At 43.4% G+C, this 268,007-nt stretch overlaps 4 protein-coding genes and 2 pseudogenes across 10 annotated transcripts; all 6 read right to left on the reverse strand.

Annotated features, from left to right (window-relative positions):
* Positions 1-35,886: 35,886 nt before the first annotated feature.
* LOC118936269 (voltage-dependent N-type calcium channel subunit alpha-1B-like) lies at positions 35,887-189,467 on the reverse strand. 5 transcript variants are annotated; one of them, XM_036935676.1, is made up of 50 exons: positions 188,479-189,467; positions 186,151-186,256; positions 182,730-182,869; positions 146,679-146,770; positions 145,396-145,548; positions 144,622-144,809; positions 125,380-125,483; positions 105,598-105,713; positions 104,503-104,592; positions 103,724-103,805; positions 101,773-101,993; positions 101,452-101,564; positions 101,214-101,326; positions 100,972-101,103; positions 99,307-99,379; positions 99,059-99,176; positions 98,783-98,850; positions 98,169-98,275; positions 97,334-97,390; positions 96,509-96,571; positions 93,178-93,933; positions 92,792-92,985; positions 92,573-92,699; positions 78,976-79,105; positions 74,441-74,500; positions 74,028-74,134; positions 68,670-68,766; positions 68,176-68,336; positions 65,963-66,100; positions 62,181-62,382; positions 60,466-60,630; positions 59,561-59,671; positions 59,345-59,428; positions 58,577-58,582; positions 58,220-58,336; positions 58,026-58,091; positions 57,729-57,820; positions 57,329-57,479; positions 53,821-53,948; positions 52,462-52,558; positions 50,635-50,740; positions 49,883-49,990; positions 44,986-45,113; positions 44,539-44,780; positions 44,205-44,340; positions 43,767-43,883; positions 42,155-42,193; positions 41,011-41,212; positions 40,029-40,249; positions 35,887-39,477 (listed from the first exon to the last, which is right to left on the reverse strand). In XM_036935676.1, the coding sequence occupies exons 1-50, from the start codon at positions 188,736-188,738 to the stop codon at positions 38,905-38,907; spliced, it is 7,257 nt and encodes a 2,418-aa protein (XP_036791571.1). In that variant the 5' UTR covers positions 188,739-189,467; the 3' UTR covers positions 35,887-38,904. The 5 variants fall into 5 exon arrangements, with proteins under 5 accessions (XP_036791571.1, XP_036791569.1, XP_036791567.1 ...); XM_036935674.1 differs by lacking the exons at positions 103,724-103,805; positions 104,503-104,592; positions 105,598-105,713; ... (5 more) ...; positions 186,151-186,256; positions 188,479-189,467 and adding exons at positions 71,979-71,999; positions 73,277-73,288 and having other exon boundaries at positions 44,539-44,732; positions 101,773-101,907; XM_036935672.1 differs by lacking the exons at positions 52,462-52,558; positions 103,724-103,805; positions 104,503-104,592; ... (6 more) ...; positions 186,151-186,256; positions 188,479-189,467 and adding exons at positions 53,435-53,531; positions 71,979-71,999; positions 73,277-73,288 and having other exon boundaries at positions 101,773-101,907.
* A 792-nt stretch (positions 189,468-190,259) lies between these two features.
* Positions 190,260-201,817, reverse strand: LOC110535049 (annotated as a pseudogene).
* Positions 201,818-209,618: 7,801 nt separating this feature from the next.
* Positions 209,619-218,351, reverse strand: LOC110535860 (arrestin domain-containing protein 1). Of its 2 annotated transcripts, none has more exons than XM_036935678.1 (8): positions 218,136-218,351; positions 215,233-215,343; positions 214,888-214,938; positions 213,706-213,860; positions 213,405-213,590; positions 213,066-213,242; positions 212,586-212,817; positions 209,619-212,230 (listed from the first exon to the last, which is right to left on the reverse strand). In XM_036935678.1, the coding sequence occupies exons 1-8, from the start codon at positions 218,260-218,262 to the stop codon at positions 212,187-212,189; spliced, it is 1,083 nt and encodes a 360-aa protein (XP_036791573.1). In that variant the 5' UTR covers positions 218,263-218,351; the 3' UTR covers positions 209,619-212,186. The 2 variants fall into 2 exon arrangements, with proteins under 2 accessions (XP_036791573.1, XP_021476877.2); XM_021621202.2 differs by having other exon boundaries at positions 212,586-212,949; positions 218,136-218,349.
* A 1,912-nt stretch (positions 218,352-220,263) lies between these two features.
* LOC110535862 lies at positions 220,264-222,237 on the reverse strand (annotated as a pseudogene).
* Positions 222,238-231,394: 9,157 nt separating this feature from the next.
* LOC110535855 (negative elongation factor B) lies at positions 231,395-245,014 on the reverse strand. Of its 2 annotated transcripts, XM_021621193.2 has the most exons (13): positions 244,693-245,014; positions 239,993-240,153; positions 239,754-239,853; positions 239,343-239,573; positions 238,352-238,537; positions 238,082-238,194; positions 237,879-237,981; positions 237,659-237,754; positions 237,294-237,436; positions 236,735-236,841; positions 236,487-236,628; positions 232,434-232,542; positions 231,395-232,094 (listed from the first exon to the last, which is right to left on the reverse strand). In XM_021621193.2, exons 1-13 carry the CDS (start codon positions 244,792-244,794, stop codon positions 231,936-231,938), a joined length of 1,752 nt encoding a protein of 583 aa, XP_021476868.1. In that variant the 5' UTR covers positions 244,795-245,014; the 3' UTR covers positions 231,395-231,935. The 2 variants fall into 2 exon arrangements, with proteins under 2 accessions (XP_021476868.1, XP_021476870.1); XM_021621195.2 differs by lacking the exons at positions 239,993-240,153; positions 244,693-245,014 and adding an exon at positions 239,937-239,955.
* Positions 245,015-245,244: 230 nt separating this feature from the next.
* On the reverse strand, positions 245,245-256,540 carry LOC110535858 (ectonucleoside triphosphate diphosphohydrolase 2). Its single transcript, XM_021621199.2, has 9 exons — positions 256,289-256,540; positions 252,498-252,615; positions 251,729-251,879; positions 251,370-251,529; positions 250,975-251,202; positions 250,337-250,606; positions 248,158-248,277; positions 246,630-246,764; positions 245,245-246,038 (listed from the first exon to the last, which is right to left on the reverse strand). Exons 1-9 carry the CDS (start codon positions 256,508-256,510, stop codon positions 245,832-245,834), a joined length of 1,611 nt encoding a protein of 536 aa, XP_021476874.2. The 5' UTR covers positions 256,511-256,540; the 3' UTR covers positions 245,245-245,831.
* Between the last annotated feature and the right edge of the window lie 11,467 nt (positions 256,541-268,007).

The raw sequence follows: 268,007 nt of genomic DNA on the forward strand, positions 1-268,007 counted from the left end.
AAACTTGGGGAACCCTGTAATAAAGCCACAAAATGGCAACTTCAACACTCCTACTCAATTGTTCAAAATAACAAGTATACACAGCTAATACTGAAGTATGCACTTGGTATTTTTAAGCCTATAGTAGATCCTGCGAGGTGGGTAATGAGTTTTCAGGCCAGCTGGTAACAGTACTGATGATGTATCTGGAAGCTGCTGGGCAGTGTGTGAGACCCAGGGCAAGGGCAGCCCCATATCCCTCCCTAATGGGGCGTTTGTCAAACCCTGTGCTATTTTCAGCACACACACTGCTCTGAAGTGGCCGGCTCTGAACCCGGCCTGTTCCCAGGACTCTAATGAATCACAGCCTTCCCCATTAGGAAAATAAAACTAGGGCTTTATGGGGACAAATGAGAAATCTGTGGAATTCCCTAACCTCACTTCCATCAATGATACACTTTCCAGATTGTTTAGGCAATACATCTAAACACTCATTCCATCTGTCACTTATTTGCCTTTCATTGTGTTCCATAAAAGCGTAGATTACTATAACTGTTACCACTGGTTCACTGGAATTCTGTACGAAGCACATGTGAGGGAACCATTATCCTGTAATGCATTCAAAAGAGATGAAAGAATTCAAACCCAGACAAATCAGTGGTTTTGTCTAAATTGAGCTGACTCCCATGGTTTTACATCAACCACATGACAGAACTTACAGTAAAGTCTCCTTGTCATAGATACTCACCATGACAGGATCAGCTTTATCTGTTGAACTCTCTCTGAAACTCCCTGTACTGTTTTTCAAGTCATCTAGCAGGTCACCAGAGATCATCTCGACATCCTAAAATATCTTGAGAGGAAAATAAAAAGGCAGTAGATGTAAAACAGTTTTTAATCCAGTATAAAATGAATACATATTTTCTTCATTTTTTGTTAAATATTATTAGAAAATAAAATATCCCAGAGAGGACTGCAACGTGCTGTAGTTAGTTAGTACCTGGTGTGTGTGGGGTGTCCTGGGGGAGCATGGAGGTTTGGGGGCCGGTTGGTGACACACAAGGAGGTGGAGGTTACAGTAGTCTCTGGCTGCGTCGGGGTCACCCATCACAAATGTCATCTGTCTCAGAGCAACCTGAGGAGGGAGGGAGGGAGGGAGGGAGGCAGGCAGACAGGCAGGCAGGCAGGCAGGCAGGCAGGCAGGCAGGCAGGCAGGCAGGCAGGCAGGCAGGCAGGCAGGCAGGCAGGCAGGCAGGCAGGCAGGCAAAAACCTGAAACACTCTGCTGCTGAAAGATGAGGAGATCCCTCAGACACACAGGAAGGAAACCTTCACATTCCACCTTATAGAGAGATAGATTTATTTGATCATTTAAAACACAACACAACCGCACGTGGATAACGCATTTATAATCATTGAGGATGACACAAAAAGTTTTGTGGTCCTCTTAAATAAATGGTGTTTTATTTTATTTTTTTAAAACATAACATAGTAGACTTAGCCTACTAGACATACATGGGTTACAGAGCTAATAATAATAATAATAATAATAATAATAATTCATACGTTTTAGAACTTTTACAAAGAGTCTCAACGAAAGTAAAACCACAAATAAAACGTTGAATTGATGGAGATTGAAAGTCAGTGGGTTTGGGATGAAGCTGAGGCAGTTTGGGCGGGAAAGGCAGTGGAGGTTTAATGTAGGTTCAGCGAGGGGGCATCGATTGGACAGCCAAGGAGAAACAAAAACAGTCCAGAAAAAACCAGGCCCAGAGATCTTCAACAGCACACCACACTTCTCTGAATGGTCACTCACTCCATTGGAGCCGCTCCTCTGCTACTGGTCCTCCATTGCCAGGAATGTAGCACCCACCTGGGTTATGCCACGACTACCTAAGCCACCACGTCTTGGCAGTGGTTAAGAGCATTCCCTGAACAGTCCCTGAACTTCCTCTGCTACCTCTGGACACAGCGTGCAGTCCTTGGTGGAATACTTCCAAACTGATTAAACAAAAAGCTTCACCAGTCACCTAGCTACGTATCAAGTCAAAAGACAGACTTTTCATCACGATCTTGCAACTCAGAGTCAAGACCACAGGATATAGTAATAAAACCCTAGAGCAGTCAAAACCCCCCATAATAAATTAAGAAATGCAACAAAAAAAAACACTTAGGGTGTGTTCGTAAATTCAATCTAGGAGTGCCAGAGTGATCTCAGAGTGCGCTCTGGCCGTTCGTAAATTCATCAGTTATTCTGCGCTCTGGCACACTCAGACGAGAGTGCTCTGAAATCGGAGTAGACAGCCAGAGGAAATTTACGAACGCACCCTTAGAAACAATAAATACGTATACAATATTTACAGAGTTCTCTGCCTAGGCTACCTCACCGTGCCATGGCAACCAAGGAACCTTCCACCCAGCCTCATTACTTACCACAGTCAGAGTTTAAAATACTGGACTATCTCACTGATCAATGTGAGGTTTCCTTAGGACAGAGGCCTTGGAGAGGCAGTCAGGTATAAATAGTAAATACACATGGAAACTCCTACTCTGACCATGACATTCCCATGCCTTCCAACCAGCCCAGCTGTTCTGACCCTAACCTTTCTTTGCAATACAGTAGGCTGAGATCATCCAGATACTTACTTGGGCAGTAAAGTGATAGTGCCTATATTACTATATTACTGACTAGAGCAAATATGATATGGCAACCAGGCCCTGCCTGTGTCCGTCCTGTGATGAATTGGCACCAAGAGCAACAGCTCTGGATTGAATTACAGTGAAGAGGAGCTGGTTTTTAGAAGAATCAGTTAACCCTCTGGGAGGATTAATGAGCAGGCAGAGAGAATGACCAGATTCCCATAACTATGTAGTCTGTTTCATTTTGTGTCGTCGCTCAAGATTATGTAATTGCATGATTGAATTTTAAATCTAAATCCAGAATGTAGACATATACTGTATTATCAAACAAATGAGGTGAAATCCTTCTCAATACGTAAATCAAGCTCACAACAGCCTAGAAATTGGTCAAATGGGATATTAACTGCTCTCTACTGCCATCGAGTGGCAGACAACTTCTCTCAAATCCTAATGAGGAACAGAGAAACGTTTAGATGATTTGATATACTGTGACTGTACTAGGAAACACTGTAGATAAAAGTGAGAGTAACATTTGAGCATCCGATAAGCCCTCACTTTGAATGGTGTCTCAAAGCCCTCAATGATGCCTCCCAGCATCAGCAGACCATCAGTGGTAATGTCCTGTCCAGGGAAAGTCCAGTTCACCCTCTCCACCAGCTCATAGTTCACATAAAGAGCCAGCCAGCTGGAGGACACACTTACAGAGACATGGTGCCGCTGGCCATCAGGCAGCATACCTACAGTACGGGGAACCTAGAGAGACACGAGGGGGAGGGGTGGTTACTGGACTCACAAACGTCTATTAGTTGACTTATATTGCGTGACTTACTATTTTTTTAGCTCTCCGAGCAAAGGATCTCAGCTTCATTTACAAGATATACTCTACCAAAAAAAATGAGCTAGGACCTGGACCAAACAACATACTCATAGTGTCTGTGGTGAGTGGAGACGAAGGGGAGAGCATGTGGGCCGAGACAGAATGGAGACAGAATGGAGCTGGATGTGACTGTAAGGACTGAGCGCGGTGACCAAGCTACTCTCCTCCTGCTGAACACTATGCAGCTCCATCAGCACACTGAACTCATTGGCAAACCTGGGAGGGAACACAATATGAAAGTAACGGTCAAAATGATTGGCTCCCTTGATAAAGATTGTGGAAAATAATACAAATAATACAAATACTGAGATATATTTTATGCTATTTAATTGAATGTTTATGATATTATTTTACACCAATAGAATTGCTCAAAAAATACATCTTGTTTAACCAGTAATCTTTGGCCGCAAGTGGATCTTCCTGCAAGACAATAACCCCAAGCACACATTAAATTCCACAAAGAAATGGTTAATTGAGCACAAAATAAAGATTTTGCAATGGCCATCTCAGTCTCCGGACTTGAACCCCTTTGAAAACTTTTGGTTTGAATTGAAGAGGGCCGTCCATAAGCGCAGACAAAGGATATCAAGGATCTTGAAAGATTTTGTACGGAGATATGGTCAAAGATCCCTCCCAATGTGTTGTCCAATCTCATAAAACATTTTAGAAAAAGTCTCAGGGCCGTTATCCTTGCAAGGGGAGGGTACCGGAGTATTAAAAACAGGGTTGCCAATAATTTTGACTTCTATCTTTTTGAGAGAAAAAAAGTTCAACAAAATATCTTCTCTGAGAAATTGGATTAGTATAAAATGACATTATACAGTGCCTTGCGAAAGTATTCGGCCCCCTTGAACTTTGCGACCTTTTGCCACATTTCAGGCTTCAAACATAAAGATATAAAACTGTATTTTTTTGTGAAGAATCAACAACAAGTGGGACACAATCATGGAGTGGAACGACATTTATTGGATATTTCAAACTTTTTTAACAAATCAAAAACTGAAAAATTGGGCGTGCAAAATTATTCAGCCCCCTTAAGTTAATACTTTGTAGCGCCACCTTTTGCTGCGATTACAGCTGTAAGCCGCTTGGGGTATGTCTCTATCAGTTTTGCACATCGAGAGACTGAATTTTTTTCCCATTCCTCCTTGCAAAACAGCTCGAGCTCAGTGAGGTTGGATGGAGAGCATTTGTGAACAGCAGTTTTCAGTTCTTTCCACAGATTCTCGATTGGATTCGAGTCTGGACTTTGACTTGGCCATTCTAACACCTGGATATGTTTATTTTTGAACCATTCCATTGTAGATTTTGCTTTATGTTTTGGATCATTGTCTTGTTGGAAGACAAATCAAAATAAGAAGACAAATCAAAATAACCATCTTCCCTGTCCCTGCTGAAGAAAAGCAGGCCCAAACCATGATGCTGCCACCACCATGTTTGACAGTGGGGATGGTATGTTCAGGGTGATGAGCTGTGTTGCTTTTATGCCAAACATAACGTTTTGCATTGTTGCCAAAAAGTTCAATTTTGGTTTCATCTGACCAGAGCACCTTCTTCCACATGTTTGGTGTGTCTCCCAGGTGGCTTGTGGCAAACTTTAAACAACACTTTTTATGGATATCTTTAAGAAATGGCTTTCTTCTTGCCACTCTTCCATAAAGGCCAGATTTGTGCAATATACGACTGATTGTTGTCCTATGGACAGAGTCTCCCACCTCAGCTGTAGATCTCTGCAGTTCATCCAGAGTGATCATGGGCCTCTTGGCTGCATCTCTGATCAGTCTTCTCCTTGTATGAGCTGAAAGTTTAGAGGGACGGCCAGGTCTTGGTAGATTTGCAGTGGTCTGATACTCCTTCCATTTCAATATTATCGCTTGCACAGTGCTTCTTGAGATGTTTAAAGCTTGGGAAATCTTTTTGTATCCAAATCCGGCTTTAAACTTCTTCACAACAGTATCTCGGACCTGCCTGGTGTGTTCCTTGTTCTTCATGATGCTCTCTGCGATTTTAACGGACCTCTGAGACTATCACAGTGCAGGTGCATTTATACGGAGACTTGATTACACACAGGTGGATTGTATTTATCATCATTAGTAATTTAGGTCAACATTGGATCATTCAGAGATCCTCACTGAACTTCTGGAGAGAGTTTGCTGCACTGAAAGTAAAGGGGCTGAATAATTTTGCACGCCCAATTTTTCAGTTTTTGATTTGTTAAAAAAGTTTGAAATATCCAATAAATGTCGTTCCACTTCATGATTGTGTCCCACTTGTTGTTGATTCTTCACAAAAAAATACAGTTTTATATCTTTATGTTTGAAGCCTGAAATGTGGCAAAAGGTCGCAAAGTTCAAGGGGGCCGAATACTTTCGCAAGGCACTGTATATATATTTTTTGCATTCAATATACAGTACCTTCAGAAAGTATTCAGACCCCTTCACTTTTTCCCCATTTTGTTACGTTACAGCCTTTAAAAGAATCCTCAGCAATCTACACACAATACCACCACAACGACAAAGCAAAAGCTGTACATTTCTTAAAAATAAATAACAGAAATACCTTATTTACATAAGTATTCAGACCCTTTGCTATGTGACTTAAAATTGAGCTCAGGTGCATCCTTTTTCCATTGATCCTTGAGATGTCCACCTCTGGTAAATTCAATTGATTTGGCATGATTTGGAAAGGCACACACCTGTCTATATAAGGTCCCCCAGTTGACAGTGCATGTCAGAGCAAAAACCAAGCCATGAGGTTGAAGGAATTGTCCGTAGAACTCTGAGACAGGATTGTGTCGAGGCACAGATCTGAGGAAGGGTACCCAAACATTTCTGCAGCACTGAAGGTCCCCAAGAACACAGCGGCCCCCATCACTCTTAAATGGAAGAAGTTTGAAACCACCAAGACTCTTCCTAGTGTAATCGGGTGAGAAGGACCTTGCTCAGGGAGGTGACCATGAACCCGATGGTCACTCTGACAGAGCTCTAGAGTTCCTATGTGGAGATGGGAGAACCTTCCAGAAGGACAACCATCTCTGCAGCACTCCACCAATTATGGTAGAGTGGTCAGGCGGAATCCACTCCTCAGTAAAACGCACACGACAGCACGCTTGAACTCTTTGGCCTGAATGCCAAGCATCATGTCTGGAGGAAACCTGGCACCATCCCTACGGTGAAGCATGGTGGTGGTAGCATGTTGTAGTGGGGACGTTTTTCAGTGGCAGGGACTGGGAGACTAGTCAGGGTCAAGGCAAAGATGAACAGAGCAAAGTACAGAGAGATCCTTGATAAAAAACCTGCTCCAGTGCTCAGGAACTCAGACTACGGCAAAGTTTCACCTTCCAACAGGACAATGACTCTAAGCACACAGCTAAGACAATGCAGGAGTGGAGTCAGGACAAGTCTCTGAATGTCCTTGAGTGGCCCAGCCAGAGCTCGGACTTGAACCCGATCGAACATCTCTGGAGAGAGGTGAAAATAGCTGTTCAGCAAAGCTCCCCATCCAATCTGACAGAGTTTGAAAGCATCTGCAGAGAAGATTGGGGGAACTCCCCAAATTCAGGTGTACCAGGCTTATAGGGTCATACCCAAGAAGACTCCAGGCTGTAATCGCTGCCAAAGGTGCTTCAAAGTACTGAGTAAAGGGTCTGAATACTTATGTAAATGTGATATCAGTTTTTATTTTTTATGAATTAGCCTACATTTTTTAAAATGATGGGTTATTGTGTGTAGATTGGTGAGGGAAAAAAACGATGTATTCAATTCTAGAGGAAGGCTATAACCTAACAAAATGTGGAAAAAGTCAAGGGGTCTGAGTACTCTCCGAAGGCACTGTAGCTCCGTATTTGTATTATTTTATCCAAATTTTTTGCTCATCTTTATCAAGGCTGCCAATCATTTCGGTCATGACTGTATGTGAAGTAACACAATATGAATAACTCAAACAAAATGATCAATTATGTCAATATAAGATGATAGTATGTTATATAAAATAGTACCTTGGTCCAAATGCCTGGTGTGTGGGCATTGTCAGTGTGGCGTACAGGCCAATGTGAAGAGTTGGACACCTCTGGGTCCCCACAGATAGGGATATATTAGTGGTGTTGACGGCCAGCTGGGACAGGTACTGTACTGTAACACGTTCACCTTCTCTGTAGGAAGGACACGGCAGTAGCCATTCTCTACACTCCCCTGGCTAATATGACAGATTGAACAGAGTTTCCATCCGGTCCCATTCTCAGTTCTGCTCCATTGACATCTCACCTGAAGCCTGCACATGTAGCCACAGTAGAGCTAGTGTAATAATTTAGCAGAGAAGGGGCACAGAGAGGAGTATTTTCTCTCAGAGCACACAGTGCCAATTCATTTCTCAGGGAGGATTGGGGCAGCAGCACAGGACAGCAACATTCTTGAATGAACTATGATGACCAAATAGACACTTCATCACCGCTGAGGAGTGAGAACCTCTGGCAGTGAATAAGTTACTAGTACTGGATCACAGACAAAATGGTGCTGGAAAGTGGCATATACTGTTCAGGGATTCTGTCTCTTCGCCCAGATAATATCCTTAACCACTACCCATCAAATAGGGGATGTTCTGAGGACATTCAGCGATATTCTCACTAGTTCCCTTGAGTTAAGGGATTCGGCACAATGTTATCCCACTAACGTTCTGATATAGTTCTAAGAATGTTGTGTGATGGTCCCAAGGGAATGTTCTCTGGGGGACCTTTTTATAGTTCCCTGTAAGTTCCCAGGACCTCACTGAGGACCATGTCAGGAACTTTTTAAGAAGTTCTCAGGACCCTAATTTTACTAGTCCTCTGGCCGTCGCATGATGATCCCAAGGGAATGTTCTCTGGGGGACCTTTTTATAGTTCCTGGTTTGTCCAGTAGACGTTTTTAGGATGTTGTTTCATGGCTCCCGGGATGTTTTGTCTAGTTCCCGGTTTGTCCCGAGGACGTCCCTGAGGATGTTCTGTAACGTATATGCCGGGAGTCAGGACGCAGGCGCAGAAGGTGAGTATAGTAATGAACTGATCCAGATGCACAAACATGAGCAGCATACAGAACATAAGAGAAACAATATAACTTAATGACTGATACTACTGAAGGATAAATAAAGGGAGAGTAATAAAGTGCAGGTGTGCATAACGATGGGGAGCAGGTGTGTGCAATGATGGTTGCCAGGTGTGCGTAATGTGGGTTGCCACGACCGGTGGTTAGTGGACCGGTGGTTAGTGGACCAGCAGTGTTGAGCACCAGAGGGAGGGAGCAGGAGTAGGCGTGACATGACATGACAAGACAAGACATGTTATTAGGATGTTGTGTCATGTTCCCTTGGAGGTTTGTGTCACTTGATGGTCCCAGGTGTTCCAAACCATTATAAGTAAAATAATTCAATTGTGCGGGGGTTTTAAGGTAAGTGAGATGCTGTTCAGCTAAAATAGAGTGAAAGTCTTTAATTAATCACAATATACATTTGGCATGATCACTTAGTACCAGCTTTTCAATATGATCCCACCTGGGAGTGGACCTCAGAAAATCTGGATTTGGGGTATGCTTATATTTCTCCTGCACCAGGAAGTCTGTAGAATTTCTGACGTCCCATTCGCATTCATTACCTATAAAAGGAAAAGGGATACCTAGTCAGTTGCACAACTGAATGCATTCAACTGAAATGTGTCTTCCGCATTTAATCCAACCCCTCTGAACCAGAATTATTCTGTTTTAATGTTACTTCTGAATCACTAAGATAAATATATTAGTTTTTCTCCAGTGTATTTTTAACAGAGGTGAAACTGCTTTGAAGTGCAAAGTGTAGGAATAGGCCTACAGGTGAAATCCGTCATTGATACAGACATAGTGGTGTAGCAGGATGATCAGAATGCCATAAAGCAAGAAGTTGTGAGTTCAAATCCCAGGGGAGGACATGTTAAATAAAAATCACTGTATAAATAAACATACTCAGTGTGTCAAATACACAATATATACAAAAGTATGTGGACACCCCTGAAAATGATTGGATTTGGCTATTTCAGCCACACCTGTTGCTGACAGGTGTATATAATAGAGAAAACAGCCATGCATTCTCCATAGACAAACATTGGCAGTAGAATGGCCTTACTGAATTGCTCAGTGACTTTTGACGTGGTACTGTCATAGGATGCCACCTTTCCAACACGCCAATTTGTAAAATGTTTGCCCTGCTAGAGCTGCCTCTGTCAAGGGTAAGTGCTGTTATTGTGAAGTGGAAACGTCTAGGAACAGCAACGGCTCAGCCGTGAAGTGGTAGGCCACACAAGCTCACAGAACGGGACTGCTGAAGCACGTAGAGCGTAAAAATCGTCTGTCCTTGGTTCTAGATCTCACTACCGAGTTCCAAACTGACTCTAGAAGCAACGTCAGCACAATAGCTGTTCGTTGGGAGCTTCATGAAATGGGTTTCCATGGCCAAGCAGCAGCACACAAGCCTAAGATCCCCATGCTCAATGCCAAGCGTCGGCAGGAGTAGTGTAAAGCTTGCCGCCATTGGACTCTGGAGCAGTGGAAACGCATTCTTTGGAGTGATGAATTACGCTTCACCATCTGGCAGTTTGACGGACTAATCTGTGTTTACCGGATGCCAGGAGAACGCTCCCTGCCCCAATGCATAGTGTCAGCTGTACATTTTGGTGGAGGAGGAATAATAGTCTGGGGCTGTTTGTCATGGTTTGGCTAGGCCTCTTAGTTCCAGTGAAGAGAAATCTTGACGCTACAGCATACAAGGACATTCTAGACGATTCTGTGCTTCCAACTTTTTAGTTAACAGTTTAGGAAAGGCCCTTTCCTGTTTCAACATGACAATGCCCCCGTGCACAAAGCGAGGTCCATACAGAAATTGTTTGTCGAGATTGGTGTGGAAAATTTTGACTGGCCTGCACAGAGCCAATTGGAATGCCAACTGAGAGCCAGGTCTAATCTGCCAACATCAGTGCCTTGACATCACTAAGGGTCTTGTGGCTGAATTGAAGCAAGTCCCTAAAGCAATATTCCAACATCTAGTGGAAAGCCTTCCCAGAAAAGTGGAGTCTCTTATAGCATCAAAAGGGGGAAAACTCCATATTAATTGCCATGATTTTGAAATGAGATGTTCGATGAGCTGGTATCCACATACTTTTGGTCATGTAGTGCATGTATGTTGAAAACACTATGTTAAAAGCAATGCGTGTGGGTGTCCCTAGCATTGCCAAATTATAAAGTGCTGTGACTGGATCAGTGGTTCACCAATCAGGGGCTTGGTGATGTATAAATGTCCTGGGGACATTTTACTGGTCCCCACAAGGTGAATGGCTATTTTAGGTTTAGGGTTACAATTAGGGTTAGGGTTTGGGTTTGAATTAGGGTTAGGGGGTTAGGGTTTTAAGGGTTGGGGTTAGGTAAAACAGGATTTTGAATGAAAATCAATTGTTTGGTCCCCACAAGGATAGTCAAACAAGTGTGTGTGTGTGTGTGCGCACATGTTTGTGTGTGTGTCTGTGTATGTGTGGTGAAAACAATCCCATGAAATCTTCCGATCATATTCATCTTTCAGTCCCATGTCTCTCACACTGCCAGCCCGCAGCATAGCAATCTCCCTCCAGACCTGGGGGACTCCAGTCACACATGACTACTATCTGATAACGTGATGAAAAGCCTGCTGTGATCCACATTCAGCATTCCATAACTCACCAGTGCGTAAAGTCTATGGAAGAGAGCAAGGTGCTGAAAACAAGGTGCTCATGACTGAACATTCCTGCATGCCTGTATTAAGCCTAATCCACGGATTACTATATTCCTGCATGCCTGTATTAAGCCTAATCCACGGATTACTATATTCCTGCATGCCTGTATTAAGCCTAATCCACGGATTACTATATTCCTGCATGCCTGTATTAAGCCTAATCCACTGATTACTATATTCCTGCATGCCTGTATTAAGCCTAATCCACGGATTACTATATTCCTGCATGCCTGTATTAAGCCTAATCCACGGATTACTATATTCCTGCATGCCTGTATTAAGCCTAATCCACGGATACTATATTGTTATGTTCCATTACTGTTCTGATGTGACTGATGTGATCTTCCTGTCTGTCTTGGGTTGTGCCGTGGCGGAGGTCTTTGTGGGCTATACTCAGCCTTGTCTCAGGATGGTAAATTGGTGGTTGAAGATATCCCTCTAGTGGTGTGGGGGCTGTGCTTTGGCAAAGTGGGTGGGGTTATATCCTTCCTGTTTGGCCCTGTCCGGGGGTTTTCTCGGATGGGGCCACAGTGTCTCCTGACCCATCCTGTCTCAGCCTCCAGTATTTATGCTGCAGTAGTTTATGTGTCGGGGGGCTAGGGTCAGTTTGTTATATCTGGAGTACTTCTCCTGTCCTATTTGGTGTCCTGTGTGAATCTAAGTGTGCGTTCTCTAATTCTCTCCTTCTCTTTCTTTCTCTCTCGGAGGACCTGAGCCCTAGGATCATGCCCCAGGACTACCTGACATGATGACTCCTTGCTGTCCCCAGTCCACCTGGCCGTGCTGCTGCTCCAGTTTCAACTGTTCTGCCTTATTATTATTCGACCATGCTGGTCATTTATGAACATTTGAACATCTTGGCCATGTTCTGTTATAATCTCCACCCGGCACAGCCAGAAGAGGACTGGCCATCCCACATATGCTCTCTCTAATTCTCTCTTTCTTTCTCTCTCTCGGAGGACCTGAGCCCTAGGACCATGCCCCAGGAATACCTGACATGATGACTCCTTGCTGTCCCCAGTCCACCTAACTGTGCTGCTGCTCCAGTTTCAACTGTTCTGCCTTATTATTATTCGACCATGCAGGTCATTTATGAACATTTGAACATCTTGGCCATGTTCTGTTATAATCTCCACCCGGCACAGCCAGAAGAGGACTGGCCACCCCACATAGCCTGGTTCCTCTCTAGGTTTCTTCCTAGGTTTTGGCCTTTCTAGGGAGTTTTTCCTAGCCACCGTGCTTCTACACCTGCATTGCTTGCTGTTTGGGGTTTTAGGCTGGGTTTCTGTACAGCACTTTGAGATATCAGCTGATGTACAAAGGGCTATATAAATAAATTTGATTTGATGTGGCCTATGTATTTTACTAAGTATTATACTATACACATCATCTAATGAATGTATGAAGGTAAATCCTGAATCTGAGATTAAAAGAAAATGCAATATACCTGTCATGTACTGTCATGTTGTCTTGTCTCTGTCCTTTCCCTTCACCCTGTCTCCCTCTGCTGGTCGTGTTAGGTTACCTTTTCTCCCCCGCTTTCCCCCAGCTGTCCCTTGTCTCCTCTAACTACCCATTCACCCCGTTCCCCACCTGTTCCCTTTTTTCCCTCTGATTAGGTCCCAATATCTCTCTCTGTTTCTGCTCCTGTCCTTGTCGGATTCTTGTTTGTTTGTGTCATTCATGCCTGAACCAGACTGTCGTCATGTTTGCTGTAACCTTGTCCTGTCCTGTCGGAATCTGCCGGTCCATCTGAGCCTACCTATGTTTGGTAATTAAAGAAGCTCTGTTTAAGTTGATTCGCTTTTGGGTCCTCATTCACGCACCGTAACAGAAGAATCCGACCAAGAATGGACCCAGCGACTTCGGATCCTCTCCACTCAGCCGTCGAGATCCAGGGAGCGATGCTAGGCAGACACAAGCAGGAATTGTCTGCTGCTCGACATGCCGTTGAGACCCTGGCCACCCAAGTCTCCAACCTCACAGAACAGGTTCACCATCTCCGCCTCGATCCACCGGCCACTTCCAGGGCTTTCGAATCTCCGGAGCCCAGAATCAATAACCCGCCGTGTTACTCTGGGGAGCCCACTGAATGCCGCTCGTTCCTCACCCAGTGTGATATTGTGTTTTCTCTCCAGCCCAACACTTACTCCAGGAGCACTGCTCGTGTCGCCTACGTCATATCTCTCCTTATTGGACGGGCTCGTGAGTGGGGCACGGCAATCTGGGAGGCAAGGGCTGAGTGTACTAACCAGTATCAAGACTTTAAGGAGGAGATGATACGGGTTTTTGATCGATCTGTTTTTGGGGAGGAGGCTTCCAGGGCCCTGTCTTCCCTATGTCAAGGCAATCGATCCATAACAGACTACTCTATTGAGTTTCGCACTCTTGCTGTCTCCAGTGGCTGGAACGAGCCGGCCTTGCTCGCTCGTCTTCTGGAGGGTTTCCGCGCAGAGGTAAAGGATGAGATTCTCTCCCGGGAGGTTCCTTCCAGCGTGGATTCCTTGATTGAACTCGCTATTCGCATTGAGCGACGGGTTGATCTTCGTCACCGAGCTCGTGGAAAGGAGCTCGCGCTCTCCGTCGCCTCCCTCTCCGCATCACTACCATCTTCCTCTGCCGGCTCGGGTGCTGAGCCCATGCAGCTGGGAGGTATCCGCATCTCGACTGAGGAGAGGGAACGGAGAATCACCAACCGCCTCTGTCTCTATTGCGGTTCCGCTGGTCATTTTGTCACTTCATGTCCAGTAAAAGGCCAGAGCTCGTCAGTAAGCGGAGGGCTACTGGTGAGCGCTACTACTCCTGTCTCTCCTTCAAGATCCTGCACTACCTTGTCGGTCCGTCTACGCTGGACCGGTTCGTCAGCTTCCTGCAGTGCCTTAATAGACTCTGGGGCGGAGGGCTGTTTTATGGACGAGACCTGGGCTCGGGAACATGACATTCCTCTCAGACAGTTAAAGGAGCCCACGGCCTTGTTCGCCCTGGATGGTAGTCCTCTCCCCAGGATTCAGCGTGAGACGCTACCTTTAACCCTCACTGTTTCTGGTAATCATAGTGAAACCATTTCTTTTTTAATTTTTCGTTCACCTTTTACACCTGTTGTTTTGGGCCATCCCTGGCTAGTTTGTCATAATCCTTCCATTAATTGGTCTAGTAATTCTATCCTCTCCTGGAACGTCTCTTGTCATGTGAAATGTTTAATGTCTGCTATCCCTCCTGTTTCCTCTGTCTCTTCTTCACAGGAGGAGCCTGGTGATTTGACAGGGGTGCCGGAGGAATATCACGATCTGCGCACGGTGTTCAGTCGGTCCAGGGCCACCTCTCTTCCTCCACACCGGTCGTATGATTGTAGTATTGATCTCCTTCCGGGAACCACCCCCCCCGGGGTAGACTATACTCTCTGTCGGCTCCCGAACGTAAGGCTCTCGAAGATTATTTGTCTGTAGCTCTTGACGCCGGTACCATAGTCCCCTCCTCCTCTCCCGCCGGAGCGGGGGTTTTTTTTGTCAAGAAGAAGGACGGGTCTCTGCGCCCCTGCATAGATTATCGAGGGCTGAATGACATAACAGTGAAGAATCGTTATCCGCTTCCTCTTATGTCTTCAGCCTTCGAGATCCTGCAGGGAGCCAGGTTTTTCACTAAGTTGGACCTTCGTAACGCTTACCATCTCGTGCGCATCAGGGAGGGGGACGAGTGGAAGACGGCGTTTAACACTCCGTTAGGGCACTTTGAATACCGGGTTCTTCCTTTCGGCCTCGCTAACGCTCCAGCTGTCTTTCAGGCATTAGTCAATGATGTCCTGAGAGACATGCTGAACATCTTTGTTTTCGTTTACCTTGACGATATCCTGATTTTTTCACCGTCACTCCAGATTCATGTTCAGCACGTTCGACGTGTCCTCCAGCGCCTTTTAGAGAATTGTCTTTTTGTGAAGGCTGAGAAGTGCACTTTTCATGCCTCCTCCGTCACATTTCTCGGTTCTGTTATTTCCGCTGAAGGCATTAAGATGGATCCCGCTAAGGTCCAAGCTGTCATTGATTGGCCCGTCCCTAAGTCACGCGTCGAGCTGCAGCGCTTTCTCGGCTTCGCGAACTTCTATCGTCGTTTCATCCGTAATTTCGGTCAGGTGGCAGCTCCTCTCACAGCCCTTACTTCTGTCAAGACGTGCTTTAAGTGGTCCGTTTCCGCCCAGGGAGCTTTTGATCTCCTCAAGAATCGTTTTACATCCGCTCCTATCCTTGTTACACCTGACGTCTCTAGACAGTTCGTTGTCGAGGTTGACGCGTCAGAGGTGGGAGTGGGAGCCATCCTTTCTCAGCGCTCCCTCTCTGACGACAAGGTCCACCCATGCGCGTATTTTTCTCATCGCCTGTCGCCGTCGGAACGTAACTATGATGTGGGTAACCGCGAACTGCTCGCCATCCGGTTAGCCCTAGGCGAATGGCGACAGTGGTTGGAGGGGGCGACCGTTCCTTTTGTCGTTTGGACTGACCATAGGAACCTTGAGTACATCCGTTCTGCCAAACGACTTAATGCGCGTCAGGCGCGTTGGGCGCTGTTTTTCGCTCGTTTCGAGTTCGTGATTTCTTATCGTCCGGGCTCTAAGAACACCAAGCCTGATGCTTTGTCTCGTCTCTTCAGTTCTTCAGTAGCCTCCACTGACCCCGAGGGGATTCTCCCTGAGGGGCGTGTTGTCGGGTTGACTGTCTGGGGAATTGAGAGGCAGGTAAAGCAAGCACTCACTCAAACTCCGTCGCCGCGCGCTTGTCCTAGGAACCTTCTTTTCGTTCCCGTTCCTACTCGTCTGGCCGTTCTTCAGTGGGCTCACTCTGCCAAGTTAGCCGGCCACCCTGGCGTTCGGGGTACGCTTGCTTCCATTCGCCAGCGTTTCTGGTGGCCCACCCGGGAGCATGACACGCGTCGTTTCGTGGCTGCTTGTTCGGTCTGCGCGCAGACTAAGTCCGGTAACTCTCCTCCTGCCGGCCGTCTCAGGCCGCTTCCTATTCCCTCTCGACCGTGGTCTCACATCGCCTTAGATTTTGTCACCGGACTGCCTTCGTCAGCGGGGAAGACTGTTATTCTTACGGTTGTCGATAGGTTCTCTAAGGCGGCTCATTTCATTCCCCTTGCTAAGCTTCCTTCTGCTAAAGAGACGGCACAAATCATCATCGAGAATGTTTTCAGAATTCATGGCCTTCCGTCAGACGTCGTTTCGGACAGAGGTCCGCAATTCACGTCTCAATTTTGGAGGGAGTTTTGCCGTTTGATTGGGGCTTCCGTCAGTCTCTCTTCCGGCTTTCACCCCCAGTCTAACGGTCAAGCAGAACGGGCCAATCAGACTATTGGTCGCATCTTACGCAGTCTTTCTTTTCGCAACCCTGCGTCTTGGTCAGAACAGCTCCCCTGGGCAGAATACGCCCACAACTCGCTTCCTTCGTCTGCGACCGGGCTATCTCCTTTTCAGAGTAGCCTCGGGTACCAGCCTCCGTTGTTCTCATCTCAGTTCGCCGAGTCCAGCGTCCCCTCCGCTCAGGCTTTTGTCCAACGTTGCGAGCGCACCTGGAAGAGGGTCAGGTCTGCACTTTGCCGTTATAGGGCGCAGACTGTGAGAGCTGCTAATAAGCGTAGAACTAAGAGCCCTAGATATTGTCGCGGTCAGAGAGTTTGGCTCTCCACTCAGAACCTTCCCCTTAAGACGGCTTCTCGCAAGTTGACCCCGCGGTTCATTGGTCCATTCCGTATCTCTCAGGTCATTAATCCTGTCGCAGTGCGACTTCTTCTTCCGCGATATCTTCGTCGCGTCCACCCGGTCTTCCATGTCTCCTGTGTTAAGCCCGTTCTTCGCGCCCCCGCTCGTCTTCCCCCCCCCCCCCCCCATCCTTGTCGAGGGCGCACCTATCTACAGGGTCCGTAAAATCTTGGACATGCGTCCTCGGGGCCGTGGTCATCAGTACCTAGTTGACTGGGAGGGGTACGGTCCTGAGGAGAGGAGTTGGGTTCCCTCTCGGGACGTGCTGGACCGTGCGCTGATTGATGATTTCCTCCGTTGCCGCCAGGTTTCCTCCTCGAGTGCGCCAGGAGGCGCTCGGTGAGTGGGGGGGTACTGTCATGTACTGTCATGTTGTCTTGTCTCTGTCCTTTCCCTTCACCCTGTCTCCCTCTGCTGGTCGTGTTAGGTTACCTTTTCTCCCCCGCTTTCCCCCAGCTGTCCCTTGTCTCCTCTAACTACCCATTCACCCCGTTCCCCACCTGTTCCCTTTTTTCCCTCTGATTAGGTCCCAATATCTCTCTCTGTTTCTGCTCCTGTCCTTGTCGGATTCTTGTTTGTTTGTGTCATTCATGCCTGAACCAGACTGTCGTCATGTTTGCTGTAACCTTGTCCTGTCCTGTCGGAATCTGCCGGTCCATCTGAGCCTACCTATGTTTGGTAATTAAAGAAGCTCTGTTTAAGTTGATTCGCTTTTGGGTCCTCATTCACGCACCGTAACAATACCTAAAAACATGTCCCTCCCACTAGAAGGTTCAAATGAAAGCTATTTGATACACAGTTGAAGTCAGAGGTTTACAAACACTTAGGTTGGAGTCTTTAAAACTTGTTTTTCAACCGGTCCACAAATTTCTTGTTATCAAACTATAGTTTTGGCAAGTCGGTTAGGACATCTACTTTGTGCATGACACAAGTAATTTTTCCAACAATTTTTTACAGACATTATTTCACTCAAAATTCACTGTATCACAATTCCAGTGGCTCAGAAGTTTACATATACTAAGTTGACTGTGCCTTTAAACATTGGAAAATTCCAGAAAATTATGTCATGGCTTTAGAAGCTTCTGATAGGCTAATTGACATCATTTGAGTCACTTGGAGGTGCACCTGTGGATGGATTTCAAGGCCTACTGTCAAACTCAGTGCCTCTTTGCTTGACATCATGGGAAAATCAAAAGAAATCAGCCAAGACCTCAGAAACAAAAATTCCGGTTGATCCTTGGGAGCAATTTCTAAATGCCTGAAGGTACCACGTTCATTGTGTACCAACAACGCGTTCTGTCTCCTTGTGAATAGATTTTTTTTTTTGACCCCCTTTTCTCTACAATTTCGTGGTATCCAATTGTTAGTAATTACTATCTTGTCTCATCACTACAACTCCCGTACGGGCTCGGGAGAGACGAAGGTCGAAAGCCATGCGTCCTCCAAAACACAACCCAACCAAGCCATACTGCTTGTTAACACAGGAAGCCAGCTGCACCAATGTGTCAGAGGAAACACTGTGCACTTGGCTACCTTGGTTAGCGTGCACTGTGCCCGTCCCGCCACAGGAGTTGCTGGTGCGCGATGAGACAAGGATATCCCTACCGGCCAAACCCTCCCTAACCCGGACGACGCTAGGCCAATTGTGCATCGCCCCACGTCCCTCCCGGTCGCGACAGGCTGCAACAGAGCATGGATGCGAACCCAGAGTCTCCGGTGGTACAGCTAGCGCTGTGATGCAGTGCCCTAGACCACTGCACCACCCGGGAGGCCTGTCTCCTAGAGAAGTATCTATATCCACAGTCCCATATCCACATAACCTGAAAAGCCGCTCAGCAAGGAAGAAGCCACTGCTCCACAACTGCCATAAAAAAGCCAGACTACGGTTTGCAACTGCACATGGGGACAAAGATCGTACTTTTTGGAGAAATGTCCTCTGGTCTGATGAAACAAAAATAGAACTGTTTGGCAATAATGACCATCGTAATGTTTGGAGAATAAAGGGGGAGGTTTGCAAGCCGAAGAACACCATCCCAACTGTGAAGCACGGGAGTGGCAGCATCATGTTGTGGGGGTGCTTTGCTGCAGGAGGGACTGGTGCACTTCACAAAATAGATGGCTTTATGAGGAATGACAATTATGTGGATATATTGAAGCAACATCTCAAGACATCAGTCAGGAAGTTAAAGCTTGGTCACAAAGGGGTCTTCCAAATGGACAATAACCCCAAGCATACTTCCAAAGTTGTGGCAAAATGACTTTAAGGACAACAAAGTCAAGGTATTGGAGTGGCCATCACAAAGCCCTGACTTCAATCCTATAGAACATTTGTGGGCAGAACTGAGAAAGCATGTGCGAGCAAGGAGGCCTACAAACCTGACTCAGTTACACCAGCTCAGTCAGGAGGAATGGGACAAAATTCACCCAACTTATTGTGGGAAGCTTGTGGAAGGCTACCCAAAACGTTTGACCCAAGTTAAACAATTTAAAGGCAATGCTACCAAATACTAATTGAGTGTATGTAAACTTCTGACCCACTGGGAATGTGATGGAAGATATAAAAGCTGAAATAAATCACTCTACTATTATTCTGGCATTTCACATTCTTAAAATAAAGTGGTGATCCTAATTGACCTAAGACAGGGAATTGTTACTCAGATTAAATGTCAGGAATTGTGAAAAACGGAGTTTAAATGTAGTTGGCTAAGGTGTATGTAAACTTCCGACTTCAACTGTAGATCATGCTAGTTGGTTTTTGTAACAATATCTAGATGTCCATATTCTCTGTTGAACCCAATGCCTAGAGAAAACAGGTAGTATGAATGGTCCAGACAATGGTGAAAAGAGGGCAGCATCTCTTTTTACACAGCTCAGTATGACATGTAGAGGCAAACAGTAGGAAACACAGCCAGACCTGTGGAGAGTGAGAAGGGAATTTTAATGAGAGACTGAATGACTTGCGTCCAGGTGCTATACTACCTTCCAGAATGCATATAAGGCCCTCCATTCGGCAAATCGGACCAGGATTCCATAATGCTCCTCTCCTCTTATAGGCATAAACTCAAACAGGAAGCACCCGTGGTGAGGTCGATTCAACGCTGGTCTGACCAATCAGAATCCATGCTTCAAGATTTTTTGATCATGCAGATTTGTTCAATCAGTTTATCAGGAAGTGCATAGGAGATGTTGTACCGACTGTGACTATTAAAACCTACCCTAACCTGAACCACCACATTTAACCAGGGCAAGAAGACTGGGAATATGTAAGAATACAAACAGTGTAGTTATTCCCTCTGCAAAGCAATCAAGCAGGCTAAACGTTGGTATAAGGACAATGTTAAGTCCTAGGTCAATGGCTCAGACAGGAGACATATGTGGCAGTGTCGACAGACATTCACAGATTATAAAAGGAAAACCAGCCACGTCACAGACACAGATGTCTTCCTTCCAGACAGGCTGAACAGCTTCTTCGCTCGCTTTGAGGATAACACAGTGCCACTGACGCGGTCCGCTATCAAGGACTGTGGGCTCTCCTTCTCCGTGGCCAACGTGAGTAAGACATTCAAGCGTGTTAACTTCTCTAGGATATGTGGGATGCTAGCGTCACACCTCGACAAGAGCCAGTGAAATTGCGGGGTGCCAAATTCAAAACAAGAGAAATCTCATAATTAAAATTCCTCAAACATACAAGTATCATAAACCATTTTATAGATAAACTTCTTGTTAATTCAAACACAGTCCAAAAAGGCTTTACGGCGAAAGCATACATTGTGATTATCTGAGGACAATGCCAAGTCACAAAAAACATACAGCCAAAGAGAGGAGTCACAAAAAGCAGAAATAGAGATAAAATGAATCACTAACCTTTGATGATCTTCATCAGATGGCACTCATAGGACTTCATGTTACACAATACATGTATGCTGTGTTTGATAAAGTTCATATTTATATCCAAAAATCTCAGTTTATATTGGCGTGCTGTGTTCAGTAATGTTTTGCCTCCAAAACATCCGGTGATTTTGCAGAGAGCCACATCAATTTACACAAACACTCATCATAAACGTTGATGAAAGATACGTAGAATTACGTATCATAGAAGTAAAGATAAACTTTTCCTTAATGCAAACACTGTCAGATGTCAAAAAACTTTACGGCAAAAGCACACCATGCGATTATCTGAGTACAGCGCTCAGCCACCAAAACAAGCCATACAGATACCCGCCATGTTGTGGAGTCAACAAGAGTCAAAGGTAGCATTATAAATATTCACTTACCTTTGATGATCTTCATCGGAATGCACTTCCAGGAATCCCAGTTCCACAATAAATGTTAGTTTTGTTCAATAAAGTCCATATTCATGTCCAAATACCTCCTTTTTGTTTGCGCGTTTAGTTCACTATTCCAAATGCACAAGGTGCAGGCACTTAGTCCAGACGAAAAGTCAAAATAGTTCCATTACAGTTCGTAGAAACATGTCAAACGATGTATATAATCAATCTTTAGGATGTTTTTATCATAAATCTTCAATAATATTCCAACCGGACAATTCCTTTGTCTTTAGAAATGAAAGTATCAGGACCCGGGCACGAACCCGGGTCTCCGGTGTGAGAAACAGTCACTTAGAAAACTGAGCCACTAACAGTCGGCAGAACCCAGAAGATGAGGCAGACACAGCAGTACTTGAGACGGTGTTTTAATAAAGTAAAAAGGAAAGTACTTCAGGCAAAAATATAAATCCACAACGTCAAAAGTAATTCCAAGAGAACAAAGGTAATCCTCCAAGTCAAAAAGGTAAATCCACAAGGTGGTAGGTACAGCAGAAAAAAGCCTCAAAAGATCATCAAAAATAAACCACAAGAGAGTCCAACTGGAGCAACAAATGTTCACAGCATCACTGGGGCTGGGTGCTAACATTCAAACACAGAGCAAAGGACTGAGGAAAACTAAGGGTTTAAATACAATCAAGGGAAACGAGGCACAGGTGCAAATAATAACTGGGAACAAGGGACAACAAAAGGGTCAAAAAACACAATGGGGGCATCTAGTGACCAAAACCGGAACAACCCTGGCCAAATCCTGACAGAAAGGGAACGGAGCTCGTGCTCACGGCCGCGCGCGATCAACAACTCATGGCTTTCAGCCAGACCCCTGGTTCAAACAGCTCTTATTCGCTCCCCTTCACAGTAGAGGCCTGAAACAACGTTCTAAAGACTGTTGACATCTAGTGGAAGCCGTAGGAAGTGCAATATGACCCAATTTACACTGTAGATTGGATAGGCAATCACTTGAAAAACTACAAACCTCAGATTTCCCACTTCCTGGTGTGATTTTTTCAGGTTTTTGCCTGCCATATGAGTTCTGTTATACTCACAGACATCATTCAAACCGTTTTAGAAACTTCAGTGTTTTCTATCCAAATATACTAATAATATGCATATATTATGCATATATTAGCAACAATATTATGCATATCCTACCTTCTGGGCCTGAGTGACAGGGAGTTTACTCTGAGCACACTTTTCATCCGGACGTGATAAATACTGCCCCCTATCCCAAAGAAGTTAACCCTCGCAAGCTGCCGGCCCAGATGGTATCCCTAGCCGCGTCCTCAGAGCATGCGCAGACCAGCTGCGATCTTCAATCGCTCCCTATCCCAGTCTGTTGTCCCCACATGCTTCAAGATGGACACAATTGTCCCTGTACCTAAGATAGCAAAGGCAATTGAACTAAATGACTATCGCCCCATAGCACTCACCTCTGCCATCATGAAGTGCTTTGAGAGAGTAGTCAAGGATCATATCACCTCCTCCTTATCTGCCACCCTAAACCCACTTCAATTTGCTTAACGCCCCAATAGATCCACAGACGATGCAATCGCCACCACACTGCATACTGCCCTGTCCCATCTGGACAAGAGGCATACCTATGTAAGAATGCTGTTCATTGACTATAGCTCAGCATTTAACACCATAGTACACTCCAAGCTCATCATCAAGCTCGAGGCCCTGGGTCTGAACCCCGCCCCGTGCAACTGATTCCTGGACTTCCTGACGAGTCTCCCCCAGGTGGTGAAGGTAGGAAACAACAGCTCCTCTTTGCTGATCCTCAACACTGGGACCCCACAAGGGTGCGTGCTCAGCCCCCTCCTGTACTCCTTGTTCACCCATGACTGCATGGCCAAGCACGCTTCCAACTCAATCAACACATTTTCAGATGACACAACAATAGTAGGTTTGATTACCAACAATGGTGAGACAGCTTACAGGGAGGAGGTGAGGGCTATGGGAGTGTGATGCCAGGAAAATAATCTCTCACTCAACGTCATCAAACAAAGGAGATGATCGTGGACTTCAATAAACAGCAGAGGGAGCACCCCCCTATCCACATCGATGGGAACGCATTGGAGAAGGTGGAACGCTTCAAGTTCTTCGAAGTACATACCACTGACAAACTGAAATGGTCCACCCACACAGACAGCGTGGTGAAGAAAGCGCAAAACAGCGCCTCTGTGCTGCCTTCAGGAGGCTGAAGAAATGTGGCTTAACACCTAAAACCCACAAACATTTACAGATACACAACTGAGAGCATCCTGTCTGGCTGTATCACCTCCTGGTACGGCAACTGCACCGCCCACAACCGCAAGGCTCTCCAGAGTGTGGTGCGGTCTGCCCAATGCATTACCAGGGGCAAACTACCTGCCCTCCAGGACACCTACAACACCCGATGTCACAGGAAGGTCAAACAGATAATCAAGGACAACAACCACCAGAGCCACTGCCTGTTCACCCCGCTACCATCCAGAAGGCGAGGTCCGTACAGGTGCATCAAAGCTGGGCCTGAGAGACTGAAAAACAGCTTCTCTCCCAAAGTCATCAGACTGCTAAACAGCCATCACTAGCACATCAGAGGCGGCTGCCAATAGACATAGATTAGGAATCACTGGCCACTTTTAGAAATGGATCACTAGCCACTTGAATAATGTTCCGTATCTTGCATTACTCATCTTATATGTGTAAACTGTACTCTATACTGTTCTACAGTATCTTAGTCACTTTAATTGTTTGTAAATATTGCATCACCCACCTCATATGTATATACTGTACTCTATACTATGCCACTGTATCTTAGTCCAATGCCGCTCTGACATATATGTATATTCTGAATCCATTCCTTACTTAGATTTACGTGTATTTTGGGTATATATTTTAAAACTGTTAGATATTACTGCACTGTCGGAGCTAGAAGCACAAGCGTTTCGCTACACCTGCAATAATATCTGCTAAACACGTGTATGTGACCAATAAAATTTGATTTGGGAGCGGGAAAAAAGTATATTGAGCCCATGTGCTGAGAGAGGAGCTAGTAAATGAGATGAAGAGGTGGAGAGACAGGAGGAGAGGAACAAAGTAGAGAGGAGATTAGAGGTCCTTGTCAGTGGTACCACTGCCGTACAATACATCCTTACACCTTAAGGTACTGCAGAAAAGACCTGACAAACTAACAAAACCACACTAGAGAGGAGTGTGCCTTTGTAGAAAGTGAAACATCTAGGCTGGGAAACTGGAGAACTGTAGCTCAATTGGTAGAGCATTGTGCTTGTAATGCCAGAGTAGTGGGCTTGATTCCTGGGACCACCTGTGCTTAAAATGCATGCATTACTTTATGTTTGTTTAGATAAAAATGTATGCTAAATGGATTATATGTCATAATCTCAGCTGAGCAATGTGTTTAATTAAAAATGTCAGCTTCTGCAGGACAAACAAACCCTCTCTTGTCTCCACTCTTCCACTATTGGAGTTGTGTTTGGCTTGATCTCAAAGTGCTGACTGAGAGGCCCAATGGCAGGCCCAGGGCCCAGGCCAAGTGTCGAGTGTGGAGAGAGCAAGAGAGAGCGAGAGCGAGCAGGCTGCATTAGCAGTGGAGGATGGGGATAGTATCCATTACCTAAGCAGTTAATTTGACCGCAATCCTCGTGTAGACAGACTGAGAGATTGAAGCTATTGGAAAAACGCCTTGTGACCTATGCTGTTCCAACACGGGTACAGAACATGCTTCAGTTGTCATGTCTGTCTGGCAAACAAAAATAGGGGATGTATACTCTGGCCGGTTCAGCTTGAATTACTAGTCAATTGTTAGAAATACATAGACAGGGCCTCGATGTTGACTGCCAAATAGTAATCTCAGTCCATTGAGCAGTTCAGGAAAGCCTTTGGGTCTAATGTCTGGCTGCAATTGCCATTTAATGGACAATTAGCTCCCCCTGCACTGGTGTGTGTTTCATTTAGATGGACGGTTAACTAAAGTTCAGTCTTGTGGGAGACATTATGTTTGTCTGGGGAATAAATGGGAATAAAAGTCTGTTTCTTCAGCTATGTTTCTTTCCCTTAAGTGTGCTCTTAAAAGGTAGTCAAAGATGGATCGTGCACTGACTGACGAGGGCACTTTCTTATGGGATTGCAGGGTTACATGGCATCATTTAACTCAAACAGCCTATAAGGTAGACAGTGATATAAATGTATGGTCATGCAACACTAACGTTAAACCTATTTTGTATCTCTTCACATTTTATATGATCAATAATGGGGTGAGGTCCCAACGGGGGTAAAAAGGTCCTAATTTGGCTCCCATCACTTTTGACCTCCTTGCAGATGATCAGATCTTCAAATTCCTCAATGTCTTGTTGGAATGGCATCTGCTATATTGTTATGAGCATTTACCCGAATACTGTATGAACTCTCGTCACTCTGATTTGACCATAACTTTGCACCCATTGTCAGCACAAAGGGCCATTCTTATTTCAGATTCACAACATTCTCTTCCTATATGAAGTAGACCCCTCCAATAGTTTCCCATTTCACCTTATCCTGAAGAAAAAATTGAAATACGAAAGGGTGACCCAAGTACCCAGAAGGTAAACCAACACTTCTGGGCATTGTGTGTTTAGAAATGACCACGCCTGGTTTCTTAGAAAAGTAATTATGACAAGAAACTGTTCATTTCCCAGAACTGACCCATTACTAAACCGTTAGTAAATCCACATAATCACTAGACTTGCAGCTGACTACATCAGTCATCAGTAGCATGCAATAAAAACCAATCTGTGACAAATGGGGAATGAATGAAGGATAGCACTGAGCTTTGCCCTAATAGGACCTGAGCAGAGCCCTGAACAGGCCATGCAGTGATGGGATTAGGGCTCCAAGGCTACCTGGATCTGGGTTCACGTTGGGTTAAAGGAGGGCTTTGCTCTGCAGCCCATTCATCAGCTGTCTGTCTGTCTGCTCTGGGCTCCCACAGCTTTTAATTCTTCTCACTGATTCTGACTCGGACCAGTCTGTCACATAAAGTAGGGCACACACATACAGCCCAGTAACCAAAACCAATCAGTAGAGGTTAAAGAGGGGGATCCTTTCAAGAACTCAGTCCACTAAAGTTCACGAAAATGGTTCACTCCTACATATAGTGAGTCACATGGCCGTGGCTTGCTATATAAAGCAGGCAGACAAACATCGCAGCATTCAGTTACTGTTCGATTGAACGTTCGAATGAGCAAAACGAGTGACCTAAGCGACTCTGAGCGTGGTATGATCGTCGGTGCCAGGCGTGCCGGTTCCAGTATCTCAGAAACGGCCGGCCACTTGGGATTTTCACACACAACAGTGTCTAGTGCGGCAAACAACAAACATCCAGTCAGCGGCAGTCCTATGGGCAGATAGTTCATGAGAGGCGGAAGGAAAATGGCAAGAATCGTGCAAGCCAACAGGCGGGCCACAAACAGGCAAATAATGGCACAGTACAACAAGGGTGTGCAGAATGCCATCTCGGAACGCACAACTCGGTGCTTGTCACAGATTAGTTATTTCACGACCACATCGTGTTCCACTCCTTTCAGCTAAAAACAAGGAGCAGCGGCTCCAGTGGGCACTTGATCACCAACACAGGACAATTGAAGAGTGGAAAAGCATTACCTGATCTGACGAATCCCTGTTCCTGTTGAGTCATGCTGATGGCAGAGTCAGGCTTTGGCGTAAGCAGCATAAGTCCATGGCCCTATCCTGCCTGGTGTCAGCAGTACAGGCTGGTGGTGTAATGGTGTGTGGAATGTTTTCCTGGCACACATTAGTTCCCTTGATTCCAATTCAGAAACATTTCCAGGCGCCAAAGAATTCAGGCTGTTCTTGAGGCGGGGTCCGACCTGGTACCAGATGGGTGTACCTAATAAACTGTCCACTGAGTGTATTACGGGGATGTTTTGAATTCCAGTGATGTTCTATTTTAGTCACTTTGAACATGAATTTGTTCTCATTTATGTCAGCCAGAATGAATCCCCTGCTGAATCCTATGTCAGATAATAGACGGAGCAAAGACATGCTGTGCATAAATGCTCTGAGATTAATAAATGCAAACTGGCATATTATTTTCATAAACGTCGTCACACTTGGGGGACAGACAGTGACAGTCTGAAAGCCATATATCATGTCTGGATCAGTGATGTCTGAGACCTGGTTTACTTAACAGGTCATATTGGGGCGGCAGGGTAGCCTAGTGGTTAGAGTGTTGGACTAGTAACTGAAAGGTTGCAAGTTTGATTCCCTGAGCTGACAAGGTACAAATCTGTTGTTCTGCCCCTGAACAGACAGTTAGTTCCTAGGCCGTCATTGAAAATAAGAATTTGTTCTTAACTGACTTGCCTAGTAAAAATAAATATTAACACAGTATTTTTAGACAGTAACAAAAATGCTGATCTCAGCTGATGTCAGGCCTCTCTCAGACCCAACATCCAAATATGCTAGGATCAAAATGTAAACTCACTGTTCCCCAATCATTCTAGCCACAGTCCTCAACAGTTTTAGAGATGTTTCCATAAGACACTGCACGTCTTAAAAGGGCAAGATTTTTTTTAACAAACAAATCAAATCAAATCTAATTTTATTTGTCACATACACATGGTTAGCAGATGTTAATGCGAGTGTAGCGAAATGCTTGTGCTTCTAGTTCCGACAATGCAGTAATAACAAGTAATCTAACTAACAATTCCAAAACTACTGTCTTGTACACAGTGTAAGGGGATAAAGAATATGTACATAAGGATATATGAATGAGTGATGGTACAGAGCAGCATAGGCAAGATACAGTAGATGGTATCGAGTACAGTATATACATATGAGATGAGTATGTAAACAAAGTGGCATAGTTAAAGTGGCTAGTGATACATGTATTACATAAGGATACAGTCAATGATATAGAGTACAGTATATACGTATGCATATGAGATGAATAATGTAGGGTAAGTAACATTATATAAGGTAGCATTGTTTAAAGTGGCTAGTGATATATTTACATCATTTCCCATCAATTCCCATTATTAAAGTGGCTGGAGTTGAGTCAGTGTCAGTGTGTTGGCAGCAGCCACTCAATGTTAGTGGTGGCTGTTTAACAGTCTGATGGCCTTGAGATAGAAGCTGTTTTTCAGTCTCTCGGTCCCAGCTTTGATGCACCTGTACTGACCTCGCCTTCTAGATAATAGTGGGGTGAACAGGCAGTGGCTCGGGTGGTTGATGTCCTTGATGATCTTTATGGCCTTCCTGTGACATCGGGTGGTATAGGTGTCCTGGAGGGCAGGTAGTTTGCCCCCGGTGATGCGTTGTGCAGACCTCACTATCCTCTGGAGAGCCTTACGGTTGAGGGCGGAGCAGTTGCCGTACCAGGCGGTGATACAGCCCGCCAGGATGCTCTCGATTGTGCATCTGTAGAAGTTTGTGAGTGCTTTTGGTGTCAAGCCGAATTTCTTCAGCCTCCTGAGGTTGAAGAGGCGCTGCTGCGCCTTCTTCACAATGCTGTCTGTGTGAGTAGACCAATTCAGTTTGTCTGTGATGTGTATGCCGAGGAACTTAAAACTTGCTACCCTCTCCACTACTGTTCCATCGATGTGGATAGGGGGGTGTTCCCTCTGCTGTTTCCTGAAGTCCACAATCATCTCCTTAGTTTTGTTGACGTTGAGTGTGAGGTTATTTTCCTGACACCACACTCCGAGGGCCCTCACCTCCTCCCTGTAGGCCGTCTCGTCGTTGTTGGAAATCAAGCCTACCACTGTTGTGTCGTCCGCAAACTTAATGATTGAGTTGGAGGCGTGCGTGGCCAGGCAGTCGTGGGTGAACAGGGAGTACAGGAGAGGGCTCAGAACGCACCCTTGTGGGGCCCCAGTGTTGAGGATCAGCGGGGAGGAGATGTTGTTGCCTACCCTCACCACCTGGGGGCGGCCCGTCAGGAAGTCCAGTACCCAGTTGCACAGGGCTCGAGCTTGATGACGAGCTTGGAGGGTACTAAACACCTGCTCTTTCCATGACATAGACTGACCATGTGAATCCAGGTGAAATCTATGATCCCTTATTGATGCCACTTGTTATATCCACTTTAAATCAGTGTAGATCAAGGGGAGGAGACGGATTAAAGAAGGATTTTTAAGCATTGAGACAATTGAGATGTAGATTGTGTATGTGTGCCATTCAGAGGGTGAATGGGCAAGACAAACTATGTATGTGCCTTTGAACAGGACAATGCATCTCTAATTGTACTTCAGTCAGAATAATTAGTGATGCATTTTCCCACATTTCACCCTGACAACTTGGTTCTCTAGAAAACCTAGTCTGTTCAGCAACACAATTTATTTCTACTGAAGCATTTTTATATGTAGACTACTGGCACATGACAATATTAATATAATGAATTGTGCATCCTATTTATAGGGCTAACTGTAACTACTTCTAGACTTCCAAAGATCCAATCAGCCATTGGATGAATGATAGTACACATACTGGAGCTTCACATTGAAATGATGGAGTCCTTTCTGCAAATCAGTTTACCCCAAGCTCACTCCGAATTTATTTCAAATCCATCTTGTGCAACAAAAGTTGAGGGGTTACTTTACATTTTCAATGCTATTTAGGCAGTCTACGCAAGTTAGTATGGAAGCTGATCAATGTTTAAATGTGTTGACATGATAGCTCAGCTGAAAGAAAGACAACTTGTTTCCAATACTAAGCAGGGTACATAGGAACCTGGATGTTAGACTTGTTCTCACTGAAGTGCATTAACCCATATATACCATTAGGAGTCACTGTTCACACAGACATTGTTGAACTGTGGCCTGTGGGACAAATGACAAGATTATGTTATTATACTGTTATTGCATCAAATGGTTGTTTTATGCAACAGAAGAAGGGGTTATTAGAACACTGTGTGTGTTCTACTGAGGATGGGCCTCTGGGAGATTTAACACTGATAGAAGATGTATGATGTCTTTGGGTGATAAACCTAAAGAGACCGCATTCCATAGCGTGAGTTGATGTTTCTGTTCTATAAGGTACCAGGGAGAGATGACACTGGGGCCAGACCCTGGTCTCTATACAATGAGAACAGTTTTTACAGCAGATACTGTCTACTGTGAATTATAAGTATCTTTCATACAAATCTTAACCTTGTGTCCCATTACATACATCTGTTGTTTGTCATGTAGACTGAAGGGGGTGTATCTTGGCCATAAAAGACCTTTGTACCTTTGTCTCGTGGCTTTCAACGAATCATCTGAGGGTGATTCGTCGACCAGACATCATTATCGTAGAACACTGAATTGATTCACTTTATATGTGTGTGTTGTATTGACCTGGCATATTATTGACGTTTGTCTCTCCTCATTTGATAGTAAAGAAATTAACCACCACAGGCTTCACATTTTATTTCAATATATCTCTTTTTTCAGGTTGATGGCATGCCGTTGATTGAAACATACCATTTGAATATGTCTTATCAAATATGAAATTCAACATAATTTCAACCACCCAATACTTCTATGTAGAAATTTCAACGTAATTTCAACATATTCATAGTTCTGATGATTTTGTTGAATTAGTTTTATGTAAAAACCGGTTAGTCAGGTTAAGTCATTGTATTTAAGTTGAAGTTTTATGTTAATTTCAATGTTGTAACCAATATGAAATGTCATGTGGTATATTCAGAGCAACTCAACTTGGTCCCAGAGCATTTCGCATTACTCATTTAGTATGATATGTTACGTTTGGCATGGTTACAAAAGACAGGCGGTTGCTTTTTTTTTTTTTTTTTACGTTTTATTTTTTTTAACGTTTTTTTTTTACCCCCTTTTCTCCCCAATTTCGTGGTATCCAATTGTTAGTAGCTACTATCTTGTCTCATCGCTACAACTCCCGTACGGGCTCGGGAGAGACAAAGGTCGAAAGCCATGCGTCCTCTGAAACACTACCCAACCAAGCCGCACTGCTTCTTAACAGTGTCCTGGCAACCTGGTTAGCGTGCACACCTGACCCACCACAGGAGTTGCTAGTGCGTGATGAGACAAGGATATCCCTACCGGCCAAACCCTCCCTAAGCCGGACAACGCTAGGCCAATTGTCCGTCGCCCCCACAGACCTCGCGGTCACGGCCGGGCTGCGACAGAGCCTGGGCGTGAACCCAAAGTCTCTGGTGGCTCAGCACTGTGCCACCCGGGAGGCAGACGGTTACTTTTAAGGCGAAAACAAAAGGCAAATGGTTGGTCTGGGTTGATGGATTGGCGTATAACATGAATTTCTAGCAACCGGAAGGTTGCTAGTTCCAATCTCATCATGGACAATTTGAACTAATTAGCTATTTTTCAACTACTTACTACTTTTTTGCTATTTTGCAACTACTTAGCATGTTAGCTACCCCTTCCCCTAACCTTAACCCTTTTAGCTAACACTTACCCTAACTCTAACTTTAACCCTTTACCCTAACTCCTAAACTTAACTTTAACCTTAACCCTAACCCCTAGCCTAGCTAACATTAGCAAGCTAGCTAACATTTGCCATCTAGCTACAATTCATAACATATAATATGAATTTTCATTTGTAACATACTATATAGAGTGTCTCAGATTTTTGTACAGAATAATAGGAAATGCTCTGAGATCAGGTTGAGCAACCAGGCAGCCAGGTCACAATAGTACAATGTATGTCATTCCTTTCTGCCTAAACCGTTTCGTGAAAAATTATAAATTGCTGCATCTGAATTCAAGGTTGAATATGAAATAGGCTATTTGGAATTTCATGTTTCCCAATGAGCTATGAGCTATGAGCTAATGATGCCAAGGAAATATTGTTAACTGCAACAGATCTCCCTTAATCTCCAACATACCAGCCCGTCTGACTCTGCCAGGCTAAATCCATTCAGCACCTCAGCTCAGCCAACTGTTGTTTTTGGATATCCTCGGCCTGGACATTCAGTCTGTAATCAAAAAGACACCGTAGCTCTTAGTAGAGCTTTTCACAGCTCTCTGACTAGTCTCTGAAAAGCCAGGTCGCTGACGTCAGGATCGAGACCCTGAGACAGCAATATAATTCAGGTTGGGGAGGGTTTAAGTTAACACACCCACACAAACCAGTGTCCCTGGGGAGGGGGCTAGCTATGGAGGTCAGTTGAAAGTAAAGTAAGGAAATAGTCAAGCCAACTGTAAACAATAGAGTGGAATGCTTCAGAATATTTATGCTCTTTCCACAGGAGCAAGGTTAATTACTCTAAACACTGTCTCGAGTTCCTGACACATGCTTAAAATTCACACAGGTGACCAAGGACATAGTGAGCATTTATTCATTCTTAGCCACAGTATATAACATTTTGTAGAATTCTGACAACAGCAGAACTGTAATTATCTTGTCGACTCAAACACTTAGTAATCAGCTCGCCAAATAGGCCACCTAAGCAGCCAGGCATGATAGAAGGATGACATTGGGACAGCTGGATGGCTAAAGCCAAATACTGTCAAGTTTTACGAGCAACTCCCATTACACTCCTTCACCAAGCATAACAGTGTCATAATCAACACAGGCCTGGCCTACAGCAAATTCCAAAACTGTGAAGACATTTTTACTCCAGCCACTACTGCTGGTTTCCAAACTGAGTAACCTAAAAATCAAATTGTTTTGTCCAGCATGTCTAACACAGACAGCCCTGCCAAACAGATTCTATATTTATTCTGACTCAATCTGACAATCCCTCAGAGAATTGAGCTCTTTCATGGTTTCACCGAACATACAGTTTCTATAGTAATCTCAGCCATAGTTCCACCAGGTGCCCCTGGACTGGCCTATATAATGCTGTCCCGACATCCAATAAGCAGGCAGACGTTATTTTCCCCTGGACACATAGTTATGGTTATCAAACCAGGATGACATTCATTACTTTATTCAGGCCTCAGTAGTCTGGCTTTGGAGCGGTGCCCCTTAGACCCAGACAGCACAAAGCCTTTGATCTGTACATAATGACTCGATGTGGGAACAGAGAGCAAACAGATAAGGTTCCTGTCCAGGCCAGTTGATTATACTATTAAAACACGTACACACCATACAACACATAGTTGATCATTGGAACTACTTTGTTTCCGCTGTCACAGATCAAACCTTTAATAACAGAAAAGATTAGAAATACATATCAAGGGCCTCCCGGGTGGCGGGAGTCTCTGGTGGCATCGCAGTGCAGGGTTGGATGCGGGCTGTGTTAAGAAGCAGTGTGGCATGGTTGTGTTTTCGGAGGACACATGGCTTTCAACCTTTGTCTCTCCTGAGCCTGTACGGGAGTTGTGGCGATGAGACAAGATAGTAACTACAAACAATTGGGGAGAAAAAGGGGGTACATTTTTTTAAATAAATACATATCAGTAATTAGTGATTAGTAATGGCGCTGGAGGACATGGCTGCCATTTTAACCAAATGTGCTGTTTTGTTTGTTTTTCACGTTGTTTGTAACTTATTTTGTACATAATGTTTCTGTCACCATCTCTTATGACTGAAAAGTGCTTCTGGATATCAGAACAGCGAACTGGATGAAGATTTTTTTCTTGGACGCAAAGAATTTACTACAGATACCGGACCAGGGCCAAGTCCCTTTCATTTGCATGTAGAAAATACGCCAATACAGGGGACGCAGGTCCGGGTGTCTTGATAGAATTCGTTGACGAGTGGGTAACCCGCCTCTACCATCCGTCCTATTGGCCGACGTGCAAACATTGAAGAATAAACTGGATGAGCTCTATTCAAGACTATCTTACCAATGGGACATTAACTGTAATGTCTTATGTTTCACGAGTCGTGGCTGAACGACAACATGGATAATATACAGTTCACTGTTTTTTCTGTGCATTGGCAAGACAGAATAGCTGTTATTTGTCAACAGCTTCAAGTTTCGACAGGCAGGCTCAGGGCAGGCAGAATGGTCAAATACCAGGAAAGCTAGAAAACAGGAACTACCAACAGAAAGGCGCATGGGAAAAACAGCCGACAGGCTTGACGAAACAAAACGAACTGGCAACAGACAGAGAACACAGGTATAAATACACTGGGGATAATGAGGAAGATGGGCGACACCTGGAGGGGGTGGAGACAAGCACAAAGAGAGGTGAAACAGATCAGGGTGTGACACTGTGTGTGGTTATATTTCTCCAGGCCCATCCCTCAGCTTTCTACCAAAACAGAGGCAGGGCCACGTTTTTTTATTATTTCATCTGTGGATTTGCCCTTCAAACAGCTGCACATTATCAAGGTATCAAAGTGTAGGTCTATTCCATGAGCACAGCATTTATTTTTCAACTCGAATCAATGAGCCCAATCAGTCCTCCATAAAAACAAAATCATAAACAACAGAGTAGGGCTGGCTAATGAGTCATTCGTTTTGGGGTTATGGCAGTTAAGCCACTGTTCCCCGGGCACCGAAGATGTGGATATCGATTAATACATGCTTTGGTAGGAGTGTTAGGTCAGTAACTGAAAGGTTGCTGGATTGAATCCCAGAGGTGACAAAATAAAAATATATGTACTTCTGCCCCTGAGCAAGGCAGTTAAGCCACTGTTCCCTGGGCACCGAAGGCGTGGATGTTGATTAAGGCAGGCCTCCAGTTCGGTTGTCAGAGGGGTTGGGTTATATTCGGAAGACACATTTCAGTTGAATGCATTCAGTTGTACAACTGACTAGGTATCCCCCTTTCCCTTGATTGTGGTGAAAATGTAGTTGACTAAAACTGACCAACAGCTGCTCCAAGTGGTTGGGTATGGTATTACTGCATGGTGAATATCAATGTCAAAACTGGTGAACAGAGATAGGGGCCATTTTATAACTGTCCACAGAATGTTTAATTCTATGATTGAAAATTGTAGGAGAGATTCTTTCTTCAGACACCTGCTGAGACCATTTGCCGAGACCCAATTCACGTAAAAAGTTTGAAGTCTCACGAGTCACGACAAATGGAAAATTATAGAGAGATGAAATCAACGAAGAAAGGTGTGTGATACATTGATGACCTCGACCTTACCTTTCCTAACGATGTACGAGCCCGTATCCTTTTGAATATCTTTAATAGCGGCTCCATGATAGTAAATAGCCTACGATAAATCCAATAATTTTAATGGGAGATAACATAGCTCTTGTTCCGTTTTATACACAACAGCAATGACAACAAAAATAACAAAACAAAATTCATTCGAATATCTATGTTAGGTTGTCAAATTACTTTCATTACTTTTAATCGCATGATTAAAAATGTACCATTGTTTGTAAATTGCTGTCTTGTTTTAGGCAGTCTCAAGACAGTAGATGCTTCAACTGTTTCCCGCAACCTGAGCATCACCGGGATGTTCCACCTTGTTTATTTTGGGGAATGTCTCCGCCTACTGTAGGCTGCCCACCAATAACATTGCGCCATTGACAACTTATTGCACAGCAGACACCTTCACCCATCCTAATAAGTCAAACACCTCTCTTATACTTTCACTGGACATCAACTGTTCTCTTATTCAATAAACAAATCATTTTACAGCTATTATACATATTGAGGCCTGTGTGTTTCATTTTTTTATTTTTTATTCAAGGAACTTGGCTTCATACAAAATGTAAATGTAGAAACAACTGCAGAATTCAAATTCTGGCCAATAAACATAAATCAGGCAACAAAAACTCCGACCCAAATAAGGAATGTTCCATCTCTGTTGCATGGCTGGAACTATCATCATTGTTCAATACTATTTTTATATAAAGTAATTTTTTCCAACAAACCCCACAGATTATATATATATATATATATATATATATATACCGTATATGTATATATATATATCAAAGATCAATAAAAATGAACAAGAAATGAATACATGGTATCAAAAAAAGTACTACAGTTTTTACATGCACATACATTATCAGAACATGCAAACATGATTTTCTCCAGAAAACAGCCACATGTACACTGCAGTTGGTATGCAGAGAGAGAAATAGGAACAGTTCAATGTTTGGCAACCAACTGTGAGAGACTTTGGCGTGGATATGTTTCTTTTGAAATAGTACAGAGGCCGTAGAGATGAAGGAAGAGACTGATAGTATAAGTTTCAGTTTTGACCCACTACGGCAACATGTCAAGGGGAAATAATTGAAGGTACCTGTACAAGAATGTGGATCATTTTTACCATTACAGTTTATTCAATGTTTATGAACACCCTCCTCTGGACTGACCCCCCCTCTCTTAGGTGACCTAACATGGAACAGATAACCATTAGTATGACATTGTTTACTTACTTTTTAAGACACAAGTTGTTCCTTTTGACATCGTCAACGTGGGTAAATTGTATGCATGCAAATATATAAAGTTGCTGTATTTCTAAATATCCTCTTCATTTCTGCTTCAACTCGTTGTGCCGTACGCATTTTAAAATACATGTTTTATACATGTTTGAAAACGTTTTTTTTTATATATATAAAGATTTGGTCACAATCATGCTGTAGTATGAATCTGGAGATCTCCGCATGTAAAGCTACAATATGGATGAAGTATATGACCGTAGTGTCCTCTTGTTGCATAGCCCTACTTTCTCTGTCATCAAAACCCTGCTTCTGGGAAATATGCAGTACAGAACCCCGACGAGTGTGCAGACATTGCAACACCTGGCCCCGCTTACTGTATCTACAATACTATCAGTAATTGAGCAACACTTTTGCTGGAGTAGAGCATCCCTTAAACAGCACACCGTGCCACATTCCACCACCAATGTAGAATAGAAAAGAACCGAAACTCTTCCAAGCACTAGATTATCCATCCCAGGGAAACACATTTAATTTTGTTTAATATTGTATTAATATCCATATATTATCTGAAGCAGATGTGAACCATCAACATTATCGGTTACCATGGCTGGGTAGATAGAACGCTAGAAAGTGTGAACCATATTTATGCTATATCTGCTATATCTGACGGGCTAAAACCTTAACATAGAGGGGTCTGAGCCAATGGGGAGACACAGGGGGGTACAGTGTGCTGGTGCCAGGGGCTCGACTCAGAGTATACACTCATTAGGGATCTGCATCTATCTCTGCTTCTCAAGCACATCCATCCAAAAAGTGCACCCTGTTTGTTTCTCATCAGATTCCTTATGTTCTATACTAACTCTGCAGTTATAGCATTGAACCAGATGGTAGCTTGCGATGCTTTCGCAGTTGACTAACCTCACCAGGAAAGTGACTATACACTGCTGCATCTTCATAACTGTTGTGGACCAGGTTTATGATTTAAACATGCAGTGTTACTCTGATTGTGTCTTCCTAACTGGATTTATATGCTACTAATGCAGTTTTCATGTTTGTTAAGTGTTCATACGATGATTTTGCCCCAACCTTCGTCATCCCCACTCAAATTGATGAAATATATTTACCAAAAGGAAAATCACTCGTGAAAGTGATCAGCAATCATAGGTTAATTAATAGTGTACATTTAAAAAGCATGTCTTTTTCTTGAAGAAAAGTTGTCGTTTCTCAGATAAGGCTTTCTGTACATCTTGCTCTCCTGCAGAACTACCAAATAACTACTTAAGTGTTGACGCTTTACAGAAACGGGTTTGACTTTGCATCTTTACTACAGCATGTCTAAAAGGATAGGCACTTTGTTTTAAACATCTGAAGCAGACCGTCTGTAAGAAACATTCAACCTGAAATGATGGCAAACTTGAAGCAATTTACATAAACAAAGTTGTTTTTACAAGATACAAAATATGCACACAATGAAAAGATAACATATACCATAGTTGTATATAAAACCCATCACATTTCATTTCCTCTCCTCATTTCTCTGAAGTAGTAGTAGTGAAATTTGCAACGGTAAACAGTAACAAATCAACAATCACTGTCTGTAATGACAACATCGATCCCTCTATTCGATCAGGCTGTATCTTCTGACAGAAAGGGAATGTCATATAAAGGGCTAGGCTACTGTAAATCCCTTTATATCATGGAATGGTAAGAGTCCCAAAGCAAAGTAGAATAGCTGTTGTGCAGTTTTACTTTCAAGTGCCTTTCAAGTTTGAATAAATCTCTCGGACTACTTCCTTATCGCGTGTTGTTACAGATACTAAACAATACATGGGTGTCCCCCTGCTCATCACAGAGTTAGCAAAGAGGCCTGCTGCCTGCCCATCTCTATTGTGAGTAACTGTAGTAGAGTTTCTTATGTCACTATTTGGGTCACTATCAAGACTAGGTAAAGCATTTTTTAAGTTGGATGTTCTTAAAGTAATTCAGTTTGATAAAGAATCAAAGCAAAAGTGCCCTCAATTAAACATGCCACTGTCTTCAGTGCATAAGACAAAGTCGGATCAAACTCAATTACCAACAATTCACCGAATCCACATCCAATTTCATTTTCATCCAGTTACTAAAAACGGTGCTGCTTTGTTCACATTCAAATGAATCCCAACCCTTCCTTGGCTCCCATTAGCTTTACATACAGCAACAGTGTAAACTAAATCCTTAAAAAAAAGATGATAAAACTCATCACGATTCCTAAAAAAATGCAATAAAAACATCTGTTCAAAGCCATGCTAGCACCATTCATCCTCATCTGCCTCGTGGTAGTACCTGGGTGCCCTGGCGCCAGAGCCAGACTCCGGGCTGGCGTTGCCAATACCACCAAAGGTGAAGTGGTATCCGTTGGGCACCGCATGGCTCTGCTGGGGTGGCGGAGGCAGGTGGAGGGGCCCCGGCCCCATCTGAGGCTGTGCGGTCCGAGGGGAGCGTGCTCTGGCAGCATAGGGGCTCAGCAGCTCGTCCCGGAGGCTGCAGTACAGACTGCCCTGGCCCTGGGCTTCCCTGTGACTGTAACCCAGGAATGGCTCAGAGCTGATGCGGGTGACAGGGGAGGGGATGTGGGAGGAGCCACTGTGCAGCAGGGCGTTGTGCTCAGACAGCCCGCGGCTCAGCCGGCCAGGACTCAGGGTGGGCAGGCCACTGCTACACTGGGCAGACACAAAGTGCACAGGGGAGGAGTTGGCAGTCTTGTAGGCCACCCCGGGGCGGGGGGTCAGGGGGGTCTGGGGTAGCTGCCTGCGTCCACGGCTGGGTGTGCTAGCCCCTGAGGTCATCATCACTGGGCTGCATTTAACCGAACCACTACCCTAGATGAAAATTGGACAAAGCAATTTAAAACAATAAAAACGATGAGGTCATGGTCACCAGAAGGAAGGGAAAGACACCAACATTGGATGGAGAGGAGAGAGAGGACAGTGGGAGAGGACAGACGACACAACCAAGGAGGACAGGGCAGCAAAAGAAAGGAGAAGAAGACAGACAAAATGGACAGAAAATGGTGAATAAGAGGAAGAAGAGTGGAAAGAGAATTGAAAGGCCATGAGTGGTTGTACTAAAGGCAGAAAGAAGAGAAAGTTGAGTTTCAGCCGAGGCAGAAAGAGAAAGCAGACAGATCCTCATCAAGAGAGTTGCACACAAAATACACGGTGCTGTACTAAACCAGACAGACATATACTTATTGATAATGTGTAGTGTGTGTATTGTTCAGATTCTCATTGCGTACCTGATTCCTTCCCATGCTCTGCTCATATCATACCAAGCCTACAGTATACCCTGCCATGTTTTGTCCTGACATATCCTGCCGTACCCATACTGTGCCCTGCCCTGCCCATATCCTACCCTACCAATGCCCTCCCACCTGCTTGTTGATGCTGGGGTCTTGCACCTCGCTGGGGGAGGTGGCACAGCTGGTGGTGGCAGACTTGGTGGTGTGGCAGTGTTCCCTGCTGCCGTAGCGATCGCAGGAGTAGTACCGCTGCTTCTCCCCCGCCGTCGAGTGGTTCTTCCTCTCATGGGAGCGGCCGCGGTCCTGCACCCTGTCTCTAGACGAGGGCTCTGCAGCCGGGTCTCCTGGTGTACCTTAGGAATACACACCATGGTTAGGGTTATGGCCAGGGTTAGGGTTGGGGTTGAGGGTAAGGGCATAACCCTAACCATAATCTTGGCCTAAAGCTAACCCTAACCCTAGCCTTATATTCAAACCGGGCCTCAACCTACTGTAACCCCCCCCCCCCAATTCACCTCTTAAGCCCCATTCAACCGCTGATTGAACCCAGTCTATACCTCACTCCGAAAGAGAAGATTCTTAAACACGCACAAAGGCCAGACTACTACCACACCAAAGGCTTTTCTCCCCTAAAGTTCTCCTCTCCCCAGCATTGCCCTGCTAAGACAAGAGGTGCCTATTATTAGCAGGTCATTGGGTGTGTATGTCTGTCAGTCCCTTTTATCTTTGTGATAAAGGCCAGCTGCAGAGCTCCATTCTAACACCCAGGCCTGAACGATGCCTCCATGGCGCCCAGAGCGGATCTCTATAGACGAGCCCCAGCTGGCTGGGCTATGGTCTGCTTCTCACTCTCATGGTCCAAACACCCACATTTCGTGATCAGGGTATTGGTGGTGGGCACTCATATAACATACATAACAAGACCCCCTTTAACCTCACCGATAAAGTGATCCCTAGCATTGCACATTTAAAACACGATTGGCATTGCTGGCAAAAATAATATTACCCTGTGTTTCAAGAATACGATTGAGCACAATCTTTGATGTGTGTGTGTGTGTACTTGTAGTGTGTGTCATTGTGTATGCGTGTCTGTGTGTGGTGTTTGTGCACTAACCAGCGGTGCTTGGCGTCCTGTCGAGTGACCGCTGCTTCTTGTCCCTCTCTCTACGGTGGTGGCAGCGGTGGTGGTGGTGGTGGTGAGGCCTTTCCTGGATGCTGGGCGTCTCCAGGGTGTAGTCACGCAGGTTCGCCTCTTGGGGGCGCTGTGGGGCATGGGTGGACGCAGAGCGCTTCATCGGGCTGCAGTCAGGAACAGGCTGTGTGGAACCAATGAGGAAGAGGGATCACTGACTAGTGTATGGAAACTTACATCGCTGCTAAGCTGAGTGAAACGAGACCTGTTATACAGATGTTGATCTCTTCTCTAATCGGTTTTCAAAGTGAACTCGTAATCCAGCTGGAAATTGTAATCATCATTGTGATTATCAAACTGGAATGCTGATCGGAAAATGAGAACTGAGCGTATGGGATAAAGGAGACGTATGCACCTCACCGACTCCATTGTGAAACACCATTTCCACCAGGTGGAGACACATCTGTCCTACAGAGCCTTGCTGCAAAACATACGACTCACATGGTCCTCAACAAATATAGTCACCTAGATAGATTGCTGTTGGTAAAACCATAGACACGGCTACCAATTTCCCTAAGTCTTAGTTGGTGCTTGTGGATAAGAGCATAAAAGGGGAAACAGAAGCAATGCTTCCACCTGTAGCAGCAGACCCTTTCTCTCTTCAAAACAGCTCCATCTGATCACTAGTTTACTACTTACCAATTCCATAGGCTTGGTATCTAAGAGCAGGTTGGAGTGGGCAGATGTGTTTTAATGAGTGTTGTTCAGTCCCCGTAGAATGATGAAAGGAAAAGCCTCCTCTATGAGATGCACTTCACCTGGCTAGGCCTTTGATTTCAAGTTTTACACCGAGCTTAACTCTTATCTTAAAATCACTCGGTATATCTCCCATATTGTATACGACAGAACAGAAAACATGTAGACTGGGTTCTTAATGTACGACCAAGTGTCAAACACGGACCATACGGCAGAAGCATATGCTTGCGGGACCGAGCATTTTACACACCTGCACGGCTAGATAATACAAAATAGAATTTCGTTTTAGACATACTAGTACTTTGGATCAACAAACAAAGAAGATGTGGTGCAGGGGAGATACTGAGGGACCGGAGAAAGGGGTACATACGGCCAGCAGGGTCCCCGGGGAGTGGCGTGACTGGCTCCTCTGTCACACAGCGGAGAACCAGGAGGAGGATCATCGGAAGGCATCAAGCCAAAGAGACAGGAGAGAAAACGAGGTGGAGACGGAGAGGGTAACATTGAACATTTAAGACAAAGAATAGTGGAGAAGTAGCAGGAAAATAACAGTGGTGTTATTACATGCTTATTAAAAAGTAGTCATCCCTTTGTAAATATGACATAATTATGATTGAAGGGCCACTGAGGGCATTTGCCGTTCAGCACACCTTTTTATAGAAAGGGTAAACCGGTTATATCTCATTGTGTTTCAGCACCTGGTAATAAGACAGAATTACCCATTCCAATCAGACAGAACTGGTCTTCATGTCTTGTGATACTCAATGCCCCCATCTCTAGCCTAGATTCCTAGACCATGAATACTAAGATATCCTAGAAAACATATCTGGCTCTTTAGCTTTTGTTCTTGTGAGTCAAGCTTCTGATCTAGCAGAGGGAAAGTCTATGGGGTAGAGCTGCCCCTAGGGAATCAAAAAGGTTTCATCCATATTAAGAGGTGCTGAAACCACTAAATCAACATCTATTGCCTCTTATCATCCGGCACTCCAGTTTAAAGAGATTTGGGCTTAGCTTCTCACTGGGATTCAGGTGAGGGTTCATGTCGGCCCTGGGTGTCACATGTCAATACTGCACAAAGAGGATGTTGAGGAGGTGGAGGCAGGCTGGCTGGGAGATTTTACGCCCTGATCCTGTCTGGCATCGCCAGGGAGTGGGAAATGAGGCATTACCCCAAAAAGGGAAAACATTTAATTAAGCGATGGAAAACCAAGCCGGAGAGAGAGTGAAATCCATCAGTCTGTTTCAGGGTAGAGTTCAGACTACGTGCCTCCCCATTTCACTCTAACGATAGCAAGCCATCTCAGAAAGGCCAACTCTAATTGTCTTTGTTGAAGGATTTCCTGCCCTCGTTAGAAAAAGTGAGAAAAAGTAGACAGCAGGTCACGAAGCAATCTCCCTCTCCTCTCATCCAATTTATCCCCCTCTTTACATTCTCTATCTTATAGTAACATGATTACTCTCTTCCTCCCTGAATGCATGAGGGATCACCCCTTTCATTTTCTACCCACAACCATTTTGAGCCACTATAATTTTTGTATTTCCTTCTGTTGGCAGCAGAGGAAAAACGATACAGGACAAATAGTTGGCGGTCTTCCAGGCTCTAATCAAATTATTCAGGACTTCTTCTGTGCACTAAAAGTAGGATCAACACACATCTATTCTAATTGGCCTCTGAAAGGAATGCACTTAAATGCAACAATCGATCAACATAAATATCACTCAGGAAATGAGGAGCTGATTATATTTCTTGGGACGAATTGAAGGATTCATTTTTGTTATTTTTCAGCAGTTATACTGCAGTAATATTGGCTGAAATTGAACCCCTCATAAAGATAGCCACCTGACCATAGTAATCTGCCCGCAGTATAGCCACTGATGTGTAACAAATGCAACCACGCTTTCTCCAATATAGTTTAGTAATGGCATGCCGCATCCATCTGCTATGCTTCACAAATGATGTGTATGTTTTAGGGTGTCTTTACCTGTAGCTCTGCGTTGAGGCGGGGCATGGATACAGCCCTCCCCTGGCTCTCCAGTCCAGACCCAGGACCAGGCACTGTGCTGTCACTGGTGTCCATCTTCCTCATCTCCACTGACTCCTGGAGGACATAACACACACACATAAGCACGACGCATGCGCACACACACACACACACACACACACACACACACACACACACACACACACACACACAGAGAGAGAGAGATACATGCTTGCATACAGATAAGTATATCCAGTCAAGTTAAGTACTAGGAACAGATACATCAGGAGAGAAAACGCAGGTCGCAGGCCATAATGTTCATGTGTGCGAAGGCCATGATGTTCACGTGTGCGAAGGCCATGATGTTCATGTGTGCGAAGGCCATGATGTTCATGTGTCTGTAATACAGCAGAGGGCAGTCTGGAATGGCTACAGTACCTGGGGAAGGGTTGTGTTTGGGACATCTTCAGACTGGCCCCTTTGGACAGGTGTCTTATTCCTGGGTCTGTGGACCTCTCTAGACTTCTCTGACACCCAGGAGGACGATCCTTTCATGGTGCCATCATGGCCTGGCCTGAATTGTTAATCATAAATAAATGTAGACGTTAGTCGTCATACAATGACTAACTGATTGTAAATTAAAATCGTTTTGTATTGTCTTTGATGTTAACGTCACGGCTTTGCCACAAGTCTTTGTCAAAGGCAAAACACAGTTACAACCCCCTAAAAATCGGGATTGTTTGAGACACTCCCCGAATGCTAGTGAACTCACAGTGTGCCTCCGTTGTTGAGCAGGGTGGAGCTGGGTCTAGGTAGGGCCTGAGGCTGAGGAAGTAGTTCACAGGGAGGCTCCATGTTGTTTAGCAGGGTGGAGCTGGGTCTAGGTAGGGCCTGAGGCTGGGGCTGAGGAAGAAGTTCACAGGGAGGCTCCATGTTGTTGATGGCCTTCTCCTTCTCTTTCTCCTGCTTGTAAGTCAGGGGCAGTATTGGTTTAAACAGAGCCCCCACCTTACCCTGTGGATGAAAGACAGCAAGATGCTCAACATACTGAACATGCACAATATTGATCCAGGTCTCTGCCTCCAGAATATAGTCAATTCAAATTCTGGAAATGTGAGTCATATTGGTTTTGTTAGGAGATGTTTGAAAAATGTTCATCCAGGGGTGAAATTTATGCCTCCTGGGCATCAGCAATAGTGTGTGTGTGTGTGTGTGATACCTGGGAGCCGGCAGCATTCTGTTGCTGTTGCTGCTGTTGCTGCTCCTTGAGCCTCTTGGCTCGGTTCTGCTTGTAGTAGTCAAAGATCATCAGGGCTGCATACACCTTCCCAACAGTAAGCTCATTGGCTGAGAGAGGTACACAGGGAAGTGGTTGATGAAAACCTCTGACTTCTCCATTATCTCATCCATCTGTATTGGTCTCATCCAAACTCTCTGATGCCAGTTTATCGCTAATACTATTCAGCCGAACCAAAGGTATCACTTGAAACAAAGAGGGATTTAGCTGTTTGAAGAAAAGTGCTGCATGCCAGGCTTGACAGAAGGAGAGAAGAAGTATCTGTTTAAAATGCCATTGTTCTCAGGTGAGATGCTTAGATCCTGCCACAAGATGTCAGTGGAGACAAAGCAGATGACTGGAATCTTAACTGACAGCCAAGTGAGAGCAAAGGTCCTACATGTTATGGCAACCTGTGTGTCATCTACAGTTTGGAAGGGGATCAACTCTTACAAGAGCAGCAAGTATATTTTTTGATTAAATTAGAAGCTGTTAGTATTGTCTTGCTAGGGCAATTGAATTTCTTCTGTCTTTTACCTAGTAGCCTAGTTAACTTCACTAGGGTAGGGGGCAGCATTCGGAATTTTGGATGAAAAGCGTGCCCAAATTAAACTGCCTGCTACTCAGGCCCAGAAGATAGGATATGCATGTAATTAGTCGATTTGGATAGAAAACACTCAAGTTTCCAAAACTGTTAAAATAATGTCTGTGAGTATAACAGAACTGATATGGCAGGTGAAAACCAGAGGAAAATCCAACCAGGAAGTACTATTATTTTGAAAGGCTGTTTTTCCATTGAAAGCCTATCCACCATACAAAGACTTAGGACCCAGTTCACGAGCTCTGTGGCTTCTTCTACATGTGGCCAGTCTTTAGGCATTGTTTCAGGCTTTTACCCTGAAAAATGAGGGAGATACAGCACTTTCAATCAGTGGCCAGCGGAAATTTCCAGACATCAGCCATGCGCCTGATCGGGAACATGCCTTTCGTGTTTCTCTTTTTCTATTGACGAAGCTTTTGTCCGGTTGAAATATTATTTATTATTTCTGACAAAAACAACCGGAGGATTGATTTTAAACATCGTTTGGCATGTTTCTACTAACTTTTATTGTACTTTTTAAAAACTTTTTGTCTGGACTTAGTGCATGCGCTTTGAGCATTCGGATTAGTGGACAAAACGCGCAAACAAAAAGGAGGTTTTTGGTCATAAAGAGGGACATTATCAAACAAAACAAACATTTATTGTCTAAAATGGAGACCTGGGAGTGCCACCAGATGAAGATCATGAAAGGTAAGTGATACATTTTAATGCTATTTCTGACTTTTGTGACACTCTCCTTGGCTGGAAAATGGCAGTGTGGGTTTCTGTGGCTAACATAATCGCAAAGTGTGCTTTGAGTATAACAGAACTCATATGGCAGGCTAAAACCTGAGACAAATCCAACCAGGAAGTGGGAAATCTGAGGTTTGTAGTTTCATTTAAGTGATTGCCTATCCAATATGCTGTGTCTATGGGGCCAGATTGCACTTCCCAATGCTTCCAGCAGATGTCAACAGTCTTTAGAACGTTGTTTGAGGATTCTATTGTGGAAGGGGGTCTAATAAGAGCTGTTTCAACAAGTGGACTAGGCTGTGGCCAACCAGTTGTTTACTGCGCGGTCACGCGGGTGCGCCGTTCCTTCTTTTTCCTCTGCAATGAATACGTTATTGTCCAGTTTGAATATTATTGAAGATTTATTATAAAAATACCCTAAGGATTGATTGTAAACATCGTCTGACATGTTTATACAAACGGTAATGGAACTTTTTTGACTTTTCGTCTGGATTTTGCACTCGCGCATTGTGCCTTTGGAATAGTGAACTAAACGCACGAACAAAAGGTATTTGGACATAAATATGGATGTAATCGAACAAAACAAACATTTCTTGTAGAAGTGGGAGTCCTGGGAGTGCATTCCGGCGAAGATCAGCAAAGGTAAGTGAAGATTTAAATACTATTTATGACTTTTGTTGACTCCACAACTCAGATTATTGAATATTGTGCTTTTGACGTAAAGCTTTTTTGAAATCTGACACAGCAGTTGCATTAAGAACAAGTTTATCTTTAATTCTATGAAAAACATGTATCTTTCATCAAAGTTTATGATGAGTATTTCTCTTATTTGATGTGGCTCTCTGCAATTTCTCCGGATGTTTTGGAGGCATTTCAGAACATGGCACCAATGTAAACTGAGGTTTTTGGATATAAATATGAACTTGATCGAACAAAACATACATGTATTGTATAACATTGAGTCCTGTGAGTGTAATCTGATGAAGATCGTCGATGGTTAGTGATTCATTTGATCTATATTTCTGCTTTTTGTGACACCTCTCTTTGGTTGGAAAATGGCTGAATGCTTTCTGTGACTAGTTGCTGACCTATGTGTTCTGCTTTCGCCGAAAAGCCTTTTTGAAATCGGACACTGTGGTTGGATTAACGAGAAGTGTTTCTTTAAAATGGTGTAAAATACTTGTATGGTTGAGGAATTTTAATTATGAGATTTCTGTTGTTTTGAATTTGGCGCCCTGCAATTTCACAGGCTGTTGGCGAGGTGGAGGTTAACACTTTTTTGGTTACTACATGATTCCATATGTGTTATTTCATAGTTTTGATGTCTTCACTATCATTCTACAGTGTAGAAAATAGTCCAAATAAAGAAAAACAATTGAATGAGTAGATGTTCTAAAACTTTTGACCCGTAGTGTATGTTCCCCTTCAGTCCCTACACTTTTTGGCCCTGACAGAGACATGGATTTCCCCAGACACCACTGCTACTCCAGCTACTTCATCTGACTATATGTTCTCTCATAGTCCGAGAACATCTGGTCGTCGCAGTGGTGGCACACTACTCATTTCTCCCAAGTGGAGATTTTCTCTTCTCTCCTCTCTCACCTGTTGATCTCCTCATTTGAATTCCATGCTGTCACTGCTCCACTCAAGCTTAACATTGATGTCATCTATCACCCAACAGGTGCCCTTGGAGAGTTCCTCAATGAGCTTGACACCTTGATAAGTACATGTCCTGAGGATGGCTCACCACTCATTATACTGGGCGACTTTAACCTTCAGCTTCAATACATTTCTTTCCACTCCTTTTCTCTTTTGACCTCGCCCTTTCTCAGTCACGTCCCACTCACAAGGCCGGCAATATGCATGACCTCATCTCCACTAGAGGCTGTTCACCTACTAATCTCACTGCAACCCCCCTTCATGTCTCTAATCACTACTTTGTTTCCTTTTCTCTCCATCTCTCCTCCAACCCCACAGACTCAGCCCCTACCCAGATGGTCATGTGCTGCCGCATCTTCTCTCTTCCTTATGCTAAATCATTCTCCCTCCTGTCACCTGACTCTGCATCTTCGACCCTACTCTCCCTCCCTTTCTGCATACTTTGACTCACTGTCCCCTTTCCTCCCAGCCAGCCCTACCTTTCTCTCCCGCTTCATGGCTGAGTCACTCACTGCGTGCTAACAGAACAGGGCTACGAGCAGCTGAGCAGAAATGGAGGAAAACTAAGCTTCTGGAGGACCTATCATCCTGCAGATTCATGTTCTGCAACATTGGTAGCGTACAACCTGTCCTCACACAGGAAGCGGCGCTGGTCCTAATCCAGGGACTTGCCTACGGAGCAGCAAGGGGAACTGCACCTCCTTACCTTCAGGCTATGCTCAAACCCTACATCCCAACCTGAGCACGTTCCACCACTTCTGGTCTCTTGTCCCTCTTATCTACCTTTTCTTCCTCTGTATCCGCTGCTAAAGCTACCTTCTATCACTCTAAATGTCAAGCTTCTTCCTCCAACCCTAGGAAACTCTTTCTTCTTCATCCTTAATCCTCATCCCCTCCCTCCTCCCTCTCTGCAGATGACTTTGTCAACCACTTTGAAAAAAAGGTTGAAGACATCTGCTCCTCTTTCACTCGACCTACTGAGTCCACTGTTCCCAGTCACACAGAACTACCCTACGCCTTGACATCACTCTCCCCTCTCTCTCCAGATTAAATCCCCACCACCTCAAACTCAACTTCGACAAAACGGAACTACTCTTCCTCCCGGGAAAGGCCTGCCCACTCCCAGAACTCTCCATCATGGTTGACAACTCCACGGTATTCCCCTCCCAGAGTGCAAAGTACCTTGGCATGACCCTGGATAACACCCTGTCATTCTCTGCACACATCAAAGTAGTGACTCTCTCCTGCAGATTCATGTTCTGCAACATTGGTAGCGTACAACCTGTCCTCACACAGGAAGCGGCGCTGGTCCTAATCCAGGGACTTGCCTACGGAGCAGCAAGGGGAACTGCACCCCCTTACCTTCAGGCTATGCTCAAACCCTACATCCCAACCCGAGCACGTTCCACCACTTCTGGTCTCTTGGCCCTCCCACCCCTACTCAGCCCAGTCAAACTTCTTCTCTGTCCTGGCACCCCAATGGCGGAAAAAGCCTCCCCCTAAAGTCAGGACCTGCCCATCTCCCGAAAACATCTGAAACCCTACCTCTTTGAAGAGTATCTTAAATGACTCTCACAGGAAAATGTACTTGATTCGATTGTGATGTGTTGTTGGCTCATCTAGCTATCTTAAGATGAATGCACTAATTGTAAGTCGCTTTGGATAAGAGTGTCTGCTAAATTACTACACATTTTTTATGTTGTTTCAGAGTGAGGAGTCTGGGGCTTGCCACTTTAAGATGTGGCATAAACAGAATCACAGACAGTCCAGGTATCCTTCTTGTAAAGATGAAATATATCAGTGACATGAAGCAAGGAGCCGAGAGGACTGCCGTGCAGAGGTGCTTACGTTTGTGTGGTGTAACCAACAGATCCATAGTCTTCTGTGAAAGGCTTGGCCAAACTGTAGAGAGCTCTTTCTTCAGTTCAGCATCAGAAAGACGCTGGGCAACCATCCCTAAGGAGAAGATCGCAAGAGAAAATAGAATATTCCTGCATCAAATACACACAATTATCTAATTTAAGTATAGCAACAAAAGATAAAGACAGAAAAGTAAACATGAGCTTGCAGAGTCATTGTGGAGGTGAACCAGAGAGAGAATAACTTATTGAAAGCGGCAGTGAGCAGTGAAGCTAGAGAAAAGCATACTGCACTGTGACGTCATTCAACTACGCAGCACAGGCCCTAAACACAAGACCCACCACAGAGCAGCCTAATGAGACCAAATGGGACCCATATCTACTAATGCAAACCTTCTGTAAGCAACAAACAAGCAGCATATGTCCCGTCCCTGCTACGCATCCAGGGGACATCACAACATCTGTCTGTCTGTCTGTCTGTCTGTCTCTGTCTGTCTGTCTGTCTGTGAGGACAACGTGATGGATGGCTAAATCTAACATTTACAACTAGTGTTTGTTGCTTTTGCTTGAGTCATCAAGTCGGCCTCATGATAGGTATGCACCTAGCCTATCATGTATCACACAGGGGTGGAGAGGGGACAGAGTGGGGGGGAGAGAGGACAGGGTGGGGGGAGAGGGGACATGGGTAGGGGGGACATGGGCGGGGGCAGAGGATAGGGAGAGAGAGAAGGGCGGTCTCACCTGAGGACAGTTTGATCTCCAGGGCCGTGCGGATCAGGGCCATGAGAGTGGAGGTAAAGTGGACTGTGTTGTCATCAGCGATGGGCATGTTCATCTTGACTAGCCGCTGGAGAGAATGTGTGGACGGAGGAGGAGGTTAGAAACACACTTCTACTGTTAACACTTCATCCAGACCATCAGCCAATCAGGAGAAACCAGTCTGTGTGCTGCTGGTAATATTCACAGAGGCCCCTACAGCACACAAAAAGCTTTCTCAACGAGTACAAAGAGGAGACAAACTAAACATTCACATTCACTGCTATTGGCTACAGTACGCACTATGCTGCAAGTCAAAGTGCACCGGTGCAAGACTGACATTGATCGAAATAAAAGTGAGAAAGGGCATGTACGCATAACCATGGAAGTGCCTCAAAGATCTCAGGAGCTCCACTCTGTGGTTGCTATACCAACAATCAAACTGAGGTAAAAAGGTATGACGCTGCTCAAGTCATAAACATCTTGAGAACCAATGCCTGGCATCGACAGAAAAAGCATGTGTCACACACAGTCCATTCCAAATAACCTGAACTGCTTATCAAAAGAGATGACATCTACACCACTATATGCATACAGAGCACTATGTTTGATGTTTAAGCTATTGTGGTAGAGTTGAGCTCCCCTGAACACAAAAAGCATTCCCCTACTATCAGTTGCGGTGCAAAAGTACGACAGAAGTCAGAATGAGAGAGGAGAGGAGGGGAGGGGTGAGACACACACACATACATGTGCACACAAATCCATAAAGAGAAAGTAGAGGTGAAAGACAGGATGAGAGAGAATGAAAGATAGAAAGACAGAGAGTAAAGCACACATTTTTCTCACACAGGAAAGCAACAGAAGCCACACACACTGGCCCACAAAACCGAAAAACCCCTAGTGGGTAAACTCAGGGATAGACTGAGATAAGGTAAGGGAGAGCAATACTAAACCCCTTTCCTAGAAAACAGATTGATTGGTAAAGGATTTAAATCTGGGGACAGTCCTGGATTGGTCGAATATGTGTGTATTGTAGAATTAAATCGAAATATTCTTCCATGAATTAATCTGCGCATGCCTGCTGTGTTGGATGTATTAAAGGACAATTCCGACACTTTTCAACATCATAATCACCATCTCCAGCACCATACCAGTTCTACATAGGTGAAAACGCTGTGTTTCTGTGATCTGTGGTTAAAAAGATAAGAAGAAAGTTCCCCAAAAACTGTCATTTTCTCAACTTGTAGCAAGTTTCTTGCCAGACAGAGGGTATTTTCTTCCTCCCCATGTCACCGCAAATTTGAAAATCACTATTTTTAAAATGATGATGTCATCAGGTAGAATTTTTTAACTTTATATATTTTTCTACAGAAAGTAGAAATGTGGCGTTTTCACATATGTAGACAGTGGTATTGTGCTGGAGATAATAACATGAGGTTTGAAAGTGGTGGTTGCCCTTTCAATTACAGAGACGGGATTATATGAAAACCTATTATGTATTTATTATCCTAAGGAATTTGACACCCACTACCGTAAATGTTACTAAATACTTAGTAACACGTTTTCACATAGTGGGGATACCGTATGCGTCTCATGGTCTATCTCTCCGCCTTAGTGGACATCACCTCACAGGCTGAGCTTGCTCCAAATAAAGTAGCTATGCCCAAAAAAAGAAGGGGAGGGAAGGGGCTACACCAAAGAGATCAGAGCGTTAGCAAAACAAACTAAAGAAACAAGGGAACACTGCAGAGCACAGAGATTGGCTGGAGGTCAAGCCAATGGGAAGACAGGTCGAGCAGAGGGAGTGGCTACCTTGTAGGCGACTCTTGGCGGACATTTCTTTCCCAAACCTAAGGGTGGGGACATGTGGAGGAGCATCTGATACATATCAAGGTACTTGATACGGCCACTTCACAGAGTAGGAAACAAAAAGCCAAATAAAGAAGGATGGAAAGTTAGAGGAGGAAAGGAACAAAATGTTGTTTTTTTAAGAAACCAAAATGAATAGGAAAAAACAAAAACAGAAATCTGTGTTATTTAGATTTCCAGTAGCGACATGGAGATGGATGCCATCTTTGGCCACGGTGGACCAGGGATGCATCGGTGCGGTGGTGAACTCAGCTCAGGAGGAAGTGAGCTGCTCAGATCCCTGAGGGGAGACATGGGATGGAAGAGTGAGTCTGGAAGAGTGAGAAGAAGAACACACAGGATGCTGATGGGGAGAGAACGACAGCATTGTACGTAGTGTGGATGACGGCTTCTGCATGCTGAGAGACATCCAGGGAGGGTTCACCAGAAGCACGGAAACAAAGGTTTCAATGCCAGACTTTTTAAAAAATCTCAATGAATTAAAGCCCTCCTTTCTCTTTACAACTTTTACGTCTAGGATCCCCAAAACACATTACAGTACGTAAAGACGTTGATCCGATTCAGACGTGTTCATGATCTGAATCAATTTAGGACTAAACATCCAAACGTAATGTTTAATCTAACTGTACATAGATAGGAGACGGAACAGGTGCCAACCAGAATGTGTTCACTGCATACCTCGACACATCATATAGAAAGTAAGCATTACATAGGGATTCCAATGTCAGGTACAGTTGGGGTTTAACATGGCTTTGAAAGCTTTGTTTCCAGTCTGGCATCATTAACCAAAGCCAGTCAGTCTGGAAGGGCGGGTGCTAGTGTGTAGGCGAGTCATTGGTGCACAGCCATTCACTTAAGTCTCTTGGCATAGGAACACAAAGCACCCTAGTGGAGGAAATGTTCTGGGGTTGCTAACCTTGTACGCTACCCTATTAGGGCAGTTCTTCCCTAAGCCAAGAGGGGGTGAGATAATTCGTAACAAGTTGTACATATCGTTATAGCGAATCCGTCCGCTGCAAAAAGAACAAGCAGATATAAAAACAACAACTTCAGGACAGCTTCAAGAGAACAATGATCATCAGAGGGCTGACAGGGTACTAGGAGGTATGCTACCATACCGTACCCTCTACATGACACTACATGGAGGATTGTCAGCAAGTCACAAAGTATCAGGCAGGGATTAGGCAGTCCCCTCCATACTAGCAGCTGTAATACTAGATATCTCTCTGACTGGGCATAGAGGCACAGTAGGAGCACCAGCCAGCCAGATGGCTGAAGGGAGGGAGGGAGAGGGACACATACCAGGCAGCAGGGTCGTACTCAGCCCAAACACGGATGAACTCATCCAGATGATGAGGCCCCAGTATAGACGAGTCTCGAGTCAGGTACTCAAAGTTATCCATGATGACAGCCACAAACAGATTGAGCATCTGGAAGATACAATTCACAAGGATTTATGGGAATAGACACAGTATGCTGGCACAACACTAACTCCTAGTCCTACGTTTCAAATCAAATCCAACTTTATTTGTCACATGCACCGAATATAAGTGTAGACCTTCCCGTGAAATGCTTACTTACGAGCCCTTAACCAACAGTGCAGAAGAGAAGAGTTAAAAAAATTCAAGAAGAGTTAAAAAAATATTTACCAAATAAACTAAAGTAAAAAATTATAAAAAGTATACTATAAAATAACAAAAACGTGGCTATATACAGGGGGTCTGTGTGCGGGGGTACAGGTTAGTTGAGGTAATTTGTACATGTAGATAGGGACAAAGTGACTATGCATTTGGTCCTAGACTTGGCGCTCCAGTAGCGCTTGCCGTGCGGTAGCAGAGAAAACAGTCCATGACTTGTGTGACTGGAGTCTCTGACAATTTTATGGGCTGTCCTCTGACACCGTCTATTATATAGGTCCTGGATGTCAGGAAGCTTGGCCCCAGTGATGTACTGGACCGTACGCACTACCCTATGTAGCGCCTTATGGTCAGATGCCGAGCAGTTGCCATACCAGGTGGTGATGCAACCGGTCAAGATGCTCTCGATGGTGCAACTGTAGAACTTTTTGAGGATCTGGGGACCCATGCCAAATCTTTTCAGTCTCCTTTTCAGTCTCGCCCTCTTCACGACTGTCTTGGTGTGTTTGGACCATGATAGTTAGTTGGTGATGTGGACACCAAGGAACGTGAAACTCTTGACCCGCTCAACTACAGCCCCTCAATGTTAATGTGGGCCTGTTCGGCCACGATCATCTCCTTAGTCTTGCTCACATTGAGTGAGAGGTTGTTGTCCTGGCACCACACTGCAAGTTCTCTGACCTCCTCCCTATATGCTGTCTCATCGTTGTCGGTAATCAGGCCTACCACTGTTGTGTCGTCAGTAAACTTAATGATGGTGTTGGAGTCATGCTTGGCCACGCAGTCATGGGTGAACAGGGAGTACAGGAGGGGACAAAGTACACACCCCTAAGGGGCCCCTGTGTTGAGGATCAGCGTGGCAGAAGTGTTGTGCCTACCCTTACCACCTAGGGGGTGGCCCATCAGGAAGTCCAGGAACCAGTTGCAGAGGGAGGTGTTTAGTCCCAGGGTCCTTAGCTTAGTGATGAGCTTCGTGGGCACTATGGTGTTGAACGCTGAGCAGTAGTCAATGAACAGCATTCTCACATAGGTGTTCCTTTTGTCAAGGTGGGAAAGGGCACTGTGGAGTGCTGTTGAGATTTCGTCATCTGTGGATCTGTTCGGGCGGTATGCAAATAAAGTGGGTCTAAAGCAGGCCTGGGCAATTTCAGTCCTCGGGGGCCTGATTGGTGTCACACTTTTCACCCATCCCTTGCAAACACACCTGATTTAAACTAGCTGCATTTTTAACTGAAGATCATGATTAGTTGATTATTGGAGTCAGGTGTGTTAGCTGGGGCAAAAGTGTGACACCAATCAGGCCCCCAGGACTGGAGTTGCCCAGGCCTGGTCTAGGGTATCCAGGAGGATGCTGTTGATGTGAGCCACGACCAGCCTTTCAAAGCACTTCATGGTTACCGATGTGAGTGCTATGGGGCGGTAATCATTTAGGCAGGTTGCCTTTGCTTCCTTGGGCACAGGGACTATGGTGGTCTGCTTGAAGCATGTTGGTATTACAGACTTGGTCAGGGAGAGGTTGAAAATGTCAGTGAAGACACTTGCCAGTTGGTCCGTGCATGCTTTGAGTACACGCCCTGGTTTTCCGTCTGGCCCTGCAGCTTTGTGAATGTTGACCTGTTTAAAGGTCCTGCTCACATTGGCTACCAAGAGCATTATCACAGTCATCCAGAACAGCTGGTGCTCTCGTGCATGCTTCAGTGTTGCTTGCCTCGAAGCGAGCATAAAAAGGCATTTATATCGTCTGGTAGGCTCGCTTCAACAGGCAGCTCACGTCTGGGTTTCCCTTTGTAGTCCGTAATATTTTTCAAGCCCTGCCACATCCGAAGAGCGTCCGGATTAGTGTCCTGCTTCTTGAAAGCGGCAGCTCTAACCTTTAGCTCAATGCAGATGTTGCCTGTAATCCATGGCTTCTGGTTGGAATATGTACGTACAGTCACTGTTGGGACGACGTCGTCGATGCACTTGTTGATGAAGCCGATGACTGAGCTGGTGTATTCCTCAATGCCATTGGATGAATCCTGGAACATATTCCAGTCTGTGCTAGCAAAACAGTCTTGTAGCGTAGCATTCGTGTCATCTGACCACTTCTGTATTGAGCGAGTCACTGGTACTTCCTGCTTTATTTTTTGCTCGTAAGCAGGAATCAGAAGGATAGAATTATGGTCAGATTTGCCAAATGTAGGGTGGGGGAGAGCTTTGTAATGAATCTCTGTGTGTGGAGTAAAGGTGGTCTATAGTTTTTTTTCTCCTGTGGTTGCACATGCTGGTATAAATGTGGTAAAACTGATTTGAGTTTGCCTGCATTAAAGTTCCCGGCCACTAGGAGCATCGCTTCTGGATGAGCATTTTCTTGTTTGCTTATGGCCTTATAGAGTTGGTTGAGTGCGGTCTTAGTGCCAGCATCGGTCTGTGGTGGTAAATAGATGGCTAAGAATAATATAGATGAGAACACTCTTAGTAGATAGTGTGGTCTACAGCTTATCATAAGGTACTCTACCTCAGGCGAGCAATATCTCAAGACTTCTTTAATATTAGACATTGCGCACCACCTGTTATTGACACCCCCCCACCACTCGTCTTACCAGCTTTTCTGTTCTACCGGTGCATGGAAAATCCCGCCAGCTCTATATTATCCGTGTCGTCGTTCAGCCACGACTTGGTGAAACATAAGATATTACAGTTTTTTATGTCCCGTTGGTAGCATAATCTTAGTCGTACGTCATCAATTTTATTTTACAATGATTGCACGTTAGCCAGTAGAACGGATGGCAGTGGGAGTTGACTCGCTCGCCTACGGATTCTCAGAAGGCAGCCCGACCTTCGCCCCCTTTTCCTCCGTCTTTTCTTCACGCAAATTACAGGGATTTGGGCCCGTTCCCAGGAAAGCAGTATATCCTTCCCGTCGGACACGTTAAAGGAAAAAGCTTCTTCCAGTTCGAAGTGAATAATCGCTGATGTCCAGAAGTTATTTTTGGTCATAAGAGACGGTAGCAGCAACATTATGTACAAAATAAGTTGAAAAAATAAGTTAAAAAGGGAGCATGTAAAATGTCAGCCATCCTCTTCAGCGCCATCTTATTCAGATCATTGTCTAATGTTAACATCCCTTATTACTGCACATCAGCCGAACATCAATACAATTACAGTGTATGTTGGATGACATCAGTACTAACCAGGAAAGAGCAGAGGAAGATGAAGGAGACAAAGTAGAAGTAGGCGAAGTCACTGCCACACTCCTTCCCCAGGTTGCCTGACCTCTCATCACAGGCTCTGTGACTCAAACACGACAGCATGATCTCATGCCACGCCTCCCCTGTGGCACTCCTGGAAAACAAGGGTGGACAGACGGACATAAATACCTTTTGAGATTACAATGAACACCTCTAACAAAGTTATTGTGGAAGATGGTCACAGTGTACAACTCGGGCGACGTAAGATGTTGCTAGCTACATACAACCCCTGGCTTACAGAGTTACAGGAGAGGTAGGGGAAGGGAGAGGGAGAGGGCAATTGTAATAATGTTGGTGCTCTGTAAAGCAGAGGAAGGAGTGACTAAGGAAAATGTGTATTTACCTGAACAGCAGCATGAGGGCCTGAAGAAAAGTGCGGAAGTTGTTGTGGTGAGTGATGGCTGTGTCCTCGTTGAGCTCAATGTTTCCAAACACCTGGTATAGTAAGGGGTCAATTATACCCACAGATCATGCCAGTTTCTGCCTTACACTGCATAAATATTTTCTTATTCAATAAAAAACTAAATTTCACACCATTTTAGTCCGTAGGGGTGTATAAACCAATTATTTTGAGGGAACATTTTCAAGGGAGTCCAGGAAGGAAATGTTCATATTTGGAAAGAATGGAAGCAGCACTCACCTGCATACCAATGATGGCATAGATGAAGAACAGCATCGCTATCAGAAGGCAAACATAGGGCAGGGCCTGGAAGGACAAGAACACTGTTCAGCAAAGTGCTCTAAATGCAAGTAATGTATACAGTGTACTGTGTGTGTGTGTGTGTGTGTGTGTGTGTGTGTGTGTGTGTGTGTGTGTGTGTGTGTGTGTGTTACCTTGAAGGACTGGACGAAGGTCCACAGCAGGATACGGATGGTGTATCCCTGCCTCAGCAGCTTGATGAGACGAGCTGCTCTGAACAGCCTCAGAAAACTCAGATTCAACAGCCGGTCCTGCAGGACCAGAGACAAGAACACAGTCAACATTACACCCTTTTCACAGAAGACAATCAAAATATGACTACATATGACGATGATGCAGACAAAACGACATGATTGTATTTGGCTGGTCCTGGTTCAGCTTGCTAAAGGAGGCCAAACAATAAATACATACAGGCCAGTTCACACAGTGCTGTAGCTTGTGTAAAGAAGGGAATGAGAAAGAGCAATGAGACAGGAAGTGTAGTCACTCACCGTTGTCTATAAGAGCAGTTGTTTAACCGTAGCAGAATGTGGGCACATCAGTGAATACATTAAACAAGAGGACAATGCAGAGAGAGGGACAGGGAAAGGGAGAGGGACAGGGACAGGGAGGAACAAGGAAAAGTAAGAAAAATAGAAACAGTAATGACATACAGAAAGCCGGTAAAAGCTCAGAACACACACTTAAATCAGTCAATGCATTGGACAATGATACAGACATCTGGACAGATACTGTTGGAAACTGTATCAATATGAGTATAGAACATCAATAAACAACTACTACAGGACGTGAGAGAAACATGTTGAGTGATTCACATAGTGCTCAGATGACAATAATCACACACACACACACACACACACACACACACACACACACACACACACACACACCCCACTTCCCATCCAAGTGGGATGTTGTAACTCTGGCCATGTTGTAACCCTGGCTGTTGCACTCAGCTGAAACTCTGAATTGCCTCACGTTATCAGATCCCATATCAGACATCAGTGATGAATCAATAGTGTTAACATGCAGCTCTGTTCACAAACTTTCTCTCTCCCCCTCTTTGTCTCTGCTATCAGTCCTGGACTAGAGCCAAGACATCTTTGCTGAGATAGCTATTTAGCCTGTGTACAGGGCAGGCCCACATTGTAGGTCTCTGCACGTCAATCATACAATTCTGCCTCATTAGCAAGTAGTGTAATGTATATAGAGGAGAGTGGAAGAAACACGGTTTGTGCTGCGCTGGACTCTTAACTTACATTGATTTCTGTGACCACAATGTCAGTTATACTTCCCAGCACTGTCACAAAGTCAAACACGTTCCAGGCATCCTTCAGGTAATTCTGGAACAAGAGGGATTGAATATCACTCACAGACTCAAGGCATGCAGTGCATGAATTCAATAAGTATCAAATCATTGATCACTTTTGCCATATTGATAGCATGCAGCTAAACAGGAAGGATGATAAACCCACCAGCGGACCGAAGGCAATGATCTTCAGAATGCATTCCAGAGAGAAGAGGGCAGTGAAGACGATGTTGAAGTGCTTCAACATGGCCTCGTAGAAGTCTGGAGCTCCATGGAACTGGTGCAGAAAGGAGAAACCAGTGAAGAACAAACACCATTGTAAAGGCCTCTCGAGTGGCGCAGTAGTCTAAGGCACTGCATCGCAGTGTTGCGGCGTCACTACAGCCTGGGTTCGATCTCGGTCACAACTGGCCGTGACCGGGAGTCCCATAGGGCGGCGCACAATTGGCCCAGTGTCGTCCGGGTTAGGGGGGGCTTTACTTGGCTCATCGCGCTCTAGTGGCTCCTTGTGGCGGGCCGGGCACCTGCAGGCTGACCACGGTCGTCAGTTGAACAGTGTTTCCTCCGACACATTGGTGCAGCTGGATTCCGGGTTAAGTGAGTGGGTGTTAAGAAGCGTGTTTCGGAGGACACAGCAACATCAACATTTGGAGGACACTGCAACTCCCCAACTCGCCCGTTGGGAAGTTGTAGTGATGAGACAAGATCGTAATCACGAAATTGGGGGAAAAAGGGGGTTCAAAAAATGCTAATAATAAAAAAACACCATTGTAAATACAACCCATATTTATGTTTATTTATTTCCCATTTTTTACTTTAACTATTTGCACATCGATATAACACCATACATACAATACAACATACAATTACATTTGAAATGTCTCTATTCCTTTGAAACTTTTGTGAGTGTAAGATTTATTGTTCATTTTTATTGTTTATTTAACTTTTGTTTACTATCTATTTCACTTGGTTTGGCAATGTAAACATATGTTTCCCATTCCAATAAAACCATTTCAATTTAATTGAACGATCCTACTATATTTTCTGGTGAATGAGCCAGACTATACTAACCTTCATCATGAGCACCACGGTGTTCAGGGCGATCATGATCATAATGGAGTACTCAAACGGAGGTGACACCACAAACTTCCACATCCGGTACTGGAAGGACTGCACGTTCTCTGGCATGTAACGCGTCATTTGCTTGGCGTTGATGGCAAAGTCAATGCAGGCTCTCTGAAAAGAACGAGATGGAAATGAACGCTTACATCCAATGTTCTCTTTCATAATCGCCACCCATTTCCTCATTATCATCATCATGGTCATCAGCACCATCATCAGTCGTCAATCCGTTACTCTTTCAAGCATTGCCTTCATTAGGCCTATTGCATCTGTATCATCAACTAAAGGGGAAAAGCTTTTCAGAAGCTGGCTCCTCCTGGCTATGTTCTGGTTCCAGTTAGGAGAGTCAAGTTAGTTCAGCATACTGACAGACACAGACAGAGGGGACATACACTGAGTACACCAAACACTAGGAACACCTTCCTAATATTGAGTCCCCCCACTCCCCTTTTGCCCTCAGAACAGCCTCAATTTGTTGGGGCATGGACTGTGTAATGAAAGTATTCCACAGGGATGCTGGCCCATGTTGACTACAATGCTTCACACAGTTGTGTCAAGTTGGCTGGATGTCCTTTGGGTGGTGGACCATTCTTGATGCACACGGGAAACTGTTGAGCATTAAAAACCCAGCAGTGTTGCAGTTCTTGACACAAACGGGTGAGCCTGGCACCTACTACCATACCCCATTCAAAGGCACTTAAATCTTTTGTCTTGCCCAGTCACCCTCCAAATGGCACACATTCACTATCCATGTCTAAACTGTTTCAAGGCTTACAAATCCTTCTTTAACCTGTCTCCTCCCCTTCATCTACACTGATTGAAGTGGATCTAACAAGTGACATCAATAAGGGATCATAACTTTCACCTGGATTCACCTTGTCAGTCTGTGTCATGGAAAGAGCAGGTGTTCTTAATGTTTTGTATATTCAGTGTTTATCTATCTGTGCACAGTTGAGTCGTGTTAGGATAGCATACAAACAGACACAGGGAAACATATGTTGTTTTAGTTTAGAATAGGAACTGACGGAGATATATCTACTATGGTTGCCTAATGGGGTCCCGGTAGACATGAGGTAGGGGGGACGGGGACGGCTCGCTGGCTTTGTGTCCGCCTGTGGAACCACAGATGGGGCTCCAGAATCAATCGTGGACCTGTGGACCTGTCACACTGGCCCTCAGCTGGGAGACTGTACTGTAGGCTCCACTGCAGCCTCACTGCCTCAACATGCACAACTGAACACAGCATCAACAACAACAGCAGTGAGAGAGACTGTTCCTGCCTGTACTCTGCCTAATGAAAGGGTTTGGCAGTATGATTGGCAACATCTACAGAGTATAGTGAGCATAGTGAGCTGATGACCAACAACTCACAAATGGAGAGCGGGACCATTGAAGAAATATTAATTGTTATTCCTTTCCCTTACTTCCTGTTCCGTAAACTCTTAGAAAAAAGGGTTCCAAAAGGCTGTCCCCATAGGAGAACCATTTTTGGTTCTGGGTAGAACCCTTTTTGGTTCCATGTAGAACCCTGTGTGGAAAGGACTCTACAAAAGGGTTCTACCTTGAACAAAAAAGGGGTTCTTCAAATGGTTCTCCTATGGGGACAGAAGAAGAACCCTTTTTGGTTCTAGATAGCACCTTTTTTTTTGAAGAGTGTACTGTACCTCGTTTTTCTCCAGGCTGCACTCTGACATGGCCTTGTCTCCCTGCTCCTGGAAGGTAATGATGATCAAGGCCACAAAGATATTGACGAAGAAGAAGGGGAAGACCACAAAGTAGACCACGTAGAAGATGGAGATCTCTATACGGTAGCCTGGACTGGGACCCTGGTCCTCAAAGGTAGCATCCACAGAGTGCTTCAGAACACTGGAGAGGAACACAGGAACCATGCTGTCAGTATATGGAACCACTCACCACAACAGCCAAATGTAGTTAAACTACTACAACAAGTTTCCTACAGCAACTACAATATGACTAAGACCTAACTGGAAACGAGGACACCATTTCAAGTTCTACGTCTAAAATTAGGGACATAGTCAATTAAAAGCTTCTGTTAAAATGTAATAGGCATGTGATTAATGTTTAATGTTGATGATAGAAAGGTCCATTTTCATCAGCCGCGCTAAAATATTCCTTGCAGTAATAGCCCAACTGAGAGAGAGAGCCTAGCCACTTAGCCCTCCAGGTTATGAGGACTGAGTCTTATTTAATGGACTTCTACCCTGACCTAAATGACTCACCAGTCCATCATTTTTACATATCATGCATCACTGGATTATTTAATAACATAGCTAATTCAATGATTTCATTGAGGAGGACAGAGGATCCGGAATAAGAAGGAGAATTACGAACATGCCGGAAATTGCACAGACAACCCTCTCTGGTGTGCTGACCCGACAAGCCTGCGCATTTTGCTTGAATACGATATTAAAGACAATTACAGAGACTAGCACAGCACATTCTCAGAACATATCCCCAGGGCAGGCTTGTTCACCCTCTAATGTTCTAGTACTGGGTCTTTCTATAATTAATGGGGCCAATGTGTGACATTGGGATAAATGTTTTAAAATGGTTTGAAACAGAAATAAAAAGGGTTTTCATGCAGTTAGAGGAATAAAAGTGAATGTATGCAAATTGGCCCATAACTCCACCTATTCAACATCATAGGCCCAGGACTATGCATCCTTTAAGCAGGGGTCATACAGACATTGGCAAATGAAATTCAAGGACTCTCAGGGACTTTTTCAAACACTTCATTGTAATTTTCAAGGACCACAATTTTATAATTATAAAGAACATATAGGGCCTAACATAGAACACCCCCCAAAAAAGCATGAAAAAAAGTGTAGGCCATTACCACTTGAAGAATAATGCCTTTCTTTGGCCTTGCCAATGCATTGATATTCAACTTATTATTACATTCTAAAATATGTGAGAATAATGTGGACTTGCCTGACTAAAGAAATTGGATGCATGCATGGTGATTTTTCTCCTAGCCTTTGTGGCTGACGCAGGCAAACAGAATAAAGCCATGAACAGCGGCAGCGTTAATCTCACCATTTGAATCTCACCATCGCTGTTTTTCTAATGAGAAAGTGACCAAAAAAACAGGTTCCTTTTATAATGGAAGGATTTGTATGGAAAGTCAAGTTGAAGACAGCATTAGATGATGTCCTCATAACTTGCACTGGGTTTTACCCCAACAAAGATGTCAGATTGTCAAGGGATGCCTATTCCAGTACTTGAATTTCTGAGCTCCAGGTTCAAGTAGGGCTACTTCAAGCCCCTTGTATTGTTTCAAATTGCAGGTGTAACAAGGAAAACAACATGTATTTGTCATGTTATTTCATTAACAGATCATGTTGTGAATAAGCCCACCAGGCTGTATAATTTGATGTCATTGTATCCAGAATAATATTGTGTAGTAGACTCTGTGTCCAATCCGAGGCACAAAAACACGTGAAAATATGAAGTCAATACCTTGATGCTTTCTCTGTTAGATCTAACGAGACACTGCTGTAAATCAAATGGGCAACAACAGATGATCACCATCAATTCGCTAGGGACATTAGATCCAATGTGGGTCCAGGCAAAGCGGTTTTCACCGGCAAAACGAACGAGACACCAGAATATTCTGGACATTCCTTTGCGATCACCTTTTTTTCCCAGCACTTGGGCTGTTGTTGCATCGCATGCACTATCACAACAGCTGTTCGTCACTTCCCTGTTATTCGGAAAATTCCTTCCTTGATCAGATGATGATGTGGGAGAATATAAAAAATATTACGTCGTAACTAATCAGCTGGACACCAAATGGCATCCAACAAGTATGATGCATAATTATTGAAAATGATTTCAGTTTCACGTATCAAGGTAAGGGGACTCTTTCGGTTAGAAGCATTTGATTTTGCAATGCATACATTATTTTGGTTTTCTGTGCCCATGAAAGCTGTTTTCACCCCATAACATAAGGAGACAGGAAATGTTATGTAGTTAAGAAAAGTGATGTTTTATGTCACATGACTTTGGACAAATCCGTAAAGACAATAAGCATGATAAAGAGTTAAACATAGGTTTTAATCAACTCCTGAATTTGATTGAATATTCTGTACAGTTGAAGTCGGAAGTTTACATACACCTCAGCCAAATACATTTAAACTCAGTTTAGCACAATTCCTGACATTAAATCAGAGTAAAAAGTCCCTGTCTTAGGTCAGTTAGGATCACCACTTTATTTTAAGAATGTGAAATGTCAGAATAATAGCAGAGATAATTATTTATTTAAGCTTTTATTTATTTCATCACATTCCCAGTGGGTCAGAAGTTTACATACACTCAATTAGTATTTGGAAGTATTGCTTTAAATTGTTTAACTTGAGTCAAACATTTCGGGTAGCCTTCCACAAGCTTCCCACAATAAGTTGGGTGAATTTTGGCCCATTCCTCCTGACAGAGCTTGTGTAATTGAGTCAGGTTTGTAGGCCATCTATTTTGTGAAGTGCACCAGTCCCTCCTGCAGCAAAGCACCCCCACAACATGATGCTGCCACCCCCGTGCATCACGGTTGGGATGGTGTTCTTCCGGTTGCAAGCCTCCCCCTTTTTCCTCCAAACATAATGATGGCCATTATAGCCAAACAGTTCTATTTTTGTTTCATCAGACCAGAGGATATTTCTCCAAAAAGTACAATCTTTGTCCCCATGTGCAGTTGCAAACCATAGTCTGGCTTTTTTATGGCGGTTTTGGAGCAGTGGCTTCTTCCTTGCTGAGCGGCCTTTCAGGTTATGTCGATATAGGACTCGTTTTACTGTGGATATAGATACTTTGTACCTGCTTCCTCCAGCATCCTCACAAGGTCATTTGATTGAAAAACAAGTTTTAATGACTCCAACCTAAGTGTATGTAAACTTCCGACTTCAACTGTATCTTATGTCTTAATAATATCATGACATTAACTAAATTGACAGATATCAATTACTTATCAACAGCTCTAACAAGTTGCTGGTAGCCTAGTTTATAGAAAAACCCTATTGTTCTACTGTCTGTCTGTGTCTGACTGTCTTTCTGTATGTCTGAGAGACACCAGACCACAGCACATATCCCATGTCATGTTTACCCATTCTACTTCCTGTCTGTCTGAGAGGCATCAGGCCACAGCACATTCTCAGAACATAACCCCAGGCCTGTTCACATCCTACTGGTATACTGTTATACTGTCTGTATGTCTGTCTGCAGGCCAAAGCACATTCTCAGAACATATCCCCAGGGCTGTTCACTCTCTACTGTTCTGTCTGTCTGTCTGTCTGTCTGTCTGTCTGTCTGTCTGTCTGTCTGTCTGTCTGTCTGTCTGTCTGTCAAAGAGCCACAGCATATTCTCAGAACATATCCCCACCAAAGACTTCAACTCTATAGAGCTACTGAAAAGGAGCCTGGAAAGTGGACTTACTCAGGCCAGCCCTCTCCGGTGGACACAGTGAAGAGAGTGAGGAAGGCCCAAAGCACGTTGTCATAGTGGAACTCATACTTCTTCCACACCCGAGGCTGGGCGGCCACCTCATCTTTATCATAGTCCAGGAAATTACCTCTGTTTAGGGGGGGAGGGGTAGAGAGAGAGAGAGAGAGAGAGAGAGAGAGAGAGAGAGAGAGAGAGATAGAGAGAGAGAGAGAGAGAGAGAGAGAGAGAGAGAGAGAGAGAGAGAGAGAGAGAGAGAGAGAGAGAGAGAGAGAGAGAGAGAGAGAGAGAGAACAACTTACTGCACACAAACACATACAGGAATATGAATATTCAGATACCGCTTTGATTAGGTTGACAAGACACTGTCCATGTGACAAATCAATAAGATACCCAAACAAAAACACATAATTAATGCAATTGTCTTCAACGCAGCACTGGGCTGTTCTTCTCTCTATGGGGGAAGATACAGCATATATACAGCAGTATGTGGACACCCCTTCAAATTAGTGGATACGGTTATTTCAGCCACACCCGTTGTTGACAGGTGTATAAAATCGAGCACACAGCCATGCAATCTCCATAGACAAACATTGGCCGTAGAATGGCCTTACTAAATAGCTCAGTGACTCACCGTCATAGGATGCCACCTTTCCAACAAGTCAGTTCGTCACATTTCTGCCCTGCTAGAGCTGTCCCGGTCAACTGTAAGTGCTGTTATTGTGAAGTGGATACGCCTAGGAGCAACAACGGCTCAGCTGCAAAGTAGTAGGCCACACAAGCGTAGCGCGTAAAAATCATCTGTCCTCGGTTGCAACACTCACTACCGAGTTCCAAGCTGCCTCTGGAAGCAATGTCAGCACAATAACTGTTTGTCGGGAGCTTCATGAAATGGGTTTCCATGGCCGAGCAGCCGCACACAAGCCTAAGATCACCATGCGCAATGCCAAGCGTTGGCTGGAGTGGTGTAAAGCTTGCCGCCATTGCACTCTGGAGCAGTGGAAACGCGTTCTTTAGAGTGATGATCACGCTTCACAATCTGGCAGTCTGATGGACAAATCTGAGTTTGGCGGATGACTGGCCTGCAAAGAACTGTGCAAAGCTGTCATCAAGGCAAAGGGTGGCAACTTTGAAGAATCACAAATATATATATTTTTTGTTTTGGTTACTACATGATTCCATATGTTAATAGTTTTGATGTCTTCACTATTATTCTACAATGTAGAAAATCGTAGAAGGAAAGAAAAACCCTTGAATGATTAGGTGTGTCCAAACTTTTGACTGGTACTGTAATCAACAACTGTAATCAACCTACCATCTGTGTTGATATGGCCAATAATCACTTTGCCACATGAAAGGTAAACAAACAAACAGGCAAATACAGCCTACAAGTAGATTCAGCACCACGGACAGCGATCACAAATCCCGCGATAAGACAGTTAGATCCAACAGAGATAAGTGGAAGTATTTTTGATCAATGAAATGATCAATGAAATGATCAATGAAAAACAATAATCAGTCTTTTTAAATAACTTGACGTTCCTAAACGGGCTTCCTACAAGTCACTGACACCTTTCATGAAATGGGCATCACACATAATGAGTCCAAACGTTTCACAGAAGTTGGACAAAAATAATGTCCAATATACATAAAAAAAGCGGAATGTCTGTTGACTGTTTTGCTGCTTGTGATATTTTAACAAAACATTTGTGATGTACATAAATAAAGCAACTGTGTGCGCCACCGTTGACAAAATCATAACCAAGTGAGTTACCCCGAAGACCAGCTTTTGGTCGGTCTTAAATAGTCCTAGTTGTGCTCACTGAAATTGCCATATTGGCGCACATTTTCAAGAACACACCTCCAATATTTCCACCCCTCCCACCTCAGTGCAAGCCAGCTGATGGTTAGACAGGTAAATTGTCAAACCTGACTAACTGGCAAATGCGGCAGTTTTTACATAACGAAATTGGAAACGACGGTGCGTTTGCCTCCTTAACTCCAGTCAAAAATAGAGCCCCTGGGCCGTACCACCACAGCTGCCCTGGAGGGGCCGCCATTTCTAGAGCTGTTACCGTTATTCCATGGTTTGCTATATCAATGTTAGGCCCAGTGCCTTGGTGCCAACTTTGCTCATCTGTCTTCTCCTGTTAATTTCAAAATGCCCTTTCTTCTTGTGCCAGGCTTGCTCAGTACTGTAAACCTACCTGCAGTCTTTCTCCAGGCTCTTGGACTCATCGGTGCAGTAGAAGAACTTGCCCTTGAACAGCTGCACGGCGATGACAGCGAAGATGAACATGAAGAGCATGTAGACTATGAGGATGTTGAACACGTTCTTCAGGGAGTTTACCACACAGTCAAACACAGCCTGAGAGAGGACACACACACACATACACACGCGCGCACACGCGCGCACACACACGCGCACACACACACACACACGCACCCACACACACGCACAAACACGCACGCACGCACACGCACAAACACATGCACACACGCACGCACATGCGCACACACACACAAACACACGCACACACACGCACAAACACACGCACACACGCACACACACAGATAAACATGGGGCTGGGTTAGATACAGTACACGCTGATGACTCTGTGTCCTGACAACACTCATCAATAAGTCAACACCAGTGAATACACGTGCAGTGTACAGGTCAGGTTAAAGTCCTCTTCCGTACCTTCAGCTTGGGTAGGCGTTTGATGGTCTTGAGGGGCCGTAAGACTCGCAGAACTCTGAGGGACTTGATGGTGCTGATGTCCTTTCCTTTGGACCCTCTGCACAAGAAAAACACTAAGTTAGACAGCAAACCTTGTATTCAGAAACGGCTAAGAACAACAATTGCATTAAAACAATTGCATTAAAAAAGAGGCAAACCACTCGTGAGAAAAGTCAAAAGCTTGTTGATGAATCACTGTTGCTTCTACAAGTTTCATGAATGGAAAGGTTTAGACTAAGAAACAGAAAGCATTTGAAGAATGCTCTCTGACGGTCTTTACCCAACGTGAATGGAAATGTTCTTACAATCTAAGGAAATGGGGTTAGGAGAACGTTTGTTATTTACATTACCATCTCCCACAACTAAAGACATTGCATTTCTAATAATACTTCCAAAATGATTTGTGTTTGAAAAATACAACAGAATAATAATTGAGGTAAACATTTTTTTTGTCAAAGCTGTAGATACCCTTGGTACAGATAATTGTTTGTGACAACCAACCACCCAGCCCCAACTGAGAATGGATTAGTAATCTCACTGTAGGCTCATGCCTCTCCAGACCATTCAGACAGGTGTACCGTAGCATGTAATCCTGGATTACATGAGCGAAATGGACAGTTTGTGGATGTATAGCATGCAGAGTAGTTATCCCACAGCAATCCACCTTCTCTGAGAGTTACATCTCAACATATATTTCTCCATGCAAATAGCACCCAAAAAATAAATCAAGTACGCTCGCACTACAGACTGTGCATCAGGTTTCTGCAGAAGAACCCATAACCAGTGGCAAAATAAAAATCAACGGTGACGTTTCTTTTAAAGGAACCAATGCTGTTTTCATACACAAATCCGGCTCGTTAAGCTGAGATGGTGAGACTGACAGACGAAAAGATGAAAGGATGTCAGTGTAGAGTATTATGACTCACGGGGAAATACAGGAACAAGAGATGTAATAGACTTTCTCAGATACAATGGGCGGAAAAACAGAACATCTTTTGAACCAACATGTGAAGAAGTCTGAGCAGAATCCCAGTAAGTCTCCGTGTATATTAATGTTCCCTACAGACTCAGAAGAGCTCATGCTGAATCATCACCTTGGGGAGCTGTGAGAATAGCAATACAAGTGACTCGCAACACAGGCATCTCCAAATCAAATACAACGAAGTGATACAAAATACTGCATGTTATATCAAATGTAAAATAATTGACCAATGTGTGGTACAGTACACAAAATGGTCATGTATTTAAGGTCAATCATCCCATTGGAGAATCTGGATTTGACTGACTCCAATAAACAGTCGGCAACACATAAATAACCAGTCAAAGATACTACGTGACACTTCTACATTAATAAATGTTATAGAAATAGACCTATTCAACATACAGTACAGTCAACAACATTTATATCACAATGTGAAATGTTCCAGCACCCATGTCACTCATTCACATCTCTGTCTCAAATCTAGAGAGATTTCTCTGAAAAGGTGAACGCCTCTGTTGTTAAAGTAAATCCTACATAGCAGTCACTCATTTTCAACTGAGAGATAAAGACGAACTTGTAAAGATCGCAGCATCTGGGGAAGATGATTAACATGGCACCAACAAGACAGTCCAGGAGGAGGCAAATGGCAACAGAGAGAAACAAATCTGCCAGCACCCTTCATTTTCCCCTACTCTGCCCTGCCTCCCCCCTCTGTCTGCTGTCAGCTGCCATCACACACACACACACACACACACACACACACACACACACACACACACACACACACACACACACACACACACACACACACACACACACACACACACACACACACACACACACACACACACACACACACACACACACACACACAACTTCCCATCCAAGTGGGATGTTGTAACTCTGGCCATGTTGTAACCGTGGCTGGTATGCCCAACACAGCATGGACATGTGATATGACGCTGAGGTTCCTCCCTCCCACAGCCTCCGTTACAGCTCTACTCTACCACAACAGCATGCAACATTCATGCTCTGATACGCATTAGTCCAGCATGCTTTTTTTCGCAGTAAGTAGAGCCCGTGGTTTGAGATCACAAAACACTCACACATGTTAAACCACACATGACATTCTGATAGCTTTCAAAGGACGCTTGACCAGCTTGGAGAAAAACATGTGACTTGGGAGTTTCATTGCGAGCGCTTTGAGTTTTCTACAGGGGCTGGACGGTGAAAGAGCTATGAGACGCCAAGACAGTGGTTAAATGTGTAATGAGGACATCATTCTCAGGTACAGGTGGCTGGCGTGTCCCATATGTCATCTCCCTGGAAGGAGAACAAAACGGTCATCCAAAATAACCACCATGTCCTGTCTGAGCACTGGCTATTTTTACTACTACTCTAAAGGTAGTCCTACAGATGTAGGATCTTGATATGACCCATTTTGCTACAGCAGGAAAATAATCCCTGCAGCAACAGGAAATGTGAATTATTATGTGGATTATAATTCATGGACATTTTTTGTAACGGTTGGTAGATTTTCGTTAGGGAAAATCAGGTCTGAAATTTCAAAGGGGAAATTACAAACTTCAGAAACCTTTTTAATCCTCAAATACACTACAAGTTTAAAATGTTCTCCTGGAAGGAAGGTTCTCCTGCAACAGGGTGATCAAATTAAGATCCTACATCTGTAGTTCTCTCTCTGTCAGTGTGGAACAAGACTGTATTATGTTTTAATATAGGCACTGACATGGCTATGCTTGGTGCGTCTCCTAGTTTAACAGAATAAACACAAATGTGTGTTATAATAGCTCAGAGTATTTGACTTGGTCCATAGAAGCTTGAAAATGAACACAAAGAGTCTGCTGTACATAATGATTCGAATGGCCAGCATAGTTAGTGCTGATGCTGGGATTTGGCCCAATCATCAATTATGAACACGTTTTACTTGAGCATCCATTTACAGTAAGATTGGAGAGTGCTCTTTAATTACTTGCTACTTTTATTTCTTATTTGTATTCATCTTTTTTTTATTTACTGAACTGTCGGTTAGGAGCTTGTAAGTTCGTGTTTCACTGTAAGGTCTACACCTGTTCTATTCGGCACATGTGACAAATCAAATTGGATTTGAACACCCAGAAAGAGAAAGAGAGGTTTCTATTGAAAGCTATCAGAGTGACATGGCAAAGGCTCCTGGACTGTAAAGGAAACCCTTTACTCATACAGGTTTAGTGATATGATCTTGGCCTAAGCAGAAGAAAGAGGGGTAGAGGGGAGAGGGGGATCCCCACCTGGGCACACCTTGTGGCGGTCTGACGGGGGAAAACAGTAAAGGGGAAAAAACAAGATAAAGAGCACAATTATGGCGTCTTCCCACACATAGAATATATGACAGGTACAATCTAAACAATTACCACACGGTGAATGGGAATAGGCCTATGATGTATGAAATTGAGATGTTTGTCATTGACTGTACTAGTCTGTCAGTGACAGACAGTTGAATGCTATTGTGAAAGTGTGAGGAACTGATTAGACTAGAAAAGGAACTCGCCAAATGACAATCTCGGCCATAATGACAGTTCTTCGAGGATGACTGGGTTGCAAAATGGCTTTCATTTTTTCAAGGCAATGTTCCTAAAACTCAGGTTTTGTTTGCCAAAAAGACACTCCTGCCACTTGTTTTGGTGGCACAGGTAAGAGTGTGTTTCCTGTGTACTAGCAGACGTTTCCAACAGACAGAGGACATCTGACAGATGTGGAACGTCTGAAGGGAGATGGAATGGTGACACGTGGTTGTGAGATTCAAGGAAGCAACACTGCACAAACAGTGTGTCGATGACACATCACGGTGGCGGTACGGTTCATTCACAATGAGTCGGTGGATCACATTGACATGACAGGCAGAATGAGGCCCGGGGCATGCAGGGAGAATAATGTCCATCGATCAACACGCCTGGCTGTCTGTCAGAGTGGCTAGGGGAGAGTGATAGATACTAGAGGCAGTGCTGTAGACAAACAAAGTGGGGATGGAGGGTGGTACCGTATGGTCACTAAGCAGTCACCAATATAGATACCTTGATGACACCATAACAGTTTAAACACTCTGAGATTCCATGCAGAGATGTAAAGAGCTCCTCGGCTCTAAAGTGGCGTTCTTTCTTACTACCTTGTATGAGTAGTTGCCACTTAATGAAATGTGTTTGGTGAGTAGGTCCATTTGTAATCAAAACATGAGCTGATATAGAGCAGTTGGATTCTTCTTATCACAGCAACACATGTATTTGTCTAGTGTGGTCCTGGTGAATATGTAGTCACACTGAGGTGACATTGTCCCCTATAGCGGAGGGGAACATGGAACAGGACAGAGGATCTGTGGTCAAGCAGATAAATATGAGAGAAGACAAGTGGACTATGAAAAGATGACGAGAAGAGAGAGAGATGAGTGTGTCCCAGAACAAAACGGGCCTATGGACTGAGCATAGACCCTGTTAGCTCACACAAACAGAGACAGGCAAGATGAGAGAGAGAGAAAGAGAGAGAGAGAGAGAGAGAGAGAGAGAGAGAGAGAGAGAGAGAGAGAAAGCATTACCCCATGAAGCTCCTTCAAGAGATCCAAGCCACAAGGAAACAGAAAAGGAACTTTGAGTCAACAGCGCACATAACAAAACACACACACACACACACACACACACACACACACACACACACACACACACACACACACACACACACACACACACACACACACACACACACACACACACACACACACGAAATAAAGCATTTTGTGGAGGTTAATTTAACGCAACCCTTACTGCAAAACACCTCAACTATAAGCAAATAAACATGACATTATGCATTCCTATTTTCCCAATGTGTTGTTATGGAACTAATGGTAGGTTCTGGCAGCAGCAGCAGCAGCAGCAGCAACATTACCAGATGTACAGGATAATTACCCTAAACCCACGGAGACTCTCTCTCCCGGACTAAACCCAGTATTTCACCTGAATTGACATATTCTCATTCTTACAAATAATCACAACAATTTGCCCAAAAACCCGTCCCAAAGACTGAGCCCATAATGAATACAATATTCCAGCAATAAGAGGTAGCAGACATCATCATTCAGGAGGACATATTATATTGTGGTGATACAAGGAATTTGATTCTGAGGAACTTAACCGATGGGAAATGACAGATGAATTGCAGCGCATGTAAATTCAAAAGAGAAAAGTATTTCTGGGAAAGTGCAGCTTATCAGGTTCTTCTGTCAAATTTGCCTTGTGCAATTATTTTATTTCATGAAATGATGAACGTTACTAAGAATATATACAACTTACGAAAATGCAAATGCCACCAGTGCGCCACTGACCACAATGAAGTCCAGAATGTTCCAGAGATCTCTGAAGTAAGAACCAGGATGGAGCAGGAGGCCCAGGTCAACCATCTGGACCAATCAGAGAGCAGGGTTAGACGGCTACAGAACACTGAGAATGGAGCAACCTCCTATAGTCCTACAATGTATTCAATTAAAGTGCTCTCATTTAGTAATGCATTTCAATAAACACGGCACGTGGCATGAGGCCAATACAACCAAAGGAGTAACAGAATGAAAAACAAAGAAATCAATTCTAGACAAATATATTGTGGAAATCTCAGACAGCTGCCCAAAAAGGATCTGAAAACATGTTATTTTTGTTCAGTCATGTAGTAAAAATGTAATTTAATGACACGTGCCTATCCAAGCGCTTACCTTAATCACCATCTCAAATGTGAAAACTCCCGTGAAGACGTAGTCCAGATACTTGAGCACCTGAACAGGAGAGAGTAAGTGCAAGAGAAAAACACAGCCAAGAGGCAATCCAAAAGTAATTATTCCTTTAGCTCATTTGAACAGCTGCCTGATCTTCTCCTCGCTGACAGATATGTCTGAAAGAACTTGGTTGTCACACCTGTTGTTGTTTAAATGTCTAACTGAGTCAAATCAATTCAAATCTTATTGGTCGTGTACACAGTTATGCAGATGTTATCGCAGGTGCAGTGCAACAGTGCAGCAACATCTAGCAATACGACAACAATACACACAAATCCCCCAAATTCTAAGAAAGACATGAAGAAATATCAGAACGAGCAATATCAGAGTCCGGAATATATATATATATATATATATATATATATATATATATATATATATATATATATATATATATATATATATATATATATATATATATATATATAATATATATATATATATATGGTGGTATGTATAGACAGTATATGAATAGAAAAGGTGTGTACAGCAGTAGTTTTATAGGATGAGCCTTGACTAGAATACAGTAATATATATATATATATATAGTGCCTTGCGAAAGTATTCGGCCCCCTTGAACTTTGCGACCTTTTGCCACATTTCAGGCTTCAAACATAAAGATATAAAACTGTATTTTTTTGTGAAGAATCAACAACAAGTGGGACACAATCATGAAGTGGAACGACATTTATTGGATATTTCAAACTTTTTTAACAAATCAAAAACTGAAAAATTGGGCGTGCAAAATTATTCAGCCCCTTTACTTTCAGTGCAGCAAACTCTCTCCAGAAGTTCAGTGAGGATCTCTGAATGATCCAATGTTGACCTAAATGACTAATGATGATAAATACAATCCACCTGTGTGTAATCAAGTCTCCGTATAAATGCACCTGCACTGTGATAGTCTCAGAGGTCCGTCAAAAGCGCAGAGAGCATCATGAAGAACAAGGAACACAACAGGCAGGTCCGAGATACTGTTGTGAAGAAGTTTAAAGCCGGATTTGGATACAAAAAGATTTCCCAAGCTTTAAACATCCCAAGGAGCACTGTGCAAGCGATAATATTGAAATGGAAGGAGTATCAGACCACTGCAAATCTACCAAGACCTGGCCGTCCCTCTAAACTTTCAGCTCATACAAGGAGAAGACTGATCAGAGATGCAGCCAAGAGGCCCATGATCACTCTGGATAAACTGCAGAGATCTACAGCTGAGGTGGGAGACTCTGTCCATAGGACAACAATCAGTCAGTCGTATATTGCACAAATCTGGCCTTTATGGAAGAGTGGCAAGAAGAAAGCCATTTCTTAAAGATATCCATAAAAAGTGTCGTTTAAAGTTTGCCTCAAGCCACCTGGGGGACACACCAAACATGTGGAAGAAGGTGCTCTGGTCAGATGTAACCAAAATGGAACTTTTTGACAACAATGCAAAACGTTATGTTTGGCGTAAAAGCAACACAGCTCATCACCCTGAACACACCATCCCCACTGTCAAACATGGTGGTGGCAGCATCATGGTTTGGGCCTGCTTTTCTTCAGCAGGGACAGGGAAGATGGTTAAAATTGATGGGAAGATGGATGGAGCCAAATACAGGACCATTCTGGAAGAAAACCTGATGGAGTCTGCAAAAGACCTGAGACTGGGACGGAGATTTGTCTTCCAACAAGACAATGATCCAAAACATAAAGCAAAATCTACAATGGAATGGTTCAAAAATAAACATATCCAGGTGTTAGAATGGCCAAGTCAAAGTCCAGACCTGAATCCAATCGAGAATCTGTGGAAAGAACTGAAAACTGCTGTTCACAAATGCTCTCCATCCAACCTCACTGAGCTCGAGCTGTTTTGCAAGGAGGAATGGGAAAAAATTTCAGTCTCTCGATGTGCAAAACTGATAGAGACATACCCCAAGCGACTTACAGCTGTAATCGCAGCAAAAGGTGGCGCTACAAAGTATTAACTTAAGGGGGCTGAATAATTTTGCACGCCCAATTTTTCAGTTTTTGATTTGTTAAAAAAGTTTGAAATATCCAATAAATGTCGTTCCACTTCATGATTGTGTCCCACTTGTTGTTGATTCTTCACAAAAAAATACAGTTTTATATCTTTATGTTTGAAGCCTGAAATGTGGCAAAAGGTCGCAAAGTTCAAGGGGGCCGAATACTTTCGCAAGGCACTGTATATTACTGTATTCTAGTATATATATATATATATATATATGAAGTGGGAAAACTGTATGTAAACATTATTATAAACTGGGTGGTTCGAGGCCTGAATGCTGATTGGCTGACAGCCGTGGTATAACAGACTGTATACCACAGGTATGACAAAACATTTATTTTTACTGCTAATTACATTGATAACCAGTTTATAATAGCAATAAGGCACTTCGGGGGTTTGTGATATATGGTCAATTTACCACAGCTAAGGGCTGTGTCCAGGCACTCTGCTTTGCATCGTGCGTAAGAACTGCCCTTAGCCATGGTATATTGGTCATATACCACACCCCCTCGGGCCGTATTGCTTAATTATACAATGGGTGAGTCTAATCCTGGATACTGATTGGTTACCACCGGCTAAATCTATGATGTTGAAATGCCTATTTACTCTGTTCCATCTGACTGCTCAATTCACTGTCTCATCAGCCCAGCCAGGCAATTTATATACAAGATCAACACTGTAAAAAGCATCTAGACATCATCTCCCATGTCTTTTAGATGAGCGTTTGGTTTTCAACAGCAGAGTCTACTGGTAATAACCTTGCTGTCTGTCTCTCCAACATTTGCAACATTGTTTCAATATTGAAATTGGATCTCCAGCTGTCCCATGTTAATGAACGTGTCAGGAGTCGGGACAAGACAGACAGGATGGCAGCTTTTCTCAGCCAGTCGAAATCATGAATCATCATAAAAATATGTCAATCATTATTTGAATATATTGGTAACCCGTTGTATAAAAGGGATAATGCCTTCGAAAGCCAGTGTTTCGAGAATATATTGGCACGGTTTGCCGGCCCGAGACGAACACCCCGGTGACAATAAATCCTCCAAACACCGGCTTCGAGGACATCATCAATGAATTATAAGTGCTGCATTGGCCATCAGAGACACACCTATGCTTGGTAACGGTTCCATCCACAAGAACGCCATGTTTAGGTTGCTGTCTGAATCCTCTCTTGTATTTATTTCTACACGCACATTGCTTCCCTTTGCTTCCAGCCTAGTATTTGGTTTGGTACTGCGGGGGTTAATATAAGCCTTGCAGTGTCTGCCTGTCCGACCTGTAGGAAACAATGTTTCACTTTTGAAAATTCGATCTCTGTAGCACCATAGAGTGAACGGTGCCCAGACGAGACCAGACAGCCTGGTCTTAGCCACATCATTATCATGGGACGTATCCAAGTAAGTGCCGACAGAAGAAGAAGCAAAAAAGGTCAAACACATAAATGCAGCTAGTGAACTGTCATTCCAGGTTCAATGTTTGACGTGAACTGAGTTAGCTGAATTTGGCTTGGCTAGCAATGGACAAGAAGCCCGCATAGCAACCATTTCGTTTAGAATGGACAACCGGTCCTTTCCGCATAGCGACTTTGCAAAAGTAATTAAGGACCGGAACGCGTCTGTAGCAACATGACCAAAATAACTACACATGACAACACAGCTCTTAGCTCCCTCAGTAGATGCCTACTGGATAACTTATTTGTATTGCTTTTAATCCTTTTTAAATGAATTTATCTTATTAACACTTTGTTCTAGCTAGCTATTTGTGTAGGTAGCTATCAAGTAAACCCAACCAGATTTCTGTTCGGGACTATATCTTCTGGTGGATGAATGATATTGAATGGATTGACTTGTCAAAATAATGTTTGAATTAATCAAAATATGTAATTCACTGTTATTTTAGTATGTTGGTAAGAGTTTTCTAAAAGCGGCAAGGCACCCGAGGCAGTGCTGTACCATGAATACAGTCACAGGTAAATGGGTTGACGGGCCCTCCACTATCGCTTTGGGCCGAACAACAGCACTTACCTGTGACTGTATTCATGATACAGCACTGCCTCGGGTGCCTTATCGCTTAATTAAAGTGACCAGTGTTCAATGACTCTATGTACATAAGGTAGCAGTCTCTAAGGTGCAGGGTAGAGTACCGGGTGGTAGCAGACTAGTAACAGTGACTAAGTTCGGGGCAGGGTACTGGGCAGAGGCCGGCTAGTGGTGACTATTTAACAGTCTGATGGCCTCGAGATAAAAGCTGTTTTTCAATCTCTTAGTCCCAGCTCTAATATACCTGTACTGTCTCCACCTTCTAGATGCCAGCGGGGTGAACAGGCCGTGGCTCGGTTGGGCCAAGCCAAATTTCTGTTGGAAAGGAGCTGTTGCGCCTTCTTCACCACACTGTCTGTGTGGATGGACCATTTCAGGTTGTGTGTGTCTGGCATGTCTTCCTGTGTGTGTGTGTGCGTGCTTAGACTCACATTGTTGCGCGGAGCGTTGGCCTGGACAGGGTCCTCTGCAGCCAATGCAATGCTACTCATGGATATCACTACCAGGATACACATCTCAAAGTACCGCAGGCTGACAATATAATGACACAGACGCCGCACCCTGGAGAGAGAGAGAAAGAGAGAGAAAGAGAGAGAAAGAGAGAGAGAGAGAGAGAGAGAAAGAGAGAGATCCTATAGTCCATACACAGCTCACCTGAGAGACTAATGTAGACACTGTTCCTAGTAATGGCTGGCTGGCTGGCTGCATATAGATGGGCTATAACATTGGCTGGCAGGCTGGCTGGCTGCATATAGATGGGCTATAACATTGGTTGGCTGGCTGCATATAGACGGGCTATAACATTGGCTGGCTGGCTGGCTGCATATAGACGGGCTATAACATTGGCTGGCTGGCTGCATATAGATGGGCTATAACATTGGCTGGCTGGCTGCATATAGACGGGCTATAACATTGGCTGGCTGGCTGCATATAGATGGGCTATAACATTGGCTGGCTGGCTGCATATAGATGGGCTATAACATTGGCTGGCTGGCTGGCTGCATATAGACGGACTATAACATTGGCTGGCTGGCTGGCTGCATATAGATGGGCTATAACATTGGCTGGCTGGCTGCATATAGACTGCCTATAACCTTGGCTGGCTGGCTGCATATAGACTGCCTATAACATTGGTTGGCTGGCTGGCTGCATATAGACGGGCTATAACATTGGCTGGCTGGCTGGCTGGCTGCATATAGGCTGCCTATAACATTGGTTGGCTGGCTGCATATAGATGGGCTATAACATTGGTTGGCTGGCTGCATATAGACGGGCTATAACATTGGTTGGCTGGCTGCATATAGACGGGCTATAACATTGGCTGGCTGGCTGCATATAGATGGGCTATAACATTGGTTGGCTGGCTGGCTGGCTGGCTGCATATAGATGGGCTATAACATTGGCTGGCTGGCTGGCTGCATATAGACGGGCTATAACATTGGCTGGCTGGCTGGCTGCATATAGATGGGCTATAACATTGGCTGGCTGGCTGCATATAGACGGGCTATTACATTGGCTGGCTGGCTGGCTGCATATAGATGGGCTATAACATTGGTTGGCTGGCTGCATATAGATGGGCTATAACATTGGCTGGCTGGCTGGCTGCATATAGATGGGCTATAACATTGGCTGGCTGGCTGCATATAGACTGCCTATAACATTGGCTGGCTGGCTGGCTGCATATAGACTGCCTATAACATTGGCTGGCTGGCTGGCTGCATATAGATGGGCTATAACATTGGCTGGCTGGCTGGCTGCCTATAGATGGGCTATAACATTGGCTGGCTGGCTGCATATAGACGGGCTATAACATTGGCTGGCTGGCTGGCTGCATATAGACGGGCTATAACATTGGCTGGCTGGCTGCATATAGACGGGCTATAACATTGGCTGGCTGGCTGGCTGCATATAGACGGGCTATAACATTGGTTGGCTGGCTGCATATAGATGGGCTATAACATTGGTTGGCTGGCTGCATATAGACGGGCTATAACATTGGCTGGCTGGCTGGCTGCATATAGACGGGCTATAACATTGGTTGGCTGGCTGGCTCCATATAGATGGGCTATAACATTGGCTGGCTGGCTGGCTGGCTGCATATAGATGGGCTATAACATTGGTTGGCTGGCTGCATATAGACGGGCTATAATATTGGTTGGCTGGCTGGCTGCATATAGACGGGCTATAACATTGGTTGGCTGGCTGCATATAGATGGGCTATAACATTGGCTGGCTGGCTGGCTGCATATAGACGGGCTATTACATTGGCTGGCTGGCTGGCTGCATATAGATGGGCTATAACATTGGTTGGCTGGCTGCATATAGATGGGCTATAACATTGGCTGGCTGGCTGGCTGCATATAGATGGGCTATAACATTGGCTGGCTGGCTGGCTGCATATAGACGGGCTATAACATTGGTTGGCTGGCTGGCTGCATATAGATGGGCTATAACATTGGCTGGCTGGCTGGCTGCATATAGATGGGCTATAACATTGGCTGGCTGGCTGGCTGCATATAGATGGGCTATAACATTGCTTGGCTGGCTGGCTGCATATAGATGGGCTATAACATTGGCTGGCTGGCTGGCTGGCTGCATATAGATGGGCTATAACATTGGCTGGCTGGCTGCATATAGATGGGCTATAACATTGGCTGGCTGGCTGGCTGCATATAGATGGGCTATAACATTGGCTGGCTGGCTGGCTGCATATAGACGGGCTATAACATTGGTTGGCTGGCTGCATATAGATGGGCTATAACATTGGCTGGCTGGCTGCATATAGATGGGCTATAACATTGGCTGGCTGGCTGCATATAGATGGGCTATAACATTGGCTGGCTGGCTGCATATAGATGGGCTATAACATTGGCTGGCTGGCTGCATATAGATGGGCTATAACATTGGCTGGCTGGCTGCATATAGATGGGCTATAACATTGGCTGGCTGGCTGCATATAGATGGGCTATAACATTGGCTGGCTGGCTGGCTGCATATAGATGGGCTATAACATTGGTTGGCTGGCTGCATATAGATGGGCTATAACATTGGCTGGCTGGCTGCATATAGATGGGCTATAACATTGGCTGGCTGGCTGCATATAGATGGGCTATAACATTGGCTGGCTGGCTGGCTGCATATAGATGGGCTATAACATTGGTTGGCTGGCTGCATATAGATGGGCTATAACATTGGCTGGCTGGCTGGCTGCATATAGATGGGCTATAACATTGGTTGGCTGGCTGCATATAGATGGGCTATAACATTGGCTGGCTGGCTGGCTGCATATAGATGGGCTATAACATTGGTTGGCTGGCTGCATATAGATGGGCTATAACATTGGCTGGCTGGCTGGCTGCATATAGATGGGCTATAACATTGGTTGGCTGGCTGCATATAGATGGGCTATAACATTGGCTGGCTGGCTGCATATAGATGGGCTATAACATTGGTTGGCTGGCTGCATATAGATGGGCTATAACATTGGCTGGCTGGCTGCATATAGATGGGCTATAACATTGGCCGGCTGGCTGCATATAGATGGGCTATAACATTGGCTGGCTGGCTGCATATAGATGGGCTATAACATTGGTTGGCTGGCTGCATATAGATGGGCTATAACATTGGCTGGCTGGCTGCATATAGATGGGCTATAACATTGGCTGGCTGGCTGCATATAGATGGGCTATAACATTGGCTGGCTGGCTGCATATAGACGGGCTATAACATTGGTTGGCTGGCTGCATATAGATGGGCTATAACATTGGTTTGCTGGCTGCATATAGACGGGCTATAACATTGGCTGGCTGGCTGGCTGCATATAGACGGGCTATAACATTGGTTGGCTGGCTGGCTCCATATAGATGGGCTATAACATTGGCTGGCTGGCTGGCTGGCTGCATATAGATGGGCTATAACATTGGTTGGCTGGCTGCATATAGACGGGCTATAATATTGGTTGGCTGGCTGCATATAGATGGGCTATAACATTGGCTGGCTGGCTGCATATAGACGGGCTATAACATTGGTTGGCTGGCTGCATATAGATGGGCTATAACATTGGTTGGCTGGCTGCATATAGACGGGCTATAACATTGGCTGGCTGGCTGGCTGCATATAGACGGGCTATAACATTGGTTGGCTGGCTGGCTCCATATAGATGGGCTATAACATTGGCTGGCTGGCTGGCTGGCTGCATATAGATGGGCTATAACATTGGTTGGCTGGCTGCATATAGACGGGCTATAATATTGGTTGGCTGGCTGGCTGCATATAGACGGGCTATAACATTGGTTGGCTGGCTGCATATAGATGGGCTATAACATTGGCTGGCTGGCTGCATATAGATGGGCTATAACATTGGCTGGCTGGCTGCATATAGACGGGCTATAACATTGGTTGGCTGGCTGGCTGCATATAGACGGGCTATAACATTGGTTGGCTGGCTGGCTCCATATAGATGGGCTATAACATTGGCTGGCTGGCTGGCTGGCTGCATATAGATGGGCTATAACATTGGTTGGCTGGCTGCATATAGACGGGCTATAATATTGGTTGGCTGGCTGCATATAGATGGGCTATAACATTGGCTGGCTGGCTGCATATAGACGGGCTATAACATTGGTTGGCTGGCTGCATATAGATGGGCTATAACATTGGTTGGCTGGCTGCATATAGACGGGCTATAACATTGGCTGGCTGGCTGGCTGCATATAGACGGGCTATAACATTGGTTGGCTGGCTGGCTCCATATAGATGGGCTATAACATTGGCTGGCTGGCTGGCTGGCTGCATATAGATGGGCTATAACATTGGTTGGCTGGCTGCATATAGACGGGCTATAATATTGGTTGGCTGGCTGGCTGCATATAGACGGGCTATAACATTGGTTGGCTGGCTGCATATAGATGGGCTATAACATTGGCTGGCTGGCTGGCTGCATATAGACGGGCTATAACATTGGCTGGCCTGCTGGCTGCATATAGACTGCTTATAATATTGGCTGGCTGGCTGGCTGCATATAGACGGGCAATAACATTGGTTGGCTGGCTGCATATAGATGGGCTATAACATTGGTTGGCTGGCTGCATGTAGACGGGCTATAACATTGGCTGGCTGGCTGGCTGCATATAGATGGGCTATAACATTGGTTGGCTGGCTGCATATAGATGGGCTATAACATTGGCTGGCTGGCTGGCTGCATATAGACGGGCTATAACATTGGCTGGCTGGCTGGCTGCATATAGATGGGCTATAACATTGGCTGGCTGGCTGCATATAGACGGGCTATAACATTGGCTGGCTGGCTGCATATAGATGGGCTATAACATTGGCTGGCTGGCTGCATATAGATGGGCTAGAACATTGGCTGGCTGGCTGGCTGCATATAGACGGGCTATAACATTGGCTGGCTGGCTGGCTGCATATAGATGGGCTATAACATTGGCTGGCTGGCTGGCTGGCTGCATATAGATGGGCTATAACATTGGTTGGCTGGCTGCATATAGACGGGCTATAATATTGGTTGGCTGGCTGGCTGCATATAGACGAGCTATAACATTGGTTGGCTGGCTGCATATAGATGGGCTATAACATTGGCTGGCTGGCTGCATATAGATGGGCTATAACATTGGCTGGCTGGCTGCATATAGACGGGCTATAACATTGGTTGGCTGGCTGGCTGCATATAGACGGGCTATAACATTGGTTGGCTGGCTGGCTCCATATAGATGGGCTATAACATTGGCTGGCTGGCTGGCTGGCTGCATATAGATGGGCTATAACATTGGTTGGCTGGCTGCATATAGACGGGCTATAATATTGGTTGGCTGGCTGCATATAGATGGGCTATAACATTGGCTGGCTGGCTGCATATAGACGGGCTATAACATTGGTTGGCTGGCTGCATATAGATGGGCTATAACATTGGTTGGCTGGCTGCATATAGACGGGCTATAACATTGGCTGGCTGGCTGGCTGCATATAGACGGGCTATAACATTGGTTGGCTGGCTGGCTCCATATAGATGGGCTATAACATTGGCTGGCTGGCTGGCTGGCTGCATATAGATGGGCTATAACATTGGTTGGCTCGCTGCATATAGACGGGCTATAATATTGGTTGGCTGGCTGGCTGCATATAGACGGGCTATAACATCGGTTGGCTGGCTGCATATAGATGGGCTATAACATTGGCTGGCTGGCTGGCTGCATATAGACGGGCTATAACATTGGCTGGCCTGCTGGCTGCATATAGACTGCTTATAATATTGGCTGGCTGGCTGGCTGCATATAGACGGGCAATAACATTGGTTGGCTGGCTGCATATAGATGGGCTATAACATTGGTTGGCTGGCTGCATGTAGACGGGCTATAACATTGGCTGGCTGGCTGGCTGCATATAGATGGGCTATAACATTGGTTGGCTGGCTGCATATAGATGGGCTATAACATTGGCTGGCTGGCTGGCTGCATATAGACGGGCTATAACATTGGCTGGCTGGCTGGCTGCATATAGATGGGCTATAACATTGGCTGGCTGCATATAGACGGGCTATAACATTGGCTGGCTGGCTGCATATAGATGGGCTATAACATTGGCTGGCTGGCTGCATATAGATGGGCTAGAACATTGGCTGGCTGGCTGGCTGCATATAGACGGGCTATAACATTGGCTGGCTGGCTGGCTGCATATAGATGGGCTATAACATTGGCTGGCTGGCTGCATATAGACTGCCTATAACATTGGCTGGCTGGCTGCATATAGACTGCCTATAACATTGGCTGGCTGGCTGCATATAGACTGCCTATAACATTGGCTGGCTGGCTGCATATAGACTGCCTATAACATTGGCTGGCTGGCTGGCTGCATATAGACGGGCTATAACATTGGCTGGCTGGCTGGCTGCATATAGACGGGCTATAACATTGGCTGGCTGGCTGCATATAGACGGGCTATAACATTGGCTGGCTGGCTGGCTGCATATAGACGGGCTATAACATTGGTTGGCTGGCTGCATATAGATGGGCTATAACATTGGCTGGCTGGCTGCATATAGATGGGCTAGAACATTGGCTGGCTGGCTGGCTGGCTGCATATAGATGGGCTATAACATTGGCTGGCTGGCTGCATATAGATGGGCTATAACATTGGCTGGCTGGCTGGCTGCATATAGATGGGCTATAACATTGGCTGGCTGGCTGCATATAGATGGGCTATAACATTGGCTGGCTGGCTGCATATAGATGGGCTATAACATTGGCTGGCTGGCTGCATATAGATGGGCTATAACATTGGCTGGCTGGCTGCATATAGATGGGCTATAACATAGGCTGGCTGGCTGCATATAGATGGGCTGTAACATTGGTTGGCTGGCTGCATGTAGACGGGCTATAACATTGGCTGGCTGGCTGGCTGCATATAGATGGGCTATAACATTGGTTGGCTGGCTGCATATAGATGGGCTATAACATTGGCTGGCTGGCTGGCTGCATATAGACGGGCTATAACATTGGCTGGCTGGCTGGCTGCATATAGATGGGCTATAACATTGGCTGGCTGGCTGCATATAGACGGGCTATAACATTGGCTGGCTGGCTGCATATAGATGGGCTATAACATTGGCTGGCTGGCTGCATATAGATGGGCTAGAACATTGGCTGGCTGGCTGGCTGCATATAGACGGGCTATAACATTGGCTGGCTGGCTGGCTGCATATAGATGGGCTATAACATTGGCTGGCTGGCTGCATATAGACTGCCTATAACATTGGCTGGCTGGCTGCATATAGACTGCCTATAACATTGGCTGGCTGGCTGCATATAGACTGCCTATAACATTGGCTGGCTGGCTGCATATAGACTGCCTATAACATTGGCTGGCTGAATGGCTGCATATAGACGGGCTATAACATTGGCTGGCTGGCTGGCTGGCTGCATATAGATGGGCTATAACATTGGCTGGCTGGCTGCATATAGACTGCCTATAACATTGGCTGGCTGGCTGGCTGCATATAGACTGCCTATAACATTGGCTGGCTGGCTGGCTGCATATAGATGGGCTATAACATTGGCTGGCTGGCTGGCTGCCTATAGATGGGCTATAACATTGGCTGGCTGGCTGCATATAGACGGGCTATAACATTGGCTGGCTGGCTGGCTGCATATAGACGGGCTATAACATTGGCTGGCTGGCTGCATATAGACGGGCTATAACATTGGCTGGCTGGCTGGCTGCATATAGACGGGCTATAACATTGGTTGGCTGGCTGCATATAGATGGGCTATAACATTGGTTGGCTGGCTGCATATAGACGGGCTATAACATTGGCTGGCTGGCTGGCTGCATATAGACGGGCTATAACATTGGTTGGCTGGCTGGCTCCATATAGATGGGCTATAACATTGGTTGGCTGGCTGGCTGGCTGCATATAGATGGGCTATAACATTGGTTGGCTGGCTGCATATAGACGGGCTATAATATTGGTTGGCTGGCTGGCTGCATATAGACGGGCTATAACATTGGTTGGCTGGCTGCATATAGATGGGCTATAACATTGGCTGGCTGGCTGGCTGCATATAGACGGGCTATTACATTGGCTGGCTGGCTGGCTGCATATAGATGGGCTATAACATTGGTTGGCTGGCTGCATATAGATGGGCTATAACATTGGCTGGCTGGCTGGCTGCATATAGATGGGCTATAACATTGGCTGGCTGGCTGGCTGCATATAGACGGGCTATAACATTGGTTGGCTGGCTGGCTGCATATAGATGGGCTATAACATTGGCTGGCTGGCTGGCTGCATATAGATGGGCTATAATATTGGCTGGCTGGCTGGCTGCATATAGATGGGCTATAACATTGCTTGGCTGGCTGGCTGCATATAGATGGGCTATAACATTGGCTGGCTGGCTGGCTGGCTGCATATAGATGGGCTATAACATTGGCTGGCTGGCTGCATATAGATGGGCTATAACATTGGCTGGCTGGCTGGCTGCATATAGATGGGCTATAACATTGGCTGGCTGGCTGGCTGCATATAGACGGGCTATAACATTGGTTGGCTGGCTGCATATAGATGGGCTATAACATTGGCTGGCTGGCTGCATATAGATGGGCTATAACATTGGCTGGCTGGCTGCATATAGATGGGCTATAACATTGGCTGGCTGGCTGCATATAGATGGGCTATAACATTGGCTGGCTGGCTGCATATAGATGGGCTATAACATTGGCTGGCTGGCTGCATATAGATGGGCTATAACATTGGCTGGCTGGCTGCATATAGATGGGCTATAACATTGGCTGGCTGGCTGGCTGCATATAGATGGGCTATAACATTGGTTGGCTGGCTGCATATAGATGGGCTATAACATTGGCTGGCTGGCTGCATATAGATGGGCTATAACATTGGCTGGCTGGCTGCATATAGATGGGCTATAACATTGGCTGGCTGGCTGGCTGCATATAGATGGGCTATAACATTGGTTGGCTGGCTGCATATAGATGGGCTATAACATTGGCTGGCTGGCTGGCTGCATATAGATGGGCTATAACATTGGTTGGCTGGCTGCATATAGATGGGCTATAACATTGGCTGGCTGGCTGCATATAGATGGGCTATAACATTGGCTGGCTGGCTGCATATAGATGGGCTATAACATTGGCTGGCTGGCTGGCTGCATATAGATGGGCTATAACATTGGTTGGCTGGCTGCATATAGATGGGCTATAACATTGGCTGGCTGGCTGGCTGCATATAGATGGGCTATAACATTGGTTGGCTGGCTGCATATAGATGGGCTATAACATTGGCTGGCTGGCTGCATATAGATGGGCTATAACATTGGTTGGCTGGCTGCATATAGATGGGCTATAACATTGGCTGGCTGGCTGCATATAGATGGGCTATAACAATGGCCGGCTGGCTGCATATAGATGGGCTATAACATTGCCTGGCTGGCTGCATATAGATTGGCTATAACATTGGTTGGCTGGCTGCATATAGATGGGCTATAACATTGGCTGGCTGGCTGCATATAGATGGGCTATAACATTGGCTGGCTGGCTGCATATAGATGGGCTATAACATTGGCTGGCTGGCTGCATATAGACGGGCTATAACATTGGTTGGCTGGCTGCATATAGATGGGCTATAACATTGGTTGGCTGGCTGCATATAGACGGGCTATAACATTGGCTGGCTGGCTGGCTGCATATAGACGGGCTATAACATTGGTTGGCTGGCTGGCTCCATATAGATGGGCTATAACATTGGCTGGCTGGCTGGCTGGCTGCATATAGATGGGCTATAACATTGGTTGGCTGGCTGCATATAGACGGGCTATAATATTGGTTGGCTGGCTGGCTGCATATAGACGGGCTATAACATTGGTTGGCTGGCTGCATATAGATGGGCTATAACATTGGCTGGCTGGCTGGCTGCATATAGACGGGCTATTACATTGGCTGGCTGGCTGGCTGCATATAGATGGGCTATAACATTGGTTGGCTGGCTGCATATAGATGGGCTATAACATTGGCTGGCTGGCTGGCTGCATATAGATGGGCTATAACATTGGCTGGCTGGCTGGCTGCATATAGACGGGCTATAACATTGGTTGGCTGGCTGGCTGCATATAGATGGGCTATAACATTGGCTGGCTGGCTGGCTGCATATAGATGGGCTATAACATTGGCTGGCTGGCTGGCTGCATATAGATGGGCTATAACATTGCTTGGCTGGCTGGCTGCATATAGATGGGCTATAACATTGGCTGGCTGGCTGGCTGGCTGCATATAGATGGGCTATAACATTGGCTGGCTGGCTGCATATAGATGGGCTATAACATTGGCTGGCTGGCTGGCTGCATATAGATGGGCTATAACATTGGCTGGCTGGCTGGCTGCATATAGACGGGCTATAACATTGGTTGGCTGGCTGCATATAGATGGGCTATAACATTGGCTGGCTGGCTGCATATAGATGGGCTATAACATTGGCTGGCTGGCTGCATATAGATGGGCTATAACATTGGCTGGCTGGCTGCATATAGATGGGCTATAACATTGGCTGGCTGGCTGCATATAGATGGGCTATAACATTGGCTGGCTGGCTGCATATAGATGGGCTATAACATTGGCTGGCTGGCTGCATATAGATGGGCTATAACATTGGCTGGCTGGCTGGCTGCATATAGATGGGCTATAACATTGGTTGGCTGGCTGCATATAGATGGGCTATAACATTGGCTGGCTGGCTGCATATAGATGGGCTATAACATTGGCTGGCTGGCTGCATATAGATGGGCTATAACATTGGCTGGCTGGCTGGCTGCATATAGATGGGCTATAACATTGGTTGGCTGGCTGCATATAGATGGGCTATAACATTGGCTGGCTGGCTGGCTGCATATAGATGGGCTATAACATTGGTTGGCTGGCTGCATATAGATGGGCTATAACATTGGCTGGCTGGCTGCATATAGATGGGCTATAACATTGGTTGGCTGGCTGCATATAGATGGGCTATAACATTGGCTGGCTGGCTGCATATAGATGGGCTATAACATTGGCCGGCTGGCTGGCTGCATATAGATGGGCTATAACATTGGCTGGCTGGCTGGCTGCATATAGACGGGCTATAACATTGGTTGGCTGGCTGGCTGCATATAGATGGGCTATAACATTGGCTGGCTGGCTGGCTGCATATAGATGGGCTATAACATTGGCTGGCTGGCTGGCTGCATATAGATGGGCTATAACATTGCTTGGCTGGCTGGCTGCATATAGACGGGCTATAATATTGGTTGGCTGGCTGGCTGCATATAGACGGGCTATAACATTGGTTAGCTGGCTGCATATAGATGGGCTATAACATTGGCTGGCTGGCTGGCTGCATATAGACGGGCTATTACATTGGCTGGCTGGCTGGCTGCATATAGATGGGCTATAACATTGGTTGGCTGGCTGCATATAGATGGGCTATAACATTGGCTGGCTGGCTGGCTGCATATAGATGGGCTATAACATTGGCTGGCTGGCTGGCTGCATATAGACGGGCTATAACATTGGTTGGCTGGCTGGCTGCATATAGATGGGCTATAACATTGGCTGGCTGGCTGGCTGCATATAGATGGGCTATAACATTGGCTGGCTGGCTGGCTGCATATAGATGGGCTATAACATTGCTTGGCTGGCTGGCTGCATATAGATGGGCTATAACATTGGCTGGCTGGCTGGCTGGCTGCATATAGATGGGCTATAACATTGGCTGGCTGGCTGCATATAGATGGGCTATAACATTGGCTGGCTGGCTGGCTGCATATAGATGGGCTATAACATTGGCTGGCTGGCTGGCTGCATATAGACGGGCTATAACATTGGTTGGCTGGCTGCATATAGATGGGCTATAACATTGGCTGGCTGGCTGCATATAGATGGGCTATAACATTGGCTGGCTGGCTGCATATAGATGGGCTATAACATTGGCTGGCTGGCTGCATATAGATGGGCTATAACATTGGCTGGCTGGCTGCATATAGATGGGCTTAAACATTGGCTGGCTGGCTGCATATAGATGGGCTATAACATTGGCTGGCTGGCTGCATATAGATGGGCTATAACATTGGCTGGCTGGCTGGCTGCATATAGATGGGCTATAACATTGGTTGGCTGGCTGCATATAGATGGGCTATAACATTGGCTGGCTGGCTGCATATAGATGGGCTATAACATTGGCTGGCTGGCTGCATATAGATGGGCTATAACATTGGCTGGCTGGCTGGCTGCATATAGATGGGCTATAACATTGGTTGGCTGGCTGCATATAGATGGGCTATAACATTGGCTGGCTGGCTGGCTGCATATAGATGGGCTATAACATTGGTTGGCTGGCTGCATATAGATGGGCTATAACATTGGCTGGCTGGCTGCATATAGATGGGCTATAACATTGGTTGGCTGGCTGCATATAGATGGGCTATAACATTGGCTGGCTGGCTGCATATAGATGGGCTATAACATTGGCCGGCTGGCTGCATATAGATGGGCTATAACATTGGCTGGCTGGCTGCATATAGATGGGCTATAACATTGGTTGGCTGGCTGCATATAGATGGGCTATAACATTGGCTGGCTGGCTGCATATAGATGGGCTATAACATTGGCTGGCTGGCTGCATATAGATGGGCTATAACATTGGCTGGCTGGCTGCATATAGACGGGCTATAACATTGGTTGGCTGGCTGCATATAGATGGGCTATAACATTGGCTGGCTGGCTGCATATAGATGGGCTATAACATTGGTTGGCTGGCTGCATATAGACGGGCTATAACATTGGCTGGCTGGCTGGCTGCATATAGATGGGCTATAACATTGGCTGGCTGGCTGGCTGCATATAGATGGGCTATAACATTGGTTGGCTGGCTGCATATAGATGGGCTATAACATTGGTTGGCTGGCTGCATATAGATGGGCTATAACATTGGTTGGCTGGCTGCATATAGATGGGCTATAACATTGGTTGGCTGGCTGCATATAGATGGGCTATAACATTGGCTGGCTGGCTGGCTGCATATAGATGGGCTATAACATTGGTTGGCTGGCTGCATATAGATGGGCTATAACATTGGCTGGCTGGCTGCATATAGATGGGCTATAACATTGGTTGGCTGGCTGCATATAGATGGGCTATAACATTGGCTGGCTGGCTGCATATAGATGGGCTATAACATTGGCTGGCTGGCTGCTGCTGCTTTTGTTTTCTATTAATTGATTGTAGGTTTAGGCAAAGGTTTACAAGTCATCTACAAAGATGAATATTTGACTGAGTGTTTGGGCTTAAAGGAAAGTGCTTTACTGTAACATTTTAACAGCTTCGCTAAGGGAGGTAAAAGTGGGGCCAGATGACAATGTCAACATGCAGGGACTTGCTACATGGAAGGCAGAGTGTTTGTGGTGTGAATGGTGTGAGTTGTGTAGCACAGAGCAGTGTTGTGTAGAGCTGTCCACGCGGGCCACTCACACGTTGGCCTGGCCAAACACAAACATGGAGCTGTAAGGCAGGATGGGTCTGGGTCCACTCTGAGTCCGCTCCTCCAGGGTCTTCTTCTCCTCGTTCATAGGCATTGTTTCACAGTCTATACTGTTCACTGGGACACAGACACAAAGGTTTACATACACCTCAGCAACACAAGACACTGAAGTAACAGTATTAGAGGGAAAATAGGTTTGCGGTACTGACTGGGGATAAGGGTAGTCTCCCCGGGTGGGGGGGTGATGGTGACAGGGGGGATGTTGACGGCCGTCTGTCCAGTCCGTCTGACGTTCCTCTGGTTGTCTGAGTCTTCAGGTCCCTCTGTGCCCCACCTCTGATCTCCAGGGTCCTGCTGGGGGCTGATGGCCAGGGAGTCGCCCTCAGACTCCACATATCTGTCCCTGGGAAACAGATACAATTACCATAGATCACAAGTCACGGATCTCTGGTACGAGGTAGACACATCTACTCCTCTAAAATAATGTTGTGTGATATGCTTTCATCAGTACAAAATTATGTATACTATAGATTTGCAGTCGTGTAAAAATAATCTGAGAAGTAACAGAGACAGCCAGGGACAGAGCCAGTCTTACCTGTGGCCCCTCCCCTTCTCTCTCTCACTGTGGTCCTCTCCCTCCAGTGTGGACTGGCCCCTTGAGCCGTGGGTCTTGTGTCTCCTCCTCTCCCCATTGGCTCCGTTCTCTCCCCTGGAGCACCTCTCTCCCGAGCGGCCATCTTTGTGGCGTGACCTGCGCTCGCCCTTGCCTCCGCTGTTGACAGTGCCGTTGCCCTCTCTGGCCTGTCTGTGGGAGTGGTGGTGGCGGTGCTCTCTCTCCCCCGTCCCCCCTCCTCCTCCTCCCTCATCCACTAAGGTCTGGTGGTGGTGCCTCTTGCCCCCCTCTCGGCTGCGCGACCGCTCACTCTTCCCCTCCTTGCCCCGGGTGCCTTCTGGGTCCTTGCTACGACTGTGGTGGACATGGTGCCTACCCTCTTTGCCTGGATCGCCATTTTCATTGGCCTCGTCGATGGGTCTCTCCCTGTCCCGGTGGCGATGGTGCCTGCGTGGCTGGGGGCCGGCCGGGTCCTCAGGGGTATCCGTCTCCTCAGGGGTCCGGGGCTTGTGTTGGCCCATAGGGCCGGGGCCGTCATGGGGTTCCACCACCAGGGGCCGGTCCAGGTGGGTCTTCATGTCAGGGCGGATGTGCAGGGCGGAGGACATACGAAGCCTCTCCTCAGGGTCCAGCTCGCTGTACAGGGCCTCACTGCTGGCCCGCAGGTTGTGTCTCCTCAGCTGAGTGGTTCGCTGCTCCCACACTGACATCATCTTCAGAGACTTCTGCTGCTCCTTACTGCAGGTGGACAGACAGGGCAGTTCACCTTTATCAGGGTACATTGAACCTGTCTTTTACTGCGCGATTGATATGTATTTCATGTATTTGAAAAGAATCATTCTAGAATACATCACACGTCATAACAGATAAACCCCTGCATGCTGAATGACATACAGTATGGAAGTGCAATGGAGGTTAATTCACAGAAAAACAGTCCCTCTCCATCACCACATGTAAAAAGAGAGACTATATGGACAGGCCAGGCATGCTTCAGTTGACTTGCCCTGTCAATGTCTGTAGAGCACTTTGAAATGGTTGAACACATGCATTGTAAATCAGTAGTCTACCGATGCCATATAGACCACCCTTATACAGATACATCCCACGTGACTTCCTCCACTGTGTAGAAAGCAGAATTAACTTTCATAGGGTACAACGGCATGAAAGCGACTACCATGTCTACCCGTGCTAACATTGTGGGAATGTTAAACCCCAGGGCTCCAATCTACCCTCCGCTACTTACCCTCCATGTAGTACACTGAGAACAGAGTGAGCTCTAAACTGAGGTATCTGGTTAGGGGTGAATGGAGAGCTGGCAGGGGATTATTTGAGTGAATTTACAGTATAGTGTACGGTACACTAAGGAGGGAATGATCAAGCTAATGTAGGGCAAAGTAAAGAAGCAAGACAAGATGTTTATTCCATCCTGTAAACATGAGGATGATGGTCATCACCAGGAAGTTATGTTATGTTATACAAATAGATTGTCATGGCCATCGTACAGTAAGTTAGTTTACCTCAAGTAGTGATGGACTGGGGAGCAGACATAACTCCTACAACACATGAAGGAGCACATTGAAACAAACCAGGGACAGACTAAGAGGCATTAACAGGCTAGGAGACATTGGAAACAAAGACACAGGGGAAAACAAGAGCTTAGAAAGACTGACAGAGGAGAAACACGGGGCGACAACATAACACAGACACCAAAGGACTTCCTTCACTGGGAGTAGAACTGAAAATAAAGAAGAGAAATGAACGGCACTACAGAAAGTAGACTTAGAACTTGACTATATCTTAAACAATCCTACCCCCAAGTTACCTTCCTTCCAATCCTTATCCTCTAGTGATGAGAAAAACTAGTCCCTAATATAAAAGAGGGACATGGTACTTTGCCAAACAAAGGGCCTCTGGCGTTACAGGCAGGGTGTGTGTGTGCGTGCGCTTGTGTTTTGCCTCTCCAGCTGCCTGGCTGTAGCATCTGGTCGTAAGGTACATGGTGGCCTTTACAGAGCTGCTCAAATGGAACTTCTGACTCACTGAGTGCCAGCGACAGAGAGCGTCTCGCAGTCTGCTTGATACGGCACGAGCCTGCTGTCAACCCAGCCCAGCCCAACCCAACCCACACAACCCAGCCCAGCTCAACCCAGCCAGCCCAGCCCAGCCCAACCTAACCCAGCCGAGCCAGCCCAGCAGCACAACACAACTGTTCTGCCTGCGGCTATGGAACCCTGACCTGTTCACCGGACGTGCTACCTGTCCCAGACCTGCTGTTTTCAACTCTCTAGAGACAGCAGGAGCGGTAGAGATACTCTGAACGATTGGCTATGAAAAGCCAACTGACATTTACTCCTGAGGTGCTGACCTGTTGCACCCTCAACATCCACTGTGATTATTGTTACTTGACCCTGCTGGTCATCTATGAACATTTGAACATCTTGGCCATGTTCTGTTATAATCTCCACCCGGCACAGCCAGAAGAGCACTGGCCACCCCACATAGCCTGGTTCCTCTCTAGGTTTCTTCCTAGGTTCTGGCCTTTCTAGGGAGTTTTTCCTAGCCACCGTGCTTCTACACCTGCATTGCTTGCTGTTTGGGGTTTTAGGCTGGGTTTCTGTACAGCACTTTGAGATATCAGCTGATGTAAGAAGGGCCTTACTTATCGTAAGAGTAGGGGTGTTAACCCCGATGTCCTGGCTAAATTTCCAATCCGGCCCTCAAACCATCACGGTCACCTAATAATAACAATTCTCAGTCAACTTACCTGGTAAAAAATAACGGATAAATTAATTAATACATTTAATTTGAGAACCGCCCCAGTATACTGCTCAGACCACCGTTGAGTACACTGACACAGTACAGCGATGAGAGAGAGAGGGAGATCATCTCAGTCTGAGATGAAGAGGTAAAAATAGGAGGGCTGTAAAGTCATTCTTTAGAGAGGGAGGTCATGAGGTGAGTTCAGTCACTAACAACAAGTGCAGATGTACAGTATCAATCACAGCGAACGTACATACAAAACGAGCATACCAATCTCATAATACCTGTTACGGAAAAAAGGCTGCCACGTTCATCTGCTACAATTCAACACAGAGGGAAACTCACAATGGTATGGCTCAATGCTCAGGAGAAACAGCTGGGAGTCAAAGGGGAGACGGAGGGGAGGGGAGGTGAGGTGGCCGGGTGGTGCAGTGTGTTTGCACTCTAGCACAAACAATAGAAGAATTGTGGTACTGTACATACAGTATAGGACCCAAGCTAGGGAGGAGGAGGAGGGTGATGAGGTAAAGTGTAACGGAGAGTAAACACTCACAGTGAATTAACGCTGCAGACGGACGAGCTGCTAGAGAGTGCACCTTGACTTTGCTTTACAAAACTGCACATGCAAAAAAAAACAAAAGACAGGGGGAGGGAGAACAAAAGAGGGGGAGAGGTCAGGGTCAGAAGGAGGACAGGGCACCCGCTGTCCAGCCATCCGCCTGTCTGTCCCTGACTCTCCCACTGCACGTCAACTCAACGGGAGTCTCAGTTTGAGACCAACAGAATGAGTTAACAAAGGAACGAGAGGAGCAGCTTTGAGACTTTCAACCTCCAAGACAAGTAGCGAAAAGAGTCCTATTTCGCATTGCAGAGACCAATTTATAGGGGCCATATTACAAGTCTAATTATACATTACATGTATATTTCCTTTGAGGAAATGCGGAGGAAGAAATTCCCAAAGCCGTTATTAATAAGAAGATTCAACAAACCAATGGCTACATTACATGTTTTAAATAACAAGATAAAACAGTGCTTTGAAACATTTAAGACAAAACATTTGAAACAATGACAGAATCACATATCCTGCTACCGTCGACTATGAATACACTAATTACAGGTGTTATACAGTACATACTGGTGAATGGCAATACAAGGATACGGTGCCCACACAATGACTGAAATGTGCCAAATCTTATGTGGACTATCTATTTCTTTTTCGCTCAATTTACATTTCAGGTTAAGTGCCTGTCATTCCAAGAGAGATTAGTGGTAAGGGTTCCAACAAAGGCATACACCAGAGGTTCCCCTGTCACCAGAACCATGTGTCTGAATGTACAGCGTTGCATGCACAATCTGGGCTCACTGTTGAGGAAATTACCTTGCTGGCATTGCCCTCTCCGCTCCATGTTGGCCTGTGTACAGGATGCTGTGTAGCCTATGTGGGGGTGGGAGCCAGAGTATTAAGGTGTCTCTGACCCTAGTCAAGGTCTTAGCAGGCATTAAGCCTTTTATCAACTGCTTCTCAACACACTTACAACGTTGAGCCCTTCAGTGACTCAGAGAGAACACATGATCTATCAACAGACATTGGGAATAGAAGGGTTAAATCCTATGTAACTCCTCAGAAGAGCACAATCAATTGAAAAAAATGGCTGTCCGGACAGAATAACACAACATAAAGCCACAAACAACAGATACAATCCCATGTAGACACACTTCAATTTAAAAGAGCATCTCTCAGGAGTGGGAGACAGTGTGGTGTGTCTGGGAGGCAGGGCTGTGGGAGGGGTGTGAGGGAGGAAGGTTTGATCTGTGGGAAGGGGTGTGAGGGAGGGAGGTTTGACCTGTGGGAGGGGGTGTGAGGGAGGGAGGTTTGACCTGTAGGAGGGGGTGTGAGGGAGGGAGGTTTGATCTGTGAGGGGGGGTGTGATGGAGGTTTGATCTGTGAAAGGGGGTGTGAGGGAGGGAGGGAGTATCTGTGGGAGGGGTGTGAGGGAGGGAGGTTTGACCTGTGGGAGGGGGTGTGAGGGAGGGAGGTTTGACCTGTAGGAGGGGGTGTGAGGGAGGGAGGTTTGATCTGTGAGAGGGGGTGTGATGGAGGTTTGATCTGTGAAAGGGGGTGTGAGGGAGGTTTGATCTGTGGGAGGGTATGAGAGAGGGAGGGCAGGGGGGGTAGCAAGGGGGAAACTGTATCAAACTGTATCATGACTTACGCTGTGATGGAGATGTTTGCGGCCGACATGGGGCTGACCTCCTTGACCTCCTTGGCCTTTTGGAGGGCCATCTTCTTGGTGATGGCCACCTCCTGCTCTTCCTCATCCTGAGGAGCACAAACACAGTGAGGAATGGAGACCACCCAGGGGTGGGTAGGTGGGCCATCAATGGTTCCATGATGATAAGCCCTGGCACAAGCCAAAAAAAAGGCCTTCACCTCTCTCTGGTGTGGCCGCAAAGATCTAAGCCTCTTCCCCATAGCTGTATTATTATGAATGGTCGCAAATCCTACAACCAGTTGGGAGGTTCATTACCTTGAGTTATTGACCAGGACAAACATCCGTCATCCCAGAACGGCCCCATGCGACAGGGTTAAGGAACCAATAAAGCAAGGCACTATATATCCTAATAGGAATATTCACTGTCATATTCAACAAACATAAATACGGGAATGAAATTCATGGCATTTGATCAGACAGCTGACATTCGTGACGGATCATCAGGGGAACACGTCTCTCTGGCACTCTATCCAGGGTTCTCAGGGACTCCAGGGAGGGGAGGTTCCAGTCACAGAACACAGAGGCTGGAAGCCCTACTGCAGTATGTACTCTACCTTAGTGAGCTCCTGTGCGTTTGCAAGGTTGTCAACAGCGATGGCCAAGAAGACATTGAGGAGAGTGTCTGATCAGTGAGGGGTCAGGAAAGTTCAAACGGTTAATGAGTCAATCAATATTTACATTGGATCTTATACAGTGTGGATATATCTATATATATTTTTTATAGCTTACAAATCAACGCTAAATCATGATACTATCACAGAGCTCTGAAGTCATGAAGCTTGACAGTTAATCAGGTTAATCAATGCAGGTCGATCATCCAGAGAGGATACAGTTTCCAAACAGGGTGAGAACAATGAAGTAGATGGAGGAGAACATTCCCCGGCGCACGCCCCCCTGGGACTCTATCCCATGATACATCACCGCATTCCAGTCCTCTCCTGTCAGAATCTGGGAGACACACAAACATATTGTTACACGGATTTCGCTAATGGTATTACAGTAGTTATAGCATGAAATAAAGGAATTTCAAAAGGAAGACAAAAATCCAACTTCATTTAGCTTCTTTTGTGAACTTCACCTGGAAAACTGTGAGAATGGCTGCTGGAAAGGTGTCAAAGTTTGTTGTTGGCGTCTCCTCGTCAAAATTAAACCTGCAGGAAGAAACACAGAACACAGGTTAGAACACAGGTTAGAACACAGGTTAGAACACAGGTTAGAACACAGCTTAGAACACAGGTTAGAACACAGGTTAGAACACAGGTTAGAACACAGGTTCACACTAGATTGTATAATCCCTCATCACCATGGAAATTGAGAAGATGAGAAGAACCCCACTTAGTCCTAGTTTATTATTGTGTTGCACCAGCACAATAGGCATAGTACATCTTGCCACTGTCAGAGCCCTAACAGCTCGGTTGGCTCCCGTAAACCTCTCCGTCAAGGCTGATTTCACAACAACTTGTGCTAATCTTGATATTCTGTATTACTCTGTAAGAATCTACAGGGACCTCATTACACCTTCCAACAATGAGAACCATGCAGAAAGCAAACAAAGTGTGTCCTCTCTCTGCTTCCTGAAATCCTTTGGTGCATAGACGGATATTCATTAGTACAGCTCTCATTAGTTCCCCAACTAGAGAAAAGACAATGCAGGTCTGTGAGGTAAAAATATGTGCGTCTGTACAAACGAATCATCATAAAATACAACAGATCAATACAATATTACACAATAGATAAAACAAGTGACTTACTGTATAGTGTTCATCTAATATTGTATATATCCCACTAAATGTGTTTATTTTATTTTGACTAGGACAGGCATGATGTTGAATATGAATTCTATTCAAAGACTGCATACTGAATAATGATCCATGCACCTGGATGGGACACCTCAGCTCAAGTGGATTTGGCTAGCATACATTTCCTGGTCCGCTTGAAGTGGGGAGGCTTTGGCTGGATCTGGCTGGGTGAAGCAGCTTGACAACCACTAGTCCTTAATCTATCTCTGACTGAGCACTGCACTGGAAGGGCCTGAACACACATCCTTACTGAACACTGCACTGAAAGACCATGAACAACACAGAGATCCTGCTTCCATTATGTCAGGGAGTGATTGTACTGTAGTTCATACTCCCAGGCTGGGCATTTCAAGGCCTGCCAAGTGTCATTTCTCTTTGGATCAACTGCATGCATCTATTGTTCGTAATGTCCTCTCTGCCTGCCACTTGTGCATTTAGATCACATGACTGGAGTGCTTCTGCATTTATCGGGATTATTAACTAAACAGAGACCTTCTACTCTGTTGAGCAACACAGAGACCATCTAGTCCATTGAACTACACAGAGACCATCTACTCCATTGAACTACACAGATGCCATCTACTCCGTTGAACAACACAGAGACCTACTCAGTTGAACAACACAGAGGCCACCTGCTCCATTGAACAACACCGAGACCATCTACTCTGTTTCTGAGTGGGCTCAATAATTCAAAGAGTGGGGGGATGAAAACCTTGCCTTTCATTACTGTTACTCTCTCCTCTCCATACTACTAGAGCAACAACGTACTGTAGTAAAAACAACGCACATCTATATTGTATCACAAGCTAAATGGTAATGCTAACAACAATGGACCTGGCTAATGTTGAGTATCACCATGGGTAATCTGGACCCATGAATAATACAGTACAGTGTGTGTACTGGACAGGAACGGTTACTGTGAGAGGCAATAAGGGTGGACTCACAGTCCCCCAAAGAGCTGCATGCCCAGTAGGGCGAATACCACAATGAAGAGGAAGAGGAGGAACAGCAGGCTGATGATGGACTTCATGGAGTTGAGTAGAGAGACCACCAGGTTCCTCAGAGAGTTCCAGTACCTACAGCAGGGGGATGAAGAGGAGGAATGAGGAGGTGATAGTGGTATACCATTGAGTCATGTACAGGTGATCATGTCGTGTTTTGGATCAGGGTGTAACGGATCGCTCACTTAGTGACTTTGAAAATCCTGAGCAGACGGAGAGCTCTCAGGACGCTGATGCCGAAGGAGGCCCCAGGTTTCACAACTGCCCAGATCACCTCAAAAATACTGCCTATAATCACCTGGGAGGAGAGTACATTGATTTACAAAAAATGTGCGTTCTCTCTAATGTAATGCAATGCAATGTCATTCTCTACTATAAAGCATTTCAGAAGTGCAGGTTTGATTGGATCGCTGTCTCACTTACTCCGAAGTCAAAACAGTTGAAAGACGAATGGAAGTAGCTCATGGGTCCTAGTCCATACATTTTCATGGACATCTCAGTCAGAAACAAGCCCAGGAATACAAACTCTGCCAAATCTGCAAGGGAGATGGAATAACACACAGATCAAATATGACCGCCCTGATGTCTGACGTGAAGGCCCTGTTTCAATACAACTAACACACTGTAGATGGTTTCATTGTACAAACAGCAAATAAATAGAACGATACGTCCTGTTGGCGATGGTAGGAAAACAAATGGTACAGTATTCCCTCCCACGCAGGTCGGGTGTTGGGCAGGACTTACACAGTGCATATGTGAGCCACTCAGGCTGGTCGTAATGGACGATGGCCACACACAGTGTGTTGAGGCCCACCAGACACAGCACTGTCCAGTAGAAGCTCTGAGCCTTGACCAGGTGTCTGATGGTGAAGCGGAGCCGCTTCTCTTTCCTCCGGAAGTAGGAGGCACTGCCGTTCTTGCTGCTCTTCAGGCTGGCCCGGGCGAACGGAGACCCTGGAGGAACAGTGGTGGAAACAGCACACAAACTGGAGATAAAGTCACACAGTCATCAATTCCGTATGACTCAGTGAAATCACTTTGATGTCACTTCATGACCTGAACGTTTTCACTTGGTGGGGACCGCCTCGAAACGTCATTAGACTCAATGAGAGGAAAGATTCAAAATCACAGCTAATAAACCCCAAAAATGTGCACTATGGCTCAATCAAACAATAGCATAGCAGGCCAAACACAGCAACTTGTATGTGAAGTAGAGGGGATTTGTAATATGACCGTAAGCAGATTTGCCTTTACATTTCTCTTTAATAATTCTGCATCATATTGTTCAGTATCTTCTCAGTGTCCTGGCTAGTTCATCCATAGAGAACTCTACAGTAGAGAACTGTGCACTGCCCTCCTCCCTTCTCCCCTGCCTCCACCTCCCAGCCCCTGGACCATAATAAACCATCTGTAACTTAAATTAAACACAAATTTGAGGCTGGACCAAAAAAAGAAAAGTGAAAAATGGTTCTATTAGCATCTCGTTAGTGGCCCAGGAGGAGAGGGAGAATCATCATTTCCTGGGCTATTTTCATCTCCAAATGTAACTCGGGTGTGGAGCCTCATAAACTGAGCACCAAGTCAGGCGTGCCTTTTTCCCCTCTCTCTTTTTCGCTTTCTCCCTCCATCTCCCTCTCCTTCTCCCTGTCATATATTTTTTTTTGTATGGGATTCTAATACTGAGCCAAACCACCCACTCCCCTTTAATTACTGTACAGTGATGCAGATCTAATTGAGGAGTATTAATAATCACTTATTCAGGGGGACTGAGGAGTTCAAACACATAGTTAGCTATCTGAAAAAAAGCAGGGAACAGTTGGAGATTATTTTATTATTACTTTATAATTGTTTAAATAAGAGTCTATTGCAATGGTTCTGTCATTAGTCATTCTTAAAGGGCAGTTGTCAGAACAGAATAGATACAACCAGGAATTCTTTATGTCACATACTGGGAAGTATAGAAATTTGAGTTACTTATTGCATTATGAAGGCTAGTATTTAACCCAAATTGATACACATTGTAGGAAGTAGGCCCAATACCACCACAATCTAATCCAAAGACAAACAAAATGATTCGATATGCAACATCATTCAATTGAAGCACAGTCTAAGAAAAAGATTGTTCCAGGCTGCATTTGAGACAGAATTTGGTGACATGAGACAGCTAGTAGAGGTATATGAACGTAAATCATTTATTAAGGGGTCTTTAATAGAAAGAATGTGTCGAAAAACAAATGTAGACATTATGAGAGCTGGGGACTATAAGGTTCTAGCTGCATTTTAGTCAAATGTAGTTATTGACTGAGCCTTGTTCTTTCCATGTCCTCTGTATGTAGTACGCTAAATATCCCCAATTCATGTTGCCAAGTTCAAAAGAATACAAGATAAAAATGTATGACACCATTCAAACCAATTAAGTTTCAGAACGTTAAAGCTAATTATCTCAGAATCATCTTTTGGGCAGGTACAACCTTATAGTCCCAAGCTCTCCATTAATACATGCATTTCTAGAGCTTCTAAAATAGTTTTACAATGGTGGGGGTGCCAAGATGGCCAGGACGGTGGCTTCAAAACAGTGCCCTGCATCAGTCATCTAGTGTATAGAAATCATTGGGTAGAACAGAATACAGCAGTGAGCAGTGTGAAAGCTGACACGTTGATCAAGAGGTTCGAGTCACGGGCGTTGGCCTTACCAACAGATGAGATGTCAGTGAAGTGGTCCTCGCCCTCCTCAGCATTGATCAGGTCATTCTTGCTCTTCTTTGTCCTTTTCAACACTGAACACACATTAGAACAATACTTTAGGGTTAGTACCACACCAGATTTCCTTGTGAAAAGTATCTTAGTGTAGTTTGTTCGAGGGAGATAATGTATACACAGTATGTGTGTTTGATGGATATGACATCAGCTCTCAGGGCATTACTACAGGACTTCCATCAGGCAACGTACTTCCTTTTGAAAAAGCAGCACACAACTTGAGCCCTTCACATCTATGATAGCTTGTGAAACACTGTTACTACAAGCATCTCAGGGGAGGCCTCTCAGGTGTTGTTAGCTCAACAGACCATTCAAACTCGACTGGCAACACAGTTCCCTCAAACACACTCTCCCAGCCAGGCTCTCTCTGAACTGTGGCCCTGTGCACTTCTCTCCCATTGTAATACAATTTACATGTGGCCCCAACACCCATAATTACTGTGGGTTCACACTTGGGCATTGATTATTTCTGTGTTGTGCTAACAAGGCCTTGATAACAGCAACAGCACACAATATTTAGCACAGAGAGGGTGGGTGGCATCAGCCCAAAGCCTCACACATCTATAGCCACAGCCAGAGAGGAGACTGGGTAAGCAGTCCTGGGCAAACACAGGGAGACGACACTCGGATAAAGCTCATTACCAAGGCACTGAGTTTCCCCTGATCAGATCAGGTGGTCTGACTTGACCAACTCAGGGCCCTGGTTATACTCCTGACCTGGGTTATTGTGTTTCCTTTTGTACCACGCTCCATCCAGAGGGGACTTCTCTTCAGCGTGCTTGTCCTCCTCCGCCAGCATCACTTCCTCTGAAACAAATACACAGGTGTCAGCCACACACACCATATAATGAACACATACACACACACACACACACACAGTGGTGTAAAGTCCTTAAGTAAAAATACTTTGAAGTACTACAAGTCGTTTTTTGGGGTTATCTGTACTTTACTTTTTATATTTTTGACAACCTTTACTTCAATACATTCATTAAGAAAATATTGTACTTTTTACTCAATACATTTTCCCTGACACCCAAAATCACTTATTACATTTTGAATGCTTAGCAGGACAGGGATATAGTCCAAATTACACACTTCAAGAGAATACGTGGTCATCCCTACTGCCTCTGATCTGTCGGACTCAATAAACACAAATGCATCTTTGGTAAATAATGTCTGAGTGTTGGAGTGTTCCATTGGCTCTCCGTACATTTTTAAAACAAGAAACTTGTGCCATCTGCTTTGCTTAATATAAGGAATTTGAAATGATTTATACTTTTACTCTTGATACTTAAGTTTATTTTTGCAATTACATTTACTTATGATACTTAAGTACCGTATATTTAGAACCAAATACTTTTAGACTTTTACTCAAGTAGTTTTTTACTGGGTGACTTTCACTTCTACTTGAGTAACTTTCTATGAAGTTATCCCTATTTTTACTTAAGTATGACTAATTGTATACTTTTTTCACCAATGCGCGTTCGCACGCAAGCACACACACACACACACACACACACACACACACACACACACACACACACACACACACACACACACACACACACACACACACTCCAAACCGTCAGCATACTTAATATTGCATATCATAAAGCCCTTAGACTAACGCTATGTCAGCACAATGTAATATATATATAAAAGAGAATGTGTGGCAGATTACTGCATATAATATCAAATCATGTTTGCCTATAACTAAAACTTGAGCAATATTGAAGTAAACTTTAAGAATTAAAGTAAAGGGGTATTAGGTCTTAAAATGAAAAAGGGAGAGGGAGTAGAGGGCATTCTGACCTGCCTTGCATATCCACTCCAGGTATCCAGTCAGCTCCCTCTCGATCTGCTGCTGCCTGCGAAGCTTCAGAAACTCCTGCCTCTTCTCCACACGCTCACGCTCCTTGGCAAACTCCCTGCAGGTACACACACACACATACTTATCGGACAAGCATGGGAGCACACACACAGTTTTAGCTACATGTCAGAGCCTGGAACACTCATATGCTGACAGCAGTCTGCCTCCCAGCTGTGGACTTGGCTGTGGGTGAAGCTTTTTGGAGAGTATTTGCTTCCTCTACATTAAGAATGAAAACTTCAGACACAAAATAAGCTTTAAAAAATAATGAATTTGCTATAAACATTTTTTTTTAAGTATATATTGGCAATACAGTCAGTGGTGTGTGCAAACATCAGATCTCTATAGTTACACCATGAAGCAATCATATTTCTGACACTATCTTGGAGCAACATGCAACCCAGTTTCCCCTGCAGAAAAACAATTGGGAAATCAAATGAGTGTCATTCATTTTAATCAGTGCTTGTTCCTAATGCAATGACATCATCAAACAGTCACTGGAAAAAAGCTGAAAGGAGCATGTGATGATTTTTGTAACCACATAAACCACCATCTGTTATCTAGCCAATTAAAGAGGCCCATTTCCATTCTTCTTTCCCATGAGTAACCTGGAAATAGATAGGCCTACTGCTGATTGGGCAAAGGTTGGAATGAATTACCAAGACAAAGAGGGGGAGGTCTTACTCGTTAAACAAGTTGTTCACAATTTTTTTAAACCTACATTTGCGATTTCATTTGGTTTTGAGAAACTTACCAGCACAGCACAGCTGATAGGGGAAAACGCTCGAGTCACACAAAATGAAATATAACGTTGCGGATAAAGTTCAGAACTATACAATTTCATGTGTACAACATCTAAAGACCTGCATCACTATACTGAGAGCTTTGAAGTTTCTAAAAGGACGTATTTGGGTGTTTTTGGAGCCTTTGTTCATGTTTCTCCGGTGCCCCCATAGCGCAGAACGAGCAATGAGGAACTCTACTGCGGGTGGGATAAGTTTCCCAAAACCAAGTGAAATCCCTGAAAAAGTGCCTGGACCCTTCTATAACATGCCAATTACATAAACAATAGAGATTTCATTCTATAATAGCGAACCAATCCTTTAACTGCACTGTGAAGTCACAAACACAACACAACAGTCTGGATTGAGTCGTTGAGACTGAGGCTTTTATTTATCTTCCTCCTTCCACCCACATCTTCCATGTGTGTGTGGTACTAGCTGTTTAAGACCTGTTAACGAGAGAGGGAGTGACGGATGGGAGGGAGGGAGAGAGAGAGGAAGGGAGAGAGGAGGAGGAGAGAGAGAGAGAGATACAGAAAAAGAGAGAGAGCAAAAGAGAGAGACAGGGAGAGAGAGAAAGAGACCGAGAGAGAGAAAAATAAACCGACAGAGAGAAAGACAGAGAGAGAGAGGCAGATGGAGAGAAATGAGGGATCCCCTCCCTGAACAGTCCGCCCTCACAGCTCACTTGGTGAGAGTCAGGCAGTGATTGGTGTCTCTCCCACGCAGGGCAGAGGGAAGCTCCTTCCTGCATTGCAGTGGCTGTGTGTGTTTGTGTGTGCGTGTGTTTGTTTGTGTTTGGGAGGGCTGTGAGGGGGTGGTGTTAGCCAGGAATCCCAGCCCTGCCTGCTGCAGTTCCACAGCAGCCCCTCAGGCGGGGGAGTCAGTCGCTCCTCAGCACGCCACAAAGGCGCTTTATTGGCATGGGAAACGTGTTTACATTGCCAAAGCAAGTGAAATAAAGAAAAGTGAAGAAACAAAACAGCATAAATAAAATAACATTTGAATTTAACAGTAGATATTGCACTCAAAAAGGTTGAAAAAGATAGACATTTCAAGTGTTCTATTATCAGCTATGTACATGCGCAAATAGTTGTCGTAGGAATAGAAGGGGATGTAGGGGAAGATAAATAAACAGATAAATAGTGGTGGTATTTACAATGTTGTTTGTTCTCCACTGGTTGCCCTTTTCTCATGGCAACGGGCTGTGACTGCACACTGCAGTACTTTGCCTAACAGATACAGGAGTTTATCAATGTTTGATTTGTTTTCAAATTATTTGTGGGTCTGTTTGATCTGTGGGAAATATGCATCTCTAATGTACATTTGGCAAGAGGTTAGGAAGTGCAGCTCAATTTCCACCTCATTTTGTGGGCAGTGGGCACATAGCCTGTCTTTCTATGGGGGCCTGTCTTAATAGCAAGGCTATGCTCACAGAGTCTGTACATAGTCAAGGATTTGCCACGGTGTACTCTCTGTTTAGGGCCAGATAGCATTCCAATTTGCTCTGTTTTTTAGTATAATCTTTCCAGTGATACAAATAGTTATCTTTTTGCTATCTCATCATTTGGTTGGATCTAATTGTGAACCGGCTGGCTGAGGGGACTCTTTCTAGGTTCTCTTTCTGTAGGCGAGGGCCTTGTGGTGAAATGTGTGGGCATTCCTTCCTTTTAGGTGGTTTAGGTGGCTCTTTTTCTGGATCTGGATTACTAGAGGGTATAGTCCTAATTCGGCTCTGCCTGCATTGTTTGGGGTTTTGCACTGTACACACAGTATATATTTGCAGAATTCTGCATGAAGTGTCTCAATGGGTGTTTTTTGAATTCTTCGTTGGTGAGCGGACCCCAGACCCCACAACCATAGAAGTATTTTTAGCCAGATCCTAATTGGGATGTCGAGTTGAATGTTTCTTTTGATGGCGTAGAAGACCCTTAATTGCCTTGTCTCTTAGATTGTTCACAGTTGAAGTCGGAAGTTAACATACACCTTAGCCAAATATATTTAAACTCAGTTTTTCACAATTCCTGACATTTAATCCTAGTAAAAATTCCCTGTCTTAGGTCAGTTAGGATCACCACTTTACCATCTATTTTGTGAAGTGCACCAGTCCCTTCTGCAGCAAAGCACCCCTCCCACTTCCCCTAACAAGATGACGCTGCCAGCCCCGTGCTTCACGGTTGGGATGGTGTTCTTCGGCTTGCAAGCATCCCCCTTTTTCCTCCAAACATAACAATGGTCATTATGGCCAAACAGTTCTATTTTTGTTGCATCAGACCAGAGGACATTTCTACAAAAAGTGGGATCTTTGTCCCCATGTGTAGTTGCAAACCGTAGTGTGGCTTTTTTTATGGCGGTTTTGGAGTAGTGGCTTCTTTCTTATTCCTTTTTTTCTTGGTCTTGGCTGATTTCTTTTGATTTTCCCATGATGTCAAGCAAAGAGGCAGTGAGTTTGAAGGTTGGCCTTGAAATACATCCACAGGTACACCTCCAATTGACTCAAATGATGTCAATTAGCCGATCAGAAGCTTCTAAAGCCATGACATCATTTTCTGGAATTTTCCAAGCTGTTTAAAGGCACAGTCAACTTAGTGCATGTAAACTTCTGACCCACTGGAATTGTGATACAGTGAATGACAAGTGAAATTATCTGTCTGTAAACAATTGTTGGAAGACTTACTTGTGTCATGCACAAAGTAGATGTCCTAACCGACTTGCCAAAACTATAGTTTGTTAACAAGAAATTAGTGGAGTGGTTGAAAAATGTGTTTTAATGACTCCAACCTAAGTGTATGTAAACTTCCGACTTCAACTGTACCTGTGGTGTTAATACTTACAACTCGGTAGGTATAATTCTTTGTCCTCTAGGGCAATCATGTCTAGATAGAATTAGTTTTTGTTGTCCTGACTACTGGACCTGCTTTGGAATACCATTATTTTTGTCTTACTGAGATTCACTGTCAGGGCCCAAGTCTGACAGAATCTTTGCAGAAGGTCTGGGTGCTAATGTAGACCATCTTTGGTTGGGGACAGAAGCACCAGATCATCTGCAAACAGTAGACATTTGATTTCCGAATCCAGTAGGGTGAGATCGGGTGTTCTAGTGCCCTTGCCAATTAATTGATATACACAGTATGTTGAAGAGGGTGGGGCTCAAACTGCATCCCTGTCTCATCCCACGGCCCTGAGGAAGGAAATCTGTGTGTTTATTGCCAATTTTAACTGCACACTTGCTGTTTGTGTACATTGATTTTATAATGTAATATGTTTTCCCCCCAACACTACTTTCCATCCATTTGTATAGCAGACCCTAATGCCAAATTGAGTCAAAAGCTTTTTTGAAAATCGACAAAGCATTGAAAATACTTTACTTTTGTTCTGTTTGTTTGTCAATAAGGGTGTACAGGATGTATACGTGGTATGTCATATGGTATTTTGGTAAGAAGATAATTTGATGTTTTCTGGGGTTATTGTTTTTACTGAGGACATTTTTGAAATCTGTTGTTCATGATACTGTAGAGGATGTTTACGAGATTGCTTACGAGAGTCCATAGTAATTCTCTCTCTCTCTCTCTCACACACACACACAGAGTGTAAGAGCTTACAGTTTTTCTCAATTGCTAAAACAATTTCTGAAACCTTGCTCCATTTCCTGAAAACATTAAACACAAAACCTCATCTTCAAGCACTATTTACATAACCTCTGACTCCTCTTGCAAAATGAAACATTCGCCTCAAAACAGTTTTACTTGTGTTCAAAATCAAACACTGCTCTCAAATCATAAACAAAGTGATCAAAATGATATACACTCTCAAGCAGTCAGTAAACAATACACCGAAAAATAGAAAACACATTGTTCAAAACATACAATTCTCAGAGAGAAGTACATTTTTTATCTAAAAAAATATTCATATTTTTCCATCATTGTCTTTTGATGAACGAAAACATGTTCTATCATAGTAGCTCAAAATTGATCCGAAATTACTACTCTGCTTTGCAATTTTGTTTTTTGTTCTTCCTCCTCCTTGTACCCCTATTTTTACAGTACTGTATCCTGCATCACACAAACTTGTCCTTTGTCTCTGTTATGCTGTAATTCTTGTTCTTTGTTGATATGAACCTGCAACCACTCAAAATCTATTGAGCAGTCAGTACTGTTAATAAATGGGAAGCACAATGTTCAGGGCCATACCATTTGTCCATTGTACAGTATACAGCCTACAATGCACTGTACTACAGTATCCATTCTCTTTCTCCTTCCCACCTTCAACAACCTGTTTGCTCTCTGAACTGGCTTATATTGGTTGTGTCACATCATTTGAATTTGGTTGTGTTCAATCAATGACATATGACATATGTTCTCTATTTGTATTTGATTGTTGCCACTTGTGTTTACCAGTATGGATGACATGTGCATTAGAGTGCAGAATGTGTTTTGAGAATGAGAATGTGTTTAGAGTTTTGCTGAAAAGTCTAAGTGAGATCTGCAAATTGTGTTTTACCATGTGAAATGGTTCAAGGTATTGACAACAGACTGCATAATTAGCTAAATGAGTCCAGGCAACTGAGAACTTTGTTCAGCCAGTGGGTTTTAGTGTTTTAGCAATTGAGAAAAACTGTAATGGAAGGCCTACTGATGAGTGCTGTGTGGTGTACTAGGTTGTGCTCTAACTGCTATCGGGACATGAATGTATTACTTTTCAGAAAACAAATCCATTTCTCACTTGCTGTTCCACCAAATGGCTTCAGGTGTCTCTGTGCTATCAATGTGGCATTATGGTCTTCTTTCAGTCTGTCTTTGATTTCAACCTTCTGCTTTCTTTCCCTTTCTTCTACATTTGACCTTTTTTCTATGGTGAAGGGTCAACACATCACTTGTTTATTGGTGCAACGATTTTCTTCTTCTTCTGCCTGACAAAGTACTACGCTTCCTCCAGGAAGCACAGGGAGTTGGCTTAGGTCTATCGCCTGACTCCGCCAATCTCCCTGTGTGCCCCCCCCCCAAAACATTTTTGGGGCTGCCTCTCGTGCCTGTTGCGCTTCCTTGTAAGTAAGCATTTGGCCTGTATTCGCCGCATGTGACAAATATAATTTGATTTAATTTCATTTGAATGAACAAGGTGGTTGTGTTGTTGTTGCCCGGCTAGTTGCGAGTGGGATTTTTGTGACTGTTTTGCAGATTTCACTTCTTTCAACCCAGTCGACAAGAGCAGTGGTGGCTAATCTGCCTCCATTTTGTTATGGTCGAACAGATAACAAGACGTTGGTTTGTTTTGGCAAGTTTGCAAGTGGTTCGCTCGGCTGGGTGCCAAGCGGAATCTGTTAAACATCTTGTCTCCTTTTGTAGGCAACTCTTAATGCTTCTTAACAACGCAGAAAAGCAGCTAAATGTACACGTCAAGGTTAAGCATTGGGAGGGGTGGTACGCAGGGTTTGATAGCAAAGTTAGCTTGCAGTGTTCTGAGTGTGGGGACATAGGGTACAAAAAGATTGCGTGCCCATATAAGGTCCAGAGAGAGGGAGTTTGTGGTAGTGCAGACAAATCGAATCAAATGTTATTTGTCACATGAGCCAAATACCAAAGATGTATACCTTACGGTGAAATGCTTACTTACAAACCCTTAACCAACAATGCAATTTTAAGAAAAATAAGAGGTAAGATTCAATAACAAGGTTATATACAGGGTGTACCGGTACCGAGTCAATGAACGGGGGTCCAGGCTAGTCGAGGTAATTGAGGTAATATATACATCTAGGGAGGGGTAAAGTGACAATGCATAGATAATATACAGCGAGTAGCAGTCTTAAGATTTGGGGGTAGAAGCTGTTAAGGAGCCTTTTGGACCTAGACTTTGCGCTCCGGCACCGCTTGCCATGCCGTAGCAGAGAGCACCGTCTATGACTAGGGTGACTGGACTCTTTTAGGATCAAAAAGGCTTTTTATGGTCTTCCTCTGACACCGAATTGTATAAAGGTACTGGCTATCAGGAAGCTTGGCCCCAGTGATGTACTGGGCCATATGCACTACCTTGCAATATGCACTATATGTAGCACCTTGCAGTCGGATACCGAGCAGTTTCCATAGCAGGCGGTGATTCAACCAACCGGAATGCTCTCAATGGTGCAGCTGCATTACTTTGAGGATCTGAGGACCCATGCCAAATCTTTTCAGTCTCCGGAGGGGGAATAAGCGTTGTCGTGCCATACTCAGTGCATACTTTGAATACACGTCCTGCCAATCTGTCTGGCCCTGCTGTCTAGTGAATGTTGACCTCTTTAAAGGTCTTACTCACATCGGTTACAGAGATCGTGATCACACAGTCGTCCGGAGCGGCTGGTGCTCTCATGCATGCTTCCGTGTTGCTTGCCTTGAAGCTCGCATACAAGTAATTTAGGTCGTCTGGTAGGCTCGTGTCACTTGGCTGCTTATGGCTGGGCTTCTCTTTGTAGATCGTAATAGTTTGCAAGCCCTGCCACATCCGACGAGCATCAGAGCCGGTGGAGTAGGATTCCATCTTAGTCCTGTATTGACGCTTTGCCTGTTTGATGGTTCATCGAAGGGCATTTCTCATAAGCGTCCGGGTAGAGTCCCACTCCTTGAAAGCGTCAGCTCTACCCTTTAGCTCAGTGCAGATGTTTCCTGTAATTCATGGAACCTGGTTGGGGTATGTACGTATGGTCACTGTGGGGACGACGTCATCGATGCACTTATTGATGAAGCCGATGACTGATGTGGTATGCTCCTCAATGCCATTGGTTGAATCCCAAAACATATTCCAGTCCATGCTGTTAAAACAGTACTGTAGCTTACAGTGGTTCCTTCTTTAAAAGTTGCGTCATGCTGCAGCACACCTTGAGGGCTGCTGCAGCATTCTGTGGCACGTTATCTAATTGTCAGCCATTTTTTTTGTTAATGCAAGTTAGTGCTAGTTTGACCACCAGAGGGCATCTTTGAGAAGCATTTGATAGTCTTCCATATTGGCATTACCAGAGAATTTAAAAGCTTTTTTGTAATAACATAGTATATGGGATTGATTTTAAGAAATTTGGTTTCATTAATTTGATTAATATTATGGTATTTCTATTCTGAGATAAAAAAATAAAAAAAGGAACCCGCAGGGTTTCCGTTAGGATAGAATGGAAAATATGGCGCTGTACAACGTGACGCCCGGGAGTAGGCTACAGCATAAGAGGATTGGAGGATTCTAAATGGTTTGCCTTCATTAGACAACTTTGTTCAAATATTTCTGTAAATCAGTTATATTTATTCCCATAGTAAATCATTATGGATCCATAACTAAATAAACATCAGCATTTTGAAAGAGTATTTTTATCATTATTTTATTAACGAAAGCATAAAGATGCTGATGAAGAAATACAGTAAATGCTTTTACATTTTATCAATAACAAAGCATTTTAAGCATTTTAAAGATATAAGCCACCTGCATTTGTTTATTAGGCTACCGTGCCGTCTGACAAGTAAACATAGCCTACAGTACATACTGTAGTAAACATGGGAAAGTACCTAATTCCTTACATAAGGGAGAGCAGGCCATGTCGAGACTTTCTCGGTGACCTCAAGTACTCATTAACTCTGTCTCTGCATTTTCAGGTTGCATCAGTCATGGACGGAAACTCCTGAGACACCGTATTAATGATGAACACCTGCAGGTTCACTGGTAAGCCACATTTTCCTCGGGATCCATCCCAGTTTGTATTCTGTGCCCACTCGTGGTATCTCTCTTCGGTTACACATCCTTAGAATAGCAGAACAGCATAACGGTCCGGGCGGCCCTTGCTCTGCCTGGTGAACAGTTGGTCAAGTTCTGTTGTCAGAAGAGGAATGGAAATGTCAGGGTGAACCAACGACCTGACGAACCCACCAGGTATGTTGACTCTGCCTGTCAGAGGTGGAATTCCAGAGCTCACAGGTGTGCCTGGCATTGATTATGACTCCATCTCGTTCCTCGCCCTTTTGAACGTGTCATTCTCCACCTGACTCTCCGCCGATGCCGCCTGACTCTCCACATCTCGAAAAACAAGGAAAATGAACAGGTACAGTAGGCGACAATACTGTAAAGTAGGCCTAATAATGCAAAAAATAATGATTAAATAAATTGAGTGCTGGTCTTTACTGTATTCTGCTCATTTTTACATTGTATTTCAATGTAAAGTTCGACTAAAATGTAGTTTAAATAAACATCAACATTTGAATGTCTTTTTTTGTTATTTTATTGTTATTTTATTAACGCAAGCATGATGATGTTGATGAAGAAATACAGTACTGCTGTTTCGAGTTAGAAATGTAACACTTAAGCATTGAATACATTGCAAGTTAAAATGAAGATTATTGTTGAAATGAATTGCTCGACTGGTGTAGGTTTTGTTGGTGTGCAACACTTGCATAACAAGATAGCTATATTTTCAGCACCAGCCACTGTTTACCTCCTATTGATTGCGCTGCAGTTTCCGGCAGTTGTTTTTTTTTATTTAACTAAAAAATCTTATTTTCCAATGACGGCCTACCCCGGCCAAAACCGGATGACGCTGGGTCAATTGTACGCCGCCCTATGGCAGTCCCAATCACGGTCAGATGTGATATAGCCTGGTTCCTCTCTAGGTTTCTTCCTAGGTTTTGGCCTTTCTAGGGAGTTTTTCCTAGCCACCGTGCTTCTACACCTGCATTGCTTGCTGTTTGCGGTTTTAGGCTGGGTTTCTGTGCAGCACTTTGAGATATCAGCTGATGTACGAAGGGCTACATAAATAAATTGGATTTGATTTGATTTGATATACTGTAGCCTGTATTCAAAACAGGGACTGTAGTAAAGTCTCTTGCACTGAGATGCAGTGCCTAAGACTGCTGTGCCACTCGGGAGCCATGACCAATATACACCCCCCCCCACCAACTTGCCGATGCACGGAAAACCCAGCCAACTGTATTATCTATGTCGTCATTCAGCCACGACTCGTGAAACACAAGATATTACAGTTCTTAATGTCCCGTTGGTAGGACAGTCTCGAACAGAGCTCATCCAGTTTATTCTCCAATGATTGCACGTTGGCCAATAAGACGGATGGTAGAGGCAGGTTACCCACTCGCCGACAAATTCTCACAAAGCACCCGGATCTGCGTCCCCTGTATCGGCATCTCCTCTTCATGCGATTGACAGGGATTTGGGCCTGGTCCGGTAGCAGCTGTAAATCCTTTGCGTCTGACTCGTTAAAGAAAAAATCTTTGCCCAGTTCGAGGTGAATAATCGCTGTTCTGATATCCAGAAGCTTTTTTCGGTCTTAAGAGAAGGTAGCAGAAACATTTTGTACAAAATAAGTTACAAACAACGCGAAAAAAACACACAAAACAGCACAATTGGTTAGGAGCCCGTAAAACGGCAGCCATTCCTTCTGGAATCAGGCGACACCGTTGGCTAGTACGCAGGAGGCAGAGGCTGGGGTTAGCTCTGCTATGGGGCGGGCTACTGGATGGGGTACCGGGGGAGAGGAGAATAGAGCAGGGCCAAGTAGTGGTGCACAGGGGGTGGGAGCTAGTGGGTTGGTGGAGGTGAGTGTGGTTGCAGCTGGGCAACATGAGCAGAGGCAGGTTTCTGTAGTAACGGCGACTCTGGTGGTGGGTAGGAGGTGAGTACTGGGTCTGAGGCGAACGGTAAGCAAGCTGGTGGGGCTAAGGAGAAGAAAAAGGTGGAGAAGAAAAGAGTTGAAAAAAGAGTGGCTGGGCAAAAGCTAGGTGGGCTCATCCCAGGAAATAATTCCCATCATTGGGGAGGATGCACTGATCAGGTGGTAAGTGCTGGAGTGGCAGACGGGGGAGAAGGAGGACGGTACCATGCCAATGGAGGAGGAGGAAGAGCGGGATGAGTTGGCGGGAGAGGAGGACGAGGAGGCCTCGTATTCAGACGGCTCATTGGAACTTGAGCCGACAGCCAGCCAGGTGAAGGGCCCATTATATATGGTGAGAGAACTTTCTAGGTTGAAGACTAAAGGGATGGAGACAAAAGAGAAAAAGAAGGTTCCTCTGGTGTCTTATTTTCCTGATCCTGGAAGGTTTGTAAGGTCAGTACAACACACAATGAAGAATGAGGGGTTTAGTGTCCTCTCATCCAGGATGTGGTATAGGCTGAGGAAATGGTTCACAGGGGTGCGTCTTCAGAATCTGCTTAAATGGATAGTTATTTTCTGGCACGGCGGCTTCATGGGCTCCTCTACTGGTTTCTGATTTTGTTGTTTTCCATACCACCTGTTATGGCGCTTTTAAGGTTAGGCTCCCTTATCATGAATGGTGGCTGTGGGTTGTGATTAATGGACTGGATCGGGGGGCCTGGTAGAAGGGGGCGGAGGTGCTGAACCATGGCCCAAACCTTAGTGCTGGTGTAGCAGTGTTTTTCCCCCGGGCCTGAGTGTCAACATTCTTCTTTAAAGGTGTTGTGTAAGGGTAGGCTGTTAGTATATGTGGGTGGATGAGGTGGATGAGGTAGGGTGAGTACAGCTCGTCTGGATCGTATCTATACATTCAAGAATCAGCTATTGAGGGCCTCCATTCGCTCACTTGGGTTTTCAGACCATCACACTGCCATGGCTCAGTTCTCTGTTTCACCAAGGCCCGGTGTAAAGCTCTTACAAGATTACACAGTATACAGCTTTGGGGGAGCTTCAGCGTAGCATAAGTGAGGTGGAGGCTGAGCTGGTGGGGCAGGGTACGTTGGGGCTGCAAAATAATCTGAATTATGCAGGGACCTAGGGTCTTTTTTCAGATTAAAGCAAAAAGGGCACTTGTAAGAGCTAGATTTTCCATGTGAAGGAAATGGATGCTCCCAGCTCTTTATTTTTTTGGTTTGGAAAAACAGAGTGGGGAAACCAAGAAAATCCATTGTTTACGTTTGTCTGATGGGCAAGTCACTTCTGTTGTGGGGGAGATGCGAGAGCAGGTTGTGGAGTTCTTCTCTGATTTGTATAGGGAAGAACTCCTGTGTGTTCTCAGGTTCTGCTCACTACTAGAGGTGCGTGGGTAAAATCACTGAGGAAGCCAGAGGAAAAAAAGCCATATTACAGCCTTGCGAAAGTATTTGGCCCCCTTGAACTTTGCGACCTTTTGCCACATTTCAGGCTTCAAACATAAAGATATAAAACTGTATTTTTTTGTGAAGAATCAACAACAAGTGGGACACAATCATGAAGTGGAACGACATTTATTGGATATTGGAAACTTTTTTAACAAATCAAAAACTGAAAAATTGGGCGTGCAAAATTATTCAGCCCCTTTACTTTCAGTGCAGCAAACTCTCTCCAGAAGTTCAGTGAGGATCTCTGAATGATCCAATGTTGACCTAAATGACTAATGATGATAAATACAATCCACCTGTGTGTAATCAAGTCTCCGTATAAATGCACCTGCACTGTGATAGTCTCAGAGGTCCGTTTAAAAGCGCTGAAACAGGAAAGGGCCTTCCCCAAACTGCTGCCACAAAGAATGTCATTGTATGCTGTAGCATTAAGATTTCCCTTCATTGGAACTAAGGAGCCTAGCCTGAACCATGGAAAACAGCCCCAGGCCATTATTCCTCATCCAAAAAAACTTTACAACTGGCGCTATGCATTGGGGCAGGAAGCGTTCTCCTGGAATCCGCCAAACCCAGATTCGTCCATCGGACTGCTAGGTGGTGAAGCGTGATTCATCACTCCAGAGAACGCATTTCCACTGCTCCAGAGTCCAATGGCGGCAAGCTTTACACCACTCCAGCCGATGCTTGGCATTGTGCATGGTGATATTAGGCTTGTGTGCGGCTGCTCGGCCAAGGAAACCCATTTCATGAAGCTCCTGACAAACAGTTATTGTGCTGACGTTGCTTCCAGAGGCAGTTTGGAACTCGGTAGTGAGTGTTGCAGATGATTTTTACACACTACAGGCTTCAGCACTCGGCGGTCCGGTTCTGTGAGCTTGTGTGGCCTACCACTTCGCGGCTGAGCCGTTGTTGCTCCTAGATGTTTCCACTTCACAATTACAGCACTTACAGTTCACTGGGGCAGCTCTAGCAGGGCAGAAATTTTACTAACTGACTTGTTGGCATCCTAAGACGGTGCCACATTGAAAGTCACTGAGCTCTTCTGTACGGGCCATTCAACTGCCAATGTTTGTCTATGGAGATTGCAAGGCGGTGTGCTTGATTGTGGCCTGTGTTAAAATGATGCATGCCAGGGTTCTTGTATGGTTAAGGTGGGGGAGGGCTCAGTAGGCCAGTCTGGGTAGGGTGGGGCATTTGTCAGGGATGCCCTCTGTCGGGGCAGCTATACACTCTATACAAGCGGTCCTTTCGAGGCTGACACATTTTAAGTGACTCCTCTCCCAAGTGTGATATAGAGGGAGGGTGCTGATCAACAACTTGGCGGCATCCTCCCTATCCTCCCTATGGCATTGGTAGGGGGCATCACTGGTTGAGGGCGACAGTGCAGTACCTGCCTGTCCAGGAGGGGGGACAAGGCCTCGTGGACCTGGAGAGCATGGTGGCAGTGTTCTGTCTCAAAGCGGTGCAGATGCCTCTGGGCTGGAGGGGTCCAGCTGGAGGGAACCAGCATGTGCTCTGTTGAGAAGGGCTGGCAGTTTGGGGCTGGATCGGCAGCTTTTCCTCATGCAGCCGGAGAGATTCAACACAGCAGGGGTCTCTGATTTCTATGCTGCAGTACTGAGGGCCTGGCAGCTGCAGAGGCCCACACGAGACAGGGGTGTGGCACCTGGGCCGAGGGAGGAGCACATCTTCCACAACCCACTGATCCCTTTGATGTCCGCTCATTCAGCCACAGGGGGGGTTAATCAAGAGACTAGCAGACTTGCGGCTGCCAGGGGGTGGAAAACTCCCCAAGAGAAAGCTAGCCAACTTTAGCCAGTTAGCTTTGGGTGCTTGGTTGGGACAAGCATGCATTTTTGGCAGGCAAGCTGCAAAAGGATGAGTAAGTTACAATTCTCCATCGTTTATCAGTGCAATTGTAATGGCCAACTAGCTGAAAGAGTTTGAGAGGGTTTATCTAATGTTCCTTCGTTAGATGTTAGATCATCCTTCTCTGGCTAGCATTCGTTGTTGATCTTGCATAACTGAGGGATTAGGTTTGATCAATAGGACTGTACATTTCCCAAATGTAAGAGGACTCCCAAGTGGTGTTTACATATTTGCAGAAATATTCAGGTGTATTTTGTGACTTTTGATGAATGTGTTCTAATGATCTGAAGTCACACTGTTGCAACTGCCTGTAAACACACAGTCCAGTTCAAAGTGAGTGATGGCAGGCCTGTGTGCAAATGGCTTGTTTGCATAAAGGCCTATTGTAGCTCTGATTGGCAATGGCGCAGCGGTCTGCATAGACTCTGGTCCTGGATGAGACATACAGTGGGGCAAAAAAGTATTTAGTCAGCCACCAATTGTGCAAGTTCTCCCACTTAAAAAGATGAGAGAGGCCTGTGATTTTCATCATAGGTACACTTCAACTATGACAGACAAAATGAGAGAAAAATAATCCAGAAAATCACATTGTAGGATTTGTAATGAATTAATTTGCCAATTATGGTGGAAAATAAGTATTTGGTCACCTACAAACAAGCAAGATTTCTGTCTCTCACAGAACTGTAACTTCTTCTTTAAGGGGCTCCACTGTCCTCCACCCGTTACCTGTATTAATGACACCTGTTTGAACTTGTTATCAGTATAAAAGACACCTGTCCACAACCTCAAACAGTCACACTCCAAACTCCACTATGGCCAAGACCAAAGAGCTGTCAAAGGACACCAGAAACAAAATTGTAGACCTGCACCAGGCTGGGAAGACTGAATCTGCAATAGGTTAGCAGCTTGATTTGAAGAAATCAACTGTGGGAGCAATTATTAGGAAATTAGGAAGACATACAAGACCACTGATAATCTCCCTCGATCTGGGGCTCCACGCAAGATCTCACCCCGTGGGGTCAAAATGATCACAAGAACGGTGAGCAAACATCCCAGAACCACACGGGGGGACCTAGTGAATGACCTGCAGAGAGCTGGGACCAAAGTAACAAAGCTTACCATCAGTAACACACTACGCCGCCAGGGACTCAAATCCTGCAGTGCCAGACGTGTCCCCCTGCTTAAGCCAGTACATGTCCATGTACATGTTGCTAGAGAGCATTTGGATGATCCAGAAGAAGATGTCATATGGTCAGATGAAACCAAAATATAACTTTTTGGTAAAAACTCAACTTGTCGTGTTTGGAGGACAAAGAATGCCGAGTTGCATCCAAAGAACACCATACCTACTGTGAAGCATGGGGGTGGAAACATCATGCTTTGGGGCTGTTTTTCTGCAAAGGGACCAGGACGACTGATCCGTGTGAAGGAAAGAATGAATGGGGCCATGGATCGTGAGATTTTGAGTGAAAACCTCCTTCCATCAGCAAGGGCATTGAAGATGAAACGTGGCTGGGTCTTTCAGCATGACAATGATCCCAAACACACCGCCGGGGCAACGAAGGAGTGGCTTCGTAAGAAGCATTTCAAGGTCCTGGAGTGGCATAGCCAGTCTCCAGATCTCAACCCCATAGAAAATCTTTGGAGGGAGTTGAAAGTCCGTGTTGCCCAGCAACAGCCCCAAAACATCTCTGTTCTAGAGGAGATCTGCATGGAGGAATGGGCCAAAATACCAGCAACAGTGTGTGAAAACCTTGTGAAGACATACAGAAAACGTTTGACCTCTGTCATTGCCAACAAAGGGTATATAACAAAGTATTGAGATAAACTTTTGTTATTGACCAAATACTTATTTTCCACCATAATTTGCAAATTCATTAAAAATGTTACAATGTGATTTTCTGGATTTTTTTTCTCAATTTGTATGTCATAGTTGAAGTGTACCTATGACGAAAATCACAGGCCTCTCTCATCTTTTTAAGTGGGAGAACTTGCACAATTGGTGGCTGACTAAAGACTTTTTTGCCCCACTATGTTTTTATTATGTTTTATTTACTGAAGTGTCTATTAATTGTCCAAACGCACGGCCGCTTTCCCACTCTAAATTGCTAATGAATTTTCACAAGTGCCTTAGTATACTTAATTCCCAAACATTCTAAGAATTTATGAAAACGTGAAAATGGCCATATATAAGTGCTCGCTTGTCAGATTCTTTATTTTTTTTTAAAGTGTCATTCTTCCTGGGGTCTATATGATCAGATTTCATATTGCTAAAATGCTGTCAGTTCCACTTTAAGTATACATGTCTTTTTTTAAATGCATACTGCGTCCAGCTCATTGCAAAGTGGTGTGTGACGCACTGATGAAGACTGCTTTCCGTTGGCTATGCATTTGCTGTTTGAGATGTCTGACAGATTTTCCGCTCAAAGGCTCTGTATATGTATGCTGTAGGCGTTTGATAAGATACATAACGAATATACTGTACACGCGGGCCAATTGAAATCCACGGAATTATGTAAATTAACCTATAGACCGATAAGCATGACCAGTCAAATGTATTTACATCGGCTGGTATTTCCATCAATGAAAAAGCAAAAAAGTATTATTTCGCAATGGCATTTTTTGTTCTTTCCTGTTGCCAATTTTATTTATCTGCGTTTTACATTTTTTAATCGGCCAAAAGCCGGCTATTATCGGCTAATGAAAACCCTGACACACACACTGCTCAGAGCTGGGGTACTATGCTTGAAAATGTTAAATTGAGCCATTCAAATGTGAAAGCTGTAGCCTACACATGCCACACAATATAAACAACAAGATCTGAACATGAGTCAGAGGTCAAGGTTGAGACTGAGTGGTACAGTATGTATATATATATATATTCAATTACAGTACAGATAGTAGTGGTGAAGCTACAGGACACAGCATGGGCCTCTACCTGACTGACTGACAGAAATGACCCTGCTGGGAAGGATCTGAAAGAACTGACCTTCTACTCCACACAGAGGAAAGGAGGGAGGAGATAAAAAGAAAGGGAGAGAAGCGAGAGAGAGATAAAAAGGCAGGGTGGTGCCTCAAGCTGGGCTGTCTGTGGCACTTCCGCTGTCCTACTGAAATCCCTCACAGAGTGACCTGATGGGGTGATCTGGGGGTGGAGGGTAGGATGAAGGGCAGGAGGGCAAGCGGCATTAGGAGTGGTGATGGGATAAAATTTGAGCCTTGCTACCCCCGCATGCTGCCTCTGACCGCTGCCCCTGGAGTTGTGGCCTCTAAACCCTGTGTGTGGCTGCAGCCTGCAGCTCTGGCCCTCTCCAGGACAGACAGTGCCCTTTAGAATGTGACACAGCCCCGCCACAGTGTATCAGTGACCTTTCACCCTCCTGAGCACAGTAAACACAGCTGACAGAGGAAGAATCTCAATTGCATACTCCTCGCGTCCTCTCTCCTTGCCTTCTTCTTATAACCCATTGGAGGAGAAGGTTGGCGGGGAGGGACCTCTTGCTTTATCAGCCAATGGGTTTTGAGAAAGAGGCGAGGAGAGAGGACGCGAGGAGTATGCAATTAAGATTCTCCCAGGGTCTAGCGAGACTAGAGAGAGCAGAGCAGGCCCAGAGCATGGCCAGGGTTGGGCTAGGGATAACAGGAGACTAGGGAATGCTTTGAGCTGTTTGAAGTAGGATAAAGGAACACAGAGAGAACAGATAAAGAGGGATACAGTATAAGGCCCTCAAGGCAGACGATGGACACTTTGACCAAAACAGACACAACAAGCACAATCAGACTTTGCAGCTTGTAATTTCTGAAATATGTATATCATTTATCATTTCTGTGGCCATCATGAGGATACGCAATTAACTGTCACAGAATGAAGCAGTGTCTCGTGACATTAAGTAGCTCAATGCAACTTGTTAGGATTATGCATTATGCAAATACTCTCCTAAGAGAAATGTCTTTGAGGGAGCCTCACCTTGAGCATAAAAGTGTGGCTAAATGAATGGATGTCACACTGCGAGACGAGAGGAGAATTATTAACTTATCATCAAGGGCAGAGACACTAGTGCAACTGAGAACCAGAATGTTTTATACAAATGAACAGCCTCACCTAAAAACAGCAGTCAACCTTACCGTCTGTAAATCTATATGGGTGAGGTTTTCTACATAACCCCCCCCCCCCCCGGAAAAACGACAATGAAGGTAAAAATGTAGAAGGACGGGAAAATAAGATCTGAGAGAAAGCAGAAGGTTGAAATCAAAGAGAGACTGAAAGAAGACCATAATGCCACATTGATAGCACAGAGACACCTGAAGCCATTTGGTGGAACAGCAAGTGAGAATTAGATTTGTTTTCAGAGAAGTAATAAATTCATGTCCCGATAGCAGCTAGACCACAACCTAGTACACCACACAGCACTCATCAGGAGGCCTTCCATTAAGCTCTGCCACTGTGTATGTGAGAGAGAGAGAGAGTGTCAACATGCCCTGTGGCTTCAAAACAATTATCAGAGAAAAAAATATCTAAATTCCAAATATGATGATATAGGGATGATATAGGGATACCTGTGGGAGCAACATCCTTCAGTCCAGGGGCTGCCATACTGTAGTGTAAGGACAGTAAATGTTGGAAACCAATTTAACACAAGCAATAAAAGCCCTGCCTCATTTCCCTTGACAGTAATTAGAACAGGGTGCTACATTCAGACAACAGTTATGATACTGTCTTTTCAGGACAGCGGGTATTCTGCCTCCAGCTTTGACCTGGTTTACTATGCTGTGTAGTGAATCTTAATGAGGGAGTCTAATACAGGTAACACTAATGAGCTCTGTACTGTTCTGTACTGTACTGTCTGTTTGAAAACAGTCCAGGTCAAATCAGGTCACTCCCAAGACAATGTAACTAGAACTTGAAAATAGAGAAAAGAGGGAAAATATAAACACAGTACACTACATAAATGAATACTCCCGTTTGGTGTTGCACATTTTGGGGTGGAAACTTTCCTTGGGAATTAACAGGAATTCATGGTAATATATGGAAATTAACTAAAATAAATGCTAATTAATATTAATACCATTTAAATGTAGATGTTTTTTGCATTATATGTATTTACCATATCATATGGAGACAGAAACATAAACCTTTTACCTTATTTTATTTTTTTAAGAACTGCAGCTTTGAGCAGCAGTGAAGTGGGCATGGCAGAGTCTGAACATCAGACAGGATGGCATTGTCTCCCTCAATCCGTGCAATGGCTACTGCTATAGGTTTCAGGAGTTTCAGGCTGCTTACCACTCTCTCCCAAAATACATCATCCAGGAGGATCCTCTTGATGGGGCTGTCTATATCAGCAGACTGTCATATGGCCATTTCTTGGAGAGACTCCTTCCCCTCCAGGAGACTGTCAAACATGATGTCAACACCACCCCAATGGGTGTTGCTGGGCAGCTTCAATGTGGTGCTCTTATTCTTCTCACGTTGCTTGGTGAAGTAGACTGCTGCTATAACTTGATGACCCTTCACATACTTAACAATTTCCTTGGATTTCTTGTAGAGTATATCCATTGTTTTCAGTGCCATGATGTCCTTGTGGAGCAGATTCAATGCATTAGCAGCACAGCCAATGGGTGTGATGTGAGGGTAGGACTCCTCCACTTTAGACCAAGCAGCCTTCATGTCCGCAGCACTGTCACCAGTGCAAAAAGGTTCACTGCTATAAGCTAACTTTTTTGATGAATTTAATCAAAACTTAACTTCCCATGGAAACTTTCCAGAAATTTACTGGAAAGTTTCAGACCCTTTGCAACCCTTCTACCATTCGATTAGGCTAAAGCCATGTCGATGTAGTCAGACAGAAGCTTCACATTAAACAGAGCCAGCAGGAAAGTGAAATGGCTGGTAAAGAGCAATGTACCGCATGTTTCATAATGGTGGGCTGTTAACGTCACCTTTCCCACAGACAGAGATAGTGTCATTGGGTCATGGACATGTGTGATGTTGACCCTTACCCAGACAGGACTCCCAGGACCAGGTTGAGCATGAAGAAGGATCCGATGATGATGAGGGGGATGAAGTAGAGCCAGTTCCAGGTGTTGCCTGAGGCATCGTTGGCCTGGAGAAGCACACAGAGAGAGGAGGAGGGTAGACACTTATTTACATTGAAGACGGTGCTTATCGGACATTGTGTTTGGGGATGAAAAATGGTAGCAATAAACAAAACCGTTTTCTTTTGGTGTGCTACAAAAATTCCAAGATCTTGTTTAATTCCTATTGCTATCAATATGATGACATAATGACAAAAACTCCCCCAAGTGTATTTTAACTGGAGGCCTGATGGCTGACATAAATGAATTACCTTCCTGTGATATTCAGATCTACAGCTCGTCCTTCATGTTGTCAGAGCTGATAGCCCACCCCCTAACTCTCTCTCCAGCTTACTCCATCACATCCCCATTCCCAGCGACCACAACCCCCGACCCCCCTTTCTTTCTCCATCCACCTCTTCCCCTCTCCAAGATCCAACTCTATCAGGATACAAATTCATGTCAGTGACGCTAAGAGTAACAGAGAGAAGCGCTGGTGTTTATGAAGCATGTAACACTTTACAGACGGGCCAGATCTTCTCCTAGGCCATTTCAGCGCAGCCCAATGTATATCGTCTGTAATTGCGAGAGGGACCTAGGGCTGCTGAAAAAGCAGGCGAAAACACATACAAATTGGTGTTTCACACATCCCCCTTCCCCCTCCTCCCACTCCCAGCTGTCTCTAAAACATCTGATCGACTGGATAAACCACCGCGCCCTTCAACCCTGAATGTTTATCTATGCATCTATTCGGGGAAGGCAATATTTTGGCAAGGGAAACACATTAGTAGCAACCTCAGATATGCCAGTTTACTGTATATACAATGCAATGCAAATACATTTTATTCAACGCTTCTATTGCTTCTATATGCTTATGCTACAACGTGATAAACATGTAAACGTAGATGTGGGGGTTAAGTTGAGGGAGACATGATGCTCCCCGGCATGGCTGGCACACACACTACATGTTGGAGAGTTGCAAGCTGTGAACACACTTGGGGCCGGGCCAAGATATTACAACATTTCTGGTGTGTAGAGATCTTTTTCTGCTTGAATTACGACAACTGTACTACTGTACAAAAAAAATATATACAAAAAAAATGTAAGAAGAGGAGAAAGCAAAAGCTTTATTTGAAGTTGATCCATTTTTTTGTCTGTCAATAGGTTTATGAGAGCCACTCCACTCCAGATCTATCTACTCTAAAAAGGCACGCTTTCAGTAAACTCTCTTAGTTGATATCCCTAGATCATGACATTCAAAACGCAATCCCCCGAGAGATACTGGATTTAATGCTAAGGGGGCAGATTTAATGTCAGTGGGTCTTGGTTTCGAGGTGAAAAAAACTCCACGATGATGAAGTCCTAACAGGAGCAGATAGTTAAGCAATGTTTGCCTTTCATTGTGTGTGGGGATGAACAAGAGGCTTAATGGAGAAACGATAGCTTTACTGCTGTGATGGACACAATCCACACCTATCGCCGAAGAAATCAATGGGTCCCATTGGAAATACAGACAGTAAAAGCTTTATGAGCTTCGAGGGAAAGGAATGGAGAAGGGAAGGTAGGGGGGGGGGGTGGGGAATAGGGGAGGGGGGTTGGGGACTGAGGAAGCTGGAGCTGAAGTCATCGCTGGTTCCTGTGGCCTCCTGTGGTGAATTGGATCTGTATGTCATAGTGACATCCAACCCCCCACTGCAACAACGCTTATTCTGTCATTTCTCCACATAAGAGATCTAGGGCCCATATTGTTTTCATGACCCCTGTGAGAAAAGCAGAGAGCCTTAGTGGAGGCTCCTCATCAATTATTAAACCTCATTTCAGCATTAAAAGACACTTCTTTCTCCGTGTTTGCGGCACAGCAAAAATTATCATTGTTTTCGATGTGAAGAAGTCTACCACGGAGGGCGATTCCACCGCTGAAAATGAGCTGAGACGTAAGCAGAAGATAATCATCTGTGATGGTGGGGTTTTTTTCTGCTAAAAGGCACCGCATAGATCTTTAGTCAATAAAATCTAAATAACATAACGCTGCCGCTCTGATCAAATGATCAGAAGCCTACTTAGCAGCTTTTACAAAGGAAGAGGTGCAGTAAGGTACGTCATTTCCACCGGCAGTCATGTAATATACAGATCCCTATTCAGATCCCATTGAGATCTACCCAGAGATGGGATATACAGCATACACTGATCAAACACGGACATGCTTTCTCTTCCTGCTGAAAGGCATTGAAGGATTGCCTGTGAGATGCTTACACATGCAAAACTCCACCACAGGCATGTAAGACAAGCATGCTCCCCTGTGGATTACATTGACAGGAGCAAAACAGGCAGGAAAGACACTACGCTACAAAGAGAAAATCCTTTCTATGGGTATATAAAGGTGTTTCACTTCTTCCCATTCAAATCAAACCTCTCCAGATGACGCTGTACATGACTGTATGTGCTGAACTATTTCCAACAACCCCAATGTACTGCCACTGACTGAATGAGCACAGAGACAATATGTGCTGGGTTAATGTGGACATGCCTGACGAGAGGATAACATGTTGAGCACGCCTGATGAGGAGTCTGGGAAAGAACAGCAAGCTACTGCACTGTAGCACACCAGACAGACAGCCATTTTACTACTGTCATATTTTACATTGTAGGAATCCAACCATGACAAAGACTGCATTGAACCACACTCGTGATGATATCTATCATCTATATACCACTGTTGATGTGGTAGCAGCAGTACATTTGGGCTGTTAAATTTAGAGTGTGGGTTCTGGCCCATGGACAGATGGGAGCAGAGGCATATTGACCCAAAGTTCTCCTTGTGTTCAGGATAACAGGATTATGTTGGAGAGAGCAGAGCCGGGGTCTGACAGGCAGGCTGGAGGAGAGGAGCATTTGTTTCCCATTATCCCCTGGTCTCCTGCAGCTAACGCTCGCCTTCCCTCCTGTCTGCTCCATTCTTTCTCATCAGGCCCCCCAAAGAGAGAGCAGCAGAGCAATAGACCGAATGGGAATACCATTCCATACAGCCGGAGTAGTGTGTGTCTCTCTCTAATATAGGCGAGGGCAAGGAACACCCTGTTCCAGAATTCAAGAGCCCATAAAGAGCAAAGACAATTTCCATTGTAAACGTGCATTGGAAGTTGTCACTTTTACATTTCAGCACCATGGACAGAGACACATGAAGCCATGTCTCTCCCAATCCTGTCGTCTTTCTCACTCTGTCTTTCGTTACTGGCTGCTGTTGCACCAATGAGCTAACTAACACACCCTCTCTGTTGCATGGGGTCATTTTAGATTTCAGCACCATGGACATACAATATATAGCTATGTTTGTTTTCCTATCATTTTGTTTTCCCATCATTGCCTGCAGTCTATGAAATGTGTCAGGGGGAGACTATTCCATTCTTACACAAATGATTTTTTCACTGCTGCCCCAGTGCAGTAGCTAGCTAACCCACCCAGACAGGCGGGGCTCTCTCTGTTGCGTGGAGTCTTCATCCATCTCTGCTCCCTGAGGGGCTATTTTTAATCATTTAACCAGTGATTAATCAATACAGCAATGTGACTAGCAAAGCAAGGAGCAGCAGGCTGGGTGACACAACTGCACAGAATACTGACTGGCCTTCTATTTACACAGACTCATCAGTTTACAACCAACACCCTCCCAACAGGTTCATGTGTCCAGCTAACTAAAGGTACACACGTAAAGTTACTAAATACTCACATAATAGTAGAGTCTAGGCTACTTATTATACCATTCCTTGAAATGTTCAGTGGTCTTGTATGTCTTCCATTTCCTAATAATTGCTCCCACAGTTGATTTCTTCAAATCAAGCTGCTTACCTATTGCAGATTCAGTCTTCCCAGCCTGGTGCAGGTCTACAATTTTGTTTCTGGTGTTCTTTGACAGCTCTTTGGTCTTGGCCATAGTGGAGTTTGGAGTGTGACTGTTTGAGGTTGTGGACAGGTGTCTTTTATACTGATAACAAGTTCAAACCGGTGCCATTAATACAGGTAACTAGTGGAGGAGGAGCCTCTTAATGAAGAAGTTACAGGTCTGTGAGAGCCAGAAATCTTGCTTGTTTGTAGGTGACCAAATACTTATTTTCCACCATAATTTGCAAATCAATTCATAAAAATCCTACAATGTGATTTTCTGGATTTTATTTTCTCATTTTGTCTGTCATAGTTGAAGTGTACCTATGATGAAAATTACAGGCCTCTCTCATCTTTTTAAGTGGGAGAACTTGCACAATTGGTGGCTGACTAAATACTTTTTTGCCCCACTGTACATGTGTCACAACAGCAGCTGGTGACAGATAAACAGAGATGTGGACTTTGGCTTAAAGTAGAGAGGGAATAGAGGCAACACCTAAAGCCGTCACCCCAATAGCAGCCATCAATCCAGGGGAGTTAATGTGGTTTTAATGATTAACACATCACAGCATTGAGGACAGTGGTCATTCAGAGCGTGGCAGCAAATTCATTGAATGGCTTAAAAACTGTGAAAACATCAGGAGAATCTGATCTGTTCTTAACAGTGAGGGTAAACAGGACAACTGAAATTGTTGAAAGAATTGGCATTTCTTGTGAAAACATGGCAACGGGGATTGAGAGAGGACAAATCTGGTGACAGACATATCTAGATGGAGTGCATCTATCACGCAGCCTCCTCCCCTCCTCCGCCTGCATTGTAAACATAGTGTTATCCATTGCCAGGATTCCATCAGAGGAACTGGAAGAGAGCCCTCTTTTTACAGGTGGTTTGGAATGTATATCTGAGTCCCATGGAGCCCAGTGCTGTGCTGGGCTAGGAACCTCTCTCCTGGGCCAAGCCGCTACCTGGCCTTTCTCTATCTGGACTAGACTGCACTGGACCTCCCAGGAGGGAAATCAGGGAAATATACAATGGATGGAAGAAATCTTAGACCCATTTTTCACATGTTGAGCATGTATTTTGTCCTTCAAGCCTCAATGAGGCTTTGCAGAGAAAAGCTACACTTAACCACTGCCCTGTCACCCATGACATTTTAGAGCTAACACACACATCGGCCCAGTCTCTCCACTAGGGAGAAGGGAGCAGGCAATAGCATGGTATCAGGCTGGAGGTACTGTACACAGAGGAAAACAATTGTGTTCATCTGAGAGAGCCAGGCCTGTAAACACAGCAAGGTCTCTCTCTCTCTGCTACACTGTCTTTTGATAGGGCCAAAACAACACTGTGCTACTGCTATTGTATCAGGGACCTTTTACTACTATTTACTACTGATGGCTTTGGATTTCTGAACTTTAAATATTATTCATCATTAGTTATAATAGAGACGCGAGGGGTGCCATAGCTGAGGGTCTACACCAGACGTGAATGGATAGCTGTAGGAGGAAGGTATATGGGTGGGTGCAATTAAGCTTGGAATGTACTGAGTGTAGGGAAAACGATCACATGTGGCAGGCATTGGTAAGGGGAGAGAGACATGGATTAGTGAGGAAGGGGGTTGAGGTCAGGTCAGGTCCCGTTAAGGGAAAAGGAACAATTTATTGCCCGTATCACTTAGTTTCCTGCCTAGCAATAAAGATACAATGTTTAGCGAGAAGGAGGAAACTCCACCCAGAGTGAGGTACATATACCACCACAATAGTAAACATGTTTTTGTCGGTTCAGCTGTTCGATCCTCTGGGAAGAATAAACTTGGTCTAAGCTTTCATAGTGTCCGTCGAGTTCTTACTCTGATAATTAGAACCGAACACTACATAGAAAACTGCTCAGCTTTTCTGCTCATAAGCCCACAGAGAAGGATATTTATCACCAGGAGAGCAGAGGATTGATGGGCTTAATAGGGAGAGAAGGGAACATGAACAAGATAATTGAGTGTCAGTTTAGTAGTCTTGTGATGTAGGCTATTTGTGATTTTGCTATCTATTGTAAATATGCTAGGTTTGTGTATGCTAAATGTCATTAAAAAAAAGCATGAATGGATATAAAAGGATCATAAATATTTATGATCTTTCTATATCCATACATGTTTTTTAATTAAATCTCACGTAGGCTAGTATCAAACTTTGCTGTGGGGTCGTGGACGCTCTCCTGGTTTGTCCCTTCAGGCAAATGAAATGGTTCAAAATGGAAACACTTGGCCTACCCGGCACCTGACACAGGGCTTCTGAATCAAGTGCAACTACCAACAACAGCGCAAGACAAAATAAAAAAATAAAAGCGCAAGCCTTTATCGTTGGCTTTTCTGCCTTGAAGATCAACCGGTCGATCTGACCGGTTTGTGACCACTGTATTAGAGTGTGCAGCTTTTCCTTTTATTTTAACCAGTTGCATCTCTAGGGGCGCTATTTCATTTTTGGATAAAAAACGTTCCCGTTTTAAGCGCGATATTTTGTCACGAAAAGATGCTCGACTATGCATATTCTTGGCAGTTTTGGAAAGAAAACACTCTGAAGTTTCAGAATCTGCAAAGATTTTGTCTGTAAGTGCCCCAGAACTCATTCTACAGGCGAAACCAAGATGATACATCAAACAGGAAATGAGCAGAATTTCTGAAGCTCTGTTTTCTAATGTCTCCTTATATGGCTGTGAATGCGACAGGAATAAGCTTAGACCTTCTGCCGTTTCCCCAAGATTTCGGCAGCATTGTGACGTATTTGTAGGCATATCATTGGAAGATTGGCCATAAGAGACTACATTTTCCAGGGGTCCGCCCGGTGTCCTTTGTCTAAATTTGTGCGTAATCTTCAGGTGCGGGCATTTTCTCCTGGGATTCAGGAGAGAAAGCACACTTCCACGAACGATATATCATCGAAGAGATATGTGAAAAACACCTTGAGGATTGATTCTAAACAACGTTTGCCATGTTTTCAGTCGATATTATGGAGTTAATTTGGAAAAAAGTTCGCGTTTTGAGGACTGAATTTTCGTTTTTTTTTGGTAGCCAAATGTGATGTACAAAACGGAGCTATTTCTAATACACAAAGAATCTTTTTGGAAAAACTGAGCATCTGCTATCTAACTGAGAGTCTCCTCATTGAAAACATCTGAAGTTCTTCAAAGGTAAATGATTTTATTTGAAGGCTTTTATGTTTTTGTTGAAATGTTGCGTGCTGGATGCTAACGCTAATGCTAACGCTAAATGCTAACGCTAAATGCTACGCAAGCTAGCTACTTTTACACAAATTATTGTTTTCCTATGGTTGAGAAGCATATTTTGAAAATCTGAGATGACAGTGTTGTTTACAAAAGGCTAAGCTTGAGAGATGGCATATTTATTTCATTTCATTTGCGATTTTCATGAATAGTTAACGTTGTGTTATGCTAATGAGCTTGCTGATAGATTTACACAATCCTGGATACAAGGGTTTTTTCATAGCTAAACATGACGCAGAAAACGGAGCGATTTGTCCTAAACAAATAATCTTTCAGGAAAAACTGAACATTTGCTATCTGAGAGTCTCCTCATTGAAAACATCTGAAGTTCTTCAAAGGTAAATGATTTTATTTGAATGCTTTTCTGTTTTTTTGTGTAAATGTTGCCAGCTGAATGCTAATGCTAAATGCTACGCTAAATGCTACGTTAGCCATCAATACTGTTACACAAATGCTTGTTTTGCAATGGTTGAGAAGCATATTTTGAAAATCTGAGATGACAGTGTTGTTAACAAAAGGCTAAGCTTGAGAGCTAGCATATTTATTTCATTTCATTTGCGATTTTCATGAATAGTTAACGTTGCGTTATGGTAATGAGCTTGAGTCTGTATTCACGATCCCGGATCCGGGATGGGGAGATCAGAAAGGTTAATGTCTACGGGCTCTATAACAAACCTAATGCAATGGTAAATATTAGCGCTGGCGGTGGCACTATAGGTTTGGGGGTGTGTCAGAAATATTTATGCTATTTTCACAGCAGGAAGAATGAACGTAAAAGCTGACGTATATATCATTTTTTTCACCTTTATTTAACTAGGGAAGTCAGAGAAGAACAAATTATTATTTGCAATGATGGACTACCAGGTTAACTGCCTTGTTCAGGGGCAGAACAGAAGATTTGTACCTTGTCAGCAACCTTTCGGTTACTGGCCCAATGCTCTAATCACTAGGCTACTTGCTGCCCCAATAGGCTAAGAGAAGGATGAGCGGATGTCGTCAACCTTCTTTTCAAAGTGGTTGACAAAGTCGTCCTCAGAGAGGGAGGAGGGAGGGGGTGGAGAATTAAGGAGGGAGGAGAAGGTGGACTAGTTTCTTAGTGTTAGAGGCAGAAGCTTGAAATTTATAGTGATAGAAAGTGGCTACAGCAGATACAGAAGAAGAGAAGGTAGAGAAGAGGGTGGAAGGATGATAGGTCCTGCGGAAGTTTCGTTTTCCTCCAGTTTTGCTTAGCTGCCCACAGCCCTGTTCTGTAAGCTCACCATGAGTCACTCAGCCACACGGAGCAGGAGGGGAGGCCGAGCCTGCCAGGAGGAAAGGGGACAGTGTGAGTCATAGGATTCGGAAAGGGAGGAGAGAGGCAGAATCAGGAGACCGGAGAAGGACTTAGCAGAAGGGAGAGATGATAGGATAGGATAGAAGAGGAGAGTGTAGTAGGCAAGAGAGAGAGAAGATTGCGAAGGCGCATGACCATCTGGGTAAGGGGTGAGTGGCTAGGGTTGGAGGAAAGGGAGACAGAAAAGGAAACAAAGTATGGATCAAAGACCTGGACAGGGGTTGCAGTGAGATTAGAAGGCGAGCAGCCTCTAGTGAAGATAAGGTCAAGCATATTGCCTGCCTTGTGAGTGGGAGGGGACTGAGAACAGGGTGAGGTCAAAAGAGAGAGTTGGAAAGAAATTAATAGAAGGCAGACGTCAGGAGGTTGAAGTCGCCAAGTACAAAGAGTGGTGAACCATCGTCGGGAAATGTGCTAATCAAGGTGTCAAGCTCATTGAGGAACTCTAAGGTCACCGGGTGGGCGATAGATGGCAACAATGTTAAGCTTGAGTGGTCAAGTGACAGTGACATCATGAAATTCAAATGAGGAGATGGACAGGTGAGAGAGGGAGACCTGTGCCACCATTGCGACGACCAGATGCTCTCGGACTATGAGAAAAAATGTAGTCAGATGAAGAGAGAGCAGCTGGAGTAGCAGTGTTCTCTGGGGTGATCCATGTCTCTGTCAGGAGACAGTAGCTGAAGGGCAGTTTTAACTGAGATTAAATTGGGGTTCTTGATCGCAGCTAAGCAATTCCAAACGCTGCCAGAGACACAGACTTTCACATGGGTTGTGCGCGCAGGGTACACTCAATTTGAAGGGTTGCAGTGAAGGGGTGGGGAGCGTCTGTAAAGCCTACAGGGGGAGGAGTGAACAGGTATAGAAAACACACACATAGTTCCCAAAGCTACAAATGAGCAAAATGAGATAATCTGAAAATAACAAGGTAAGAGATACTGAAGTGAGAGAGTGGGATGGAGACTTCCTCTCTTTCCTTCCTCGAACAACTCCGCAGAACAACTCCGCAGAACTGTGTTAGTTTTGCGATGAGACCGCCGCTGACAAAACAGGGGAGAATGAAGTACTAATACTAATTGCTAATTGCCTTGAAAAGATGAAGAGCACACCTCCCGGTACTAATTGCTGATTGCCTAGGAGTGGAGAAACCACTCCACATCCAATACAGCCACTGATTACCAAAACAGCAACAGTCACAAATTGCCCTGCCCCTTAATCCTGGTTGATCTGTCAACAATCATTTGCAAGTTAATAGCAGTCAGCAGTTCACACACCAAGTAGGCTACTGGGAAGACAGACAGCACTTAAAGTAGTTGGCCTGCGCTAGCAAAAAGACAGTACTAAACAACAGCAGATAAAGACTACAATTCTACTTATCACTCCTGGACATATCAGGCGTCCTGTAGCTCTAGAATTAAGCACTATTCACTACTGATAAGAAAAAGACAGTGAATAATTGGAATCAAATTCTAATCCAAAGGCTATGTCTAAATATACCGTAGCTACATGCACCGTAATTGCTCCCCATGGGCATATAATATTAAAGCAATGTAGACTATGGAGGGTTTTAGGCACATCCAAACGTTTCACCGGAGCTGGACAAAGATCCAATGTAAAGAGAAATGGGGAATGTCCACTCACCGTTCCACTGCTCCCAAATGTAATATTTTATAAACATCAAGGAACCTTTACAGATCTCATTCTCACTTCTATAGATTTAGCAGACGGCTCCACAATTGCATTGCATGTGAGCCATGGACGTTCTCACAAAGCCAAAAGGATGGTCAATCATTCTTAGAAGTTTGGTTTGTAATCAAAACAACAAAAACAGGCAATTTGTTTTATTTTTACTACAACAACATTTCTTAATAGGATGGTGTCAGATTCATGATATCAACGCATCTCTCGTTCCATGAGCATAAGTCTCTGTGTGCGCACGTACTGTAGGCCTAAATGTCATTACGTATAACACTCACAGAACCGGACCGCCGAATGTTGAAGCTCGTAGTGCATACAAATCGTCTGTCCGAGGTTGCAGCACTCACTACCGAGTTCCAAACTGCCTCTGGAAGCAATGTCAGCACATAAACTGTTTGTTGGGAGCTTCCTGAAATGGGTTTCCATGGCCGAGCAGCTGCACACACGCCTAATATCACCATGCACAATTCCAAGCATCGGCGTGATGAATCACGCTTCAGCATCTGGCAGTCCGACTGACGCTACCTGCTCCAATGCATATTGCCAACTGTAAAGTTTGGTGGAGGAGGAATAATGGTCTGGGGCTATTTTCCATGGTTCGGGCCCCTTAGTTCCAGTGAAGGGAAATCTTAACGCTACAGCATACAATAACATTCTAGAGGATTCTGTGCTTCCAACTTTGTGGCAATAGTTTGGGGAAGGCCCTTTCCTGTTTCAGCATGACAATGTCCCCGTGCACAAAGCGAGGTGGTTTGTCGAGATCGATGTGGAAGAACTTGAGTGTGCCAAGAGTGCAAAGTTGTCATCAAGGCAAAGGGTGGCTACTTTGAAGAATGTCAAATCTAAAATATATTTTGATTTGTTTAACACTTTTTTGTTTACTACATGATTCCATGTGTTATTTCATAGTTTTGATGTCTTCACTATTATTCTACAATGTAGAAAATAGTCTAAATAAAGAAAAACCATTGAATGAGTAGGTGTGTCCAAACGTTTGACTGGTATTGTGTATGTACATATATATTATTTACATAAGTGTCCGGGATGAAAAAAAACCAACATGTTACCAAGATTATTATTATTTTTAAATATTGTTTATCAGTTATTGTAAGTACAAAATTGAAAATATGTTTGCTTCTATGTTAGCAGTAAACATCCATATGATTAGGCCCCATTCGGAAAGGGTAATTGAAACAACAAAACAGAGAAAATGTTTTTTGACTATCCCAAGATGACATCAGAAAGATTGAACCACAGAGATACAATATAATACTATTTATTTCTGTAGATCGAAACATCCAATCTGAGCCCGCTCTACCATGCTATCTGAGTGTCCCATCTGCTGGGCTGTCTGAGACTGAGACGTAGGAGAAGCAGTTATCAGGGCTGATGGATGACGAGGCTGATGATGTGAACACAGGTTCCTAACGTGGACAGACAGACAGACAGACAGACAGACAGACAGACAGGAAATGAGACGTGCCAACGACGGCTGTCTCTCCGCCCTAACACCTCAATCAGAAACAGCAGCCTTCACATTTGAGCAGACCTCCTGAACTGAAGGCCACATTACCAGGCTGTCAGTTAGACCAGGCAAAGACAAGGCAGCCTTGTGATGAATAGGATGATCTTAGCCTGTCCTCCTGTGCTCAAAGGCTAATTCTGGATTAACAGACACTAATTTAATGGGATTATTAATCATGCTAATTGTGACACTGTCTAATGCTGTCGGGGAAAGGTGGAAAATATGCCCCACAATATTGTAGACAGCAGTGGTGGTCAGTACCATTTAAGATGAGGGAGGACAACTTTTTTTATGGGGATGGCCTTATTTCTATTACAGCATATCGGATGACTGTCATTCATATTCCATTCAGCCAGTTCAATGTAACAGTAATAGATTTATGCTACTACATGATACACAAATTGTCCCTATACCCATCACGAGGTTGCTACAACCTAGCACATGATTGAACGTTTACAAAGTACGTGCACACAGGTTGAGAGACAAAATTGAAGACACAAACAGTGACACATGGACAGACAGTGACATTCACCCCCCTTGGCATTTTTCCTATTTTGCTGCCTTATAACCTGGAATTAAATTGGATTTTTGGGGTTGTATCATTTGATTTACACATTATGCCTACCACTTTGAAGAGCAAAATATATTTTTTGTGTGAAACAAACAAGAAATAAGACAAAAAAACAGAAGACTTGAGCATGCATAACTATTCAAATCTCTGGAAGACTGAGACAGGTTTCCCTCAATAATTTCCCTGTATTTAGCACCATCCATCATTCCTTCCATTCTGACCAGTTTCCCAGTCCCTGCCGATGAAAAACATCCTCAGAGCATAATGCTGCCACCGCCATGCTTCAAGGTGGGGATGGTGTTCTCGGGGTGATGAGAGGTGTTGGGTTTGCACCAGACCTAGCGTCTCCGATGGCCAAAAAGCACAAATTTTGTCTCATCTGACCAGAGTACCTTTTTCCAAATGTTTGGGGAGTTTCCCACGTGCCTTTTCTCAAACACCAAACGTTTGCTTATTTTTTTCTGGCCACTCAGCTCTGTGGAGTGTATGGCTTAAAGTGGTCCTATGGACAGATACTCCAATATCCGCTGTGGAGCTTTGCAGCTCCTTCAGGGTTATCTTTGGTTTCTTTGTTGCCTGTCAGATTCATGCCCTCCTTGCATGGTCCGTGAGTTTTGGTGGGTGGCCCTCTCTTGGTGGGTGGCCCTCTGTTGTGGTGCCAAATTCTTTCCATTTTTTAATAATGAATTTAATGGTGCTCCGTGGGATGTTCAAAGTTGCTGATATTTTTTTTATAACCTAACCCTGATCTGTACTTCTCCACAACTTTGTCCCTGACCTGTTTGGAGAGCTCCTTGGACTTCATGGTGCAGCTTCATTGTTGGTGCCCCTTGCTTAGTGGTGTTGCAGATTCTGGGGCCTTTCAGAACAGGTGTATATATACTGAGATCATGTGACAGATCATGTGACACTTAAATAAAGTCCACCTGGGTGCAATCTAACTCATTATTTGACTTCTGAAGGTAATTGGTTGCACCAGATCTTATTCAGGGGTTTCATAGCAAAGGGGGTGAATACATATGCACGCACCACTTTTCCATTTTTTTTTACAAATAATTTTTAAACAAGAACAAGTTTTTTTTTCATTTCACTTCACCAATTTGGATAATTTTGTGTATGTCCATTACATGAAATCCCCCCAAAAATCTATTTAAATTACATGTTGTAATGCAACAAAATTGGAAAAACACCAAGGGGGTGAATACTTTTGCAAGGCACTGTATAGGATGTAATCATTAGTTCAACAGTTGCAGATGAGAGTTTCTATTGGACAATTTGTATGAAATTCAGTGAGGAGAATGGTCCCCCCCCTTCCTCTTCTGAGGAGTCTCAACTTGTAGGCAGAGTTGTTAATCTGTACTATTAGGGAGCGAACCAAGCAGTGTAGAATATTGAAAACTGCTACTGAATCAACAGTGGATCAACTTCAGTAGGTATCACTTGTATTGAATTGGAGTAACAGACGACAGAGGAATGTGATATCTCATCAACCATCATGAACTCTGATAGTCTGTCCCTCTCAGCATTCTGAGCATGCCTCTTCTCCCCCCTCTCTCCATTTCTGTGAATAGAGAGGTGAAGAGCTGGGGAGCTGGAGAGCATCCTTCTCAGCTGGTAGACTCCTCCCTCTGCCAGCGTTGGGACAGCAGCAGCCTGGCACCGCGTTGGCCAGCGTCAGGGAAGAGAGAGGCAGGGTAAAGCGTCGGGCGACAGAAGACTGGCATATGCTGCTCCCCGTCAGGCATGGCAGCAGTGGGAATGGAGCAGAGTGGGCATGAAGCTGGGAATGAGATGCCACAGGTGGCAATCCTGGCTGTTTCTGAAAGAGCCACCTTCATATAGAAGACAGGCTGCATGGATGCGCATGCTTTAACATGGAGACTACTGTATTCACACAACATGCTCCTTTCAGCTAATTATCATTTCCTATCAACTATTGGGGCTCAGTAACTGTTGATTAAAATTGCTGTAGAAAATCCTGCTAAGAGAGGAATACATTCTGAATGCAAAGGTATCTAAAACCACACAGAAAGTCTTATTGCAAAATCGTAGACTGTCCCTAGGGCTGTGGCGGTCACGTAATTTCGTCATTCGTAGATTGTCAAGCAAATAACTGTCGGTCTCACGCTAATTGAGCGTGAATGATCATAAACACATTTAGCATCTCCTTGCTTCTACACATACCCTACAAGCCACTGATGCAGACCTTTGAAACATCTAAATTTTAAAAAGTCTAATAAATCCATGTAATATAGCCTACACCTTCACAATAAATGCATTATTTATTTTAGACAGGTCTAAAGAAATATGATATGCAGAAAATGTAGTCTATTTCAGAAGAACAGAATAGCATACTCTGAGTTGTCCTTATGTTAGATCCTGATCTGGCTATGCCATATGGCTGTGGGCTACACTAGTTCATTTAACAGACAAGATTTGGTTTGAATTCCGTGGCATTATTTTATAGTATGAAGAATACAATTGAACAAAGCTGAATAAATAGAAAGGATATTTTCTCAAAACGATTTGAGGGAGTGCGCACACACGGCTATTCTGTGTTGAGCAAAGAAATAGGTATTCCTACATGGTTAATTTAGAGTTATTAACTTTTTATGGCTGCAGGGGCAGTATTGAGTAGCTTGGATGAAAAGGTGCCCATTGTAAACGGCCAGCTCCTCAGTCTCAGTTGCTAATATATGCATATTATTATTAGTATTGGATAGAAAACATTCTGAAGTTTCTAAAACTGTTTGAATTATGTCTGGGAGTATAACAGAACTCCTATTGCAGGCAAAAACCTGAGAAATTCCACTTCCTGTTTGGATTTTTTCTGGGGGTGGCAGATTTTCAACCAAGCGCACATTGAAATTACAGCGAGATATGGATGAGTTTTCACTTCCTACGCCTTCCACTAGATGTCAACAGTCAATAGAACTTTGTCTGATGACTCTAATGTAAAGGGGGGTCGAATGAGACAGGAAATAGTCACCACTGCCACGAGTTGACCATGCTTTCACCATGCGCGTTCACAGGGGAAGGACCTGCATTCCACCGGTCATCTGAAGTCATTCTAAATCTCTAGTTGGAATGTTATTCAAGATATATGTAAACAACATTCTAAAGATTGATTCAGTACATCGTTTGACATGTTTCTACTGACTGTTACGGAACCTTTGGACATTTCGTCACGTTATAGTGGACGCTCTTTGTGACTTTGGAATTGTTTACCAAACGCGATAACCAAAGTAGCTAATTGGACATAAATAACGGACATTTTCAAACAAATCAAGCATTTATTGTGGACCTGGGATTCCTAGGACTGCATTCTGATGAAGTTCATCAAAGGTAAGGAAACATTTATCATGTATTTTCTGGTTTCTGTTGACTCCAACATGGCTGCTAATTTGGCTACTGTTCTGAGCTCCGTCTCAGATTATTGCATGGTGTGCTTTGTCCGTAAACTTATTTTGAAATCTGACACAGCGGTTGCATTAAGGAGAGGTATATCTATAATTCCATGTGTATAACTTGTATTATCATCTACATTTATGATGAGTATTTCTGTTGAAACGATGTGGCTATGCAAAATCACTTGATGTTTTTGGAACTAGTGAATCTAATACGCCAATGTAAACTCTGATTTTTTAATAAAAATATTAACTTTATCAAACAAAACATGCACGTATTGTGCAACTTGAAGTCCTATGAGTGTCATCTGATGAAGATAATTCAAGGTTAGTGATTCATTTTCTCTATTTCTGCTTTTTGTGAATGCTATATTTCGCTGGAAAATGGCTGTGTTTATTGTGGTTTGGTGGAGACCTAACATAATCGTTTGTAGTGCTTTCGCTGAAAGGCCTATTTGAAAATCGTACACTTTGGTGGGATTAACAACAAGATTAACTTTAAAATGATATAAAACACATGTATGTTTTAGGAATTGTTATTATGAGATTTCTGTGGTTTGAATTTGGCGCCCTCTATTTTCACTGGTAGTTGTCATATCCATCCCGTTAGCGGGATTACAGCCATAACAAGTTAATGTAACTTTAGTTGTTCTACAAAGTTTGGGCTATATGTTTAGATGATTTTTAATACATTGTAAGGCTGCATGATGCAACTTTAATGATGATTTGAAAAAAATTGCTTGAAAGGCATGAGCTCTGCTTTGTTTATTTGCGCAGGCTGTGCACACTTTATCAGTCTCTCATTCACAATTTGACAAGCACTTGATAATGCTTCGAATTTCCCGGCGGCATCACCTGTGTGTGACCATAATGCACCCTACAAAAATCCATGCCTTTTGCCATTCTCGGAAGCATCTCTCACTCACATGGTTCTCCATCACGTGATCGGGTCATTCTCACAGGCTACAAGTGAAGACAGACACTTAGTGGATGCAACTGCGCGTGTCCTTATTCAATTCCAAGGTGTATATTGAAGATATTGGAAGAACTGTCCACATTTACTTTTCTTCAGCCAACAAGATGAGTAGGCCTAACGAACAGCAAATGCACTAGCTTATGTCAATATTATCCCCCATAGTACAAACATTAACCTATTCTACTCTGTGCGATAAATAAATATTCCAAACATATTCTGGGAAAGTTGTGGGATGCGATAGATCCCAAATTAATACAACCACTAGCATAAGAAAAACTTCTTTTTTTTCGCAATGAGGCTGACGCAAGAGATCAGAATGTTTAACTTAAAATGTGATAAACTATTAGGCTATATCTTCACATTATAAGCGCAGCAATGCGCACACTGCAGTGGGCTATAAGCGCGAATGGTTCCTTAGCAGGAAAACACCATTGTCAAAAGTGACTGCAAATGTGATTACGCACGTGATGCTTTTTTATAAAGGTGCATTTTTATGGTGAAAGTGATCTTCCCCGAACTTGAAACTCATGCGCTGCTTATGTATGCCAGATAGGCTCTACACCCATTGTAAAGGTGATTAATGTGCTTAATTTTAAGAAGTTATTTTTCCACTTTAGTTGTGATACAAACCATATCAAAACATATAAACCCATGGGCTAGGCTAAATGAGGTGTGCAATTATGATTAGAAGAAGTTGCAAAAAAAGGCTTTGTTTCTTTCCTTATGCTGGGCATAATTCACAAGTGATAATCTATAATTCACAAGTGATAGGCTAATAGTCACCCATCAGACTATTCTTGATGTAATCTTGAAGTAATCTCTTGATGTAATATATACAGTGCATTCGGAAAGTATTCCTTGACTTTTTACACATTTTCTTATTCTAAAATGGATTAAATACTGTAGTTTTTTTCCTCATCAATCTACATTCCATACCCCTCAATGACAAAACGAAAATAGTGTTTTAGAAATTTTAGCAAATGTACTGAAAACAAAAAACTGAAATATCACATTTACATACGTTTTTTTTTTAAAGGGAAGGGGTCTCAATATTTTCCGAATGCACTGTATGTGTGAAATTTGTTTAGATTTATAATGGACCCTTAATCATGCACCTGTCTTGAAACAGGGGCAGGGGAAAAATGACATGTTACGCTTTCCCACGGTTCATTTTCATGCCAGCCAGGTAGGCTATACTCCTGTTGTATGCAATGTGCTTAATAAATAAATATAGTAGGCCTTGCCTATAGAAAGCTGATGAGATCCTCCTCTTTTTAGTAGAGGCCATCACTCTGTTTTCTGGCTCAATTGAATAGCCTATAGAAATGTTGCACAACATGAGCTCATGGGCTCTCATGAAGTGTTTGATTTTTGATTACATTTGCATTGATGTCAGAGTGATTAGAGGGACAGTAGAGTGCTGAACAAGGCAGTTAGCAAGTTTGGTAAGCTACTAAAGACCATCAGCAGCATCAGAGCTTGGAGAAGCCTAATTACCGTGACTAAACAGTGACAAGGAATGTGACTGCCTTCATAACTCGTGACCGTGGGTGTGGCGGTAATATGGTCACCGCATCAGCCCTCCTGTCAGCCTATCCTGGTTGGTTGAGTGCGTCACAAGCCTTGGGAGAAAGTGTCCAACTGGAAATCCAGGGAAACAATTATTTGACATCAAAGAAGTCGGCAACATCCCCCCTGCCCCGCCTTTCCGTCTTTCAGCAACAAAACAGCTATTGAGTAATCAGATCCCAATCCGAAGACAGACCTACTATAAAATCACTGCTCCACATTTTGTGGAGAATAAGCACACTGTCTTCCCAATAGAGCCATTCAATATTTCATGTTGTTACACAATCATTTCCTTTTTAATGATCTAATTGTGACTCTTATGCAAATGTCACAGGCTGTGATTTGTTGGAGACCTTGAGTCTGTCCCTAACATGAATCAGCCCCATGACTCATCCTTCCCCATCCAGCAGGTTCCAAGTGTACTGTAGTCTCTGTCTCTGTCTAATAATGTATCCAGGGTGCACTGGAAACTGAGACCGTACCACAACCCATACACTCCGTAACCAGTTCACATGTCACGATTAAATCTTCTCTCACAGCAGGTCTTTTTCACAACAGATGACAACACATAGTCAATCTTCGCTCCACTGGGGAAAAAAACATTGAGATCATTGTCTTTGAGATGCATTGTATTGCCATAGTGAATAACATAGTGATCAATTTTTTACATTTAGCTTTTGAGTCATATAGCAGACGCTCTTATCCAGAGCGAATTACAATTAGTGCATTCATCTTAAGATAGCTGGGTAAGAGAACAACATATCAGAGTCGTAGCGAGCACATTTTCACTCAAAGTAGTTATCAGCAAAGTCAGGGCTAGCAGGAACATTTACATTTTTTTGGTGGGGTGGGGGTTCAGAGATCCCTCATGCTTGAGTCTGAAATCGGCATTGTTGTCAGTGCGATATCACAGGCAAATGTTATGTATAGGGTGAACTCACATTATAGAGGATGTCCACCCATCCCTCCATGGTGATGCACTGGAAGACAGTCAGAATAGCAAAGAGGATGTTGTCGAAGTTGGTGATGCCGTAGTTGGGGCCGATCCAGTATTCCTGACACACAGTGCCATTCTCACAGGTCCTCGCTGGAGCCTCCATACCACAGGGGAACTCTGCTGCCTGCTCACCTGAGACACACACACAAACACACACACGCGCAGGTACACACAGAGGAATGTACGTTACATTGCATTTAAGTAACTTAGCAGACACTCTTATTCAGAGTAGTGACTGCATACATTTCGTATTGTATCTCTTAACAGGGCCATTTCTGATACAAGACCCAAGATGTGGCCATCCTCCTTTCCCTGAGAGAGGACTTCTTAACCTTAGCAAAAATGAAAACTCAAAATCACATGTTTATGCAACTGCTTTAAACGCTGGTTAGTAGCTACGGGTCTTTGTAAAGTTAGTGTACCTTTTATTGGGTCATGGCTAGAATGTAATACTCCGTTCGCTAAATGGCAGCGAGACAACAGCAGCAGTACTGCAAGCATAGACAAACATGCACGCATACTGGCATGCATACATGTAAAGGAAGTGGTTCATTGAACTACACTAGCGTGATGAGACCTAAAAACGTGCCTTAGCTCCCAGAACTATACTGTAGGCTTTACCTCAGCACATACTTAATTTTATATCAACTCTAAATATGCAAGTTCTTGCAGTTACACAAAGTGACTAAGATTTCATAGCGATGTGCATTGTGCATACCTGTATCAGTACTGAAGCAGGTCCGGTGGAACTTGCCCATGTAAAAGTCCAGGCCGATGATGGCGAACATGAGGATAGCGAAGAAGAGCAGCATACCGATCTGCAGCAGAGGCACCATGGCTTTCATGATGGACTTCAGAACCACCTGAAGACCTGAGATAGAGCACGTTTTCACTTCACTCCCTCCCATGTTATAGTATTAACGTTGGTCATGGGAGAGACCCCAAATGGCTCTTTAAGTTCCTCTATTTAACATGTCCTGTTATCCAAATGACATATGACGTGTATAACTAGATATTTTAATGCTTGGATGACAAACTTACAAGAATAAGCACATCCAACAAAGCCTCCTTCACTCACGCCGGCAAACTTACCCTAGTAAAACTGACTATCCTACCGATCCTCGACTTCGGCGATGTCATCTACAAAATTGCTTCCAACACTCTACTCAGCAAACTGGATGCAGTTTATCACAGTGCCATCCGTTTTGTCACTAAAGCACCTTATACCACCCACCACTGCGACCTGTATGCTCTAGTCGGCTGGCCCTCGCTTCATATTCGTCGCCAGACCGACTGGCTCCAGGTCATCTACAAGTCCATGCTAGGTAAAGCTCCGCCTTATCTCAGTTCACTGGTCACGATGGCAACACCCACCCGTAGCACGCGCTCCAGCAGGTGTATCTCACTGATCATCCCTAAAGCCAACACCTCATTTGGCCGCCTTTCGTTCCAGTTTTCTGCTGCCTGTGACTGGAACAAATTGCAAAAATCGCTGAAGTTGGAGACTTTTATCTCCCTCACCAACTTCAAACATCTGCTATCTGAGCAGCTAACCGATCGCTGCAGCTGTACATAGTCTATCGGTAAATAGCCCACCCATTTTTACCTACCTCATCCCCATACTGTTTTTATTTATTTACTTTTCTGCTCTTTTGCACACCAATATCTCTGGTGCAAAAGGTACATGACCATCTGATCATTTATCACTCCAGTGTTAATCTGCAAAATTGTAATTATTCGCCTACCTCCTCATGCCTTTTGCACACAATGTATATAGCCTCTCTTTTTTTTCTACTGTGTTATTGACTTGTTAATTGTTTACTCCATGTGTAACTCTGTGTTGTCTGTTCACACTGCTATGCTTTATCTTGGCCAGGTCGCAGTTGCAAATGAGAACTTGTTCTCAACTAGCCTACCTGGTTAAATAAAGGTGAAATAAAAAATACAAACAGAACATTGTTGTTGTTTTTTTCCCAGTGATTCCAGAGTCATTGTACTTACTAGGGATTCCAGACACCAGTTTCAGTGGCCTCAGGACCCGTACTGCCCTCAGAGTTCTCAAGTCAAAGTCTGCTCCCACTGTAGCCAGCATCCTGTTAACAAACAAACAACAACAGACCTGGAGATGAACAATCAGACTGACAATACTACAATCTGTGCAACCATCCATCATAAACACACATTGTATCATTGACATTATGAACGATTGAGGGAAGTCAAGATCATCAATAGCAAATCTCCAAACATTGCATTCCTGATAAATAAACAGCAATTATTAGCTTGTGAGTGTACAACTTTCTCCAGCATTCATGATGAACTTGCATGTGATATAAATCTAAATGTCTCTGAAAATGAGGTCCTACGTTTTGTATTACCTAAAACTACAGGGGTTATCATGTGCTGTGTGTCTGACACTCGTGTGTTAATTGAGTATCGGCAGGGCTGATTTAGAATACATAACTACAGCATCTTACGCATCTACAGGGACAGAGAGACAGTGTGGAGAATGCGAATGACTTCATATGGACGTTGATATGCAGAGGGGGCACTGACACAGAGAAAGTGGATAGCAGCACAGTACACATGACTTCAGATCTCCACTTTCCCTGTAGGTTTCAGGATAACTCTTATTCAAATGTGTGGTGCTCCTCTCCCTGGTGGCCAGTTTCAGGCTGAGCCTGGTGAAAAGCAGCAGCATTTCCTCATTCTCCTGGGCGTCTGACTGCATAATCAAGACACTTCTGCCTAAAACTTCACCCCCATCGTTAGAGGATCTGACTGCACTTTCACAGTCTCACGGAGGAGAAGAGCAGAAAGGGGAGAGAGGGGAGCGGAAAGAGGCTGGCGGGGAGAGAAAGGGTGGCGTGGAAAGAGGTAGGAGGGGAAGGAGGAGGAGAAGAGAAAAGGAGGAGGGGAGAGAGAAAGGGGATATGCATTAGCTTCACAGCCTGTCCAATCAGCCCACAGCCTCTTCCTCTTGCAGAATGCTATGGTGGAAATGGAGCTGGCCTGTGGAGAGCAGCTCCACCTCCAATAGTCTGGTCCAGGGGGACAGACAGACAGGCCAGATCAGCATCATGTTACTGAGGCTGACGAGTGTTATTGTACACCCACTATCTAATCCACTGGCTGGGCAGAGGCACAGACTGGGGTCTGGGGAGGTGCTGCACTGAAATTAGTGGTATAATCTCTGCACTGAGAGCAGGAGGGGGAGACAAAGGGAGGGAGGGAGGGAGGGAGGGAGGGAGGGAGGGAGGGAGGGAGGGAGGGAGGGAGGGAGGGAGGGAGGGAGGGAGGGAGGGAGGGAGGGAGGGAGGGAGGGAGGGAGGGAGGGAGGGAGGGAGGGAGGGAGGGAGGGATAGCAGAAAGCATAAGGGGGAGATTGTGTTGTTGTAATTGCAAAAGACAGGTTTGAGGATTACCTAAAAGGATTACCTAAATCACTCTGTTTCTAGAATATTACAGTCATGTATTCTTCATATGACCCAGAATCATACACATTGCTTTGTGATCACAGTAAAATGTATGCCACATTCGTAATCTACTGTACGCCACAAAGATTTGATATCCCCAGGATATAGGCTAACATAAGGAAAGTAGAAGGAGTCTCTGCAGGGTGAGGCAACCAATAATTGTTGTGGTTCAACTGATATTCTTTTTCCTTTCTACGGGATCTTAATTAATCACAGCCTACTTACAGTATATACTCCCAGCTGGGATTACCTTCATTAGAAAGGAAAGAATGAGGAAATGAAGTGACTCAAATTTTCCCCACATCAACTAGTGCGTATCAGACTCTAAGTAATATACAGTACATTGGCAGAGGGCTATAATTTCCTGCTTTTGTCTATCCCAGTGAGATAACCCCGTCTCCCATCATGATCTGCCATGCTATTCTAATGTTCCAGACTGCAGCTGGCATTCTGAAATATACATCACTTACTGTATCCTCAGTGAAATGAGCACTCTGCTTCTCTCTCTCCCTGCCTGCGTCCCTGCCTGCCTCTCTGCTTGCCTGCCTTTCTCCCTGCCTCTCTGCTTGCCTGCCTTTCTCCCTGCCTCTCTGCTTGCCTGCCTCTCTCCCTGCCTCTCTGCTTGCCTGCCTCCCTCCCTGCCTCTCTGCTTGCCTGCCTCCCTCCCTCCCTGCCTCTCTGCTTGCCTGCCTCCCTCCCTCCCTGCCTCTCTGCTTGCCTGCCTCCCTCTCTGCCTCTCTGCTTGCCTGCCTCCCAACCTGCCTCTCTGCTTTCCTGCCTCCCTCCCTGCCTCTCTGCTTGCCTGCCTCCCTCCCTGCCTCTCTGCTTGCCTGCCTCCCAACCTGCCGTTGTTTATCCCTACAGAAAAAAGAGAAGCCTCAGGTCCTCGTACATACTACTGACTGAACCAGTCTCAACATGAGGCAAAACTCTGCATACAAATACAGATCAGAGGTCCCTGATGTCCTCGTTTTCTGGGCTTATATTTTAGCTTTACAATATACTCCTTTAACACTACCAAAATAGGGTTGAGATACAAAATGATGACAATTCAAAACCGAATGGAATTCAGTTACACAATTGGCAAACCAATTATCTGGGTTACATTTAGTTTTTTCAAGCTCCTGGAATGAAGTGATGGGAAAGCTAACCATGGACTGGATTGGCTGGAGTTCAACACCAACCCAACCAGGACCTGTCTGCATCTGACATCACTGGGTTTTAAACCCAGGCTGTGTCACTGCTTCAGTCACCAGAAAGGAAATAACAGGTGTGTTTTCCATCTCCAACGTGGCCAGTATTGCTCAGATGAGGAGGCCCACATTGGAAGGCTGGTCAGAGACTTGCTCTGCCATCTCTTTATCCCACATAGCCCTGGCAGCAGACAGAGCAGACAGCGGGGTCACAGTGAGGGCACTGAACACACAGGCATCTGCTATAGGACTATACTTAAGGGACTAGAGCGAGGACAGCATTAACATGTTACCCCAACATTGCAGCGTGAGACTATAAAACACTAGTCCCTTAAGTATACACTGAGTGTACAAAACATTAAGGACACCTGCTTTGTCCATGACATAGACTGTCCAGGTGAATCCACGTGCAAGATATGTTCCCTTATTGATGTCACTGATGGGTAGGAGACAGGTTAATAAAGAAGGAGTTTTAAGCCTTGAGACAATTGAGATATGGATTGTATATGTGCGCCATTATTCAGAAGGTGAATGGGCAAGACAAAATATTGAAGTGTCTTTGAACAGGGTGTGGAAGTAGGTGTGTCAAGACCTGCAACGCTGCTGGGTTTCTCACGCTCAACAGTTTGCTGTGTGTATCAAGAATAGTCCACCACCAAAAGGACATCCAGCCAACTTGACACAATGGGCCAGCATCCCTGTGGAACGCTTTTGACACCTTGTAGAGTCCATGCCCTGATGAATTGAGGCTGTTCTGAGGCCCAAAAAAAGGGGGGGGGGGGGGGTGCAACTCAATATTAGGAAGTTGTCCTCAATGTTTTGTACACTCAGTGTAGGTCTACACTAAGCTGCAGTAAGAGGTATACCATGTCAGATGTCTTTCTTCAGTAGGAATATGGAGGCGACATTGTTAGTCAACTTACTTTCCATTCAATTAACTGCATTGACAGTAGGTAAGCAGGTTTCTAAATGAATGGCCGTACGCCCCAAAATGCAGAAAATACAAATGTAACATTTACCTCATTATGTCATAGTAGTTTTCCTCTCGGCTGCATTACCTAAATGATGTAACTATTTCCTGTTGGCGATGGCATGTATGTGACTAACCATGCCTGTGTCCTGGGATTTCATCTCTACAGCACTGATAATGCATCCATCCAAGCATTGTATACCATGTCTTTGCATTATTGCTGTTTCTATAGTGCCTCTGCTCTTTGAGACGGAATTAGTTTGTTGTTGTTTTCACATCACACCTAAGCGTTGTGTGTGTGTGAAGGGATTGTGGCGCTCTGTGGAACATGCTGCATTAGCTTGTCCCTCCTCACCAAACAACATCTGGCCAATGCAGGAGAAAAACCCCATCTCCATCCCAGCAGAGACACGCACCACGAGATGAGTTACTTAATGGACCTTCAGATAGTGGAGAAACATCATCCTCTCTGTTTTCAATAGCAGAGCTAGCATCTGTTAAGACTGCTACTATGGCTGGGGCGGCAGGGAAGCCTAGTGGTTAGAGTGTTGGACTAGTAACCGAAAAGTTGCAAGTTCAAATCCCCAAGTTACAAATCTGTCGTTCTGCCCCTGAACAAGGCAGTTAACCCACGGTTCCTAGGCTGTCGTTGAAAATAAGACTTTGCTCTTGCCTAGTTAAATAAAGGGCTACTTTATGACTAAATAAACTACCAACACTTTAACCTGTGTTATTATTGTATGGTTGTTTTTGTTCTGTATTCTTTCCAAAAAATAATTTGGCAAATGAATGCAAGTAAACAAACAACATGTGAAACATAGCATCACACAGTGACTGTAGCTGATAAGCCTGAATAATGAAATGAATCATTTTTAAAATTGCTAGATAATTCTTTAGGGGACATGGAAGTACACTGCAATGTAGCAAAGGCATTTATCATATCCTATGCCTGGGGGAGCTGTATAATGTGTTTTGCTCCTCGCATACATAAACTCAGCTGACATGAAAGAGTCTAGAAGTCAAACACATTAGCTTGATTATCAATTAGTCAACCATGTTTGTTTACAGGCACCTCCCAGGAAAAGACTGTGAAGAGAATCTAATTCCGCTGCTCCAAAGGCAGGGAAATATAGTAGACAACTAACTCAGTTAGAAGCTCTGTCTAGAGTAACACATCCATGTGGAGTGTAAGTGATACAGCATGCCAGGGTTGCAGTATAAGACATAACAGGGGGATATTTCTGCTCACATATTCTACTAAAACACAAGCCCAGGCGTAACACAACCAGCCATGTTAGGTGTAAGTGATGCAAGATCCCAGGGGTGCAGTATTTTTCAGAACATGGAGAATTCTGAGCCAGGCTTTATTGGGAATACTTCTCTGCTCACATGTTCTCTGGTTCTATCTCACTAACAGGCAAGTAGCAGCATATCAGACATACCCTGTCTATCTGTCTGTCTGCATGCCTGTCTGTCTGTCTGACTGTACAGTATGGGATGTGTTCTCTCATGAGGCTTAGCAGCATAATGACCTGCCTCCCCCTCCTGTTCTGTAAATGACAGGCGGAACCATGTGAGGGGCCTGATAGGGACGGGTGAGAGAGAGGGGAAACACAGCAGTCATTGGACTCTGAGGAGAACACATTCATTTCAGCCCTGAGAGGACTAGTACAACACAATGTGCCTTTCACGATTAAGATCAAGCAAACATGTCAGAACCTTCTACGTACTTTGGTTTGTATGAGAGCGAATGGAGGGTCGTTCAACCTCAAAAGAAAACAGGGTTTTTGACACCCACCGTCTCAGATTGTGCTGAAATCATTTCTGTAGTTCGAAACATATAAGATTAGCATTCTTGAAACATTTTGTTAAAATATAATTTGATCTCAGGTAAATTAAGTTAATTGATGTCACCCAAATTGACTATTTTAATTCATAAGATTAATATAATCTTCAATAAATACAGTACCGGACATCCGATTTGGACCATATTTCTTCCTGCCAATGAGTACGACATGAGGATTTCAATAAAATGATCAAAAGCCACCCACGGACACCCCACGCCAATCCCACCAGAACAACCAGTATACAGTATCAGTTCTCTGACAAGAAGTACAGAGCTGCGGCTTGGAGTATTACTTCTTCCTCGTTTGTAATTTATTCCCTGTGATTCTGGTGATGTTTTTTCCCTCCTATTCAAAGAAATTGCCAATTGGAGTCGTTTGCATTATTTACCATAAATTTGTGTAAAAGTACCAGGTTCTGCCCACGAGATGCCGCTCTTCCTGCAAACCCTTTTATAAATGTTTCTGGTCTCGTGTTTATTAAATGGATCACAACATTTTCTTTGCAACTTTGGGTAAAAAACCAATGGCTTTTGCTCATGATAAAATAAATTGTGTGGCCAACCTCACACTTGAAGCCAGTCCTTCATGAAAGCAATTTAGTTTGCTTTCTCAGAGAGCTTCCAGTTGTTTGACTATTCAACGAGAGTTGTGTTGAAGGATCAGGACCAACTGAATTGCTTTCATGGAGGACTAGCTTGACTATTGTAAATAGTGAACATGAAAAATAGCTTAACCGCCTCAGTCCATCAAACACTAAGGGAAAGACTTCAGTGCAAAAGGCACTTCAGACACTGTGCACGCAACAAGTCAGTCCAGAGTACTCCTTTACAAAATCAACTCCCAGTGAAGTGCTTGAGCAGATGTTAATGGCTATGTCCACAGAACAATGCAATGCTTCTCAACTCCATCAGTCTCAAGCATGAACAAACGGTCCATCGTCACTGTCATGGCCAGGAAAGGGGAGGAACCAAAGCACTCATCAAAACATCCACTGACAGGTGAATGTGAAGGGGTTTTTCATAGGGACACCAAGCTCTCCAATCATAAACAAATTATGTCAGATGACGGCAGAAGGTGAAATTGTGCAATGCCAGCATATTTTGCAATGACTCTAATGCAGTAAATGTGAGAGGGAGGTTTTAGAAGTGGCTGTGTCAATTCTCTATGTCATTTATTAACTTTCTCCAGCTGATGAATTATACGTTTTTCCGATGACTGCCCGGGTGCGTAGTGGGCTCTTACTGAACATACTACCTGGGTGTGTAGTGGGCTCTTACTGAACATACTGCCTGGGTGTGTAGTGGGCTCATACTGAACATACTACCTGGGTGTGTAGTGGGCTCATACTGAACATACTACCTGGGTGTGTAGTGGGCTCATACTGAACATACTACCTGGGTGTGTAGTGGGCTCTTACTGAACATACTGCGTGGGTGTGTAGTGGGCTCTTACTGAACATACTACCTGGGTGTGTAGTTGGCTCTTACTGAACATACTGCCTGGGTGTGTAGTGGGCTCTTACTGAACATACTACCTGGGTGTGTAGTGGGCTCTTACTGAACATACTGCCTGGGTCTATCGTGGGCACATACTGAACATACTGCCTGGGTGTGTAGTGGGCTCTTACTGAGCAAACTACCTGGGTGTGTAGTGGGCTCTTACTGAACATACTACCTGGGTGTGTAGTGGGCTCTTACTGAACATACTGCATGGGTGTGTAGTGGGCTCTTACTGAACATACTGCGTGGGTGTGTAGTGGGCTCTTACTGAACATACTGCGTGGGTGTGTAGTGGGCTCTTACTGAACATACTACCTGGGTGTGTAGTGGGCTCTTACTGAACATACTACCTGGGTGTGTAGTGGGCTCTTACTGAACATACTGCGTGGGTGTGTAGTGGGCTCTTACTGAACATACTACCTGGGTGTGTAGTGGGCTCTTACTGAACATACTGCGTGGGTGTGTAGTGGGCTCTTACTGAACATACTGCCTGGGTCTATCGTGGGCTCTTACTGAACATACTGCCTGGGTGTGTAGTGGGCTCTTACTGAGCAAACTACCTGGGTGTGTAGTGGGCTCTTACTGAACATACTGCGTGGGTGTGTAGTGGGCTCTTACTGAACATACTGCCTGGGTCTATCGTGGGCTCTTACTGAACATACTGCCTGGGTGTGTAGTGGGCTCTTACTGAACATACTGCGTGGGTGTGTAGTGGGCTCTTACTGAACATACTACCTGGGTGTGTAGTGGGCTCTTACTGAACATACTGCGTGGGTCTATCGTGGGCTCTTACTGAACATACTGCGTGGGTGTGTAGTGGGCTCTTACTGAACATACTACATGGGTGTGTAGTGGGCTCTTACTGAACATACTGCGTGGGTGTGTAGTGGGCTCTTACTGAACATACTGCGTGGGTGTGTAGTGGGCTCTTACTGAACATACTGCGTGGGTGTGTAGTGGGCTCTTACTGAACATACTACCTGGGTGTGCAGTGGGCTCTTACTGAACATACTGCGTGGGTGTGTAGTGGGCACTTGCTGAGTACACTGTATGTGTGTGTTGCAATGTTCCTTCGCCTTTTTTTAGACATTTAGCAAATTTCAGATCTGTTGAGCGCAAACCTGAATGTCGTGAGAAGTCTGTGCAACCTCCAGCGCTCGTTTATTTCGAACACTGAGGCTATACCCACTTTAAGTTACATTTTCAGAACGTGTTAAAGTATTCTACTGTGGCTATTTGATCACAATGTAGGCCTAACAGAATGGCCTACCATTCAAAGTAATGGAGAAAATGTTTCCCATAACATTTGAACATGGAAATAGCTGTTGTATCATTCTGCCTACAGTAGCAGCCTATGTGTGGTGTTCACTGTAGGACTACCAGTGGAGGCTTCTCAGAGGAGGAAGGGGAAGACCATCCTCCTTCTTGAATTTTATAAAACATTTAAATTTTTCTTTTTTTTTAAGTTATCCTTTTTGGATAAAACTATACTAAATATAGCCTCAACAGCACTCTGTAGAGTGGCACCATGGTGTAGTCGAAGGACATCTAGCTTCCATCCTCCTCTGGGTACATTGACTTCAATACAAAACCTAGAAGGCTCATGGTTCTCACCCCATTCCATAGACTTACACAGTAATTATGACAACTTCTAGAGGACGTCCTCCAACCTATCAGAGCTGACGAGTGGCTCAATGCTATGGATAATGGCAAGTTTGTGGATGTACTATTTTTAGATTTCAGTGCAGCATTTGATTAAGTGGATCGTGAAGTAATTTTGACAAAATTAATGCATTCTGGTTTTAAGGAGGTAGCATTGAATTGGGTACAGTCATATCTAACTGACAGGAAACAGTCCACCTATTATCAATGGCTCATTTTCTTCCCCTCATGTGTTAAACTGTGGAATACCGCAGAGCAGCTGCCTTGGGTCACTTCTTTGTTTAATATATACCACCGACCTTCCCTATGCCTTAGCTGAAACTCAAGCTACTATATTTGCAGATAATACTACAATTTATGAAGCAAGACAATCGGTTCAACAGGTACAGCAAGCTTTTCAAGGAGATTTGGAGAATATTAGGGAGTGGGTTTGCCAAAACAAACTTGTTTTAAATACCAAGAAAACCATGTTATGTTGGTCTGTTCCAATAGGAAAAGGCCAAAACAGCATAGGATACAATTAAGTATGGGAGTGCAAACTATTGGGAGTGCAGCTAGACAACTGCTTATCATAGTCTCAAATAACTAATCTATGTAAAAAAAATATATATATTAAAACAGCATGCATAATCAGAAGGATAGCTAAATATTTACCGGGAAAAATTATTCAGCAAATAACACAAGCATTAATTGAGAGTCAGGTGAAATACTATTCTGTGGTCTGGGGAAATGCATCAAGTGAAGTTAGGAGGCTGCAGAATGCACAGAATAAAGCAGCAAGGATTGTTTTAAGGTGGAATTATGGTTCTTCTGTTGCAGTCATGCGCAATGTTCTTGGTTGGTCATCAATCGATAAGATAATTGTAAAAAACATGCTTATTTTATAATATACATAATTTAAAACGGCCAAGTTCTTCTCACAACGGTATTCAGTTGGTAAGAGACTAGGAATAGGTTGTCCACCATCTATGCGTTATCAAGACAGAAAAGAGAAATATGCAAAAGAACATTTCGATTTAGAGTAATAAAGAAATTGAATAAATTAACTGAGCAAACCAGAAACCTTTCAATATATACATGTAAACATTATTTTAAAACTATTTAAATATAACACATAGAAATGTTGTGGGACTATGGTAGATGAAGAATCAATATTTTTAAGATTGAGTATTTATTGGGTCATTATGTTAGTATATTATGTATGTTTGTAATAGTGTGTTATATGTGGAAATGTGTTCGTATTATAAATTGTATTTTAATGTTTAAGGACTCTTGGAAGATTTGTCCAAATGGGGACAAAAAGAGATCCAAATAAAATCAAATAAAATCAGAGCTCTAGCAGCATGAACTGACATGTCTAGTACGGAACGCATAAGCTACAGCTAGCTAGCACTGCAGTGCATGAAATGTGGTGAGTAGTTGACTCAAGAGAAAAATACAATAGTTTAACAGTTAACAAATGAATTTAATCAAAAAGCAAGCGAGTCATTTTCACTTTCAGTTTCACTTACGTAGCTAGCAAATACAGCTAGCTCGTTTAGCCTACTGATACACCCTGCTCAAACAGAGGGATGCTATGTTAGCTAGTTGGCTATACTATGCAACACAACACTGGAACTTTTGAAGTCAAGGTAAGCTTTTGGTTTTAATAATTTATTGCCACCGGGGCCACGCCGGTGTAACTTCGATACTGCTTACTGACAATAAACTAACGTTACTGCATGATTGTACCGTTTTACTAACGTGTTAGTTCGATTAGCTATATTGACTATGACGTTACTTTAGCTAATATGGCGACAACGATGTAGGCTGTGTGTAGGATGAGAGGGCATAGATGGGAGAAGGAATACAATGCGGCTGCTATGAAAGTGAATTGTGTGTATGTGTAATCAGGGGTGTATTCATTCCGCCAATTCTGTTGAAAAATGTTTCTTAAATGGAAGCAAACGGGGATAAGCAGACCTGAATTTGTCCAATAGAAAATCTATTTTCCAACTGGTCTAATATTTACACTCTAGATCAGCTAGATCAAATCAAATCAAATTTTATTAGTCACATGCGCCGAATACAACAGGTTCACCTTACAGTGAAACGCGATCCTAACCAACAATGCAGTTTAAAAAATATATAGATAAGAATAAGAGATAAGAGGAAAAAGTAAATAAAGAGTAGCAGTGAAAAAACAACAGCGAGACTATATAAAGGGGTGTACCGATACAGAGTCAATGTGCAGGGGCACTGGTTATTGGAGGTAGTATGTACATGTAGGTAGAGTTATTAAAGTGAGTATGCATAGATGACAACAGAGAGTAGCAGTGGTGTAAAGGCGGGGGCACTGCAAATAGTCAGGGTAGCCATCTGACAAGATGTTCAGGAGTCTTATGGCTTGGGGGAAGAAGCTGTTTAGAAGCCTCTTGGACCTAAACATGGCGCTCCAGTACCGCTTGCCATGCGGTAGCAGAGAGAACAGTATATGACTAGGATGGCTGGAGTCTTTGACAATTTTTAGGGCCTTCCTTTGACACTGCCTGGTATAGAGGTCTTGGATGGCAGGAAGCTTGGCCCCAGTGATGTACTGAGCTGTTCGCACTACCCTATGTAGTGCCTTGCGGTTGGAGGCCGAGCAGTTGCAATACCAGGCAGTGATGTAAACAGTCAGAATGCTCTTGATGGTGCAGCTGTAGAACCTTTTGAGGGTCTGAGGACCCATGCCAAATCTTTTCAGTCTTCTGAGGGGGAATAGGTTTTGTCGTGCCCTCTTCACGACTGTCTTGGTGTTCTTAGACCATGTTAGTTTGTTGGAACTTGAAGCTCTCAACCTGCTCCACTGCAGCCCCATCAATGAGAATGGGGGCGTGCTCAGTTGTTTTTTTCCTGTAGTCCACAATCATCTCCTTCGTCTTGATCATGTTGATGGAGAGGTTGTTGTCCTGGCACCACATGGCCAGGTCTCTGACCTCCTCCCTGTAGTCTGTCTCGTTGTTGTCGGTGACCAATGTTGTGTCATCTACTGGTGTTGTAGTCATGCTTGGCCGTGCAGTCATGAGTGAACAGGGAGTACAAGAGGGGACTGAGCACGCACCCCTGAGGGGCCTCTGTATTGAGGATCAGCATGGCGGATGTGTTGTTACCTAACCAGGATCCAGTTGAAGAGGGAGGTGTTTAGTCCCAGGGTCCTTAGCTTATTGATGAGCTTTGAGGGCACTATGGTGTTGAACGCTGAGCTGTAGTCAATGAATAGCATTCTCACATAGGTGTTCCTTTTGTCCAGGTGGGAAAGGGCAGTGTGAAGTGCAACGGAGATTGCATCATCTGTGGATCTGTTGGGGTGGTATGCAAATTGGTGGTCTTGGGTTTCTGGAATGATGGCGTTGATGTGAGCCATGACCAGCCTTTCAAGGCATTTTATGGCTACAGACGTGAGAGCTACGGGTTGGTAGTCATTTAGGCAGGTTACCTTAGTGTTCTTGGGTACAGGGACTATGGTGGCCTGCTTTAAAACATGTTGGTATTACAGACTCGGACAGACTCGGACATGCGCTGCCAGTTGGTCAGCGCATGCTCGCAGTACACGTTCTGGTAATCTGTCTGTCCCTGCGGCCTTAAGAATATTGACTTGTTTAAAGGTCTTGCTCACATTGGCGGCGGAGAGCGTGATCACACAGTCTTCCGGAGCAGCTGGTGCTCTCATGCATGTTTCAGTGTTATTTGCCTCAAAGCGAACATAGAAGTAGTTTAGCTCGTCTGGTAGGCTTGTGTCACTGGGCAGCTCGCGGCTGTGTTACCCCTCGTAGTCTGTAATTGTTTGCAAGCCCTGCCACATCCGACGAGCGTCAGAGCCGGTGTAGTACTACTTGATCTAAGTCTGTATTGATGCTTTGCCTGTTTGATGGTTCGTCGGAGGGCATAGCGGAATTTCTTATAAGCTTCCGGGTTAGAGTCCCACTCCTTGAAAGCAGCAGTTCTAGCCTTTAGCACAGTGCAGATGCTGCCTGTAATCCATGGCTTCTAGTTGGGGTATGTATGTACAGTCACTGTGGGGACGACGTCATCAATGCACTAATTGATGAAGCCAATGACTGATGTGGTGTACTACTCAATCCCATCGGAGGAATCCCGGAACATATTCTACTCTGTGCTAGCAAAACAGTCCTGTAGCTTAGCATCTGCCTCATCTGACCACTTATTTATTGATCTAGTCACTGGTGCTTCCTGCTTTAATTTTCGCTTGTAAGCAGGAATCAGGAGGATAGAATTATAGTCAGATTTGAATGGATTTAAGTTTCCCTGCATTAAAGTCCCTGGCTACTTGGAACGCCATCTCTGGGTGAGCATTTTCTTGTTTGCTTATGGCGGAATACAACTCCTTCAATTTTTATTTCACCTTTGTTTAACCAGGTAGGCTAGTTGAGAACAAGTTCTCATTTACAACTGCGACCTGGCCAAGATAAAGCATAGCAGTGTGAACAGACAACACAGAGTTACACATGGAGTAAACTATTAACAAGTCAATAACACAGTAGAAAAAAAAGAAAAAAAGAGAGTCTATATACATTATGTGAAAAAGGCATGAGGAGGTAGGCGAATAATTACAATTTTGCAGATTAACACTGGAGTGATAAATGATCAGATGGTCATGTACAGGTAGAGATACTGGTGTGCAAAAGAGCAGAAAAGTAAATAAATATAAACAGTATGGGGATGAGGTAGGTAAATTGGGTGGGCTATTTACCGATAGACTATGTACAGCTGCAGCGAACGGCTAGCTGCTCAGATAGCAGATGTTTGAAGTTGGTGAGAGAGATAAAAGTCTCCAACTTCAGTGATTTTTGCAATTTGTTCCAGTCACAGGCAGCAGAGAACTGGAACGAAAGGCGGCCAAATGAGGTGTTGGCTTTAGGGATGATCAGTGAGATACACCTGCTGGAGCGCGTGCTACGGGTGGGTGTTGCCATCGTGACCAGTGAACTGAGATAAGGCGGAGCTTTACCTAGCATGGACTTGTAGATGACCTGGAGCCAGTCGGTCTGGCGACGAATATGTAGCGAGGGCCAGCCGACTAGAGCATACAGGTCGCGGTGGGTGGTATAAGGTGCTTTAGTAACAAAACGGATGGCACTGTGATAAACTGAATCCAGTTTACTCTACTCAGCATTGGAAGCTATTTTGTAGATGACATCGCCGAAGTCGAGGATCGGTAGGATAGTCAGTTTTACCAGGGTAAGTTTGGCGGCGTGAGTGAAGGAGGCTTTGTTGCGGAATAGAAAGCCGACTCTAGATTTGATTTTAGATTGGAGATGTTTGACATGAGTCTGGAAGGAGAGTTTACAGTCTAGCCAGACACCTAGGTACTTGTAGATGTCCACATATTCTAGGTCAGAACCATCCAGTGTGATGATGCTAGTCGGGCATGCGGGTGCAGGCAGCGAACGGTTGAAAAGCATGCATTTGGTTTTACTAGCGTTTAAGAGCAGTTGGAGACCACGGAAGGAGTGTTGTATGGCATTGAAGCTCATTTCGAGGTTAGATAGCACAGTGTCCAAGGAAGGGACGGAAGTATACAGAATGGTGTCGTCTGCGTAGAGGTGGATCAGGGAATCGCCCGCAGCAAGAGCAACATCATTGATATATACAGAGAAAAGAGTCGGCCCGAGAATTGAACCCTGTGACACCCCCATAGAGACTGCCAGAGGACCGGACAACATGCCTTCCGATTTGACACACTGAACTCTGTCTGCAAAGTATTTGGTGAACCAGGCAAGGCAGTCATTAGAAAAACCGAGGCTACTGAGTCTGCCGATAAGAATATGGTGATTGACAGAGTCGAAAGCCTTGGCCAGGTCGATGAAGACTGCTGCACAGTACTGTCTTTTATCGATGCCGGTTATGATATCGTTTAGTACTTTGAGCGTGGCTGAGGTGCACCCGTGACCGGCTCGGAAACCAGATTGCACAGCGGAGAAGGTACGGTGGGATTCGAGATGGTCAGTGACCTGTTTGTTGACTTGGCTTTCGAAGACCTTAGATAGGCAGGGCAGGATGGATATAGGTCTGTAACAGTTTGGGTCCAGGGTGTCTCCCCCTTTGAAGAGGGGAATGACTGCGGCAGCTTTACAATCCTTGGGGATCTCAGACGATATGAAAGAGCGGTTGAACAGGCTGGTAATAGGGGTTGCGACAATGGCGGCGGATAGTTTCAGAAATAGAGGGTCCAGATTGTCAAGCCCAGCTGATTTGTACGGGTCCAGGTTTTGCAGCTCTTTCAGAACATCTGCTATCTGGATTTGTGTAAAGGAGAACCTGGAGAGGCTTGGGCGAGTAGCTGCGGGGGGGGGGGGGGGGGGGGGGGGGGGGCTGTTGGCCGAGGCTGGAGTAGCCAGGAGGAAGGCATGGCCAGCCGTTGAGAAATGCTTGTTGAAGTTTTCGATAATCATGGATTTATCGGTGGTGACCGTGTTACCTAGCCTCAGTGCAGTGGGCAGCTGGGAGGAGGTGCTCTTGTTCTCCATGGACTTTACAGTGTCCCAGAACTTTTTGGAGTTAGAGCTACAGGATGCAAATTTCTGCCTGAAGAAGCTGGCCTTTGCTTTCCTGATTGACTGCGTGTATTGGTTCCTGACTTCCCTGAACAGTTGCATATCGCGGGGACTATTCGATGCTATTGCAGTCTGCCACAGGATGTTTTTGTGTTGGTCGAGGGCAGTCAGGTCTGGAGTGAACCAAGGGCTATATCTGTTCTTAGTTCTGCATTTTTTGAACGGAGCATGCTAATCTAAAATTTTGAGGAAGTTACTTTTAAAGAATGACATCCTCAACTGACGGGATGAGGTCAATATCCTTCCAGGATACCCGGGCCAGGTCGATTAGAAAGGCCTGCTCGCAGAAGTGTTTTAGGGAGCGTTTGACAGTGATGAGGGGTGGTCGTTTGACTGCGGATCCGTAGCGGATACAGGCAATGAGGCAGTGATCGCTGAGATCCTGGTTGAAGACAGCGGAGGTGTATTTGGAGGGCCAGTTGGTCAGGATGACGTCTATGAGGGTGCCCTTGTTTACAGATTTAGGGTTGTACCTGGTGGGTTCCTTGATGATTTGTGTGAGATTGAGGGCATCTAGCTTAGATTGTAGGACTGCCGGGGTGTTATGCATATCCCAGTTTAGGTCACCTAACAGAACAAACTCTGAAGCTAGATGGGGGGCGATCAATTCACAAATGGTGTCCAGGGCACAGCTGGGAGCTGGGGGGGGGGGGGGGGGGGGTATCGGTATGCTGCCTTAGTGCCAGCCTCTGACTGTGGTGGTATGTAAACAGCTACAAAGAATACAGATGAAAACTCTCTCGGTAGGTAGTCATAAGAAACTACCTCAGGGGAGCAATAGCTCAAGACTCATGTACCAGCTGTTGTTTACAAAAATACATAGACTGCCGCTGTTCTATCCTGCCGGTACATCGTATAACCAGCCAGCTCTATGTTGATGTTGGCCTCGTTCAGCCACGACTCCGTGAAGCATAAGATGTTACAGTTTTTAATGTCTCGTTGGTAGTTTAATCTTCTGCGTAACTGGTCGATTTTATTGTCCAAAGATTGCACGTTTGCTAGCAGAATGGAGGGAAGTGGGGGTTTATTCAATCGCCTGCGAATACTCAGAAGGCAGCCAGACCTTCGGCCCCTCTTTCTCCGCCTCCTCTTCACGCAGATCACGGGGATCAGGGCTTGTTCCTGAGGAAGCAGCGTATCCTTCACGTCGGGTTCATCAGAGTTGTGAAAGGAAAAAGAGGATTCTGCCAGTCCATGGTGAGTAATCGCAGTCCCAAGGTCGAGAAGTTATTTTCGGTCATAAGAGACGGTAGTAGAAAAATTATGTACAAAATACAAAGTACAAAAAACTAGCAAAGGATATGAACAAATGTGCACACGTGGCTTTGATCTCAAAACAAGCGCATCTACTCATGACCGCTCACGCCGTAAACACAGTCCAGTTCAAAGTGAATGGCACAGATCCATATATGGAAATGGTCTATTTGCATATAGCTCTACAGCAGCTCTGATAAGTTATGCTGCACTGGTCGGTGTAGAGTACGGACTGAGTCCTTAGCGTCAATGAAATAGAATCCTGCTCTGATGCGTTCCGCCTACAACAAAATCTCTTGCACAGTTAGTTTTGCATAATAAGACTTGCATAGTTCGGTATGTTGCATTGAAAGTGGCTAATATTGTGTTGATTCGATCACAATTCCCACAGTAAAGGGAAACATTGATAGTGTTAACTAAGGGAGAAAACTATAAAAAGTTGATTGAAGCTCAATCTCGTGCCTCTCTGCCCGGTCTGATAGTCCTTCTGCCCGGCAATCACACATTTGTGTGTTGTGGGCTTTTAATTCGTGAGCACACTTCCTGGGTGTGTAGTGGGGTCTTACTGAACCCGCTGCCTGAACACAGAGACCTACTATGCTATGCTGGTCTTTGTGTGAGCCAACCTGACCATCGACATCAGGGATGTATACTGTGTACGCAGGTCAGCCAGAGCCATGGAAATGATCTGAATGAAGAAGGAAAATATCACCACATTCACCTCACATCAGAGAGCTAGCATAGAGCCAGCCGTATATTCTCCACAATAGAAACGGGAAGAGAGCACGGTAGATCTAAAATCCATTAAACCTGTTTCTAGTGGCCTTTACCTCTAATAATGTTTAGACACTGTGCATACAATAGGACTCACTCCATAACCCCCAGAAACTAAATGCTCAACGTAGTGCACATTGTAGATGTCACATACGCCCAGTTTGCACAACAACTCGTTCAACATGCGCTACAACTCTATTATTTGCAGTTCGACGAGATGCTCAACGACTCGGTAATTACACAGGGTGGAACACGGCTGAGCACTCTAGACATATCCCCCATGCACAGCACACAGCACGCAGCACACACCCCACCTCAGCCAGTTCCCTCTCCCAGCACCCAGCAGGATGGAGTAGTAGAGGCTGAAATAGATCAGTGTCTCACCCTGCCACTGGGAGTAAAACATCACAGTCAGCCCAGCAGCATCATCTTGCATAAACCAGGGAGGCCCATTAGCCCCAGTCTAGCGCAGGTGAAGTGGAAAAGAGACAATTATGCATGGAGGACGGGCCGTCTGGCGGCTCTACTGTATACTCCCCCCCCCCCCGCCCCCCCGTCTGTTTGTCTGTCTCTATTTTAGTCTGTCTGTCTTACTGTCTCCATCTGCCTGCCTGAAAGTCAGTCGGTCTGTCTCTCTTGCAAGTCAGTCTGCCTGTCTGTCTGTAGTCTGTCTATCGTAAATATTGGATGACAGAATCATCGTGAGAACTTGACATTTCACAAATAACACACTCGCTTCATATTTTCATGGACGTTTGACATCTCAACAATGTAATCTTTGCAATAGGCATATGATGTGAGATCCATCCCAATAGCTAGCTTGGGATTGGGCCTAAATAATGATGAAGAGATGTGGAAAACGTGCTCTGAGGAAGTAGCATGAAGAGAGCATCCTGTCCTGTGCAATTTGCCCCAGTGGATGAGAGCTGGCAAGGATGAGAGCTGGCAAAATGCCCCTGCTCCTGTTTTATTCATACATCTACAGCTGAGGATGCCGAGGGTGACAAGCCTGGCCTCAATGCTGGCAAACACTGTAAAGGAGAGGAACACGCGGATTGCTGGGGCTGGGAGTCTTCAAAAAAATAATTTCTGATTCTTCCTGAAATATGATGTGATGCTCTCAGAACTAGCGACTGAACATGCAATGCATCTAAATGTGTTTGATATTCATGTGAGGCAATATTTTTTCCAACACGGCTCTGGGCCAAGTTCAAGTCTGACTGAGGTTCAAATTCCATTACAAATCATATGGTCTTTGTTTCCTTACAGTGAAGTACTCAGAAAAAAGGTAGATTTTTTACATATAGTTTAGTGATCCCATCATCCCACTGATCTATTGTATCTTGCTCACTTCACAGCTGAGAGGGGGAGATAGAAACAAGGGAGAACAAGAGAGAGGGGATGAGGGATAGAGAGAAAGCAAGAAAGAGAGAGAAGTAGCGAAAGGGAGAAAGAGTGCGAGTGAGTGAGCGAGAGAGAGAAAAGAAAGAGATACAGAGAGAGAGGGCTCCCCAGCTACAGCAGTGTGGATGAGACTATATTGGTAGAGATAGAAGTAGCGAGAGGGAGAGAGAGACCATATTGGCTGCACAGGGAGGGAAAGCCACACTGGAGACAACTGGAGGCGTCACCATAGAAACAAAGGAGGCTCCACTGATCTCATTAGACAACAGCAGCCAGGAGACAGGGGTTCTGGGAGTGAAAAGCAACAATGAGAGTGGGGTGAAGCCAGAGACGAGAGGAAATAAAAGGAATTGTGTTTGTTTGCCAACAGAAAGCAAAGCCAAGCAATAACATGAAGATATTTCTGTTGACTCAGTCTGTATTGGGCCTTTGTTGTTGCACAGCAACAATGACAAAATGAAGTGATTCTCTTCAGAAAGTATCAAAAGAAGACCAAATAAAAGTTGGAAGAGGACAGCTCTCAAGCAGTTTGCTTTGAGAAGGTGTATGCCTATTGTCTGTGCATGGCTGTGTAAATGAATATGTGGAAAAGCAAACTGAGGTACTGTAATACAGAAGCTGCTGAGATCAAATGTTCTTTGTGTAATTGAATTTAAGCTAACAGAGGGATTTCCCCTAATAAAGCTGGACATGTGGAGCAGATAACGAGACGACTCCGTGGATGACAGTGGAACACAATGTTCACACACAATGTTGTCCAAGGTAGTCAGTAAATCATTTGTTTTGATAATACCATAATATGTGAAATACCCTTGATATTTCCATGCTCCAAGTCCCCAATCCCCAAACTCTGAATCTGATCAAGAGACGATTTGAAGACAACGCCATGGTAAGCTTGTCTCCATAGCAACCAATAATGATCATAAACGAGCGAAGGGACCATGGGCTCAGAATGATGAAGTGCAGATGTAATGTCTTTGACACATGTTATGTACATTCTAATGTCGAGTTGGACTATCTTTCCATCAAAGTAAATTGGCAAAATATTGTTACAGTAATAGGGCCCTAGGAAATGGAATCACATCATTTAGCTGTTTATGGTTTTCTCAATTATGGAACATGGTTGTGATTAGACTTGGCTCAGTGAGCATGAGACGTATTTGACAACCTGGTGCACCGCTCCCTATGGATGTGACTGAGCAGGTCTGAAAACAGAGTCAATGACAAGGCATGTCCGAGAAAGACAAGAGACAATGCAAAGGAAATGACAATAAGTTGGAGTTAGACAAAGGAAATGACAATAAGTTGGAGTTAGACAAAGGAAATGACAATAAGTTGGAGTTAGACAAAGGAAATATAAGAAAAGTCAATAAGCCTGTAGCCACAGCTCAACCAACATAGTCACAAGTTGTGCCCCAGGTGTGCCAGTCACCTGCCACCCACACTGTAGTTAGCCTGGCAATATGCAATATTCTTCAAATTTGACATCACAAAACCATTTGTTTTAACAACTGTAAAAATGCTAATCAGTTTCATGATATCAGCCATGTTTCAAATCAAATCGCCACACAGTTCTGCATATCACAGCACAGTAATGTCTGGGCTTTCACTACACTGTAGTACCAGTATAGCATGCAACTCAGGCCATCTGTGTGATGGACAGTAAGTGCAGATCAATGACGTTGGGGCCAAATCCAGGACTCATGTAATGGATATCAGCTTAACATACTGACAGCTCTGCTCAATAAAACTGCAGTCATTACTATCTGGCAGGTAGACAGAGGGCTAACCTAGCTAAACAGGTCAAACTTACACCATCTACAACAGTTCATCATCGTTTCCATAAGGGAGCGGGGCATCTGGTGAAAACGCATCTGCAGTGTGACTGGACAAGCTGCTTTTCCCAGCAGGTCTTGTGCTTGTCACTCGCTAAGAAATGATCACAGCAAGGAGGCCTGTGGAGGGACACTCCAGTCAGTCTCTGAGACAGGCAGTGGCTCACACCACTCCTTGACGACACACACACACACCACATGCACGAAAGCATGTCAGCACCGCACACGCACGCATGCACACACACAGACACAGGGTCCCACCACTCCACCACTCCACCACTCCCTGACAACAAAAAGCTTTTAGATCAATCACCTTCCCCAAGGAGGGAGAGCCAGCCAGCCAGAGAGACACCCCCATCCCCCAGACATCGATCCTCTGTCCCTGTCTGAGTGAGAGTCCAGGAGCCCTCTCCATTACAGCACCCCCCTCTCACTCTCATCTCTGATTCAACTTCTTCCATTTCCTGTGACATTTGAAGAAGTGAAAGTGACCAAAAAAAAAACAGCTATTCTTGTCCAGTGGCCAGTAATTCGTGTTGGGTAATGAAAAGCCTGTCTGGAAATGCTCAGGACCTGAGTGTCCCAACTCCCAATCAGAATGTATTAGAGTCCTCACTGGTCAGGTGGTTACTGATGTGTTTCTGTGAAACATTTTAAAGACCAAACAGAAACATGAATAATGGTGGTCACACTTGGCTGTCAGATCCCAGACAAAGTCACTTATAAAATGGTCTCTTTTCCAACCCAACTTGTTAATAGCGTTAATGCATAATGACTTCCTGGATGGGTCCGCCTCACTTCCTGGTATAAGGCTGCTCCCTCTGTCTGCCTTTGGTCTGTCTGATCTAAATGAGGGGTGTGAGGGGAGGAGAGACATCAACTCCTATTATTTGGCCAATAAAACACCCTGACGGACACACACAAACACAGGCCCTCTACACAATTTCGCTAAGAGTATAAATTCAAGGGCTCAGTCATAAAATTGAAAGAACATGATTGTAAAAAAAAAAAAGAAGGTCAACCCTCATAACTTGTAAGGTCCAGAGAGCACAGATCATGTAATATAGGGACTTTACCAATTCGGCTCTCATTGTCATCATGTTCACTACTATCCATGCTGCTTCAGAAACCAGACTAAGATATCTACAGGTACGTTTACCTGTGAAGACACCCATCCCGCCCGCCCGCGTGCACACACACAGAGGACGGCTCCGTTCCATCAGACACAGAGCACAGCTGAGAGGTGGCAGTGGCACGGGTCCCATGGGAGCTCCACTCAGCAGGACAGCCTCAGCCAGCTGGCCCACATGCCACCAGCTTTCTCTGAAATACAGTATGTCATGCCACTCCAATAAATACTGGATGAAACCAACACACAGTACTCAGTAGACAGTGGAGCATGGCTCTGTTGTAGAAGGCTGAATGAATTAAGTAAGATAGCTGGTTTTCTTTCCACCCCAGTGACTATGCTAATCATGCCATGCGTGGTGGATTCTATGGAAGACTGCATCAAGGCTCACTAGTCAGGAAAGACTGGGACTACCAGATATAAATGTTGCTTCTGAAGAATTGTGCAAGGACCCTGAAGTAACTGCAAGCCCAATTGATATTCAACCGTACCTTAACATAATATAGAAAATGTCATAATTTGTCAGTCCAGTAGAAGACATTTATTATATTAAACCATGGTTAAGACAGAACACTCCTCAGCCATCCGTACTGAAGGAAATGCTGCTATGCCATGATTATATTCCTGCTCATAGGTCTTCATCACAAAATGCTTAGTTCAGGTTATCTTGCCTTCCGTAGGAATGAATTATATAGATCAAGCTCAGTTCCATGCAATTCCAAAGCTGTTGCAATGAAACTTTATCGTTGTTCAAATCGTAGAAGAGCAGACTATGTAGAAATAAAGCAATAAAATAGATCCTTCATGATGTTAACAACACACTGACAACTCGAATACCACTAGAAGAGTGAAAAGACAAGAAAAGTGCTGATAATCTTTATTTGAGGCCTTCGTAAATTCAAACCTATTTAAAGGAGAAGCTAAATTCTGTATTTTGTGCTGAGAAGGGAATATGACAGCAGTAAAGGGATATTTCTAATATGCATAGGAGTATTACAATGAAAATGAAACTGTTTAATTTCTTAACCTTTCTTATTACACCAAAATGGAGCCTACATATGTAGGATCTTAAATTGAACCAGTTTGCTACAGCAGAAAAATAATCCTGCAGCAACAGGAAATGTGGATTATAATTAATGGACATTTTTTGTAGATGTTTGTTAGGGAAAATCAAGTCTGAAATTTCTAAGTACAAACTGCAAACTTTAGAAGCCTTTTTAAAACTCAAATACAATACATGTTTGCATTTCCTGCTGAGCAGGACATTTTTCAGCAACAAAAGACTGATAAAATGATGATCCTACATCTGTTAATCACGTGTATAAATAATCCACTCTTGGGCTCACTTGTAAAAGAGACGCCAATCTCAATGTGACTTCCCTGACTAAATAAAGGACAAAAAATGCATCTCTATTGAGAAAACAAATTCTCCCCATGGGGAATGATTCCCACCTGTAGTACAGCACAGAAGGCAAGAGTGACAGTGCCTCTACCTGATTTCAGTATTCAAGGAGAGTGCATGATAACACAGCCAATCTCACATAGCCCATGGGGTCATTGCACAATTGACATTGGTGAGTAATAGCTTGTTTTCCTGAAATAACAACCATTTCAATAAATGGTACCTAACGCCATGTGTGGAACAAAGCTGCCTGCCAGTCAAGCACTCCGTCTCAACCAGGTCCTTCACCACTACTCTGCACAAAGCAATGACAGCCTCCTCCTCCTCCCCCCATCTTATCTCATCTCTACCATTAGCAGTCACAGGATGGTAATGCCACCAGTGCAGCCAGCAGAACAAAATTGAGTTAAGAGCCTCATCATCACACCTTCAAATTGAGCTGAGTTGAGCTGAGGACAAGAGCAAAGTGGCTCTGAGAAAGGCGGGTCAGGAGCACTTAAGACCAGTAGTGAGTGGTGTGTGGGTAAAATCACCGGGGAAGCCAAGCCAGAAAAAAAAGCCATATTACAACCTGTGTTGTGATAATTGCGTTGTTTGCTCTATAACCTGTTAGTTAATATCCCTTGCCACTGTAATACTGTACATACAGTAGGGCTAAAGGCCGAGACAACAAGAGGACACAGTGGCAACCGCTGTCTGGTGAAGTCCACAAAGCATATTGCATGTAACAAATCGCTACATGACCTACAGCACGGTCAAGCAAGTAATGTTTCCGACATTTCCGGACTACTAAACGACTATTGATTTACAACCGCAGAGAGTTACCGAAAGTCGCAAAGAAAACAGGAGCTGCCTCCACTATTCCAGCACCACTTCTACATAATAAAATCACCCATGCTTAGTCTAATACCGTGACAACTAAAAGATACCAAAAAAATGTTTTTAGTCCAATCGATGTGGCTGCCCATGGTTCTGATTTATGTGTGTGTAATACCCAGTTATGCATTAGGGGGCGCTATTAAACTTTTTGGATTAAAAACGTTCCCATTTTAAACCTGTTACTTCTACCCCCACCTTTTTTGAAAATTCTGTTAAAAATCGCGCAACTTTTCAGCGTCCTGCTACTCATGCCAGGAATATAGTATATGCATATGATTAGTATGTGTGGATAGAAAACACTCTGAAGTTTATAAAACTGGTTAAATCACGGCTGTGACTATAACAGAGCGTGTGTTTCATTGAAAAACGCAAGAAAAACTGCTCTCTGAAAGCAAAAAATAATTTCCATAAGTCACTTCCACCAGTTGTTAAAAGACAACAGAATTTAATGGGAATTTGCCTGCACCGTCTACAAATTCCGCACGATGGCGCCATTGTACTAATTTTCAATCGAATTAATTGTTGGAAAATCCATCTGTCTGACCCCAAGTTTTCCAGTCTTCACCCGGATGCAGTTTAGGGAGAGATCAGATTGCATTGTTTTTGAAGTGAGGACCTATTGAAGAGACATCGCCCTGTAATCATTTTGATAGATTATAAACGTTTACTAATACCTAAAGTTGGATTACAAAAGGATTTCGAAGTGTTTTGTGAAAGTTTATCGTCGACTTTTTTAATTTTAAAAAATTACGCAGCGTTTAAAAACGATGAATTTTTCTGAATGACACTACTTCTATACAAAGCTATTTTGGGTATATATGGACCGATTTAAACGAAAAAAAGACCCAATAGTGATGTTTATGGGGCATATAGGAGTGCCAAGAAAGAAGCTCGTCTAAGGTAATGAATGTTTTATATTTTATTTCTGCGTTTTGGGTAGCGCCGGCTATCGCAAAATCTGTTGTTTACGTGTCGAGCTGGCATTTTGGGGGGTGCATGCTATCAGATAATAGCTTCTGATGCTTTCGCCGAAAAGCATTTTAAAAATCTGACTTGCTGGCTAGGTTCACAACGAGTGTAGCTTTAATTCAATACCCTGCTTGTGAATTTTGATCAAGGTTTGAGTTTTAACGAGTACATTTAGCATTTAGCGTAGCGCATTTGCATTTCCAGGTGCCTACTTGAGACATATGCGTCTCAAGTAGATTCAAGAAGTTAAACAAGATATTTTGTCACAAAAAGATGCTTGACTATGCATATAATTGACAGCTTTGGAAAGAAAACACTGACATTTCCAAAACTGCAAAGATATTGTCTGTGAGTGCCACAGAACTGATGTTACAGGCAAAACCCAGATAAAAATCCAACTAGGAAGTGAAACTGCCTCATGCCAATGACTCCTTATATGGCTGTGAATGAGCTACGAATGAGCTTACGTTTTCCACGTATTCCCCAAGGTGTCTACAGCATTGTGACGTCTTTTTACGCATTTCCATTGAAGAATAGCCTATAAGGGACCATATATAGCAAGTGGTCACATGGTGTCTCCCGCAGAAAATCTTGCGTAAAATACTGAGGTAGCCATTTTTCCAATCGCTTCTTATGAGAAACCAATTGCCTCGACGGATATATATGTTAAAAACACCTTGAGGATGGATCCTAAACAACGTTTGTTGTGTTTCTGTCGATATTATGGAGGTAATTTTGAAAAAAGTTTGGCGTTGTAGTGGTAGCATTTTCCGGTCGATTTCTCAGCCAAGCATGATGAACAAACGGGAGCTATTTCGCCTACAAAAATAATATTTTAGTAAAAAAGGAACATTTGCTATCTAACTGGGAGTCTCCTGAGTGAAAGCATCCGAAGTTCTTCAAAGGTAAATGATTTAATTTGGTTGCTTTTCTTATTTTCGTGAAAATGTTGCCTGCTGCCAGCAGAGCCTAGCATAGCATTATGCCATGATAAACTTACACAAATGCTTGTCTAGCGTTGGCTGTAACGCATATTTTGAAAATCTGTGATGACAGTGTTGTTAACAAAAGGCTAAGCTTGTGCTTGAATATATTTATTTCATTTCATTTGCGATTATCATGAATAGGAAAAGTTACTAGGGGTATTTATATCCGCTGCGTTATGCTAATTTGTTTGAGGCTATGATTACGATCCCGGATCCGGGATTGCTCGTCGCAAGAGGTTGTGTGTTCGTGCAAGTAAAAAAAATAATAATTGGTTGACTCTACCTGTAGAGAAACGCCAATGCCATCCTCCTCTCTTCCATGTTGACGAAACAAATCACTCTGTCATTCAGTACACGATTTTAGTTGTCGTCATCCTAGGCTAGCTGGCTAAAATGCTTGCATAGCCTAACTTCCTTTCATGGGCAATGTTAGCTAGTTAACATTAGACTTCTACATCTAGATACATATTGAACTTCCATCCTCTCAGGCTAGGGGCACAATATATTAATTAATGGTTGGATCAGAATCACCTTTATAATCATTGGCCAGTACAGAGAATTAATAAAAACACAAGTTAAAATCCATATCTCCATCCATGGCTAATTAAGGAAAGGGACAATTTTAGCTAGCTAGCTAGCCACCGGAGTACAACAACACAACGAGATGCAACAATTCAAGTTGTTTCTGTTAATAATGTATTGCTCTCAATGTAATGTGATTGGAATGAAGTGGCTGGCTCCCCTTTACACTTTTTTGGGGTGCGTCAGAGCTGTTCACAGTGAAGCTCAACGCTGACTGGCTACTATTTTTTACTTCTTTTATCAAGGGAGGCCAAATGATCGCTGGCTTCCATTGCCTCCAATACTATGGGCTGCAACAATGTCATATTAATTTTGAACAGACAGCATCAGGTAGATGGCCTACACATACAGAGACAGAGGGGTGCTGTTTCGCTCGCTCTGATTCCTTTTCCGGTGAGATGCATTCAACCTCTTGCGAATTGAAGGAAAATGATGAAACATAGAGAGATGAAATATACGTTATTTTATATATTTTTTCTCCTTTTTTTCTTGGTAATGATTACACGCCACTGGTTAAGACGCAACAACCGTTTTCAAACGTCACTGAGCCAGTCAGTCGTCTATTGCAGAAGTGCTAAAGATGGTAACTAAGATGGTATATCTAAAATCTACATCTGCGCTACTTACTCCCAAATCTAGAAAATTATTTCCACCGCTTAGAAGTTCTTTACAGCCTTTTGACATAACTTCATAATATTTTCTGTAATATTCATAGGTATATAAAACATGTGCTTAACCTTTTCACAGTGGATAAAAAAGCACACTCCAACTAACTAGGCTGATTCCTCCACACAGGGAAACACAATTAATAATTCAGCTGTTTGTTCCATTGCTGTTCTTTGGGAGAGTGGCTTGCTGATTAGAACACATTCTCACAGTACAATCCCACCGCTCATTTGATGAATATCTGGCCCTCTTCTGCATTAGCTCCAACCACAGAACGACCCCATCTCCTATCCCATCTTGCCTCTTGCTAGGTTTATGATATTGCTCGATTCTCAGCACAACGTCACAATGTGTCAAAACCCTTACATGATGTATCACACATCTAGAAGTGAATCGGTTGTTACTACTGCTGGTACTGTTGGGGAGTGTGAAGTACTGGAAGAGGGAGACGGTAGAGGGTGAAGCTCCCTTGATAATTACATAGCATTTACACAGCAAACACACCTCTGTTTATCACATAGCAATATTCCTGCAAGGTTCTGACTGTACACAAGGCTACTAGGGTATACTGGTAAAAATAAGCACGTTTTTCACTGTCAAAACACATGCTTTAAAATGCATGAATCGACATCAACCAACCAATAATAGGGAACACACAGAATCAGGTACATTGGGAAACAGGAAAGTCCCTCTTCTCAAAAAACAGACCCTGTCCATTGAAGACAATTCTGAGGAGCACACTCAGCACAGTCCAGTGGTGAATCCATCAAACAATATGTCCAAGCTTACACTGACACAACAATAGAAGAAGAAGCAGTGTTCTAAATAAGTAAAATGGGGACATAAATTTGAGGCATTACTGATTGAGAGCATCAGAGAGCATCATGGCAGAAGGGATGATGGTGGTGGAGAAGAGCTGAGGTTGATTAAGACCTTCACAGCTCACTGGAGAGCCCACATCCCTCAGCTCTACTGCTCACTGTTCCCTTCCCTCTCTCTCTACAGACCCCACATCCTTCAGCTCTACTGCTCACTGTTCCCTTCCCTGTCTCTCTCTCTCTCTCTACAGACCCAACATCCTTCAGCTCTACTGCTCTATTCCCTCTCTCCCTCTACATACCCCACATCCCTCAGCTCTACTGCTCACTGCTCCCTTCCCTCTCTCTCTCTCTCTCTCTCTACAGACCCCACATCCTTTAGCTCTACTGCTCACTGTTTCCTTCCCTCTCTCTACAGACCCAACATCCTTCAGCTCTACTGCTCACTGTTCCCTTCCCTCTCTCCCTCTACATACCCCACATCCCTCAGCTCTATAGCTCACTGCTGCTCCCCTCTTTCTCTCTCTACAACCTCAGTCATCACTTTTCACTAGGGCTGGCACAATTACTGTAACCGAATGTTATGGATAACAACCATCATGGAAATAAAATAACCGTCATAAAAACAGACTTGGAACCTCTTATCCTAGCAATTTGACTGGTCAACTCATGTGTCACGACCGCTGTCTTGAAAATGACTGGACCAAGGTGCAACGTGGTGAGCGTACATTTTCTCTTTAAATGTCGCCAACAAAACAATAAACAACAAACACGACCGTGACGCTCCGTGAGGCTATACCTGCATCAAACGAAGACAACTACCCACAAATACAAAAGGAAAAAAAGGCTGCCTAAGTATGATTCCCAATCAGAGACAACGATAGACAGCTGTCCCTGATTGAGAACCATACCCGGCCAAAACATAGAAACACAGAACATAGAGTTTCCCACCCGAGTCACACCCTGACCAACCAAACATAGAGAATAAAAAGATCTCTACGGTCAGGGCGTGACATCATGGGTGCACTTGCAATGGCTGCCTGGTGTTTGGTAATGTAGAAGGTTAATCCAAATGATGTTAACTGATGTATTTTTTGTAATGACATTTGAGTTGAATCAACAAATCACAGCACATATTTTAGCCCATATTTTACTTCCTGTTTTGCTCCTATGGGTACAATTGCAATGGCTACCAGTCCAACCACTATGCCATCATTGACTTGAATGGGGACGCCCGATCTATTCATTCTATTCCTATGGCAGCACATGCAGTCAGGAGCGGAGGAGAAGTGTTGAAGCAGAGTGCTCCCAGCCCAGCTGACGGAGTGTGTTGGAGGTTAGTGCTGGTGTTAGTTGGATTGCAGAATGTTGTTGATGTTGCAACTCCGCCTGTCTGCCCAGCATTCTCCCAATTAATTAGCTGCAACGAGCTGTCTCGAGCCCTAACAAACAGCAGAATCAAGATAAGGTTTCTCTCAACAGCAACAAAAACTATCGTCACCATCTGATGGGAAATGGAGGTGGTTGGTTGATTCCGCTTTTGTTTCACAATATGATTAAAAATGTAAATAAAATAAAAAAAACATCTGCCCCATTGTACAAGGCACATTACCAGCAGACTTGTTAAATGAGGAGAGTCACAGTGGCATCGCTCCATCTTTTGCTATTTAGTATTAAGCTATCATTGTGTTCAAGTTGCCTAGGTTCTTTTGTTGCTGTTCTACAGTCTTGCATTGTGGGCTGTTCTATTTTCCTGCCAAAGAAATAGATTTTTGTTGCAGCGGTTGCACTTCCTGAACCAATCTCCTGGTTTCTCTATCCTGCTCGGTTTAAAGACTTTGGGGAGTATATTACGTTGCTGTTGGATCCCCAATGGACCTTTACTTGTCCATACTGGTCGAAGTCATTGGATTGAATCAATCTCTGTGAAATGTGACGTACCATTGAGATGCGTTGGGAAGCTTTATGAATCAGTCTATCATGGCTGTAGTTGTATAATGACTATTATAAAAAACTTTTAGAGACATTTTTAAATGTCACTTTTCATGTCTAGGTCTTGAGTGTAGAAGTGTTTGACTAGTAGTGTATGTAGTGTATAGTACTGCACTGTACACAACATTTCCCAGATGTCTGGGAGACAGTGGGTAAGCAGTCTGAATAACTTGAAGTGGACATTTGAGCGTAACTACTGATATCTTGCTGGCAGAAGTGAACAGTAGGGCTGTGACAGTCGTGGAATTTTGGATGATGGTAATTGGCCAGCCAAATGACCGCAGTCACCGTAATAACGGTTCAAATACAAAAGTACATTTTCCAGCAAGACAATAACCCCAAGCACACATCAAAATCCACAAAGAAAGGGTTAATTGACCACAAAATCAGATCTCAGACTCCACAGTTGAACCCCATTGAAAACCTGTGGTTTGAATTGAAGAGTGCAGACAAAGGATATCAAGGATCTGGAAAGATTCTGTATAGAGGAATGGTCTAAGATCCCTCCCCAAGCGTTCTCCAATCTCATAAAACATTTTAGAAAAAGGCTCTGTGCCATTATCCTTGCAAGGGGAGGGTGCTGGAGTATTGAAAACTGGAGATCCAATCATTTTGACTTTACTTCTTCTCTGAGCAATTGTATTAGTATAAAATAATATAATTTTTCCATTAAGGGACCCAATAATTCCGGACCCCACTGTACGCACTTATTAGCAACACCCAACGTCTTATTGGAACATTTGAGTGGATTTGATTTACAGGGCTGGCCCTGCCTGTGGGAGCTCAATACAAGCCTTTTCATTCACAGACCCCCCACATCTGATTACCATCAGCACCAGCACATGAAACATGGCCCTCGTGTGTCCTGGGGCCAAACGTGTGCAAGATCTTCATCTTCTTAATACATTCATCACCATTAACAGAACACTATTTGTACACAATACTGTTAAAAATAGACAATTCACAACTAACGTTATGGTACACAATCACTGCTTTTACTTATACGGTAGCTGTAACTGATCTGAAATGTATGGCGTCTTTGGTATTGACTTTATACCTGCTTCAAGTACTCATATCCTAGGGAATGGTAAGAATGGGTTTCATTAATAATCAGTGAGGCAGCAATGGTAATTACTATGGCGATTGGTTTCCTGCTAGGTACACCCTGTAGTTACAGCCATAGGGATAGCATACAGCGCTTTGATGTGCATGCAGCACATGGTGATCCAATAGCTGTCAGAGACTGACACCATGGATCAATCACTCACTGTAGCATGGCACTGATAACAGGGCCAGACTGCTCGTGTAAAGGCTCTCATCCACCACAGCCCTTCAGTTATGGTTATCATGTCAGGCTGCTCTGCCCCAATTTCAATCAGCCCTGCCTCCCCTCCTTCCTCCCCATGCAGCCCTATCCACAAGTAGTGGCAGTGAATATGGAAGCAGAGCAGAATGATGCCCTGTGTGTTCAGTGATGGTGACAGGTCCATGTAGAGGCTGTGACAAGCTGTCAATAGCCCTAACCTTTCCCTAACACACTGTATTGACAGACAGACCGCTTGCTGCCTTTGTCTCTACAGCTCTCTCTCACACACACGGCTCTGTGTGACGGTTACTCTGAAACAAGACCAGTTCCAGGAATTGGTCGTATTACATTGCCCCCGGTTGGTTCCCCGTACGTCCACTGAGCAAGAACAAAAGGTTGGAACACTGAGATTGACTTCCAAGTGGGTGGAGTAGGGCTTCCAGAGAATTGGTTTATTGCAATTAGGTATCAAAGCTGATGTAAGCCCCAATAGATGGGCCAAATAAATGTCAGAGTCAATAGGTACAGCAAGCCAGGACACTCCCTGGTGATGCGAGCAACTCCCCGAGGACTCTCTCCAGCGTAACAGCATCCTCATCATTACCCCTCCTCCAGTCTCCTCCACTCTCTCCTCGTCCCCTTCATCTTTTCCCTCATGGTCCCTCACTGAAAGCCTACGGTAGTTAGCTCATGCTCCTCTCCCACCCATAGTTCCACTCCTATTGCCTCACTGATATTCTAGCTCCAATACGCAAGCTCCTCTCTCAGTGCAAGCGCTTCTACTTTTGTGGCCCTCTTCTTTTTTTTACAAATATACTGCCTTTCTATGGTAAAGTTTAACATAGCATCCTGTAATGTTGCCCTGAATAACTATTCTAGACGATATTTGTTTTACCGCTGCAAATAAAATAAAATGTTATTTGTCACATGCGCCAAATACAACAGTGAAATGCTTACTTACAAGCCCTTAACCAACAATGCTATAAGAAGTTAAGAAAACAAAGTGGTAATAGAAGTGGGACCTAGACGTGGCGCTCCGGTACTACTTGCCGTGCGGTAGCAGAGGGGACAGTCTATGACTAGGGTGGCTGGAGTCTTTGACAATTTTTAGGGCCTTCCACTGACACCGCCTGGTATAGAGGTCCAGAAAGGCAGGAAGCTTGGCCCCAGTGATGTACAGGGCCATACGCGGTCGGAGGATGAGCAGTTGCCATACCAGGCAGGGATGCAACCAGTCAGGATGCTCTCGATGTTGCAAATGTAAAAACCTTTTGATGTGGACACCAAGGAACTTGAAGCTCTCAACCTGCGCCACTGCAGCCCGTCGATGAGAATGGAGGCGTGCTCTGTCATCTTTTTCCTGTAGTTCACAATCATCTCCTTTGTCTTGATCACATTGAGGGAGAGGTTGTTGTCCTGGCACCACACTGCCAGATCTCAGCCTACAGGGAGGAGGTCAATCTCATCGTTGTTGTGTCATCGACAAACTTGATGATGGTGTAGGCGTCGTGCCTTGAAATGCAGTCATGAGTGAACAGGGAGTACAGGAGGGGACTGAACACGCACCCCTGAGGGGCCTCTGTGTTGAGGATCAGCGTGGCGGATGTGTTGTTACCTACCCTTACCACCTGGGGGTGGCCCGTCAGGAAGTCCAGGATCCAGTTGCAGAGGGAGGTCTTTAGTCCCAGGGTCCTTAGATTAGTGATGAGCTTTGAGGGCACTATTGTGTTGAACGCTGAGCTGTAGTCAACGAATAGCATTCTCACATACAGTTGATGTCGGAAGTGTACATACACCTTAGCCAAATACATTTAAACTCAGTTTTTCACAATTCCTGAAATTTTATCCTAGTAAAAAATTCCCTGTCTAAGGTCAGTTAGGATCACCACTTTATATTAAGAATGTGACATGTCATACTAATAGTAGAGAGAAGGATTTATTTCAGCCTCTTTTTCTTTCATCACATTCCCAGTGGGTCAGAAGTTTCAATTAGTATTTGGTAGCATTGCCTTTAAAATTGTTTAACTTGGGTCAAATGTTTCGGGTAGCCTTCTACAAGCTTCCCACATAAGTTGGGCGAATTTTGGCCCATTCCTCCTGACAGAGCTGGTGTAACTGAGTCAAGTTTGTAGGCCTCCTTGCCTGCACACGCTTTTTCAGTTCTGCCCACAAATTTGTTGTCAGGGCTTTGATGGCCACTCCAATACCTTGACTTTGTTGTCCTTAAGCCATTTTGCCACAACTTTGGAAGTATGTTCATTTGGAAGACCCATTTGCGACCAAGTTTTAACTTCCTGACTGATGTCTAGAGATGTTGCTTCAAAATATCCTCATAATTATAATTTCTCAAGATGCCATCTATTTTGTGAAGTGCACCAGTCCCTCCTGCAGTAAAGCACCCCCACAACATGATGCTGCCACCCCCGTGCTTCACATTTGGGATGGTGTTCTTCGGCTTGCAAACCTCCCCCTTTTTCCTCCAAACATTACGATTGTCATTATGGCCAAACAGTTGTATTTTTGTGTCATCAGACCAGAGGACATTTATCCAAAAAGTAGGATCTTTGTCCCCATGTGCAGTTGCAAACCGTAGTCTGGCTTTTTAATGGCAGTTTTGGAGCAGTGGCTTCTTCCTTGCTGAGCGGCCTTTCAAGTTATGTCAATATGGGACTCGTTTTACTGTGGATATAGATACTTTTGTACCTTTTTCCTCCAGCATCTTCACAAGGTCCTTTGCTGTTGTTCTGGGAATGATTTGCACTTTTCACACCAAAGTACGTGAGCGGTATGACGGCTGCATGGTCCCTTGGTGTTTATACTTGTGTACTATTGTTTGTACAGATGAATGTGATACCTTCAGGCATTTGGAAATTAATCCCAAGGATGAACCGGACTTGTGGAGGTCTCCTATTTCTGATTTATTTTTATTTTCCCATGATGTCAAGCAAAGAGGCCCTGGGTTTGAAGGTAGGCCTTGAAATACATCCACAGGTACACCTCCAATTGACTCAAATGATGTCAATTAGTCTATCAGAAGCTTCTAAAGCCATGACATTCTTTTCTGTAATTTTCCAAGCTGTTTAAAGGCACAGTCAACTTAGTGTATGTAAACTCACATCAGCTATGGAGAGCGTGATCACACAGTCATGAAGAACAGCTGATGCTCTCATGCATGTTTCAGTGTTACTTGCCTCGAAGCAAGCATTGAAGTAATTTAGCTCATCTGGTAGGCTCGTGTCACTGGGCAACTCTTGGCTGTGTTTCTCTTTGTAGTCTGTAATAGTTTGCAAGCCCTGCCACATCCGACGAGCATCGGAGCTGGTGTAGTACGATTCAATCTTAGTCATGTATTGACGCTTTGCCTGTATGATGGTTCGTCTGAGGGCATAGCAGGATTTCTTATAAACTTCCGGGTTAGAGTCCCACTCCTTGTAATCGGCAGCTCTACCCTTTAGCTCAGTGTGGATGTTGCCTGTAATCCATGGCTTCTGGTTTGGGTATGCAAGTACAGTCACTGTGGGGATGACGTCTGCTTCATCTGACCACTTTCTTATTGATCTAGTCACTGGTGCTTCCTGCTTTAATTTTTGCTTGTATGCAGGAATCAGGAGGATAGAATTATGGTCAGATTTTCCAAAATGGAGGGCTAGGGAGAGCTTTGTACAGGTCTCTGTGTGTGGAGTAAAGGTGGTCTAGAGTTTTTTTTTTTCTCTGGTTGCACATTTAACATGCTGGTAGAAATTAGGTCAAGCGGATTTGAGTTTCCCTGCATTAAAGTCCCCGGCTACTAGGAGCTCCGCCTCTGGATGAGCGTTTTCCTGTTTGCTTATGGCCGTGTACAGCTCATTGAGTCTTGTCTTAGTGTCAGCATTGGTTTGTGGAGGTAAATAGACAGCTAATAAGAATATAGATGAAAACTCTCTTGGTAAATAGTGTGGTCTACAGCTTATCTTGAGACACTACCTCAGGCAAGCAAAACCTTGAGACTCCCTTAGATTTCGTGCACCAGTTGTTGTTTACAAATATACATAGACCGTCACCCCTTGTCTTACCAGAGGCCGCTGTTCTATCCTGCCTAAAAAACTTCAAACCCACCAGCTGTATGTTATTCATGTTGTCGTTCAGCCACGACTCAGTGAAACATAAGATATTACAGTTTTTAATGTCCCGTTGGTAGGATATACATGATCGTAGTTTGTCTATTTTACTATCGTTTGATTGTTCTTTGGCTAATAGGACCGATGGTAAAGGTAGATGACCCTCTCGGCGATGGATCCCTACAAGGCACCCAAACCTTCGTCCACGATACCTCTGTCTCTTTCTCCTGCGAATGACGGGGATGAGGGCCTTGTTGGGCGTCTGAATTAAATCCTTCCCGTCCGTCTCGTTGATGAAAAAGTATTCATCCAGTATGAGGTGAGTATTTGCTGTCCTGACATCTAGAAGCTCTTTTTGGTCATAAGACACGGTGGCAGAAACATTATGTACAAAATAAGTTACAAATAACGTGAAAAAACATGTACAATTGGTTACGGGATTGTAAACCGGCAGCCATCTCCTTCGGGCGCCATTCTCATGCATATATACAGTTATGTCTAAAAGAAAAGGATGATCGATCTAAGGAATTTTAGCCATTCCCAGTGTCTCCAGTGCATCACGATTCATCATGATCATACAAAATGTTAAATGAAACACACAACACAACACACACACCACACACATTAACATTGTGCTTTCTCATTAATCTACTCAGGATCAGGTCTGTCATTTTAAAGCAGTGTGAACATTTAGCATGAGCCATTAGCTCAGTACTCACCCTGTTAGCACCACCACAAAGTCCATTACATTCCAGCCATTCCGGAGATAGGAGCCTTTGTGAAACGCAAAGCCAAGGGCGATGATCTTAATGCCAGCTTCAAAACAAAATATTCCAATAAAATAGGGCTCTGTGTCGTCCTGTTAAGACAAGAGAGGCTGAGAATGTAAGTGACCATTGATATCCATCATCATTAGTTTATAATGTGATTTTTGGGCTGAATGTGAGTTAAAAAGTAATGTAATGGGTTAATATCACGATGGAGTGAGTCGTGTCAATATTTCAGACAGAGCCTTGGTCTATCTGGGGGAGCGGATCAATTAGTGGGTGCAGCTGTGAGGCACTTTGCCTGAAGGGAGTGACATTTAATTCTTAAAACAACCAGCGTGCCCCAACCAGCTAAGTCTATATGATTGGGTGGAGGAGCTCACAGCATTGACCCTTTTAATGGCAAGACTTAACAACAGAGTTCAATAGGGAGCCTAAAGTGTCTGTAAGCAGGGGGATCAAAGTCACCTCTGTGTGATACTGGTTAGCTGACTGAGGACAACTGGTGAGAAACCCCAGCTGCCTGCATGGGTAACCCCCCCCCCCCAAAAAAAAAAAAACTGCTGATAGGTTGTGTCATTCAAATCTGCAATACAAGTACTGTACAGTGCCTTGCAAAAGTATTCACCCCCCTTGGCATTTTTCCTATTTTGTTGTATTACGACCTGTAATTTAAATGGATTCTTATTTGGATTTCATGTAATGGACATACTCAAAATAGCACAAATTGGTGAAGTGAAATTTAAAAAATAACTTGTTTCAAAAAATAAATAAAAACTGAAAAGTGGTGCGTGCATATGTATTCACCCCCTTTGCTATGAAGCCCCTAAATAAGATCTGGTGCAACCAATTACCTTCAGAAGTCATATAATTAGTTAAATAAAGTCCACCTGTGTGCAATCTAAGTGTCACATGATCTGTCACATGATCTCAGTAGATTTCTTCTTAGGGCTCCTTTTTTCTCAATTTCCGCCTGACTGACATGCCCAAAGTAAACTGCCTGTTGCTCATGCCCTGAAGCCAGGATATGCATATAATTGGTACCATTTCAAAGAAAACACTTTGAAGTTTGTAGAAATGTTAAAATAATGTAGGAGACTATAACACAATAGATATGGTAGGAGAAAATCCATAGGAAAACCAACAGGAATCTTTTTTTTTGAGAGACCAAGCTCTTACGATGGAAAGTATAGGGGCATTCTGAATTCCAGCTCCCAGGATGCAATTCCTATGGCTTCCACAGGGTGTCAGCATTGTAGGCTTGTAACTTCCAAAACAAATAAGAAATATGAGTTTTAGTACAGGGACACAGTCTTGGGAATTCGTGTTTGGGCGCACAATGAAGACAAAACGCACCTGCTAAAGTTTCCTATTGAACATACTTCTTTCCGTAAGAAATATTATAATTTGATTACATTTTAGGGTATCTGAGGAGTAAATAGAAATGTATTTTGACTTGTTGAAAGAAAGTTTAGCGGTAGATTTTCAGATTCCTTTTTCTGCATGTTGAACGAGTGGATTACTAAAATTGATGGCGCCAACTAAACAGACTTTTTGGGATATAAAGAAGGATTTTATCTAACAAAACAACACTACATGTTATAGCTGGGACCCTTTGGATGACAAGTCAGAGGAAGATTTTCAAAAAGTTAGTGAATATTTAATCGCTATTTGTGAATTTAGAAAACCTGTTCCGGTGGAAAAATATTTTGATGTGGGGCGCCGTCCTCAAACAATCGCATGGCCTGCTTTCGCTGTAATGGCTACTGTACATCGTACAGTAGACTTCTATTAACAAGAATGTAAGCTTTAAACTGATATAAGACACTTGTATGTACCTAAATGTTTAATAACCATCATTTTTAGGATTATTTATTTGAATTGCACGCCCTCCAGTTTCACCGGAAGTTGTCCCGCTAGCGGGATACCTAGCCCGAACAGGATATACACCTGTTCTGAAAGGTCCCAGAGTCTGCAACACCACCAAGCAAGGGGCACCGCCAAGCAAGCGGCACCATAAAGACCAAGGACCTCTCCAAACAGATCAGGGACAAAGTTGTGGAGAAGTACAGATCAGGGTTGGGTTATAAAAAATATCAGAAACTTTGAACATCCCACAGAGCACCATTAAATCCATTATTAAAAAATGGAAAGAATATAGTACCACAACAAACCTGCCAAGAGAGGGCGGCCCACCAAAACTCACGGACCAGGCATTAATCAAAGAGGCAACACAAAGACCAAAGATAACCCTGAAGGAGCTGCAAAGCTCCACAGCGGAGATTGGAGTATCTGTCCATAGGACCACTTTAAGACGTACACTCCACAGAGTTGGGCTTTATGGTAGAGAAGCCATTGCTTAAAGTGAAAATTAACAAACACATTTGGTGTTCGCCAAAAGGCATGTAAGAGACTCCCCAAACATATGGAAGAAGGTACTCTGGTTAGATGAGACTAAAATTCAGCTTTTGGCCATCAAGGAAAAAGCTATGTCTGGTGCAAACCCAACACTTTTCATCACCCCAAGAACACCATCCCCACAGTGAAGCATGGTGGTGGCAGCATCATGTTGTGGGTTTGTTTTTCATTGGCAGGGACTGGGAAACTGGTCAGAATTTAAGGAATGATGGATGGTGCTGAATACAGGGAAATTCTTGAGAGAAACCTTTTTTCAGTCTTCAAGAGATTTGAGATTGAGACGGAGGTTCACATTCAGCAGGACAATGACCCTAGGTATACTGCTAAAGCAACACTTGAGTGGTTTAAGGGGAAACATTTAAAAGTCTTGGAATGGCCTAGTCAAAGCCTAGACCTCAATCCAATTTAGAATCTGTGGTATGACTTAAAGATTGCTGTACATCAGCGGAACCCATCCAACTTGAAGGAGCTTGAGCAGTTTTGCCTTGAATAATGGGCAAAAATCCCAGTGGCTAGATGTTAAAAGCTTATAGAGAAATACCCCCAATAGACTTGCAGCTGCAATTGCTGCAAAAGGTGGCTCTACAAAGTATTAACTTTGGGGGGGGGGGGAGTGAATCGTTATGCACACTCCAAGTTTTCAGTTTTTTTGTCTTATTACTTGTTTGTTTTACACACAAAAAAGATGTTGCATCTTCAAAGTGGTAGGCATGTTGTGTAAATCAAATGATACAAACCCCCCAAAAATCTATTTTAATTCCAGGTTGTAAGGCAACAAAATAGGAAAAATGGGGGGTGAATACTTTCACCAGCCACTGTATATATGTTATTCCTGTATGTGAGAATATAATGACTGACACCTATTTTTCACTTGGAGAGAAGAGTGTAGTTAACCAATGATCAAATATGATATAATATTGGTATGGCACATATGACCCATGCAATGGTCACTTACCAAGCGCTCTGACATGGGGGTCTTGTCGCCGGCTGGTAGGTGCTGCTCCAAGGCAAGGACGATGCAGTTGGCTATAATGGTGGCCAGGATCAGGTATTCAAATGGAGTGAGACAGTTAAGAAAAATACTGTGTAATGTTAGGCATACAGTACCTAAGATCTGAAATACATTCTAACAGAAGAAGAAGATGAGGAGGAGGAGGAGGAAGATGAAGAAACAGAAGAATGGGACCTAGAGGAAGTAAAATGACCATATTAAAAAGCTCCTCAACAGTAGGTAGGTTAACCCAATTTATACAAGAGCTGAAGCCTAATGGCAAAGCACACATGCCGTAAGAAGTTACACTTTTATAAAAAAGGGTTCCAAAAAGGCGAACCATTTTTGGTTCCAGGTAGAACTATTTTGGGTTCCATGTAGAACCCTCTGTGGAAAGGGTTCTACATGAAATCCAAAAGGGTTCTACCTGGAACCAAAAGGCGTTCTTTACAGGGTTATCCTATGGGAACAGCTAAAGAACCCTTTTTGGTTCTAGATAGCACCTTTTTTTCCAAAATGTCATTTTTCAGTTGAACTGGATCTCAACACTAAACATGACTGAGGGAACTGAGTGATTTATCTGTTGAACTGGATCTCAACACTAAATATGACTGAGGGAACTGAGTGATTTATCAGTTGCTGACTTACATGATGTCTCAGTTGCTGCTGTCCATGTCATCGCATGGTTGTTTATGGAGGCTATCTCTTCTGGAGACTGTGGTGCACAGAGGACTAGGGTCTTACCTCAGGCAATGGGCTACAGTACATCAACAGATAAAAACACATAATTCACTGGCTTAGGGCAGCTCAGGACTTTCTTGCTACAATGGCTCCCATGAACCTAGAATCTAACTCAAGGGAGAAAAATACTGTGAAAGGGGCTTGGAAATAAACAGGTAAGCTAAAGGTTGAGAAATGTTTACACAGCACCAGCGTTAAGTAATGGATGCGATTACACAAATTAATGTAAATGAATTGCAATACCTCACAGGTTCATTTACCCAATCTCATGAAATATGCTTCAGGGTTGACTGTTTCTCTAGGAGGCCTAAGCACAGCACAAATAGGTTTGTGGCAATCAGTGGAATGGTATCAAATACATCAAACACATGGTTTCCAGGTGTTTGATGCCATTCCATTTGCCCCGTTCCTACCATTATTATGAGCCGTCCTCCCGTTAGCAGCCTCCACTGATGCACAGGTTTCACAAGCTGCAGAGGATATCCCTCATTTGGTAAATGATACAAAATATATCATATCAACAGGTGGATCTTTTTTTTCAATATACTTCTACCTAGCATTTTATGGACATAAACGACAATAATGATACATTTTGCCTTAAAAGAAACAAATTGGTTTTGTAAACTAGGCCAAATGCACAACTCATTTCCATTTATTCTCATGGCTTATTGTTTTGATGGGACACGCACGCAGAATAGATTGTATCTGTTTATTAGACAGCCTTCCCGCTAGCTTGCCATTTAGGCCTACTGTTGAGCAGCATTTTGCACATGGGTAGATTCAGCACCTTGGAGAGTGCTTGTGCCGAAACGTTGCTAGGAGAGACTTGGTCTGAGAAACAAACGGATCGATACAGCAGTTATTTGATATGTAGCCTAACAGTGGCATAGTCCCCTGAGCAGACTATCACACAAGCTTGTTTACTTAGCCCATATACCGGAATCAAATACATTAGGCAAGAAGAAAGTAAAATAAGTATAGGCCTCACCAATAATTTATGGTGCTTTACAAAACCAATCAAATTATCCTGCTGACAAGATTTTCACTGCACTGCCATTTGGGTTGAAAAAGGGAGAAAAAATACACCTCCAGCCTTCATGTTAATTGTTCTGTGGCCACCGATCAGATTTATGCCACAGATCAGAAACACCAGTCTGACAGGTTCTTGGTAGGTAACTTAGCTGCATGTAGGCCTACCAGAGAGAGGATGCCAAAAGCTGGAGAAAACAGGAATCTTGCCAAAAAAGGAAACAATATCACCTACAATAACCTATTGGAGTGGGTCTGAGAGAGTGGATATGGCTATACAGGCCTACTGAGAGTGGTTATACTGTATTACAAAGTCCAGTCAACAACTGGTTGTCCTCCATGCCATATCTTCTCATTGGCTACATTAAATTAACTTAGATAATCATGCCCTGTAGTCTGGAACCTTGCCCCCTGTGCTTAATAACGTCAAGCCATTAAAACCCAAGTAGGCCTATAATGTTATAATAAAATAATGTAATGGTATGAGAAATAGGCTAGGTTGTTTAAAGCAACAAAGGATATGGCCATTCTGTAATCTTTTTGGCATATTTCCGTATGATACAATCCTCACTAAAGATGAAGAGAGACCGGTTGACAGTAAGACAGCTCTGCTTGACAGGGATGGGGTTGTAAATGGCCATTGTCCTGGCTCTTTGGGCCATTGATTGTTTGTACACCCTAGGGCCGCTTGGGGGGCCTGCTGGCCGACCTGCCCCCCTTGGTGGGCCCGCTTGACAGACCCCTCCACGCCGATTAGATAGTTCCTCTTCGAATCGAGCCATTCTACAATCGCAGAGATCTTACTGAAAAAATCAAAACTTAGACTAGATAAAAGATAGAGAAAAAGCATCACAACACACAGTTGTTCCAGCCACGAGTTCCTTTCGGTGTGTGTAATGTTCAAGAGAATATTCAACAAACATTCAAAAATAAAATGATTGTATTTTTCTTCAGATATTCTGTTGGCTGGTCCCCGCCTTGTTACTTCCCATGCTTTCAATTGTCAAGATTTTCAAATGATATGAAACATGAAGGAGAAAGTTTATATTTCCATGTCAAATATTTGTCCATGTGTCTTCCTCTGGCTGAATGGCCACATATACGTAGCCTATAGCCTATCCCTTTTCACTGGGCTAAGCTTTAAAAACAGCCAGTTTACCATGTACAAATGTCGAGCAATAACAATTCGCATCATTCGCATAACGCGGGCTATGAGGCGGGCTATGACTGCATAGCTCACTTACAATTAAGCTCCAAATAAAACAGATGCATGTATCTGGTTTATCCTCCTCGATTGGTTTGCCATTGCGCGTTTAAGTTTTTCTTTTGTATTACCTTACCCCACGTTCCTTATGAAAACGAGGTGCCTCACATGATCCGTTCCAATAATCTTCCTATTAATTCGGGCACGGTGTAACGAGAAAACACAAGGTTGGCACCTCTGCTTCCGCTAAATCGCTCTCAGGCAATGTATAATATAACCACTTTCTCCAGCCACTGCTCCTTATGAATCGGCACACGTGACTAAAAAGACGCCAGGCTCCACCTGTATCGTCTCTGTATCCATAGCACCAGGGAGAAAGAGGGAAGCAGCTTCTCTCTCGTTTTTTTTTTACTCCCCCCCCCCCCCCCCCCCCCCCCCGAGCAGAATAATCACCGAAGTTGCTTGATAAATCGCATCAAACAATTCAAATGTAGAAATGACGAAGGACAACAAAAATGTATCATTATTCTTTTTTTTTTTTCTCATTCAATAGCATCCGCAATCTCCTGAGATGTGGTTCTGGCAATCCTCCCTCCCTTTCAAGTATTGCTGCGTTTTGGGTTATCATGACCGGGTGGGGTAGCCTAGGCTACAGCAGAATATGACTGATGTTTATTCTTTGGTAAACGCTAAAGACTGAGATGAAATCTGCCTTGTACGATGTTATTTTTCAATATGCAAAAATGAACATCTGCTTATTGTCTTGCGTGGTGCTACACAGCTGCATGGGTGGGGTGAGGGTTGCATCAAATTCAATACTAGCCTATAGCCTACCTGTATCTCTATCATCGTCGCTGATGTCAAAACTGTTCAATAGCTAGAAGAACATATACTATATATTATTCATGGTTAAAATAGAGAATTGGGCATGTTAAATAACATAACACAAAACTAGACAGTATCCTAGGCTACTGTAGGCCATCATTAATTGGCATTTGCTACCCCTAGCTTTATTGTGAACTAGAATACACATCAACAAATATGAGAAATAAATCATGTTTGAAAAATGTACTTTATTACTTTACTGTGCACTTAATAAAAAGGAGACATGGAAAAGGTGAGCATTTGTTACAGTCTAGGGCTACCCTTAGCATTTGATTCCTGTCCGCAAATCTACTAAAAATACATTTTATATCAGTCTACGTTTAAAAAAGGAGTCATAGCGGTGGTCAGGGGAGAGTGAAAGACCCCCACGGTGGCTGAGGGAGGACAGAGGTGGCATGGGGTAGTTATGATTGTGTTTTGGCAAAATGGGAACTTGACTGTTGGGCTGGGGATGGGCTGGCCACCCTCTCTAAGCTCTGAGCTCCCTGGGCTATGGCGGCTGACGAGTGTCTACACGTTGGGGAACAGCAATGGCAGCTGTAATACTTGCTCTTGACCTTCCAGAAGTGATCGCCATAATCAAACCTGAGTGGGGGAACCATCAAAGCACGTGTTCATGTACTGGAGCCTTTCTTTAGCTTTTTGATTCATTATATAGCACAACATTAATACCACATAGAAAAGACACCTTCTATTCAATGATTGTCTTATGTGTTTTGTGCCTCTCACCCAATCTGATCACCTGACTGAATGGGCTTGCTGGAGAAGAAAGCAATGTGCGGAAACCGCAGGTCCTGTTGCACGGTGAACACTCAAACTGCTAGCAGGTTAGGTTCACACAGGTGGTTTGTAAACCGGCCAATGTTGCCAAAGAGTCGCGCATCAATACAGTGCACATCACCCACCTGCACAACAGTAGATGAAGCAATAAATACAATTATTATACATTTTATATGACAAGACGCCTTTGATGGTACTCAAAGACATTGTACATTAAAAGTAGGCCTGCATAAAGCAAGTGCAGTACGTAAGATTGTAAAAATCTATTGCATCAAAGTAAAATGCCATGCCTCCAATCACTCACTCAATGAATCCAATTAGTAAAGGCTGATATGTTGAGCCCTCCTGTGAGGAGGTAGCATAGACAGTCATGAAATTGTCAATTTTTCAATATGCTTTAGTATACCAAATAGCCATCAAGCAAACTAAAAGCTGAAGCAGCAGACGCCGTGCTGTAAGAGGAACAGGTATCAAAAGAACGTTGTCTCTGACATTGGCATTGTGTGCTCTTCAGCACCGCCCGTTGGTATACAAAAGTATAAAAAATGATGCCACATTAACAATATTACATTCGGAATACACCATTGACCAATAACAATGTGAGATTCTCCCAGGTGTCATTTAAAATCACCTCATTGTCCAGGGTGAAAAGGAACGAGTCATTTTCCCTGCCATCTGCCTCTGCATCAGTAATGATTTCACCCACATACAGTGGGGCAAAAAAGTATTTAGTCAGCCACCAATTGTGCAAGTTCTCCCACTTAATTTTCATCATAGGTACACTTCAACTATGACAGACAAAATGAGAAGAAAAAAAATCCAGAATATCACATTGTAGTATTCTTAATGAATTTATTTGCAAATTATAGTGGAAAATAAGTATTTGGTCAATAACAAAAGTTTATCTCAATACTTTGTTATATACCCTTTGTTGGCAATGACAGAGGTCAAACGTTTTCTGTAAGTCTTCACAAGGTTTTCACACACTGTTTCTGGTATTTTGGCCCATTCCTCCATGCAGATCTCCTCTAGAGCAATGATGTTTTGGGGCTGTTGCTTGGCAACACAGACTTTCAACTCCCTCCAAAGATTTTCTATGGGGTTGAGATCTGGAGACTGCTAGGCCACTCCAGGACCTTGAAATGCTTCTTACGAAGACACTCCTTCGTTGCCCGGGCGGTGTGTTTGGGATCATTGTCATGCTGAAAGACCCAGCCACGTTTCATCTTCAATGCCCTTGCTGATGGAAGGAGGTTTTCACTCAAAATCTCACGATACATGGCCCCATTCATTCTTTCCTTTACACGGATCAGTTATCCTGGTCCATTTGCAGAAAAACAGCCCCAAAGCATGATGTTTCCACCCCATGCTTCACAGTAGGTATGGTGTTCTTTGGATGCAACTCAGCATTCTTTGTCCTCCAAACACGACGAGTTGAGTTTTTACCAAAAAGTTATATTTTGGTTTCATCTGACCATATGACACTCTCCCAATCTTCTTCTGGATCATCCAAATGCTCTCTAGCAAACTTCAGACGAGCCTGGACATGTACTGGCTTAAGCAGGGGGACACGTCTGGCGCTGCAGGATTTGAGTCCCTAGCGGCGTAGTGTGTTACTGATGGTAAGCTTTGTTACTTTGGTCCCAGCTCTCTGAAGGTCATTCACTAGGTACCCCCGTGTGTTTCTGGGATTTTTGCTCACCGTTCTTGTGATAATTTTGACCCCACGGGGTGAGATCTTGCGTGGAGCCCCAGATCGAGGGAGATTATCAGTGGTCTTGTATGGCTTCCATTTCCTAATAATTGCTTCCACAGTTGATTTCTTCAAACCAAGCTGCTTACCTATTGCAGATTCAGTCTTCCCAGCCTGGTGCAGGTCTACAATTTTGTTTCTGGTGTTCTTTGACAGCTCTTTGGTCTTGGCCATAGTGGAGTTTGGAGTGTGACTGTTTGAGGTTGTGGACAGGTGTCTTTTATACTGATAACAAGTTCAAACAGGTGCCATTAATACAGGTAACTAGAGGAGGACAGAGGAGCCTCTTAAAGAAGAAGTTACAGGTCTGTGAGAGCCAGAAATCTTGCTTGTTTGTAGATGACCAAATACTTATTTTCCACCATAATTTGCAAATAAATTCATAAAAAATCCTACAATGTGATTTTCTGGATTTTTTTTCTCATTTTGTCTGTCATAGTTGAAGTGTACCTATGATGAAAATTGAGGCCTCTCTCATATTTTTAAGTGGGAGAACTTGCACAATTGGTGGCTCTCTAAATGCTTTTTTTGCCCCACTGTACCTGCACAATAAAGAGAGCCTGCTGTGTATACTCTGTGTAATCACAACATTAAAATGAATTGAAGAACTGAAAATGACAAATCCTGTTTTAACATCTGTTCATGACATCACAATTGGCCTCATGTCATTTATATACCAAGACATTATCATAGTTATGGTTGGGCAGTTTTCCAAACACTCAATAAAATATCTTCCATAACATTCAGGGCCTCACTCTGAAATAAAAGTTCCTCGCGGAATATCCTGCAGTGCCCTCACACCCCAGCCCATCCTCTGGGTTTTATAGAGCTGCAGCCGAGCCCTGAAAACAGACAAGAGAAGACATAAATCCAGTCCAACTAACTCAAAAGACATACAGTGCAGCCATAGTTGATCAAGTGCACAGAGAAACTGATATTTACATTTTGGGCTGAAACTGTATAGCAAAAAGACAGACATTTCATTTGCTAATTTTCTTACTTTTTAACTCTGCGTTGTGGGGAAAGGACTCGTAAGTAAGCATTTGATGGCAAAGTATACACCTATTGTATTCGCCACATGTGACAAATAAAATGTGATTGATTGATTGATCAGATGAAGGTGGGGTAGGGATGCCCAGTTACCGGAATCCATTCTGAACCACGCGGTTCCTACAACTCCTCCAACAGACAGATGCTTCTCCTAGCATCTGTCAGCTTCTTATTGGTGTTCAGGGCCGCCCACACCTTGGAGTTGTAGATACAGCAATCCAGAGGAGTCTCCCCCTCTCTGTTCCTCAGGTTCACGTCTGCTCCTCGGGACAGAAGCAGTCTGGAGGAGTAGATATCATCCCCAGCATGGCTATGGTCAGCAGCATGACTGCCACCCACTGGCCAGGCTAGCGCAGCCACTGTCTCTGGATGTGTGCATCTATGTGTGGACAGGTTCCTGCCATAAATGTATCTAGGCTATACACCTACAACTGGTCTCATTGCAGGTTAGTGCGCTTATGATAAAAATTCCAGGTGGGATAGGCTATTGATAACAAATCATATTTTTCAAGAACAACCTGGTGTCATGCTGCAGCTCTGGGAGAACGGAGACTGTCTTACTGCTCACGTCACACATTCCAGTTGGTTCTCCCTGGCAGCGATGTGTAGAGGTGAGTCCCCATGGATGTTGACTTCATGGAGGTCACATCTGGCATCAAGCAGGATCTGAGCGATGTCATCGGAGACAGACAGGGCTGCCCAGTGGAGGCCAATGTTCTCCTCCTGAACAGGGATCACAGGTCAACGTGGAAAAACATACCCAGGAGCAATACCTTCCCCACACACCACAGAAACAACCTTGCATCTAAAGGCTACTGTATCTTGAAGATACATTGTTAATGTTTTGGGCCATTTATGTCAAGTGTATCAGTAGACAGTACGTCATATACACTATACAAATGTTTTGAGGAAGAAATCATACTCATACAGACCAATTGACATGTTCTCCTTTACAAAAAATATAGCAGTTATGACTTAAGTTGTTAATTCCTCAAAGAGGTACGTTGACTTCTTGTTGTATGCGCCCAAGGTGACATTCTGAAGCATCCCTTTAACTTGGATTACACCATGTACTGTAGGTGAAACGTGCAGACCGGAACATTATGCACCCCATGGGATCCATCCCACTGTAACCTTGCCTGTGTCTAGCCTCCCCTCCCCTCCTCAGACTGTGAGAACAGAAGGTAGGTAAGGTGATGGGATGTACAGTAGGGTGAACAGCATGCATCCTATACAGTACTGACCTTGTCTCGGATGTTAACATCAGCCCCTTTGGAGAGCAGCAGTAAGACCAGCTCTCTGTGCTTGTACTCTATAGCCCAGGTGATATGGGTGCACCCACCATCATCCTGACACCAAGCACAACCAATCAAGTTCATTAAAGTAGACTAAAATTGAAACTAAAATGAATCATGGAAAAAACAAGTAAACTAAAATAATTAACAAAACCCTTTTGAAAAACTGAAACTATACTGAAACTATTATTTGACTCCAAAATGAACTAACAGTTCAGTTTGAGTTTTTTTTTTGGGGGGGGGGGGGGCAAAATCGAATGGGGTTTTCAAGCTTTTTTTCCTAATGGGGTTTTGAAGCTTGTGAATCTGGCAGGTCAAATTGAGAGTAACTTCATAATTTAAAGGTAGATTCAATGAGATGATGTTGCCACAAGCAGCACCGCAGATATTGGGTGCATTTGAGTGGTGAGGCTAAATAGGGCCCTATAAATTCTGCGTTGCAGAGAATGTGGACGGAACCACGGAATCCAGACCTTAAAACGAAATCCAACAATATTTAAAAAATGTATTGATCTAAGTAGGAAATCAACTACATCTATTGAAAGCTGGTAAGGTTTTCCCAAAACACATCTCAATTAAATGTTAACTACGAATAGCCTATGCTTACCTGGCAGAATGATATCATGGTTATTTGCGTCAATCCAGTGGCCATTTGTTTTGCAAACAATTTCTTAATTTTTTAAAGTCCAGGAAAAATTTATCTCCTGATGTAGTTTAATCATGGCTGTCAAATTAGAACATCCAATTATTTAGAATGTCGAAATTCACATATTCACATTTCCATATTACATACTCACAAACTGAAATCATTATATAATATTCAGTGTACATTGTACAATCAATTATTGACAGAGGGACTCAAATATCACATTGATTTGTATACATCCACTGAACACATAAATCATTCATTGGTTCCTGTTTTAGTCATGTCTTTGGTCACGTTCAGAATGCAACACACTGTGAAAGGCGGCGATCGACTTGACAAAAGTCAAATCAAATCTAATTTATTTATAAAGCCCTTCTTACATCGGCTGATATCTCAAAGTGCTGTACAGAAACCCAGCCTAAAACCCCCAAACAGCAAGCAATGCAGGTGTAGAAGCACGGTGGCTAGGAAAAACTCCCTAGAAAGGCCAGAACCTAGGAAGAAACCTAGAGAGGAACCAGGCTATGAGGGGTGGCCAGTCCTCTTCTGGCTGTGCCAGGTGGAGATTATAAGAGAACATGGCCAAGATGTTCAAATATTCATAAATGACCAGCAGGGTCAAATAATAATAATCACAGTGGTTGTCGAGGGTGCAACAGGTCAGCACCTCAGGAGTAAATGTCAGTTGGCTTTTCATAGCCGATCATTCAGAGTATCTCTACCGCTCCTGCTGTCTCTTAGTTGAAAGTTGGAGTTGAAAACAGCAGGTCTGGCACAGGCAGCACGTCCGGTGAACAGGTCAGGGATCCATAGCCGCAGGCAGAACAGTTGAAACTGGAGCAGCAGCACGGCCAGGTGGACTGTGTGATCCGCTTGAACACGTCCATGAACACAACAGCTAAGTGCGTTGTTAAATGCTTTTTTGCCCTTCCGCTTCACTTTATAAACAGTAGATCTCCGCTAAACACAGAATCAAGATGTTATCAGTCTCTCTTTTACCAATGATAACTTCAGAACAAAGTTGACTACAAATACAAGGTTGCCAATGTTTTTGAAATTGCTACCAACAAGCGAAGGACAAAAACCAAGATGACTGCAATAAAAGATAAATAGTATAGGCCTACATATTTCAATCATATTGAAATCAATTTCATGTTCAATCGATCTATTTATTTTTGCTCATTGTAGGCTAGGCATAATTTTTGCCTCAATATATTTATTTCATGTGCAACAACATGTGCTTAATGGATGTGCCTAATCTGTGATTTAGTGGATTATTATTATTCGGTAAGCATTAGAACAATCTGTCTCAATATTTGCTGCAATAGGTGGTGATATCTCTCTAGGCGGTGATCCTTCGTCAGTATTGTGAAGAAATTATGATTGTTATGAGAAGATTTTAAGGGAGAAAGATGATACGAGAACAGCACTGCCTTTCTTTCGATCTTATCAGTATCAACACACGCTCCAACAACGCACTTAGCAAACGTTCTCCTGCATGGTGTTTTGGGAAGCGCTTCTTCTGCCATTTTAGGAACAATGCATCTTTAAAACACTCGCCTAATTTCCATCGCTATCGGGAAAGCAGCCCCTGGTTGTTGCGAAAATTGACCCATTACTACTGTTTGCTTGGTGCATCTGCGTAATCTCACTGAGTCTACCTTTAAACCGAACCTATGACCTGACCCATCACTTTATGCATTGCTGCCCCTCAGTGGAAAGAAGTGACATCCCCAAAAATACAAAAAATACACATAATTGGCTTCTAGCCTCCCACGCATAGGCTACTTTCTGTCCCTAAGACTGGAGCTAAAACTGAATAATATACAACTAAATAGAAATGTTTTTACAAAACGGAAACCTTTATTTGAGGGGTAAAAAAAAAATCTGGATTGTTACCGATCTGTTACTGATCATACCGATCTGTTACCTATCATACCGATCTGTTACTGATCATACCGATCTGTTACCCATCATACCGATCTGAAACAACACAGATTTTGTATTTAGACTCATGATTACACATAAAGGAAGATAGTTCCTACGCGATAGAATGCTCACTTTGTTTTCCAACTGATCTTGTGTCCTTTCTGACATACTGTGAACACTGTTCATTGCTGCTCGCAGCTGCAGTGCCTTCAGAAAGTATTCACACCCCTTGACTTTTTCCACATTTTGTTGTGTTACAGGCTGAAATGTCTTAAGTCAATAGGTATTCAACACCTTTGTTAAGGCAAGCCTAAATAAGTTCCGGAGTAAATAAGCCACATAATAAGTCGCATGGACTCTACTCTGGTTTGTAATAATAGTGTTTCATACATGAATGACATCTCTGTACCCCACATATACAATTATCTGCAAGGTCCCTTAGTCAAGCAGTGAATTTCAAACACAGATTCAACCACAAAGACCAGGGAGGTTTTTCAATGCCTCTCAAAGAAGAGCACCTATTGGTAGATGGGTAAAAAAAATCAAAGTAAGCAGACATTGAATATCCCTTTGAGCATACTAACAACACTTTGGACGGTGTATCAATACACCCAGTACACTACAAAGAAACAGGCGTCCTTCCTAATCCAGTTGCCCGAGAGGAAGGAAACCGCTCAAGGATTTCACCATGAGACCACTGGTGACTTTGAAACAGTTACAGAGTTTAATGGCTGTGATAGGAGAAAACTGAGAATGGATCAACAACACTGTAGTTACTCCGTGAAAAAGGGTTTGAAACCCCTGCTTTGGATTATCATATTGCACACAATGTGAGAGGGCATTACTTACTAACAGTTTGAAGGCATACAAATGCAAGGCAAAACATGATAAATCACCTGGAATCATGACAACAGTGAGGAGCAATTTCAGTCTCTAGCTTTCCCATTAAGGTCAGGAGTTTTACAATCCATTTAATATCACCCATAATATATTGAACATCCTAATGGGCAGACTGTTAAACTGTCTTCCAACAGCACTGACCTCCAACTCACCCTGCCAAAGCCTAGCTGATAGTACGGGTGAATTATGGATAGACGATTTCAACGAAGCTGTTAACATTTCAACTGGACCTGTTAGTCGAAGAAGGAGCAGAGGGTGGATGGGTAACCTGACAGCCTGACAGTTGACCTGTTCGGAGATGATCCACTATGGTGTAATGTCCCAGTGTAGCTGATATCCTGAGAGAAGATGAAGATCAAAATGTTATTCACTGGTTTTGTTCATGGCTGTTTAAAAAAACACCAATTTATCATTTTTTTTTACCCCTTTTTCTCCCCAATTTTGTGATATCCAATTCGTAGTTACAATCTTGTCCCATCGCCGCAACTCCCCTATGCACTCGGGCGAGGCGAAGGTCGAGAGCAATGCGTCCTCCGAAACACGACCCTGTCAAGCCGCACTGCTTCTTGACACATATCCCGGAAGCCAGCCGAACCAATGCGTCGGAGGAAACGCACGCTGGCAACCAAATTCAGCTTGCAGGCACCTGGCCAGCCACAAGGAGTCGCTAGAACGCGACCGGACAAGGAATTCACAGCCAGGCAAACCCTCCCCTAACCCGGACGATGCTGGGCCAATTGTGCACCACCTCATGGGTGTCCCCGGTCATGGCCGGCTGTGACACAGCCTGGGATCGAACCCGGGTCTGTAGTGACGCCTCAAGCACTGCGATGCAGTGCCTTAGACCACTGTGCCACTCGGGAGGCCCGAAACACAGACCTTGAGCTGCTACAGCATGTGGTTAATAGTTTAAGACATGTGTCATGGACATAACACAGCTTGATCACTTTACATCTACAGTACACCAGAGGTCCAGCTCATTTAGCGAAAGTCTTATGTCTTATGAACGGTAACACAGCTGGTGGGGTTGACAGAAGATCATGGCCTATCTATGGAGGGGATCAATGAACTCTGCTCAAGTTCCACACTGACCTTATAGCTGACCGCTGCCCCGGCCCTCAGCAGGTACTTGACCGTGCCCAGATGGTTGTTGTCACAGGCGTCCATCAGGGGGGTTCTCTGCTCCTCATCAACAATGTCCAGGTTAGCTCCAGCCTGAGCGGGATGGGGAATCAGAAACCTTTTACACCTGTATGCTTGCACTGTATAATAGAGTGAAACTTACAGCCCTCTGCACTGAAAACACAACGCACTCAAGAAGCACTGTCAATATTGACCCCGAAAAGCAAATACATTTTCTTGGCGTGAGGGACAGGAATGCAGCAGAGCTGCTAACTTAGTCATCTGCCACACTTGTATGCCAAGTGATTCTAATGTGAAGAGAGAGCCAATACCTGCTACATGTCAGAGTACATCTCCTCACCTGGACGAGCATGTGACAGACCGTGAAAATAAAATAAAATCAACAAGTTGTTTACTTTGTCATTCAATTTAAAATATCAGAAGAGGGTTGCTCCATGTAGGAACGAACTAGGCATACACATGAAACCTGGAGAGATGTGGCATGTTCTTACCCAGCAGATGGATGACTTTCTGGAGCTCCCTGTGATGGGCAGTGATGTACAGTTGCTTCGTGTGATATTTCACTTTCTTTGGCCTCATACTAAATACCAAAAAGAGAAATCTAGCTACAGTACATCACTTGGTATGCAGCAGAAACATCTGTAAGAGTGCCTATTACAGTCATCATTGACATGAAACAGTAATGACTACGGACCCACTATATGTTCATCATATTGTATTATCTCATCCAAACTGCTAAAAGTCTAAGTAATGACTTTAAAAATAGCTACATTTTAAACTTACTTTTCCTCATCCAGGGCCATCAGGATGCTCTCCAGTAACGTTTTAGCTGGTTTCTCTCCATCACCTAAAGGCCCTCTCTCTCAGGCTAGTACAAGGCAGCATACAGCAATCATTACCATTACATATTAATCTAAATACCCAAGAAAATGATCAATGCTAGCACTAATGCAGAGAGAAAGAGACACAGATTAGGATAGAGGGAATCAAATTGAGAATGGAAGAGTAAAGTCTAAATAACCTGTTGTTGGGGGAGGTGTCCAGAGTCCTCTCAAGCTCAGTGGTCTTCTTAGCCCTGTGAATGAGGGACCTGGTGGACACAGCAGGAACAGGGGCCACAGGGGAAACAGCTGGCACAAGAGGAAGTACTGACTCGGGTATGGGGACAGTAACAGGTTTGGGAACAGTGACTTCCTGGGCCCGGTGGCATCCTCCGCACAGTGGGGACAGGAGCTCTGGACCTTGATGACTGAAGCACAGCCACTGTGGAAATGATGAGAGATGCTGCCATACGGTCTGTACTCCATGAAGGTCCCCTGCATAACACATACATGATTAGTCAGATATTAATATTAAAGGCAAAGCAGAGTGCTTTAAGAATGAACAACCACAATAAAGTCATGGGACAGGTGTGTCAGCCTATCAGGTCTATCTTGGTTTATCCCTGTTGTATTCCTCCACTCACCGCCCTGCAGAAGAGGCCACGGGCAGGGAGGGCATCACTGGTGCTTGGCCTGTGGTCCTCACACAGAACTAGCAGATGCACTGTGTTGGACGGACGCATCATCTCAGGCTTCACAACATTCCTCTGACATCGACTCACCTGTAGGGAGGAGATGAACGGAGAGATAAATAGAAAGGAGCAGAGAGATAAGGGTTGTTTAGACACTAGCTCAACACACAAAGGCTGGGTAAAGGTTAACTTCGCCCCCAGGCTATTTCCAACTTTGGGGAGGATATCTGGTGCGCAAGACTAGGGAAATGTTGCTTCAGAGCAGGTCAGACTCACCAGACCATCCACCCTCTCTGTGGCCATGCAGGTGTGCTCAGCCTGGAATAGGCTCTCCCTACTGCATGGGGTCTCCATGTGACAGCAGCACAGAGGGAGCTCTTCAGACAGGTCCGTCTCTGTCACCTCACCATCAACTGGAAAGCCTGCAAAATAACACAAATCAGCATCCAGGTCAACAAAACAGATTTAATGTACAGCATATTAATGTATTGTACAAGTATAATTTCACAACAAAATGTTTAACTCGTCTCTAGGTAAACTGTTACCTGAGAGAGGAGGAGACATCAGCTCATCTTGGGCTTTCAGATTTAGCGATTCCAAAGTCAATTCAATGTATTCCTGCTTACTGCTGTTGTCCTCTTTCTCCATTTTGTTTCATTTGGTTACATCTTTTTCATTTTCTACACACTGCTTGGCTAACAGTGCATGGCTTTCTTGCATTTCACAAATCTCTCTGTGCGTCAGATCTTCTCTCTTCTTTCTGACACTTTCTTGCTTTTCCGTCTTTCTGCAGGGAGAATCATTCAGACACTGTTCATCCGCAGTGCATTTCTACACAAATATTGACAATAGAGTAGATGGGATGGGGTCTCTTACCTTCAACACCTTGGTTTTCTTCTTTGGAACAAAGTTGTACATTCCCATCTTCCTCTTCCCTTCCCTAGACCCTGCAGACACATACGGACGGAGAAGTGGCAGATGGCGGTTCAAGCTGGCACAGTGTGTCATCACTAAATAAAGTGGACATGAGAGACAGTGTAGAAGAACAGTCTTCCCAGAAAGGAAGATGACTCACCCGGATGTGGCTTGGTAGAGACAATACTCTTTCTTTTAAGGCTCGGAGGTAGCTTCACGGGGGAGGGGGCCATTGAGTTTTCCATCCACATGCCTGCCATGCTCAACTCTGCTCCGTCCCTGTTAAAACGCTTTAGAACAGACTCTAATGACATCGGACACCAGTCATCATTTAAAAGGACAACATTTCTTGTTCTGGGTTAAGATGAACATTACCTTCAGTGCTGCTGGATTGGAGGCAGGTTTGCCCATAGTCTTCCATGCACACCGTGTCCTGGCTGGAGAGTCCACAGATGGAGAGCTATGAGTTTGTAAATCTGAGATCCCTGCTGCAACAGCGTCTCTACCATTGTCTGCAGGGGTTTGAGGGGTTTTGGTCAGTTTATGGGCTGTCCTTTGAGGGTCAACTCTTGCTTGCTTTTTTTTTTTTTGCATGCTTTTTTCATGCACAGTAAAACCATTGGAGCCAGTGACAGAGCAATGAACGGATGTCATCTTGGCTTTAGCTTTTTTGTTGACCTGCATTTTAGCACTCAGAGCCATCTTCCCCCTGGCCCCTGTGGGTATCACGGGGGGGGGGGGGGGGGGGGTTATTTTATCTGCCTCTGATTCCTGACTGACTCCCCTACTCTCCATGGCTGTCCTGGAGGAATCCTCTGGCCTCTCCACACCAATGTCAACAGTTTCACCTGGAAGATTACAGCTGTTAGTCCCATCAAATAAGATGCCACATTGATCACGTTCACACACTGTTAAGTGGGCAAGTGGTAGTTGTAAATGAGGCCAATGTGAGAGTGATTATAGCATAGATAGAACTCACCAGTCCCTCTGGATCTGGGGGCGTTCCTTTGTCAACGTAGATCTCTTAGCATCTACCTCACTACCTACCTGGCAAGCTGAGAAATATCACCAACATCTGGACAATCCCATTTGACATTTCAGCACAGTTCAGTATCTCAATCGCAGTACCTGTGCCTACTAGTTAGTTTTTCACCAAACTTTAACAAACACAAGTACTTCTCTAATCCATGTTCAGTACTTCTACAAATGATGCTGTACTACCAGAACCCATCTTTCAAATCGCAAAAGGGTTGTGTAAAACGTTGAGAAAAACAAAACAGAAACAAAGCTTAACCTTATGACCACACGCACATAGGAAAGCACTGAAAAGACTCCAAAAAGTACATGCCAAGTACAAGTAAGATCCAGAAGTTGGCCCTTGCAAAGGTTTAGGCAAGAAAGTAGCTTCGTACCTGCTTTCTCGATGGCCTCAGTTGTTGAGCCAGAGTGGGGGGGGGGGGGGGGGGGGGCGGACAGAGCACACTGCTTCCTTTCCCCACTCGCACAGTTCAGCTCTATTGGTTCCATCTGCACAGCCCAGATGGAACATGCTCGGTCAACATATGTGGCCCCTTTCAAGAGCAGCAGTGCATCAACCAGCCAGAGTGTGGCACAGCAGTACTGCTCCACAAAAGACCTGTCACTCTACAGCCACATTAGACACAGGGGAAAAAGCTATGTGAGAATGCCGTTCATAGACTACAGCTCAGCGTTCAACACCATAGTCCCCTCCAAGCTCATCACCAAGCTGTGGACCCCTGGGACTGAACATCTCCCTCTGCAAATGGATCCTGGAATTTATGACGGGCCTGCCCTTGGTGGTGAGGGTAGGCAACAACACCTCCGCCACGCTGACCCACTGATCAACACGGAGGGCCCTCCGGGGTGTGTACTCCCTGTTCACTCAAACTGAGTTGCCACGCATGACTCCAACACCATCATAAAGTTTGCTGACAAAATGAGGGTGAGAGGCCTGATCACCAATGGTGATGAGACAGCCTACATGGAGGAGGTCAGAGACCTGGCAGTGTGGTGCTAAGACAATAACCTCTCCCTCAACGCCAGTAGGACCAAGGAGCTGATCGTGGACTATGAGAGAAAGAGGGGAGAGCACGCCCCTCTCCACATTGACCGGGCTGTAGTGGAGCGGGTCGAGAACTTCAAGTTCTTTGGCGTCCACATCACCAAGGACTTAACATGGTCCACATACCCCCAGACAGTCATGAAGAGGGCACGGCAGTGCCTCTTCCCAATCAAGAGGCTGAAAAGATTTGGCATGGACCTCCGGATCCTCATAAAGTTCTACAGCTGCAGCATCTTGAGCATCTTGACTGGCTGCATCACTGCTTGGTATGGCGGAAGACACATTTCAATTGAATGCATCTCAGTTGTACAACTGACTAGGTATCCCCCTTTCCCTTTCCCAAATACATCTGCCTCGACCGCAAAGTGCTACAGAGGATGGTGCGGACAGCCTAGTACATCACTGGGGCCGAGCTCCCTGCCATGCACGACCTCTATATCAGGCAGTGTCAGAGGAAGGTCCGAAAAATTGCCTAAGCCATAGACCCATCAAACTCAACGCTGGACCTCAAAGCCAGTTCCACTGCGTTTTTTCATTGTTACACTCTAACCAGGGACTGATTTAGATCTGGGACACCAGGTGGGTGCAATTAATGATCAGGTTGAACAGAAAACAAGCAGGCTCTAGACCTCGTAGGCCGTGTTGGAAAAAGTACCTAATTGTCATACTTAATAGAAAAGGACTCAAGTAAAAGTGAAAGTCTCCCAGTAGAAGTCTAAAAGTATTTGGTTTTAAATATACTTAAGCATCAAAAGTAAATGTAATTTCTCAAATATACTTAAGTATCAAAATAAAAAGTATAAATCATTTCAAATTCCTTATATTAAGCAAACCAGACGGCAATTCCAGGGGAACACTCCAATACTCAGATATCATATACAAACCAAGCAAACAAACCATTTGTGTTCAGTGAGTCCTCCAGATCAGAGGCAGGAAGGATGACCAGGGATGTTCACATGATACGTGTGTGAATTGGACCATTTCCCTGCTAAGCATTCAAAACATAATGAGTACTTTTGGGTGTCAGGCAAAATGTATGGAGTAAAAAGTACACGATTTTCTTTAGGAATGTAGTGAAGAGTTGTCCAAAATATGAATAGTAAAGTAAAGTATAGTACATATACAAAAAAAATTCTTAAGTAGTTTGTGTAAGTGTGTGCTGTTTTTTTGTTGTTGTGAAATTCCAATAAAAATACTGTTACAAAAAAAATAAAGTTAGTCAAATTAGATAAGATTCTGCTACCATGGAATGGACAACACCTGTCTATTTGTGGAAAAATCACCCTGATTAATTATTTAGTCATATATACATACATATACACATCATCTTCCCCTCCTCGTCACTCACACCCCATCCCCGTCATTGCGTCTCTCAATACATACATTTTAAACGAACATACAGACAGAAAGTCAACACAAAAGCTCAGTTTGAATAAAGAAGTTAGGTCCAACACATGGAACGTACAGTGTCATTCTGAAACAAATGGATCACCACCATTCTAAGAAAATCCTTGTAGCATAATAGCTGATAAATCAGGTTCTAGGTCATTTAGATAAGGTTCCCGTACTTTGTTGAACTGACCTGTTTAAGAATGCAATGTGCATGTCAGATATGTCAATATCTGGCACCCATTCAAATATGGCACCCATTCAAATATTATCACTAATCCACTGTAAAAGGATGTTTTTCCTCGCTGCGAAGGTAAGGATGTTGTAAAGCCTCCTTTTACCCACAGAAGTAACATGCCTACTAGGGAGACCCAACAGTAAAGAAACTGGGTCCAATTCTAGATTGACAACTAGAATTCAATTTCTTGCAGAACACTAGACCAGTATCTTTGTAATTTGGAACATGACCATAAACAATGTGTTAGGGAGCCTGTATCAGTTTTACATTTAAGACATTGAGGAGAAGAGGAAGAGGTGTTAAAAGCATGTCTGTGATTTGGGGATATATGCAATCTGTGTATTATTCTTAACTGGATTGCTCTAGTACGATTAAATATAGATATTGTTTTTGCATATCTCCGAATGTCCTCACACATCTCTTTGTCAATAGTAACAGACAATTATTTCTCCCACACTCGTTTCACCCTCTGTGCGTTGACAGTAGAAAAGGACCTTAATGCATCATAAAACAAACTTACAGACATTTTCCTTTGTGGGGAAAAAAACATTATTTCACAATGACAGACACATCAGGGTTGCCAAACAAGGTGGTGCTCTTCAAAATATGTCTTACTTGTAGAAAGTAGAAAAAGTCCTGCTTTGGGAGTTGATATTTCTCAACCATCTGCTCAAATGACAATAAAATCTGATCAGCAAAAAAATAATGTAGTCTGCCTATGCCCTTATTAAGCTAAAAGTTAAAGCCAGCATCCAGCAATCCTGGACCAAAATCTGGGTTGTTAACAGTTGGGGTAAGAGCAGAGGTTAGTTTGGACCTTCCCAGGAAGCGTTGAACTGACCTCCATACTTTGAGTGTGTTAAGTGTAATGGGGTTATTGCAGTGATCCTTTACAGACTTGAAACTTCTGAAAATGAAAGATTCTGTAAGGGGTATTTTGAAAAAGAAGTCTCAATGTCTAACCAAATAGAGGAGTCATCATTTGTGATCCAGTCAGAAATATAACATAGGTGGGCACACCACTGATAAAGCCTAATATTGGGCAGAACCAAGACCCCCCTAGAGCCTGACAGCTGCAATACTGCCATCTTATCTCTTGGCTTGGGTTTACTCCATATGAAGGAATTTAGCCACTTACATCTTGTATTACCTTATTGGAGAGTAATACCGGGATCATTTGGATTGGGTAAAGAAGTCTAGGTAAAATATTCATTTTCAAGAGCGAGGGGGGGGGGGGGGGGTAATAGGTGACACATTAACACATTATTAACATTATTACACATAACACATTATTAAGGACAGCAGCCTGAGGATCATCGTATAAAACTTAAACCCATTTTATAAACTTGTCCCCTAGACCAAATCTAGTCAGAGCAAAGAATAGGTAGGACCACATCACACAGTCAAATGCTTTCTCAGCATCTGGGGAGAGCAGAAGACCATCCACAGCACTTCGCTGATAGGTTTGAATAACATTAAGAAGCCACCTGACATTGTTACATGACTTACGGCCCTTAATGAGGCCAGTTTGGTCCGCTTTCAAAATTAGTGGAAATAAGTCCTCTAGTCATGTGGCTAGAATTTTAGAAAGCAATTGTCTATCCACATTCATAAGGGAAATGGGTCTGTACAAGGAACAAGACTGGGCATTTTTCCTTTTTGAGAATAAGTGATATGTTAGCTTCCCTCAGCATTTGAGGGAGACGGTCATTTGAAAATGAGTGGTTCAACATATCAAGCAATGGCTCAAGGATCAGGCCATGGAACTCTTTATAGAACTCTTTATAGAACTCACTACAAAACCCGTCTGGTCCTGGGGCCTACCATTTTGCAGATTCTTCATTTCAAACATTATCTCTTCCTTGGTAACAGGGGCATTAAGGAGAGACCTCTGTTCTTCGGAGATAGTTGGGAGCTCAATCTTAGAAAATAAGACCTCCATTAATTTGGGTACATCATTTTTCAGTTCTGAGGCATAAAGATTTGCATAAAATGTCTTAAATGACTCATTTATCAACTTATTTTCACATAAATGATAGCCATCAGAATCAGTAATAGTAGCAATTGACTGTGAGTCTGCTGTCTTTTTAGCTAGGTACGCCAAATACTCTCCTGGTTTATCTCCATGTTCATAAAGCTTTTGCCTGACAAATCTCATTTTCTTTTCAGCGTCCTGTGTTAGGAGAGAGTCCAACGTTGATCTAAGGGCTGATATTTCCTTTAATAATAGGGAAGAAGTGGGAGTTTTAATGTAGTCCTTCTCTTCAGGTCCTAATTCACCCTCTAAAATGTTTTGCTTTTCACGCTTTTTCCGCCTCTTAGTAGCTGAGTATGACATAATCAGACCCCTGGCGTACGCTTTACAGGTTTCCCAAAGAAGTGAGGGGTTATCTATTGATTGAGAGTTAATAGAGAACAATTATTTCAACTCTGTAATAAAATGTTATGTAAATGTATGGTCTTTAAGAATGCTTGTATTCAATCTCCAATGTCTTGACAAATTGGATGCCCCATTGAGTTTTATGTCCAGGATCACCTCCGCATGATCAGATATGACTATGCTTCCTATCCTAGCGGATAAAACAGACTGCAAAGACGTCCTGGGCATGAAAAAGTAATCTATTCTTGTCTGACATCCATGAGGTACAGAGAAAAAGGTGAACTCTCTGTTGGATGGATTAAAGGTTCTCCAAACATCAGCATACCCCAGATCATCACAAATAGCTAAATCGACCTAGCTTGAGGAGAGAGTGAAGCTATACCGCTGGGAAACTTATCAATAAGGGGGTTCAACAAGCAATGAAAATCTCCTCCAACCACTGCAGTGTCTGAGTTTAATTCTGAAAAGTCTAGAAATACCTTAGTGAGGAAATCAGGGGGGTGGGCAGGGGGGGGCAGTAAATATTCATTATGGAAATATTCTGCCCTTGTAAAGTACCTTTAATTATAACAAAACGACCAAATGTATCTTTCACACAATTCAACACCTTAAGTGGTATGTTCTTTTTCACAAGAATCGCTACACCTCTACTTCTGGATGTAAAGGATGAGAAAAACACTTGACCAAACCCCCCCCTTGTTGCAATTTCAGATGCTCCTTATCATCCAAATGAGTTTCTTGCAACAGAGCAATATCAATATAAATATATATTTTTTAAAGACAGTACCTTCTTCCTTTTTAATGGGGTTATGGCTCCTTCTAATGTTCCACGTCTGTTACCTGCCATTGCACTTTGACCAACCAATATCCAGACTGAATCCTACTGTAAAGATAGGGTGGTACCTTTTTCCATGTGTTGAACTCTACTCATTCTCACCGAGCGTAAACAAACGCTATGAACCCTGAACCCGAACTATCCTAAACCCGAAAATTAAACATGTGAAAATCCAAAAGGGGGTTTTCCCACTAGCTAACATGCAGGGGATTTCAACTCTCCAATGTAGACTCTTAAGTCTGCAAAGCCAATCTATAGCCTCATCCTTTATATATATGGAAATGAAAATCAATAAAAATAAGATTGAAGCTCTTCCACCTAAAACCAAGCCTGGGCACCAATATAGATTCGCACATATCTCAGTCTGAGCTATAGAAGCAATTATTCATTGCTGCGACTTGCTTGCTAGTTGAGATTTCTGCTCTTCACACCGTTGTCAGTTTAGCCTACATTTCACTGATCTTAGTAGCTGAAAGCATTTTGTATTTGTGTCCTTCAAGGCAGCTGTCAAATATCACATTAGGCTAATTTTATATGGCGTTCTTTTTAGTGGAGGATAGGAAATTGGAGAGGAGCATAACACAGGACAAATGGGATGTAACAATGAGTTTAAAATGTTACTCTGCATAGGCTGTAAGAACCTTCATGTTTACAAATGACAAATGGGCCTAAAAATGGAGATGTACAATTATCCCAGCATAATCAACAACACAAAACAAAAAAATGGTGAAAAACAACAACTTTATTAGGTTGTGCATCAAGGCACTGTTTTTCCTATGCATACACAATTATTTGGATACAGAATAGTGAATTGTTTATAAGACAGTTGTGAAAAGTATAAATAAAAACACATCACATAAAACAGTGTATGGATCACAGGAGGTTGGTGCAACCTTAATTGGGGGAGGACGGACTCACAGTAATGGATGGAGCTCCATTACTGGCTCTGTTCCAGCCATTATTATGAGACGTCCTCCCCTCAATAGCCTCCACTGGTATGCATTGAGCAGTGTAAAATAATGAGTAAAGCATGCCATTGACATTCATTTATCAGCCACCAGAGGTATCTATAGAGTAGGATTTACAGTATGGTGTTCAGTTTCACATCTTAAAACAACAGCATACAGGGGGTTGTCTCAAAATGACCCGAACAGTCATTCTGATTCCCATGTAAAATAGCCTTTTGAGTTACTAAACGATCACCCATAATATTTTTTTTGTGATTAAAAAAAAAGCAAAGTACTTTCTCTCATGTCAAACTAACAGGAAGTCTGAAAAGACAAACTGAATAGGCGGGGAGCTCACCTTGACTGGCGGTTCTTTGAAAAAGACATGAAAGCAGTGAGCATCTTAAATGCTGTGAGCAGTGTTTGCAGTGACATTATCTCAAGCTAATATGCTGATACACAAAGCAACTCAAACATTGAAATTGCATGCAACATCCAATCCTGTCATACACCACATCATGGTTTCACAAATTATTTGTTAATCCAATTTACTGTAACAGCATCAGACAAAATGTTTGCTGTATAATTTAGTGAGCTAGCCTAAATGGAATTGTCAGCACTGTTTATCACTAGCTAGCTAGTTCATCTTGGCAATTTTAGTAGAAATTTACTTAACAGGGTGAGGTCTGGGTACTTCTCATTATATATATATATATATATATATATATATATATCAGACAATGTTCTGTCAGTCAATGTTCATATATCATGACTATCAATGATGTCAAGACGTTTGTATGAATGTTCCGTTTGGCATATATCTTGATGTAATGACATGACAACTGGATCTGAGTTTTGGGCAACCCTTCCCACGCTTTAGTTACATGCTGACTGAAGACCTAGCTAGCCAGTTGCTTGCTAACACAACACACAGATGAAAGCGGAAACCTATAAGTATATTTGATTTAGATCAATAGGGGAAACCTCAAATTGCAGTTGCTGTCACAATGCAGTCAAATTATGGCACCAGTAGACTAGCAACCTAGCTAGGTAAACCAAAACCCTTTAAATTAGGTAAGAGAATAACCATTGTTGTATTAAAATTAGGCTTTTGTGATATCAAGACAAGTGACCTTTGTGACGTCCCACCTCCCACCTCATGTTTGGCATGGGGGAGGGGACCAGTTATGATCAAACTATCAATGTAGAAGCAACTGTTATTTTTCACACTTTGGTAGTCTTACTTTGATCTGGTTTGGGACCTTTAAATAAATCTCAAATACAATCTTGCTGTTGAAAAGCTGCTTGCTGGTGTAAATCATATACAGGATATCCCATGGCAAATGCTAGATCACATAATATACCACAGTTGATTTCATAGCCAAATGAAGGCAACAGCGCTATGCGCAGCTAGCTTGATTTTAAACAACACTATACATCCTACAATCTGACTATAACTATTATATAGCAAACTAAGAATCTTACACAGTCAAACCATCAATCTCAGTGTGCACCTTATAAGATTAATCTGTGTTTTCAGACAGAGAGAACAAACCATAGCATTATGGGAGCATCCACTAAGCTAGGTGTGTTGGATACAATATCTAAACATATCAGCAGGACAAGTTCCACAAGTCAACTTTCAAACATACAATACTAAAATCTCTGTTCTTCACATTTCAAGCATCACACATGCAATTTCAACATATTCTCAAGGAAAAAAATATATACTGTAAAGAATGTTGTTGTGTTTCACCCCCCTTTTCACCCAATTTCAATTACGATCTTGTCTCATCGCTGCAACGGGCTCAGGAGAGGCGATGTTCGAGTCATTGCGTCCTCCGAAACATGACCCGCCAAACCACGCACCTTAACATCTGCCCGCTTAACCCGGAAGCCAGCTGCAACAATGTGTCAGAGGAAACACTGTTCAACTGACAACCGAAGTCAGCCTGCAGGCGCCCGGCCCGCCACAAGGAGTTGCTAGTGCCAAGTAAAGCCGGTTGTGACACAGCCTGGGATCGAACCCGGTCTTTAGTGAAGCCCTTAAGCACTGCGATGCAGTGCCTTAGACTGCTACACCACACGGAAGACCCCTAAACTAATCCTATATGACACCGACTTAACTTTAAAAACTTGGCTCCAGCTATAAAAATGGTTTATGTAAAAACGTATTACTGTCCTGAAAGTGCTAAAATTGTGTGAAAACAATCAGTAAAAAGGTGCTGCTTAACCAATACTAATTAACTTGAGGGCTGCCTGGCATCATGATCCTCTAGTAGAGAGGTTGATTGTAATGTTCAGTGTACAGTTGCCAGCAGTCAGTCTCTCCTGTTTCATGATGTTTATGTGTTGCTGATACAGCTCTCGACGTAGCTGGGAGGAGCTTCTGTAACAGAGAGGACAGCAGATATCAGTAATCAGACAGAAAGAGACATTACTACACAATACCCACCCAACTACATACTTTTCATCAGAAACGACATGAGTCATGGGCATTTCAAACGCTTACGAAGCAAAGGAATAAATGTCTACAGAATGGCAATTAGACTCTTATATTCATATTGGATATTAGCCAAGATTTAAGCCAGCCACAACTGATACAGTGAGATGACAATACAACACCAGAAACACTTAACCCAAATACTTAATATCAAAATGTGTAATAAGATAACTAAGTAAAAACTAAATAGCATTAGCACTGCCAGTCACTACAGGTTATTCAATAGGGGTCAAAGACTGACCATGTGGGAGTGTGGAGGTGCTGTACTCTGGCGGTAGTAGTGGGTAGAGGGTGGGCATGGAGTTGGCCAGATAGTCCATCTCAGCTGGAGGGGCACTGGGGGAAGAAGTAGAGACTCTCATCCTGGGAACAGGTTTTGGGGCTGGGCGGCGGGCAGGGCGAGGGGCAGTAGTACGAGGTCCTTGGTTATGGGAGGATGGCTCATAGCGGCTGCTGTGTTCTAGCTTGGCAGGCTTGGCAGAGGAGTAAAGAGGATCAGGGGTTTGGGGAGGTGGTCTGGAGAGCTGTGCTGACATGGTGTCCACTGAGATGTTTCCAATGTGGATGGGCAACAAAAATGACACCACAGGAGATTTCAGAGAGATCTAATGTACCAGGGAGTAAAGGGGAGAAGGTTTCATCAAAAAATGCGTGCTAAACTGAGGACCAAAGGGTTTGGCTGTAGAGGAAACGGTATTGTGAAAAGAGAAACGTTGCTTACTTGAATAAAGTATTCCATGTTTATTAGGCCACAGTCAGCCATAGATGACTGGCGCAGAGGAGGTACAATAATCTGCTCCTTCCACTCAGCTTGTTTGTCAGCCTTCACCCCAGTACCTTCCACCTGCACTAAAGTCCTCAAGTCAATGGTAGGCTTCTTCGTCTGGTAAGTCACTTTCTATTGGAGATGAGCACACAAAAATATGGTACAAAATGATGAGACAATAATGACCACATTGCAGCTTTATAACACCATTGAATAAATCACACTTGGTTGTACAACACTCTTCTGTTGTAAATCCATAGCCTTGCTTTATTTCAAGCGCTGTAGACTCAGTACCTGAATGAGACGGGCCACCACAGTCCCTGTGGTTTTCCCAGACCGGTTGTCGATCTCTGTGGTCAGTTTGATGACCTGACCAGGGGTGTAGCCCTTCATGTCACTCTGGGCCTTTAGCACCACCGTTCCTGTCTTCGCCCCCAGCAGGTAGGTGAACGTCTTAGTAACGGAAGATGAACTAGGTCCCTGGAAACAGGTGGGAAATATTAGGTTAAGACCAGATTCCCCAATGGCCTGTTGCTAAGACTTGGATATTTCTGATTAAGTGAAAATGTATCAAATCTGCTAGGGAAGAACTCACATGGATGTCAGGCACGTCGTTGAGGTTGAGGAGACTCAGCAGGTAGAAAGGCTTCTCAGTCTTATAGTCCTTAGAGAAGCGAGAAGTGTCGATGAAAGCCCTCACTCTGTACATAATTTTTCCATAGTTCCCTTCAAAGGATGTGGGAATAGAGGCTATATAGGAGGGAATGAGTAAAGGTATTAATCACATATGTATTTTCAGAGGCAAGAATACAGGCAACAGACTTTCAAATGGCCTCTATCTATTGCAATTGTTTTACAATTAAACGTCTTGAAGGTGTGCAGGTTTCAGGTGACAGATTTTAAATCACAACGGACAGCTGATTAGGACCGGATAGGTTGGTGTGGGTTTGTGTGGTGTGTGTCATGTACGTTGTTATGAAAGACCGCTATATCAGAGTGAAAGGGAATCCCTTCTCAGCTGGAAAGGCAGTCTGTCTGTCGGTCTGTCTGATAGACCTTAAATCGATGAGTAATGGGCGGAGGGGTTGTGATGTTATCTATAGCATAGAGAGCTATAGCACAGATAAGGGAGAACATGTGATACTGTTTTAAGAGTGATCTATCGCACTCATTTCCTTAGCATGCAAAGGTTTGAAACAAAAAGACAAGTAGGCCATGACAGATTGTTAGCATAAACGACCACCATGTACAGGAGATAGTATTACAACAGGTGGCTTTGCACACTTCAGGGCATCTATGCTCTCAGTCCATACCACACTAGTGAACAATTGGAGAAGAGGAGGCTAATGGGTACGAGGATAAGATCTCAAAAAATGTGTCAGAAAAGTTTATTACAGAGTTTAACTATAAGCTAATCAGGAATTATTTTTAAATGACTTATAACCCCTTGATAAAGTATACCTCAATAACAGATCATGGGCACGAGTAAACTACCTTACAATTACTCTCCTGTGTGCTCATTTGTAGCCCCATTTCCATTGAAAACACATGACAATGGTCCCTATGGTAATCCTCATTACCATTGATGTAGAGCCACAGGAAGCGGTACTGTAATGTATTGCTCACATTACTTCTGCTTATTGTGAATGAGCTATGTCAGAACTACAGTAAACTTACATGCCTCGACATGTCTAATTATAAAATGAGGAAAACCCCCATATGTTTAAAGGAATGTGGTGCAACAGGCCTACAAAGCTCCATCACTCAGTGGCCTTACCTGGAATGAGAAACTTGAATGGAAAAATGTGATCTCCCTGTTTCAGGGTTCCTGGGACACCGGGAAAAAAAAAGATAAACATCAGATCAGCTGGTTGGAAAACATTCTGTCCATTAACAATTGTTCATCTTCGAGGAATCACATTTTACTTTCAGGGTAGATGGGGAACCTCTGAGAATATGGAATAAATGTTTGTTTACCGTTTCCTTCTGACATACATAGGTGATGAAGGGAAATATCCATTACAAAAGAATGATTTACTGGAAGGTGTATGTTTAAATTAATGTAATGTTTGAAGCTCCAAAAAGGTGAGAAAGAAGCAGGTAAAGTCCCCGTTGACAGTACCTTTATCTGCCACAGAGAGAGTGCTGCTGAAGTACTGCTCTTCCACTGTCCAGTCTGTGTCGCCGATCTTGCTGGTGACACCACAGAAGCCTTGGCAATTCACCTTGATATCTTCAGGGATAATACATAGTAAAAAACACAGTAACATAAGAGAAGTTGAGGTCCTCAGACTTCATAACAAAATGGAGATCCAAACAGAAGCAGAGCATGGCAATGTATTATTGAAAGCCCTTTTAAGGATAGTTGACATTCTGATTGATATGTTCTTTTTTTGCAAACAAAGCACCTATTGTGGACACCTACTTAAACACGTCACAGAGAGATATATACACACAACAGAACTAAAAAAAAGCTAACTCTAATTCTGAGGATTCCAAACACAAAGACCAGTAAAAGAAAGACAAACATACATGTAACTACCAAAATAAAGGAAACACCAAATGAAAGTGTCTTAATAGGGCATTAGGCCACCAGAACAGCTTCAATAAGCCTTGGCATATCTGGTGACAGACACACACACACATCCTTTAAAACCCCCTTTGATCCTTTGAGATCCTTTAATCTCTTCTTCTAGCCATGGTTAAATAAAGGTAAAAAAAAAAAAAATTATAAAGAAAATGGTAGCCAAAATCAATGGGCAACTGGACATTTTTATACATGACCCTAAGCATGAGATGTTAATCGCTTAATTAACTCTGGAACACCACCTGCGGAAGCACATTGCTTTCAATATGCTTTGTAACCCTCATTTACTCAAGTGTTTCCTTTATTTTGGCAGTGACTTGTAGTTTTCCTGGTGTGATGTAATGCAGCACACTTGATCAGTTTGCTTTCCTCAGTTAGTCACATGCCTGGCTGCAAAACACACTGAAGTCACAAGCCCATGAGCACAGAAATTAAAAGGGTACTAAATGGTAGTCCCAGCGGGGATTGGCAACAGCTCTTAGCCAGCAGTGTGCATATTTATGACCCAAATTAATTAATAGCTCAATCAATCATAATTCTGGTTTGAGCCCAGTAAGACAGACAATCCTGGAGGAGGATGGCCAAGTAAAAACAAATCTATAAACAAACCCTGTAGAAGTATGAAGTGCAGTACTCTGATTGATATTCAGTTAAATACTCTGCTTACATCACACAATAAGTTTAATTCTAACTTCCCATTATTACTTTTTAAGAACATGAGAGTGGGTCCACTATTACAGACTAACAGTCTGCTCTGTAGGGAGTATCAGCTCTTGTGAAAAACTACACTGAACAAAAATATAAAACACAACTTGTAAAGTGTTGGTCCCAATGTTTTTGAAACGAAAGATCCCCAAAATGTTCCATACGCACAAAAAGCGTATTGCTCTCAAATGTTGTGCACACATTTGTTTAGATCTCAGTTATTGAGGATTTATGCATTGCCAGGATATTCCATCCACCTGACCGGTGTGGCATATCAAGAGGCTGATTAAACAGAGCATGATCATTACACACTTTGTGCTGGGGACGACAAAAGCCCACTCTAAAATGTGCAGTTTGGTTACACACACACAATGCCACAGATGTCTCAAGTTAAGGGAGTGTGCAATTGGCATGCTAACTGCAGGAATGTCCACCAGAGCTGTTGCCAGACAATTGAATGTTCATTTCTCTACCATAAGCCACCTACGTCATTTTAAAGAATTTGGCAGTACGTCCAACCAGTCTAACAACCACAACTCAACCAGCCTAACAACATGTACATCAGTGTGTTCCAGTTCCCGTCAATATCCAGAAACTTCACACAGTCATTGAAGACGAGCGGGACAACATTCCACAGGCCACAAGCAACAGCCTGATCAACTCTATACGAGAAAGATGTGTCACGCTGCATGAGGCAAATGGTGGTCACACCAGATACTGACTTGTTTTCTGATCCACGCCCCACCTTTTTTAAAGGTATATGTGACCAACAGATGTATATCTGTATTTCCAGTCATGTGAAAGCCATAGATTTGGGCCCAAGATTTCCTTACACGAACTCTGAGTAAAATCTCTGAAATTGTTGTTCAGTGTAATTTGAAGTCCTCACAACTCATGGGTCAGATAGCCAATACTGTAGTAATTTGGGAAGGTTATCAAGTTCATAAGGCATCAATTATCAACAACAGTGCAGCTAGTGACACTGTGCCCAGTATCGAAATGCAATGACGAAAGCTGCCCAACCTGTTTTTTCTGACCTGCAATGTAAACAAACCATGACACAAAACACCTTCAGTGTGACAAGAGGGCAATTTAGTTTCCATGTTGGCTAAATTTCAGAGAAAAAAAATAAAAATAGAAACCAACAAATGTATTTTCTAACTCCACGCACGGTTTCAAAACATGTTTGATCACCCAGAGTACAATGTTGTTGAAAAGATGAGTGAATTTGTGTTTTTGTTCTAGCAACAAGTGATCGGGATGAGGGTGACCACCTGTCAGCAGCCATTTGAGATCCTTGAAACAAGGAACACAGTTCCAGTTCCATTGAACAATTCAATGTTCTATCCTACTACTTTTCTGGAATATAACAACTTGAGTTTATGATTGCCACTTCTATGCTTGCCTTGCCACTTCATCCTTGGGTTCAAATGTTCATGGGCAAACAAATATTGTTTTTTGTTAGTGTTGTTGTTTTACCTTAAGAAAGGACGGTCAAATTTGTCCTTTCTGACAGCACCTTTAAATGAGATTGATCACCTTGTTTCCCCCCCCAACACATCTTTAGAAAGTGTCTGTTCGAGTGACAGCATAGTAATCAATTCAACATCCTAAGTTTTTACTGTAAATAAAATGCGCGTCACAAATCACAACATTGCATTCGTTTCAGTGGAACACGACTTTCTTGTCAGTCCGAGGAGACGAAGGTTTCACGACAGCTGAAAGAACATTACCTTTAAATAGTAGAGCTTGGGCGGTTGTAATTTTCAGCGTGCCTGAAACGGCATCTCCAGGACTATAAACAACTTTATTGTCCTTAAAAGTGATGTCAAATTCTTGCAGTTTTCCCATGTTTCCCATCACGAAAGGCTGCCACCGACGGCTCGGTCTATCACCTGTGCTCTGTGGTGGCGTTTTCTTCCCTTTCCGTTCAGCCTCCCAACGTGACGTCACTAACATGAAACTAGGTCTCTTATTTAAACGTCTCAGTTAAATACTTATTGAAATGTAACGCATCTGTCGTCCGGTAAACTAAATATCAGTTGTTTTTTTTCAATGTTATTTACATACATCAAATTGACTCAGAAAATATTTTACAGGACCGAGACGTGCCTCTAAAATACAAGTTAGGGTGTCTGATATGCCTACTGTATGGATAGTCAACACTTTCCCCCTTCAGTGAGTTTGTGAGATGACAACTCTATGTACATTTGCAAGGGATTTTTAAAATGTTTTTTTAAAATGAAAGAAAAAGATCACAGAAACAATAATTATATTACAAAATATAATAATTCTTACACAATGGGGGAAAAAACAACCCAAAAAACTATTTGTTTAACAGTTAAGAGTTGACCCATTAACCCGCATGCAGACTATTATCAATGAGATATGAATATGGAAGTGAGAGAAAGCTGCATGCTGTATATAGAATGAGATACATTCACTGATATTGCTGTTATATTGATAAGCTCACACCATGAAAGTCTGTGACTGCTTTTGGATATTTATGTCAGTTGGGATGGTGGTCAGGGACTGAAGGGTCATGGAGGTTGACACTGTTCTGTCATGTTGAGAAGTAATTGATGTAGAGTGGAAATAGACTAATGCTTAAAACACCTTAGAAGGAAAATATATGAAGAGTAATACTTAGGACGGGAATTATCACATTGATTCCATGTATTCAAAAAAATGTCAGAATGTATTTTGCAACACTTCGTAGAGTGATGTCAACAGATGATTTCACATTTGACCTTTCCTGTGTTGCCACATTCTCTTGCCCTACAATTCACCTCTGCTTTTCAACAAGTGTTCTATAACAATGGTAAAATTGTCTAACATTATCCAGTTCACAAATCCCCAAAATACTAATATTTGTATTATTTTTTAACAAGTACATCTGGACTTCAGTGGTGTAAAGTATAATAGTTTTTTGGGGTCTGTACTTTCCTTTACTATTTATATGTTTGATTACTTTGACTTTATTTTCACTTCATTTCTAAAGAAAATTATGGATGTTTTACTCTATACATTTTCCCTGACACCCAAAAGTACTCATTACATTTTGAATTCTTAGCAGGACAGGAAAATGGTCCAATTCACACACTCATCAAGAGAACATCCCTACTGATTTTTATCTAGAGGACTCACTAAACACAAATTCTTCTTTGGAAATGATGTCTGAGTGTTGGCATGTGCCATTGGCTATATGTAAATTGATTTGATTGTGCCGTCTGGTTTGCTTAATATAAGGAATTTTAAATGATTTATACTTTTACTTTTGATACTTGAATATATTTGAGCAATACCATTTACTTTGATACTTAAGTATGTTTAAATCCAAATACTTTTACTCAAGTATTATTTTACTGGGTTACTGTAAATTTTACTTGAGTCCTTTTCTATTAAGGTATCTTTACTTTTACTCAAGTATGACAATTGGGTACTTTTTCCACCCCTGCTGGATTTAAACTATAATGATTTTAATATCTAGACTGTGAATTTATAACTGCATGTTGTTGACAGTAAGTAATCATCTTGCTCTCTACCCTCCTTATAATCATGCCAAAGACAACCTGTTATTATTATATGCCCAGAAGAGAGAATGTACAAAGACTTAAAGCATTACTTCGTTCACACGTGCTGTTCAGAACGGGACTGTGTGAACACCTCGTCACAGCTCCTCTAGAGACTTCCTGATTGAGACGGTAATAACAAAATTAAACAGAAAGAGGAAATGCATTTTTTTTTAAATCAGCTACGCAATCATCAAGCTATAGAACATCCAACCCCATCCCCATTACTTTTTGTTGTTGTTGCTTATAACCGAGTAAAATGTACTTTTTTCAAATGAATGCCGTGGAAAATATATTCCTTTTAACATGCATATGATATACACTTTGATTAGTTTAAAACAGCGCATGTTTATAGGTTTTGCTTTACAATTACAGTATCTAATCATTATTACACATCAATAAAGAATACATGTGTGATCACTCTCAGGGACATAAATTTTTTCTTCACATGTCCCATGTCAATTCTATGAATACTATTTATGTTATAGATAATGAAAACTATACTTTCTCAGGATGATGAAGACACTGAGCAAATGTGATGAGACTACTATGAGGTTCCTTCTTCAAGACGTGTTCAAATGCCGGGTGTGGACATGTTTTCCTTGTGTTCTAATACAATGGAGGGAAAATCAATAGCAGCATCGTAGCTGATCTGGTCATTTGTGGGAGGGTCTTCTTTGAACTTGACATCACATTTTCTGAGAGACCTATGAATAGCCTTGACAAAATTGTGTGATCCAAAACAGTAAAGCAATGGGTCCAGACAGCAGTTTGCTCCAGCCAAAACCCAGGAATAATAGTATGAGGTCTCCACCTGCAGAAGGATGCATTGTTCTGGAAAGTACTTCTTTAACACGACAGCCCCAGTGCGTATCACGTTCAAAGGCATGAAGCACAGTCCAAATATCACCAGACACATGGCCACCACTTTACGAGACTTGGCCTTAATACCACGGCCCTTAAACGTGTTGATATTGATACGAGACACTGATCTTGCTATCTGAACGTAGCACGTCACTGCCACTGAGAAAGGCATTAGGAACCCAAGGGTGAGCAAAACGAAGTTGATGGCAAAGTAAGTCTCAATGTAATCTCGCTGATGAATGCTAAGACATAGCGTGCGGTTTCCCACTTGGCTTGTGTTAAAGAAGTAGAAACAGGCAATCCCCTTAGCCAGCAAAACCAGCCGGACTCCAGCACACAGCTACTGAACAAACACCTTTCGTTTCATGCAGGAGCCTTGTTTAAACTGGACCACTGCCACATATCGATGAATGCTGATGAGTGTGAGGAACAGGATACTGCCATAGAAGTGAATGAACAGCAGAGCAATCTTCAACTTGCACAGAAAAGCTCCAAAGGGCCAGTGGCTACCCATGACAAAGTATGTTGCAATAAATGGTGCAACTGGTGTGATGATAGCATCACTGACAGCCAAATGAAACTGCAAGACGGCACCAGAGCTCCACTGTGGTATACGGCAGCAGAAGACCCACAGACTGAAACTGTTGAGGAGGAAACCAACCAGGAAGACCTGGAGGAGGAAAACAGTGATGGAGATATGCTGGGGTTCCACTGTACAGAGACTGCTGTTGGCTGTAATGATGTCCAGAGGCAGCATTGTGCTGTTCATCTTGGGATGGGATGTGGGGGGATGCATGACATAAACATTCACCTTGAAAAATTGAAAATGGAACAGAGTGCTAGTCAGACCAAAGAAAATGTACATATTTAGTTCAAAAATAATGAACACAGTGTGCTACATCGTTGTCAATTCTTGTAAATCGGTGTTAAGTGTAGCCACTGAACAGGATGTAAAACATGGAGCTGAGGTGAGAAAAGATCTCACCATGACTCACCTACCACAAGGACATAAACTTTGTCACAAAATAGCTTTTAATCATAGCAAAAAATAGAATTCCCTGATTTAAAGTACAAATATTATATTTGAAAGTGAACATTAAATTAATGTCCTACCGGAGGTAGGCACTAAAGCATTAAAATGTATGTACTCACTACTGTATAAATGTGTCTACTAAATTACTAAAATATTAACATGTAAAGCTAATTCAAGCATACATAACTGAAAACAAATTGTGAGATTAAGGTTACAATATCTCTACACAATGGAACTTGTGATTATGATGAAGTCATAAAGTCTACTTTCGAGTAGGCTACTTACTTAAGCTTGCACTTGTAGTCCATCAGTGGTACAAGACCTGAATGAGAAACGTGTTATAACTTCCCCCGACTACAAGAGGTGGTTGCCCACAACCATGCTATGTAAAGCAGACAGAAGCAGAATTGTTCTCTCAAAACCACATCAAATCAAATTTTATTAGTCACATGCGCCGAATACAACAGGTGAATACAACCTTACAGTGAAATGTTTACTTACGAGCCCATAACCAACAAAGCAGTTTCAAAAAATATGAATATGAAATAAAAGTAACAAGTAATTAAAAGAACAGCAGTAAAATAACAATAGTGAGACTAAATACAAGGGGTACCAGTACAGAGTCAATGTGCGGGGGAACCAGTTAGTCAAGGTAATTGAGGTAATATGTACATGTAGGTAGAGAAATTAAAGTGACTATGTATAGATAACAACAGAGAGTAGCAGCGGTGTAAAGGGGGGGAGGGGGGGAAATGCAAATAGTCTGGGTAGCCATTTGATTAGATGTTCAGGAGTCTTATGGCTAGGCGGTAGAAGCTGTTTAGAAGCCTCTTGGACCTAGACTTTGCGCTCCGGTACCGCTTGCCATGCGGTAGCAGAGAGAACAGTCTATGACTAGGGTGGCTGGAGTCTGACCATTTTTAGGGCCTTCCTCTGACGCCGCCTGGTATAGAGGTCCTGGATGGCAGGAAGCTTGGCCCCAGTGAGATACTGGGCCATATGCACTAGCCTCTGTAGTGCCTTGCGGTTGTAGGCCGAGCAGTTGCCATACCAGGCAGTGATGCAACCTTTTGAGGATCTGAGGACCCATGCCAAATCTTTTCAGACTCGAGGGGGAATAGGATTTTTCGTGCCCTCTTCATGACTGTCTTGGTGTGCTTGGACCATGTTAGTTTGTTGGTGATGTGGACACCAAGGAACTTGAAGCTCTCAACCTGCTCCACTATAGCCCCGTCGATGAGAATGGGAGCGCGCTCGGTCCTCTTTTTCCTGTAGTCCACAATCGTCTCCTTTGATGGGGTGCAGCACAAATATGGCCTAATCCTAATTATTTTTCCTGTGTGATTCTAGGAGTTGCAACCGCTAACCTTATTATAGTCAAGTTGTGACATCACTTCACTGAATACATTTATTTATTGAGCCATTTTTAAACAAGTCCATACAAACTTTCCCTTTCAAGACCTGGACAGTTTGTCATAGTCAATAGTAGTCAAACAGGCCTACTGGTTGTACAAAAATGCCCACTAAATGATCTTGCTGATAAACTGTTCCTGAGTAATGGATTGAATTGAAATAAACAGTAAAAAAAAACATTTTATTAATTCAATGTTTTACAATTATCCTAATAACTTTTATTTTTGTCTTTCCTAGGTCCAATCATTTAGATTTGTTGTACCCTATTTTGATTCTAGTGTCTTGGTGATAATAGAATCAGTATTGCTACATTGAGAATTGCAAATTCTTTACTTTGTCCAATTACCATAGCAATGCCAAATAACTTTAAAGTGGAACTGACAGTGTTTGAACTCCTTTGCAGATATGAAAACAGACAATCAAGTATCAGTCAAAAATTAAAAATGAAAGTTTATGCTACAAAACAAACTTTATAAGAAGTTTTAAAAATAGGTTATATTTGACTCAACATTCCATGACGTAAATGAAGGCATTGTTGCAAGACAAGATTGATGCAGTTTAAGGCATAATTAATAAAATGCTGTCAGCTGGGTGTTGCCAGTCATCTATATGGATGTGGCTATGGTAATTAGACAAGGAATTCTCAAGAATGTAGCAATAATGATTCAATTATTATAATTAAGACAAAAAAAAAAGGAAACCAGCTCATTGCTCATGCTAGTATCACTGTTCTTTATTAAACTTCACGTATCGGCCTCGAGGCCTTCAGCAGAGCTTTTGTTAAGAGTTTTTAAATGTGCACCTTTAGGTAGACACTACTCCACCCACATCCGTTCAATGCATTCGAATGGGATTGGAGTCGAGGGAAAATAAATACATCCTATCAATTAAGTTGCCAGAAATCATTGTGCAATAAAACAGTGCAATAAAACACGTCAGAGTAGGCCGAAGTGGTGGCATTAGTTAGAAATATTCACACTTATCATATTGTCGCACTGTGTGCAGCCTTTGCATTTATAGGCGTAAAAGAGCCTGGCTCATTCTTTTGTGGCTAGCAGTTGGCAGGGATCAATTCGTCGCGTAAATTACAACCTACGATCTATATTGCATAAATGGTGTGTTTTAAATTCAGCTGGCAAAGCTGGATCAGATGATAAAACATGCCAGTGTTTCTCGACAGCATCTCCCACTTTGCGCGAGTTCAAATTATGTGTGGGGGTGAACATTAATTACAGTGTTCTTTAGGTTCTAGTTGGTATTTTTTGTAGCAGTTCATCTCATGTTTTCCCCAATGCCAAATTAAGAGCTTCATCCACACATTGTGGAGAGTTGCCTCTTACTAGAAACCTATTGGGCATCTCCGCAGCTTTTTCTAGATAGTCCTCTGTGGAGTGGCATATAGGGCGCAGTCTGAAAAACGGGCCTCTTGGAAGTCTTTTTAATGGATCTTGGAGGAAGCTGTCCCCCTGTAATAAAGTATTTCTGTCCGTTTCTTTTCTGTACAGAGTTGTAAACTGGGTTCCATTCGATTTCTCAATCCACATATCAAGGTAATAAACACGTTTAGTGTCACATCAATAGTGAATCTGAGATTAAGGTCAATGTCATTAAGTAATGCCATACAGTCTGACAGCTCTTCTCCAGTTACTCCCCATATGCAAAACAAGACACCAATATATCGATACCACTTCAGGATTTGGCCAAACCCTCCCCTAACCTGGACGACGCTGGGCGAATTGTGCGCAGCCCTATGTGACTCTAGATCATAGCCGGTTGTGATACAGCCCGGGATCGAACCAGGGTCTGTAGTGACGCCTCTAGCATTGAGATGCAGTGCGAATTGATCCCTGCCAACTGCACTGTAAACCAGTTTAGACTGCTGCGCCATTCGGGAGCCCCAAATAAAATGTTACCATAGCTTGGAGCGAAAGTGGAGCCCATCAACCATTTAATTTGTGTGGAAGTAGTATTCATCATCAAACCTGAATTACAGTGGCAAGAAAAATTATGTGACCCCTTGGATTTAATAACTGGTTGACCCTCCTTTGGCAGCAATAACCTCAACCAAATGTTTTCTGTAGTTGCGGATCAGACCTGCACAATGGTCAGGAGGAATTTTGGACCATTCCTCTTTACAAAATTGTTTCAGTTCAGCAATATTCTTGGGATGTCTTGTGTGAACTGCGCTCGAGGTCATTCCACAGCATCTCAATCGGGTTGAGGTCAGGACTCTGACTGGGCCACTCCAGAAACGTATTTTCTTCTGTTGAAGCAATTCCGTTAATTTACTTCTGTGTTTTGGGTCGTTGTTCTGTTGTGCTTGGTTTGGGTCGTTCTTCTGTTGAGCTTCAACTGGCGGACAGATAGCCTTACATTCTCCTGCAAAATGTCTTGGGAATTCATTTTTCTGTCAATGATAGGAAGCTGTTCAGGCCCTGAGGCCGCAAAGCAGCCCCAAACCATGATGCTCCCGCCACCATACTTTACAGTTGGGATGAGGTTTTGATGTTGATGTGCTGTGCCTTTTTCTCTCAGATTTGAGCTAATATCCCTTTGGAACACATGTGAAGGACCAACACTAATTGTTCTATATAAACGTTTATTATTAAAGTTGTCTCTGAATCTGTTCTTTGTATTTTTCATAGTCTAAAATGACCACAGCACCCCCCTTGTCTGCAGGTTTGATAACCAAAGACGAGTCTTTCATTACTTTGTCTATCCTGGTGAGGTTCTTCTGAATATGGTTTATTTTTATTGTATATACAGACATGGCTTCTTGTTCAACTAAACCTACAACAGGTATTATTTGAGGGGTTGTTAACCATGGGACAGAATTTACTTTGGGGCTTAAAATGAGTAAAGTTATTTGTTAGGTTTCTAGGCTAGAAACAGTATTTTGGGAAAACACATGTTTAAGTTTAATCTTGCGAAATAATTAACACATATACTTTCGTAACAAATGGTTTGTCTGTACATGTAGGTACAAAAGAGGCCCTGAGATAAGACTGAGCCTTGTGCGTCAGTGAGCTTTTTTTTGAGAGAGAGGTTTCTTATCGATTATGCTGTAGCTCCGTGTCCACAGTCTGTGTTCCTGGTCCCCTCTGACCGCTTGCCTCTCCTGCATAGTTTATTTTTGAAGCCTTGTTGTACTGCTTTCGGCAACAATAAAAAAAAAAAGTTTGTGTGCGATGGTAGCTGGAGTCACTGTCTGTAGGGAATTTGCTCTCAGTGGATGCAGAGTCTGTGTCCGAGTCTCTGTCCCCCCCGCGGTCAGTGGTGCGTGCCTATGTCGGCCTCTCGGTGCTCCCGTCCTTGGGCCTTCCCATGCATAAAACTGGTTGAGCTGGTAGTCCTCGGTCTCGCTGATATATCTTGATCTTTGTTGCTTGTAGGAAGTCTCTGTATTACCCAATGGATTGGTTGATTGTGCCGTCTATGGCTGTGAAGTCCGAGCCAAGAATCTCCTTCATTATAACCTCATGTTTCACTGAGCTTAACTTGAACCTTTGTCACTTCCTTTGACGCGTTTCTTATTTTTTATTCAATTGTTACCATGCACCTGCAACAAAGTTCCATCTGAATTTTGATGACGAGACAATAAAAGACAGCCTAAATTTGTACATTTATAGGTCATAATGTACCCTACCCACCACAGTCCTATACATACATGCATACAGTGCCTACGGAAAGTATTCAGACCAATTTACTTTTCCCACATTTTGTTACGTTACAGCTGTATTCTAAATTGGATTAAATTTGATTTCAAATCTTCAGCAAATCTACACACAACACCCCATAATGACAATGTGAAAACAGGTTTAGACATTTCTGCAAATGTATTTAAAAAACGTTTTTTTAAGAATTTGGAAAGGCACACACCTGTCCATATAATCCCACATTTGCCAGTGCATGTCAGAGCAAAAACAAAGCCATGAGGTCGAAGGAATTGTCCGTAGAGCTCAGAGATAGGATTGTGTCGAGCCACAGATCTGGGGAAGGGTACCAAAACATTTCTGCAGCATTGAAGGTCTCAAAGAACACAGTGGCCTCCATCATTCTTCAATGGAAGAAACTTGGAACCACCAAGAGTCTTCCTAGAGCTGGCCGCCCAGCCAAACTGAGCAATCGTGGGAGAAGGGCCTAGGAGGTAACCAATAACCTGATGGTCACTGACAGAGCTCCTCTGTGGAGATGGGAGAACCTTCCAGAAGGACAACCATCTCTGCAGCACTCCATCAATCAGGCCTTCATGGTAGTGTCCAGGCAGAAGCCACTTCTCAATAAAAAAAAAAAAGACACATGACAGCCCACTTGGAGTTTTCCCAAAAGGCAACTAAAGAACTCTCAGACCAAAAGAAACAAGATTCTCTGGTCTGATGAAACCAAGATTGAACTCTTTGGCCTGAATGGCAAGCCTGGAGGAAACCTGGCACCAACCCTACGGTGAAGCACTGTAGGGTTGTAAACAACTCTGCACCGGGCTCAATCCTATAGAAAATGTGTGGGAAGAACTGAAAAAGTGTATGTGAGCAAGGAGACTTACAAAACTCAGTTACACCAGCTCTGTCAGAAGGAATGGGCCAACATTTACCCAACATATTGTGGGAAGCTTGTGGAAGGCTACCCAACATATTTGTCCCAAGTTAAACAATTTAAAGGCAATGCTACCAAATACTAATTGAGTGTGTGTAAACTTCTGACTGACTGGGAATGTGATGAAAGAAATAAAAAGCTGAAATAAATAATTCTCTACTATTATTCTGACATTTCACATTCTTAAAATAAAAATGGTGATCCTAACTGACCTAAGACAGGGAATTTTTTACTAGGATTAAATGTCAGGAATTGTGAAAAACTGAGTTTAAAAATGTATATAAACTTCAACACACACACACACACACACCTACTCCTGAAGGACACACCTACTCCTTCAAGGTTTTTTCTTTATTTTTTATATTTTCTACATTGTAGAATAATAGTGAAGACATCAAAACTATAAAATAACACATGAAATCATGTAGTAACCAAATTCAAAATATATTGTAGATTCTTCAAAGTAGCCACCCTTTGCCTTGACAGCTTTGCACACACTTGGAATTCTCTCAGCTAGCTTCCGGTCACCTTGAATGCATTTCAATTAACAGGTGTACCTTGTTAAAAGTTCATTTGTGGAATTACTTGACTTCTTAGTGCGTTTGAGCCAATCAGTTGTGTTGTGACAAGGTAGGGTGGTGTACAGAAGATGGTATTTCACCAAATAGGGCCAAGGCCATATTACGGCAAGAACAGCTCAAATAAGAAAAGCGAAACACCAGTCCATCATTACTTTAAGACATGAAAGTCAGTCAATGTGGAAAATGTCAAGAACTTGTCAAGAAGTGCAGTCGCAAAAACCATCAAGCGCTATGATGAAACTGTCTCTCATGAGGACCGCCACAGGAAAGGAAGACCCAGAGTTACCTCAGCTGCATAGGATAAGTTCATTAGAGATAACTGCACCTCAGATCTTAGCCCAAATAAATGCTTCAAAGAGTTCAAGTAACAGACACATCTCAACATCAACTGTTCAGAGACTGCATGAATTAGGTCTTCATGGTCTAATTGCTACAAAGAAACCACTACTGAAGGACACCAATAAGAAGAAGAGACTTGCTTGGGCCAAGAAACACAAGCAATGGATGTTAGACTTGTGTACATCTGTCCTTTGGTCTGATGATTCCAAATTTGAGATTTTTGGTTCCATCCACCATCCATCTTTGTGAGACGCAGAGTAGGTGACCGGATGATCTCTGCATGTGTGGTTCCCAACGTGAAGCATGGAGGAGGAGGTATGATGGTGCTTTGCTTGTAACACTATCATGATTTATTTAGAATTCAAAGCACACTTAACCAGTATGGCTACCACATCATTCTGAAGGAATACGCCATCCCATCTGGTTTACGCTTAGTGGGACTATCATTTGTTTTTCAACAGGACAATGACCCAACACACCTCCAGGCTGTGTAAGGGCCATTTGACCAAGAAGGAGAGTGATGGAGTGCTGCATCAGATAACCTGGCCTCCACAATCACCCGACGTCAACCCAATTGAGATGGTTTGGGAAGAGTTGGACTGCAGAGTGAAGGAAAATCAGCCAACAAATGCTCAGCATATGTGGGAACTCCTTCCAGACGGTTGGAAAAGCATGCCAGGTGAAGCTGGTTGAGAGAATACCAAGAGAGCACAAATCCGTCAAGGCAAAGGGTGGCTATTTTGAAGAATCTCAAGTGTTAAACAAATCAAAATATATTTTATACTTTTTTGGTTACTACATGAATCCATACAGTGGGGAGAACAAGTATTTGATAACCAGCAAAATCGGCAGTGTTTCCTACTTACAAAGCATGTAGAGGTCTGTAATTTTTTATCATAGGTACACTTTAACTGTGAGAGACGGAATCTAAAACAAAAATCCAGAAAATCACATTGTATGATTTTTAAGTAATTAATTTGCATTTTATTGCATGACATACGTAAGTATTTGATCACCTACCAACTAGTAAGAATTCCAGCTCTCACAGACCTGTTAGTTTTTTTTAAGAAGCCCTCCTGTTCTCCACTCATTACCTGTATTAACTGCACCTGTTTGAACTCATTACCTGTACAAAAGACCTGTCCACACACTCAAACAGACTCCAACCTCTCCACAATGGCCAAGACCGGAGAGCTGTGTAAGGACATCAGGGATAAAATTGTAGACCTGCACAAGGCTGGGATGGGCTACAGGACAATAGGCAAGCAGCTTGGTGAGAAGGCAACAACTGTTGGCGCAATTATTAGAAAATGGAGGAAGTTCAAGATGACGGTCAATCACCCTCGGTCTGGGGCTCCATGCAAGATCTCACCTCGTGGGGCAATGATCATGAGGAAGGTGAGGGATCAGCCCAGAACTACACGGCAGGACCTGGTCAATGACCCGAAGAGAGCTGGGACCACAGTCTCAAAGAAAACCCTTAGTAACACACTACGCCGTCATGGATTAAAATCCTGCAGCGCATGCGAGGTCCCCCTGCTCAAGCCAGCGCATGTCCAGGCCCGTCTGAAGTTTGCCAATGACCATCTGGATGATCCAGAGGAGGAATGGGAGAAGGTCATGTGGTCTGATGAGACAAAAAAATAGAGCCTTTTGGTCCAAACTCCACTCGCCGTGTTTGGAGGAAGAAGAAGGATGAGTACAACCCCAAGAACACCATCCCAACCGTGAGGCATGGAGGTGGAAACGTCATTCTTTGGGGATGCTTTCCTGCAAAGGGTACAGGACGACTGCACCGTATTGAGGGGAGGATGGATGGGGCCATGTATCGCGAGACCTCCTTCCCTCAGTAAGAGCATTGAAGATGGGTCGTGGCTGGGTCTTCCAGCATGACAACAATCCAAAACTCACAGCCAGGGCAACTAAGGAGTGACTCCGTAAGAAGCATCTCAAGGTCCTGGAGTGGCCTAGCCAGTCTCCAGACCTGAACCCAATAGAAAATCTTTGGAGGGAGCTGAAAGTCCGTATTGCCCAGCAACAGCCCCCAAACCTGAAGGATCTGGAGAAGGACTGTATGGAGGAGTGGGCCAAAATCCCTGCTGCAGTGTGTGCAAACCTGGTCAAGTACTACAGGAAACGTATGATCTCTGTAATTGAAAACAAAGGTTTCTGTACCAAATATTAAGTTGTGCTTTTCTGATGTATCAAATACCCTATATCATGCAATAAAATGCAAATGAATTACTAAAAATCATACAATGTGATTTTCTGGATTTTTGTTTTAGATTCCGTCTCTCACAGTTGAAGTGTACCTATGATAAAAATTACAGACCTCTCTACATGCTATGTAAGTAGGAAAACCTGCAAAATCAGCAGTTTGTCAAATACTTGTTCTCCCCACTGTATGTGTCATTTCATAGTGTTGATGTCTTTCCTATTATTCTACAGCGTAGAAAATAGTCAAAATAAAGAAACTCTTGAATGAGTAGGTGTTTCCAAACTTTTGACTGGTACTGTATGTATGATTACTTAATTCCAGTACTAGTCAAATTGCTTCCCTTGACAACTTTAATGTTTGAAAATATTTGGGGACTTAATTTCTAAATAATTATTTTATTTACAGCTTGTTTCACCACTGACACAAACCAAACAACAGTAGGCCTACACACATTGACATTCAGTCTAGACAGATAGCTACAGTACATATTAAAACATACTTTGAACAATAATTCAGCAAGACTACATATTAATAAAAGTAATAACTGCCATCGAATTACATTTGTAAAGCTGGAAGACTGCTTAAAAATAGACCGCTTTAAAATAAAACAAGCACTGTGGCCCATTTGGTCCAGCCTCCGTCTTCATACACTTTACCATCTCTTCAATAAAGCAAAACAAATTACAAAAGGAGTGGGACTGCCCCATTCCTTAAAAATACATTTAAAAAAATAACCAAGCATTAGAAAACAAACTAAACCTTGACCATAGTCACCATAGAGGAAATTGCATATTGTAATGTTCATTATGCCGTTTTTTTTTTAACGTTTTCACGAGCCGACCTCAATTCTACATGTAATATCATCGTCCTTTTTTCAAACCACTAGGTTTGTTTCTTTCGATGCGTCCTACCTCCTCCTCTCAAAGTGGTGTGGTTGGAGTGGAGGCTGTCGTGGGCACTGTAACAGGATGGAGCCCCAGGTCCAGAGAGGGGGCTTCGTCTGGCTGGGCAGGACTCTTCTTTTGGGCCTCCAGTTTCTCTGTCAGCTGGGTGTACAACTCCTTCACCTGGTCACTGCTCTATAGACACCAGACAAGCACAGAGAATGAGGAATATGGAAATACAGGAGTTTCCTATGTCCCTGACTTTGTGACATAACCAGAAAAATGCTGACTTTAGTTACAGTACAAGCCACAGGTGGAGTAAAACATGAATAAAAATACACAACACCTAGTGTGAGCCACATACTAGAAATATTAATCTAACCTCAATCACTGAGCTTATGCGGTTAATACAATGTTCTCATGCGGAAAATGCATGATTACATCATAAGTTAATCAGATGTCTCAATGACATGCATTGTTCGGATCCTGTTTCAAGCTACAAAAAAAAATACATCCAAATGGCAGCTTGCCCACCTGTTTTGGGGGTTCCAGGGTTTTTAGTAAGGTCTCCACACAAGATGGCAACACTTTGTGGTGAAGGTGAAGCAACAGACGTAGGGTGTGTCTGTGGACATTCTCTTTGCTGGAATACACAAAAATATATATGTCAGGGAGTTATGGGTTTCATGAGATAAGGCAAAATATGTAACCATTTGTATAGGAAGTGCTGTATTCAGTCATTCATTAATATATATATATATATTATATATATATATATATATATATATATATATATATATATATATATATATATATATATATATATATATATATATATATATATATATATATATATATATATATATACATACATACATACATACATACATACATACATACATACATACATACATACATACATACACACATATACACACACAGTTGAAGTCGGAAGTTTACATACACTTAGGTTGGAGTCATTATAACTTGTTTTTCAACCACTCCACAAATTTCTTGTTAACTCACTATAGTTTTGGCAAGTCAGTTAGGACATCTACTGTGCATGAAAGTCATTTTTCCAACAATTGTTTACAGACAGATTATTTCACTTATAATTCACTGTGTCACAATTCCAGTAGGTCAGAAGTTACATACACTAAGTTGACTGTGCCTTTAAACAGCTTGGACAATTCCAGAAAATGATGTCATGGCTTTAGAAGCTTCTGGTAGGCTAATTGACATAATTTGAGTCAATTGGAGGTGTACCTGTGTATGTATTTCAAGGCCTACCTTCAAACTAAGTGCCTCTTTGCATGACATCATTGGAAAATCAAAAGAAATCAGCCAAGACCTCAGAAGAAAAAAAAAAGGTAAACCTCCACAAGTCTGGTTCATCATTGGGAGCAATTTCCAAACGGCGTTCATCTGTACAAACAATAGTACGCAAGTATAAACACCATGGGATCACGCAGCCGTCATACCGCTCAGGAAGGAGACGCGTTCTGCCTCCTAGAGATGAACGTACTTTGATGCGAAAAGTACAAATCAATCCCAGAACAACAGCAAAGGACCTTGTGAAGATGCTGGAGGAAACGGGTATAAAAGTATCTATAGCCCCAGTAAAACGAGTCCTATATCGACATAACCTGAATTGCCGCTCAGCAAGGAAGAAGCCACTGCTCCAAAACCGCCATAAAAAAGCCAGACTACGGGTTGCAACTGCACATGGGGACAAAGATGGTACTTTTTGGAGAAATGTCCTCTGGTCTGATGAAACAAAAATATAACTGTTTGGCCATAATGACCATCATTATGTTTGGAGGAAAAAGGGGGGGGCTTGCAAGCTGAAGAACACCATCCCAACCGTGAAGCACGGGGGTTGCAGCATCATGTTGTGGGGGTGCTTCGCTGCAGGAGGGACTAGTGTACTTCACAAAATAGATGGTATCATGAGGAAAGAAAATTATGTGGATATATTGAAGCAACATCTCAAGACATCAGTCAGGAAGTTAAAGCTTGGTCACAAATGGGTCTTCCAAATGGACAATGACTCCAAGCATACTTCCAAAGTGGCAAAATGGCTTAAGGACAACAAAGTTAAGGTATTGGAATGGCCATCACAAAGCCCTGGGCTCAATCCTATAGAAATATGTGGGAAGAACTGAAAAAGCGTGTGCGAGCAAGGAGGCCTACAAACCTGACTCAGTTACACCAGCTCTGTCAGGAGGAATGGGCCAAAATTCACCCAATCTTACTGTGGGAAGCTTGTAGAAGGCTACCCAACACGTTTGACCCAAGTTAAACAATTTAAAGGCAATAGTACCAAATAATAATTCAGTGTATGTAAACTTCAGACCCACTGGGAATGTGATGAAAGAAATAAAAGCTCAAATAAAATTGTTCTCTCTAGTATTATTCTGACATTTCACATTCTTAAAATAAAGTGGTGATCCAAACGGACCTAAAACAGGGCATTTTTACTTGGATTAAATGTCAGGAATTGTGAACATTTTTGTTTAAATGTATTTGGCTAAGGTGTATGTAAACTTCTGACTTCAACTATACATAAATACATACATACATGCAGTTGAAGTCGGACAATTCATGGCTTGGTTTTTGCTCTGACGTCCACTGTGGGACCTTATATAGAAAGGTGTGCCTTTCCAAGTCATGTCCAATCATTTGAATTTACCACAAGTGGACTCTAATCAAGTTGTAAAAACATCTGAAGGATGATCAATGGAAACAGGATGCATTTTGTATAAATTTGCACACAAAAAAATACATCTGTTTTTGCATTGTCATTATGGTGTATTGTGTGTAGATTGATAAAAAAACATTTTTTTAATTTAATACATTTAAAAATTAGGCTGTAACGTAACAAAATAGGTAAAAAGGGAACCCGATGGTCACACTGACAGAGCTCCTCTGTGGAGATTATTCTAGAAAGACAACCATCTCTGCAGCACTCTACCAATCAGGCCTTTATGGTAATGTGGCCAGATGGAAGTCACTCCTCAGTAAAAGGCATGATAGCCCGCTTGGAGTTTGGCCAAAGGCACCTAAAGAACTCTCGATAAGCGATAAGAAACAAGATTCTCTGGTCTGATGAAACCAAGATTGAACTATTTTGCCTGAATGCCAAGTGTCACATCTGGAAGAATCCTGAAACCTGGTGGTGGCAGCATCATGCTGTGGGGATGTTTTTCAGTGGCAGGGACTGGGAGACCAGTCAGGATCGAAGGAAAGATGAACGGAGCAAAGGTGAAGGTTCACCTTCCAACAGGACAACGACCCAAAGCACACAGCAAAGACAACGCAGGAGTGGCTTCGGGACAAATCTCTGAATGTCCCTGAGTGGCCCAGCCAGAGCCCGGACCTGAAAATAGCTGTGCAGTGACGCTCCCCATCTAACCTGACACGAACTTGAGAGGATCTGCAGAGAAGAATGGGAGAAACTCCCCAAATACAGGTGTGCCATGCTTGTAGCGTCATACACAAGAAGACTTGAGGCTGTAATTGCTACAAGAAGGTGCTTCAACAAAGTACTGAGTAAAGGGTCTGAATACTTATGTAAATGATATGTCCTTTTTAAATGTTTAATACATTTGCAAAAATGTATAATAATCAGGTTTTCCTTTGTCATTATGGGGTATTGTGTGTAGATTGAAGATTTTTTTTTAAGTATACATTTTACAATAAGGCTGTAACGTAACAAAAATGTGGGAAAGACAAGGGATCTGAATACTTTGCAAATGCACTGTAAAGTCTTATGACCAAGTATACTTTTTAAAAGAGAATGTCTTCAGTGGGGTACTTAGTATTACCGAAAATATTTTTTTTTAAACTTTGTCAGCCATGCCCTTCTAAAGAGATTTACTCTACCTGTTGAGTAATGGAATGACGTTCATATACTTTGTCGTCACTCATTAAGGAGCCTAAGCATTTCATATTTTTTTGTGGTGTACTTAAAGGGATTGCTGTAGATCTTAAGTTTTATTTTCTTCCTTATGCCATTTCATTTTCTTCCCACGTTCATTTTATATCCTGAGATTTTTTTTGTATTCTGCAAATATTTTTTGAAAAGGGGGCAATATTGGTCAGGTATATCAGTAGACCATCTGCAATATTATTTATATTAATGTTTACAAGTACCGGTTATGTTTGGGTCCTGTCTAATTCTTTCTACAAGAGGTTCAATTGCCAGTGAAACAGGAAGGTGAGGGAGGAGATCCCTGTATTGTGTTTCTTTCTAAAGCAATTCCATCAGATAATGTATTATTTTAAATATATTTTCGCTTTAGGACATTTATACACATTTTTTATATTTTTTTAAAATAAAAAATGTGTTACTTCAGATGAAAAGTTGAAATCTTCCAATGTTTTGAATAGAAAAGTCCATTCAAGACGGTCAAAAGCCTTTTTTTTATCAGCCATTATTGCGAAATCTATAGCTGTTTTTTTGCCTATTGTGAGTTCAGTATTCTACTTCAATGTCACAGATTTCATAAATGTGCAGTAAGATTTCCATCAGTTTCAAATGCAATATTTGCAGTAATCTCCTGTACGTCCCATGACAAGACCGACCTGGAGAAAGAGGCGAGGAGAAAGCCATCAAACACGGCAGAGCAGAACTCTTCAGTCCCAAACTCATCCGAGAGCAAGGTGAGGTGCCCTGTCAGGAGGTGCAGGAAGATGTCCCCAAAGGCCATTTCGTTGTGGGTCTCCACTGCAGTTAAATGAAAAAAATGTTGAGAGCCAGGATAACAACAATACACGAACAGTATTTATTTCCTTCTATTATTAACCTGTGGCAAAACAAGTGCAGAACCTACCCAAAGCGGGAAGTAACCGTTGTAAGGCATTCTTGTTCCTCTGCTTGGCAATGTGGAGTGTGTAGTACAGACCTATCTCACATGCCACCCTGTTCTCCTGCAGGTACCTAGGGCAGAGGAGAATTCACTTTAAAATCAGAGGCTTCTCATTGAAACGCATTAAACATAAAGCTCTCATGTGCACCGCACATAATATTGACAATTTAAATTCACATGGAGGCGGCAGGTAGCAAAGTGGTTAGAGCGTTGGGCCAGTAACCGAAAGGTTGCTAGATCAAAACCCCGAGCTGACAAGGGGAAAAAAAAATTGGTTGTTCTGCCCCTGAACAAGGCAGTTAACCCACTGTTCCTAAGCCATCATTGTAAATAAGAATTTGTTCCCAACTGACTTTCCTAGTAAAATAAAGGTTAAATAAAATATATGTATATTTTTGAATATCAATACGACGTGTTTTACATTCTATATTTTTATAAAACATTTAATTAGAGCCATTAGAGCCAAAGTAACATGTTCCATTCTAACCCCATCCCCTGTGTGACAGCCCATCCCAGTGCTTACTTGTTGAAGGCATCAGGCAGGGCTGTGGGATAAGTGAGGGAGGTCTTCTCCTCACTGGGGAGCTTCTGTTCTACGGTGAAGGTGTAGTCGTCCACAACTACTGACAACATGGCTGGTAGAAAACGGGTTACAACCTCCAGTTCCTGAGGGGGAACGAATCAAATATGATGAGTCTCTGCACCGGCTGGTTACGTCACATCTACGCCATCTAGCAGTGGTAATTGTAAAGAGGTTGTTTTCCAGCTCTGTGAGTCAAACTATTGTTACTGTGTAGCGGATAAGAAATATATTACACTCGTTAACTCACTGAAGAAAAACACATGATTATAAAATAATACTAGTGGAAACAAGAAGTGAATTCATACCAATCTGGGCTCTTTAAAGACTTGGCTGTCAATCATATCCCAAGCCCCTTGTCCAAGAGACAGCATTCTAAGCAGCAGCATCAGGTCTGGACTGTCCTGTTCATTCCCACAGAAATATCTCTCTTCAGTAGTGGCAGTAAGTTTCCCCATAGCATTGACATAATATAGAAATGGATAGAAAGAACATTAAGACCACAAAAGACAACATTGAACGTCTTACTCTGGGTAGAGCGTCCTGGCTGAGCAATTCTTGCAAGTTTCGGACCGTACTCAAAACCAGGGTGTTACAGGCAAATGGGTCGCACAGGATCATGGACAGGTCCCTGGAAACCAAGAAGACCCACAACATTTGTCACATCTTTTTATGAATCCTACAATCATAAGCCATGTTCAATCACATTTCCTCCACTCTTCTTTTCTCACCCAAGTACTTGCTCCTGTCCTTTCTTCACTCCATCCAGAAAACCTTGCAATTCCCGGGCTCGCTTGGCATCCACAAACTTCTCACGGATACAGGCATCCAAGCACCAGGTGAACTGCCAAGAAAGACATAAATACGGCACTCTGCATCAGCATGAACATTCACCACCGTATTTGCATGCTTTTTGAAATCAATACGATTTCTGTTTCAGTTTGCCTACAGAAGGCAACTCAGATCAGTTGCAGTGTCTCTTTCCTAGGAATTAAGCATACCTTGTGGCAGGGGTCTACTGAACAGATCTCACTGATGTCCAGGTCATGGAGGGACATGAGCAGCTCTGCACGCAGGGTGCAATAGTGGACGTTACGTGTACGCAGGAAGAGGGTTCGCAGGAACTGAAGTACCATGTCATACAGTTTCACATTCTTCCCAATCATCTGGGTCAACTTCAAGACTACCTGTACATGAAACAGAAAAAGGGTTAGCCTCTGTGAGAGAAAAATTACATATTTACCTGATTTGATATTAATAGTTAGCAATTAATACTTCTCAAATAGGAAGACATTTCTGTGCTGTTAGTGTCTGCGTATTCATGGGTTCCACTCTAGTTCCCTGCAGCTAATCTGGGCGTATGGTCACTAGAGATGGCTTGAGCTGACAAATGAGTTAAAGACCACAGTACATAGACAAGACGTGGTGGGTGTAACCGAGATAGAGATAGCCAGGAAGAGTTTAGAACAATTCCTCATTGTCTCTAAATCATTTTAGCATCTGGGGGAGACTAAGCCAGGGTGTGGTTAAGACAACAACCCACGTGCAGATAACAACAGGATGAACCCAGAGTGCCTTATGATGCTCCTTGGTCTGCATGAGGGGGATTGAACCAACCATGGCTGAGCATTGTTAGAGTCAGCTATATATAGTACTGTGCATTTGAGTAAAGGTTAGGTTACTCGGTCCAAAACTCAAGGGTGGGGGTGGGGGGTCAACCAGCCTCATTATTGCAATAATTAATTGATACTGAATAAAGATGATTGTTTGAAGAAATGACCAAGTCTCTCTCACTCTGTTAGAATTTCCACCACACCTCAAACACACCCAACTCTCTTCGGAGTTCATAGACAAAAGGTTGATTGACTAGTAAAAACTATTTTTATAACAGGCTCCTGGCCCTAATCAAAACAAATCCTTACTGGAATGTGAACTAAATCTATTGGGAATCAAAAGGCAATGAAAAGGTCCAGATGTCCTCGGGTGGCTCACCTCTCCTTGGCGTCTTGCTTTGGGGGAGGGGCTGAAGAAGTTGTGCAGAATAGAGAGATCACTGCTGAAAAGTGCTGCCTCCTTCTCCACAATATACTGCTTGAGCAGGGGCGAAACCTCATCCCCGAAGAGAGCCTGGTTGTCCTGCCAGATCTGCCTCTTCACCTCAACAGCACAGACCTTATACAGTTCCTTATCAGCCATTACAAGCTTCAGCTTTTTCTCTGGAACCTGTTCATAGCAAGTCAGTCAGGAAATACATTTCAAATACTGAGCTGTGATAGGATACCAGTGTTTTGAAGAGAGAAAACATGGCCAATGGCAGGTGCAAACAACTATAAATAGAAAAGATCTGCATTGCGGGTTAAAAGGTGCATTCACTAAAAGTATGGTGGGAAGACAGAGACTTACCTTTGGAAGATGTTTCAGAACCTGCATGACCACTGGCTGAATGGAGGGCATCTTCACCAATGGAAAACTCTTCTCTAGCAGCTCTTCAAGTTTACCATAACTGTAGAGGGAGGTGGAATACACAAACAATCAATCATGTCAAACATGTACAACGGTTTAAACGGATGATTTCGCTATACAGACCTGGTGTTTACTAGCTAACTATTAGCCAGCTATACATATGTAAAGAGATGTCGCACCGTTCCTCATCCTTGCCTTCTGCGATAGTGGCGACTCGCTCCATCAACTTGTCACGAAGCTCGTCAAAGACCGACTGGTGAAACTCCAACCGAGGAGTCCCGTGAAGGTCCAGGAAGGGAAGAGCTGACTGAAGAGTTGGCAACAAAATGCCATTTTCTGTCTGCAAACAACACATTATCAGACCGGCGGTAAGATAATAATCAATGCAGTGAAATAGTGGTGTTATTCATTTGATAAATCGAAGCAGTGATATTTTATTGTAATTCATACTCGGGGAGGTTGCTAAGTAGAGAAAGAGGATCAATCTAAATGTTGTGTTAATTAGTAACAATAATTATGAGTTAAGTGGTTAGTGAGCATAGGTCTCGTCATTCAAATAACATTAGTTAACGTTAGCTAGCTACCTTTGTTGTTAGCACATAGCTAGCTAGCCAGGTTATTTTCTGTCAAATTGTGCTACTTTGAAAACAAAGACGTGGGTGAAAATGTATTGGTCACGGGTGGCATTTTATGGGCTATTTCTAAGTTGCACAGCGGCCGCCATTGCATTACTCAATAAAAAAATATTCAAATGTGTGTGAATGTGTGTGTGTATATATATATATACACATACAATCAACAAAGTACTGCATAAAGGGTGTGAATTCTTTATGTAAATGTAATGTGTGTGTATGTGTGTATATATATATATATATATACACACACATATATACACATACATATATACATACACACACATATATATACACATACATACACACACACATTACATTTACATAAAGAATTCACACCCTTTATGCAGTACTTTGTTGAAGCACCTTTGGCAGCAATTACAGCTCTTCTTGAGTATGACGCTACAAGCTTTGCACACCTCTATGAGGAGTTTCTCTCATTCTTCTCTGCAGATCCTCTCAGGCTCAGTCAGGTTGGATGGGGAGCGTCGCTGAACAGCTATGTTCAGGTCTCTCCAGAGATGTTCGATCAGGTTTAAGTCCAGGATCTGGCTGGGCCACTGAAGGACATTCAGAGACTTGTCCCGAAGCCACCCTTCAGTTGTCTTGGCTGTGTGCTTAGGGTCGTTGTTCTGTTTGAAGGTGAACCTTCGACTCAGTCTGAGGTCATGAGCAGGTTTTCATCAAGGATCTCTCTGTACTTTGCTCCGTTCATCTTTCCCTCGATCCTGACTAGTCTCCCAGTCCCTGCTGCTGAAAAACGTCCCCCACAGCATGATGCAGCCACCACCATGCTTCACCGTAAGGATGGTGTCGGGTTTTCTCCAGACGTGACGCTTGGCATTCAGGCCAAAGAGTTAAATCTTGGTTTCATCAAGCGGGCTGTCATGTGCCTTTTACTGATGAGTGGCTTCCGTCTGGCCACTCTACCATAAAGGACTGATTGGTGGAATGCTGCAGAGAAGGTTGTCTTTCAGGAAGGTTCTCCCATCTCCACAGAGAAACTCTGAAGCTCTGTCAGAGTGACCATCTGGTTCTTGGTCACCTCCCTGACCAAGGAAGGCTCTTCTCCCCTGATTGCTCACTGGAACTTCTTCCATTTAAGAAAAATGGAGGCCACTGTGTTCTTGAGAGCTTCAATGCTGCAGACATGTTTTGGTACCTTTCCCCAGATCTGTGCATCGACACAATCCTGTCGCAGAGCTCTACAGACAATTCCTTCGACCTCATGGCTTGGATTTTGCTTTCAACTATACACACAGTACCATTCAATAGTTCAGGGTCACAGACATTTCCTTGTTTTTGAAAGAAAAGCAAATTTTTTGTCCACTAAAATAACATCAAATTGATCAGAAATACAGTGTAGACATTGTTAATGTTGTAAATGACTATTGTAGCTGGAAAGGGCAGATTATTAAATGGAATATCTACATAGGCGTACAGAGGCCTATTCTCAGCAACCATCAGTCCTGTGTTCCAATGGCACATTGTGTTAGCTAATCCAAGTTTATCATTTTAAAAGGCTAATTGATCATTAGAAAACCCTTTTGCAATTATGTTAGCAAAGCTGAAAACTGATGTCCTGGTTAAAGAAGCAATAATACTGGCCTTCTTTAGACTAGTTGAGTATCTGGAGCATAGGCATTTGTGGGTTCGATTACAGGCTCACAATGTCCAGAAACAAGAACTATCTTCTGAAACTCTTCAGACTATTCTTGTTCTGAGAAATGAAGGCTATTCCATGCGAGAAATTGCCAAGCAACTGAAGATCTCATACAACGCTGTGTACTACTCCCTTCACAGAACAGCGCAAACTGGCTCTAACCAGAATAGAAAGAGGAGTGGGAGGCCCTGGTGCACAACTGAGCAAGAGGAAAAGTACATTAGAGTGTCTAGTTTGAGAAACAGACACCTCACACTGTTTTAAGGCAGGTCCTCACCAGACATCACCGGCAACAACATTGCCTATGGGCACAAACCCACTGTCGCTGGACCAGACAGGACTGGCAAAAAGTGCTCTTCACTGACGAGTCGCGATTTTGTCTCATCAGGGGTGATGATCGGATTCCCGTTTATCGTCCAATTTGGAGGTGAAGCGTCCGTCATGGTCTGGGGAAGTGTGTCACAGCATCATTGGACTGTGCTTCTTGTTATTGCAGGCAATCTCAATGCTGTGCGTTACAGGGAAGACATCCTCCTCCCTCACGTGGTATCCTTCCTGCAGGCTCATCCTGACATGACCCTCCAGCATGACAATGCCACCAGTCATACTGCTCGTTCTGTGTGTGATTTCCTGCAAGACAGGAATGTCAGTGTTCTGCCATGGCCAGCGAAGAACCCGGATCTCAATCCAATTGAGCACATCTGGGACCTGTTGTGTCTGAGGGAGAGGGCTAGGGCCATTCCCCCCCAGAAATGTCTGTGAACTTGCAGGTGCCTTGGTAGAAGAGTGGGGTAACATCTCACAGCAAAAACAGGCAAATCTGGTGCAGTCCATGAGGAGGAGATGCACTGCAGCACTTAATGCAACTGGAGACCACACCAGATACTGACTGTTACTTTGATTTTGACCCCCCCTTTGTTCAGGGACACATTATACAATTTCTGTTAGTCACATGTCTGTGGAACTTGTTCAGTTTATGTCTCAATTGTTGAATCTTGTCATGTTCGTACAGTTATTTACACATATTAAGTTTGCTGAAAATAAACGCAGTTGACAGTGAGAGGATGTTTCTTTTTTTCCTGAGTTTAGTACCTGCAAAACACCAGTCGCATCATACGAGTAGGGGTGTTAACCCCGGTGTCCTGGCTAAATTCCCAATCTGGCCCTCAAACCATCAAGGTCACCTAATAATCCCCAGTTTACAATTTGCTCTTTCATCCCCCTCCTTTTCCCTATAACTATTCCCAAGGTCGTTGTTGCAAATGAGAACGTGTTCTCAGTCAATTTACCTGGTAAAATAACGGATAAATAAAAATAATCGTCAACAGTGAAGAGGAGACTCCGGGATGCTGGCCTTCTAGGCAGAAATCTCCTATCCAGTGTCTGTTCTTTTGCCCATCTTAATCTTTTCTTTTTATTCGCCAGTCTGATAGGGCTTTTTCTTTGCAACTCTGCCTAGAAGGCCAGGATCCAGGAATCGCCTCTTCACTGTGGACGTTGAGACTGGTGCTTTTACAGCGGGAGGCGGGGCCCCACCGTCTGCTCGTTGAGAACGATACGTGCTTTCGTGTCGAGTCTCCAATAACACCAGAAAAAGTCGCTAGTCGCTTTTTTGAACATGTATCGCTAGAGGGGTCTGAATACTCGCTAAATATAGCAACAAAGTCGCTAATTGACAACACTGAAACTAGCAACCCTGTCCTCTCTTGCCCTTTCTTTGCTGTGAACGATGCACGTTTGTGTTATCGTAGTAGATAGACTACGGCAAAGTTTCCTCCATTGCAAAAATACTGAATCGTAGGAGTCAATACCTAGCGGAATCGAAGCTTGAGACCCAGAAATGGGAGTCGACGGCAAGCAGTTGAGGAATATTTTATTTTGGCAACTATGGGACTGGTTTAGATTGTTCACATGTAAAAAAAAAAAAAAAAACAACATATGAGACGAAATATAGTTTACATCTGCACGTGTCTCATACATCGTTACAGTTGCTGGTTAGCTAGCTATTGGATTTTTTTTAACATGTTGACATGAAATATCTCAAAACAAGACATGGTATCATGAACAAGATGAAACGAGTCCCTACAAGGCCGTTTCATTGTTGGTAGCTAACGTTATCTGGCCATCCAGAATCACAACTACTCGCGGACTTCTGCCCCATTGAAGTGTCCACATCGTTTTTGTGACGTCAGCTAACCCACCTATCTAAAGGCTATACTGCCTTTGCTTTGTTGTCACTGAAACATTATGTTAGCTGCAACGGTGTTAAAACCGGCTATGAAAGTAGAGGGCTTTGTTTCTAGAACCATACCGCAATTGAGAATCGATTCACCTTTAGTAGAGTATTTGGCAGCTAGAGCCAATTCGCCAACAAATAGAATACTTGAAATATAGTAGGAGTAACGTACGGCTATTTTAGTGCAAGACTATTGGACTAACGTTGTTTAAATGACAGCGGTACGTTAACTACCCACTTAAATTATAATTATGGTCAATAATGTACACAACGCACAGCTTGAACCACTTTGCAGATCCGCTAGTATCATCATGTTTAGCTGTGGTTAGCTAAAGCTACTTAGCTTACCTGAAACTGGTCAATGGCTTTCAGAGGCTCTGTGCAGTTAGTCAGTGTTTCTTTTAGATCCTCGCCATTGGATATCCCAAGTTCAGGTAGGCCCGCAAACATTTTCAATTGTGTACGCTATAACTACACATACATTTAATTAAAGAAACATAGGGCGAATAATGCAATATATTCGTAAACGAATGACTACAAGTTCGATAATTTATTTTTTAGCTAATGACGCACGATTCATGTAAGCAGTGCACCCAGTAAAGAGGCCGATGTGCACAAACAATCCGAAACGCAATTATTTCCGCTTCTCCATAGAATGACATATTGGAACCCGGATTTCGTCAACCATTTCAAGAATACAACATGAATTAGGAACAGTCAACAGGGACATGAATCAAGACTATCTAAGTCTCAAGGACTCTATGAAGTGATTTTCCAATTAAAAATGTTTTTTTTTAATAAAGCAAAATGTTTAGCTGTCACCGCAATGTCAAAACATTGATATGACCACCATGACTACTCATTGAGGTCACATCAGCCAGAGAATACATAATAAGTTGTGGTTTTCATAGGTTTTTATTATTTTGGTTCCCTTTTCTTTTTAGTCTTGCTTTGGTACGGTCTGTCAAAATGACAGATTATCAACAAGGAAAAAGCAATAAATGTAACTAATTTAAAATGTTATGACATGCTAGCAAATAATGACACACACAAACAACAGAGTCCTGAGTTAACACAGTCTAACAACCGCACAAAAAAACAATTCATGAATTCAGATGGCTAACTTGCATTACAGCATTGTAAGCACTTAAATGTAACCTCTCACATACCTGCATATAGGCTACTACAAATCTATCCTCAGTTTCCTTGATTATAAAACATGTACTCGAGATAGAATGGTTTGGAATTACAGTACATGACATTAAATCACTTAAACGTTACCAAATGTCAAACACTTGTACAAAATGTAGTATAAATGGTCAACAATACATCTGACTTCAAATGAAATATCTCTTTGTAAATTTGGATATACACTGTTCTCCTGTAGCCTCCTCTAAAATATGTGACATTGGAATGACAAACTCTAGGACTGATAAGTGCATAATTCTGTTTGGGGAGAACAGTAACCAAATGGTGCTTTGAAGACCTTAGATGATGCTATCACTGTCCTTCTTTTGGCAGGTCTTCAGTAGAAGATATCCAGACACAATGAGGATGAGGAAGACAAAGAGGAAGATGAGACCAGCCCAGGCCTCGGGGCGCAGAGCCTTCCTCAGTCCCATGCTCTCCCCTGGCAACAGACTGCTCAGACTTAGCATGTAACCCAGGGCCCAGCCAATAGAGGTGTCTCCCGCCTGCACAAAATAAGAAAATCAAACCATAACTGGACTCCAAATTCAATACAGTAGTCAATGGGTACATTAAACATCTATATGGAAATAGCTTTTATTGCATTGAAATTAGTGACGCACCAATATTACATTTTTGGCCAATACCGATATACGTTATTTAAAATTTTAGCGGACGTTTAAGCATTCTAGTACAGTTAAATTGTTAACACACACACATGGACACAGCGATCTAAGGCACTGCATCTCAGTGCAAGAGGCGTCCCTACAGTCCCTGGTTCGAATCCAGGATCTATCACATCTGGCCGTGACTGGGAGTCCCATAGGGCGGCGCACAATTGGCACAGCGTCGTCAGGGTTTGGCCAGGGTAGGCCGTCATTGTAAATAAGAATTTGTTCTTAACTGACTTGCCTAGTTAAATAAAAGGTTACACACGCACCACACAGACCAAAACGTTATTTTGATGCCATTTATGTATATCCCCATTACCAGGCATTTTTAGCTAATATTGTCCGATTGCGATATGTTCACCGATATATCGTGCATCCCTAATTGAAATAGATTCAAACATTCATAAGGTTTACTTTGCTGCTCACCTTTCTCTGGAAAGAGATCCGAGGGAAGGAGAGCTCATCAAAGCCATAGCCTTGGAGCATGAGGACCTGGATAAAGACAGAGGCTGCACAGTAATCCTGTAGACGACCCTTCTGGTCTGGGGCCTTCTTTAGCATCTGTTTATGTGGAGGGGGGGTTAGAAAAAGATGACAATGTTCATTTCATAGAATTATTAGTATTCCTCTGTTCACTTGCTGGTGAGAGGAGCTATAATGGCTGTAATGGAATCTATGGAACGGAGTTAAACACTTTGTTTCCATTGATTCCATTCAAGACAACAAATTAAATTAAATGTACAGTATTATACATGCCATGATTGCATGGAACTTCCATCTCATATAGCGTAAATGAACAGCAAGCCTGGTTTAAAAAACACCTCACAGCACAACGGCTCTCCCCAATATTTTTTATTTAACCAGGCAAGTCAGTTAAGCACAAGTTCTTATTTACAATGACGGCCTAGGAATAGTGGGTTAACTGCCTTGTTCAGGGGCAGAACAACAGATTTTTACCTCGTCAGCTCGGAGATTCGATCTAGCAACCTTTCGGTTTTAAATGTAACCTTTATTTTAAATGTAACCTTTATTTAACTAGGCAAGTCAGTTAAGAACAATTTCTTATATACAATGACGGCCTACACCGGGCTAAACCCAGACAATGCTGGGCCAATTGTACGCCGCCCTATGGGACTCCCAATCACGGCCGGTTGTGATACAGCCTGGATTCCAACCAGGGTGTCTGTAGTGACGCCGCTAGTACTGAGATGCATTGCCTTAGACCGCTGCGCCACTCGGGAGCCCTAAAATCAAATGGCTCCCGATAAATAATAATACAAAATTCCAGCCATTACAATAGCTCCTCCCGCCTGCCTCCTTTGATACACACATCAACAGGACATTTTCATGAGTTCTCAGAAAACATCCAAAATACCGGTAATGGAATTAAATTCCCTGACTATTAGATCTCCTTTCACTCAGATGATAATCCTGTGCAGTGCCTGCTACCCTCCAGGTAACATAATTAAGGCTCACTCTCACAGCCTAAGTAGATATTTTCTTCCCAGCATTCAACATTTGGGAGAACATCCACCCTCTTATGCTATTTGACTCAGTTGCTGTAATACGAGATTCACTGTACACTCTTTAAAAAAAAGGTCTCCAAAAGGGTTCTTAGACTGTACCCAAAGGACCCTTTTTGTTTCCACGAAGAACCCTTTTGGGTTCCATGTAAAACCCTCTGTGGAAAGGGTTCTACATGGTACTCAAAAGGTCTCTACATGGAACACAAATGGGTTCTACCTGGAACCAAAAGTGTTTTACCTGGAACCAGGGTTCTTCAAAGGTTTCTCCTATGAGGACAGCCGAATAACCCTTTTAGGTTCTAGATAGCACCTTTTTTTCTAAGTGTTGTGAGAATATGAGAAAACCATTGTTTCAACGAAAGTGTATTACATAGATAAATTGTCTAAGAATAGCCTGAGTCAGTCAGCTGAGCCCAGCAGTACAGTACTTCCTGATAGTCCATGTTGCAGACAGTGTGGGTGGCTCCCTCCAGTAGAGTGGGGGATGTTACAGTGATGCCAGTGGTGCGCTGCAGGAAGACATGAGTGTAGAAGAAGGCAGAGAATGCCTGTGGAGAGGAAAATAAAACATATTGCTTAATCAGCCCCTTGACATCAGAGCAATACCCAGAGGATTAGCCTGTCTAATTAATCTCATGCGGCTGTGGGATTTGTCTACATGCAATGGCATACAGTGACATAGCCTATGAATGAAAACATAAAACCCCATTGTTCTGACCAAAAGTCAGCAAATAAATACTTGCCTGAAAGGAAATCAATGCATCTTATTGTTAAATAGCTTGTACCAAAGTACATACAGTGCATTCGGAAAGTATTCAGACACATTTTCCACATTCTGTTACGTTACAGCCTTATTCTAAAATGGATGAAATAAAAATAATTCCTCATCAATATACACACAATACCCCATAATGACAAAGCAAAAAAATGAAGAAAAAAAATGGTGCAAATTTATTTCAAATAAAAAACAGAAATTAATTATTTACATAAGTATTCAGACCCTTTGCTATGAGACTCCAAATTGAGCTCAGGTGCATCCTGTTTCCATTGATCATCCTTGTGATGTCCTGTGTGGTAAATGAAAATGATTGGACATGATTTTGAATGATACACACCTGTCTAAAGAACGTCCCACAGTTGCCAGTGCATGTCAGAGCAAAAACCAAGCCATGAATTGTCCATAGAGCTCCAAGACAGGATTGTGTCAAGGTACAGATCTAGGGAAGGTTACCCCAAAAAATCTGCAGCATTGGAGGTCCCAAAAACACAGTGGCCTCCATCATTCTTAAATGGAAGGAGTTTGGAACCACCAGGAATCGGGGGAGAAGGGCCTTGGTCAGGGAGGTGATCAAGAACCCGATGGTCACTGTGACAGAGTTCCAGAGTTCCTCTGTGGAGATGGGAGAACCTTCCAGAAGGACAACCATCTCTGCAGCACTCCACCATTCTGGCTTTTATGGTTGAGTGGCCAGACGGAAGCCACTCCTTAGTAAAAGGCACATGACAGCCCACTTGGAGTTTGCCAAAAGGCACCTAAAGGACTCTCAGACCATGACAAACAAGATTCTCTGGTCTGATGAAACAAAGATTGAACACTTTGGCCTGAATGCCAAGTGTCACATCAGGAGGAAACCTGGCACCATCCTTACAGTGAAGCATGGTAGCATCATGCTGTGGGGATGTTTTTCAGCGGCAGGGACTGGTAGACCAGGGAAAGGGAAAGATGAACGGAGAAAAGTACAGAGAGATCCTTAATGAAAACCTACTCCAGAGCGCTCAGGACCTCAGACTGAGGTGAAGGTTCACCTTCCAACACGACAGGAACCCTAAGCACACAGCCAAGACAATGCAGGAGTGGATTCAGGACAAGTCTCTGACTGTCCTTCAGTGGCCCAGCCAGAGCCCGGACTTGAACCCTATGCAGCAACGCTCCCCATACAACCTGACAGAGCTTGAGAGGATCTGCAGAGAAGAATGGGAGAAACTCCCCAAATACAGGTGTGCCAAGCTTGTAGCGTCATACCCAAGACAACTCAATGCTTTAATAGCTGCCAAAGGTGCTTCAACAAAGTACTGAGTAAAGGGTCTGAATAATTATGTAAATGTAATATTTATGTTTTTTATAAATGTGTAAACATTTATAAAAACCTGTTTTTGCTTTGTCATTATGTAGTATTGTGTGTAGATTGATGAGGGGAAAAAAAGGTTTAATCCATTTTAGAAATAGGCTGTAATGATTTATATTTAATTAACTAGGCAAGTCAGTTAAGAACAAATTCTTATTTACAATGATGGCCTACCCCGGCCAAACCTGGGCCAATTGTGCGTCGGCCAATGTGACTCCCTGAGGGCGGCCAGATAGGATACAGCCTGGATTTGAAACAGGGACGGTAGTGATGCCTCTTGCTCTAAGAATTAGTGCCTTAGACTGCTGCGCCACTCGGGAGCCCCCCGAATGTAACAAAATATGGAAAAAGTCAAGGGGTCTGAATACTTTCCGAAATAAATACTAGGATACTGTGTACATTTGAAAGAACATGGGATCTATTCTGACAGTGAACCATGTATTGATCCTAAAGTGCGTTCCATGCAGGGGATCCTCCTCACCATGAAGCTACCAGTGACGTTGGGCTGAAAGACTCCATCAAAGGAGCACTTGGAGAAAGAGCACCTGTCAAAGGAGAATATCTTGGACATGTTGGCCAGGCAGTGCTGGTAATGCCCAGTTCCAATCACCGTCAGGGGGTCCTGGGGGCTGTAGGGAGTGGGCATTTGGTCTGCCGTGCATGGGGAGTCAAACACCTTGTCCAACTTCATGGAGACATTGAAACCTGCTGGATAGCAGGGGTGTGATACATGGGGCCCAGCACCTTGATTCTGAGAGACAGAGGAGACAAAAGACATACCTCTGTAGACATATCCTCATGATAAATGGATATAAGTTGCAGTGGAGGGTGCTGAGGGGAGGAAGGCTCATAATAATGACTGGAACGGAGCAAATGGAATGGCATCAAATACATTGAAACCATGTGTTTGATGTATTTGATACCATTCCCCTGATTCCGCTCTAGCCATTACAGTGAGCCCGTTCACCCCCAAATAAGGTACCACCAACCTCCTGTGATATACAATATTTGAGCCTAACATTGATCTAGGTTTTTACAATCATTATGCACTTTGGTTTGTGATGCACTCAATCATTCTATATTTGTAATGCTACTGTGTTTTAGGAGAACGTGTGTTACCTTGACCAAGTGAGCCAGCAGTCTGCGTAAGACCTGGTCCCTGCCGTAGCACAGGAAGCTCTGTGTGTATAGGTGGTAGTCTCTACCATAAAGACGCAGCTCCATGACGTTACTCTTGTCCTCCACCACGTCTGCAGTCTCAAAGGTAATCTGAGTGGAGGCGCCTCCGAAGTCCAGAGCACCCACTGTATCTCTGCCAGGACTAAGCCAATGCCCCGCAAAGCCATACTAAGTGACAAAAGAAAGAATGAAAAGGACATTTAAATGACAGCCAGTTGGTCTTGAGAAACAATAAAAACAAACCAATGTTTCTTATTCATCTACATTGCCAACACTGCTTAACATTTATTCCTCAGTTGTCTTGAATGGCTCTGATGTGGACTCTGGAGCTTCACCTTGATAAAGTTCTCTAACAGATAGTTTACAGTGACCCAGCCATATGCCCCCTCCTCCTGTCCACTCAAGATGGTTGCCCCTCTGAAGTCGAAAGGATAAGTATGCAGCTTGCTGCCAACTTCCTTTAGTATCTTCTCTGACTCTATGGGGTTGGATATACTGTGGGAAAGAGAGAGGAAATAGACATTATTGTCTAGATCTGTTCCTATCAAAATGTTGTCATTATCCAACATACATTAAGTATAAAGCCATTCATTAGTCATTCTAATGTGACAGCTCAAATAATCCATGAATGGAAGATGCTATTGCACTGTGTATCTGATCTGAAAGTACATTTAATGGTGTGTTGCCCACTCACTTCAGAAGCCTCATGCCCGCTGTGGCTCCCAGATACAATGGGGTGAGGTGGTGTCTGGATTTGGGGATGTCTTTCAAAGCCTGATCCAGACAGGGTTCCAGACTGCGTCCTGCACCCCCTCGCTCACCTGCATAGCTGGATACCCCTCCTCCTGGGTAGGTATACAACAGAAAATAAATTAGTAGAATACAATAGGAATCAGAAAAGAAATGCAGTGAAGTGCACATGACTTCTGCCAATTTTGACTTGTGCCTGACCTTTTTTCTTTCACGTGAGAGAACATGTATCTGAATGGATGGAATACAATTTCACAAGTGTTTCTATGGTAACCTGCTCAACTGAAACCAAACTTTAGTATTAGAGGAAGAAATGTAGAGGGCAAACAGCGTACATGGCACAAAAACAGGAACCTGGCCACTCAGATAAACAGAAATTATACAAAAATAATTACTGTGAAAAATCACTTCTGTAATATGAATGTCTCTGACCGGTCATTCCTCATTCCTTTGGAGAAAAATGTAAGTAGAAGTGAAAGTTTCCAGAACACTCCAACACTGGAGTGTTCTGGAATCCAATACTAGCCCTTACCCTAGGCATTTCATGTAGATTTGGAAGGGATAGGTATGAGAAATATGGTAATAGCTCCACCTTTCCCTGAAATAGGCGAGGTGGATATTGTGTGTGTCACATTAACATATGCAATCTCTTCAGTTTTAGTGGGTGTGTTAGGGGTTGATACCTAATAATGTATTAGCAAAAGCGCTCTTACCCTTGACATGGCACTCGCTGTGCTGAGTGACAATGCCAGTGCCATTTTGTTTATCAGCTGGCCACTTGTAGATGTACATGGCAGTGTGGGACGAGCCAGCATCCAGGACAACTCCATACTGAAACAGACAGAACGGTTGGAAAAGTCAGAAACAGACTAAATGTAAATAAGCAATACACGTTTTAGAATTTACCTGGCAAAACTACAGTACTTTTTAAATGTATTGTACATCTTACACCTGTTGACATTTCAGTGTTTTTATTTTCAAAATGTGTGTTATTTCCCCTGCACAGTGAAAGGTTCCCACAGCAAAGTCAAAGTATCGCTGACCAACATCTGGTCCTTCAAAATGTGTTTCTCATTAATACAGTACGGCCACAAAAGGTCACCAAAGTAACTGATGAGGACAGAAAGAAAGAAAGGATAAAAGTAACCAAAAGGGACAATAGAACATTTGCTGAATAAAAGAGGCATGCATATCTGTTATTCTCTCTACATCTTTCCCTTTATTTTCTGGTCTTTCATCCCTCCCTTTTATGCTTCCCTTTGAAGTTGGGCTTGATTTCAAAAAGGTTTTCCAGTGAATGCTCTGAGGTTGGGTTTATTAGGCAAGATACTGCATGTCAGGCAGATCTGTATATGAACAAGTGTGCAGTCCAGGTGCATTGCATTGCCAAATTGCAGAAATGCTGGTTTACTCATCTCCAAATTTCAGTATCTGTTTGTCTCTGACATGTCTTCGTTTAATTGTTAAATTTGATCTAACTTTTTAACTCCACATTTTGCATATCCATAGTATAAATAATATTGCATTTGTGGTTTATTGTATTGCCTTTGTAATGGGGAATATACTGTATATAACCGGTTCGGGATGCTTTAGAGAGCATTGTTTCTACAGATTCCAAGAATGAATTGTATTCTACTGAATGAGGCATAAAATACACAGAACAAAAATATAAACACAACATGTAAAGGGTTGGTCCCATGTTTCATGAGCTAAAATAAAAGAACCCCGAAATGTTCCATAAGCACAAAAAGCTTATTCCTCTCAAATTTTGTGCACAAAATTGTTTACATCCCTGTTAGTGAGCATTTCTGCTGTGCCAAGATATCTGTGCCAAGATATGCCACACCTGTCAGGTGGATTGATTATCAAGAAGCTGATTAAACAGCATGATCATTACACAGGTGTACCTTATGCTGGGGACTTTAAAATGCCACTCTAAAATTTGCAGTTTTGTTGTGCAACACAATGCCACAGATGTCTCAAGTTGAGGGAGTGTGCAATAGGCATGCTGACTGCAGAAATATACACCAGAGCATTTGCCAAATAGAGAAATGAACATTAAATGACCATAAGAAGCCTCCAATGTTGTTTTAGTGAATTTGGCAGTACGTCCAACCGGCCTAACAGCCGTAGACCACGTGTAACCACGCCAGCCCAGGACCTCCACATCTGGCTTCTTCACCTGCGGGATCGTCAGACCCGCCACCCAGACAGCTGATGAAATTGTGGGTTTGTACAACCAAAGAATTTCTGCACAAACTGTCAGAAACCGTGTCAGGGAAGCTCATCTGCATGCTTGCGTCCACACCATGATCTGTACTTGACTGCCGCTCGGCATCGTAACTGACTTCAGTGGGAAAATGCTCACCTTCGATGACCACTGGTAAGCTGGAGAAGTGTGCTCTTCACAAATCAATCCCGGTTTCAACTGTACCGGGCAGATGGCAGACAGCGTGTATGGGGTAGTGTGGGCGAGCGGTTTGCTGATGCCAATGTTGTGAACAGAGTGCCTCGTGGTGGTGGGGTTATGATATGGGCAGGCATAAGCTACGGACAATGAACAGAATTGCATTTCATCAATGGCAATTTCAATGCACAGAGATACCATGATGAGATCCTGAGGCCCATTGTCATGCCATTCATCACCGCCATCATCTCATGTTTCAACATGATAATGCATGGCCCCATGTCGCAAGGATCTGTACACAATTCCTGGAAACTGAAAATGTCCCAGTTCTTCAATGAAATGCATACTCATGAGACATATCACCAATTGAGCATGTTTGGGTGTGTATGGTGTCTTGTTACATGAAGGGTGTTCCAGTTCCCATGTACGACGTGTTCCAGTTCCCGCCAATATCCAGCAACTTCGCACAGCCATTGAAGAAGAATGGGACAACATTCCACAGGCCACAATGAACAGCTTGATCAACTTTATGTGAAGGACATGTGTCCCGCTGCATGAGGCAAATGGTGGTCACACCAGATACTTACTGATCCACGCCCCTACCTTTTTTTTAAGGAATCTGTGACCAATAGATGCATATCTCTATTCCCAGTCATGTGAAATCCATAGATCAGGGCCTGTATATCAGTAAAATCTTTGAAATTGTTGCATGTTGCTTTTATATTTTTGTTCAGTATAAGTCTTCAATTGACAAACAATAGCTTGGATATGAATTGCAATTGTGATGCACTAATGCAGAACTCTGAACCCTGCGGCAATGAACCCTCATCACCACTTTAGGAGTTCCCCCTGCTCCTTTGTGTTAAGAGGGAAAGCAACATTAAACCCACATTCAAATCAAACAGTGGATAAAAAAAACACGGATTAAATTGTGAGGAATAGCAAGTTGGTGAATGGACCCCTGATAAAGACTTTGGAATAACAGTTGAGTTGTAGTCCTGGGTGGTTTCCCAGTGACCCCCAGAGTTGGGGAGTAATGGATTACATGTAATGTAATGGATTACAAAAAAAAAGGCAACTGTAATCCGTTCCCAACAAACTGGTTAAGAGAATGCAAAGAGTGTGCAAAGCTGTCATCAAGGTAAAGGGTGGCTATTTTGAAGAATCTCACATTTAAAATATATTTTGATATGTTTATCACTTTTTTGGTTACTACAAGTAACCTTTATTGAACTAGGGAAGTCAGTTAAGAACAAATTCTTATTTACAAGACGGCCTACCAGGGAAATTGCCTTGTTCAGGGGCAGAACGACAGATTTATACCTAGTCAGCTCAGGGATTTGATCCAGCAACCTTTCAGTTACTGGCACAATACTCTAACCACTAGGCCACCTGCCACCCCAAACAATGATTCCATATGTGTTATTTCATAGTTTTGATGTCCTCACTATTATTCTACAATGTAGAAAATATTTTAAAAATTAAGAAAAACCCTTGAATAAGTAGGTGCATCCAAAATGTTGTCTTCTTCTAATACCTGTTAAGGGGAAAGTAATCTTAAAGTAACTGAATGTAATCATTTTACATTACTGAGTTTGGGTAACTAGTAACTTAACTGATTAAATTTAGAAAGGAACCTACCCTACCCATAGTGCAAAAACACCAAGAATATTGTTTACAAATGTTATTATAGTAGGCTAAATGCTATTATATCTTATGTTGTTAGCAAAAAATAGTCCTGTTTTCCTAGCCTCTATTATCACATGCCTTCATAACATTATAACCAACATATTTTCAGCTTTTCAGTCCTACAAGCCAGCTGTAGGGCTATAGCCTACATACAATATTATATTTGTAACAGTTGGCACCAACTGGTGCTTTAATTAATCAACCTGTGTAATGATCAGTCCCTGCAATGATTAAGTAAGATTATATAATACTGTTATCACATTAGACCTAACGCTATTTTCTCTAATTTTCTCTAGACTATGTCGTGAAATTATTGGCTAAACCACCCATCGACAGGTGTATGCAAATACGGTAACTACTTTCATTTTCTCACCCGTAAACATGAGAAAAGGTAACGAACGTTATTACCATGAATTGTGGAGGTTCCCTCACGTCGTCAATCGGGATGACGAGCAGTAGAATCCCTGCTATTCCCAGTAGCAGGAACACGGCCGGGGCTATGACTTGACGGTACTGGGTACTCATGAGGCTGCCCTGTCGCTTCTGACACAGAGACCGACAAACGAGCCAGTTACTACTGGTGCCACAGCCGGTGCCAGGAAAAATAAGAATAACAGCGAGCCCATGCATGAGGAAAGCGAAAGGCTTGTGTGGGAGAGTGCAGATGTGGGCTTGGCCAGATCCATTGTCCTATCAACACATGCCCTGATAATAATTTGATATTTTTTCATGATGGACCCACAGCGGTGGTAAACACACCAGTGATAAAACCTGAATTTACTCTGGATTTGATTGAATGACAGTGTTGAGTAGGATGAAAATCCTAAAGGGGAGCAAATACAATTGTGTTTTGGATACTCACTCAGTAAGTAATAGGTATCTAAAGAGAACGCAAATTAGAACAGGTGATAAAATGGCATGTCTAGCCCAGGAGCTAGTTTAAGGTGTACAGTAACCACCAAGAAACTACAACTTTACATTTAGAAATACTGTGAAATGCCAAACAAGTACTACTAATCCTACGGTGTTCACAGTGAGTTGATGGCATCATGTTGGTATTCACATTAGTCATGTTTAACCTTTGTTTAGCTGAAGTGATAACATCAGAACCATGTCATAAAGGCCAGAAGAATGCTTTCTTTTTACCCATAAATGTTCCTTCAGTGGTTGGAAAACTCTTCTTTTTTTTGCCATTCACACCCCATTGCTGTTTGCTCTCTAAGAGGCATTCAGGGTAATATTAAATGCAGATTGTCAGCCACCTCTGAAATGATGGTGTAATAGTGCCCTGCAGTTGGTCTGAAGCTACAGATGTCTCCGCTGGTCATGATCGCCATGGAGTGAGAGGGAAGTCTGGAAGGACACACACACACAGCAACACCGTGTCGCCATTTGATATTTTGATCATATTAGCCTACAGCAGGTCCACACACATTTAATAGAAACATGTTTCCTGTTAAAATACCATTAGGAAGAAAACTATAAGTCACCCGCTTGTGGCACAATCTTGTCATCACAACTTCTTTGACGAATCAGGTAAAATTGTGATGATTAAGAATATCAAGCTAATTGACAGATTTTGATCGATGGTGCAAAACTTCAACTCTTGATTGGTGAAAATGTTCTCTCTGTACTTGATATCTCCATCGGTCAGGTTTTGCTGCCCTGACAGAGTGGAAGAATTCCATATCAAGATCAATATAAATGCTAGACTTTTGAAAAAGTTATGGCCTTAAGTCTTTGTCATATGCACTATATTACTGTCTCTTTATTTACCTCCATTTGAAATGCTTCTCTAATTTGAACCAGTGGAGGGTGCTACTCTCTCACAATTCTATGTGAGGCAACCCACAGACATACCCTGGTCTATGCTTTGAGAAAATGATCCAATTCTGGTTAAATCAACCACAACCGAACCAGCAGTAACCTACATTCCATGTCTATCTTCTTCATTGGTGTCCATGCTTCTTTCAACAGCCAAGATCGTGAGACTAACCATCCGTCAATATAGCATGGCGACCTGGGTTAAAGGCAGCTGTCAGATCCATACAAATTAGGCCTATGATTCTGCTTATCTGCCTGCAGATGTCAAATGATTCATTTTCAAAGGAGATTGATTTTCAAGAGACAAATAGAATGCCACACCTCCCAGGGAGTCTGTGAGCTCAGGTTGTGTGTTTGCTGTGGTTTCATTTTGATGAAGAGGAGCTGTGCTTTCTAGTTTGTCTTCAAAGGCTGAATGAATGTGTGGTTAGATTGGCATAGATCATCTATAACGTCATTTAAAAGCAGTTTCAAAGTATGTACAGTATGCTGTTTGATGTGTCCCAGAATGTCCAGCAGTACAACAGAATGTATCCAAGCCTCCCCAATGCTTGCTCTCCAGTGTGTGGTGTGGCGTTCAAGCCAAACTTTAGATTACACTGGAGCTGGTAACATGTACAGGAGTTGGGCGAGGGGTGAGACACACGGGTGTTTGCCTGAACAGAACAGGGGGAAAACATAATATAAATGGCACAGAGGTGAAGAGGTTAGGAACGTAATTCTGAAATGCACAGATAAATCAGGAGTGTCCAGCCAGTCAGGCAATGCCACTCCTCTCTCCTGCAGGGCCAGCTCTGGTCCAACCAAAAACATGTTTCCTCTCTAAGAACAACACTGTCACTGTTCCATCCCCCGGGCCTGGTACCAGGTCCCTGAGGACTAACATAGGCTGCTTTCTGCACATTGGAAGGCCAGGGCACCGGGCGTTCACACCTTGTTAAGTTTTACAACTTGTGCATTTGTCAGTCCCAGTCCTCTATTGCCTGTCTGACTAAGGCAAGCCTTTGAAGTGACTTTCCCCATTGAGCAAGAGAACGATGATCCCTTACGGATGTGAATAATGCAACAGGCCAACAAGATATATTATAGGTGAACATTTTTATTCGGCCACTTGAAAAGTCATATGAAGAGACAGAAATGAATCAACAAAGTGTAAGAAATCATGTCTATACTGTACAGTTTGCCAAGTCGAATGCTTTTAAATAAAACACAACTAGACAGAGGTAGTTTCATCAACGATAACAACTACGTTATGTCGTTACGCTGACACTTTTATGAATAGTCCCTTATAAGTGATGCATACTGTAAGACAAGGAGCAGAACTAATGGAGCTATTGCATACCACACTTGTCAAGCTATAGAATCTTTGGGACTTCTAGAGGGTTCATCGCTAAAGTCTACTAATCCATCTATTGCATGCTGGAATTTTTTTGTGAAAAAGTCTTTGTATGTAAGGAAAGTTCATGGTTTCCCATGTAGGACATGTCAGTTGTGGCTTGCATGGATTGCTTCACTTTTGTTCTGAAATTCTTTTCCTTTTACCTGTACATGCAGCCTGGTCTCATAGACTAGACCTAACACAGTAAATGTAAATCCAGCACATTTAAATTAGTATGATATGTTACGTTTGGTATGGTTACATTGATGCAAAAACGAAAAGAGGGTGGGTGGGTGGGCGTATAACACGGACGTCTAGCAAGCCAAAGGTTGCATGTTTGAATCTCATCAGGAACAACTTTAGCAACTTTTCAACGACTACTACTTTTTAGATACTTTGCAACGACGTAGCATGTTAGCTAACCCTTCCGTAACCTTAACCCTTTAACCTAACTCCTAACCTTAACCAGCTAGCCAACGTTAGCATTAGCCACCTAGCCACTTAGGGAAAGTGGGGGATACCTAGTCAGTTGTACAACTGAATGCCTTCAACTGAAATGTGTCTCTGCATTTCAGGAAAAAACACAGGGAAAAAAACACAAGAGGCTGCTGAGGGAAGGACAGCTCATAATAATGGCTGGAACGGAGCGAATGGAATGGCATCAAACACATGGAAACCATTTGTTGGATGTGTTTTATACCATTCCACCAATTCCACTCCTACCATTACCACGAAACTCTCCTCCCCAATTGAGAGCCACCCTCCATCATGAACAACTTTGGCATTTTAGCTATTTAGCTAACTACTTTTTAGTTACTTTGCAACAACTTAGCATGTTAGCTAACCCTTTCCCTAACTCTTTTAGCTAACCCTTCCCCTAACCCTTTAACCTAACTCCTAACCTTAACCCTAACCATCTAGCTAACATTAGCATTAGCCACCTAGCCACTTAGCTAACTACAACAAATTGGAATTAGGAGCATATCATACGTTTAACAAATTCATGCCATATTGTAGGTTTTGCTAATTTGTAACATACTGTATCATACAAATTGTAATTCTTAACATATCATGCGAAATGGATGATGGACTCCCACAAATGAATACATACCATACGAAACGTAACCACAGGAGGTTGCTGAGGGGAGGACCACTCATAATAATGTCTGGAACGGCAAACATTTAGTACATCCAACACATGGTTTCCATGATGACACCAACCTCCTATGAACGTAACATATGTCTCAGATAAGAAATCTATATTTTTTAAATCTGAGGCCAGGTTTGTACATGATAGGCTGTTGTAAATTGCATGAAGGAATGCCTATTCAGGTGATTAAAGGAGCAGAAGGCAGAAAGCAGATATATTTTAGAGTTAGGGGTACTTGGTATGTGAAGACTGACTTCTTGAGCAGGGAAAAAAAAGAGTCAAACCCCAGCCATAAAGATGAAAGTATGAGCCTAAAAACACACAAGGCATCTTTAATCCTCCAGCATAAGGCCATCCTTTTACATGTTGTACTGTTATTTGTGTCAACCATTCATCACACAAATAGAGGAGTTTGGAATGGTATCTTGCTCTGGGCTCTAAAGTGCGACAATTTTTGGTCGCATATGCTCCTGGATATTTTGCTGTGCGACCTGACATTTTATTTTGGAAGCACCAGTGCGACCAGGAAAAAAAATCACCTCTGTAATAATTGCTGTAATGATAGGCTTCACTGTGCAGTTGTTTCCGAGTGTCCTAAAGAGAAAAGTGAGAACAGATTCATTCAATCCAAAGCCTACATACAAAGAATGCATCAGTGATTTGTATTTCTTGTAACTTTCTGAAGACGTAATGGCTTGGGAATGCCTCTGTTGACCACTTTGTGTAGCAAGTTAGTGATGCCGAAACAGTCATTTCTAAAAGCTTTCTCATAAAACATAACAAATGAAATGTTAACTGCAATGTAGGCTTACCTGGCTGAATGATATGATATCATAATGATTTGTATCAATCGGGTCATATTTTGTTTAGCAAACTCTTCTATTGTGCATGCAATACAGAAACACCGCAAGCCAAACACTCTTGAATTGCTCAATTGAAATTAATACACACTCCAAAATATATATATACTTTTTTCTTCCCCAGACCTCAAAAGTGTTCTCCTGATGTGGTTTAACATCCACTTTTGTTTTCTATTCAAAAAGTGTCATTTTAAAAGTGAAAACCTGAACAAAAAACTGGAGGAAATCTGAAACCTGGAGAATTTATGTTTTTGTGTGTGTTTTTTTGAGTGTTGTTATGGTGAATACATGTATTGGCTGGTAAGAATTCTGAGTGGCTGGTAGATTTTTATATCTAACTGCCACAGTGGCTGGTGGACCAAAAACATTGTTTTTTTAGGCCCTGTTCATAAACCATGTCGTGGGTCATTCAAAACCACTCACAGGCATTTGTTTACACCTTGTTCAGTCATGTTACCTCATTAGCTAACTAGCTAGCTAACAACCTGGTTACTAAATCAAATCAAATTTTATTGCTCACATACACATGGATAGCAGATGTTTATTGCTAGTATAGCGAAATGCTTGTGCTTCAACTTCCGACAGTGCAGCAATATCTAACAAGTAATATTTAACAATTCCACATCAAATACCTAATACACACACAAATCTAAGTAAGGAATGGAATAAGAATATATTAATATATATATATTTATGAGCAATGCAAGAGCGGCTTAGATAGTATAGAATACAGTATATACATATGAGATGAGTATTGCAAGATATGTAAACGTTGTTAAAGTGGCATTATTAAAGTGACTAGTGTTCCATGTATTAAGTAGACAATGATTTCAAGTCTGTGTGTAGGCAGCAGCCTCTCTGTGCTAGTGATGGCTTTTTAACAGTCTGATGGCCTTGAGATAGAAGCTGTTTTTCAGTCTCTCGGTCCCAGCTTTGATGTACCTGTACTGACCTCGCCTTCTGGATGATGGCGGGGTGAACAGGCAGTGGCTCGGGTGGTTGTTGTCCTTGATGATATTTTTGGCATTCCTGTGACATCGGGTGCTCAAGGTGTCCTGGAGTGCAGGTAGTTTGCCCCTGGTGATTCGCTGTGCAGATCACACCACCCTCTGGAGAGCCCTGCAGTTGTGGGCGGTGCAGTTGCCATACCAGGCGGTGATACAGCTCGACAGGATGCTCTCAATTCTGCATCTGTTAAAGTTTGTGAGGGTTCTAGGTGACAAGCCACATTTCTTCAGCCTCATGAGGTTGAAGAGACGCTGTTGCGCCTTGTTCACAACACTGTCTGTGTGGGTGGACCATTTCAGTATGTCAGTGATATGTACACTACCGGTCAAAAGTTTTAGAAAACCTACTAATTCAAGGATATTTCTTTATTTTTACTATTTTCTACATTGTAGAATAATAGTGAAGACACCAAAACTATGAAATAACACATATGGAATCATGTTGTAACCAAAAAGTGTTAAACAAATCAAAATATATTTGATATTTGATATTCTTCAACTAGCCACCCTTCGCCTAATCAAGCCTACTACTGTTGTGTCGTCTGCAAACTTGATAATTGAGTTGGAGGCGTGCATGGCCACACAGTCATGGGTGAACAGGGAGTACATGAGGTGGCTGAGCACGCACCCTTGTGGGGCCCCAGTGTTGAGGATCAGTGAAGTGGAGATGTTGTTTCCTACCTTCACCACCTGGGGGCGGCCCTCAGGAAGTCCAGGACCCAATTGCACAGGGTGGGGTTGAGACCCAGGGCCTCAAGCTTAATGATGAGCTTGGAGGGTACTATGGTGTTGAATGATGAGTTATAGTCAATGAACATCATTCTTATTCCTCTTGTCCAGATGGGATAGGGCAGTGTGCAGTGTGATGGCGATTGCATCATTGGGTCTGTAAGCAAATTGAAGACGGTCTAGGGTGACAGGTAAGGTGGAGGTGATATGATCCTTGATATGGTCTCTCAAAGCACTTCATGATGACAGAAGTGAGTGCTATGGGGTAATAGTCATTTTGTTCAGTTACCTTTGCATTCTTGGGTACAGGAACAATGATGGCCATCTTGAAGCATGTGGGGACAGCAGACTGGGATAGGGAGAGATTAAATATGTCCATAAACACATCAGCCAGCTGGTCTGCGCATGCTCTGTTGACGCAGCTAGGGATGCCATCTGGGACGGCAGCCTTGCGAGAGTTAACACATTTAAATGCCTTACTCACGTCAGCCATGGAGAAGGAGAATCAACAGTCCTTGGTAGTGGGCCGCGTCGGTGGCACTGTATTGTCCTCAAAGCGGGCGAAGCACGACTTCGGTGTCCGTGACGTGGCTGGATTTTGTAGTCCATGACTGTCTGTAGACCCTGCCACATACGTCTTGTGTCTGAGCCGTTGATTTGTGACTCCACTTTGTCGCTATACTGATATTTTGCTTGCTTGATTGCCTTGCGGAGGGAATGACTACTCTGTTTGTATTCTTCCATATTCCCAGTCGCATTGCCATGTGTAAATGCAGTTTTGCACGAATGCTGCCATCTATCTACGGATTCTGGTTAGGGCAGGTTTTAATAGTCACAGTGGGTACAACATCTCCAACACACTTCCTTATAAACTCACTCACTGAATCAGAGTATACGTCGATATTATTCTCTGAAGCTACCCGGAACATATCCCAGTCCGCGTGATCAAAACAATCTTGAAGTGTGGATTCCGATATTGGTCAGACCAGCGTTGAATAGTCCTTAGCATGGGTACTTCCTGTTTGAGGAGCAAAATAGAGTCATGGTCAGATTTGCCGAAAGGAGGGTGGGGAGGGTCTTGTTTAAACTGCGGAAGTTAGAGTAACAATGGTCCAGTGTTGTTCCAACGTGAGTGCTACAGTCGATATGCTGATAGAATTTAGGTAGCCTTTTGATCAAGTTTGCTTTGTTAAAATCCCCAGCTACAATAAATGCGGCCTCAGGATATATGATTTTCAGTTTGCATAAAGTCCAGTGAAGTTCCTTGAGGGCTATCGTGGTATCGGCTTGAGGGGAGATAAACACGGCTGTGACAATAACCGAAGAGAATTCTCTTGCGAGATAATACGGTCGGCATTTGATTGTGAGGAATTCTAAGGTTAGATGAACAAAACGACCTGAGTTCCCTTTATGTTGTTACAATTACACAATGGGTTGTTAATCATGAAACATACACCTCCGCATTTCTTCTTCCCGGAGAGATGTTTATTCCTGTCGGTGCAATGTACTGAGAATCCAGGTGGCTGTACCGACTCCGACAGCATATTCAGAGAGAGCCATGTTTCCATGAAACAGAGCATGTTACAATCCCTGATGTCTCTCTGGAAAGCAACCCTTGCCCTGATTTCGTCAACTTTGTTATCTAGGGACAACTGTTATCGCTGCCAAAGGCGATTCTAACATGTATTGACTCAGGGGTATGAATACTTATGTAGATTAGATATTTCTGTTTTTCATTTTCAACAAATTTGCTAAAATTTCTAAAAACATGTTTTCACTTTGTCATTATGGGGTATTGTGTGTAGATGGTTGAGATCAAAATCAATGTAATACATTTTGAATTCAGGCTGTAACACAACAAAATGTGGAATAAGTCAAGGGGTATGAATATTTTCTCAAGGCACTGTAGGTCCAATATGCTATATTTCTATCAATGATAATAATACAAATCTTCTAGATGTTATGCTGTGCTTCTAACTGTTTTAAGATGGGAGCACCAGTGTTACCAATGAAAAATGTGAAATTAGAGTCCTGATCCTGGTCAAATTGGCCTCAGTAAAAAGAAAGTCTTTGAGACAGCATGACTGAAGGATTTTGAGGTGCTCCAGACAGGACAAGCCAACAGGATCAAGTTTCCCTTCACTTGTTCTGGAAATGGAAGGCAAAAATTCCTGCTGCGTAAGCTATAAGAAATCACTATAATTTAGGTAATTGTTTTTTCTTTTCTTTTGACGTGGAAAGCAGGAGATGTTGGGGGCTAAGACAGGGGAGGGGAGCATACCTGAAACAGTGTTGTACCACCTTTCAATATGAATGACTTTTCCTGTGGGCTCTGAATTAGAGATTAAACCTTTTGAGCACACCTACTTTGTAGAACCTGAATGTGAAATGAAAGCAGCTATTGTCTGGGCATCGCTCACCCTCAGGGTCCTCACAGCTACCGGGCTTCCCAGCCACCTCACACACTCTCTCAGCCTGAACCGGCAATTAGCCATCCAAATCAAACCCGGCGGTCAGGACTAATTGTTTGTAACAGGTCTTTGTAAAAGGCCATGCTGTTTCCCATTCAGGTCAACTGTCCGTCTCCTTGTGTGTCAGATTGGAAGAGCATCGTTTCACCCGGGAGATAAACTCATTTTTTTTATGCCCCAAAGTAGACTTAATTTTCACCTTCCTTTCACGGTTCAGGTGCACTTGTGTATTGAGGCATTTAGAATCTGTTGTGGGAGGGTTGGGTTGGGATACAGTACATCACAGGATGTCAATTATTGGCGGCTTCCTCCTTTGTTGGACTTTGTGCAAAAGGGTGTGGATTTGTGGGTTTGAAAAAATTATCCTGTATTCTTCTGTGTTCCTGACTCTGAAAACTGTTGAGACTTGAAATACATGTTTTCCACAAAGTCATATATTTGTCATTGTTTGATCAAGTAGTGTCTGTCCCACTTTCAAGCCCAAGCTTTATATGGAATTCTGTTTTCATGACATGTTTTCCACACTATCTGTCTATAAGGCAAAGGTAACATGATATGTTTTACATTCAACAACTGACACTTTTCAGTCAGTGTAAACAGAAAAGTCTTATAGAGCTGTCTGTTGAATACATGATCAGTGCTACTGTGCTTTAGCTGGAAGAATGATTCCCTTGTCGAAATGGCATTACTCACTGTTCATGATGTCTTGACAAAGTCACTTGTCACTTGTCACTATTCTACTGAAGGATGTTTAAAATCATTTGACTGGCGCATGTTTTTAGCCCTAAGATTGACATTTTAAAACATTAAATGTGTTCACATCGTTCATCGTCATAATTTCGGTAGTATGTCGGTATGCATATTCATGTTTATCTGTGTGATTTTTCACTGTCTCTCTTTGATAATAAATTATGTAGTTGACATATCCGGAATTAAATAATTGTTTTACTTTTGAATGCCATTTAACTAAACATGTGTTACAGAGGGGTGGACATTTATCATAGCTCATCTGTGGCTGAAAATGTGTCAAAGTGATAGCTAGTGTAAAGACAAACATTGCAAGGGCGGGTCCCTGTGTCCCATTTCAAATGGCTGTCTGCAGCTTGTCTAAGAAAGTGCCCCTCAGATCAGCTTCTGGTTTAATTGGAGTGTGACAGGGTACACTGGGAACTATGGGGGGGCCCAGTGATGGGCAGGCAGAGTTTCCCCCTGCTGTGGACCCCTCTGTCCGCAGCTCAATCTGACAGCCCAACCCAGAGAGAGAGAGAGAGAGAGAGAGAGAGAGGGTGGGGGTGAAGAACAGAGGGAGTGGTGAGGGAGACATTTTCTCTGGAATGTTAGAAGCTATCAGAACTGACATGTAACCATAGCCATTCTCAAATCTCTGGCTTTATCTCTGTGCCTGTTGACTAGTCGTCCTGCATCTGTTGATATCTACCATCTGAACCCCAGCAGGACCTTGGAAAGAGGTGCCTCTCTCTGTCCTCTCTCTGCACCTACGCTGTTACTTTAACAAGAGGAAAAGATGGTTAGCTGTCTGTCATGTTAACAGAATGGTCCACTAGGCCCCTCTGTACTAATTATGGTGGCCTACGTGCACATTCTTCTTTGGTTGGTTGATTGTAATGACCTAGTGTTATAGGAAAAGAAGCTTTTCATTTTATTATTGATAAAGGATGATCTCTAATAGGGGAACCTGAACATGATTCATGTTTTTTTGGCTCCTAAATCTGTGTTTCTGTTGAGACAGGCATTTCTATGATCTTAGTCATATAAAAAGGTCCATTTAATTACTATTCTCATCTGCGGTAGATGGTGAGAATACTAAGAATCTACCGTTTATTTTCAGGTAGTACAGATGTAGGATGTTAATTTGAGAGTAAAGTCTTCCTGCAGCAACAGGAAATGTGAATCATTCTGTGGATTACAATTAATGGACATTTTTTTTGTAGGGGTTGATGCATTTTTCATAAGGGAAATCAAGTCAGAAATTTCAAAAGGGGAAATTACAAACTTCAGAAGATTGTAAAACCTCAAGTGCACTACAAGTTTTACATTTCCTGCATTGCAGGAAGGTTCTCCTGCAACAGGGTGATCAAATTAAGATCCTACATCTGTAGTTCTACTTTCCATTGTTCATTATTCTTCACACATCACTTTCAAAATCAAAGAACAGGAAATGGACAGTGATTCAACACAGGGATACAAAACTCCAGTAACAATAGTCTTAATGAACTAAAAACTCTGAGATTCATTGATGGTATTCTGTGTCTATTTTTGATGTGAAAGCGACCTCTGTGTTCCCAGCTTACGTGAGGGCCTGTCCTGTAGTGACATGCTGGGAGAGAGGGCCTCTACGCTGGGTTGTGCAGGTGAGTGGAAACAGGAGCTGCACTTGTGTTTTTGTAAAGAGTTTAAGTGCTGCCTTTGGAAGTGTCCTGTTACGCTGCTCCCTCTGTGACCCTCTGACCCTCCCCCTGCATCAAAGCTAAGCCAATTACTTCCATTACTTTAGTGTGGCATTGTCAATGGAATCGTAAGCTATTGATTTGCTCTGCCTACTGAGATCTGTATCTAAGCAGCAGACCATTTGAATTATTTTTTATAAACCCCTGATATAAAACTTTGTTTAATCTAATTTCTGTTTCTATCATGACTGTTAACCTCAACTGCCCCAGTTCGGGTAAAGACTCGTACACAATTTGTAT

Source organism: Oncorhynchus mykiss, chromosome 11, assembly GCF_013265735.2.
Source record: "Oncorhynchus mykiss isolate Arlee chromosome 11, USDA_OmykA_1.1, whole genome shotgun sequence".
Classification (NCBI taxonomy): Eukaryota; Metazoa; Chordata; class Actinopteri; order Salmoniformes; family Salmonidae; genus Oncorhynchus; species Oncorhynchus mykiss.

Bases quoted from the DNA above. Each gene is read 5' to 3' on its own strand.
- LOC118936269 (XM_036935676.1), bottom strand. From the start codon at position 188,738: ATGGCTCGATTCGAAGAGGAACTATCTAATCGGCGTGGAGGGGTCTGT. The intron at 101,994-103,723 runs TGGTAAGGCCAA...TGTTTCCACCAC, and splicing joins TTCACTGACATCTCATCTGT to TGTTCCTCCAGGGTCTCCGT. The intron at 74,135-74,440 runs GTAAGCGCTTGG...TGATTGGTCCAG, and splicing joins CATTTGAGATGGTGATTAAG to ATGGTTGACCTGGGCCTCCT.
- LOC110535860 (XM_021621202.2), bottom strand. From the start codon at position 218,262: ATGGGAAACATGGGAAAACTGCAAGAATTTGACATCACTTTTAAGGAC. The intron at 215,344-218,135 runs GTAATGTTCTTT...TTATCCCTGAAG, and splicing joins CCAAGCTCTACTATTTAAAG to ATATCAAGGTGAATTGCCAA. The intron at 213,861-214,887 runs GTAAGGCCACTG...CCTCCTATATAG, and splicing joins ATTCAAGTTTCTCATTCCAG to CCTCTATTCCCACATCCTTT.
- LOC110535855 (XM_021621193.2), bottom strand. From the start codon at position 244,794: ATGTTTGCGGGCCTACCTGAACTTGGGATATCCAATGGCGAGGATCTA. The intron at 239,574-239,753 runs GTAAGTCTCTGT...TGCTATGAACAG, and splicing joins TTCTGAAACATCTTCCAAAG to GTTCCAGAGAAAAAGCTGAA. The intron at 237,437-237,658 runs GTATGAATTCAC...GTTCCCCCTCAG, and splicing joins TCTTTAAAGAGCCCAGATTG to GAACTGGAGGTTGTAACCCG.
- LOC110535858 (XM_021621199.2), bottom strand. From the start codon at position 256,510: ATGCATGGGCTCGCTGTTATTCTTATTTTTCCTGGCACCGGCTGTGGC. The intron at 251,530-251,728 runs GTGAGTGGGCAA...TCTTTCCCACAG, and splicing joins GCGGGCATGAGGCTTCTGAA to TATATCCAACCCCATAGAGT. The intron at 251,203-251,369 runs GTGAAGCTCCAG...TTTGTCACTTAG, and splicing joins TGTTAGAGAACTTTATCAAG to TATGGCTTTGCGGGGCATTG.